Source organism: Mustelus asterias, chromosome 7 (assembly GCF_964213995.1).
Source record: "Mustelus asterias chromosome 7, sMusAst1.hap1.1, whole genome shotgun sequence".
Taxonomy (NCBI): Eukaryota; Metazoa; Chordata; class Chondrichthyes; order Carcharhiniformes; family Triakidae; genus Mustelus; species Mustelus asterias.
In genome coordinates, this window is record NC_135807.1 from 56058015 (window position 1) to 56317183 (window position 259169).

Consider the following 259169-nt stretch of genomic DNA (forward strand, 5'->3'; position numbering starts at 1 on the left):
CCATTAAACACACAAATGATTACTCCCTATAGGATACCAAAGTAATATTTTTATTCACATAAAATACATCAGAGCATCAAATAGATGGCAGCAGCATTTATTAAAAGAATGGACATTCAGACTGAAAGTGCCTAAAGTTGAAATAGACATTTATGTGCAACACTTTATAACAGTTAATGAGAAAGACTTTGGGTGGAATTTTCCTAACGGCGAGAAAACTAGAGCGATTGGCACCAGTCTGTCCAACGCAGACTCGACTGCAATCAACCCACACTCAGTAATTTTTTGGGAGAGTGGTGAACCGCACACTGGTTCTGGGAGGGGCAAGGATTAAACTCGTCGGTGAGTCCAGCTGCAAAGCGATCGAGCGCCATTTTGAAAGGGTGCCCCGATCTCTCAGTACACTGGGAGACTCCTTCCCTCCCCCTACGGTCATCGGGAGCATATCTGCCCACCCCTTCATCGCTGCTATCTGGGCATTGGGGCCCTCCCAATGGGTCATCCCTCATGACCCCGACAAGCTCCCCCCCCCTTGATGACCCACGACATGATCGCCCTCATGCCCCACGCCTTCGTGTCCCCTTCGTGCCCCACCCCTTCACAGCCCCCCCTTCATAATCTCGTCATAGTCCCCCTGCATAGCCCCATCATAACCCCCCCTTCATGACCCCCACTGAGCCCCACACCCATGGCACTGCCCTGCCACACCGGCAGTGCTCAACTGTCCTTGCCAGTGTGCCAGCTGGACATTGCCAGATGAGCATGGCCCAGCCATGTCCTCGACCACCGGGGATTCAGTGGACTCCGAGTCCCCGCGACATGACAATCTCACCTGGTCACCAAGTTCGTGCCACCTCTGAGGGTTGGATGATCTCGGGAACTGTGGGAATCCGGCATTGTCCGGGCGAAGCATATTTCAATGTTACTTCAAATATGCTAATTGTGCAATCCGGTTTGGGTCAGTAGAAAGGGACTGGGACAATTGCAAACAGTTTGGCGCCAGGTGCAAAAGGCGTTTTTAGGTTTCCACGCAATTTTCTGGGATTAATATGATCTGTACCAAGCGCGACGAGCCGGAAAATCCTTCCTTGTGTCTTTCATTGTAATGGTTAGCAAGAAATCACACAAATGTACAGCAACGATTGACATATCGCTGCTACTTTCAATTACAAGTAGTAAGATTTAATAAATTGAGTGATAGAGAGGATGGAAAATCTGAGTTAAATATAGTAAAACAAGACTTACCTTTGTATAGTGCGTTTCATGACATCATGACAACAGTCCTAAACTGCTTTACAACCAATTCAATATTTGTTAAGAGCAGCCATTTAGTATTGCTGTAACTATACTTATGATGGTGGGCTGAATCATAATATAGTCATAAAAAATATTTCAATCAAATTGGTAACTCTTAGCAGGAATCAGACCAACGTGTTCATATTAATAAAGGCATTACCTGATCAAAACCTTCCCTCACCTTAAATATTAAACAAACAAGAATATTTTACTGAAGGGACTGCTGGGATAAGACGACTTCGTAACTCCACTGGTTATAAATTACTGATAAAGAAAGCTAACCGACAGTTTCCACTCAGCAAAAAACCTAAGTGAAAAAGTAGCTTCAATCAATCGATTCAAAAAGTGTCCGAACTTCCCAGCAAAAATTCAGACATCAGTCTGACAGCACAATATTGATGAACTCCCAAGGCTAAAACCTCTGACTGTTGCTTGCTCCATCCACATTTGATGATGCCAGCTAATTTGCTGCTACAAAAAGAATCGTGTACATCCCACCACATTTTTTATTCTGTCAGCCACATGAACTCTCACAGTTTCCATTAGAAAGAAATATTTTAAAATCTCATCCAAGGCCTCACACCTCCGAAGCTCTCAAACCTTCACCAGACCTACAACTATCCACGATCTAACTCTTTCGATTCTGGCCTCCAGCACGCCCATTTTCATTGCTTCACCAGCAGTGGCAGGGCCTTCAGCTGCCTTGCCCTAAGCTATGAAATCCCCTCCTAAACCTTTCTGCCTGTCCACTTTCTGGTATATTCCAGAAAGCCAGAAGGTGAAGAAGAGCACTGGAGCTAATCTTTACACACGTTTACCAACATTCATTTACCAAGTTATATGTTACAAGTATGCATCTCTGCACCCACCAATCTGTTTCGGTATGTTCCTTTTTACAGGGGCACAAATGAATTCCAGTTAATGCCCATCACCCACATACATGTAAATACAATTCATACATAATTAGCAGAGGCGTAATAATTTCTTCACACATTCATTTTCTTTTTTAAAACTATCTAGCAGTTGATGAGTTGCAATTACCCATTTAATTTTACAGATGTTCTTTCTCTCCAGCATTTGTTTCAAGCCAATATGGTCAATCTGTAACTTTTTCTCATTAACATTTTTCATAATGTGCATATTTTCCCATGAGGAATGATTATCTAAATAACATTCAGTGGGTGCACTCGCTTTAGTATGCCTGCTGCACAGAATCTCACTTCAAATATTTGACAATAACATTCCATATGCACTGCTTCGACAAGACCCAGAGTTTTAGCAGCCAAAGTACTTTTAACTATTAACTTTGTCAGGTTCCCAACTAAAGGTCAAAGATTCCCATTCACACCAGAAGAACTACTGTGGAACCCAGCTGACCGAGAATATAACAATGACTAACAATGAACTAACAATGACTCACTTCATGTTCTTTGGGTCACCTAAGGACAGGAGCTTAAATAGGGGTCAATTTAATAAATTAAATTATTTAATTTAATGACTAGTGGTGAGCGCACATAAAATATGACAGATAGGTAGCTCACCACCCCCTTGCCCACCCCCGAGCTGCCCCCATAATATGATTGGTACAGACAGACAGGAAGGAATGGGTAGCCCTTTTTCTTAACCTAATTGATTAAAACTTAGAAACTTAGAAACCCTACAGCACAGAGAGAGGCCAATCGGCCCATCGAGTCTGCACCGACCACAATCCCACCCAGGCCCTATCCTCATATCCCTACATATTTACCCATTAATCCCTCTAACCTATGCATCCCAGGACACTAAGGTAGGAAGGAAATGGGGGAGATACATCCTTTGTGCACAGTGGGGCCACACTCCCACCCACACAAGATATTACCTCCTCCCCTTTGTTCCCCTTTCGCCTGGCCTCCAAAACCTGCTCCCTCACCCAAACCCCTGGATTGTTCAATCCTGTCCCACCCTAAATGCCCAGGACATAGTTCTCTCCCAACACCATCACCCTTCCTTATGGATCTGCTTGCAGTCCTAGTGGCAACCACCACTAAGCTCCGGCATTGCTGGAACTGTGAGAGCTGCCAGCTAATTAGACAGACTAGCAGCTTTGAAGGATAAGACTTTCTGCTACTGAGAGGCAAAGTCTGACCCCTGTCTGCTTATGGCCACTAACGGTGTGTTATTGCTCTGGGGCAGGCTTGTTTAGCATCAGTCAATGCGGCACCAACTTTCCTTCACCCCTGTAAAATTCTGTGTCAGATGCTGCCAAATCATTATGTTTTATTTTTCTGAAAACAAGGATAATTCTTAAATTAATGTTCCTCTGCCATATGCAGAGGCCACTAATTAATTTCACTCCCAATGGCCAATCTTCTTGTATGATGCTAAAAATGACAAAAGGCCATTCAGCCATGGGGAGGTCCAGTGTCCCACAAAATCCAGCTGGCACTCAACAGAAGACAGAAAGGTTTTCTTTAACTCACTGTGACAGTAATTAAAGCACAGTTGACAACTACAGTAAATTATTACTCTAGCTCCCAAATATGCTACTCCATTTACGCACAGATACAGAATGAAAATATGTTCTTTCAAATAAGCCTCCTATCTTTTGATTCTCTCCAAGCATAAAGTCACTGACTCTCCTTCTACAGTGGGGTCTCGCAAACACTCCTAGCCCTCCGGATCTCCAGTCTTCATGTGATCATAAAATCATAAGAAACAGGGAAAGATCATCCAGCCCATCAAGTCTGCTCTGCCATTCAATAAGATCATGGCTGGTCTGATTGTGGCCTTAACTTTCCTGTGTGACCCTTTAACTCTTAACAGCCTTGTCAATCAAAAATCTATCCAACTCAGTCTTGAATTTATTCAATGACCCAGTCTCCACTGGGCACAGGGGAGCCCCACAAATGAGGTACCCCATTCCTTACCACCATATAGCCAAAGCTGTTAAAAGTTGCAGGCTGGCCATCTTCTTTCCACCTCCCCCTGCCCAATGTATTTTGGCAGTTGATACGAAATTAGGTCCTCAAGTGTCCATTAATTGGCAACTTAAGGGCCTCAATTGACCTAAGGGCTGGTAAACTTGCCTAACATCTAACCTGGCCCCCCATGATATGGGGGACAACTCGGGAGTGGGCAGTAAGGTGGTGAGCTGGTCATCCACTTTATTTTACGTGCCCCCGCCTTCAAATCCGCTAGCTCGGAATTGGAGAGGGACATTAAAATTCCTTCCCATGCTTCTGTAATGACTGTCATGTGACACTCATTTATTTCTGATTAGGCTATCTTGTTACCAACGTTGCGTGCATTCAGATGAGGAGTACGTGTGTAAACCTGACCATAAATGTTGCTGGCAGGCTAGCAAACCATATCATCATCACAGGAAGGCCTTACTGTGGCCTAACCCAACATTCATAAACGTTCCAGCAAGAACCACAGAATGTTAATTAACAAGAAAAAACCAGGTTGGTTTGACTTTTCTACTTGGAGCTCACTCCATCTAACGAAGGAGCAGCGCTCCGAAAGCTAATGGTATTTGCTACCAAATAAACCTGTTGGACTTTAACCTGGTGTTGTTGAAACTCTTACTGTGTTGGCTTTTCTAGCCATGGGACACTGAAATCAATTGTCACATCCCTAACCAAATCAACAACATGATGTGAATAAAACTTGGAACATTCTGGACTGAATGGGTCAATTACACACTTTTTTTAATCAATTAAGCCATTGGACAGCCTTCGTGTAGGTTTAGAACAGATGTATTTATCAGATTATCATAAGACATTAACACATCCTGAAATGATCCCCTAGCTAGGTTTCATTTTGTTTGTTTTGCTCTTTCATAAAGATTCCAATCATTATCTATTCCTCTCCCCCTTTGCCATCGTAAAATTAGAGTATAGTTCATGTTTGCTGATTGACTTCAGTATCTCTTCCAAGCAATCCAAGCAGCTTCATCCACAAGCCAATGTATTATTGACAGGCTATATTGAATTGTGGGGCATCACAGGAGTGTCCTCAGCCAACACCTCTGAATGCAGAAGGCTGACAGAGTTTTTCTTTCTTAGCCCAGGAATTGTAATTTTAGAGGCAATACTACTCCCCACTTCTGTTCTTGTAATTTTGATTTTCCACATCTGTAAGTGGCAAAATCTGCATCCCAATCCTCTTAACGCTCTGTCCACCCTATGCTTAGTTCTTTCACATTGCAATCAAGACCATTTTACATTCATACCACTGTAGTTTAAAACTTGTGTTTATTCTTTACAAAAAATTCAAATTAACCTACAAATGTTATGATGTTTTTAGGACTTAGTCCTAAGGTTTTTACATCTGTTCAAATCCACAGGTCAAATCTATTGTTAATGATTTAGGAGACATGAAGTGAAGTGTTGATGCTGGTGAAAGCAGCTACTCCTGCTCATTTCTTACATTTTCATATACAAAGTGGTGGGCAGCTGTGGTGGCCCACATCACTCTCAGAATCGAGCTAAATCAGTGGCGGTCTTCTAAAGAGGTCCATCAAGTTTAATAATTGCCACTCTCCACAGTAACTCATTATAATGTAACACTGACCATGACCTTCTTATTCCTGAAACAGCCCCTATTGTAATTATGGGGCCCACTGTGTCCTCATTAATCATGCTGTGTATAAGGTAGGTGACAGCTATTGTGACACAGCTGCAGTACACTGCAATACAGCATTAAGGCAAATGTAGGAAGTTTTTAAAAGTTTCCTCCAAGAGCAAACTGCTTCTTTCCCAAATAATATCCCATGTTTCAATTTTTTTTTAAAGTACTCCATTCTTTCCATCAGCCCCGATAAAGTGCTTCTGAAATGTTGATGACTGCATAATTTTCCACATGCACTTTTGATTAAGTATACCTTCTGCTGCCTCCTTTAACTACTTTTTAGTCAGTAAAATTATTCTTCGTCTATCAACTGTGGTAAGAGTGATTGCATTGACATCAAGACAGCAGCTGATGGAGTGTACCATCAGTAAGCCCTAGCAAAACTGAAGACAATGAGAATTGGGGAAAGACTCTTTACTGGTTGGAGTTATACCTAGCAAAAAGGAAGATGGTTGTGGTTGTTGGAGGTCAATCATCTTAGTCCCACGACATGGCTGCAGGAGTTCCTCAGGGTGTTGTCTTCGGCCCAGCCATCTTCAGCTGCTTCATTAATGATCTTCCCTCCACCATAAGGTCAAAAGTAGAGATGTTTGCTGATGATTGCACAATGTTCAGCACCATTCGCGTCTCCTCAGGTACTGAAGCAGTCCATATCCACATGCAAGAACTGGACCACAATCAGGCTTGGCTGACAAGTGGCAAGTAACATTTGCACACAGAAGTGCCAGGTAATGACCATCTCCAACAAGAAAGAATCTAACCATCTGCCTGACATTCAATAGTACCCGTGACCACTACCATCTAGAAGGACAAGGGCAGCAGATGCCTGGGAACAGAAGCACTTACAAATTCCCCTCAAAGCCACACACCATCCTGACTTTGAATATATTAAGAAGTCTCACAACACCAGGTTAAAGTCCAACAGGTTTATTTGGTAGCAAATGATATTTGCTACCAAATAAACCTGTTGGACTTTAACCTGGTGTTGTGAGACTTCTTACTGTGCTTACCCCAGTCCAACGCCGGCATCTCCACATTTGGAATATATTGCCATTCCTTCACTGCCGCTGGCTCAAAATCCTGGAACGCTCTTCCTAATTGCACTGGGGTGTGCCTACACCACATGGACTGCAGCAGTTCAAGAAGGCAGCTCACCACCACCTTCTCAAAGGGCCATCAGAGAGGGACAATAAATGCCGGCCTAGCCAGTGACGCCCAGATCCCATGATGACTAAAAATGATGACCCTATAATACTTAAAAGATTATATTTTCTCTTTTTGGTGTTTTAACCGTAACTATATATTGCAATATAATTTCATAATGGTATGTCCTCTTGAAGTATGAAAATACAACAGAATATTATTCCAAATAGGTTAGCCTGATAACAAACTAACAGTCATGAGGGGATCCAGGGTGAAGGTTCAAACAGGAATTGGGAATCCAAGCCACTAAATAGACATCTACCACCACTTTCCCAGTTTTATGGCATGGCTGTTCCACCATTGAGAGGGATATTTAGATGATGCTCCAAAATTGTAACTGCAGCCTGATTTATGTTTAACAGTTGTTGCAGTGGTTTCTAAAGGTCCAGGAAATCTAACAGCAAAAGGGAGGGAAGAGTTGTTGGCTTAAAAAGCTAAGTGGTTTTATAGCACAATCTGGATCAGGAGGTCCAGGGATGCTTCTTCAGCCCCCCTCAAGGAAGTTTCTGGCAAGCCCTTTTCCCACTGTCATATTCTGTTACATTGAAGATAACTCCCCTCTCCCACCAAGTACTGATGTCCTTCAGTGTTTGCAGTGACTGCAAACAATCTTATCACTCCTCCCAATCAAGCACCGACCTTCCCCCTTCTCAAGTTGGCCTCTCTCTCCAACTCACTCCCCAACCTAAACATCAATTAATGATCTTCCCCCTTCCTCAATTGCCTTGCTTTTCCCCAGGTTCCCAAGCCCCAATGTTCAGAATTCTTCTTTTCAGTTTCCATGGAGCATCCCCAAGGCTCTCTATCTGTACCCTCCCGGTGCTGGCCCCCAGCAACTGGTCATCCTGTCAATTTTGCCAACCGCCGGGAAGGGAATTGAAGTAAACATGTATAATGGCCTCTGTGTCTGAGCTTCAACAAATTCCCCCTTCCCAGTATCCCTATCAATTTTAGGGCCATGTGTATAGAAATTGACCTATATAATATCAAAGCGTGATGATGGTGGTTACAGGTCTGCCTTGGATGAAAGAAATTGATGATTAATTCAGCAACACAGAAGCACATCACACAAAATGTCAGTTTAATCATAATTTTCCGAAACATATTCAATGAGATGGAGATGCCAGCGTTGGATTGGGATGGGCACAGTAAGAAGTCTCACAACAACAGGTTAAAGTCCAACAGCTTTATTTGTAAGCACGAGCTTTCGGAGCGTTGCTCCTTCATCAGGTGAGTGTCTTCATTACTCACCTGATGAAGGAGCAGCGCTCCCAAAGCTCATGATTCCAAATAAACCTGTTGGACTTTAACCTGGTGTTGTGAGACTTCTTACTATATTCAATGAGAACTTGCATTTATATAGCACCTTATCACATCTTTGAAACATTCCAAAGCTCTAACATTGTGGAGCTGCTGTTTTTATTTTGAATAAACACAGTAGTGTAAAAACCTCACTGAACAATGAGAATGTTGACAGAAAATCGAACCTCAAGTTTAATGCCTTAGCTAAAAAAAAGGCACCTTCAACATTGTAGCCCATCCTCAGTGCTGCACTGAAGTGTAAACCAAATTATGTATTCCGAGCCTGGAAAGGCAGTTGAAATGATAACCTTCTGACCCAGAGGTGAGAGTGCCACTCAACAGCTGAAATTGATGCCAATTATAGCAGTTTGCATTTGTATAGCATTTTTAGAAATACTCCAAGGCACATCAGCGGGGTATAATCAAAAATCAAGTCAATGAAGAGGCGTGACCAAAAAGTTGGCCAAAGAGATGGGATAAAAAGAGAGCCTTCAAGAAGGAGGATGGTGCAGAGTAAAGAAGGTTTACAGAAAGTACTCTAGGGAATGCTTTGGCAGCTGGAGATCTGAGTACCAATAGTAGTGAAACGAGAATGAGTGGTGCACAGGAGGTTACAACCAGAAAAAACTGAGAATAAGAAAGGGGTAGGAGCAGAATGTAGCATTGGAGAAAGTTAACGAGACGGAGAGATGTGAGGCCATACACAAGAAAACTTTAAGTGTGAGGTAGTGAAGGATTGGGAGCCAATATAGGTTAACAATGACAGGAGTGATGAGTAAACAGGAATTAGTGGAGGATATAGAACATAGAACAGTACAGCACAGAACAGGTCCTTCAGCCCACGATGTTGTGCCGAGCTTTATCTGAAACCAAGATCAAGCTATCCCACTCCCTATCATCCTGGTGTGCTCCATGTGCCTATCCAATAACCGTTTAAATGTTCCTAAAGTGTCTGACTCCACTATCACTGCAGGCAGTCCATTCCACACCCCAACCACTCTCTGCGTAAAGAACCTACCTCTGATATCCTTCCTATATCTCCCACCATGAACCCTATAGTTATGCCCCCTTGTAATAGCTCCATCCACCCGAGGAAATAGTCTTTGAACGTTCACTCTATCTATCCCCTTCATCATTTTATAAACCTCTATTAAGTCTCCCCTCAGCCTCCTCCGCTCCAGAGAGAACAGCCCTCGCTCCCTCAACCTTTCCTCATAAGACCTACCCTCCAAACCAGGCAGCATCCTGGTAAATCTCCTCTGCACTCTTTCCAGCGCTTCCACATCCTTCTTATAGTGAGGTGACCAGAACTGCACACAATATTCCAAATGTGGTCTCACCAAGGTCCTGTACAGTTGCAGCATAACCCCACGGCTCTTAACTCCAACCCCCTGTTAATAAAAGCTAACACACTATAGGCCTTCTTCACAGCTCTATCCACTTGAGTGGCAACCTTCAGAGATCTGTGGATATGGACCCCAAGATCTCTCTGTTCCTCCACAGTCTTCAGAACCCTACCTTTGACCCTGTAATCCACATTTAAATTACTCCTACCAAAATGAATCACCTCACATTTATCAGGGTTAAACTCCATTTGCCATTTTTCAGCCCAGCTTTGCACCCTATCTATGTCTCTTTGCAGCCTACAACAGCCCTCCACCTCATCCACTACTCCACCAATCTTGGTGTCATCAGTAAATTTACTGATCCACCCTTCAGCCCCCTCCTCTAAGTCATTAATAAAAATCACAAAGAGCAGAGGACCAAGCACTGATCCCTGTGGCACTCCGCGAGCAACCTGCCTCCAGTCCGAAAATTTTCCATCCACCACCACCCTCTGTCTTCGATCAGATAGCCAGTTACCTATCCAATCGGCCAACTTTCCCTCTATCCCACACCTCCTTACTTTCATCATAAGCCGATCATGGGGGACCTTATCAAACGCCTTACGAAAATCCATGTATATGACATCAACTGCCTTACCTTCATCAACACACTTAGCTACCTCCTCAAAGAATTCAATCAAATTTGTGAGGCACGACTTGCCCTTCACGAATCCGTGCTGACTATCCCGGATTAATCCGGGATAATATGTTACAGGCAACAGAGGTTTGGATGAGCTTATGTTTATGAAGGTTAGTGTGGGAGGCTGGTTAAGGCAGCACTGGAATAATCTGTTCAGGAGGTGACAAGCACAGATGATGCTGGCAAACAGGCTGAGGTTTCAGATGGGAGGCAGACAGTTATGCATGTGGAAAAAGAAGGTTCTGTGTTGGACAGGATATTCAGAATCAAATGAGACACCGACGCTGTTCTGGTTTAGCCAGACAGTGACCAAATAGGATAGGTGACAAGGGCTTTGAGGTTGTAGCAGGGCTGATGACAGTGAATCACAAAGAGTGAAGGAATTAAGAAATGAGGCAGAGGGGGGGATTTCCACTCTCGTTTTCGGGGCAGGATGAGCGGAAGGGCAGGAAATCCCACAGATGTCCCAAGCTGTATTTCATGCCAGTGGGATATCCTGTTGATTTGTTCCGGCCCATCCATGAATGATGTAACAGGTATACCGATGGTAAATGTTGTGATTTCCATTTGAATATATGAATATATTTAAATACCATAGTCTCCCCCCCCCCCCCCCCCCCCCCCCCCCCCGCCCGACATTAAACTGTCCATTCACATTGGCATAAAGGCCTGCTGACATGAATCACGTAAGAAGTTTAACAACACCAGGTTAAAGTCCAACAGGTTTATTTGGCAGCAAAAGCCACAAGCTTTCGGAGCGTTAAGCCCCCTTCTTCAGGTGAGTGGGAATTCTGTTCACAAACAGGGCATATAAAGACACAAACTCAATTTACAGAATAATGTATTATTCTGTAATCATTATTCTGTAAATTGAGTTTGTGTCTTTATATGCCCTGTTTGTGAACAGAATTTCCACTCACCCGAAGAAGGGGCTTAAGGCTCCGAAAGCTAGTGGCTTTTGCTACCAAATAAACCTGTTGGACTTTAACCTGGTGTTGTTAAACTTCTTACTGTGTTCACCCCTGTCCAACGCCGGCATCTCCACATCATGACATAAATCAAGACAGGTCTCCATGGCATGCACCAGGTGAGCAGAACCTGCCACCGGCACACAGGTAAATACAGCCCCCAGGGGAGTGAGGGTCATATCCAAGCAGCACTCTGGCACTTCCAGGAGGCAGAGCCAGGCAGCACTGCCTAGAGCCAGGGGTGTTATTCCTTGGGCACTGAGGCTCCATGAGGGGGTTTTGTTTCCATGGGGGTGAAGGTGGTGGGATAGGGCTCCATGGTGAGGGGGACTGCATAAGGAGATGGGTTCCGTGATGGGAAGGGAATTACTATTTTAAATTTTTCAAAATCAGAATGCCCTTTAAAAAGGGGCCCGATCTTTCAAAAACCTAAGTTGCTGGCATGACGTTTTGGGAGCTGCTCCTTCGCTTTTTTTACTCAGAGCCTAAAAATACAGCAGTGGAAGCCACCTTGGGGCTGGTGGCTTCCACCGTTTTTCACACCCACTGTGACATTGCAAAATAAATTTGAAAATTTCAACCAGAGTGTCAGAGGTGGATACCATCAGCTGCTTCTCCTTACGCACTCTGAGGATCAAGTGTGACTTACTTCCATAGGATCCCTTCGGTGCAGAAGGAGGCCATTCAGCCCATCAAGTCAGCGCCAATTCTCCAAATGAGTACCTTACCCACCCCGCAGCTCTATCCCCATAACCCCATGCATTTACCATGGCTAATCCACCTAACCTACACATTTTTAGACACTAAGGGGCACTTTACCATGACCAATCCACCTAACTTGCACATCTTTGGACATTGGGAGGAAATCGGAACACCCGGAGGAAACCCATGCAGACTTGGGGAGCAAGTGCAAACTCTACACAGTCACCGGGAATCAAACCTGGGTCCCTGGTGTTGTGAGGCAGCAGTGCTGACCACTGTGCCGCCATGCCGCCCCATTTTGGTTCAATGGATTCCAAGATGACTGATATGTCTAATGTGTACTATAGTACAGTATAAACTATGCTTCCATACTTTGTTTTACCTTCTAACAGTGCTGTCTACTCCATTTCTGTGAGATTACAGTTGAGAATCTGGGCCCAATAGCACCCATATTTAAGCTACAGCTACCCTTACGACAAAAATGGTGCTCACGGCACACCTACAAATGAATCACACACACTGCTGAGGGTGTTAATCCATGTGCAATGGAAGTCCACCTGAAGAATGCAGGACAGGCAAATGATGATGTCAATGAACGTGCAATACTGATGTCAGCAGTGACATTTTGGAGCTCAAAGCTCCAGCTAGCATCATCTCCTAATCTCGCACAGCCAAACACAAACTTGATTTATTTGATTTATTATTATCCCATGTATTAGCACACAGTGAAAAGTATTCTTTTTTGTGCACTACACAGATAAAGCATACCATACATAGAGAAGGAAAGGAGAGGATGGAGAATGTAGTTTTACAGTCATAGCTAGGTGTAAGGGATTGAATTAAAGCATTGTTAGAGAGTTTAAAAGAGTTAGTATAAAGTTTTAGAAGCATAGAACAAGAGTAAAAGATAGAATTGGAAGGTATGCTGGGCACAGCTTGCAAGATAACGCCACGCTCCAGCAAGTGTAGTAGTAAGCATTCATCTTGAATTGCAGCATGACGGAGAATAAACCCACATCACACAGAGCAAAAAAAGAACACGGGAAGAAAAGAGGAAACAGGAAGTCACATCCACTTAGAGTGCTCAGGCATCAATTATCCGAGCTGATCCATAGCAAGGAACAATGTGGAAAATGTCTGCGCTTCAGTGAGGAGATCCCTACTGGAATCTGCCATGTACTGCAGCCAGAGCTGCAGCCTCAGAGCAGGGCAGCAAAGCATGGGGAAGGTGACTTTGGCAATAAGTGCTAATGCTTCTGGCTCCTTCCAGGCTGGAGCAGACAGAATTTCCAACATTTCACAATTTGCCATCCAAAGGTTATATCCAAAGGTTATATACAAAGGCGGCACGGTAGCACAGTGGTTAGCACTGCTGCTTCACAGCTCCAGGGTCCCGGGTTCGATTCCCGGCTCGGGTCACTGTCTGTGCGGAGTTTGCACATTCTCCTCGTGTCATAAGAACATAGGAGCAGGAGTAGGCCATCTAGCCCCTCGAGCCTGCCCCGCCATTCAATAAGATCATGGCTGATCTGACGTGGATCAGTACCACTTACCCGCCTGATCCCCATAACCCTTAATTCCCTTACCGATCAGGAATCCATCCATCCGCGCTTTAAACATATTCAGCGAGGTAGCCTCCACCACCTCAGTGGGCAGAGAATTCCAGAGATTCACCACCCTCTGGGAGAAGAAGTTCCTCCTCAACTCTGTCTTAAACCGACCCCCCTTTATTTTGAGGCTGTGTCCTCTAGTTTTAACTTCCTTACTAAGTGGAAAGAATCTCTCCGCCTCCACCCTATCCAGCCCCCGCATTATCTTATAAGTCTCCATAAGATCCCCCCTCATCCTTCTAAACTCCAACGAGTACAAACCCAATCTCCTCAGCCTCTCCTCATAATCCAAACCCCTCATCTCCGGTATCAACCTGGTGAACCTTCTCTGCACTCCCTCCAATGCCAATATATCCTTCCTCATATAAGGGGACCAATACTGCACACAGTATTCCAGCTGCGGCCTCACCAATGCCCTGTACAGGTGCATCAAGACATCCCTGCTTTTATATTCTATCCCCCTCGCAATATAGGCCAACATCCCATTTGCCTTCTTGATCACCTGTTGTACCTGCAGACTGGGCTTTTGCGTCTCATGCACAAGGGCCCCCAGGTCCCTTTGCACGGTAGCATGTTTTAATTTGTTTCCATTGAGATAGTAATCCCATTTGTTATTATTTCCTCCAAAGTGTATAACCTCGCATTTATCAACGTTATACTCCATTTGCCATATCCTCGCCCACTCACTCAGCCTGTCCAAATCTCTCTGCAGTGTCTGTGTGGGTTTCCTCCGGGTGCTCTGGTTTCCTCCCACAGTCATGATGTGGAGATGCCGGCGTTGGACTGGGGTAAACACAGTAAGAAGTTTAACAACACCAGGTTAAAGTCCAACAGGTTTATTTGGTAGCAAAAGCCACACAAGCTTTCGAAGCTCTAAGCCCCTTCTTCAGGTGAGTGGGAATTCTGTTCACAAACAGAGTTTATAAAGACACAAACTCAATTTACATGAATACTGGTTGGAATGCGAATACTTACAACTAATCAAGTCTTTAAGAAACAAAACAATGGGAGTGGAGAGAGCATCAAGACAGGCTAAAAAGATGTGTATTGTCTCCAGACAAGACAGCCAGTGACACTCTGCAGGTCCACGCAACTGTGGGCGTTACAAATAGTGTGACATGAACCCAATATCCCAGTTGAGGCCGTCCGCGTGTGTGCGGAACTTGGCTATCAGTTTCTGCTCAGCGACTCTGCGCTGTCGTGTGTCGCGAAGGCCGCCTTGGAGAACGCTTACCCGAACACACAGTCCCACAGTCCAAAGATGTGCGGGTTAGGTTGATTGGCCAGGTTAAAAATTGCCCCTTAGAGTCCTGAGATGTGTAGGTTAGAGGGATTAGCGGGTAAATATGTGGGGGTAGGGCCTGGGTGGGATTGCAGTCGGTGCAGACTCGATGGGCCGAATGGCCTCCTTCTGCACTGTAGGGTTACTATGATTTACTATGAAAGCTCTATAGGGGAGGTGATGGAGCTGAAAATATTTCATTCCCTCCTGCCAGAGAGAAGCAGACAGAACAGACAAGTGGTTTGCTAGGATTGGAGGCCTCCCCATGGTGCTTGGCCTTATTTCTTAATCCCTTCACATTTACTGTTAACCAACACCTGCTTTTTGTTGAGTCACAGTTTACTCCCACCAAACATTAGGGTTACAGAAGCCATCATGAGTCCTGCCACAATCTCGAAACTCTTGTCAATCCCACAGTCCAAAGATGTGTGGGTTAGGTTGATTGGCCATGCTAAAATTGCCCCTTAGTGTCCTGGGATGCGTAGATTAGAGGGATTAGCGGGTAAAATATGTAGGGATATGGGGGTAGGGCCTGGGTGGGATTGTGGTCAATGCAGACTCGATGGGCCGAATGGCCTCTTTCTGTACTGTAGGGTTTCTATGAATTCTATGTGGTGCCACTGATCACTTGCACAATGTTTTGCAGGCATAACATATCAATGCTGCCCTATATCAGAACTGAAAGGGATTCTCTCCCCTCAACATTGAGCAAGGCAAAAAACCATAGAGCTCAATGCCTGATACCCTGACAGCAGTCATTCTGTGACAGCTCGCTGTGCCAGCTATATTTAAGTTACATTGGCATGACATTGAGCTCCAGACCATCTATTCCCACTGTCTTTTCAGCATGTATCTGGAGGGCCTCCAGGACCCCAGCTGATGCAGAACATCTCCCTTACTTTCCACCTCCTCCACCAAGATCTCCAATGCAGCATCCAAAAATATTGGAGATAACTCTTTCCCATTTTGCACCATTTTCCACTGATTTCCAGGTCAAATTCAATTTCTGCATGACTATCCTCACCTGCCCCAGTCAGAATGCACGTCCCCTTCAAGAGCACAATAAGATTTCAGTTGTGCACCTCTCCCACCGTGCACAGCTCCACCCAACCCCACCCCCCACCTCACACGCTCCCCAAACCACCACCAACCCCTGGCTGGTGCCTGCACCCGTTGAACAGCACAGTTACCATCGCTTACGCACAGCAATCATTCGAATGAGCAGACAGTATTACACTGAACGGGTGCAGGTTAAGCGTGTATCACAATCCCCGCACCCATTTTCAGGGGTTATCCAATTTCACTGCACCTCTAAATGCATCAAAATCTATTTTCAAAATTGAATGTTCCTATCACAGACAGTCTAATTCCAAATATAATCATAACCTTAACAATCATTATACTGCTAAGATATTCTGACCCACACAACTGTCTTCTGTTTGTTACTTAGCGTCAGGTCAAATAGTACCCCTGCAAATTTAAGACAATTGACTAAATGTTCCACGTTACAATCTCATATTGTGTCCACAATCATGTGTTTGCTCCTCTTGTGCCCTCCAATCCACCCCTGATAAATTAAATTCACCCACAACAAAGTGGTTAAAATTAAGTTCTCTTTTGGTAAGATCCCGATCTCATTTTGAGATCATTACCACCTGTGAAAACAAGTTAAAACTGTTCATATACATTTCCCACATTGAGCACTGTTCCCTTTATAAACATTTGGATCTGATAGCCAGCATCTACCAGTCCAAATTAACATTTACAACACTGAGAATGAAGAGAGTTGGTAGTAACCCGTGCACTTAAGCATTTCATGAGAATGATTTTCTGTTAACAGATGCAATATTCCCTATAAATGGAGATTTGAAGCCACAGCATAAAAGCAGAAATAATAAACATTTAAGAATGACACCATTAGGCAAATATATTACATACACAAAATACCAACTAAAATACTACTTATAACAAGCCAACCATGTTTCTGACGATGGGAAAATCTGGAAGAAGACATCTTAATTACCTACTTTGCTACTACTTATTACATTAAGTGCTGTTGAGGGGTCAAATCTAAAGTTTCAGTCTCATGGTTCAGTGTAACTTCTATTCCAGCCTTCTCTATGTACGGTATCTCTTTAAAAGATTAAAATCTTCGGACAAACAGAAATCATATCATTCTGAAACAAAATGACACAATCTCACAGAACCGTGCTCCTATTACAAAAGAGCTAATGTCCAATGAATCATGGTAAAGCTATAAGAAAAATACATTATAATCAAAATTCCACATTCCTTATTGAAGAGCTGGTCAATAATACATTGTTTTTAAAAATACATAAAGATAGAAGCTTCTCATCATTTCCAATAAATAACTCACTAACTGAAGTTTCACAGCTAAAAATACTGCATATTAAAGAGAAAAATAGCAATTTAATTTTTGTCTTTCTACAGTTGGTATATCAGGAGATACAAGCTTGGCTCCAAGCAAAATGATTCTATATTGCAAACTGCATTCCTGGAGGAGAAATTGGGATTGACAATCCCAATACTCTCATGAACAAAAATGCTGGCTCATCACTGTAATTAAGTGATTTGTACTAAACACTGACTGTTCCCTAAACTGCTCCCCCACTCATTCAACTAGAAGTGCTGCATAAATTCTGTTGCCAAATTCAGATATGGTTTTACACTAACTATCCATGGCCAGTAAAAATAAATCACCTGTGAATAAAATGGCTTCAGTTTTCAGATTAAACATTTGACCTTCAGAGAAACTAGCCAGTATCTCAATAAAACTCAAATGTCTGTAAAATGTATAGTTAATTGTCTACCCAATGTTGTTTTAAGGTTGGGTTTTATCACTAAACAACTAAATTTCACCCTTGCAAACATCTGCCCTTTGCCCTCTTGTTACAAAAGCGACCTAGTTCAAATCTAAGTCTTGTCAAAGATGGATAGCTGGTGAAGTGTTTTTCAGAATCAGATACAAAATTTGAAAAAAAATCTCTAAAGAAAACAAACCTTTCCTCACCTAGAGAAGACATTGAGCGTAGATTCATGACAAGAAAAAGCAGTGATTTACAACAATAATTATGAGCCTTAATGTTACATTATTCAAATTAAAATCCGAAGCACCAACATATTCAATAATAGCACTCCTTTCCTGACAATCGCAGACACAATTCTGTCAATGAGGGGTTTAATGCAACATTTTCCCATTGCTCAATGATCCATTCTGGTTTTAAACCGGTTGCAGAAACCAGGGACCAGATTTTCATGCCTCTGTCAATGTTGGAACAGAAATGGCTGGCTTAAGAATGGTGGGTAGGACCATATTCTAAAACTTCCATTTCCATTTCCGTCACTGGTAATTTTAATGGTGGAGGTTAAGGGTGTGATAGTGATCCCATACCTGTTTTTAACATTGAATAGATGGTTGAGCTTTCAGTGACTTCAAACATTTAAATACATTCAGCGCTGGATGTTTTGTTTATATAACTATAAAATGCACTCTCATTATGAATACTTGGCTGAGTCCCAAACCCCACTAATGGATTTAGCTCAGCTGGGTTGTTGATCTTGACCATTCCATAACCATTTAACAGGGTTTTGTTTTTGAAGTGATGTTTGAATGACTATTTTTTATCTTGACAGTTTTATGAGCATCTCATAGACTTCCCATTTTATAGGGCTCAGGAGTTTCATGCATAGTGAATATAGGTGAGCGGGTACAGGGGGGAGTATGGTGGTGGGTGAGTGGGCATGGAGGACTGAGAGCGACATGGGGGTGGGGGGTGTGAGGGGATAGCGGCTTAGGGGGCCAAACACAGCCACAGAACTGGGATGCTATCTCAGCAAACAGAAGCGGGTCTTCTAACTTATCCACTTCTGCATCTAGCCACCTCCATTTCAGCCTCCACTCTCCTTTGGGAGGGAATGGCCCCAGCTCCAGCCTGCTCCTGAGTCTGTGGGCTGAAGATGCTGTGGGCAGGCACAGCCACTTGGGAGGTGGGGTCGCATAAAGCTCCAATATGCTGCACCACCATGAACGCTGGTATTAATTTGCCAAAACTAGAATATTTGTTGTTGACCAGGGCACAAGACGAAGCAGCATACCGGAGTTTCACGGCAATGGACCTCATATAGGATGAGTTCACAGCACAATTGCCTGCCGGTATCGGCTTGGTATTTGAGTCAGAAGGTTTTGGATGGAAACCCCAATTAAGCACAAGATCTACTGAGGGCTAGCTATAGCGTCAGAGTCTAAAGTCTGTTTATTAGTGTCACAACCAGGCTTATATTAACACTGCAATGAAATTACTGTTAAAATCTCCTAGTTGCCACACTCCAGTACCTGTTCGGGTACACTGAGGGAGAATTTAGCATGGCCAATGCACCTAACCAGCATGTCTTTCGGACTCTAAGAGGAAACCGGAGTACCCGGAGGAAACCCATGCAGACATGGGGAGAACGTGCAGACTCCACACAGACAGTGACCCAAGCCCAGGAATCAAACCAGGGTTCCTGGAGCTGTGAGGCAGCAGTGCTAACCACTATGCCACCCAGAGTTGTCATTTTCCAGATGAAATGGTAAACCAAAGCCCCATCTGCCTATTTAAAAAAGAGCATGGGAACTCACTGCCAAAAACAGTTAATCTTCACTTTTGTTCATGGTAACTTACTGTATGGAACATATTGGGCATGATTTTACCACGCAGTGCGAGCCAGGAAAATAGCGGGTGATGTTAAAAATCTATTCACCTCTGGCGTGAAACGGTTTGCGATCCTTCTGGCCCCTTCCAAATGGCACAAACCGCTTCGTGCCCTTGGCCAATTAGCATATTTAAAGGAGCATTTCAATATGCACAGCCTATTCAAGTACCACGTATGGAATCTTCCGGCCTTTGGGCGCAATGCTATAACGGTGAGAATCACTACAGGTCTCCATTAGTGCAGACTTGGCGCGATGGTCATGTTATGGGGCTTGGAGGCCATAGAAGCCACCAGGTTGTCGGGGGGGGGCATGGCCAGACAGTGCCCATCGCTCTGTGCCTACCAGGAGGTGCCCACCAGACACTCTGGCAGTGGCCACCAAGCACCTCGGCGGTATCACCAGTGTGCCAGGAGGAGTGTCGGGCGGTGGAGCCTGAATGGGGGCCATGATGGTGAGGCTATGCGAGGGGGTGATACAGGGACACTCATCTGGAGAAGCCTTATGCTCCAATGCGGGTGACCCGTGTCGGTGGGGGGGGTGTTAAAGCATGCCGCCGATGAGAGGGGAGGTCCCAATGCCTATGGGGGCGGGAGAAGGGGTCTCCCACTGCATTGTGAGATCGAGGCGCCCTTGTGGCATGCAGGCTCTCTGCAGCCAGCTCACCAGTGTGTTTAGGCCCTGCTGTCCTCACTACCAGCACACAACTCACCACTTTCCAAAAAAAGTGACCGACTGTCGAAAGATTGTGATCTCGATCTCATGCCTGAGTTCACTCCATTTTTCTCGCCATAATGATACCAGAAAATTCCACCCATTATGTTGCCTATATAAGTAAACACACTTAACAGCCCTTATTAAATCAATGTTATCAATGGAGTGTTGAGTTCAGCCCATAAGCTTCACACAGGAGAGAAACAGTTAGGAATAAAATAGGTTTTTCAGCTATTTTTCAAGTTTTGCAGAATAGTACACTCCTAAGGGGAAATTTCTGCATATAAGTAAAGAAAGCCCTAGCTTAAAAGCTATTTAAAGGAGTTTTGATGAGTTTTTTGAGAACAATGTTTTCGTAAGTACCTTATATAGAATCTACAGCCCAGAAAGAGATCAGAAAAAGTCATCTATATTGGTGTTTATGCTCCAGATGAGCCACCTCTTCCCACCCTGCCCCCGTACCCTTTCCATTTTCCATTTGTGATGCAGGAGAACAAGGCATCCTTTTCACATTAGCTTCTTACTAACTTTCTCTCTTCTCTCCTGAAGTGCTCTCCTGTAACCGTGGGATACAGTTTCAGGGGCATCCAACACACTCTAGACTCTTTCCCAAGTGATCATTATTCATGTGCAAGTTTTAGCCCGTTGCCCCAAAGGAGGTCGACTAACTCAAGGCAATGAACAATTAAATTTAGGAGCTTCTGTGTCTCAGTGGCTTAGCAAGATATACTTGCTGTGGCATTGGGGGAGGGGGAGGAGGCAATCCTAACTTTGATTAAACTTGAGTCATTTTTGCAGTAATGTAACAAGCTTCCTACTTCATCATTATTGGATGAGTATAGACAGAAAATATGATGCTTCATTTAGCAGGGCAATTTATTACAGCTGTAATTTTGCCTAGTATTTGAGAGATGTAAAATTCTAACCAATGTGAACTACAAATAAAAGTGGCTACTCTCAATATAAACATGATTGGAATTTGCTCTATTACTACGAGTGTGAACCTCCATTATCACAATCAGCCTTCACTAAGTTCGCCAGTACAGCTGATCATAATTACAATTTATTTTTCCCTGCCATTGCAACTGTCCCCCCCCTACACTCCCACCCCAACCCTCAACACCATCTCTGACACAGCCCTGCCTGCATTTCCTGAAAATATATGTAGCACAACCCTCTGATATATCATCCAATTGTCAATTATTCACATGCAAATCTAGTCAGCAAGAGTCACAGGTTAATCAGACCTCAACCAGATTCGGCTCACACAAAAATTGTAACTGCAAATTTATTGCAAGGACAAATCAGCTCAAATCAGCAGTGTAAATGCCAGTGCCTGATTCACAGATATCAATCTCCCAGCATACAATTTAAGATGTCAATAAAGAAGCAATTATATGCAACCAGGAAAACCAGTTTCAGAAATGGAAAACTGGCTTGTTTTTCTTCCCTTGTAGTCCAAAGGCACCGAGGCCAATTTTAGTGTGTTTGCTTCACTGAACTGAAATTGTCCATTGCAGCACAGACTAGAAATAGAACCTTTACTTTTTTACGGCGCATTTCTGTATTCCCAAAGCATTAATGGTGTGAAAAATACTTGTAAAACTTACAAGTTAGCTCTTGCCAATTAGATGCCTGTAACAATGCACATTAAGGACAATAACGCAAATGGTACTTCACTAAAATATAAAGATCACTTTTTAGAGAAAATGGTTCTTCCAAAGCTCTAAATTTAAAACTTCTGATTAAGCAAAAACAATTGGTTTGCAAAAAAATACAATAAACTAATTAAAGGGCTTCTATAGCACCAGAACAGTGAAGATCTGACAGATAAAGAAATTCAATGTCATTTTGGATTTCCAGTCTCAAAATACAGATCTTAGGACAAGCAGCTACCCCCACACTCCCAACTGCCCCTCCCCACCTTTGTTGCTCTCAGCAGGCTCACAGCCTTTCAAACAAAATGTGAATGACAGCTATGGGCTATTCTAGCCTCATTCCTGATCATCCATGCCAAACAGGATGACTCTTTCCTATGTAAACCTCCCAGGCATCTTTGCACCTAAGGGCTACAACCACACATTTCACCAAGGTGGGGGAGGGGGAATCATGAAAAGGATAGCAGAAGCAAAACATGACGCTGAGCAATGCCAGTAAACCTATAATGAGCAAAAAATATTGTGAGAATGGGGATTGTTATGACATCTGTTCAAAACTGCATCTTTCAGAGAACATGTATTTAATATAGCATTGGTTGAGTACAATGTCATCAAGATCAGTGTTATCAGCAAACACCAACATCAATTGTCCTCCAGCAACAAAAGCCTGCTCACAGGAAATCAATCCCCTCAGGACAGATGGCCTGTGTTTCAAGTGGCATCTCCCTCCTTGTCTGAAAAAACTTAATCAGCATTTTCTGCTCCCTAGCAACATTCAAAGGAAATATTTGCATGTCTAAAGCTTTTTTTATATATAATATATATATATATATATATAGGTAGATAGCAACAGTACTAGAGATTGTTGCAATACATAGACTGCTGTGTTAGTTTTCAATTGTACTACTTGACAATGCAGAATATTTTAATTGATGAGATCTAGCTAACAATTACATGGGGATATGTCATGTCAAGTAGATTAATGACCACTTTCTTATCCGCTAATGGAGACTTTGATTTCCCTGTTCACCAAGGATCATGAGGCATGACTGTTTCAAGCTCTTGTTACTTGGGTTCCTGTTGTAAAATAAATATCCCTGAGAATGATGATGTGTTGTGCATCAGTTTTATCTGTTCATCATTCGCTCTCTGATGATTCCCTTTACTCTTTGTTAGATGTGATTTAGAGATATTCAAGTGAAATATGGAACAACATTTAAAAAGTGTCACCAAAGTCAAATATCCAAGGCCTTTTTTTTCTCTCAAACTTGGCTCAGTTGTGAAAGAAAAATGGCTCCAACATGTCTGGATCCTGCAGTGATCCAAAATAAAGAGGGGGAGGGGAGGAGGAATGCTGACAATCCCATTTCGTGATCCTACCTCAGGGAAAAAGAGGTGGAAATAGTATTAGCTCTGGAACTAAGATGAGGATGGGAAGACCATCTGGTTTGTTTAACCACTTTATTCATTCCCAGCACCCAACACCCCCTCCACCTCAAAAAAAATCAATAGTGCCAGAGGACTTTAAATGGATATATTGAGAGACAAAACTGTCATCTTCGTATGCGAACTCTCTTTTTCTTAAGACATTACCACCTGCTTCAGAATTGGCTGCCACATCACTCCAGCTGCTTCAAAATTTGAAAAACTATTTTTGATTCACTAAATGTCTTGCAATAATTATTTTCAAAGTTACAAAGCCAATGCACAGGGTGGGCCAGGCAGATCCAAATCCATCCCTTGCTTGCTCCAAAGTTCAAATTGAATCCAATTCATGGTCCCCACAAGAGAGAAAAACAGGATCCAAGCTGACAAGATAAGACACTGCACCCCGACTTGGGCTTGATCCAATATCTGATCTTAGCCACAGGATTGTATCCAAACGCCTCGAACAGCCACCTGGTCAGAAACAGGCTCACTTTTTCGGGAGGGCAGCTGTGGTCACATTCTCACAAAATAACCCACAATTCACTATTCTTAAGACCAGTCAATATGCACTACTTATTCTGTTCTAAATCTGTCTTTATTAAATTTAAAAAGAGAATCAAATTCAGCAATATTTTTACTAATATTAGTGAGCAAAATATATGTAGTACCAGGTCTACACTCAAAGTAGGGCAAAGTAACGATGCAGATGGAAATCTGATCTACCCTGAAATATTTTGAAACAAGTACCTTCTGCAAATTAGCAGTCCTGTGAACATATCAAATCAAACTTTCTGCAGTATGCGCAGGAAATAAACATTGACATAAGACCATAAGACCATAAGACATAGGAGCGGAAGTAAGGCCATTCGGCCCATCGAGTCCACTCCACCATTCAATCATGGTTGATTTCAACTCCATTTACCCGCTCTCTCCCCATAGCCCTTAATTCCTCGAGAAATCAAGAATTTATCAATTTCTGTCTTGAAGACGCTCAACGTCTCGGCCTCCACAGCCCTCTGTGGCAATGAATTCCACAGACCCACCACTCTCTGGCTGAAGAAATTTCTCCTCATCTCTGTTCTAAAGTGACTCCCTTTTATTCTAAGGCTGTGCCCCCGCGTCCTAGTCTCCCCTGTTAATGGAAACAACTTCCCTACGTCCATCCTATCTAAGCCGTTCATTATCTTGTAAGTTTCTATCAGATCTCCCCTCAACCTCCTAAACTCCAATGAATATAATCCCACGATCCTCAGACGTTCATCGTATGTCAGGCCTACCATTCCTGGGATCATCCGTGTGAATCTCCGCTGGACCCGCTCCAGTGCCAGTATGTCCTTCCTGAGGTGTGGGGCCCAAAATTGCTCACAGTACTCCAAATGGGGCCTAACCAGTGCTTTATAAAGCCTCAGAAGTACATCCCTGCTTTTGTATTCCAAGCCTCTTGAGATAAATGACAACATTACATTTGCTTTCTTAATTACGGACTCAACCTGCAAGTTTACCTTTAGAGAATCCTGGACTAGGACTCCCAAGTCCCTTTGCACTTTAGCATTATGAATTTTGTCACCGTTTAGAAAATAGTCCATGCCTCTATTCTTTTTTCCAAAGTGTACGACATAAATTTTTTTTACCAGCCCTCATTGTAATACTCATGCATCATGATTATGACCTCAGATATAATGTAGTTCATGCCTGCTCATGAACAGAATATGGAGGTAGAGTGAATGATGGAAATTATAGACTTAAAGAAAAAAATAAAAGCACTAATATAATGCTTGCCGTTACCTTAGGGGCCACGGTTCTGCCGAATTGGGACTAAGTGCCCATTGCTGGCGGGAAAGCAAGAGTGTTTCCCACTGGCATTGGCAGCGGCTTCCAAGTGGGATTCACCCACCTCAAAGATGCCAATAAGCTCATTTTGAGCAACCTGCCAGCCAACCCCATCTCCATGCTTGGAGATAGGCCCCTCCCCCCCAAAAAAATGACCCCCCCCAACCAGGGGAGGTTGCACACCATGCAAGCATGAGGATTTAACTTCCTTTTTGAAGTGTTTTTTTAAAATTCACTTGTGGGACATGGACATTGCTGGTTGGCCAGAATTTAGCCCCAGCTGCCAGAGGGCAGTTGAGAGTCAACCACATTGCTGTAGCTCTGGAGTCACATGTGGGCCAGACCAGGTAAGGGTGGCAGATTTCCTTCCCTGAAGGACATTAGTGAACCAGGTGGATTTTTCTCACAATCGACAATGGTTTCATGGTCATCAGTAGATTCTTAATTCCAGATCATTTTTTACTGAATTCAAATTCCACCACCTGCTATGGCGTGATTCAAATCTGGGTCCCCAGAACATTAGCTGAGTTTCTAGATTGATAGTCTAGCAATAATACCACTAGGCCATGGCTTCCTTTTGCAAATGTTAAACCGCAAAATGTCAATCAGGATTAGACTCTGTCAACATTGTGGTCAGGATCAATGGGGTATTGGAGGTGCATGCAACCACAAATGGAAATTAAAATAAACACAGGGGGCTAGGGAATGACAGAAATCCATTGATCTGGCAGTTGAATCTTTTACAAGGCACTGCAGGTTGCAAGGGGATCTCAACCATCTCAGCTTGCTGGGAAGCCTCAGCAACTTCAAATCAAAGCTGTGTATATACATTGGGGCTGAGTGCACAGCTGGGTAGACTAGAATTCATCCCCCCATCCCCTCCTCGCCAAGTGAAATTAATATCTGGGCTGGAATTCTCCTATCCTGCCCGCCACTGGATTTTAGCAGGCGGGTTGCGGAGAATGTGAAATGCCATTGATGGTCGGACGGGAATTTCCGGCTTTTAGACCAGCGTGGCCAGAGAGTTCTGTCCCTCTTCTCTGTCAGAGGACTTAAAAGGGTTCTGCTCTTACCTGCAGCTTCTGACAGGGAGAAAGAAAAATCTGTGCCGCGGTGCTGCAATGATTTAAAATCCTGCCAGGTGGCCAGATGGTATGGAGATTAAAGTTTTAAAGTTTATTTATTAGTGTCACAAATAGGCTTTCATTAACACTACAATGAAGTTACTGTGAAAACCACCTGGCCACTTCGGAATTTGCACTGCCCACAGGCAGGAATGCAGATATTGATCACAGGACTGATCTTCAGGTCTCCCAGGGCTAGAAGGGACAGTCCAGCCACAATACCCCTATCCCAACGGAAAGTGGTGAGATGCCCCCAGCCCGAGCCCACTCAACCCGCAGGACCCTTGTAGGATCTGTTCTCTGCAACCTGGCAGTAGCAGAGGGGCCAATGATCACTGGACCTCCCTCCGCAAGCCCCCTTGGGGCCCAAGGCACCAGACCAGGGTGCCGGGGGCAGTGCCAAGGCACATGGCCTGAAGGGAGCCTGAAGTCTGAGAGAGGGAAGGGGGGCTGAGTAGTGGGTGCCTCTCAGTGCTGAGGGGTTGGTGGTGCTTCCTTGACGCTTGGGTTCCAACATATCAGGACCTCGCTTGTGAGGATCTGTACAAAAGCCTGCTCACTGCAGATCCTGCTGGAGAGGCGGGTGAATAGCAGGAAATATTTGAATTGGGCTTCACACCCACTAATAATATTTAAAGTAGTTAATTTGAATATTTATCAGGTTCCCACCCGCCATGAGTGGGAATCCAATCGGGGCTGCCTGGGCAGGGCAGGAGCATCACAACAGGTTTGGCGCCCGGCGCAAAACCCATTTTTTGCCCGATACCTGATTCTCTGGGCCATCGCAAAACTTGCCAAGAACCAGTGAGCCTGGATATATCCCTCCCCCAGGATGTCCCAAAGCACTTTAAAACCAATGAAGTACTTTTGAAGTTTGGACATTATTGTCACCTTGCAAACATGGCAGCCAATTTGTGCATAGACTGGTACCACAAACAACAACTTAATAATGACCAGATAAGATGTTTTAATGGCAATGAATGAAGGTTAAATATTGGCCAGAATTCCTAGTGTCATTGCTCATCCCTCAGATGAAACATCAAACAATCCAGCGCTCCCTCACTGCTGCACTAGAGTGTGTGCCTAGATTTGGTGTTGAAGTCTTATAGATTTGAACATTGTACATCTGGATATGTTTGAACTCTCTTTCTTGATGCACGGAGCAGATTAGAGGTTTCTGTTTTGTGTAACATTTGCACACACTCATTTTCCCTCCACTACATGCATTAACAAATGGAAACACAAGAACAGATCTGAATACAGAATCCTTTTACACTATATTATTTTGAGTAACCACTGATGGAAAGCAACTCCTGTTTTGTACAGCAAACTTTTTATTTAAGTCAAGCAACTTGAATAACTTGCAGCTTATAATGTGTTTTTCTATCATCCAGATAACTTCTTAAAATAGTCCAGATGGCAATGTGAATATTCTCCCCACTCCAAACAGAGTACAATATAATCAATAAAATCCATATCTACACTGATGGTATCTAACTCCACCCCCTCACCACGACCATTGTCTGTAAACTGTGGTATTATCTGAACTCCTGACCGACGTCAAGCCCTGCACAAATAGAGATTGCCTACAGTTCATAATTGGCAAAACTGAAGCTATTCTGTTTGGTTGACAGCAGCACTCAGTCACAAAATAGTGTTGCAGGAGATGACCAAGATCGTTCAGAGCCTACCAAGAGACTTTGATGCCAAAATTCACAGCTTCCACAGTTCATCATCAGACAGTGGCAAAAGCACAAGTATCCATAATGTCACAACAGCAACATGAGGCACCCATGAATTTTGGTATGCCCAGCAGCCACCTAAGTAGTAGAAAGGTTCAACTACAGTTCTAATGAAAACAGCAGGACATGAGAAGACAATATTCACAATGGCATTAGCCTGCGTGGTTGACAGAACTAAATTAAAGCCTATGCTACTGTTAGGAAAGTTCATGCTGAACATCAAGTTCCCTGTGGGAATTTTTATGCATCTCCATGACAACGGTTGGATGTATGAGGATGGGGGTGACGTTATGGATTGAAAAATTGATAAATTGTAACTGGCCTCGGTAAAGAATGTAGCTTATTGGAGTGGGACATGTTCAAATCCTGTACGACTAATGAGGGCAAGAGGTAAATGCGAAGAAATAACATCCACATTGTGGTTATAGCAGGGGGTCTAACGTCCATGGTTCAACTCTTGGATTCATGTCTCAACAAGCCATTCAAGGATCACATTCATGCCAAATGGAATAGGTGGATAGTTAATGGTGAAAATGTCCTTCACAAAGAGTAGAAACATAGGGGAGATGAGGCCCAGGGTAATGTGTTGAGGATGTGGGTTCAAAAGCCTGGCAGAGCAGGCTTGATGAGCCAAATGGCCTAATCTTGCTCCTATTTCTTATGATTATCAAATCATGGGATGTTATTAGTACACAAAAGCCGGAATTTTACTGCCCCACCCGCCACGGGAATTGGAGCGGGCGAGCGGCAGACAATGGGAAGGCCCGTTGACCTTGGGTGAGGCTTACGGTTTTGGGACGAGCGAGGCCGTAAAATCCCACCCAAAGTGTCAGCATATCATTCAGAAAATATGGAATATCCAAATCAACGGATGGTAAGGAAGACGCTTCGTTGTGGTGGGATGATTCTGAAAGCCAAAGAGCTAAAACTGATCCAGAGTGGGATCCTTACAGTAAAGTCATAGCTAAAGTGACTCAGAATCAATTCAATGAACTCTACGTTGGATGCTGAAGACAATGCATTTGACAGTTTTCAAATGCTTTGATTGTGGTTAAAGGGTTTTTTGCACACTGAATTAATTCAATAAATAGTGTCACATTACTTCACTATGCATTACTGGTGTTATGTTTATTTTAACATTACAAGTGGTGAGCACCCACACCCACATCAGCAGTTCACATGGAATACTCTGCACATAAGTCAGCCCCCATTTTCAAAAAGATTTTTGAAGGCTTCAAAAGTTGACTTATACTCCACGATATATTGTATACATTTAAGTGTCAAGGTGAAATAAGGCCGTATATGCTCACCCATCAGCCCCATTCACTGAAAAATTCCATCTCTATGCACCAACCCACCCCTGAGTGAGATGAAAACTCAATTAATTTGAGTCTTCTAGCACAAGCTCCTCTTCAACTCATCAAAGGCGATCAAACAAATCCAGTAGATGCCAGAGTCGCTCATTTTTATCCAGAAACAATGTATTCTTACCTCACGTGCCATAATGCTGTGCTTTCCTGTAATCCATCTAATGCCTTCTTGGAGGGCTGAAAAGAATCAGCCTCCACCGCCTGCCCTTCGATCCTATTACACAGGTCAATCATCCTCAGAAAAGGAAACTTTTCTTAGATCCAACCTCAGGCCTGCTTCCTCAGCTTGCGCTTTGGCATCTAACCCTAAGTGATTCGATTACATCAAAATCTTTCTATTTTTGTATAATGATTATATCCATAATAATGATACCTAAATCAAGTCACCACAAAGTGTCTGACTCTCCAGCAAGAAATATCCCATGGCATTTATTCCAATACTTCCGTGAAAGCAGATTAAACTTACCTAAATAGCTTCAACAAGCCTACTCAACTGCAGTTTTGATCAAACATAACTGTTACCCAAGAATGTGTAACCCCCTAAAAAATTATCTCAAACTATTCACCAAGTGTTAACTCTCATTTTCTCTTTACGAAGTAACATGGTCAGTCAACCCCATCATCCAGTAAGTGGCTGTTCAGTGTCAGTTAAGAAATTTCATTAACAAAGGTTAACTCTACAAAATGACAGGTCTTCTACACACTGCCAAGAACTATTTTTTTTTACTCAGATATAAGACTAAGCAAAATGTTACCATTTCTTTGATGTAATAGAAAAATGGATACCTGGAAACAATTACAAAGCAGCAATATAATCAAGTAGGACAGAAAACGTAATAAACCACTCAAGTGTAGGTTGATTTAGATTGCAGCTTTGAATTGTCCTCTTGGAATTTTTGTTTTGGTTTTATGTGTGAATTTTACTTTATTTCTGTGCCAATAATTGCCAGTGAACTACATTTCCTTAATCCATGATGTTCACAAAGGAATACACACCAAATATAGTACATCAGCACAGCAGGTCATCAAGAAATTGTCCACATAAACCAGGAACTATATTTTTCAATAGAAAATTAAAGTTTGAACAATCTCAGTACTGAATAGTTACTGAAATATTCACACCACTTAAAAAGAACTGAAAGGAAAATAGTAATCATGAAACCATTCTGTTTGTGTCACATTCTAATAATTATTTCAGCTGCTGTTAAGCACATGACGTGCCTGATGGATCCGTGATAAACCAAGAAACAAATTCCAAAAACAGCTAGAACCACCTAGAGATGAAGGACAATTTTTACTTCGGAGTGAACGAATAACAGAAATGATTTTTAAATATTTTGCCTCAATTTTATTTTTTTACTGAAAAAACTTTGGCCATATACGTAAACTTGGGGATGATTTGGAATAACTACCAAAATATAAACTTCCAAAAGATGGTACGTTTAAGAAACTAATGGGCAGAGGCGTCAGCTATGATTTTCCAAAATTCAATGAAAATGAAAATTACACCTAAAGGACACAAGGGTGGTAAATGTTACACTCTTCTTCAAGATTGTAGCTGATAAGCTAGGAAAATATAGGCTAGTCATGGGCCAGTTACATTTAGTTAAGGGTAACCTTCTAAGCTTCATAATATAGGATAAAATTTGTGATAACTGGGGAAAGGATGGTCAGCGATGATTTGTGAATCCCCTAATTCCAGCCATGATTTGTGTAACCCCAAACCTTCAAACTTCTAGGCCCTAAGCTTCAGAATTTCCTCCCCAAATCTCTCTGCCTTTCCACCACTCCTTCCTCTTTTAAGACACTCCTTAAAACCCACCTCTTTGACTAAATATTTGGTACCTAGGTGGTGGCACAGTGGTTAGCCCTGCTGCCTCACAGCGCCAGAGACCTGGGTTCAATTCCCAGCTTGGGTCACTATCTGTGCGGAGTCTGCACATTTTCCCTGTGCCTGCATGGGTTTCGTCCGGATGCTCCGGTTTCCTCCCACAGTGCGAAAGATGTGCTAGTTAGGTACATTGGCCATGCTAAAATTCTCCCTCAGTGTGCCCTAACGGGCAGCGGAGTATGGCATCTAGAGGATTTTCACAGTAACTTTATTGCAGTGTTAACGTAAGCCTACTTGTGACTAATAAATAAACTTTACTTTATCGTAATGTTCTCCTTCTTTGGCAGTGTAAATTTTTGTCAGATTATGCTTCTCAGAAGCAACTTAAATAACCATACTATGTTAAAGCACTGTATAAATGTAACTTGTTGATTTGTCGAAGACAAGCTGTGTTTGACTAAATCACATGATTTACAGTGGTTTATCAGAAAGTGTTTTATTTTGGTGCCATTTAAGGTTGAGCAAAGTCATTATTAACGGGAAGCTACATATAGATGAGGAATACAAAGCAAAAAGGTGTTATTTGGGTTGGTGCAATGTGGGTCGTGGTGTGACCCAGCTGCATGTGCTGGGGCCTTCTTTGTTTCCATGCATTTAAAAGACGTGGGCATAGATACTAGAGGAGTGATACTCAAGTTTGTTTAATCTACCAAAAAAGGAGCAAAGCTGAAGATACGTGGATATGGAAATGGAGGGAGAAACAATTGCAAAGGATTAGATATAGGGATATTTATAGGGCAGATATTTATAGGATATTTATATATAGGGCAGCACGGTAGCACAGTGGTTAGCACTGCTGCTTCACAGCTCCAGGGACCTGGGTTCGATTCCCGGCTTGGGTCACTGTCTGTGTGGAGTTTGCACATTCTCCTCGTGTCTGCGTGGGTTTTCTCCGGGTGCTCCGGTTTCCTCCCACAGTCCAAAGATGTGCGGGTTAGGTTGATTGGCCATGCTAAAATTGCCCTTAGTATCCTGGGATGCGTAGGTTAGAGGGATTAGTGGGTAAATATGTAGGGATATGGGGGTAGGGCCTGGGTGGGATTGTGGTTGGTGCAAACTCGATGGGCTGAATGGCCTCTTTCTGTACTTTAGGGTTTCTAAGATTTTCACAAAACCAGCATGGAGGTTGAATTTATATGAAAAAGTTAAAATTGAACTCTGTACTATGTGCAGTCTGGACACCCCATTGTAGGAGAATGTTGGAGCTATGGAAAGCTATGCAAAGAATCACTAGAATTATAACAGGAACAAAGGTTATAAAGTTATTGAGAAAGGTTAAAGAATATTTGTTTTTTACTAAAAGAAAAGAGGATCTGCTAATGGCTTTCCAAGATTTTGAGAGATAAATAGTGAAAGATTACTTCCAAGAGTTGGAAAACTGGAAACAAGATTTTGAAATTATCAACGGAAGAGCAAAGGAAGAAATTAGAAATGTTTATCACACAGAGGGTTTTTAGAACATGGAGTGCTTTAGTAAAAGTGATGACTGAAGTACAGAATATATAATCTAAAAATACTTGTAAAGGAAGATTGTAAAAAGGTATGGAGAAAGAGCAGGGAAACGAAATGAGATGTGTTACTTCAGTTGAAGAACTATTAACAGCAATAATGGAATTGCCAAATTTATCTTCCAGTGTTGTAATTCTACTGTAATTTCTATAAGTCAATGATACTTCTATGATTCCCATTCAAAGTAATTAAATCTCTGAAAACTTGGCTTACATAAAATTCAAGGGTAGATTCTGGAAATGGACCATGAAAAGTAAAACTAGAGTACTGTCCAAGCTGTTGTAGGGGTATATGGGGCGGCACAATGGTTAGTTCACAGCGCCAGGGACCCGGGTTCGATTCCCGGCTTGGGTCACTGTCTGTGTGGAATTTGCAATTTCTCCCCATGTGGGTTTTCTCCGGGTACTCCGGTTTCCTCCCACAGTCCAAAAGACGTGCTGGTTAGGTGCCTTGGCCGTGCAAAATTCTCCCTCAGTATACCCGAACAGACGCCAGAATGTAGCAACTAGGGGATTTTCACAGTAACTTCATTGCAGTGTTAAGGTAAGCTACTTGTGACGAATAAATAAACTTTAAAAGCTATGACTTGAAACTGGCATGCACAAGGTACAAACAGAAATTCTCAATCATGACAGGACTCATCTTCATAAGGTTTTAGTTTGTAGTTTTTCATGGGATGTGAGCATCGCAGACAAAGTCAACATTTGTTGCTCATCCCTAAACGCCACAAATGAGTGGCTTGCTAAGCCATTTCAGAGGGCAGTTAAGAGTTGACCACATTCACTAGCAGAAACATTTGATATGCTGACGGACATCAGAATACACATTCACAACAGATAAATATCTGACAATGACATGGGCACATAATCTGGGTTGAAACTCAGGGAGTTCTGGGTTGTTAGTAATGCAATGTTTCAGATGAAATCTTAACGGAGACCTAATTGCCTGTTCAGGTGTACATAAAAATATCCTTTGGTACTGCTCAAGGAAGAACAGGACAGTTCCTCTGACCAATATTTATTCCTGAACTAACATCACCAAGGAAGATTAACTTTTTTTTTTTATTTGCTGTTTGTGGGACATTAGGCACTATATTGACCGAGAAGTTAACTTTGCAAAAATATTCTTTAACTGTGCTACATAGGCTGAAATTAAGACTAAAGCTCAATTTAATGGTACAACTGGAACACAGACTCAAAGTGTTTCTTCAATGTACATAAGATAAATCAATGTAAAACTATTTGGATTTTTTGGCTTACTTAAAATATTCTTTATGTAATTTCATGTGGCTTCTACATGAAACATTGAGGCGCCCTTATAAAGAAAGTGTAATCTTGCTGCATCACAGCTGTTTCTCACCAATATTATCTCACTGCTTCAAAGCCTAGCTATAAAGTGCCATAGGGAAAAGCAACAAATGGAATAGGATTATTGTCCAATGAGAGAATCCTTTACAGGGCACTCAACCGAAAGAAGAGTTACACAATCGCCTTCACAAATATCCAATGACAGATGTCTAAAAGATTCTCAAATTACCACTAATTCTTCAATCTTCCACAAGTTCCATAACACTCATGCCACCCAAAAAGCATGCTCAAGACCTTGACCTCATTGATGGACTCTGCAAGGATTAGTAGATTCAAACCAGCACATATTTCTGGCTCTCTGAAGCGAAAACTTTAATCAGACCCAGAATTTTGAGACTGCTGATGAAAAATAAATTTTATTTGAGGATTATTTGACTTGACAGTTAACATATGCAGATGATAGTGAACAAAGATTTATAAACTTCTGTTAATAAATAGGCATTCAAACATTTATAATGCCTAATCTCAATGGAAGTAAAATGTACCTCTGTTAAAAAATTCACAAAGGCATTTCTTAACCTCAAACTATTGTCAATAAATCCAATAACCAAAATCTGTATACCAATGAAGGTGCAAAACTTTAAGATGTTATGTTGTTACATGTGAACAAGAAATCATTGTTCATAACACTGAATAGAGAGATAACCAATTGTCCTTTAAAAGTATGCCTTTTTAACCAAAAAAAAGTATTATGATACATCATTAAAAAGCTTAGAGAACTAAAACATCTGCCAGAAATTGTAGTATATTGTTCAACTGTTCAAAAATTTGTAATCACATTTTAAAATTGATGGAGTAAGACTGCTATGGCCATGGCCCAGACAGCTATGTTGAGTGGTTCTGAGCGAAGATTAAAGGATACACTATAATGAAATCCCTAAAATCTCAGAGATTGCATAAGGGCCATCCTAACTCAAAACAAACACTCATTTACATTTACAGCTGGCCCCAATTAAGTTAATGTATTAAGTTACCAAGTTGATCCAAATGCTGAGTTCTATTTGTCAAGAAACAATCCATAGTAAAGGTGTTTAAATCTGTCTGAAGCAAATCTCGCACTTTGCTGAGACCTGTGGATCTATTTTACGATGTGGAGATGCCGGCGTTGGACTGGGGTAAACACAGTAAGAGTTTTAACAACACCAGGTTAAAGTCCAACAGGTTTATTTGGTAGCAAATGCCATTAGCTTTCGGAGCGCTGCTCCTTCGTCAGATGGAGTGGATATCTGCTCTCAAACAGGGCATACAGAGACACAAAATCAAGTTACAGAATACTGATAACAACAGTTGTTAACAAATAATTTACATTATTTTTAAGTTTAAATTATGATTTAAACAATACAAGATACTACAATTTCTGGCAGATGTTTTAGTTCTCTAAGCTTTTTAATGATGTATCATAATTTAAATTATTTTAAAAATAATTTACATTATTTTCTCTACAACCAACCAGGTCTTAAAGATACAGACAATGTGAGTGGTGGGAGCATTAAGCACAGGTTAAAGAGATGTGTATCGTCTCCAGACAGGACAGCCAATGAGATTCTGCAAGTCCAGGAGGCAAGCTGTGGGGGTTACTGATAGTGTGACATAAACCCAAGATCCCGGTTTAGGCCGTCCTCATGTGTGCGGAACTTGGCTATCAGTTTCTGCTCAGCGACTCTGCGCTGTCGTGTGTCATGAAGGCCACCTTGGAGAACGCTTACCCGAAGATCAGAGGCTGAATGCCCGTGACTGCTGAAGTGCTCCCCCACAGGAAGAGAACAGTCTGTTCTCTTCCTGTGGGGGAGCACTTCAGCGGTCACGGGAGTCACCTGGAGTCGCTGAGCTGAAACTGATAGCCAAGTTCCGCACACATGAGGACGGCCTAAACCGGGATCTTGGGTTTAAGTCACACTATCAGTAACCCCCACAGCTTGCCTCCTGGACTTGCAGAATCTCACTGGCTGTCCTGTCTGGAGACAATACGCATCTCTTTAACCTGTGCTTAATGCTCCCTCCACTCACATTGTCTGTATCTTTAAGACCTGGTTGGCTGTAGAGATTTGCATTCTAATCAGTATTCTGTAACTTGATTTTGTGTCTCTGTATGTCCTGTATGAGAGCAGATATCCACTCCATCTGACGAAGGAGCAGCGCTCCAAAAGCTAATGGCATTTGCTACCAAATAAACCTGTTGGACTTTAACCTGGTGTTGTTAAAACTCTTACTGGATCCATTTTACTACATTCGAGCAAGGAGCAGTGGGCCATTCAGCCCCTCGAGCCTGCTGCACCATTTAATAAGATCATGTCTGATTTGATAGTAACCTCAAATCTGCATCCTGATGACCCCTGATATCCTATCACTGCCTTGTTTACCAAGAATCTATACACTTCTGCCTTAAAAAATCAAAGACTCTGCTTTCACCACCTTTCAGGAAGAGAGTTCCAAAGACTCGTGACCCTCTAGGTGAATACACTTGTGCCTCATCTCTATTTTAAATGAGTGACTCCTCAATTTAAAACAGTGACCCTTAGTTCTAGATTCTCCCATAGGAGGAAACATCCTCTCTGCATCCAGCTATCAAGACTCCTCAGGATCTTATATGTTCAATCAGATCGCCTCTTACTCTTCTGAACTCCAATGAATACAAGTCTAGCTTATCCAACCTTTCGTCATAAGACAACACACCTATTCCAGGATTAACCTGATAAACTTTCTCTGAACAGCTTCCAACACATTTACATCCTTCCTTAAATAAGGTGACCAATACTGTAAACAGCACCCCAAATATGGTCTTACTAGTGCCCTGTTCAACCGAGACATAACCTCCTTACTTAGGTAATCAATTCCCCTCACAATAAATGATAACATTCTTTAGTTTCCCTAATTACTTGCTGTACCTGCATACTAGCCTTTTGTATTTATGCACTAAGACACCTAGATCCCTTTGCACCTCAGATCAACCTTCAATTCCCCACCATTTAATATGCTTCCTTTTTATTCCTCTTGCCAAAATGAACAATTTCACATTTCCCACATTATACTCCATTTGCCAGATCTTTCCTCACTCACTTAACTTATATCTTTTTGTAGCCTCCTATGTCTTCTTCATAACTTACTTTCCTACCTATTATTCTCATTTCCCATGATATGCAAACAGAAGAAAAAGAGTGCTCAGGATGTTAATACCATATAATGGAGAAATGATTTGCACAATATTTTTAGTTTGCATGGTACTTATAAAAATAAATTAATTTAGCTAGAGGTAGATTTATGAATGGTCATAAAGAAAGAAAGAGATGCAAAGAGGTTTAGGAAGAATATCCCAGAGCTTAAAGCCTAGGCAGTTGAAGGAATGTCCAAAGAGATGAAAGGGTTGTAGACCTGGATGAAGTTACAGGGATACGCCATGAAGGGATTTGAAATCAAGGATGGGAATTTTAAAATCAAGGTACTGCCACACTGGGGTTCATTGGATTTAGTGCCAGTTTCCATTCATAATAGCCCTTTGGTTGTACCGACACCACATGCACTGCTGTAACTCAATAAGGCAGATTACCACCACCATCTCAATAAGGGATAGGTAACAACTGCTTGCCTGTCCAGCAACACTTACGATCCCACGAACAAATAAAAAATAGTAAAGGTACAGGTAGCAGAGCTTTGCATGAACTCAAGTTTAAGGAGCCAACTCAGCTAAACTCTTTGACCAAGTTTTTAGTCCTAATATCACCTTCTTTGGCTTAATCTCCATTTTTTTTGTCTGATCAAGCTTGTCTGATCAAGCTTTCATTAAGTATATTGGGGTGTTTTTAAGATGAAAAGTGCCAAATTATTTGTTAAGAAATTAACCTATTATTATAACATATATGAACAGACGATTGATGAATGCGGTAAAAGCTGAAGCGTGCAACTTTAGGAGTGTGCTCCTTCAAATATTCAATATAAGCTTAAGTTTCCAAGATCATAGTGCAGAAATCCTTCATCTAATAGGCCAATTTGGGCCTAATTCATTCACAGGACAGTGTTTTAAAATAGATCAGAAACAAAACATGGTGGAAACCTGAAATAAAAACAGAAAAATGGTGGAAATACTTAGCAGTTCAGGCAGCAACTGTAGAGAAACAGGATTAACTTTTCAAGGTCAATAACCTATCATCAGAAATTATTGCCCAATGGTGAGGCTCATCTGATAGTATTGACAACTGGAAATAGCAGTGTTGGAACATAAAAACTTCACCTTTGCAAAATGCGTGCCAGTGATTAGAAAACGTTCTACTTGATAGAGTGTGAACCAAGCTATCCAGCAAAGTACCCAGAAAAGTAAGTGGATCACTTGCGCTGTTCTAGAGCAAAGTTTCAGGAACTAGGATGTTCACTGTCATTACAATGACTGATGTATATATTACTAAATATCCGTAGGAAACATCGGAAATGAGGAAACGTGAATGAGCCTCAAAAGGCATCTGATATAAGCATTACCAAAAATATTGCATAACCAATAAACTAAAAGGAGGAACGCTATTTAAAGCTGGTTTTCAATAGGTATTTCTCAATGGAACTCCACAATAGTGTTGGAAACACATTATTTGGTCAAATGCGTTAACTCGAAGGAAACGTTTCGTTAACAACGGTCGGATGGCTCACGTCTGTTAGACTAAATTGTCAAACAATTCACGTCTGCAATTAAATCACGAAAATGTTTTCCAAATACTTATAAAATGTAATGGGAAAATGCTTTTTTAAAAAGTACTCAAGATCTTAAGAACGCTTCATTTTCTTTCACTATTTATAAAGAGGCGCACATCATTCACGTTGAAATTTAGAGAGTAAATTCTGTAGGAATATCAACAATGAAAAGTGTATTGAGGTCTGAAAAAATAAAATCCAACAGACTTTTCCCAACATCAGTAAGTTAGCAGCTCTGTGAAGAGTTTTTCAGTTCCTCACACGGTCGTTTTACAATTTAGACATCTCCGCCCCCCCTCCCCCATTTGGGTAGAGGGAGGGTTATTTGTGTTTATTACTCTGATGCTCAAATACACCCGCTAATCCTAAACCGAGTCGGAGTACAGTAAATGTGTACCTGAACCACACAAAACAAACAGGAGATTTGCAAACGGGGTGGAGCTAAAAGTTGATGTCTGCATGTGTGTGACTGTGTACATAAAACGTCGGGCCGCCCGCTCAAAAAGAGTGCCCAGTGATCTAGTGCAAAGTTGTTTCTTTTATCCCAGAGTTCAAGACCGATGTGTCAGGCCAGCCCGCACCTTCTCCAACAGGAGGTCTTGACCACTTTTTGTTCGCTGGTCTTGAGTGGCCATTAGCTGCTCGGGTGTATGGGAACAAAGTGGAGACACAGCTCCCGCCGTGGAGTCACTGAACTCCGGGACAGTAGTACGAGGGCAGCTTAATTCGCGGTGTCATCCACCTCTTCGACCCCCCCCCCCCCCTCTCTCTCTCTCTCTCATTTTGCTCCTCCTTCCTTTGTCACCCGCTTCTCTTCTTTCGCTTTCTCCCCTACTCCCCAACTCTTCCATCTCCCCACCTTGACAAGGTGCTACTGTAATATAGCAGTTTTTCGGCCAATGGCATTAACTTACATCACACTATCGTTAAATATTCAACTCTGCTAAAGAGATAACAAATCGCAGCCCAGCACGAAGTCCAAAGAGCCTATTTTTTATTTACAATCACGACCATTTTAATGGTAATGTAACACTGTGGGATTTCCAGTGGGAGCAACAATGTAGCTCGGACAAGACAAAAATATTGTTGGATTTATTCAAATGCATTACCAAACCATCCTCAATCTTATTTTACTTGGCGCGTTACAAAATGAGACACATCCAATGACCTCTGTTTTCCAGCACCTCATCCTCGACATGCAACTGTAACTATATTCAAACGGTAGTTAGCACCGACATTAATCTATACTCAAAGGGCATGTTTTAAATGTTATTTTTTTCAACCCAGCGCTTGTGTAGTTACAATATTTCTGTTTAGTTATTAAATACCGCCGTGATGAAAAATATCCTACAAACAATAGCTGTCCCAATTACTGGAGTAAAACCTCAGGGAGCAATTTTTCAATCAAAACAAATTTAATTCGTCCTTTCAATTTCGGAACGCGTGATATTCGAATCTGGTTAAACTGTCTAAATGCGGCTGCAGTTCTGGAGAGCGGTGAAAGCATATTTTCTATTTAAATTTGCTCAAACTTGACACAAAGGAAAATTGAAAATATACTCAGTAAAAATTACTTCCAGCTTCTAAACATTTATGTTTACTGAAAAGGTGATCCAAAATATTTAACACATGTTAAATCGGAATCAAAACGAACGGCAGGGCAACAGAAAATATATGCATATTTACAATGTTCCAGCTTAACTTCTAAATAACCAAGGATGATAAATAAACCGGCCCACTCGCGAACAAAGTCGGCCAATGTCACGTCCTGATATAAATCAGCATTTTATTCCGGCTAACACATACCCCCTCCACATTTAAAGCTCCTTCACTGTAACCTGGATTCTACCCAAGGTCTAAGCACAAAGAAATTGGAGGAGAAAAAAAAAACATGACATCGACCGTGCTCTGTACAAATGTAAGCGAGAGCGCCAGCATCGAGTACGATCCCAAGCACAGTGTCGCATCGCCCGCCTGCCTCTCCTTCTGCCCCAGGCATGTGGCGTTCAACGGCAATAAAATGAAGAGTGGTGTAGCCAGATTCGCCAACTTACGTTTTCCTTTTTCAGACCAATGCATGCAAACTCTTTTCCTTGCGTCGGCTGCCCGATGACGGCTCAATTTGTCCGCTGGATCTGCCGACCTCACTGCATTGCTCTTGGACTATGTACTCCGTGTCTATGTTTTGCAATTGTGAGCCTACAAGGAGCCGTTCCGCGCCAGCTCAGGGTCTTGGACAAGACGGTCACAGCCACTCCAGCGAGCAGAGCGTTGTGACACAACCTGGACTCTGCGCTGCACCATCCCTCATCACAAGGAGGGGGAAATACAGGGGCGCACTCTGACTACTTAATTTTGGTTAGACTAGCGTACTTATCTAATATTATACATCGGATCAATTAAAATTCCATTTGGTTTCATTCACAGTAGAAGAAGCAGAGTATGGAAGTCAGTGGCTAAAGCTATTGCAGGAAGATACTGCAGTGTCCTCCTCTGTAAGAGTGGTTTGGCCTGATAGGGATACGGTTACTTGCGTCTAAACTGCACCGAGCGAAGCCGGTGTTTGGAAGTGTGTAGCTGGGGGTGCAGGTTAGCGGCAAGTTGAATCCAACATTCTGTGCAAGTAATACGTGCACACCGCTGTGTTCATACTGATAGACAACGTGCCATAAAAAAAACATTTAAGTAAATTAGGTTCTCCTGACATTTTCCAGCTTCAACACAAGACAATGAAACAACATGATTTTTTAAAATATTGAATCTCTTTCCCTTTACTCATCTGCCAAGGAGAAAGGGTTTTTTTTGCACGTCTATATAGAATGTACACTATAATGAAGCACTTTTTTAAAAAAAACTAACAGTTCGATCAGAGCGGACTCGTGGATGGCGTTGTGTGAGAACCCACCGTCCGGATGATTTGAGGCAAACTTCATGCTGGCTGCTGTGGTGTGTAGTACACTGCGAAATGCTTCGCTGGCTGCACAGTCAGTGAAGGGCCCAACACTGACTCTCGTGCGTGGCTACAATAATGTAAAGCAAGCCTGCACTTCTTAAAGACAACCTACCCTTCCTGAAGGAGAGTTGCAATCAGGCTTGTTTTAACTGCCAGAAAGTGTTTGAGATAGGGAAGACTTCTGCAAATGGAGCAGAGAGAGAGGGCTCCCAGATTCAGTGTTGCAGCATTGGAGGTCTTAGTGGAAGTCATCCACAAGGACCATGATTGGGTAGCACAGTGACACAGTGGTTAGCACTGCTGCCTCACAGCACCAGGGACCCGGGTTTGATTCCTGGCTTGGGTCACTGTTTTGTGTGGAGTTTGCCTGTTCTCCCCATGTCTGCATGGGTTTCCTCCGGGTGCTCCGGTTTCCTCCTGCAGTCCAAAGATGTGCAGGTTAGGTGGATTGGTCATGCTAAATTGCCCCTTAGTTTCAGGGGGACTAGCTAGGGTAAATGCGTGGGGTTATGGGGATAGGGCCTGGGTAGGATTGAAGAATGAAGGGGTCCCTGGATACCACCTCTTTTTCCTCTCCTCTCCCTCATCCTCTTCCTCCAACCTTGCTGCAGGCATGGTGGCAATGATTGTCCTTTTTTAAAGTAGAATCACAGAATCCCTACAGTGCAGAAGGAGGCCATTCGGCCCATTGAGTCTGCACTGACCACAATCCCACCCAGATCCTATCCCCGTAGCCCCACATATTTACCCTGCTAATCCCCCTGACACAAAGTGGCAATTTAGCATAGCCAATCAACATAACCCGTACATCTTTGGACTGTGGAAGGAAACCGGAGCACCCAGAGGAAACACACGCAGACACGGGGAGAACATGCAAACTCCACACAGACAGTGACCCAAGCCGTGAATCGAACCCGGGTCCCTGGCGCTGTGAGGCAGCAATGCCATCGTAAGGTTGTGCAAAGTGCAGGAGACCACCATAAATTTGAAATATGCTCTGGGAAGTACTGAAAGGCAGCTCACCTAACCAGCCCAGGCATCAGAACCATTGGGCGGAATTGAGTGAAACTGCTGGGAGCAGGAAACAAGGTGAGTGGAGGCATTTAATTGTGTATGAGACAAAATGTCAGGTTCTTGACAGCAGGTTGAAAGTTGAGAAGTAAGTTGGCGGCGGATTAAAGACAGATAGTGGCTCCCAATATCAATGGCAGGTTGTTTAAAATACATCCATGTATTTCTTCATCAACTCGTGACATGAGACACAGAGCATCAATAGACTACAAAATTCAGAATGTAAATTGGCAATTCAGATCACCAAACCGCCTCTATTCAGACTATTATCGTTCCATACAGACTTTATCCCACACCATCTGCTTTTCCCATACTATTGAGGCTTAAAATTTGCTTCAATTATCTTCTCTGGGGAATATAAATCAAACAATGCAATTAAATGCCTGTAATGTTCCAATGAAATTGTCACTTGTCTTTTAATCCTCCTCAATGCATCAAAATTATTTTTGAGGTAGGGTAACCAAAATTACCACAGCCCACTCTCACAGTGTCTAAGAGTACCATCATCACAAGAACTGCATTGGTTATGAAGGCTCATCAATACCCTCTGAAGGCAAGCAGAGATTTAACAATAAATGTGCCCTTTTCCAGCTCACCCATGTTCTGGGAATTATTTTCCCCAAACCTCTAAAACAATGCTGAGTGAAAGCTATTTTTATGGAATACTGTTCAGTATCTTTCCAAACTTTCCAATATTTTTCCAACCTTGGATGTTTGGCCACCTGAGCTGTAATTATTATGTTGGTCACTTCATTGTTGAATAAACTTAATTTCCTTTAGTCCTTGAGTATTCTCCAACAGTTATGAAGCTGGGTAAGATGCTCTTTCAGAGCAAATGCATTTAAATGGCCATTGCACCCGTTTTGGGCGCGATCCTGATCGCAGCCATTTTCGGGCCTTAGAACCATAGAACCATAGAAAATTACAGCTCAGAAACAGGCCTTTTGGCCCTTCTTGTCTGTGCCGAACCATTTTTTGCCTAGTCCCACTGACCTGCACTTGGACCATATCCCTCCACACCCCTCTCATCCATGAACCCGTCCAAGTTTTTCTTAAATGTTAAAAGTGACCCCGCATTTACCACTTTATCCGGCAGCTCATTCCACACTCCCACCACTCTCTGCGTGAAGAAGCCCCCCCTAATATTCCCTTTAAACTTTTCTCCTTTCACCCTTAACCCATGCCCTCTGGTCTTTTTCTCCCCTAGCCTCAGCGGAAAAAGCCTGCTTGCATTCACTCTATCTATACCCATCAAAATCTGATACACCTCTATCAAATCTCCCCTCAATCTTCTACGCTCCAGGGAATAAAGTCCCAACCTATTCAATCTCTCTCTGTAACTCAGCTTCTCAAGTCCCGGCAACATCCTTGTGAACCTTCTCTGCACTCTTTCAACCTTATTTACATCCTTCCTGTAACTAGGTGACCAAAACTGTACACAATACTCCAAATTTGGCCTCACCAATGCCTTATATAACCTTACCATAACACTCCAACTTTTATACTCGATACTCCGATTTATAAAGGCCAATGTACCAAAGGCACTCTTTACGACCCTATCCACCTGTGACGTCACTTTTAGGGAATTCTGTACCTGTATTCCCAGATCCCTCTGTTCAACTGCACTCTTCAGAGTCCTACCATTTACCCTGTATGTTCTACTTTGGTTTGTCCTTCCAAAGTGCAATATCTCACACTTGTTAAAGGGGGAACCGGAGCGGAGGCAGGTGCAGATTGCACTACTTGCCTCAAATGACTTTACCAAGTTTTTGTGCCCAAAAACAGGCGCAATGCAAAGTTAAAATCGGGCCCTATGATTCTATGAAACTACTCCAGCATCATCCTGAAAGGCAAAGAAAAACCAATGTTTATTTTTTCACTATCAACCATCTCCTTAAATCTCCCTTTCCTTCTATGCCATTACCTCCAAAAAATTGTGCAAGCTGCACTTGAATTTCTTTGTCGCTAAGGTTGAGACCATCCCTTCAACTATCCCTGTCACATACGTCCCTCCCCTTCCGCCCTAGCTCTATATCTGCAAATTTCTCCATCTTTTCTCCTGTCTCTCATTGCAACATTTCTGAGTACATCTTGGTCATAAGATGAACCCCCAGCTCTCACAACCCCATTCCCATTGATCTAGGGGCTCTCAGATGTTTTTGGTTAGAGGACAACTTTTCTAATGGGTTAGTAATTGCCCCTCTCCCCCAACCCCAGCTAAATTATAATAGTGTATCATACTCATAATCTGAAAATGTCACATTCCACTTCCAGATTTGACCATTCCAAAGTTTGCCTGGTTTCTTTCACAACCTTTACCCACCATTAATTTCACTTCATGAGATAATCTACAATCAGTCACGCATGTTCTCACTGAACTGCATCCCAGTACCCTAGGCTTCTAATTTGAAATTCTCATCCTCATGTGCTAATTCCATCATGGCCACACCTGATTAAATCTCTGTAATCTCCTCCAGCCCCACAAAATGTCTAACCTACATATGTCCAACTTTGTTTTCTTGTACATCCCACATTCCCTTCACCCTGCAAATTGTGGCCAACCTTTAAGCATGGTCCTATCTTCTTAAATACCCTTTCTAAACCTGCCACCCCTCCTTCTCTCCTCAATTAGGGTCTCATGTAAAGCCATTCTTTGACTGTTTTTAGTCACCTCTCATAATATCTCCTTTGCATTGGTGTTAGCTTCTGTTTGACTATGCTTCTGTGAAGCACCTTGGGATGTTTTCTACTTTAAAGACATTGAATTAATACAAGTAATGTTGTACCGTCAACTTCTCCCATGTGTAATATTGACATATGGCAATTATAGTCTCCAGCTCATGGAAGCGCAGTAGCACCTCACAGGAACATAGGAGGTAAGGAATAGGAGTAGACCATTCATCCCCTCCAGCCTGCACTATCAGTCAATTAAAGGATGGCTGATTTGTATCTTAACTGCTTCTCTCCACCTTCGTTCCATAACCCTTAAGACCATAAGACCCCCATAAGGCATAGGAGCAGAATTAGGCCACTCGGCCCATCGAGTCTGCTCCGCCATTCAATCATGGCTGATATTTTTCTCATCCCCATTCTCCTGCCTTTTCCCCATAACCCCTGATCCCCTGATTAATCAAGAACCTATCTATCTCTGTCTTAAAGACACTCAATGACCTGGCCTCCTCAGCCTTCTGCGGCAAAGAGTGCCACAGATTCACCACTCTCTGGCTGAAGAAATTCCTCCTCATCTCTGTTTTAGAGGATTGTCCCTTTAGCCTGAGGTTGTGCCCTCTGGTTCTAGTTTTTCCTACTAGTGGAAATATCCTCTCCATGTCCACTCTATCCAGGCCGCGCACTATCCTGTAAGTTTCAATAAGATCCACCCTCATCCTTCTAAACTTCAACAAGTACAGACCCAGAGTCCTCAACCGTTCCTCATACGACAAGCTCTTCTTTCCAGGGATCATTCAAAGAACAAAGAACAATACAGCACAAGAACAGGCCCTTCGGCCCTCCAAGCCTGTGCTGCTCATGTGCCCAACTAGACCATTCGTTTGTATCCCTCTATTCCCAGTCTGTTCATGTGGCTATCTAGATAAGTCTTAAACGATCCCAGCGTGTCCGCCTCAATCACCTTGCTTAGGAGTGCATTCTTGAGAACCTCCTCTGGACCCTTTCCAAGGCTAGCACATCCTTCCTTAGATATGGGCCCCAAAAACTGCTCACAATACTCCAAATGGGGTCTGACCAAAGCCTTATACAGCCTCAGAAGTACATCCCTGCTCTTGTATTCTAGCCCTCTCGACATGAATGCTAACATTGCATTTGCCTTCCTAACTGCCGACTGAACCTACACATTAATCTTAACAAGGACTCCCAAGTCCCTTTGTGTTTCTGATTCCTAAACATTTCCGCATTTAGAAAATAGTCTATGCCTCCATTCCTCCTTCCAAAGTGCATAACTTCACACTTTTCCACACTGTATTCCATCTGCCACTTCTTTGCCCACTCTCCTAGCCTGTCCAAGTCCTTCTGCAGCCCCCCCCCCCCACTGCTTCCTCAATACTACCTGGCTCTCTACATATCTTTGTATCATTTGCAAACTTAGCAACGGCGCCTTCAGTTCCTTCTTCTAAATCGTTAATGTATATTGTGAAAAATTGTGGTCCCAGCACTGACCCCTGAGGCACACCACTAGTCACCAACTGCCATCCTGAAAAAGACCCCTTTATCCCCACTCTCTGCCTTCTGCCAGTCAGCCATTCCTCTATCCATGCCAGGATCTTACTCTTAACACCATGGGCTCTTAACTTATTCAACAGTCTCCTATGCGGCACCTTGTCAAAGGGAAATCTAAATAAATCACGTCCATTGGAATAGTGTAGATTAGAGGGGCTTTAGATTGGTACCACTGGTCAGCGCAACATCGAGGGCCGAAGGGCCTGTACTGCGCTGTAATGTTCTATGTTCTATGTTCTATTGGTTCTCCTTTATCTAACTTCCTTGTTACCTTCTCAAAGAACTCTAACAGATTTGTCAAACATGACCTCGCCTTGATGAAACCGTGTTGACTCAGTCCTATTTTATCATGCACTTCCAAGTACTCCGCGATCTCATCTTTAATAATGGACTCTAAAATCTTGCCAATGACCGAAGTCAGGCTAACCGGCCTATAATTTCCCGTCTGCTGCCTCCCTCCCTTCTTAAACAGCGGTGTTACATTAGCTACTTTCCAGTCCTTTGGGACCCTCCCTGCCTCCAGTGATTCCGAAAGATCACCACCAATGCCTCCACAATTTCCTCAGCTATCTCTTTTAGAACCCTGGGGTGTAGTCCATCCGGTTCAGGTGATTTATCCACCTTCAGATCTTTCAGTTTCCCCAGAACCTTCTCCTTAGTGCCCCCTGATTCTCCTGGAGCTCTGGCATCCCACTGGTGTCTTCCACTGATGCAAAGTAACTATTCAGATCCTCTGCCATTTCTTTGTTTCCTATTATTACTTCTCCAGCCTCATTTTCCAGTGGTCCAATGTCTATTTTTGCCTCTCTCTTACTTTTTTATATATTGAAAAAAACTCTTCCTATCTTCTTTTACATTACTAGCTAGCTTACACTCATATTTTATCTTCTCCCTCCTTATTGCTTTTTTAGTTGTCCTCTGCTCCCTTTTAAAGGCTTCCCAATCCACTGGCTTCCCACTAATCCTTGCCACTTTGTATGCTTTTTCTTTTGCTTTTATGCTGTCCTTGACTCCCTTCTCAGCCATGGATGCCTCATCCTCCTCTTAGCATGTTTCCTCTTCCTTGTGGTGAATTTCTGTTGCGCCTGCAGAATAACCCCCAAAAACTCCTGCCATTGCTGTTCCACTGTCTTCTCTGCTGGGCTCCCTTTCCAACTCTGGCCAGCTCCTCCCTCATGTCTTTGTAGTTACCTTTATTTAATTATAATACCATTACATCTGATTCCAGCTTCTCCCTCGCAAATTGCAGGGTAAATTCTATCACATTATAGTCACTGCTCACTAAGGGTTCCTTCACCTTAAGTTCCCTAATCAAGTCTGCCCCATTACACATCGTAAGAAGTCTCACAACACCAAATTAAAGTCCAACGGGTTTACTTGGTAGCAAAAGCCACTAGCTTTCGGAGCGCTGCGTCTTCATCAGGTGAGTGGTATTTCAGTTCACAAACAGGGCATATAAAGACACAAACTCAATTTACAAAATACAGTGAAACCCGATTTAACGCACCCCGATTTAGTGCGAATTCGGATATAACGCGATGAATCATTGGACCCTTCTTTTCTGCTCAGGATTGGCAAATTTAGCGCGACCCCGATTTAGCGCGACCCCGCTTTTTTCGCGATAACATTTTATGGACCCCAACCATCGCGTTATAACGGGGCCGCACTGTAATTATTGGAATGCGATTCTTTACAGGTAATCAAGTCTTAAAGGTACAGACAATGTGAGTGGAGAGAGGGTTAAGCGACTCATCTGGAGCCTTCAACATGTCATTGATGAAGACGAACATCTCACCAAGGCCATCCCCACATCCCCACTTCATGCCTTCAAACAACCGCACAACCTCAAACAGACCATTGTCCGCAGCAAACTACCCAGCCTTCAGGAAAACAGTGAGCACGACACCACACAACCCTGCCACAGCAACCTCTGCAAGACGTGCCGGACCATCGACACAGATGCTATCATCTCACATGAGAACACCATCCACCAGGTACACGGTAATACTCTTGCAATTCGGCCAATATTGTCTACCTGATACGCTGCAGGAAAGGATGTCTCGAGGCATGGTACATTGGGGAGACCATGCAGACGCTACGACAACGGATGAATGAACACTGCTCAACAATCACCAGACAAGAGTGTTCTCTTCCTGTTGGGGGACACTTCAGCGGTCACGGGCATTCGGTCTCCGATCTTCGGGTAAGCGTTCTCCAAGGCGGCCTTCATGACACATGACAATGCAGAGTCGCTGAGCAGAGACTGATAGCCAAGTTCCGCACACATGAGGACGGCCTCAACCGGGATCTTGGGTTCATGTCACACTATCTGTAACCCCCACGACTTGCCTGGGCTTGCAAAATCTCACTAACTGTCCTGGCTGGAGACAATACACATCTCTTTAACCTGTGCTTAACCCTCTCTCCACTCACATTGTCTGTACCTTTAAGACTTGATTACCTGTAGACTCGCATTCCAACCATTATTTTGTAAATTGAGTTTGTGTCTTTATATGCCCTGTTTGTGAATTGAAATACCACTCACCTGGTAAAGGAGCAGCGCTCCAAAAGCTAGTGGCTTTTGCTACCAAATAAACCTGTTGGACTTTAACCTGGTGTTGTGAGACTTCTTACTGTGATTACCCCAGTCCAACGCCGGCATCTCCACATCATTACACATCACCAAATCCAGAATTGCCTGTTCCCTATTTGGCTCTGTCACAAGCTGCTCCAAAAAAACATCTCTTAGACATTCCACAAATTCCTTTTCTTGGGATCCACGACCGGCCTTAACATACTTGCATGACAAAAATCCACCAAACTTAGTCTTGAAATTTTAATTGACTAAGCCTCAATAACTTTTTGAGGATGATTGTTTTCTGACGTCACTTCCAAATGGCGGACCTCGAATTTTAAGGTTACGTCCCCTCGATCTGGACTCCCTGCACCAGAGAAAGTATTTTCTCTCTGTCTACTCTATCAAATCCTTTCATCATCCTAAATAGCTATATTAGATCAGTACTTGATCTTCTATACTTAGGGATGTACCAGCCTACTGTATGCAATCTATCTGCAGAATTTAACCCTTTTAGTCCCAGCATCATTCTGGTGAATCAACACTGTACCCATCCAAAACTAATTTATCATTCCTAAAGTGGGCCAGGTACAGATCTTACTCGTAATAACTAATATACAATGAGAATTTTGAAGGCCAATGTGGAAAAGGGTTCCATGAGAAAACAAGTGAACATGGGTCAGTTGGCCCGAGGAGATAAGCAAACATTTTTTTATTTGTTCATGGAATGTGCCTATCCTTGGCAAGGGCAGGATTTATTTGTTAACCCTTTTTGCTTTTGAGAAGGTGGTGGGTTGCTGCCTTCTTGAACCACCACAGTCCATGTGGTGTAGGTATACCCACAGTGCTGTTAGGGAGGGAGGTCCAGGATTTTGACCCAGTGACAGTGAAGGAATGGCAATATAGTTCCAAGTCAGACGGTAAGTGACTTGGAGGGAAACTTGCAGTTAGTGGTGTTCCCATGCATCTGTTCCCCTTGTCCTTCTAGTTGGTTGAGGCCACAGGTTTGGAAGGTGGTATCAAAGGAGCTTTGGCAAATTGCTGCAATGCATCTTGGACAGAATGCAGTGGTCCAGAAGGGATTTAACTAGAGCTTTGTAAGGCTGTAACATAACTTCCACCCTTTTGTATTCCAGCTCTCCTGAGAGAAAAGTCAACTTTCCATTGTAAATAAAAGCAAACAATTCTGGAAACACTCAGAAGGCAGCATGTGAGGACAGAAAAAAAGGAGTTGACAGGCATGCTTTTTGTTTTGGGATCAGTGCCACAACCATTTCTGGGTCCCAACCCCGTATTGGAAGGCCTTGACACACACAATGTGATTTTTGTTGGATTGGCCAATTAATAATTGGATGGCCAGCATGCCATCCGGCTAAGGATGGTGTGCAGGCGCGCCAACCTGGAGGGCCAATGAGAGGTCCGACAACGACAGCACAGTGGAAATTTGCCAGTACAGTTAAGGGAAAGACAGGGAAGCTCTAGATCATAGAATAGAATCATAGACTCCCTGCAGAAGGAGGCCCATTAAGCCTGCACCAACAACAATCCCACCCAGGCCTTATACCTGCAACCCCATGCATTTACCCCGCTAGACTCCATGACACTAAGGGGCAATTTAGCATGACCAATCCACCTAATGATGAAACTTTTGTATGCGAAAAATTATACTCATGGCCAATCCACCTAACCCCTGCACATCTTTGGAGCATGGGAGGAAACTGGAGCGCCTGGAGGAAACCCATGCAGACATGGGGAGACTGTGCAAACTCCACACAGACAGTGACCCAAGGCCGGAATTGAACCCAGTTAGCAGCAGTGCTAACCACTGTGCCGCATGGATGGAGGCACCCATTCCACACTTTTGAAATCTTTGAAAGTACGAATTCTTACAGCTGCCAGAATCCCTCCATGGGGCAGCCTGAGGCCATTTGTAATTTGGCTGTGAGGGAGTAATAGTGTAATGGAGTGCTTCCCCCCCCCATCTGCCACCAGGAGGCTGTTTCCTTTCGCTGCCTATGTTTCAACCACAGCAGGAGATCTGCCTGCCAGCTACAAAATTGTCATCTGTGAGATCGAGGAGGCATAATAGACGACTTAATGGCCCCAATTGCATCCAACTCAGCCTCCTAAAAATGGCTCAATGGCTGGAAATTCTTGGCCCATCCACTGTTCCAGCCTTTTGCAGCCTTCCATAACACTGCCCAACATTTCACAACTGTGATCTTTCTTCAGCAGATGCCGTTAGCATTTTTAATTCTTCTTTGCACCTTCCACCAGCTTAGTGATTTACATACTTGGATGTTTAAATCTTTCTGTTCATCCACAGTTCCCAGCTTCTCACCATTTAGAACATACTCTAGATTATCATTCTAACATTCAAAGTAGATGGCCTCATACTTTTGCTACCAAATAAACCTGTTGGACTTTAACCTGGTGTTGTTAAACTTCTTACTCATACTTCCACACATTAAAGCCTACTCACCTCATGATCTTTTGCTAATTTCTGCTCCCATCAATGCCATTTATTCTGCCACACAACTCAAGTGTGTCAGGATTTCTATTTCTTCATCCAATTGATTCATAAATATAGTGAAAAGCTGAGACTGAAGTATAGCTACCTGGGGGACACTACTTTTTACATCTTGCCAATTTGAATGCATATCCATTGTCCCGACTTTCCATTCCTTGCCTCCTAACCAACTTCTCATTTAAATAAATACGTTGCCTCTACTTCCATGTGTTCTCATTTTGTTAGCATCACGATTGCATCTCTCAGTTCCACAGCCTGAAGTGCAAAGAAACTTTTATGCACTAAACACATCTTCCCTGCTTACTAAGTTTTTTTCGGAGCGCTGCTCCTTCGTCAGGTGAGTGGGAGTTCCCACTCACCTCACCTTACTGTGTTTACCCCAGTCCAACGCCGGCATCTCCACATCATACTAAGTTTTTGGCAGTTTGCTCTTTAAAATAACAAAATTAAAACAGTATAAAAAAGTAACAGAATGTGTGAAATGGGGATTGAATTAATCTGTGTGCTCTGCCGTCTTATCCATTTCATCTGAAGACTAAATATGACCCTCTACATATAATGCCACAAAGGATAGCACACAATGTATGCAATGTTTTTTTTTTACATTTAGTTTTCCAGTTGAAATTGCTGAACATTTTTCCTCACAGCTCCAGAATCAATCCTTTCAAAGTCATGTACCACCATCCAGCTGTTCTTTGCCCATACCTTTGACAATATCAATTCTCACAATATGACCACTATGTCCCAAGTGTTCATCATTCTTCAGGTTATTCAACTTGTTTGCACAGCTCTTGTGCTATTGTGAGTGTGGTAACATCAGTTTAATGTTGTAACATAAGGTATCCATTAGATGGAGTACCAGCCAGCCTCAGAGTTTAGAGAAAGTTATTTTGTGTGTTTCTAATTTGCTTTAAATATTTTATTTTTTGATTTATTTTACAAAACACATCACTGAGCAGAATATCTTCTAACTCTGTTCAATCAACTGTTGTTTTCTTAGTGTAGCTAGTTGAACCAAAAACAATTTTAAGGCTTGCATGAACACAATTGTAGATTACTTTTAGCTATTGATGGAACCAATTTTCTGCTGAAAAGAAACATGCTCTTTAACCTGTGTTGTAGTACAGATTTACTACAATTGTCAAATGATCATTGCACAAGTGGTGTTGAGACAGAGACCAAATAACTAAAGGGTTGTTTCCTGTCTGTATTGAATTAAAAACATTAAAACTTATGAAATCATGTTGTAACAAAAGTCCATTCAGCACATAATTTGAACAGAGACTTTACAATCTACTTTATGGATGTTTCCCATCCATTTAACCTCCTGTGGTAAACCTCAGCATAAAATCTTTGTCTTCCAAGGATAATCTAGCAGAAATTATCCGTTCACCCTTAGGCAAATCTTTCCTTCTAACAGCATAGGATTTTCTATAGATATTTATTGCTTTGTTTATTGTAGGACATGATGTGAACAAACTGGCTGACCCATATGTGTATGCGTACAAAATAGCAGTGACTACACATAAAAATTAATTAATTGTGAATATTTTGAGGTCATGAACTGTGCAATTTAAATGCAGATTCTTTATTTTTATGTACTGTGTAATATTTGATCACTCTAGTCTGTACCTTAAACTTTCAATTGCATTGCAAGCAAAGATACAGCTCCCTGTTGAAAGAGTTAATAGATTCCACATCAACTGTTTTTGATATGTTTCACATTTGCATTACCATGGAGATAAACAGTACTGTCAGTGCCTTGGCTTCTTTCCAGAGCTGCTAGGTTGCAGGAGCTTGTTGATTATGCCAAAGTTTAATGATAATAGTGCATCAACCAATAAGGTCCAAGCAAAGAATAGTAGTTAAAAAATAAGGTAGTTGAACTCGGGGTATAAATAGAGATAAAGGATTTGGATATAATTATTGTTACAAAGAAATGGTTATTAAGTGGCCAAGATTGGGAAATAAATCCTGGAATTCCCTCCCTAACTCCACTGTGGGTGTACCTACACAGTAAGAAGTCTCATAACACCAGGTTAAAGTCCAACAGATTTATTTGGTAGCACAAGCTTTCGGAGTGTTGCTCCTTCTTCAGGTGAGTGAAGAGTTGTGTTCACAAACAGGGCATTAATAGACACAGACTCAATTTGCAAGATAATGGTTGGAATGTGAGTCTTTACAGGTAATCAAGTCTTTACAGGTACAGACAATGTGAGTGGAGTGTTAAGCACAGGTTAAAGAGGTGTGAATTGTCTCCAGCCAGGACAGTTAGTGAGATTTTGCAAGCCCAGGCAAGTCATGGGGGTTACAGATAGTGTGACATGAACCCAAGATCCCGGTTGAGACTGTCCTCATCTGTGCAGAACTTGGCTATCAGTTTTTGCTCAATGATTCTGCATTGTCGTGTGTCGTGAAGACCGCCTTACCTGAAGATCAGAGGCTGAATGCCCGTGACTGCTAAAGTGTTCCGCAACAGGAAGAGAACACTCCTGCCTGGTGATTGTCGAGCGGTGTTCATTCATCCATTGTCGTAGCGTCTGCATGGTCTTGCCAATGTACCATGCCTCGGGACATCCTTTCCTGCAGCGTATCAGTTAGACAACGTTGGCCGAGTCGCCAGAGTATGTACCATATACCTGGTGGATGGTGTTCTCATGTGAGATGATGGCATCCATGTCGATGATCCGGCACGTCTTGCAGAGGTTGCTGTGGCAAGGTTGTGTGGTGTCGTGATCACTGTTCTCCTGAAGGCTGGGTAGTTTGCTGCGGACAATGGTCTGTTTGAGGCTGTGCGGTTGTTTGAAGGCAAGAAGTGGGAGTGTGGGGATGGCCTTGGCGAGATGTTCGTCTTCATCGATGACATGTTGAAGGCTCCAGAGAAGATGTCGTAGCTTCTCCGCTCCGGGGAAGTACTGGACAACGAAGGGTACTCTGTCCGCTGTGTCCCATGTTTGTCTTCTGAGAAGGTCGGTGCGGTTTTTCGCTGTGGCGCGTCGGAACTGTCGATTGATGAGTGAAACGCCGTATCCTGTTCTTATGAGGGCGTCTTTCAGCATCTGTAGGCACCTGTTGCGATCTTCCTCATCTGAGCAGACCCTGTGTATATGGAGGGCTTGTCCATAGGGGATGGTTGCTTTAACATGTTTAGGGTGGAAGCTGGAGAAATGGAGCATTGTTAGGTTATCCGTGGGCTTGCAGTACAGTGAAGTACTGAGGTGACTGTCCTTGATGGAGATGCATTTGTCCAAGAATGCAACCGATTCCGGAGAGTAGTCCATGGTGAGTCTGATGGTGGGATGGAATTTGCTGATGTCATCATATAGTTGTTTCAGTGATTGTTCGCCATGAGTCCAAAGGAAGAAATGTCATCGATGTATCTAGTGTATAGCGTCGGTTGAAGGTCCTGTGCGGTGTACCTACACCTCAGGGACTGCAGCAGTTCAAGATGGCAGCTTGTCACCACCTTCTCAAGAGTAACTAGCGATAGGTAATAAAATGTTGGCCTGACCAGCAAATCCCACATCCTGTAAATGAATGCAAAAAATATATCTCAGGGTACACAAAATTTTTAATGGACAGATAGATTGGTAAAGGAGGAGGAGTAAAAATTCCCATGCAAAGTACAATGCTGAAGTGCAACTCGGGAAGCACAAAGGATGTGAAAATGCTAAACATTGTGGGCCGGAATGTTCTTGGACCTTAGATCCTGATGGAAGTGCAAAGGAGACACCTAGTGGGAATCTCTGTCCCTGACTCTTCTGGAATATGGTGGGATAATGGGATGTATTCCAATTTGAATAATCTTGGGAGGCACCACTATTGACAGACATACTGGTGGGAGAGCGGGAAGGATCAGCAGTGGCCAGTTATTCAGATATTCTGCTGCAGCCTCACCCTAAAAATGAAGTTTAAGGATTACACGAGGACTGATTACTCATTCTGAAGTCTTCAGGAATCCAGACCAAGGCCCTCAAGGTCAGCATCTGAGCCCATTACAACCAAGCACATTTGAATTTAATCCTGTCTTCCAGCAAGTTGCATACAGAATCACAGAATTGTTACTGCACAGTGGAGACCATCTGATCCAATGTGTCTGCACCAGCTCTCCAAATAAGCATATTAGCGACTGCCATTCTCCTGCCTTCTCCCGGTTGACCTTCTTTTCAAATAATCATCTGGTTCCCTTTTGAATGCCTCAATTGAACTTGCCTCCATAAGACTCTCAGGCAGTGCATTCCAGACCTTAACTTCTGAGTGTGTGAAAAAATGTTTCCTCATATGGCTTTTTCTTCTTTTGCCAATTACTTTAAATCTGCATCCTCTTGTTCTCGACCCTTTCACGACTGGGAACTGTTTCATACTATCTACTCTGTCCAGACACCTCATAATTTTGTAAACCTCTATCAAATCTCCTCTCAGCATTCTTTTCTCTCAGGAAAAGAGTCCCAACTTTTCCAATCTTGTAATGCCCTATGTTAGGGATAATTGGTTTGAAACAAAAAGGAAAAGGTGTGATTTGCACAAGTAGATTCAAAGTAATGCACAGCAAGTTTATTGAAAGAGATGCTCTCCGCACAGAACAAAAACTGAAACTAAATAGCAGCCCACGAAACACCCTAAGGACATCACATCAAATTGTATGATCAGTTCTTAAAGTAATAATACAACCACTTAAATATATAACATCCCCTCCCCCTTTACTTCTGTGGTCATAAAAACAAATGACTAGAATGTTATACTTAGGATCAATAATATTCTAGACACAGCACTATGCACCATTAATCATTTTACACAGTCAATAAGAAAATTGTTCAGCAGGTCGTCTATTCCTCTTTGAGTGTAAAAGACATTCTGGAATTTGGCTGCCCTTGACCCTAGAATATGATTTGGAACTTCAATAGACACTTCTTCTCTTGGAACTAATTCTGTATCATTCTCAGATGGTATAGTAACACAGACACAATTGTCAGGCAACTCAGATTCAACTGAGCCTTCCATGATAGTATTCAAAACACTAGGGAATAAAGAATTTGGTACTTTTAGAGAAGATTTTAAGAAATCATTTTGAAATGACAACAATTGGTCAGCATGGCATCGCCAAACTAGTTCATCTTCGATTTGAACCATGTAAGAAATTGGAATTGTTTTTGCTAAAAACAGTCTGGTGCCCATTTCTCACTCGTGGCATAATTGCATACGAACATTTGATCTCCTTGTTGAAATGAGTATTGTTTTGCCCTCACTTCTTGTCTAGCAACTTGAGATTGTTGTTGACTGAAGTTTCTGGAGGTAATAACAAATGTAGTTCTCAACTTTCTCTTTAAGAGCAGTAATGCACATGAACTTTGTGTAGTTACATGAGTAATGTTTCTATAAGATTCCAAAAAGCAGTTCACATGATGTGATGATTGATGGACATTGCTCATTTGAAGATTTTAAAGAATGTTTCAAGGATTGTACAAATCTTTCAGCTAATCCATTGGGTGATGGATGATAAGGTGTGGATTTTATTTGCTATGTTAAGACCCAGGCCAGAAACTCCAAGGTGTTTTAGAAAGTTAACCTAGACCCGAAATCTTACATCTGATTTTGGCATGATTGAGCATATGGTGTTTCACTCCAGGTATGGGATTCAAGTAACCCACTTGGAAGCTTTTATCAAACAAAGTTTACTAAAGAACACAGTTAAAATATAACAAAATAATTAACATAACTTTTACCAATTACAAAACTTAAACATGACACAGTATAACTCTTAACAGCTAGCTATCTCTGCTATTCCAAGCTAAACACCATCCCACAACATAAACCCTTCTCCAGACTTGACACAGAAACAAGTGTGCTCGTGTAATGCTGAATTTGCAGCTTTCAACATCTGTGTGAATTGGTCCCTTTGAATGTCGGATCAAATCTCTGAGGCTCCCCAGTCTTGGAACTTTCAAAAAGCCTCTGGATAGAGAGAAACAAAGAGCCAATACCTCTTCCATCAACTTCTGCAGCAACTGAGAAACAAAACTAAAACTTGGAATGCTCTGTAAAAAGAAAAGGTTCCCCTTGGCATATCACCTGACCTGCCAATTATGCTCAATCAAGCTCCACTCAACAATCTCAAGAAACACTAAAAACCATAGGACCCTGCATTAGTTCAGATTAAAATCAGCATGATGTCCACTATATTGCTTCATAACAATTAGAGGACACCAGCTGCAGGCAACATGGTGCTGACAAAATCCTGCAGAGAAACATGATTAAAGTGCATTTCTTAAAGGCACAGTCCCATCACAGCTAAATAACATTTACTTTGAGATAATAAACAAATTCTTGGAAAGGAACCATATGAACCATTATTGATAACAATTTGTTCTGGTTTACCAAATCTTGCAAAGATTTTGTCAAGTTTGTTCAGTTGTAGTAGATCTTATGATAACAGCTTCTGACCACTTTGAGTGTGCATCAATCATGACTAAGAACATGTCACCCTCAAATGGACCAACAAAATCTACATGCAATTGTTGCCATGTCATTTTAGGTCACTCCCAAGGTTGTAAGGGAGACAATGGTGGTGTATTTCTTATTCATGCACTGGATTGACATTGTCCCACCTTTTCTTCAAACTGGGCATCCAGACCCAGCCATCAAAAATAATTATGTGCTAATTCTTTCATCCGGACTATACCAGGAAGTTCTTCATGTAGTTGTTCAAGAACTCTTCCCTCTTCCACGCAGACTAAAAGGAACGACCACACAGATTTCCCTTTGGATGGTCAACTCAAGCTTTCTTGATAAATATGGTTGATGTGTATGATGTGTTCCAGCTATCATTCCTTTCAATATCATATCCATCACAGGATAATTTCTATGTCTCTGAACTTGAGAAGCTATCACAGGCAAATGAACTAGCAAAAAATAAAGAATATTTGCAAAAGAATTTGGTGGCATCTACTCATTCCTGGGTCTGATGCTCTGTCAGGGGGTCGTGCAGACCCGATGGCGTCCTTCTGCACAGTAGGAATTCTATGATTCTATGATGAGGTAAAGCATGCTGTGCATTATCATGACACTCCAATTGATGATACTTTATATCGTAGGAGTATGCAAGTAAGATCAGTGACCATCTTTGCAATTGACTAGATGTTAACAAAGGTGTGCCTTTATATGGCTCCAAAATAGTAGTTAAGTGTCAATGATCAGTCCATAATGTGAAACGCCAACCATATAAATAATGAAAAAACCTTTGTATGCCAAAAATTATACTCAGTGCTTCTACAGAATACACAAAGCAAAAGCTTTTGTCGTTCTTCTCCCAAAGGCATAATATGTAAAACGACTGCCCCAACTTCATAAGATGAAGTGTTGCAAGCAAGCAGTAATGGTAGCTTCGGATTAAAATAAATCAATACTTCAGACATCTGCTAAGCATTTTGACATCCTTATGTGCTTTCTTGCATTCCATTGTCCAGTCCCATGACTGTTTCACACATAGTAAACTTTGCAATGCCTTCAATAATGTAGCTAAGTTGGGGACAAATTTGCCATAATAATTTACTCATCCTAAAAAGGACCTCAATTGCATCACATTCGTCAGATGTGGTGTTTCTAAAATAGCTTCCATCTTTTTTAAGTGCTTTATGTAGGTCTTTACTAACAATGATGTGACCCAAATACAGGACTGACATCTGGAAAAAGTCACACTTTTCTTTCTTGATATGCAGACCATGTGCTTGAAGGTGCTCCAATGTTGTTTCAAGATCATTTAAGTGCTCTTGTTGACTGGACCCTGTAATTAGAATATCATCCAGATAATATTATGCACCAGAGAGACCACTTAAAATCTGATCTATTGATATTTCCGATAAGGGTGGTTTAAAGTTTTTAATGTTTATTTATTGGTCACAAGTTAGCTTTACATTAACACTGCAATGAAGTTACTGTGAAATTCCCCTAGTCGCCACAGTCCGGCGCCTGTTCGGGTCAATGCACCTAGCCAGCACATCTTTCGGAATGTGGGAGGAAACCGGAGCACCCGGAGGGAATCCACGCAGACACGGAGAGAATGTGCAAAACTCCACACAGACAGTGTCCCAAGCCGGGAATCGAACCCGGGTTCCTGGCACTGTGAAGCAGTAGTGCTAACCACTGTGCTACCATGCCGCCCCTGTGGATGTTATTCCAATCTAGAACATAGAACAGTACAGCACAGAACAGGCCCTTCGGCCCACGATGTTGTGCCGAGCTTTATCTGAAACCAAGATCAAGCTATCCCACTCCCTATCATCCTGGTGTGCTCCATGTGCCTATCCAATAACCGCTTAAATGTTCCTAAAGTGTCTGACTCCACTATCACTGCAGGCAGTCCATTCCACACCCCAACCACTCTCTGCGTAAAGAACCTACCTCTGATATCCTTCCTATATCTCCCACCATGAACCCTATAGTTATGCCCCCTTGTAATAGCTCCATCCACCCGAGGAAATAGTCTTTGAACGTTCACTCTATCTATCCCCTTCATCATTTTATAAACCTCTATTAAGTCTCCCCTCAGCCTCCTCCGCTCCAGAGAGAACAGCCCTAGCTCCCTCAACCTCTCCTCATAAGACCTACCCTCCAAACCAGGCAGCATCCTGGTAAATCTCCTCTGCACTCTTTCCAGCGCTTCCACATCCTTCTTATAGTGAGGTGACCAGAACTGCACACAATATTCCAAATGTGGTCTCACCAAGGTCCTGTACAGTTGCAGCATAACCCCACGGCTCTTTAACTCCAACCCCCTGTTAATAAAATCTATTATAATAAAAAAACTTTTATGAGTAACAATGATAAGCAATGGTTGTGATTTAGTTCCTACATTCACCTGTTAATATGCTTGCGAAAGATAAATCTTGTTGAATTTCTGCCCACCTGATAAACCAGCAAACACACCTTCAATTAAATGAAGCGGATATTGATCAGCACACAATACTAGATTAATGGTTGTTTTAAAATCACCACAAATACAAACTGAACCATCTGGTTCATGACAGGTATGATGTCAGGTATGACAGTCACTCATTATAACCGACTCTAACACACCAGTGTCAACAAATCATACAAATTCTTCTTCACCCTTGGGATGAATTGCATATGGCACAGCTCTTGCTGTGAGACTTTTTGGTTGACTATTAGGCTTTATCTTGAATTTCACTTGAACTCCCTTCATTGAGTCAAGTGTCTCTTCGAAAACATTCTTGTTTTTATATAGAAGATGCTGTATGTCTGTTTTGACATTGACTAATTTGTTGCCAGCACTCCAGTTAAGCTTTATCTTCCCCTACCATGATCTCCCAAATAGAGCTGGAAAATTACCACGGACCACACAGAGAGGCAACTCTGCTGTTTGTCCACTCAACACTATGTTGACCATGGTTTAACCATTTAACAGTACAATCTCTTCTGTGTATGTTCTTAAAATCACACCAGCTGGTTTTAAAGGAAGATGCTTCAACTTTTGGTATGTAGTCTCAGGAATGAAAGATACAGCAGCACCAGCATCAACCTCCTTCCTAATAGATTGTCCACTTAACTTTGGAATCACCTCGAATTTATGTGATTTACCCTGAATGGATAAGTTCAGTTGGAGCTCTTCTAGACATTCTCTTCTTCACAGTCTTAATACTTTTTTCCATGTTGTAAATTCTTTTTGTAGATTCCAACTTGTTCTTCTTGAAATTACCCAGATTCGTCTTCTCAATATTCTTCTCAAGGAAGCTGGCTTAACCCAGCAAGCTTTGTAATATGACAGATTTTGAAACACTTCATGAATTTACTATCCTTGCTCCAGCATTCACTTGTTAAATGGCCCATTTTGGCACATCTGTGACATGCTTGTTGCTGTTTTGACTTATGTGCAGTTCCCAACTTGTGAAGCTTCTTTGACAGCTATATCCACGATGATCGTGGAGTAGTGAACTGTTTTCCAGACAAGAACAGAGCTTGATAATGTTTTATGTGGTCCAGCCTGATATGGCAGTGCATGGATTAACCAGTTGTCCACCATTTCTGTCCAAGTCTGCAGCACTTGAACTTAAGGGAGTGGAGACAAGGGCTGTCCCATGCTGAACTACTAGGGTAAAAGAGTAATCATAATGATGATAATCTTTTTGGTATGTCTTCTCTATTAATATCCTGTCCGTAACTTTTTTTTCCTCTGAGTCATCCACATTCCAATCATCCACTTCCTTTGCAAAGACAGATGCAGAGTACGTATGCAATATTTTTTCCACATCCTCCTCCTCTATATGAAGATTTCCATTTGGGTCCTTGATAGGTCCAACCTTTTCTCTAGCAACCTGCCTACACTTACACTTGTAAAATATTTTATGTGTTCAATTTAACGTTTCTTGCCAATCTTTATTCTCGGTGTCTCATGCATTAACTTTTTCAATACATCTTATATTTTCCATAATCTTTCTGGTTATTAACTGAACCTTTCTTTTCACAATTACCATAAGCCTTTTTTCTGTTTAATTTTAATTTCAGCACCTGAGGTGAAGGAGTGGGAAGTGAGAACAAAGATAGATGGGTGAAAGCAGGTGGGATAGGGTGATTGTAGAAAATGAAGGGAATCAACGTAAGGGAGTATTGTGAAAAGTGAGGGTGAAGGCGTGAGGAAAGAGTGAGAGATCAGTAATCTTACCTTGACAATTCTGATGAGGTCACTGAATTTCTTTGTTCATTCAGCTATGTCCCGGGGGCTAAGCTTCTGGCATTGACTTGCTCTGTGACCTCTTCCCACTGACAGTGGGAAGTGTTGTCAGCATGGATTTAGACTTCCTGGGGGAACAGAATTTCTCTCCTCCTGTTCATTTTTTAAAAATACTTTTCCAATTCAATCAAATCAAATCCAATTCAGAGTCTCAACAAGTTGAGACATTTCCGATCCAGGCTGACAAGACAGGGCAAGCGACCAAACCACCCTGTCCTGGGCCCGATCTACATGAGCCAAGCTGATTGGAGAAGGGGGAGGTTCCTCCTCCAAGACTTGGGCTCATTTGCATCTTAGCCAAAAGGCCGAGATGCCGCTTTTAAAAATTGCTTCATATGAAACATATGAAGCTTCAATGTAACCCAATGACCTCAACCAAGTGCAGCATCCTCTCCATACTACACTTGATCTTAGCCAAAAGGCCGAGAAGCGCCTGGACTACAGCTGCCAACGTAGTGTTAGAAAATCTGGTAGCTAGATCTGCAAGAGTGGTGGAACTTTGGTCCTGCATCCAGAGTGCACCTCTCATCTAAGGGTGCTGGCTATCTTTATGTGAGATCAGTGACATTCAATCTCCTAAACAAGGGTGCAAACAAAAAATAGGACGTGTAATGCTGCATGTGTGGCCTTGAGCCATGTGAACATATATATGCCTGATTTTGGACATGATCAAATCTCTAGGGCCTTGAGTTAGGAGAGGAAGAAAAATAACGTGTGTTAGTCAACTTGAAAATGATGGGGGTGTTTAAAAGGTGTTAAGAATTGAGGAAAATTAAGATTAAAATATGAAATTGGGATAAAATAAAGAAAGGGGATGAAAGGGGACTGATAAGTGCAGCTGCCTGAAGGACTGTTTTGATACGCAAATTAGCATACCAGTGAGAAAAGCAAGTGTTCACCTATGTGACGAGGGAAAAAACAATTGGGTACACAAGAGGTGACTTCAAAGTGGAGAGATAAGGGAATTGGCACTTATACACTAAAAGGTGGATCCACAGGATGAATAACGTCAAAGAGAAAAATTATATATCCATAGCCAGATAACTGGGGAAAGGGACATAACAGAAGCAGCTATCATCATAGCCACACCCAGCTGCAGAAAGTAGTTTTCTTCTGAAAACAAGTTATTGCTAAAAAGTTAAAATCCAAAACTCGAACATATTATGCCTTTGCTGAAACTGAAGACAGATTCCCAAACATGGACAAATAATCTGTGGAATAGTAACTATCTGCTGGATTTAGCTCAGCGAGTTACATAATATTGGATGTCGTTTGGGGAAAAAGGACATTTCTCAGAGTCTAGGACATGTAGATAGCTAGGACAAAGAGGTAACTTCATGAGAAACTGTGTGTGTATAGCCATCAGTGTAGTTAAGCATACTGTCATAGTGTATTATAGTCCTTCGTGCTATGTGTTGTCTTTCAAATTAATAAATATTATTTATTAATTGATCACAAAAGGACTGGACTGTTCCTCTCTGGTTTACATATCTTTCTTCACATTACATCAAATTGAAAATATACACCACTAAGAATCAGTGTTTCAAGTTACCTTTCTGGTTTTGGGATACCCTTGCATTTAACATCAGCTGGGTTCTTAACAAAGGGAATATCATAAGGAAGGACACTCTTGTAGCCACGGTATTTATATGGCGAGTGCAGTTCAATTTCTGATCAATGTAGTCCCAAGATGTTGATGGTGGGGTATTCAGCAATGGTAATGCCACTGAATGTCAAGGAGGGTGGGTTGGGGGGCCGCGGGAAGCGGTTACTGGATTCTATCCTGTTGCTGATGGTCATTGCCTGGCACTTATTTGGTGCAAATGTTACTTACCGCTTATGAGCCCAAGCCTGAATGTGATCCAATTCTTGCTGCAGATGGGCAAGGACTGCTCTTAATTGGTTAACCCCAGCATGTTTGTACCTATATCCCTCCACAGGCACTTGAGGGTTTCTGACCTGCAATTGAAACCAATGTCAGGATTGCATCGCACCTGGAAAAATTCACCCCAATTCTTCTTTACCGCCCTGCACCAACACACCATCCTGTCCAATTATTCAGCAACTTTTTGATTAATCACAGCTCTAATGTCCAGGCCTGGTTCCATTCTTAAAAGTCCAATGGATAGGCAGATTTACAGCCTGCCTATCCATCTGACAATGTTCTCTTCATCTATACTGTTCCAGGATATGAATATGAAAGAAAAGAAAGATTGTGATCAAATCAAGAGTTCAGAAAGAAACTTATTCTGCTGACAAGCCAAATGACCATCTCTGTTGTCCTTCATCTGATTAACATTGAGTAACTCACTCCTGTCCTTGTTAACTTGCATAGGACTCATTGAATCACTTCTTTGGAGATATTGTAAAACAATCAATCATGTAAGAATTAGTGCTTAGAGGTATTCATGTGGGAAACTTTGTTTGATTACTGCTTCTCCTGTTGTTGAAAGGCATGGGAAATGCTTCCATTGGAACTTTGTAAAAGGTAGTATAATGCTTCATGAAGCTGCTGTCAGCAAGGATTTCTCAAGAAATATATAAATCCAACAATTTCATAGCAGTTGATGCAATCTCAAGCACATTTACAATATCACCACCAAGAAAACTTTACGTGTTCCATTCCAACCAATTTAATACTTGAAGATGAGCCTATCTTTAAAATGAACATGCCATAGTGAGAGATGTGGCACTGAATATATTTGGGAAACAAAACAGATTTGCAACAGAACCATTTACTTCTTGGACACATCTACTGCAGCTAAGTTTATTTATTAGTGTCACAAATAGGCTTATATAAACACTGAAGTTACTGTGAAAATCCCTTAGTCGCCACACTCCAGTGCCTGCCTGTATACACTGAGGATGAATTTAGCATGGCCAGTGCACCTAACCAGCAGGTCTTTCGGCCTGTGGGAGGAAACCGGAACACCTGGAGGAAACCATGCAGGTGAGAACATACAGACTCCACAATGACATGACCCAAGCTGGGAATCAAACCCAGGTCCCTGGTCTATGAGGAGGCAGTGCTAACCACTGTGCGACCATGCCGTCCTCAATAACAGAGGAATAAACATATGCCAATTATTGCTTGGTTCAATAATGCCATCACTTATCTGATGCTAAAATGCCACCCCTGGTATCTTCCGCAGGAGTTCACCTCTGTTATCCTGACAGCAGTTTACATCCCACCCTACGTGGACGTGAAGACCGTGCTGGATGAAATAGACACCATTACAAATAGCCTGGAGATGAAACGTCCCGAGGCCTTGTTCATCATGGCCGGGGACTTCAAACAGGCCAAGCTCAAGAGTGTCCTACCAAGATACCACCAACACGTCTCCTGTTCCACCAGAGGCCCAAACATCCTAGACCATTGCTACACAAATATCAAACATTCCTACTGCTTTATCGTCCACCCATACTTTGGCAAATCAGACCACAAGGCTGTGCTCATGCTTCTGACTTACAAGCAAAAACTGGAATGGGAGAATCCATCAAAGAAAGTCGTACAATATTGGTCTGAGGAATCGGATGACCTCCTATGGGACTGCTTAGAATCAGTAGACTGGTCAGTATATAAAATCTTGCAACCAGCCTGAACGAGTACACCACTACAGTAACTGACTTCATTAGTAAGTGTGTAGAACACTGTATGCCAAAGAAGCAAATCCACGTGTTTCCCAATCGGGAACCAAGGATGAACAGGAATATTGCTGAAGTCTAGGTCTGAGGCGTTTAAGTCAGGCGACCCTGACCTATACAAGAAAGCCAGATATGATCTAAGGAGATCCATTAATGATGCCAAAAGAAAGTACCTGACCAAGCTAGAGTCCCAAGCTAGCCACACGGACCCCCGCCAACTATGGCAAATTCCGCAAGACATAACAGACTACAAGCTGAAGGCATGTAAAATCGCCGGCTCCAACGCACCCCTCCCTGATGAGAATGCATTCTATGCCCGTTTTGAGCAAGAGGTCAGCAAGAGCGCGCCCTATACCCCGGAAGCACCTGTATCCGGGGTCACCATTGTAGGTATCAGAGCAGCCTTCTCAAAGGTCAATCCACGGAAAGCGACTGGCCCAGATGGGATACCCGGACAAGCACTCAGATCCTGTGTGGACCAGCTGGCGGGGGTATTCACAGACATCCTCTACTTCTCTTTACAACAAACCGAGGTCCCTATCTGCTTCAAGAAGATGACCATCACCCTGGTACCAAAGAAAAGCCAGGCAGCGTGCCTTAACAACTATCGCCTGGTGACTCTGACATCCATCATTATGAAGTGCCATGGCAGAAATCAATTCTGGCCTCCCAGATAACCTGGATCCACTACAGTTCGCCTACCACCGCAACAGGTCCACAGCAGACGCCATCCCCCGGCCCTGCATCCAACCCTGGAAAACCGAGATAACAAAGACACCTACGACAGACTCCTATTCATAGACTGCAGCTCAGTCTTCGACACCATTATTCCTATGAAACTCATCTCCAAACTCTGTGGTCGGAAGCTTGGCTCCTCCCTCTGCAACTGGATCCTGAACTTCCTAACCCACAGACCACAATCAGTAAGGATAGGCAACAACACCTCCTCCATATTCATCCTCAACACCAGTACGCCACAAGGCTGTGTCCTCAGCCCCTTACTATACTCCTTATACACTTCTGACTGTGTGGTCAAATTCCCCTCCAACTTGATTTTCAAGTTTGCTGACACCACCATAGTGGGTCGGATCTCAAACAATGATGAGACGGAGTACAGGAAAGAGATAGAGAATTTGATGCGATGACAATAATTTCTCCCTCAATGTCAACAAAACAAAGGAGATAGTCATCAACTTCAGGAAGCGTAGTAAAGGACATGCCCCTGTCTACATCAATGGGCTCGAAGTAAAAATGGTTGAGAACTTCATGTTTTTAGGCGTCCAGATCACCAACAATCTGTCCTGGTCCCTCCATGCTGACACTATAATCAAGAAAGCCCACCAACGTCTCTACTTTCTCAGCAGTCTAACGAAATTTGGCATGTCCGCTACGACTCTCACCAACTTTTACAGATGCACCATAGAAAGCATTCTTTCTGGTTGTGTCACAGCTTGGTATGGCTCCTGCTCTGCCCAAGACCGCAAGAAACTAGAAAGGGTCGTGAACAAAGCCCAATCCATCACTCAAACCAGCCTCCCATCCATTGACACTGTCTACACTTCCCGCTGTCTCAGAAAAGCAGCCAGCATAATTAAGGACCCCACACACCCTGGACATACTCTCTTCCACCTTCTTCAGTCGGGAAAAAGATACAAAAGTCTGAGGACCGACTCAAGAACAGCAGACTTTTGAATGGACCAACCTCGTATCAAGTTGATCTTTCTCTGCACCCTAGCTATGACTGTAACACTACATTCTGTAATCTCTCCTTTCCTTCTCTATGAACGGAATGCTTTGTCTGTATAGCACACAAGAAACAATACTTTGTAGTGTATACTTACATGTGACAGTAATAAATCAAATCAAATCAAAAGGATTTTGTATCGGCTTTATCCCTGCTGCTTTCTCCCTCACCTCATGGCATCTGGCACTGTACCTCAGCTTGTCAAAGACACTGCTCCCTGCAGGAAGGTGCCCACAGGGGCTGATCAGTTCTCCTGCTTGGTACTCCCCCACCAAACCGTCACCTACTGCTGGAGGCCCCACAACATATGGAATTCAATTGTACTTTGATCACTTTTTCCCAGTAGACCTTTTACTGATTACTAATTAATCCTGCCTCATTACACAATACTAAATCTAAAATATCTTTATCCTTAGTTGGCTCTACAATGTATCGTCTCAGGAAACTGTTAGAAACGTATTCTACAACTCATCTTCCAGATCACCTTGGACAATTTAATTGGACCAGTCTATTAAAGTCCCACACAATTATTATATTGCCTTTGTTACAAACTCATTTATTTCTTGCTTAATGTTCTATTTAATGGCACAACTACTGTTAGGGGCCTATAAACTGCTCCCACAAGCATTTTCTGGTCTTTGTTATTCCTAATCTCCACCCAAACTGATTATACCTCCTGATCCTCTGAGTAAAATCATTTATCACTATAGTCCTTATGTCATCCTATTGTCTGTGAAGAAATCTGTGAAGTGTTGTTGGGCGGTAGAGAATGAGGATTTTAAGAGGAGGTGAGAGATGTGGAACAAGATGGAATGCCAAAGGAGAAGTGGTCAGAGGAGTATGGAGATAGACTAAAATGAGATTTGCTGATAATTGCCACATGCAATCATGGTTTGACCAGGTCAAGTGATGGAAGTTTTAGCAAAATGGCAAGACTTTAGGAGGGGCAAAGTGTTGTTACCCATTGTCTAGTTTCTATCAAGGCAATGAAATTAGTGCCTTCATCCACACCAAGGTCATGGATGGCAAGAGCATTTCTTGCAAATCACAAGGTATGCTACAGGAGGATCTGGAGAGAGGAGCTGATTGTTGGTCTGCTGTAAGGGAACTCTCCTTCTTCTATCCAGCCAGTCATACCTTGCTCCCTTCTAGAGACCAGACAAAGATTTTCAGTTTTAAATCGGCCTTTATTCAAGCTCTGTTAGGGAGGCCTGCATCCATGAAATGGCATACAGACTTCCTGAGTGATTCATGGCATGAGCAATCATACTTTTGCTCATATTGCAAATAATTTGCATAGATCAATCACAAGTATACATTTGTTCTTAAATCGTTGATATCCAATTACAGCGATTTGATTTGATTTATTATTGTCACATGTATTAGCATACAGTGAGAAGTATTGTTTCTTGCGCGCTATACAGACAAAGCATACCTAGTAGCTATTAGTTATTTGTTATTAGCTATTAGTTCTAATTACTTAATTTATGTCAAGTGAGTATGGTTAACCAGTTACAGTCTCTAAACATTTGCTTAATTATGATATTCAATTACTAACGAAACACGCCTACATGGTTACACCATCCAAACATCGATACCTGTAGACCTTGGCTGTTATGGCTATTCCCCTTCTTGTTTATCAAAGCTCTCATTCCCTTGTCCCTTGGTCAGCTTGTTTGTGCTACCCATCTGTAACTTTAGGAACTGCACAGAAACAACTTCACAGCAGCTTTCCAGGGGGATTCTGCTAAAAACAGTTCACAGGGGAACTCGACTGTATTCAATGATTTAAACCCCATCGTCTGCTATCAGGGGCCATGGGATCAAGGGTGAGCTGACGCACTGGGTAGGAAGATTGCTGAGGGAATGAGACAGTGGGGTTTCTGCTCCTAAGGAGGCAGTGAAATGTATCTTAATGGGTCCTTTGAAGTAAGTACAGAGATAATCTAAGAGTTTATTCAAGAGGAACTAGTCAAATATGACAAATCCTTCCCAAATCCATTCTGATTACATTTGATGATGTGTAACTCAAAAATCATTACGGAAAGAGAGTGCATGCACAGATAAATATTGAAATTAGTGACTGGTTATAAATTTCCATAAGTACAGGGGAGATGTTAGGGGTAAGTTTTTCACGCAGAGGGTGGTGGGTGAGTGGAATCGGCTGCCGTCAGTGGTGGTGGAGGCGAACTCAATAGGGTCTTTTAAGAGACTCCTGGATGAGTACATGGAGCTTATTAGGTTGGAGGGTTATAGGTAGGTCTAGAAGGTAGGGATGTGTTCGGCACAACTTGTGGGGCCGAGGGGCCTGTTTGTGCTGTAGTTTTTTCTATGTTTCTATTGTGCCTAAACCTGGCACTGTGAAATCATGTTTTATGACTCATTAAATACTGTGAGGCAACATGACAACCCCTTGCATTTACATTCTCCAGAATGACAGCTGCAGAAGATATATTTCACAATCTTCTTTAAATAACAACTGAAGTCACCTTTTTTGTTGGTGCCCTTATTTTTGTGCAGAAGCTGAAGATTAACATATTCTTCTGTGTTGAGATATTGAGTGACGCAATTGGAGATAATTTTGAAACAAGCGCTTAATAACTGGGTCGTCAGAAAAGGCGTATTGAAGGTGAGTTTAGAAGATGGAGAGCCTAAGCAAACAGCAAAGAGATTCTGGATAAAAACTGGACTGTTGGCACTTTCAAATAGCTTCATTTAAAATCCAGCATCTGAAGAAGCTTTAAGATAAAATTAAGAAGTAATCCAAAGCAGTGTGCATTGCAATACAATGTTGCCTCACACACTGAAATTACCTTTGGCCTCACCCTTCCCATACAGACCATTAAAATGAGAAATATTGGGGGCAATTTTCCCTCCTCACAATACCTGGTGCAGATCACGTTGATTTGGGAAAATAGCATGCAGGCCTAAAGGTCAGGAAGTGTCCATCAGGCAGCCTGGCTGTGGTCACCAAGCACCTGTCGGTGGTTCACGAATGTCCTTTAGGGAAAAGAATCTGCTGTCCTTACCTGGTCTGGCCTACATGTGACTCCAGAGCCACAGCAATGTGGTTGACTCTCAACTGCCCTCCGGCAACTAGGGATGGGCAACAAATGCTGGCCAGCCAGCAATGCCCATGTCCCACAAATGAATAAGAAAAAACTAGCACGCCAGCAGTGCCAGTTGGGCACCACTGGTGCACGAGGAGCATTGCCAAAGGGCTGGGGACTGAGTAGGGGCTATGACGGGGGGGGGGGGGGGGGGATGTCATGCAGGGGGGAGGTGCTATGTGGGGGATGGCTATGGTGGGGGCCTATGCATGGGAGAGTATGTCAGTTGTCATGACAGGGGTTATGTCAGGGGTCATGATGGGGGCTTGTCGGAGGTCATGTTGGCGGCACATTTTGGAAAGGGCCCGATGCCCTGACGTGGCAACTCATGTGGGAAGCAGGTGGGAGAACATGCTGCTGATGAGGGGGGGGGGGGGGGGGGTCCCGATGTCTGTAGGGGGAGGTAAGTGGTCTCCCAGTGCACTATGAGATTGGGGCACACTTGCAAAACGGCACCCGAGTATCCTGAAGCTGGGTGTATCGGTGTTAGGCCCCAATTCCCCAGTATCACTTTGAAACTCCCAACTCTCCAAAAAAGGACTGAGTGTAGGGCGATTGTAGTGTGGATCGCGCCTGTGGGACCAGTGTGAATTCTCGCCGTTATGACACTTAGTTTTTTGGGGGAAAATTCTGTTCAATATTTAGCATTCCCTTTTGCCCTATTCAGCCATTAAGATGGCACACGACACTACGGGCCCAATTTTACCATTTTGATTCTAAGTGCTGGGTGGATTTGAATCTGGGAGTGTTTCAGATCCAACTTTTAGACCCGTTCTCCGGTGCCCCCATACTGACTCTGCCTGAAAAACAATCAGCGATTCAGAATCGCGCCGCACAAGCCCGTGGGCGGGACTTATCGCACCCGAAACACTGCTGCTCTGATCGACACCTCCAACTGCGCATGCGCAGAAAAGAAAAAGATAGAACAATGCTCCCCTACCACATCGTGCCCATTCCGGATAATGCCTCCCCCTGGCCCCCATAGACATTGCCCCCCCCCCACAACATTACTGACCCCTTATCCCCCCCCACCCTCCCACCACCCAGACCGATCACGGCCTCCTCCCCTCCTTCCCCCCAACGATCTCAGGCAGAGTGGCAGAGGATCCCCCCTTCCCCCTCACTCATCTCAGGCAGAGTGGCAGCGGACCCACCCTTCCCCCTCACTCATCTCAGGCAGAGAGATGCACCCTCCACCCTACAGATATCAAGCAGGATGATCCCCCTCACCCCCACCCCAGACCATTCTGTACAAGGCCCCCATCTCCTCTGGACTCCGATGGCAGTGTGACACCTCCCTCTCTCTCCCCTGTCCTCAATCATTGAGCCACTCATTCACCACCCGCCTCCCTCCCCATCAGCACACCTGCAAGTGCTCACATGCCTTCCCCTCAATGCTAACATGCAAATTGCATGTAATTTGCTGGAATGTTCTGCCAAACTGCCTGCAGCTGATCTGCCCTAACCATAAGACCATAAGACCATAAGACATAGGAGCGGAAGTAAGGCCATTCGGCCCATCGAGTCCACTCCACCATTCAATCATGGTTGATTTCAACTCCATTTACCCGCTCTCTCCCCATAGCCCTTAATTCCTCGAGAAATCAAGAATTTATCAATTTCTGTCTTGAAGACGCTCAACGTCTCGGCCTCCACAGCCCTCTGTGGCAATGAATTCCACAGACCTACCACTCTCTGGCTGAAGAAATTTCTCCTCATCTCTGTTCTAAAGTGACTCCCTTTTATTCTAAGGCTGTGCCCCCGCGTCCTAGTCTCCCCTGCTAATGGAAACAACTTCCCTACGTCCATCCTATCTAAGCCGTTCATTATCTTGTAAGTTTCTATTAGATCTCCCCTCAACCTCCTAAACTCCAATGAATATAATCCCACGATCCTCAGACGTTCATCGTATGTCAGGCCTACCATTCCTGGGATCATCCGTGTGAATCTCCGCTGGACCCGCTCCAGTGCCAGTATGTCCTTCCTGAGGGGCAGCTCCATTAAAAACACAAGAATGGACAGGCAGGCAGGCATTCCTGCACAAAATGTGCACACGACCAGCCCACCGATTTTCTGAGGGCGACCTGGGGAGGCTGCTGGATGCAGCAGAGGTGAGGCGGGACACCCTCTTCCCCCCAGGAGGATGCAGACCCGGGGGGCTGATGGAAATGCGGCCTTGGGAGGAAGTTGCCACCTCGGTTAGTGCCAGGGCACTGGCCCCCTGAACTGGGAAGCAGTGCCGGAAAAAAGTCAATGACCTCATCCGTGCAGCAAGGGTGAGTGCTGAACCCCATCTTGCATCTTCCCCCATATCTCCTCCAGATCCTCCCATCCCCAGCATCCTGCATACTTCCAGCTCTTGACTCCCAAGGACCTCCTTCCTTTCCCCGCAATGAGCCCCACTGTGCTTGCCCTCTAAGGGTCACCACCCTCTGCAGGAGTCACTCCACCATTTATTTCATGGCTCCTTGTGTCTCCACAGGGGAAGACTGACCACAACACCAGTGAGAGGACGAAGACAGGGTATGGTGAGGCAGACCTCCGGGTCCTCACTCCCTTTGAGGAGCAGGCACTGGAGCTCTCCAGAGAAGGGGAGATGCGGGTTGTCAGCGACAGCATGGTCGGTCTGCTGTCAAGATGTGAGCACCTATCATTCCTTCAACCACTTTGAGGCAACTTCTCGGGGCACAAGTTTCGGGTGCGAGTGGCAAGGTTTAAAGGAGATGTACGAGAGGCATATTTATTTGCACATAGAGGGTAGTGGGTGCCTGGAACTCACTGCCAGGGGAGGTTGTGGATGCAGATATGAGAGTGACCTTTAAGGGGCATCTCTACAGCTATGTGAATGGGATGGGAATAGAGGCCTCTGGAAGGGTAGGAGGTTACAAATCAGATGGGCAGCCTGGTCACTACAGGCTTGGAGGGCCAAAGGGCCTGTTCCTGTGATGTAATTTTCTTGGTTCTTTGTTCTATATTCAATGGAGACATGTGAATCATGTGTTTGGCATCCCGGATTCCTCTCCCTCCCTTGTACTTAAGCTTGTGTCCTACGTTGCAGGGACAGATCCCCGGGGCTTTCTGGACTACAGGCCCTGGCTACAGCTCCCACCCCACCTGGTTCAGACAGCTCAGATGAGTTCTTGGGGGATGCGGGTGAAGGGGCATCCAAGGGTGGCACCGTTTTGGCGTCAGCTCACCATTCCAAATACTGACACATCAGTGGGTCCAGTTAGTGTTGAGGCTTCTGGGTCACTCTCTGGTGAGCACGACACATCTAATAATGTACATCGGGTAGAGGAGGAAATGTCCGAGGCCTCTGGCATGCGGGGGCCTGCCAGAGGCGAGGACTCAGCTGGCCCCAGCCTCCATGCTGGTCCTCTGAGATCACTTCTCCCTCAGCTGCTGGAGATGCACTAATAGAGCCAGGGAATGCAGGAGGGGCTGACGGCCACACTGGCACGACTGCGAGACTGTTGGAAGGAGTCCTAAAGCTTTCAGGCGGACCAGCTATTGCCTGTCTTGCATGCTTCCCATGGCCAACACTGCAAGGGTGGTGTCCGCAGTGGAAAGCCTGGGGCAGGGGATCCTCACCATGAGTGGCAGGCTCTAAGCGATGGCCGAGCCACAGCAGAGTTCCAGAGGGCACGGCTGAGTCACAGCAGCCTACAGTTGAGGGACTGAACAGGCTTCTCGAGATTCTGCGGCCCATGGCTGAGAGGCTCGAGAGCTTGCAGGAGACCCAGCAGGACAGCGCTGAGACACAGCAGGCTATGGCAGCAGCTGTTGAGAACATGGCCCAGTCTCAGAGGGCACTTGCTGCGGCCATTGGGAGGTGGCTCCCGACTCAAGTGGCCATCGCAGAGGGCTCGACCACCATGGGTAGGACACAGATAATCCTCCAGGACTGGCAGTGCCACGTGACACCAGAGCTTCTGGAGCTCATTGCAGAAGCACCGCCATCTCATGGTGTGACCAACAGGAACCCCCAAGGGAGGAGAAAGAGCTTGAGCCCATGCCAGGGCCTTCCAGCCAGGAGACTGTGGTTGTGGCTCCTCCTTCTGACTACCCCCTTTCTGACACCTGGACTCCCAACTTTACCGGCACTTCCCCCTTTACCACTGCGTTTGCCAATCGGGAATCGGCGCGAATCAGACATGCTCAATAAAAGTCCGATTCAGGCACTCCATCAGTGAGGGTTAGCGTGCAGGTATTTGCATAGCGTCCGACGGCTCTCTGCTACTCACAGGTATCCTGTTGTTGCGGCCATTTTATGTCTCGGGTTGGTGGCGGCTCTGCGAGTGTGTGTGGGGGGGCTGTTGCTCTGCAGGGTCACCAATGTCTGACTTGCAGCGCAGATCCAGGTCTCAGCACTGACCTTGGGTCTTGCGGTGCTGCTGGGTCCTAGTGCACTCAGCTCACTTCCAGCTGAAGGATATGCGCAAAGCCCTTGCAAATTGCACTTCTTTGTGGATTCTGTAGGAGGGCCTTGAGGGCGATGTGTGTGCAGTCAATCGCCCCCTGCACATTAGGCATCCCCACAATGGCTGCGAAACCTGCAGCCCGGGCTTCCTGCTGTGCCTGGTCCAGGTTGAAGTTGATGGACTGGTCAGCCCGGGCATACAGGACTTCAGTGACCTGCCTCACACAGGTGTGCATGGCAGATTGGGTGATGCCACAGACATCTCTGCTCGGGGTCTGGAAAGAACCAGTCGTGTAGAAGTTTAGAGCGGCCATCAATTTGACAGCCACCTAGAGTGGGTGCCCTCCCTGCCTCTAGGTGCCAGGTCCTGCAACAGGTTGCACAGGTGTTGCTCTGTCTCCTTTCAGAGTCGGAGACATCGGTGGCACACGGTGTCCGACATCTGGTCGAAGGACACTCGTGTACAGAACTGCTGGGGTCTCTGCTCCCTCCTTCTCCTATGCACCCCCTCTGGGTGAATGGCGACCACCTCCTGCCTTAGGTGGCCGTCTCCCTCTGGTCCTGGAAGTCATAAGGCCTGGACGTCCTGTGCCCACAATTCTTCCTCCTGCTCCTCCTCCTCAGCTCCAGCAGCAACCAAAAGGACAGCTAGATCTATTGGTTGCACAGAAAAGGCCATGTTGTCACTCTGAAGGGGGGGCGGTAGGAGGGGGGATGGAGAGGAACACATGTAGAGATTATGGAACGCTGCTTGCCCCTAGCACACCAACAGTCACAGCCACCCCCAGTTCCCCCAGCCACATGCTCCCCACAATCACAACTCCTTGCAAAGTTGAGAGGCTACAGCAGGCAATTTGCAAGGACTATGTGCACACCCTTCAGCTGAAAGTGAGCTGAGTGCACTGTGACCCAGCAGCACCGCAAGACCCGAGGTCAGTGCTGAGACCCGGGTCCACGCTGCAAGTCGGACATCGGAGACCCTGCAGAGCACCAGCCCCCCATCTCTCCACACACTCGCAGAGCCGCCACTGACCCGAGACAGAAAATGGCCGCAACAACAGGACACACTTGAGTAGCAGAGAGCCATTGGATGCCATGTGCATACCTCCTCACTAACCCTCACTGATGGAGCGCCCGAATCGGAGTTTTATTGAGCATGTCTGATCACGCTGATTCCCGATTGGCGACGCAGTTGTAAAGTTGGGCCCATTAATTCAATTTAAATACATTCAAATGCATTCAAATTTCCATTGTGCCAGTTTCGGGCGCGGTCCTGATCGTGGCCATTTTAGACGCTTGTAAAAGGGGGAACAGGCGCGGAGGCAGTCGTGGATCACCACTACTCGCCTCACGTCCGATTTTACCAAGTTTTCACGCCTGAACCTGATGGGGCAGTCATCTCCTTTACTGATCATTCAAATCATCAGCACTACCCAGAACCATCTACCCAGTGGTTAGGTTGATTGGCCATGCTAAAATTTCCCCTTAGTGTCTTGAGATGCGTAGGTTAGAGGGATTAGCGGGTAAATATGTAGGGATAAGGGGGTAGGGCCTGGGTGGGGTTGTGGTCGATGCAGACTCGATGGGCCAAATGGCTCTCCTTCTGCACTGTAGGGTTTCTATGAATTCTATGAAAAAAACCATCTACTCCGTAACTGAGCATTAAAATCGCCTTTTCTCAACGAAATAGTGAATTCAGCCCTGAAACACTGTAACAATAACTTTTTCTTCAGCTTACTAGAAAATCCTAGCCTGTTTCCCTCCTCTTGCTGAGGTAATTTCCCTTCACAAATTGCCATCTTACTTTCTTATTTTCCTAACTCCAAACTCCGTGGCCTGGGCCTTGGCTCCTCCCTCTGCGACTGGATCCTGAACTTCCTAACCCACAGACCACAAACAGTGAGGATCGGCAACAACACCTCCTCCACAATCATCCTCAACATCGGTGCTCTACAAGGCTGTGTCCTCAGCCCCTTACTATGCTTCCCTTCCACCTATAACGGGGACAAAGTACACATGGTCAAGAGCTTCAAGGTTTTAGGTGTCCAGATCACCAACCTGTCCTGGTCGCCCCATGCCAACACTATAGTTAAGGAAGTCTACCAATGTCTCTACTTTCTCAGAAGACTAAGGAAATTTGGCATATCCACTACGACTCTCACCATTTTTACAGATGCACCATAGAAAGCATTCTTTCTGGTTGCATCACAGCTTGGTATGGTCCCTGCTCTGCCCAAGACCGCAAGAAACTACAAAAGATCATGAATGTAGCCCAATCCATCACGTAAGCTTCCCATCCATTGACTCTGTCTACACTTACCGCTGCCTCGGAAAAGCAGCTAGCATAATTAAGGGCACCACGCACCCCAGACATTCTCCCTTCCATCTTCTTCCGTCGGGAAAAAGATACAAAAGTCTGAGGTCACGTACCAACCGACTCAGGAGCAGCTTCTTCCCTGCTGCTGTTTTGAATGGACCTACCTCGCACCAAGTTGATCTTTCTCTACGCCCTAGCTATGACTGTAACACCACATTCTGCACTCTCTCGTTTCCTTCTCTATGAACAGTATGCTTTGTCTGTATAGCATGCAAGAAACAATACTTTTCACTGTATACTAATTCATGTGACAATAATAAATCAAATCAAAATCAAATCTAAGATCTTCCCTCTTTTTTTTCCTATTTCCATCTTTTCAAACTCTTCCCTCCATTTCTCTTCACAATATTTCCTTCCTTTTTCCTGTCTTGACTGGATCCAATGATCACTTACAAAGAAACATAGAAAATAGAAGCAAGAGTAGGCCATTTGGCCCTTGGAGCTTGCTCAGCCATTCATTTTGATCATGGCTGATAATCAAATTCAATATCCTCATCCTGCCTTTCCCCATATCCCTTGATCCCTTTATCCCCAAGAGCTATATCTAATTTCTTCTTGAAATCAGACAACCTTTTGGCCTCAACTACTTTCTATGGTAGTGAATTCCACACATTCACCACTCTCTGGTGAAGACATTTCTTCTCACCTCAGTTCTAAAAGGTTTACCCCTTATCATCAAACTATGACCCCTAGTTCTGGACTCCCCCACCATTGGGAACATTCTTTCTGAATCTACCCTGTCTAACTCTGTTAGAATTTTATAAGTTTCTATGAGATACCCTCTCACTCTTCTAAACTCAAATGAATATAATCCTAACCGACTTAGTCTCTCCTCATATGACAGACCTGCCATCCCAGGAATCAGCCTGGTAAACTTTCGCTGCATTCCCTCTATAGCAAGGATAAGGACACCAAAATTGCACACAGTACTCTAGATATGGCCTCACCAATGCCCTGTACAATTGCAGTAAAACATTGCTCTTCCTATATTCAAATCCTCTCGCTATGAAGGCCAACATATCATTTTCCTTCTTTACTGCCTGCTGTACCTGCACGCTTACTTTCAGTGACTGATGCATGAGGTCTTGCTGAGTTTCCACCTCTCTCACTTTACACCCATTTAAATAATAATCTGTCTTCCTATTGCTACTGAAGTGGATAACTTCAGTTATTCACATTATACTGCCACACATATGCCCACTCACTCAGCCTGTCCAAATCATGCTGAAGCATCTCTGCATCCTCTTAACAGCTCACTCTCCCACCGAACTTTGTATCACCTGAAATTTGGAGACAACATATTTATGAAATTTGGAGATAATATATTTTGTTCCCTCTTCCAAATCGTTAATATATAATGTGAACAATTGGGATACGAGTGCAGATCCCTGCGGTATCCCACTAGTCACCGCCTGCCAATTGGAAAAAAGATCCATTTATGCCAACTCTTTGCTTCCTATCTGCTAATCAGCTTTTTATTCATCTCAAGACATTACCTGCAACCGCATGCGCTTTAACGTTACATAGTAGTCTGCTATGTGAGACCTCGTCAAAAGCCTTTTGGAAGTCTAAATAGACCACATCCACTGGTTCTCCTTGGTCAGCTCTACTAGTTACATCCTGAAAGAATTCCAATAGATTGATCAAGCATTATTTCCCCTTTGTAAATCCATGCTGACTTTGTCTGATTATACCGCTGATTTCCAAATGCTGAGCTATGAAATCCTTGATAGTGGACTCTAACAACTTCCCCAGTAGTGACTTTAAGCTCGCTGGTCTATAGTTCCCTGTTTTTGTTCTAACTTCCTTTTTGAATAGTGGGCTTATGTTAGCTACCGTCTAATCTGTAGGAATCAGTCCAGAGTCCAAAGAATTTTGGAAAATGACCACCAATGGATCTACTATTTCCAGGGCCACTTCCTTAAGTACTCAAGCATGACGATTATCAGGCCTTGGAGATTTATCAACCCACAATTCCATTAATTTCCTCAAAACTATTTCTCTACTAATACTGATTTCCTTCAGCTCCTCACTAAAGCTTGTTTCTCCCAGAACTTCTGGTAATTTTTTGTAGTTCATCTAACTCTACTTGGCTTAAGTGCTGTACTTGGTCTCGACTCTGCATGTACATCACGGGAGATTGACTAATATGGTTTAATTTTAAAAAGGGTACAGGAACAATGAAAACTGGAGTTCAAATACTCAAATTTTTGAAGGTGGAAGGAAACGTTGATGAAATTTTTAGTAAAATGTTGAAGTATTGGAGTAATGGGCAAGAGTCCAGAAACTCAAGGAGAGTTAGTTCTAGAAACTAGAGAATGAAGAGAAGTTTCCAGGAAGATTTAAGTAAAAAGGAGAACAGGAACTGAAATTTTAGCAGGGTACTGTTCACTGAAGTTAAAGACAAAACTAGAAAGGGAAGACTGGGTGTAATCGTCTAGAGAGAAGATATATATTTGGAGCAATCATAACATCTGTGTCCTTATTTCAGACCTTGCAGCAAGAGTATTTGGTTGGAAACTATGTCACTGAGAGATTGTGTGGAAATTTGTGGCTATTCAAGACAATGGAATACTGAAAGGAGAGTTGGGAATCCTGGAAGTGGAACCTTGCCAGAAACAGCTGAGGGAAAGCATTGTTTGAAAGAAAATTCTAAGGTGTGTCTGTTTGAGAGTGTAGTTTGAAAACACTCATGTAGAAGTCAGAGATCAGTGAGATGAGTTGGCACACAGTGTAATAATCATCTGGAGGGATTTGAGGAGAAAACCCCAGAACATCGAATGGGTGGCATCTGCTAGTTGGTTTGAGGGTGGGGTGTTGTCTGACCACAGTTAGCCTGTTGGGTGAAAGGGACTGTGTGCTTACTGAAAATATTATAGCATAATGGCACGGTGACACAATGGTTAGTACTGCTGCCTCAACGCGTTAGGGACCTGGGTTCATTGTCTGTGCAGAGTCTACACGTTCTCTTCGTGCCTGCATGGGTTTCTTCCAGGTGCTCCGGTTTCCTCCAACAGTTTAAAAGACGTGCTGGTTAGGTGCACTGGCCGTGCTAAATTCTCCCTCAGTGTACCTGAACAGGCATCGGAGTGTGGCGACTGGGGGATTTTCACAGTACCTTCATTGCAGTGTAATGTACGTCTACTTGTGACTAATAATTAACCTTTAAACTGCTGCCTCACAGCGCCAGGGACCTGGTCTTGATTCCCGGCTTGGGTCACTGTCTGTGCGGAGTCTGCACGTTTTCCTTGTGCCTGCATGGGTTTCCTCCAGGTGTTCCGGTTTCCTCCCACAGTCCAAAAGACGTGCTGGTTAGGTGCATTGGCCATGTGAAATTCTCCTTCAGTGTACCTAAACAGGCGCTGGACTGTGGTGACTTGGGGATTTTAAGAGTAACTTCATTGCAGTGTTAATGTAAACCTACTTGTGACAATAATAAATAAAATATATTTTGTAACCTGTGTTATCCTTAAAATCTGTGTACATTGTGAAAGTAAGTGCATGTGAAGGAGTATTGTATTATAGTCAAACTTCTGATTTTTTTTCTGTTGTTAAAAACTAATTGGCAGTTCTGTGACTTTGTTCACCCATGTTTTCTAAAAATAGGTAAAAGTTATGGTCTTTTGAACCAGGACTCCTTTCTCGGACCTTCTTGTCCAGTACTAACATCAACTGGGATTGTAACAAGGCATAGAGTTCAAAAGCAAGAAAGTTCTCAAAACCTTTATAAGTCACTAGTTGGACCCCAGCAAGGATATTCTGAGAATCATATTATAGGAGGATGTTAAGGCCTTGGAGAGGATGTAGTGGAGATTTGCTGGAATGGTATTATTGACAAAAGAAACTGGAGAAGGTGGGATTGTTCTTAAGAGTCGAAAAGGTCTTGGGGAATTTAATAAGGTGTTCACAATTATAAGGGGTTTGATAGAGTGGATAGGGATAAACTGTTTTCACTGGCGAGAGGTTAGTAACCAGAAGATTTAAAATATGCGATGGTACATGTGTTTTTTGGGGAAAATAAGATCACTATTTTATGTCAGGGTGAAGCCCAATCCATCACACAACCCAGCCTCCCATCCATTGACTCTGTCTACACTTCCCATTACCTCAGAAAAGCAGCCAGCATAATCAAGGACCCTACACAACCCAGGCATACTCTCTTCCACCTTCTTCCGTCAGGAAAAAGATACAAAAGTCTGAGGTCACGTACCAACCGACTCAAGAACAGCTTCTTTCCTGCTGCTATCAGGCTTTTGAATGGACCTACCTCGCACTAAGTTGATCTTTCTCTACACCCTAGCTCTGACTGTAACACTACAATCTGCACCCTGTCCTTTCCTTCTCTATGAACGGTATGCTTTGTCTATATAGCGCGCAAGAAACAATACTTGTTCAAGCAAAATTCAGTTAACATTTTCTATGTTGGCTAAAAGGGTTTAAAAGCTGTTGCTAACTGAAGAATTTTAATTAAGAGTGAGGTTATCCCTGGGGTAGCCAAGCTGAGAAGAGAGATTGAGAGAGAATGAAAGAGTTCCCAAATGCAAGAACATTAGAATCAGTAGAATTCTGACCCTAAGTGGCTACATTTAAGATGCTAGTGACAACTACGTTGAACGGCGAATTTACAGACTGTGGGACAGTTGGAGTAGATTTGAATGGATAACCATTCTGGAAAAAAAAGTGGAAGCCCAAGAAATATCAACCCTTAAACGAATCTTTGAAACAATACTCAGAAAAAATGGTTAATCTACCAGGTTCTGGTAAGTGTCAGATTTGAGTTTTTTGGATGTGGAAATCAAATGGGTACAGAAGGAAATTTGAGATAAGAAGCTTGTTTATGTTATTCTTTCACAAGATGTGGGTATCATTGGTTGGGCCATCCCGAATTGCCCTTGAGAAGGTAAGCTGCCTTCTTAAACCACTGCAGTACCACTGTAGGTACACCCAATATGCTATTAGGTAGGAAGTTCCAGAATTTTGACCCAGTAACAATGAAGGAACAGTGTTATAGATCCAAGTCAGGATAGTGCCTGGCTTAGGGGAGATCTTGCAGGTGATCATTTCCCGTGAGTCTGCTAGGTAGTAGAGATTGCAGGTTGGAAAGTTGTTGTTGGTGAGTTGTTGCTTGCATCTTCTATATGCTAAGCATTACAGTCCCTGTAGACCAGTGGTGGGGGAGTGAATGTGGTGGTGGTTGAGGTGCCAATTAATCTTTGTCTTTGATGGTGTGGGTCATCTTGACTATTGCTCGAATTGCATTCAACCAGTCAAGTGGCTATACTTCAACTTACTCCTGACTTGTACCTTGTAATGGTGGGCAGGCTTTGGCGAGTCCAGAGGTGATTTACTCACCACAGAATTCCCAGCCTCTGACCTGCACATGAAGCCAAAGCATTCAAATGGCCGATCCTGTTAATTTTCTAACCAATTGTAGCCCCCAGGGCGTTGATAGTGGAGATTCAATGATAGTAATGCCATTGAATATTATCTCTTGTTGGAGATGGTCATTGCCTGGCATTTGTGTGGCACAAATGTTACTTGCCACTTTTCAGCCCAAGCCTGACTGTTGTCCAGTTCTTGCTGTGTATGGACATGGACTGCTTCAATATCTGAGGAGTAGCGAATGGTGCTGAACTTTCTGCAATCATCAGTGAACTTCCCCATTTCTGACCTAATCACAAAATGAGTGTATCAATGAAGCTGGTGAAGCTGCGTGGGCTGAGGATCCTGCCCTGGGGAACTCCTGCAGCAATGTCCCATGACTGACATGATTGACCTCTAATGAACACAACCATCTTCCATTGTGCTAGGTATGACTCTAACCAGTGGAGAGATTTCCACCATGATTCCCTTGGCGTCAGTGTTGCCAGGGCTCCATGATGTTACACATGATGTCAAGGGCGGTCACTCTCATTTTGCCGCTAGAATTTAACTCTTTTGTCCATGCTTGAACCAAGACTGTAATGAGGTCAGGAGCTGAGTGGTCCTTGACAGAACCCAAGTTGTGCGACAAGTAACAGATTAATGCTGTGTAAGTGCTGCATGATAGCACTATTGATGATACTTTCTGTCACTTTGTGATGATCGTGAATAGGCTGATGGGGCAGTAATTTTCATGGCTGGATTTGTCCTGCTTCTAGTGGACAGGACATATCTGAACATTTTTCCAAATTGCCAGGTAGATGCCAGCGTTGTTGCTGTACTGGAACAGCTTTGCTAGAGGTGCAGCTAGTTCTGGAGCATAAGTTTTCAGTACTGCTGCCGGAATGTTGTCAGAACCCACTGCATTTTTAGTATCCAGTGCCTTCAGCCATTTCTTGACATGACATGAATCGTATTGGCTGAAGACTGGAATCCATGATGCTGGAGCACCTCATGAGGAGGTTGAGTTGGATCATCCATTCAGTACTTCTGACTGAAGATTGTTGTAAATGCTTCAGCCTTGTCTTTTACACTATGTCTGGGCTCCTCCATCATTGATGATGGGGATATTTTGTGGAGCCTCCTCCTCCTCATGTTAGTTCTTCAGTTATCCACCATCATGGATGTGACAGGACTGTAGAGCTTAGATTTGATCTATTGGTTGTGCGATCACTTAACTCTGTTATATGCTGCTTCTGCATTTGGCATGCAAGTAATCCTCTGTTGTAGCCTCACAAGGTTGACATGTGATTTTTAGGTATGCCTGGTACTGCTTCTGGCATCCGTCCTGCACTTTTCATTGAATCAGTTGAGGATAAATAACTTCATTGCAGTGTTAATGTAAGCCTACTTGTGACAATAATAAATAAACTTAAACTTAAAACTGTTGATGGTACTTTTAGTATGTTTAACCGGGCTGATGAAAAAAAGTTTAGTGATGAGCATTCACGTTCTTTGATATTTGTGCAGTAAAATTATTTTGTTTTAAAGAGTGAATGTTGGGGCTTCATTTCTTTTTAGTAGATATCTAAGTTTTCGGAGTTCCAAAAAAATCCAAGAATGTCACTGCCCTCTATTGAGATCATAACAAGTAATTAATTGTCCAAGGAGTCTGGGGATAAACAAGGATTTATTTTTACTCAGTGTTGATATGACCTAGAGTGCACTTCCTGTAAAAGTGATAGAAGTAGATTCGATAATAACTTCCCAAAAGGAACTGAACTCTAGTACTGAAGTACTCTACTCAAAAAGGAAAACACATGCATGGCAATGGGGAAAAAGCAGGGGAGTGGGATGAAGTGATAGCTCTTTCAGAGACCATGATGGGCAAATCAACCTCTTTGTGCTCTAAAAATCTATTATAGAAATGTTAACAGTGTTTGTTAATCCAAACAAATGAGACTGAATTTTAGGAATAAAAAAACAAAACTGCTGGAGCAACACAGCAGATGTGGAGGCATCTGTGGAGAGAGAAACAGAGTTAACATTTCAAGTCAACTATACAAATCTTCTTTGGATCCCAAACGTTATTTCTGTTTCTCTCTCCACAGATGCCAAAATTAATGAGTTTTCCCAGCATTTTCTGTTTATGTTCCAGGTTTCCAGTATCTGCAGTATTTTGATTTTATTTTACTGTTTTTAAGGAAGTTGTTATACATCTTCTCAGAGAAAAAACATCTTTCTGCATTTGCAATTGCACAGCACTCTCAGATGGGCAATATAAATGCTGCCGAGCCAGTGACACCCATATCCCATAAATGAATATTACAAAAAATCTAAGTAAGGAATGGGTGCGATGGTGTTAAGAGGGAACAGAAAGAATCTAAATAAAAACAGAAAATAGAACAATACAAAGCTGACCTGTGATTATTTTAAATACAGTAAGAAGTTTCACAACACCAGGTTAAAGTCCAACAGGTTTATGTGGTAGCAAAAGCCACACAAGCTTTCGGAGCCTTAAGTCCTTTCTTCAGGTGAAGAAGGGGTTTAAGGCTCCAAAAGCCTGTGTGGCTTTTGCTACCAAATAAACCTGTTGGACTTTAACCTGGTGTTGTTAAACTTCTTACTGTGTTTATCCCAGTCCAACGCCGGCATCTCCACATCATTATATTAAATAGTAGATCTTCTGCAACAGCTTCTCTTCTTACTATTTCTCTGTCAGGTTTGATTACTCAAACACTCTACTGATCCTAAATTTCACCTTTCACAGAGTGCAAGTAACCCAAAATCTTACCTCCTGTGTCTGTATTCTGTAATATTTCCCAATCCTTATCATTCATGTCCCTGCTAATCTCCACTGATTTCCCATCCTCTACAGACACTGAATGTAAATTCTTGTTCCAAATATTTTCTTGGCCTCACCCCTTCCTCCCTCTGTAACTTCCTCCAGCCATATTTGCTAGCGTGCGCGTTCTGCACTTCCAATTCCTTTGCATTATGTCCTCTCTCCCCACCAACGTCACTCACTTCATGGTCTCACGACTTTTCTCTCCTCTTTCAACAGTCACCTTAGTCACGAATCACACTGATGTTACTTGTGAGGATGTCCCAACTTGAAACATCAGTTCGTGGTGGTGTATAGTTTTTTTTAATGTTGTGAATCACGTAAAACCCCAGTGAGAAACCAGTCCAGTCGTCATATGAACAGTCATTAAAGAATATTTATGAACTTAAAAGAAATGAAAATTACTAGTGAAAAGGACTACAATACTCTTAATGCACTTCAGTACATGAATAACTAAACACACACACAGTTTATGTAGAAATTACCTCTTGCTCCAAAATATATCTACAATCCCTGAACTCGCTAAGACTTCCCTTTTCCAAACAACATCCAAATTAAATATCTCTAAAAGTCGAACTCAGCTTATAGTTACCACACAATACAGGGCTGATGATCAAGTCTGGGAATTGTCTTCTCTTTGTCCAGCGAAGATATTTACGAAGGTTTCCTCCAATGCCTTGGCTCTAAGTGGTTAGCACTGCTGCTTCACAGCTCCAGGGTCCTGGGTTCGATTCCCGGCTCGGGTCACTGTCTGTGTGGAGTTTGCACATTCTCCTCGTGTCTGCGTGGGTTTCCTCCGGGTGCTCCGGTTTCCTCCCACAGTCCAAAGATGTGTGGGTTAGGTTGATTGGCCAGGTTAAAAATTGCCCCTTAGAGTCCTGAGATGCGTAGGTTGGAGGGATTAGCGGGTAAATATGTGGGGGTAGGGCCTGGGTGGGATTGTGGTCGGTGCAGACTCGATGGGCCGAATGGCCTCCTTCTGTACTGTAGGGTTTCTATGATTCTATGAAGGCTTTGATGCAATACTATAGCATCTCTGAGAAGTAAAAGATGTTATATGACCCCTCAGCTGTGAAACGGATCCTAACCTCCTTGCTGTGAGATGTGGACTGGCTTCTGAAGGGGATAACAGTTACACAGTTTCCATTTTTGTTATTTCAACCTCGAGACTCGGCTGATTACAGAAATCGGATTACTTCCTTTTGTGGAGTATAATGTTTCTATAGCTCTGAATCAGTCACTTAGGTAAACTGTTTCTGCTTTTGGAACTTATCATTTCTATAGTAGTCATCTAAGTAATCTGTTTCTACTACTAGAACAATTCACACCTGATCATCTTTAAATGCTCTCACACAGTTGGAATGCCCTGTTCACTTTTTGAGTCTTGCTTGCCCATGGAAATGCTGGCTGTTCCTGTTGCCAGGCAGATTTCTATCTTTCAGGACTTTTTGAATTCTTGTTCCTGTTGCTGCAACGGAAATCCCTGACACCTTGAAAGCTAGATTTCACCATCGCCAGTTAAGTGTCTTAACCTATCTTCCATCTGATTCCATTGCTTGGCATCAATTCATATCCATAGAATCCTACAGTGCAGAAGGAGGCCATTCGACCCATTGAGTTTACACCAACCACAATCTCACCCAGACCCTATCCCCATACATTTACCCTAGCTAGTCCCCTTACAGTAAGGGGCAATTTAGCATGGCCAATCCACCTAACCCGCACATCTTTGGAATGTGGGAGGAAACCGGAGCACCCGGAGGAAACCCATGCAGACAGGGGGAGAATGTGCAAACTCCACACAGACAGTGACCCAAGCAGGGAATCGAACCCAGGTCCCTGGCACTGTGAGGCAGCAGTGCTAACCACTACGCCACCGTGCCGCCTATCTAAAAAGTTCTTTGGGATATTTGATTACATTTAAGATAATAAAAATGTAAATTGTTTCACTTGAAAAGTTATCAATCTCAGGGTGGAATCAGATATTGTGGGCAACGTAAAGGCAATTCCATGGTTGGCACGGGCCTGATGAGAAAATCACCCAAGTCATAATCATAGAATCATAGAAACCCTACAGTGCAGAAAGAGGCCATTGGGCCCATCGAGTCTGCACCGACCACAATCCCACCCAGGCCCTACCCCCATATCCCTACACATTTACCCACTAATCCCTCTAACTTACGCATCTCAGGACACTAAGGGGCAATTTTAGCATGGCCAATCAACCTAACCCGCACATCTTTGGACTGTGAGAGGAAACCGGAGCACCCGGAGGAAACTCACGCAGACAGTGACCCAAGTCGGGAATCGAACCCAGGTCCCTGGAGCTGTGAAGCAGCAGTGCTAACCACTGTGCTACCGTGGGGAAACACACGCTTTTTAATTCCTACAGTTTTTCTATGGATTAATATTTCAGAAGAAAACATATCTGACCCATCTTACTCTAACTCAACATCAGCAACAGCTGATGTCTTCAGCCTGTCATAAAATCCATTATTTTGCAATTGGTCCAGCAGCAATACCCAGGCAGAATCTGACTGTCTGCTATCTTGACATGCTGTTCAATCCTGAGCTGACTTCTAACCCCCACATCCTATGCATTTTCATGCTGCTTTCTGCCAGTTTTGCAACACTGCCCACATCAACGTCAGTCTCCGAAAGCCATAAATATAGCTTTGTCCATTCATATTTGACTTCACTTGCTGCTTTGCAATCTCCAAAATCCCAATGTTTAAAACTCTGCAGCACACATTATGTCCTGCACTCCCACTTCGACATTTCCATCTTCATTTGTGCACCTCCTCAACATATTGACTTCAAAACCCTTGCCTTTAGTTCAAAATCCCTTGATAACTTTGCCCCCTCTCTTTGCAGTCTCCTCTGGCGTCATGTCCCTTTCTGAGTGGCCCATTCCCTGACTCTAGCACTCTATGTGCCCAGTCTTTCCTCTGGCATCCACATTGTAGACAGAAAGTTTTGGACTGCTTCAAACCTGAACTCTATCCCATTCCATCCCACCCCGACATCAAAGTCTCTCAGTCCACCTTTAAAGAAGAACCTCATGAAAAGAAAAAAAGGCAATCTTTGTGACCTAACAGATGGAGATAGCCCTCCTGAAACTCTTGCCAAAATGTCAAGTCCCCAAGTCAGCATTCCTTCGTGTTTTGCTGACAGGCAAACGTTTTCTGTGTTTTAACTTTTGTCAGGGCCCTGAGAGAGTCGAGCCCCTCTGTCTGTCAGGCTGGCGGAGTGTGAGGCGAGGCCTAGGTGGCGCCTGCGCAGTGGCGGCGGGCCGGCTGGCTTCCTCTGAGGGTTTGAACAGGAAGGCGGACATGTTGATCAGGAAAAGAAAGTTGCATTTGACGGGTACGTTTTCAGGAAGAGAAAAAATGATTGTTCTGCACCTTCGTCGCCGCCTTTGAGAAAGAAGCCGGGGATTAACAATCCGCTTTTGGTTTTTTTTTAAAAAAGAAAAGTCTCGTTGAGGTTTTCGAGCTGGCTGCTTATTTGCGAACCGAGTTTTATGTGAAGCGATGGGCACACAGGATGTTAAATGCGCGCCGTGTTAGCTGCTGTGAAGAAATATTTGCAGAAGTTCATTTTGCTGGGCTGAAGCTGTCAAGGGACCAGATGTGCTGCTCAGGCCTGTAACTTGAGGCTTGGCAAGGTGCTTTCTTCAGTATCAACTGTAATTTTAAACCAAATTACCCATTTCTACTGTTTTAAAATACCGACTTGACGAATCTATATATAAATAAATATATTTTCAGTACTTTTTTTTGTAAACGAGCCACTGCCCTGTTGAGACTTTGAAGAGGAACTTGAAACTTGAAAAGTTTTTTCTTCTATTTATTGTTTTTTCTCTACATATATAATTTAAAAAAGAAATATGCGACTGATAATTCGCAGAAGCTTCCTGAAAGTTTTTATGGTTCCGATTGGGGGAAAAAAAAACTGTTGGGTGAAATAATGCTGTGAAGCCGTTTGCATCGACTTTCAGAGATACATCAATCCCTGCTGGATATTCCGTGAAGAGGTTGACAAGTCACGTCGGAAGTGCTTATTTTGTAACGATATTGTTTACTTTTTGATTGGGACGAAACTTTATAAAACAACGTGGACACAATGTCATCTGGAGAAAGTTTAGAGGCTCGGTTTGAGAAGATCGAATTGATGTTAAAAGACCCCAAGTGCGAAGTGAACAGTGAATGTTTGCTGGTAAGTGAGTTTTCTCTTGATGCTCTAATTAAGTTGACCAGAGGCTTAAATATGATCTTCATGTTTCAAGGCAAGATTGTGTTCTTCATCTTACTTTCCACAGATATAATGTGTAAGATCAATGAGGATTTTACTTCTAATCTAATCAAATCTGGTGAATTCATGGTTATGTAAAAATATGTTGGACTTTAACCTGGTGTTGTGAGACTTCTTACTATGTAAAAATAAACCAGTGTCCAATATATTGAATGTGCTCCATTAGACTATATCCTGAGTAGGTGTTCTTATAATGCATGATATTGCTTTTTGCTTCATAACAGATCAAGAATTTCGTTACTTCAGTTGAAAAATCAGATCGGTTTAAACCAGTAAATTATAATATGATTTGAATAATCACCGTTGATATGCAGATCAGTAAGGATTATTGGTTGCAATATGTTCATTTTCCTTCTTCAAAAGGCCCATGTTGCTACAAGTGTTGCAGAAAAAAATTCAAGTTATACATCCAAATTGTTATTGTATTAAATAGTTTCTGATACTCCTGGCGAATCAGGAATGAGATTTACCAGATGCATCATTTAAAGTTGATAGCTAGCATTAACTAGAATAGTATAGAGCATAACTTGGAGCAAGAGAGATCAAAATATTCCTTAACATTTTCACAATTTTTCATCTTAAGTGAAAAACCTTTTTTAATTCTTCTGAAGTATGATGAGAGATGCTTGTATAGTACTTCAGGTTATGGTGTTACCAGTTTTGTCAGGAAGGGCTTTCTAGGACTTTGACTTGGTGACAATGTGGGAATGTAGACATATAAGGATGATGTGTGACTTTTGCATTAGTGTTAGTTCTGTAACATTTATTCCTCTTATCCTTTATATTGTGAATTATTGAAGAGCTGGGAGACATTGCTGAGATAAATTTGGTGAGTTTCTGTTATGTATGCATACTGCAGGTATGTATGCATACTGCAACTTGATGAAAAGGACAGATATTAAGTCTAGTGGCTGAAGTGCTGGTTAAGCAGACTGCTCTGTGAATATTTTTGAGTTTCTTGAATTTGCATTAATTCAGTGAATTCATGAGCATTTCATCATACATTTTAGGTGCTAGCCATGCCTCAGAGTCAGAAGGTTCTGAGCTCAGATGCCATTTCTGAGACTTGCCCACAAAATTTAGGTTGACAGTGCAGAACGGAGGGAGTACTCAGGCGGCATGGTGGGACAATGGTTGGACCTGGGTTCAATTCGAACATTGGGTGACTGTGAGTTTGCATGTTGTCCCTGTGACAGTGTGGATTTCCTCCGCGTGCTCCAGTTTCCTCCCACAATCCAAAGATGTGTAGGTTAGATGGATTAATCATGGCAAATGTGCAGGGTTATGGGGATAGGGTGGAGTGGAGGGGAGGGCCTTGGTGGGATGTTCTTTTGGAGAGTCGGTGCAGACTCAATGAGCCGAATGGCCTTCTTCTGCACTGTAGGGATTGTATGGTTCTATGGTACTGTTGGCGTGCCATCTTTTGGAAGAAATTGAATCATCCACTTAGCAAAATTCCACCTGCCACTTGGGTGAATGTAAAAGATCCTATGGCATGATCTGAAGAAGAGTTTTCTTCATTGGTCAATAGTTTTCACTAAAACGATTATCTGGTCATTATTACATTTTGTTTGTTGGAGCTTCCTATTGTGTTGCACTATAACAGTGACTACGCTTCAAGAAGTACTTAATAGTCTGTAAAACATGTTGGAATGCACAAAGATTGTGGAAGGATTTATATAAATATATGTTGTATCATAAACATGACTTATGCTTTTATAGATGGCGAGGTTTGAGAGTTTGGGAGGGGACTGTGATCACAGGGTATTCTGCTTCAGTAGTGCCTTTTAGTCATTTTTGTTGCTTATGCCTGATGTAGTTAGACATTTTGGTGACCTCCAAGATGTTGAGAAAGGACTTGGTGATGGTATTGCAGTTGAAGATTGGGGAGGTGGCTGGGCTTTCTAAATGGTTATTGAAATGGTTAAGAAGGGTAGCAAGGATGACCCAGGTAATTATAGGCCGGTGAGCTTGATGTCCGTGGTAGGGAAATTGTTGGAGAAGATTCTTGGAGATTGGATATATGCGCATTTAGAACTGAATAATCTCATTAGCGATAGACAGCATGGTTTTGTACGAGGGAGGTCATGCCTCAAAAATTTGGTTGAGTTTTTTGAGGAGGTGACGAAAACAATTGATGAGGGAAGGGCCGTGGATGTCGTCTATATGGATTTTAGTAAAGCGTTTGACAAGGTCCCTCATGGCAGGGTTAAATCTCACGGGATAAAAGGTGAGCTAGCTAGATGGGTGGAGAACTGGCTTAGCCATAGAAGACAGATGGTAGCAGTGGAGGGGTCTTTTTCCGGTTGGAGGTCTGTGACTAGTGGAGTTCCGCAGGGCTCTGTACTGGGACCTCTGCTGTTTGTGATATATATAAATGATTTGGAGGAAGATGTAGCTGGTGTGATCAGTAAGTTTGCGGACGACATGAAGATTGCTGGAGTTGCGGATAGTGATGAACATTGTCAGAGAATACAGCAAGATATAGATGGGCTGGAACATTGGGCGGAGAAATGGCAGATGGAATTTAATCCAGATAAATGCGAAGTGATGCATTTCGGTAGATCTAATGTAAGGGGGAGCTATACAATAAATGGCAGAACCATCAGGAGTATAGACACACAGAGGGACCTGGGTGTACAAGTCCACAGATCCTTAAAGGTGGCAGCACAGGTGGAGAGGGTGGTGAAGAAGGCATATGGCATGCTTGCCTTTATTGGACGGGGCATAGAATATAAAAGTTGGCATATGATGTTGCGGCTGTATAGAACGTTGGTTAGGCCACATTTGAAATACTGCGTCCAGTTCTGGTCGCCACACTACCAGAAGGACGTGGAGGCTTTGGAGAGAGTACAGAAAGGATTTACCAGGATGTTGCCTGGTATGGAGGGTCTTAGCTATGAGGAGAGATTGGGTAAACTGGGGATGTTCTCCCTGGAAAGACGGAGGATGAAGGGCGACCTAATAGAGGTGTATAAAATTATGAAGGGCATAGATAGGGTGAACAGTGGGAAGCTTTTTCCCAGGTCGGAGGTGACGAACACAAGGGGTCACAGGTTCAAGGTGAGGGGGGCAAGATTCAACACAGATGTCAGGGGGACGTATTTTACACAGAGGGTGGTGGGGCATGGAATGCACTCCCAAGCAAGGTGATTGAGGCGCTCACGCTGGGATCGTTTAAGACTTATCTAGATAGCCGCATGAGCAGACTGGGAATAGAGGGATACAAACGAATGGTCTAGTTGGGCACATGAGCGGCGCAGGCTTGGAGGGCCGAAGGGCCTGTTCCTGTGCTGTATTGTTCTTTGTTCTTTGCCTGGTATGTAATGTAGTGCTAATTTTACTTTGTCAGCCCAAGTCTGGATATCATCCAGATCCTGCTTTAGGCTGGCGTTTTCTTGGTACATTTCTAATAACCATGAATCTTAGTTGTTTGCTACAACAGCCGCAACTTGTATTAATGTGATGCTTTTAACCTAAAGTGTACCAAGGCACTTTTCAAAAGCATTACTTGATGGATTGAGGAGAGGCTGAATGGGCTGGGACTTTTTTCTCTAGAGCGTGGGAGGCTGAGGGGTGAGCTCTATAAAATAATGAGGGGCATAGACAAGGTAGATAGTCAATATCGTTTCCCAAAGGCAGGGGAGTCTAAAACTAGAGGGCATAGGTTTAAGGGGAGAGATACAAAAGTGTCCAGAGGGGCAACTTTTTCACACACAGGATGGTGAGTGTCTGGAGGTAGTAGTAGAGGCGGGTATAATTTTATCTTTTAAAAAGCATTTAGATAGTTACATGGATATGATGGGTATAGAGGGATATGGGCCAAATGCAGGCAATTGGGATTAGCTTAGGGGTTTAAAAAAAAAGGGCGGCATGGACAAGTTGGGCCGAAGGGCCTGTTTCCGTGCTGTAAACCTCTATGACTCTCAAATAAAATTTGACACTGAAGATATTAGACAAATGACCAAAAGCTTGGTCACAGAGGTCAATTTTAAGAAGTTTCTTAAAGGAGAAGAGTGAGGTAGAGGGGTTTAGGGAGGCATTTCTGGAGCTGAAGGCCCAGCCTCCAATGATGGAATGTTAGAAATGATAAATCTCAGGAGGCTAGAATTAAAGAAAGGCAGATATCTCATAGGAATGTCGGGCTGGAAGAAAGGAATGGGTGAAACTATAGATTTGAAAATGAGGAAGATAATTTCAAAATCAAGCAGTTTCAGAGGGTTGTTAGTCTGTGGAATTCTGTGAAGGCAAGGCCATTGAATATACTCAAGGCTGAATTAGATTCTTGATTGACAAGGGAGTTGAAGGTTTTCGGGGATATATAGGAAAGTAGAGGCCACAATTAGATCAACAGAGATCTTACTGAGTGGTGGAGCAGGCTTGGAGAGGTTGAATGGCCTACCCCTGTTACTAATTTGTATGTTCATACGTATGTGTTAATTAGAAGCCAGTATAAGTCAGTGAACACAGGGATGATGGGTAAACAAGGCTTGGTGCAAGTTGGGACATGGGCAGCAGAGTCTGAATGAGCTCAAGTTTACAGAGGATCGAATGTGTAAGATAAAACACAAGTGTGTTGGAATAGTCAACTTTGGAGATAACAAAGGCATGAATATGAGTTTCAGCAGTAGATGAACTGGTACAGGAGTGGAGTCTGATAAAGATGGAAATAAGCAGGTCTGGTGTGTTTGGAAGCTCTTGGGGTCAGGTTTGACACCAAGGTTGACATAGCACTGGCTTTGGTGTTTACAGTATTAAAATGGAAATTTTTTGTTCATCCAATACTGGATGTTGGATAAGCAGTCTGATGGTTTAAGGACAGTGGAAAGTTCAAGAGAGGTGGTAGTGAGGAAGAGCTGGACGTCATCAGTGTACATAAGGATACATGCATTTCAGATGGACATTATTGACTCTTTCATTACTTTACTATGATTGGGACAAGGGTGATAGGGTGGTAATTGACTAGAGTAGACTCATCTTCAGCAATTTTCTTAACGTGGGGAATTATCAACTTTGGAACAGCTTTAACGGGGAAATGGCTATAAATGGTGCACAAGCCTTCAACTGGAGACCAAAAACCGTGACCACTGCACTTGATCACTTCTTAATGTCATCGCAAGAACTGTTAGCTGAATATTGGCAACTATGCAATGGAACCTTTGAAGAAGGCCAAATAGAGTCATTCACTTGGTGCATTTAGCTGAAGATGTCATGATAGAGATATTCAAAGAGCCTTGTCCTTTCCCAACTAGTTACCTGAATATCCTCCACCATTTTTGACTGGATGTGCTAACACTATGAAGCTCTGCTTGGATTGTTAGTTGTTAACTCAATCCAGGATTTGCTTTTTGGTGCTTAGCATGCAGTGTTATAGCTTGGGTTTTCCCCCCTTTTATCCTGTTCTGACTTTTCATTTAACCATATGATGATGGACAAGTGAGTAATGAACCATAATTGTAGTTGTATATAACTCTGTTGCTGATGGCCCACTCCAAGTCATGGATGCCCAGGGAGGAGGTGGTGGGTGTAGTGGTAATGTCAGTGAATTAGCAGTCCAGAGGGTGTAAGCTAATGGAATTTAAATTCAATTGATAAATCTGGAATTAAAAGTTGGTCTCAGTAATGGTGACCCTGAAACTATCATTGATTGTTGTAAAACCCATCTGGTTTACTAATGTCCTTCAGGTTGGGAAAACTGCCACCCTTAGTCTGGCCTACATGTGACTCCAGTCCCACAGCAATGTGGATGACCCTTAATCACCCTCTGAAATGGCCTAGAATGCCACTCACTTCAAGGACAATTAGGGATGAACAATAAATGCTGGCAATGCCAGTGACACCCACATCCCATGTAAAGGTAAAAAAGTATTAAGCTGCTGGATCTATCAGCAGAGGATACAGAAATTATCTCAAGGATAGTAGAAGATCAAGGGGCATAAGGGAGGGAGAAGCAATCATGATCTCTTCAGAGAAAGTTCAAGGAAAAATGGGACTAAAGGCTGACGAGTCCCCTCGCTAAAGTTCTGAAAGAAGTGGCTATGCAGGTGTTGAACACGTTGATTGTAATATTCCAAAATTCCATAGATTCTGGAAAGGTCCCAGTGGGCTGGAAAACTGCAATTATAATTCCTCAAATCAAGAAATGTGGAAGACAGAAACCAGAGAACTAAAGATCAGTTAGGCTAACACCGGTCATAGAATCATAGAATTCTACAGTGCAGAAAGAGGCCATTCGGCCCATCGAGTCTGAACCGACTACAATCCTACCCAGGCCCTATCCCCTCAACCCCATGCATTTACCCTAGCTAACCCCCCTGACACTAAGGGGCAATTTAGTATGGTCAATCCACTTAATCCACACATCGTTGGACTGTGGGAGGAAACCGGAGAACCTGGAGGAAACCCACACAGAAATGGGGAGAACATGCAAACTCTACACTGGTGACCCAAGCTGGGAATTGAACCCGGGTCCCTGGCGCTGTGAGGCAGCAGTGCTAACCACTGTGCCACCGTGCCACCCCATTGAGAAAATGTTGGGGTCCATTATTAAGAAAGTAATAGCAGGATATTTAGAAAATAACAATACAACCAAGTAGAACCTGCATGCTTTAATTGAAAGGGAAATCAAGTTTGAGAAATTTATTTGAGGATATAACCAGTAGAATGGATAGAGAAGTAGTAGATGTCGTGTATTTGAATTTCCAAAAGACATTGGATAAGATGTCACATTAAAGGTTACGACAGAATATAAGAACACTAATCAGCTACATGTTATATATTTAAGTAATTGCGTGATTGCTTTAAGAGCCGATCACGTTATTTGAAAGTGATGTAATTAAGGTATTTCATAGGCTGCTGTTTGGTTTCAATTTCTACTCTGTACAGGCAAGAGCTCCTAGAATAAACCTGTTGTGTGTTATTTTAAATCTACATGTATAAACCCCTTATTTTCTTTTTGTTTAAAATCCACAATCCCTAACATAGTTAGGATATTACACTACATAAGTCCCTGTTCGGGCGATGCTTTTAGGGTGGCATGGTGGCACAGTGGTTAGCACTGCTGCCTCGGCGCCAGGGACCCGGGTTCAATTCCTGGCTTGGGTCACTGTCTTTGCGAAGTCTGCATGTTCTCCCCATGTCTGTGTGGGTTTCCTCCGGGTGCTTCGGTTTTCTCCCACAGTCCAGAGATGTGCAGGTTAGGGGGATTGGCCATGCTAAATTGCCCCATAGTGTCAGGGGGACTAGTTAGGGTAAATACGTGGGGTTATGGGGATAGAGCCTGGGTGGGATTATGGTCAGTGCAGACTTGATAGGCTGAATGGCCTCCTTCTGCACTGTAGGGATTCTATGATAAGATAACAATGCAAGGTGGTAAACTACAACACTGGCATCTGCCCAACAATGTGGAAAATTGCCCAGATATATCCTGTCCACAAAAAAACTGGACAAATCCAATCCAGCGAAATCCCACCCATCAACCTACTCCCGGTCATCAGCAAGTGTATCAAGCAGCACTCGAACAGCAATAACCTGCTCATTGATGCTGAATTTTGGTTTGGCCAGGACCACTCAGTTCCTGACCTCATCACAGTTATGATCCAAATATTGACAAGAGAACTGAATTCAAGAGATGAAGTGGGAGAGACTACCCTTGACATCAAGGCAACATTTGAACAAGTGTGGCATCAAGGAGCACTGGCAAAACTGAAGTCAGTGGGAATTGGGGCAAACTGTCCACTGGTTGGAGTCATACCAACACAAAGGAAGGTGGTTCTGGTTGTTGGAGGTCAATCATCTCAATTCCACAACATTGCTGCAGAAGGTCCTCAGCGTAATGTCCTACGCCCAATTATCTTCAGCTGTTTCATCAATGACCCTCCCATCATCATTAGGTAGAGGTGGGGATGTTTGCTGATAATTGCACACAGTTCAGTATTTGCAACTCAGATCTGAAAATGTCTAAGCCAATTTACAGAAAGACCTGGACAACATTCAGGCCTATGCTGATAAGTGGCAAGTAACATTTGCACCATACAAGTGCTAGGCAATAACTTTCTCCAACAAGAGAGATTCCGACCAACTCCTCTTGACATTCAATGGCATTACCATTGCTGAATCCCTCTTAATAAAATGCAGGGGGTTATATTGACCAGAACTGAACTGGACCAGCTGCATAAATACTGCAGCTGCGAGAGCAATCAGAGGCTGGAATTTCTGAGGGGAGTAACTCACGTCCTGATTCCCCAAAGCCTGTCCACCATCTACAAGGCATAAGTCAGGAGTATGATGGAATGCTGTCCACTTGTTTGGTTGAGTTCAGCTCCAACAGCACTCAAACAGCTTAACACCATCCAGGACAGCAGCTGCTTGATTGGCACCCCATCCACCAACTTAAATATTCACTTCTCCACCACTTATGCACAGTGGCATAGGTGTACCATATACAAGATGTACCACAGCAACTCACCAAGGCCAGGTAGGGGGTACTTCCCACGGAAATTTACTTCCTAGCAAGCCGTGTAAGCTAGGTCATTGAATAAATGCGAAGATGAGTTATATAGATTTTTAATCAACAAGGGAGTCAAGGGTTAAGGGGGGCAGGCAGGAAAGTGGAGTTAAGGTCACAATCAGATCAACCATGACCTTGTTGAATGATAGAACAATTTTGAATGGCTTACTCGATTTTGATTTGATTTATTATTGTCACATGTATTAACGTATAGTGAAAAGTATTGTTTCTTGCACGCTATACAGACAAAATATACCATTCATAGAGAAGAAAACGAGAGAGTGCAGAATGTAATGTTACAGTCATAGCTAGGGTATAGAGAAAGATCATCTCCTATTTTTTATAACCTTTGTCATTGCTGTACGAATGCGTATTTGTTTATCTATCAGATGGCATAACAGATTCGGTTGTAACAGGACAGAACTCAAATGATACCTCCAGCATCACAGAGAGCAAATAATACTGGTATGCTAACAAGTAAATCATAGATTAGTAATAACATCATGTAGGCTTTAGCAATACCAACTTTTGAGCAAGTAGTGGTTAATTTTGCATTTCCAAGGCCATAAATTATCAGCTTGCACGATTAATAATTCATATCTAACATCAAATCTAGATTAATTGTACAGAGTAGCAATGTCTAGTTATGCCCTGCGGACCACATGGCTCCAAACCTTTGGCAATCTGGCTCTTGAAGCCCAAGTAACTCAGTTGTATTTAGAATTCTACCTTCTTTGCTGGTTTGTTTTGTTTGAGCTTTAAGGACTTGGACTGGAAAGGAATACTCTTCTACCATTGGTGTAATATAACAGATTAAATTTAAATGAAAATACAGTTATCAGTTGGTTTCAGCAACTTGAAACGTATAGAAATTAATGGGAGCATGAATTTAAGCTTGGCAGTCTCTGAGGCCTGGTGATATAAACATGGACTTCTGGTATGGTGTCTATTCAGGACACCTGGTTACATTGCAAACTTTGAGATTGGAATGTAAAAATGTACTGACCTTTGATCCATATCTATTGATATTCTTACCTGGCAATTATCCACAGCCATTTTGGGGAGTGAGTTACAGATTTTCACTACCTTTTGTCTGTTTCAAATTATTTTACATTATGCCCTCTTGTTCTGGATACCTTTTCCAGAAGAAAGTTTCTCTATCTGTCTTTTAATCAAACCATTTTAGATGTATCATTTGGGAGGGGAAGGATCCAGTTGTCATGGTGCATGTAGGTACCAATAACATAAGCTCCACTTTCCTTCCTGCCCCATAACTCTTGACTCTCTCTTGTAGATTGAAACTCTGTCTAACTCAGCCTCCAAAATACTGGGGCGAATCATTCATGGAGTATCACTGTTGGATTGCCACTCTGCTTCTCTTTGCTTAGCCGACACTGGAGCTCCAAATTTCTTGCTTGGACTTCCAACTTGGGCCTCCTGAGAAATATGGAGCATACCTGTAACTGCAGTACTCTTTCGTACTGTAGGAGTATTGGGGAAAGCTCAGTCATGCCCCCCTTTTTTACAAGACTAGCTGCGGTATTTTGGTGCGTTTAAATGTCCCAGCCACCTTGACAAGTTAGGAGAGAAAGTAAGTTTGTAAGTTAAGTGGGTGAGGGGCTAGGTTGGGTTGAGTCGGGGGTTCGGGTGGTTGGGGAGTATTTTTGATGGGTAATTGGTGTATAGTCGTGAGTGTTGGCGGGGGGGTTAATTGGGGGAGGATAGTTGGGGGTGGGGGGGTGTTGCCAGGGTGGCAGGGAATCTGAGGAAATGTTTTTTAACCCAGAAGGTGATGGAAATATGGAACGTGCTGCCTGAGAGGGTGGTGGATACAGGGACTCTCGCAACATTTAAGAAGCATTTGGATAAGCACTTAAATCACCAAGGCATAATAGGCTATGGTATAAATGCTGGTAAATGGGATTCGTGTGAATTGGTATTTCATGGTCGGCATAGATATGATGGGCCGAAGGACCTTTTTCTGTGCTGTATGACTCTACAACTTGCTTTCATATTTATCTTTGATTTGTCAGCAAATTTGGCTGTAATACAGTCAGTCCCTTCATCCAAGTCATTAGTATATATTGTAAATAGTTGAGGCCCCAGAACTAATCCTGTGCTACTCTCCTAGATACAGCCTACCAAGCTGAAAAACAACCCATTCCTCCTGACTCTGTTTTTTATTAGTTATCCAGTCTTTTATCCATGCTAAAACATTACCACAAACACCATGAGCTCTTATCTTGTGTCGTAACCTTATTGAATGTATTTTGGAAAGTCAAATACACCTCATGTATATTAATATATGTATGTTATACTGTATATGCTGTGACTGCTAGAAATCTGAAATAAAAACAGAAAAAGCTGGCAAAGCTCAAAATTTGGCAGCATCTGTGGCGAGGAAAACCAAGTTAACATTTCGAATATGTATGACTTTTCTTCTGAAACGTTCACTCGGAAACAGAGTGAACGTTTCAGAAGAAAAGTCATGCATATTCGAAATGTTAACTTGGTTTCCCTCTCCACCGATGCTGCCAGACCTGCTGAGATATTCCGGCGTTTTCTATTTTTATTGTGCTACATCCATTAGTTCCCTTTTATCCACCCTGCTTGTTACATCCTCACCGACTTAGTCTCTCCTCATATAACAGTCCTGTCATCCCATGAATCAGCCTGGTAAACCTTCACTGCACTTCCTCTATAGCAAGAACATCCTTTCTCAGATAAAGACACCAAAATTGCGCACAATGCTCCAGCGTGGCCTTACCAACACCCTATACAATTGCAGCAGGGTTGTTTGTTGTATGCTGAGAAACTGTGTAAATTGGGTTTGTACTCTCTGGGATTTAGATGAATACAAGGTTATCATAGAATCACTACAGTGCAGAAGGAGGTCATTCAGCCCATCGAGCCTGAACCAACAAAAATCCTACCCAGCCCCTAAGCCTGTAACCCCATGTATTTAGCCTGCTAATCCACCTAACATGCACATCTTTGGACTGTCAGAGGAAACTGGAGGACGTGGAGGAAACTAATGCAGACATAAGGAGAATGTGCAAACTCCACAGAGACAGTCACCCAAGACTGGAATCAAACCTGGGTCCCTGGTGCTGTGAGGCACCAATGGTAACCACTGTGCCACCATGCTGCCGTTATCTCATTGAAACATTCAATATTCTGAAGGGGCTTCATAGGGTAGATGCTGACTGTTTTCTTTGGCTTCGGAACCTTGAACAAGGAGGCACTAGGATAAGCTGCTGATCATTTAGGATGAGGAGAAATTTCTTATTCAAAGGATTGTGAGTCTTAGGAATTCTCCACCCCGGAGGATTGTCGATACTCCATAGTTGAATATATTTAAGGCTGAGATAGACAGATTATTGGTCTCTCGGGGAATCAAGTGATATGGGGAGCAATTGCAAAAATGGAGTTAAGGCCACAATCAGATCAGCCATGATCATAATTGAATAGTACAGCTGGCTCAAGGGGCCATATTGTCTATTCCTCCTATTTCTTATATTTTCATGTTCTTCAAAAATTATTTCATGACAGAGCCATATTTGGGGCAGGATATTCCGGCCGCACTCGCCCCAAGGTCGGAAAATCCCACCTGAGTCCAATGGACCTTTGCGTGGTCCGTGTCCCGCCCGCTACAATTCCCATGGCGAATGGGACAGGAAAACTCTACCCTTGGTTTCCATAAGCAAAATTCAGCAAGGATCATGTCTAAAAATTAGAAGTCGTGTCCTGGCAGGCTTTCAACCCAGGGCTCTGGAGAGCTGATATTGGCTGTTGTACTTTTAGGTGCAAATGGGTGAATCAATCAGCATTCGGTGTGCATGAACCTGGGAGTTTCCACATCTGTGTGGCTCAGCACCTCACACTTTATGTAGTAATTTGACCTCTTAGCTATTAAGGAAAATGCCTACATATTTTAAAAGGCAACTTTTAAGGCAAAAATGAAGTCCAAGGAATTATATACTTGTCCCTTTGGTGTTCAATTTACTACCCCAGTTTCACTTGTAAAAGATGCTTTCAGTGAAGTGGATGAACTAGGATGTTGCAAGGTGGAGAGATTTTCTTCAAGTATGCGGCTTCGTGTTCTTAGTATCCTTGTACTGTACTTGTATTTCAAATCTAATTGGAGACTAACTTTGGATAAAAGCAAAATACTGCAGGAGCTGGAATCTGGAACAAAATCAGTAAATGCTGGAAAATCTCAGCAGGTCTGACAGTATCTGTGGGGAGAGAATAGAGCCAATGTTTCAAGTCAAGATGACTCTTCATCAAAGCTGGACGAAGAGTCATTTGACTCGATATGTTGGTTCTATTCTCTCCCCACAGAGGCTGTCAGACCTGCTGAGATTTTCCAGCATTTTCTGTTTTTGTTTCTAACTTTAGATATCTTTTTCTTTTTTTTTATTTACTGCTTTTAACAACAACTCTGGGAACTGGAGAGAAAAGAGTTTGGAGCACAGTCAATATGCATACCACAAACATAACAAAACAAATTCATTGACATCAGCGCTGTTTTCAAAATAGATATACTCGTCACTCCCTGGATGAGCTGTCCAAGCAAAATTTAAAAAAAATACATTTAAAAAAATGCATTTGTTCATGGGATGGGATAGGCCAGCATTTATTGTTCGTCCGAATTGCCATTGAGAAGGTGGAGTAACAAACATCAAATCTCTATATTCCATTGTATTACAATCGTACACTATTGGAATTTTATTTTGGTTTTTCCAGAGAAAGTATACTAAAATTAAAATGTTCCTTGGCGAGCTAAAATAACAAAGTCCTTTTCTTCCTGCAACCCCCAAAACCATTCTTTGAAAGTTTATAGGATCCAATATTTGGCTTGATTTCAGTGATACTATGCTTCTTAGAACTATTTCCACTTTAGTTCTGTCTCATGGGCTTTTGTGCATGCTTCTTGCTACATTTAGGGAAAAATAAACAATCTGGCTTAATTTGAGCATTAAATAGTGCAGGTTAGTCAGCCTTCTAAGTGACTCATAATGTTCAAATTCTTGTGCTTAAATTTAGCACAATCATGAGATGAACTTCACTTAAATATTTTTAAAAAGTAGGCCAAAAGATGGTGTCCAAAATCTATATGTTTACAGACTTCAAATAATGTTGACATTAATACTCTGAATATATTTTCCATTATATATACCATCCAAAATAACTCTGCACATTCCTGTGCATAGAACATTGTTATTATGTGCTAATATTTGTTGCAGTAACCCATTATTTTGATTTGAATTTGATATATTATTGTCACATGAATTGGGATACAGTGAAAAGTATTGTTTCTTGCGCGCGATGCAAACAAAACATACCGTTCATCAACTACATAGGGGAGAAGGAAAGGAGAGGGTGCAGAATATATTGTTACAGTCATAGCTCGGGTGTAGAGAAAGATCAACTTAATATATGATAGGTCCATTCAAAAGTCTGATGGCAGCAGGGAAGAAGCTATTCTGAGTCGGTTGGTATGTGATCTCAGACTTTTTCCCGCTGGAAGAAGGTGGAACAGAGTATGTCCGGGATGCGTGGGGTCTTTGATTATGCTGGCTGCTTTTCTCAGGCAGCAGGAAGTTTAGATGGAATCAATGGATGTGAGACTGGTTTGCATGATGGATTGGGCTACGTTCACAGTCCTTTGTAGTTTCTTGCGTCTTGTTCAGAGCAGGAGCCATACCAATCTGTGATACAGGGGAGAGATACAAAAGGATCCAGAGGTGCACTTTTTTCACACAGAGGGTGGTGAGTGTCTGGAACAAGCTGCCAGAGGTAGTAGTAGAGGCGGGTACAATTTTGTTTTTTAAAAAGCATTTAGACAATTACATGGGTAAGATGGGTATAGAGAGATATGGACCAAATGCAGGCAATGAGGACTAAGGGGTTTTAAAAAAAAGGGCAGCATGGACAAGTTGGGCCAAAGGGCCTGTTTCCATGCTATAAACCTCTATGACTCTGTGATTCTACATCAGGAAAGGATGCTTTCTATGGTGCATCTGTAAAAGTTGGTGAGAGGTGTAGTGGACATGCCGAATTTCCTCATCTCTTTCCTTGACAAGACTCTGTTCTTTAGATCTCAGTGCCTATACTACTCATATGCCTGCATATCGCATTGTGATCTCTTGCTTCACTCTTCTCTTGTTCACAAATGATAAAGGGAGTCTGGAATTTTATTGGCACCACAGGTCCCTGACAACATGCCCCCAAACTAGTGGCACACCCCGCACTCCCCCATCCCATTGTTTGTGCCACCAAGAAAGGTGACCACTTCTAGGTCATGGAAGCGGGCTGATCTTTTGACCAGGTAATCTGTGTCTGGAGCCACAGGGCCGGTCAAATAGCCCTCTTCAGGAACCCAGGGTGGGGGTTCATGAGGGTAGGGCTGGTGATTTTCATGACGGTGACGATTGATGCTAAGGAACCCCTCCATGGGCCGTAGAGTGCTCAAATAAGAGGGGCCCCACTCCTCCACCTTCCCCAGTGCTGGTAAAATGGCATGGTGGCAGGAAGACCACAGGCAATCCCTACCCCTGTCTCGTAGTCTGTTTCCAGAGGGCTGGTAAAATTCAGTTTGAAATAGGGGTTTTCTGCAGTGGTTCAGTCCACTTCAAGTATTGACAGAAAATTTACTAAGCACATGCTCTGAAGTTGTCATTAGGATTTTATCAAAGTATAATTGTTAGACAATATTGCATGTAATTTCCTAAATTAAAAAATAACATTTCTTCATTTCCTGATTGATTCATCAATCAAACAATCAAAATTCATGTTGATCGTGTTTTGTGTCTTAATTGAAAATGTACAAGATCATTCCAGGTGTAATGATATGATCGTCAATATGCTTAAATTTGGGGTGGAGAATGGCAGAAACACGTAAGCGAATTCCAATCTTTGCATATTTATATGCACCTGGTGACATTTTTATCCTGTTAATGTAAACAGTCTTACAATACTCAATCTTCACTTCAATTATACCTGATTTTGCTGTAGCTATAATTGTATCTCAAACCATGATTGCTAGGCTTTTGACCCTCTTGGCCACCCATACATATGTTTCATGGACTTCTCAAACTTCGTGATATGTATATTTTTAAAAGAAAGGAGAATGCCTAATTGATCTCCATCTAGATCCGTCATGCATTCCACTTGTTACACATTCCACTGTAAATTTGGATCTAGGCTGCATTGAGTGCTTGTTGAGCTATCTGCCAAAACTTTGAATGCTAGCAAGTCAATGCAATGTACTTACATGCACCAGAAGCTGGCCATTCAGCCCTCCTGGTTAATACCTGTGTTAATGCTTCCCGCAAACTAATATATTGACATCTGTCCGTCTCGGGGTCAGTGGAATGTGCATGGAGTGTATGTCGCATTTGTATTGACCTTTGTCTATTGTGACTGTAAAGGCTTATTCATGAGTAGAAATGTCTTCTGCAGCTAGCACAATTGGCTGAAGGTTGACTGATGTTTTTTCCTTCTGCCATCCAGTCCTTTCCTTTGTACTTTGCCTTTTCTGCACCCTTCCTGACTGTTTGTCTCCAGGCATTCCGATCAGCAGTGAGAATTTCCCATGCATTGACTCCGATCCACGTAGGAGTCGCAATTGTAGACATCTTTATACTACAGATACGGCATGGTGACACAGTGGTTAGTTCTGCTGTCTTATAGAACCATGAACCTGGGTTTGATTTCGGCCTTGGGCGATTGTTCGTGTGGAATTTATACGTTCTCTTCGTGTCAGTGTGGGTTTCCTCTGGGTTCCCTGGTTTTCTCCCACAGTCCAAAGATGTGCAGGTTTTGTGGATTGGCCATGCTAAATTGCCCCTTTAGTGTCCAAAGATGTATAGGTTAAGTGGATTGGCCATGGTAAATGTGCGGGATTATGGGGGATAGGGTGGAGGGGAGGTTCTGGGTGGGTGCTCTTTTGGAGACTAGGTGCAGATTCAAAGGTCCGAATAATCTCTTTTTTTGCAGGGATTCTAGAAATTCTATGTGGGTGACCTGTTGGTCTTGTGCCAACAGCAAATTTACCTTAGAGCATAGCATCTCTTTGAGGATGTGGCTGTCATTATTGGATTCAAATGACCTAGCCATTGGAGTCACCACTGACTCAAGGCTGCAAAGATGCTAGGGATCTGTGCATGTTGGTGTAGATATACTGTCTTGCCAGGAGATGCCCAATATTTACTTGAGGCAGCGGATGCTGTTCAGTTGCTTTTCTTGGCTTGCATAAGTTGTCCAAGCCTCACTACTGTAAAGGAGGGGGCTGAGAATAGGAGCTTTGTACTTTCAGTTAGTTTATTGTTGGTCCGCACTCGACTTCTTAACTTTCACATGACAGCCGTAGCCTTGATAATTCAGATGCTGATTTGAGCATCAAGGAACATGTTGCTGGTGGTTGTTGATCCCAGGTAAGTGAAGCTTTCGATGACCTCCTGAGTGAGGTTGTCAGTATTGATAGAAGGCAGAGTCTCTACATCCTGGCCCATAACTTTGGCCTTTCTGACACTGGCTGTTAATCTAATCACCGTGCAGGCCTGGGAGAACCGATCTACAAGCTGTTGCAAGTGAACTTCAGTACTGCATGCCAGTGCAAAGTCATCAACAAACAGCAAATCACCTAATAAGGCATTACACATTTTGGTCTTGCCATGCAATCTTGCCAAATTGAACAGCTTACCATTGGCTCTGGCATGCAGGTAGACACCTTCATTTGAATCACTGAAAGCATACAATAGCAGTTTGTCAAAAAATATGCCAAATAGAGTTGGTGCCAGAACGCAGCTCTGCTTTACCCTGCCACAGATCCTGAAAGCCTCCAAAGATACTGCATTGTAACTGAAGGTCGATAAGTCCCCTGGGCCTGATGAAATATATCCTAGGATTCTTTGGGAGACAAGGGATGAGATTGCAGAGCCTTTGGCTTTAATCTTTAGGTCCTCACTGTCCACGGGGATGGTGCCAGAGGACTGGAGAGTGGCGAATGTTGTTCCTCTGTTTAAGAAAGGGAATAGAAATGACCCTGGTAATTATAGACCGGTTAGTCTTACTTCGGTGGTTGGTAAATTGATGGAAAAGGTCCTTGGGGATGGGATTTACGACCATTTAGAAAGATGCGGATTAATCCGGGATAGTCAGCACGGATTCGTGAAGGGCAAGTCGTGCCTCACAAATTTGATTGAATTTTTTGAGGAGGTAACTTAAGTGTGTTGATGAAGGTAGGGCAGTTGATGTCATATACGTGGATTTTAGTAAGGCGTTTGATAAGGTCCCCCATGGTCGGCTTATGATGAAAGTAAGGAGGTGTGGGATAGAGGGAAAGTTGGCCGATTGGATAGGTAACTGGCTATCTGATCGAAGACACAGGTGGTGGTGGATGGAAAATTTTCGGACTGGAGGCAGGTTGCTAGCGGAGTGCCACAGGGATCAGTGCTTGGTCCTCTGCTCTTTGTGATTTTTATTAATGACTTAGAGGAGGGGGCTGAAGGGTGGATCAGTAAATTTGCTGATGACACCAAGATTGGTGGAGTAGTGGATGAGGTGGAGGGCTGTTGTAGGCTGCAAAGAGACATAGATAGGATGCAAAGCTGGGCTGAAAAATGGCAAATGGAGTTTAACCCTGATAAATGTGAGGTGATTCATTTTGGTAGGACTAATTTAAATGTGGATTACAGGGTCAAAGGTAGGGTTCTGAAGACTGTGGAGGAACAGAGAGATCTTGGGGTCCATATCCACAGATCTCTAAAGGTTGCCACTCAAGTGGATAGAGCTGTGAAGAAGGCCTATAGTGTGTTAGCTTTTATTAACAGGGGGTTGGAGTTTAAGAGCCGTGGGGTTATGCTGCAACTGTACAGGACCTTGGTGAGACCACATTTGGAATATTGTGTGCAGTTCTGGTCACCTCACTATAAGAAGGATGTGGAAGCGCTGGAAAGAGTGCAAAGGAGATTTACCAGGATGCTGCCTGGTTTGGAGGGTAGGTCTTATGAGGAAAGGTTGAGGGAGCTAGGGCTGTTCTCTCTGGAGCGGAGGAGGCTGAGGGGAGATTTAATAGAGGTTTATAAAATGATGAAGGGGATAAATAGAGTGAACGTTCAAAGACTATTTCCTCGGGTGGATGGAGCTATTACAAGGGGGCATAACTATAGGGTTCATGGTGGGAGATATAAGAAGGATATCAGAGGTAGGTTCTTTACGCAGAGAGTGGTTGGGGTGTGGAATAGACTGCCTGCAGTGATAGTGGAGTCAGAGACTTTAGGAACATTTAAGCGGTTATTGGATAGGCACATGGAGCACACCAGGATGATAGGGAGTGGGATAGCTTGATCTTGGTTTCAGATAAAGCTCGGCACAACATCGTGGGCCAAAGGGCCTGTTCTGTGCTGTACTGTTCTATGTTCTATGAAGAAACTGTGCAAGTTCTTATGGAAAGAAGAAATGACATTATATATTATCACCAATAAACCACGACCATCTCCCTTTGAAGTAGACCCGGCTCCAGTCATTGGAGAGTTTTCACCAAAAATGGCAAGCGCCGGAAACCTCCAAAACCGGATACCTTTGCGATATGCATTATATGATGTTTTCACGCGCAAGGTGAGAATGATTTCATCAGCTATGCAGTGATATTAGCATATTTGGGTATTCCATGCCATTGGAGAGACAACAGCGTGAGGAGGAAAATGCAGGAAATAGTATTAAAACAGACCTGACTTTTGTGCCCCAGTTGAATCGACGCTGCTGCAAAGTTTACTGCACAAAATAAGAACTCAAAGTGTACTGGGTAGCTAACAAGAAGCAAAGAACAGGGATTTTCGTATTGGCAAGCTGTTACTAGTGGAGTGCTGATGTGGGGATGCCGGCGTTGGACTGGGGTAAACACAGTAAGAAGTCTCACAACACCAGGTTAAAGTCCAACAGGTTTATTTGGTAGCAAATACCATAAGCTTTCGGAGCACTGCTCCTTCGTCAGATGGAGTTCCCACTCCATCTGACAAAGGAGCAGTGCTCCGAAAGCTTATGGTATTTGCTACCAAATAAACCTGTTGGACTTTAACCTGGTGTTGTGAGACTTCTTACTAATGGAGTGCCACAGGGATCAGTGCGTCAACTATTTGCAATCTATATCAATGACTTGGATGAAGGGACCAAATATATGAGAGCTAAATTTTCTGGTAACACAAAGATAGGTCAGAAATAAGTTGTGAAAAAGACACCTAGAAATCAACAATGGGATTTTGATAGGTTGAGTGAAGGGGCAGAAATTTAGCAAGCAGAATACAACATGGGAAAATTTGAACCGTCTACTTTGACAGGAAGAACGGAAAAATAGTAGACTATTATTTAAATGAGAGCGAGGCTACAGAACTCTATCATACCTTAAATCACTTTGCTGATGATTAAGAGATGGCTGATATGCTTGTGATTGGCCAGATTGCTTGTCTCTAATTTTCTTGTGGACAAGACATGACCTGGGCAATTTTTCACATTGTTTAGTAAATTCCAGTACAGTAACTGTCCTGTAACAGCTTGTTTAGTTCTTCAGCACTACAGCAGGATATTTTTGGAATATGTTGGTTCTATTGTGTCCAGTAAACTCAACTGTTTCTTGATATCATATGAAGTTAATCAAATTGGCTGAAGTCTGGCATTTGTGATGATGTGGACCTCAAGGGCAGTTTTCCTGCAGGCTTCCTTGCAGCTTTAGGAAGTAGTAGTGGAAGAAGGCATCAGGTTTAAATCTTGGGCCTGAGTTTTTGCAATGACTGAAGGGCTCCGAGCCTTAGTAAAAGGACAAAGGGTGGTGAGTGGAAGGATCATGTGTTGGCACTAAGTTGACATAAGGACTATAAGGGGCCATGTAGGGTGAGTAGAGAGACATGGATTGGCATGGGGGAGGGTATGAGGGCCATGAATGGTGAATGGGGGCATGAGTTGGCATGAGCCATCGGGAGTGTGAAGGGAATTGAGGGCTTAAGGGCTATTTTTGCTTTTATTGCTTTTCTTTGTAGCTGGGACAAAGTCCCAAAGCACCGAGGTGTGCCTCATTTTAAACAACCTGCCTTAGCACTGGGAGGCCTTTCTATTGCCTCTGATCTGTCTTTGGAAATGGTGGTCCCAATGCCAGTTGATCCCCGTCACCCCCTCCTGCCCAAAACCCACCAACCCCCGGGCAATAAAAATCCAAAGATCTGGTGGGGTGAGGGGGGTGGGTGCGGCACATTCTCCTGCCACTGCGCTCTTAACTCGGGAGTGAAAATTTGGCTCTTGTTCTGTGCTGGAATAACTGATCTATACCAGAATTTTAATATGGATTAAATATCTCTTTGTTCAGACAGAAAACACTATTCAAAGTTCTTGTTCCTATTCACTACTCAATGACTTGTTCTAAGGAATTCACATCTGCAGATTTCGGATAAGGGCACAGTTAAGGTTGGCTGTAATGCTTACCCTCCCTCATGGTTGAATACCTGTTGACATTCACTGTTTCAGATTGCATGTGAAAAATACCAAGTTGGGTGTGGCACTGCAAACAGTGCCTCTGCAGTCTTACCAAAGCACGATTCAGCACTTTCAGGAGAGAAGGGTTGTAATGTTGCTTATATGTTACAGTTGAATACATTCAAAGTTGAATTTCTTTAGTAATGTTGCATTTGGGTTATTTACCAAATATCCTGGATATTAGATTTGAAGGCTTACAAACATTTTTGATGCTGACAACAATATCAGCAGAGTGAAATGCAGAAATAAGTAATAGAATGCAATATACCATTTTGTATTTTTTAAGTGTTGAGAAAAATTATTGTTTTGATGGTGATACAGAACATCAGCATTTTAACATTCCAGCATTGTGGAGCAAGGTTTGAACTTTGGTCTGTTCAGTTCTTTACCTGAGATAAAAAGCACCCAAGTGAATGTTGGGGGTAATGAAGGTAGGAAGAGACGTCAGAGGGGCAATGTGGACCTTGGAACAGGAGTGGCAGTGCAGGAGCAAATAAGCCAGACTTTTTGGCTGCAAAGGTTTTAGAGCACGTTTTTAAGAATGTAGAAGTTGGGAAATCTTTGAAGAAATTGTTTTTCCATTGCAGGTTTTAAAATTTATTTCTCTTCATCTTTGTTCCTTCCCTCTTGCAAGTAGCTTTCTAATGAAATAGAGGCAGACCTTGTTTCAGGCTCACAAGAATGACCCAAGTTGACTTGCATTTTTAACAGAACAATTTTGAGGTTTTTTAAACTTTTTCCAACTATTTGGCAATGTTCTCTTGTAGACTTCTGACCGAACCACATTAACTAAACAAAAATGTTTGTTTGTTAGCTAACTGAATGTATAATCCAAACCAGTGAGAGGTCTTCAGTTGTGTTCTGCACTTTGGCAAGTTCGGGTGACAACCTGTAACATGCTCCCAACTCAGAATATTCACTTAATTTAGTACTTTATTATTGCTTCCAACAGAGGGGAGATAAGAAATTTTTTAATGCAGTGAGCAGTTATGTTCTGTAATGCACTGCCTCAAATTAGAGTGGAACTGGATTTATTAGTAATTTTCAAAAGGGAATTGGATGTATACTTAAAAAAGTATCTTCCGAACAAAGGGAAAGAGTAGAGAAGTGGGACTAATTGTTCTCTCACACACCCCAATGTGTTGAATGGCTTCCATCTGTGCTGTAAAATTCTGTGATTCTTAATAATTTTTTTTATATCAAACTATTACCTTAATGAACTTTACAGAGTTGTGCTCAAATATTTTAATCTGTGGAGCCTTCTGGATAATTTATTTTTATTTTTTCTCTAAATTGACTCATGCAACTAAAATAGTACATAATAATAACAGTTAAATGTTGCCTTCTGTTTCTATTTCAAAGACTCAAACTTGTAAGTTTTTTTATTAATCACTGATGTAATCCTTTGAAAAGTTAAATGATTTAAAGCTAATTGATTATATTCATGGCAAAAATTATATAACATGATTAGGAGGTAGGAGACAGAGGCATAATGGATATGTACTCAAATTGGCAGAATGTAACAAGTTGTGACCTCAGTGGGAACTGTGCAGGGGTTCCAGCTATTTTACTGTATTTATAAATGACTTAAGACAAAAGAATATAGAAAGTCATGTATAGGATTTTTCTGATGACACTCAGGTGATATATTAAATAGTTTGAATGCAAGCAGGCAGTTGTAAATGGACATTGATAAAGTGTTTAGGTAAAACTGACAGATGGTGTTCAATGTGGCTAAATATGAGGCCATACACTTTGGATCCAAGTAAAACAAATAAGATTAATTTTTGAATGCTGATGAGCTTGGGACTGTGGAGAAGCAGAGAAATTAAGTCATCCATGTACAGAAAGCACTAAAAATCTACTGAGCAAATCCAAAAAATAATGAAAGATTCTAACAGAACATTGATCTCTTTCTCAAGAAGACCAGAATACAAAAGGTTGGAAGATATGTTAGACACCATCTGGAATACTGAATATGCCACAGAGTTCATCAACTGTTTCTCCACTTTGGCAAATTTGGCTGACATCGTGTAGCATACTCCCAACTCAGAATATTCACATCTCTCCTGATCTCCCATCTATCCCTGACCTTCTGATTCGCTCCATCTCCTCTCTTCAGCAGTACAAAACCCATCACATTTCTACCTCTCTTCAACTTTGAAGAAGTCATATGGATTTGAAATATTAACTCTGTTTCTCTCTCCACAGATGCTGCCAGACCCACTGAGTTTTTCCAGCATTTTCTGTTTTTATATCTGGAATATGCATTTAGTTCTATGCACCACAGTTCATGAAGGATGTATTGGCCTTGAAGGGGGTGGCATGCCAATTGGCCAAAATAATATAAGGACTGAAAAGGTTAATTATGAAGACAGATTGCGTGACTATGCCAGTATTCTTTAAAGGCTGGCAATTAAGTGTTGATCTAATTGAGTTTAAGATGATTTAAGTATTAGATGAGATAGATAGATAAATTATTTCATCTGATAGGGAGTCTAGAGCAAGGAAGTTTAGGGTTAATGTCAACATTTCTTTACAAGGATACCCACTTCCCCTTCCAAAACTTGTTAACTGTGTAGGTTAATTAAAAATGTCAAAACGGAAATTGATAGATGTTTGTTAGTCCAGAATATTAAGGGATCTGGAGCCAAAGTAGGTAAAATACAGATCAGCCATAATCTAATTGAATGGCAGAACAGGCTTGAGGGACTGACTGACCTGCTCCTATTACTACGTCAATGTGTTACAATTTCTTTGAAAGTACGTAAATTATTTGTTTAAAATTCCTGAATGTAACCACTCCCAAAAGCTCAGTTGATAAACATATTACCAGATGTGGAATTGAGCCACTAAAGTGCAATGTCCAATCCCTGGTGTATGATTTGTTGGCTAATTTCTCCATCTGATACAGGGATGTAGGCCAAGGTTTTAATTTTCTAGAAGTGTCCAGTGACCCCTATAAAGTGTATGTGGATGTTGGTTGAGTACAGGATTGGGACTGACTGTGATGACACCCACTGCTATGGCTCATGTGCGAAGACTTGAATAAAGTACTAGAAAGCAGCTGACACCAACAAAGTTATAGGCCAACAGCAGCAGTCTGAGACTTTCAAAAAGAAGGGAAAATATTGTGAAATTCAAATTTTGTGCTCAGTAATCAGTTTTTGATTGATACGAAAATATTTATTATTAATTTTCTTTATTGACATTCCTTAAAGCTGGTGCTTTCCCACAACTGTTTGTCTCTGAAGAAAATAACACTGTGTTTGGAATTATGGAGAAGTATGGAATTCTTCGCTTTCCCCCCAACTTTATTCTCCTATTGCATGGAAGTGGCTAGCCTGGAGATGTTCACAAACATGTAGTACATTTCTGTGGTATTGTTGATGATGTATGATCCTGATTATGTTGAAAAGCTGTTAACATCATAGTTGATTCCATCCTGTCCTAGTTCAATTAGTATAGAATCACAGAATACTACAGCATAGAAGCTTGCATTTGGTCAATTGTGTTTAAGGCGACACTTTTGGAGAGGAATCCAGTTGGTTCCACTTCCCTGCATAAGCACCATTTATTATCAGTAGGGTAGGATTGACTGCATTGCCATTGGATGGGAACTTAGGCTGATTTATGCCTTTTCCTTCTCCTCTCCTGCCCAAACACCTAAAATGCAGAAACAGAGGAATACATTTTAGTGTCTATTTACAATTCTGTTCCATACCAAGTAGTGCATCTAACTACTTGAACAGTTAAGGTTTCTGGGTGAGAGAAAGATGGGGTTGGTGCCAAGCTTTATTGTTCTAATTACTTCAGAAGCTTTCATGGATTGGTTAGATCTTTCAGACATTAAAACTGGCAGAGTTAAATGCTGAATTCATTCACAACTAATATTTCTGGTGTACAGGTATGTTGAAACACATGCTGTGGAGGAATATGGATTTTCATTTGTGGTTCTCTTTCCTTCTGATCTCAATTATATTACATTATTGGACTGCTGATCAGTGAGCAGGGAATGGGAATTACTGTTCTGATACATCTAATGCATCTTGTTGCCAAATTCAAGGAAGAACTCTGAAAGTCTGGAAGGAGGTCGCTAATTGCTTTTGCTGCCCATGTAACATGAAGAAAAATGGAAGGAAACCATTCTCTCAAAAATAACGACATAATATGAATTTATCTATTTGGTTTCTGAAAATCAGGATCTTTGCTGAAAACAAAATTTAATGCTATTTTTACACCGCATGGTTTTTAGTCCATGTGTATAGAAATCTCTGGGTAAAACAAAGTTGAAGCAGAGCATCACTTGACATTGGGCAATGCAGTTACTAAATGTGGTATAACATGGGAAAGTAGTAGATTAAATAACATGATTTAAGTTTAGGTTCTTTGTCAGGCTGTATACCATGATTAGTGGTATCCTGAAGTGGCTATCACTAATGCAGATTAGAATTTATGGAATTAGCTAAAGGTACTCTTGCCAGCCTCTAAAACATAATATAGCAACTGCATTTGATGTGTGTCTCTTCTAGAAGTTTGAAAAGTTGCATAGTTTTATGATATGACATCAGAATAGTTGTTAGCATGTAGTTTCTAATGAGTAGTTAAAATGATATAATGAAAATATAAATTGGTTTATGTTAGTTTATCTGCCATGTCTTAACTCTCAGCAAGTCCTGTTCCCCTATCACCCTTGTCCTCACTGACTCATGTCGCTCTTGATCAAGCAACGTCTTTAAAATTCCCACCCTTGCATTCAAATCCATCCATGGCCTTGCCCCTTCCTAAATCTGTAATCTCCTCCAACTCCACAGCTCTGCTAGATATCTGTGCTCCTCTAATTCTTGTGCATTTCTAACTATAATTTCTGCACCATTGGTGCATAATTACCTCGGCCCCAACTCTGGATCCCCCCTCCCTGCACCTATGCACCTCACTTTCCTCCTTTAAGACACTTTTTCAAGCAATGCTCCCAAACTTGTTCTCACTATAATCCCATTTTAATGCTTTTAAATTAACGTAACCCCAAAATGAGAGCTATTGGTAGAGGGGGGTGGTGTGAGTGCGGAGAGCACTGGTGGGGGCGTACAAGTTCAGAGTAGAGGAGGTGGGGTTGCAATACCCCATTTTGCAGGTCCACTCACTGGCCCTCCCTCTTAACTTGCCACTTTCCTCTCCTGTACCTTCGCTGTCAGCAAGGGCTTGGGGCAATGAGATGAGTTAATACAACTGGATCAAACTCGGGGAGGCTTGCTCTTTCAGATCTCGTGATAACCACCCAGACTCTTGCGGAGAATGCCGGGAATTGTACTTGTATCAAAGTGGCTCATTATAAGAGTTCCATTAGCATCAGTTTCATTTCCACGGTGGTCATTACTACCTTGGGAAGGATAGTAACAGACTTCAGGATCTTGTAGAATGGCTGGTGAAATGGGCAAACTCATAACAGATGCAGTTTAATACAAATAAGTGTGAAGTGATGCATTTTGGGAGGAACGACATTGAGAAACTACTTTGTACAGAGAGCTTTGGGTGCATTTCCACCAATCTTTAAGGTGGCTTGGCAGGTTGATAAGGCAGTTAAGATAATGCATGAGATATTAACTTTATAAGTAGGAGCATTGAATTTTTAAAAATAGAACAAAGAAATCTGGCAAAACTATTAAACCATTGGTCGGACCTCAGCTGAAGCATCGTCTTCAGTTCTGAACACTACATTTCAGGCTGGTTTATAAGAGAGTGCTGGAGATGTTTATCAGGATAATGTCAGAGATGGGGGAGGCAGTGGAATATTGGTAATGTCACTGGGCGAGTAATCCAGAGGCCAGGGCTAATGCTTGGATACACAGATAAAATCCCAACAGGCCTCAAGTCTTCTGTGCATGTGCAGTTGGTGTCTTTTACTCTTTTTAGGACCTGACTCTGCGCATCAGCGCAGAAAAGAAGTAAAAATGACACAAAATGCAGGTCAAATGACCTGAGCCATTGCATCATTACCCAGAAGGTATCACAGGGAATTGGACATTGAGAGGTCTCAGAAGGAGGTCCCAGGCAGAGACAAAAACAGGGAACAGAAAGAGGGTGCAGGATTCAAGTTAAAACAAAGGAGCAAAGCAATAGGCTCCAAATTAAAGAGAGGCATGTGAGGAGTAGAATTGAAGCGAAACGCCCTTGAAAGAACCCCTGAAGATCAGAGGAAGCGACGGAAGGTTGATGACTCCTTATTCTTCAAAACTTTGAAAATCCACCTTTCAGTGCTGTTGACATCCATTTAAAAATAGGGTGCTCAAGACCAGATGCAGTATTCTAACCATGGGTTCAGCCAATGGTTTGTATAGTGTCAGGAAAATACAAGAAATTGTAATGTTTTTCTGTTGGTAACATTCTTGCCATTTTTAAACTGTTGGAGATGCATCAGAGATAATTGAAGCAAGAGATGGGGACTGTGAGAATCTAAATTGACAAGAAGTTGGTTTGATATCATAAGTTCATAAGACATAGGGGCAGAATTAGGTCATTCAGCCCATTGAGTCTGCTCCACCATTCGATCATGCGCCTCATCCCCATTTTCCTGCCTTCTCCCCATAACCCTTCAACCCATTACCAATTAAAAATTTGTTTAACTCCTCCTCAAATTTACTCACTGTCCCAGCATCCACCGCACTTGGGGTAGCGAATTCCACAGATTCACAACCCTTTGGGAGAAGTTGTTCCTCCTCAACTCTGTTTTAAACTTGCTACCCCTTATCCTAAGACTATGACCTCTCGTCCCACAACAGGAAGCATCCACTTCACGTCTACTTTATTCATACCTTTTATCATCTTGTACATCTCAATTTGATCTCCCTCATTCTTCTAAATTCCAGAGAGTATAGGCCTAAACTGTTCAATCTCTCTTCAAACGACAAACCACTCATCTCTGGAAACAATCTAGTGAACCTCCTCTGAACTGCCGCCAATGCCACTACATCTTTCCTCAAATAAGGGGACCAAAACTGTGCACAATACTCCAGGTGTGATCTTACCAATGCCTTGCATAGTTGCAACAATACTTCCTTACATTTATATTCTATTTCTTTAGCTATAAATGCTAATATTCCATTCGCTTTCTTTATTATCTGCTGTACCTGCATGCTAGTTTTCTGTGACTCATGAACGAGGACACCCAGATCCCTCTGCATCGGAGCACCCCTAAGTCTTTCCCCATTTAGATAATAAGTCGCCTTACCATTTTTCCGACCAAAATGCACGACCTCACACTTATCCACCTTAAACTCCATCTGCCACATTTTGGCCCACTCTCCTAACCTATCTATACCCATTTGTAAGGTTCTTATTTCCTCATTGCAGGGAATTTTGGAATATTATAACCAATGGATCCATTATCTCCGCTGCCACTTTCTTTAATGCTCTAGGGTGTAAGCCATCAGGCCTGGGGGACTTGTCTGCCCTCAATCTTAATAGTTTGCTGAGTACTTTTCCCTATCGATGTTGATTGTTCTGAGTTCTACCCTTTCTGTTACCTCTGACTTGCCCGTTCCTATAGGAATGGTACAAGTGTCCTCCACTGTGAAAACTGGGGCAAAGCATTGATTTAATGTCTTTGCCATTTCAGTGTTCCCCACTATTAACTCTCCGGTTTCATCCTCCCAAGGGACCAACATTCAACTTAGTGACTTTCTTCCCTTTTATGTACTTATAGAAGCTTCTGCTATCCTTTTTGATATTTTGCGCTGGTTTTCTTTCATAATTTACCTTAGCTCTTTTTATTACTTTTTTAGTATCCCTTTGTTTATGTTTGAAATTTTCCCAAACTTCCAACCTGCCACTGGTCTTTGCAATATGGTATACCTTAGTTTTTGCCTTTATATTGTCCTTGTTTAGCCATGGATGTTTTTTTACGCCCCTTACCATCTTTCTTCCTCACTGGGATATATTTTAGTTGTGAGGAATTGAGTATCTCCTTAAACAACTGCCACTGCTCATCCGCTGTCTTACCTTTTAGCCTTCCAGCCCACTCCACTTGGGCCAAATCTGTCCTCATGCCTGTATAATTTCCTTTGTTTAATTCCAGAACGCTCACCCCCAAACGGAATTTTGAATTCTATCATACTATGGTCACTACTCCCTCGAGGACCCCTAACTATGAGGTCATCAATTAATCCCTCCTCATTACACAATACCAAATCTAGAGTAGCCTGCTCCCTGGTTGGTTCCACAACATACTGTTCCAAGAAACAATTTCTAATATGTTCAATGAACTCTGCCTCCAGGCTGCCCTTGCCAATTTGATTCTTCCAATCTATGTGCATATCAAAATCACTCATGATTATTGCCGTACCTTTCTTGCAAGTCCCCAGTATTTCCTGGTTTATACTGTGCTCCACTGTGAAACTACTGCTTGGGGACCTATAGATTACTCCTAACAAGTACTGCTTCCCTTTGCTAGTTCTTATTTCTACCCAGACTGATTCCACATCTTGATCTCCTGTGCTTATGTCATTTCTCATTATAGCACTGATCCCTTTTTTCACCAGCAAAGCTACACAACCTCCTTTCCCTTTCAGTCTATCTTCCCAAAATGCTGAGTACCCTTGGATATTCAATTCCCAGATCTGGTCTCCTAGTAACCATGTCTCAGTAATCGTCACCAAATCATAGTCCTTTGTTTCTATTTGCGCCATTAACTCATTGATTTTGTTCCGAATGCTTTGTGCATTCAGATACAAAGCTTTTAAATTTGATCTACTGGTAAATTTCCCTACTCTTATAATTCCTTGGTGCATAAAGGCATTCACCCATTCTGTCCCTCACCTTTATTGCCTGGTAACCATCCGCCACATCACTAACCTGCACTCTTACCTCCTCCTTTAATTTGGGTTTTCTAATTTCCCCTGCAACTGATATAATAAACCTAGGAGGACTTCAAACAGATGTTTACATAAAGTAATTTAGTACGCTTGTGTTTTTTTATTGATTCATGGATGGGACTTGGGCGTTGCTGGCTGGCCAACATTTGTATTCCATCCCTAGTTGCCCAGTTGAGAGTTAAACACATTGCTGTAGCTCTGGAATCACATGTAGGCAGACCAGGCAGATTTCCTTCCCTAAAGTACATTAGTGAGTCAGATGGGTTTTTCCAACAATCGACAGTGATTTCATGGTCATCAGTAGATGCTTAACTCCGGATATTTTTTATTGGATTCAAATTCCATCATCATCTTGGGTAGGATGAGTTTCTGAATTAATAGTTTAGGGACAATACCGTTAGTCCATCGCTTCTCCATAACAGAAGTAGAATGGATAGTTGTCATTCAAAGGAGAATATATACAGGGTGTAAAAGAAAGGAGTCAAAGGTTAATTAAGGATAGGGTGAGTTTGCCTTTTAGTCGTGAAAGCTAAAGTGAGAGCATTTCTAAAGAGACTGGATGAGACAATGGAGAGATACTGAAACCTATGTTTTAGATCTCAGCAGACAGCAGGGAATAGATGGTCAACTCCCAACAAGCAATATGAGTGAAGCCAGACCTAAAGAACCATCTGAAGAGCATCTCAGTATCTGGTATTTTATGCTGCCTTCTGATCTTCAGAAGTTTCCACAGGCAGCTCAGGTGAAAGTGCTTGAGCTTCTTGGCATGATGCTCAGACGAAGTCCAAACCTTACATGTGTGGAGTAGCGTGAGCAGGACGATTGCTCAACAGGGTGAGATTTTCTGCGCGTTTTGCATGTTTCTTGGTGGCGGTTGTGGTCTGTCATTGGCCAGCAGTAGGATCTTCTGATCCATTGTATGGACCCCTCCACCACCGGGAAACTCGCAGAGGGGCTTCACCATCAGCACAACTGAAAGATCCAAAATATTTTTTCAAACTGGAGGCCTGTGACAAGCAGTGTGCCTCAGAGATCGGTGCTGGATCCACTGTTATTTGTCATTTATATTAATGATTTGGATGAGAATTTAGTAGGCATGGTTAGTAAGTTTGCAGATGATGCCAAGATTGGTGGAACAGTGAACAAAGTTATCCAGGATTGCAACAGGATCTTAATCAATTGGGCCAGTGGGCTGACGAATGGCAGGTGGAGTTTAATTTAGATAAATGCGAGGTTGATGCATTTTGGTCGACCGAACCAGGGCAGGACTTACTCAGTTAATGGTAGGGCGTTGGGGAGAGTTATAGAACAAAGAGATCTAGGAGTACAGTTTCATAGCTCCTTGAAAGTGGAGTCACAGGTGGACAGTGGTGAAGAAGGCATTTGGCATGCTTGGTTTCATTGGTCAGAACATCGAATACAGGAGTTGTGACGGCTTGTTGAAGTTGTACAAGACATTGGTAACGCTACACATTGGTAACGCTTACCCGAAGATCAGAGGCTGAATGTCCGTGACCGCTGAAGTGCTTCCCCACAGGAAGAGAACAGTCTTGCCTGGTGATTGTCGAGTGGTGTTCATTCATCTGTTGTCGTAGCGTCTGCATGGTTTCCCCAATGTACCATGCCTCGGGACATCCTTTCCTGCAGCGTATCAGATAGACAACGTGGTGTTCCTCAGGGATCAGTGCTGGGACCTTTGCTGTTTGTAATATATATATAAATGATTTGGAAGAAAATGTAACTGGATTGATTAGTAAGTTTGCGGATGACACAAAGGTTGATGGATTTGCAGATAGCAATGAGGACCATCAGAGGATACAGCAGGATATAGATTGGTTGGAGGCTTGGGCAGAGAGATGGCAGATGGAGTTTAATCCGGACAAATGTGAGGTAATGCATTTTGGAAGGTCTAATAAAGATGGAAAATATATAGTAACTGGCAGAACCCTTAAGAGTATTGATAGGCAGAGGGATCTGGGTGTACAGATACACAGGTCACTGAAAATGGCAACATAGGTGGAGAAGGCAGCCAAGAAGGCATACGGCATTCTTGCCTTCATCGGCCGGAGCATTGAGTTTAAAAATTGGCAAGTCATGTTGCAGCTTTATAGAATCTTAGTTCGGCCGCACTTGGAATATAGTGTTCAATTCTGATCGCCACACTACCGAAAGGATGTGGAGGCTTTGGAGAGGGTACAGAAAAGATTTACCAGGATGTTGCCCTGGCATGGAGGGCATTAGCTATGAGGAGAGGTTGGAGAAACTTGGTTTGTTCTCACTGGAACGACGGAGGTTGAGGGGCGACCTGTTAGAAGTCTAAGATTATGAGGGGCATGGACTGAGTGGATAGTCAGAAGCTTTTTCCGAGGAAGAAAGAGTCAATTACTAGGGGGCATAGGTTTAAGGTGTGAGGGGTAAGGTTTAAAGGAGATGTACGAGGCAAGTTTTTTACACAGAGGGTGGTGGGTGTCTGGAATGCGCTGCCAGGGGAGGTAGTGGAAGCAGATACGATAGTGACATTTAAGAGGCATCTGGACAAATACATGAATAGGATGGGAATAGAGGAATATGGTCCCCGGAAGGGTAGGGGGTTTTAGTTAAGTCGGGCAGCATGGTTGGTGCAGGCTTGGAGGGCCGAAGGGCCTGTTCCTGTGCTATAATTTTCTTTGTTCTTTGTCCTTTGTTCTTTGACTGTGTACTTACAAATCTATGCATATCTGTAAAGATATGGGGTGAAGGATTAGTGGATTTTGGTTAATCTTGTTAAGTGAATGTTTTATTATTTTGTTAATAGTAATTGGCTGTCCTGTGACTCTGTTCTTCCACGTATCTAAACAAAAAAGAAAAGTTAGAATCTATCAAGCCTGATTCCATCCTGGGATTTGGCATGTCCAGTCATAACATCACCTAGATTTAGAAAGAAAATGATCTCTCCTTCTCTGACAATATGGTACGGTGTAAAATACAGAATGGCCACAAGTAAGAAAGAAAGTACTTCACAGAACATTTCAAAAATTGAACAGTTTTCTATTCATTAGCGTATGGTCAGAATTTGCACAGTTGAAAGTAAAACAACTTTCACTACAAATTTGTGAATGCCGAACTTAATGGTTCCAGTAATGCAGTGGTGAAGTTCCATTCTGAGACTAAGTACAAATCTCCAATATCAGCTTAGTCTTAGGTGAGTTTGACTGGCTGAGGACCAGGGTACAAAAGTAATTATGTTCTGTGTTTTCTTCTTCATCTTTCATCATTCTGTGTCATGCACCTCACATCAGCTGTCAAAATGGATAAATGGCGGCTTCTAATTTGAAAATAGTCAAAAGACAAATTTGTATCTTATTTTCCTCGAGTGGAGTAATTGCTCTCTGCTATTTGTGGGATGTCTTGGAAATGTCATTATGTTAAAGATGCCACAGTTGAAGTGTGTGTGTTAGATATTCCACGGCACATGTGATTCTATATTGCATCTTTGACGTAGCCAAAATGTCCCAAAGCTGCTTCAGAGACAAAAACGAATGCTGAATAATAGAAAAGTAATTAAGAAATTCTCACAAAGTTGGAATTTATTTAGGGTAGAGCAGGACATTTCCAAAGTATAGTCTGGAAGTCACAAAGGCAAGAGAAATGTTTCAGGAGAATTGGGGGTAAAGTAGAAATAATCCGACATGATCTGATTTGGCATTTGAAGCTCATCTCAGAGTCAAACAAGATGTTGTGTACCATGAATTGATACTTGAGTGAGCTGGATAATGAAACCAGACCAAGATGTAGAATTTATGGCTGGTATCGAACAGTTTCTCTTTAGCCTTGCCACTGAGTTAGGGAAAGTTCTGGTTCATTCATGACTTGATGCTGAACATATAAGTTGTGGTGCAGAGGTAGAAAACTATGGGTCAGGATTTGCTGTTAATGTAAAGGCTCGGTGTTATTTTTAAGTAGATGTCACAGTAAGGTGTGCAGTTAAGTTGAATATTGAAAAGTTACTGCCCAGGTTTTGCTGTTGCTCTGTTAACTTCACCAAAAGGCATTGTGCACTTAGCCTCCCCGTTCTTTGTTTAGGAACTTGATATATTTGCCCATTAATTGCTAATTAAACTTACTACAGAAAGTTAAATCATGTTGTTGAAAACGGTATCCTTTTATCAATGTGGTAAGTGTTAATAACTGCCAATCAAACAGTCTGATGCTGAAAATGAAGGTTTTGACTTTGTTTAGGGCTTTTAAATATGTCATTTTAAATTAACATTTTTCTTTCCATCTTTTTTCTCTTAATCCAATATTTCTTTCCTCTGCATTTAACTTTCTGTACCTGACTTAACATTGAAGTCACCGCTTTTAATTCACCCTCCTTCTAAGTCCTTCTCTGCCCTGTTCTCTCAGATCCTAGATGTCCTGTTTCCCTCACTGTGCCATGATCAAGTCGCATTTTCGGCATTGAGCAGACATTGAAAATTTTGAGCTGCAGGACACAGGGATGTGACTAACAAATGGCAGGCACTGTTAGATGCCTCGCTACAGCAAATTCTGGTTTTATGTGTTATTTAATTCACTGTGAATAATCATTTATTGCTGTGTTGCATATTACATTGATTTTGGTCAATATTTCTCATGCACATAAATTGAACAATGCATATGGTATAAAATCAAAATATTTGTGTTTTATTTTATAATTTTACGCTTATAACTACTGAAGTAAAACAAGCTATAAATGGGCACTTTCTTATCAAACTTAATGCATTTCCAAAATAACCATTACATACTAGATCGTTCAGGCTACCTAAAAAGCTACTGGCACTCCAGTCCATCTGGGAGGCATTGGATAACTGATTTCCTGATGATTCTTGTCAGAAAATGGTGGCACAGTGGTTAGCACTGCTTCACAGTGCCAGGGACCTGGGTTCGATTCCTGGCTTGGGTCATTTTTTTGTGTGGAGTTTGCACGTTCTCCCCGTGTCTACGTGGGTTTCCTCCGGGTGATGCAGTTTCCTCCCACAGTCTGAAAGACGTGCGAGTTAGGTGCATTTACCCAAACAGGCACCGCAGTGTGGCGATTAGGAGAATTTCACAGTAACTTCATTGCAGTATTAATGTAAGCCTTACTTGTGACTAATAATAAATAAACTTTACATCAAATCATCCATGATCTCGTTGAATGGCGGAGCAAACTCAATCAGCCAAATGGCCTACTTCTGCTCCTACGTCTTATGGTCTTTACAGACTTCATGACTGTGGGTGTTTCAGGTCCTTGTTCAGGTTGTCGGCATATACCCAACTACCTTCCCACAGCTTTCCGAACTAATCCTGCTCAGCTGAAAACTAGTATAAATCTTCCAGCTGTTTTTCCCTCCCGAAAACTAGACTGAAATTAAGCCTGTATTACATGTAGTGAAAGATGAAGTTAGTATTTTCACTGCTTGTTGGCTCTCTCAATTTTTTGAGATGCAGTCTACAGCAGAGCTAAAGATGCAACTATCTCTGCCTGTTCCCAAATGGAGTTGTTTGCTTTGGACAGCAAACATACACAAATAAATTAAACAAAAGGTGCTTATAACCAAGTCTTCATGGCACTGTTTGGGATGGTTCCATCAATGCAAACCAATTATTTTACCTTTGATTCTGTAACCCTTATGAATAATTTGTATTTTCAAAGGAATTTTACAACCCTGAGTTCTGGAATTTCTAGCTCTTAGCTTATATGGAGATAAATATTAAGCATGCCACCTCTACCAAGAGGTGCAGAAATGGATCACCCATTGTTATAAGTTTTCTTTTCACTGTCAACTCTGACCGTGTAAGATAAAGACAGATTAATTAAACCTAGGCTTTAGCCTTTTCATGAGGATTGTTTTTCAGTTTTTATAACCACGTTTTTTCCATTTATCTAAAGTTAAAACTGTAATTCTTAAAATTAAAAGATATATTCTCAAACATAGAAACCATGAACCAGATTTTTGCAACACCCAACCACAAAGGTGAAATGGCCTGGTAAGATTGTTCAGCAGTATTTCTGAACTTAGTACACCACCCATTTTCAAGGATTTTTACAGTGTGACTAATAGTGTCAAAAGTGCAAATACTTGTCAATTTCAATTTTCTACTTGATTCCAGTCTGTGGGTGCTTCAACAGCTCTCAGTATGGATAAGCATAGAATCCCTGACAGCAATTTCAGGATTTTCACTTTATAACTGCAGACTCCAAAAGTTGCCATCAGTTTCAGAATAGTAATGATGGTGAATGCTGACAGTTTCACCGTTACTCCTAACACAAAATCTGGGAATATGTTTAGATTTCTACCATTAAGATTAGCTGGAGTTTATGTTGCACCCAGCAATACTTTGCTTATACAGTCAGTTTGGGTGCCCAGGATAGTACTTACATATATATAGAGCTCCTCTCTCCACTGTTAGGCTTTAAGTTAGACAGTGTACCACGATACAGCCCACTAAATTCTCAGTGCTTAAACATTTTAAATTAATTGCTATTGGATTAATTGTGCGCAGAAGCTCCTTCAAACACTTTTACATTAGGTTTGACACAGAATTGGAATTACGCTCTGTGCACGGAACCATGCATTGTTTGCACCTTGTATCTAAGGGACTTTCACTGATTAACAGTACAAGTTTAATACAGGTAGAACTAGCTTTGGAATAGGTCCAAAATTGTTTTATCACATTTGAAATATATTTAGTGGTTGCTTTTTCCACAATTATTAAGTCTAAGCAAGAGGTTCTTGAGTCTCTTTTTATTTCAAAACCCTGCTCCATTGTTCAAAGTTCAGTTTACTAGCTTCTATTTTACTTACTATTATAATCAGATTTGTATCCTAATCTTTCACTTTTTATTTTGTAATGGATGAAGAAAGTCTTCATAATGCCAAATATACCAAAATTATATTTGGTACTCCTATTTCACAATTCTTACATTTGGAAGTGGTCTTGGCATTCTGCACAAAATATTATTTGGCCTCAATCTTTTTGTGACAAGGATTAGGAAATTCTTATATTATTTTACAGACATAATAATGAGCCCTGACATTTATTTTAATCAATACATCAGTTTTTCAAGGAAAGTTGAATATTCAGTCTAATCATTTTTTAAACATTCAATACAGTACCTGTCATAACGCACTAGAAGTAAACTCTTTTTAACATTGTTTTCTTGCAAGTTGCACATGATCTGCAGTATAGTTGTCATTTTTCAAAACCTGTTCTTTTTCTTGTAGGATAGCTTGGATGCCTTAATTTATGACTTGGACTTTCCTGCCTTAAGAAAAAACAAAAACATTGACAGCTTCATAAATCGATGTGAGTATTGTTGAATGTAAAATATTCAGAAATATTTAAAATTAATTATTTTCAAACAAAGCTACCATGAATCATGGAGTCATAGAGGTCTATAGCATAGAAAAGGTCCTTTGACCCATAGCGTCTGCACTGATCAAAAATACCTAACTATTCTAGTCCCATTTTCCAGCACTTGGCCCATAGCCTTGTATGCCTTGGCATCACAAATGCACATCGAAACACTTCTTAAATGTAACGAGGGTCTCTGCCTCCACCACCCTTTCAGGCAGTGAATTCCAGGCTCCAACTGTCCTCTGGGTGAAAAAGTTATTTCCCACATCCCCTCTAAATTTCCCGCCCCTTAGCTTAAATCAATGCCCCATGGTCTTTGAACCCTCCACCAAGGGGAAACTTTTCTTCCTGTCTACTCTGACTCTGCCCCTCATAATTTTATACATCTCAATCATGTCCCACTCAGTCTCCTTTGCTCAAAGGAAAATAATCCCAATCTATGCAATCTCTTTTCATAATTAAAACTCTGCAGTCCAGGCAACATCTCGGTAAACCTCCTCTGCACCTGTTCCAGTGCTCTCATATAGCTCCTATAATGTGGATTTGACAACTGCACACAATACTCTAGCTGTGGCCTAACCAATGTTTTATACAGTTCTAGCATAACTACCCTGCTTTTAAACTCTATGCCTTGGCTAATAAAAGCAGGTATATCATATGCCTTCTTAACCACTTTATCCACCTGTCCTGCTATCTTAAGGGACTGGTGTACATGCATACCAAGATCCCTCTGACCCTTGGTGCTTCCCAGGGTCCTGTTGTTCATCATGTATTCTCTTACGTTGTTTCTCCTGGCCAACTGCATCACCTCACACTTATCTGTATTGAATTCCATATGCCACTGACCAGCCCATCTATATCCTCCTGTAATCCCAGGCTATCCTCCTCTCTATTTACCACCCCACAAATCTTTGTATCATCCACGAACTTACCGATCAACTCTCCTACTTTCAAGTCTAATTATTTTTATAAACCACAAACACCAAGGGCCCCAACACTGTCGCTGTGGGACCTCACTGGACACAGGCATCCAGTCAAAAAGAAAACACCCCTTGACTATCACCTTCTGCTTCCTGCCACTCAGCCAATTCTGGATCCAGTTTGCCAAATTTCCTTCGCTATCAGTCTCCCATGTGGGACCTTATCAAAAGTCATGCTGAAATCCAGATAGACTCCGTCAAATGTTTTACCTTCATGTACACACCTGGTCGTCTCTTCGAGAAAATCAGTCAAGTTGGTCGGACATGACTTCCCTGTCAAAACTGTGCTGACTATTCTTGATTAATCCCTGCCTCTCCAAATGCATGAATGTTGCTCGGAAGAAGATAAAATCGTGGATTAAATAAAACCAGTATTTCTAATATATGGTAGAAGTATATTTCATCTTTCTATACATTAATAGTCTCTCAAGTTCTAAAAGTAAGATAAAGTTGTCATAGTCCTAGATGACCACAGGCTGTGACTGGTGGTTATTTTAACCTGAGGGTCAGCACACCTCAAGTGAGGGACAAGGTTGAGAAGGTACGGTCTTCATGAATAACCTCAGCTGGTACAGGAATTGAACCCGTGCTGTTGGGGTCATTTTGCATCACTAACCAGCTGTCCAGACAGTTGAGGTAAAGTAAAAACTCCTACATGGCAAAAATTGTAAATTTGTGCGGACAGTTCAAGTTTATAGTTGTTGGGATTATCTGACAAAAGAAAATAATGAATAGTTTAATTTTATAACTTCTTTCTGGAAGAAATGTAAAAGTATAGACCTCATTTTTGCCAGAGCAAGGTTTTTTTCCACGTGTCCTGTGAATTAGACTTTCCCTTTACCCAGAGCTCGCATTATTTGCCCTGCATGTTGCTAAGGTGGCAAGCTGAAGCAAGGACAGTTGGGTGAATAATGGGTTCAACAGTCCACCTTCTTAACCAACAACATTTAAGGATTGAGGGAAAAAAACCCAAAATAAGGCAATAAAGTGAATAAGAGTCAATAACAATGTACTGTGGATACTGGAAATATGAAATAAAAACACACAATGCTAGAAATAGATCTGGTAACATATGTGGATAGAGAAACAGGAGTTAACCTTTCAGGTCACCAACTCCATCAGAACTAGGAGTGCGCTGCTTTCATCCTTTAACTTTACAGCTCCTTAAAGAATGAGCTAGCAATGAACTGCTGATGACTGTTTCTGGAAGATGGTTGCAACACGGAGGATATTTTACCATGTATCATGCAGCAATGTCCACTTAACCAAAAATCATGGTTTTGAACATATTAAAGTTACAACATCCTTTCATTTTATCTTTATGACTGATGGTTCAATCAACTGTGTAAGTATACCTGATGGGTTCTTATTTACATCTACAAATATCAACCAATAGGTATGCTACTTTTAGTATTAAAAGTACAAATATGATGGGAGCAAACAGACCATCACAGCCAAAAGTAATTTATTGTGTGAAAAAGTTGCTGTTGAATGCATTTCACTGTTGGCTATTGCAGATTAAACTCAGACCTTGCGAGGACTTTGAAAAGATCATCTTTATTTTTGGGAAAGGACAAAATGGTTATTTTCTAATTTACTTAGTGCTGAGGATCAGCCAGTTCTAGAATCGTACATGGATATGTATGCAAATCCCTGTGGGAATTTTTCTAATTTATTTTCCATTAAATTTGCCAAGGGATAAAAATCTGTGTTCCAGCGGTTAAGCTGGTTATTGATGCAAAATAAGATTGATTGGAACACTGTTGAGAGTAACTCCATTTGAGGGGGCAGGGTGAAAAATATAGTGTTGAACTCCATTTGAATTAATTTTGTTAGTACTGATCTAAACTATTTAAGAAAACTTCTATAATTAGACTTTGGCTGTTGAAGTATGTTGGCTGGTTTTCCTTGTCCCTTTTCCGTCATCTTTTTGTAATTCGCAAGCAGTTACTTTTTTCCTGTTTCTTTCCTTTAAGGTTTGCATTTTATATTATCATAGAATCCTACAATGCAGAAGGAGGCTATTCGGCCCACCAAGTCTAAACCGACCACAATCCCACCTAGGTCCTATCCCCGTAATCCCACATATTTACCCTAGCTAGTCCCCCTGACACTAAGGGGCAATTTAGCATGGCCAATCCACCTAACCCACATATGTTTGGAGTTTAAAAGAATGAGAGGTGACCTTATTGAAATATATAAGATTCTGAGGGGAGTTGCCAAGGTAGATGCTGAGAGAATCGAGAATTAGGGAGTGCAGTTTCAAAATAAGGGCCAGAATTTTCTGGCCATTCACACTGGTGGGATTCTGCTGTCCTGCTGCAGTGAGCAGACATGTGGTTGAGTGCCAAATTCTCTCCATGCTCGCCTGCAGCAGCGGTGGGGTGTGAATGGCCTGTAAAATTCCAGCCAAGGTGTCTCCTCCCATGGAGATGAGGAGGAATTTCTTGTTTCAGAGGCTCGTTAATATTTGAAATTTTCCCCTCCAACGAGCACTGGACATATATTTAAGGCTGAGTTAGACAGATTTTTGACTGGCAAGGGAGTTAAAGATTAGTGGGGACAGGTGGGAAAGTGGAGTTAATGCCACATCAGATCAGCCATGATCTAATTGACTAGCGGAGGAGACATGAGGAGCCGAATGGCCTCTGACCCCTATTCTTATGTTCCTATAATACGTTTATGGCCTTCTCATTTGGCAAATTTAACATGGAGATTTTTCAAGTTAAGATTCAACACGTTTTGAGAGTTAGCATGTTTAAGCTTGCAAAAACACAACTTGTGGTGTTTGAATCTGCATACTGCATTTTTGAAGCACATATTTGAAGCCTTATTCCTTCAGGATGCCAGGTTGGATAGTTAATGGGGGTTATGGTAGCTTGCAGTCAAGGTTCTTCCTCTCTACCCTATCTACGTCCTTCATAATTTTGTACACCTTGATCAGAACCCCCTTAGCCTTCTCTGCTGTAAGGAAAACGACCCCAGCCTAACCAACCACTCTACATAGCTGAAACAGTCCAGCCCAGGCAACATCCTGGTGAATCTCCTCTGCACCCTTTCTAGTGCAATCACATCCTTCCAATAGTGTGGCGACCAGAACTGCTCACAGTACTTTAGCTGTGGCCTATTGAGTGTTTTATACAGCTCCATCATAACCTCCCTACTTTTATATTCTATGCCTCGGCTAATAAAGGCAAGTATCCTATATGCCTTGTTAACCATCTTAACTACCTGTCCTGCTGCCTTGAGGGATCTTTGAACATACACCACAAGGTCCCTCTGGTCCTCTGTACTTCAGAGCATCCTACCATTCAATGTGTATTCCCTTGCCTTGTTAGTCCTCCCAAAATGCATCACCTCATGTTTCAGGGTTAAATTCCATTTGCCACTACTCTGCCCATTTAACCAGCCTGTCTATACTGTCCTGTAATCTAAGGCTTTTCTCCTCAATATTTACACATCATCAATTTTTGTGTCATTGCAAATTTACTGATTACATACCCCCACATTCGTGTCTAGATCATTAATGTACACTACAAACAGCAAGGGACCCAGCACCAATGCCAGCGGTACACCATGGAACACCGGCTTCCAGTCACCAAAAGCAACCTTCGACCATCACCACCTGCCTTCTGCCACTAAGCCAGTTTTGGACCCAATTTTCCAAATTGTCCTGGATCCCATGGGCTTACCTTCTGTTCCATGTGGGACCTTGTCAAAAGCCTTGCTTGTAGACTACATCAATTGCACTGCCCTCATCTACACACTAGTCACCTCCTTGAAAAATTCAATCAAATTTGTGAGAAGTGATGCTTGACAAAGTCATGCTGACTGTCCTTAATTAATCCTTGCCTTTCGAAGTGGAGGTTAATTCTATCCATCAGAATTTTTTTGAATAATTTCCCTGCCACTAATGTTAGAGTCACTGGTCTGTGATTGCCTAAATTTTCTCTACTTCCCGTCTTGACGAATGGAACCACGTTAGCTGTCCTCTGGTCTTCTGGCACCTCATCCGTGGCCAGAGAAAATTTGAAAATTAACATGAGAGCCCCTGGAATCTGCTCCCTTGCCTCACACAGCAGTCTAGGATGCACCTCATCTGGACCTGGGGATTTATCCAGCCCGTTAAAACCACGAACGCCACCTCCGTCTAAATGATCTGTTCAATTATATCACAGTCCCCTTCCTTGCTTTTTATGCCTACAACGTCCTTCTCCATGGTGATCACCAATGCACAATACTTATTTAATATCTCATTTACTGCATCATTTGGCTCCACACACAGGTTGCCAGTTAGGTTCCTAATGGACTCTACTCTTTCCCTAGTTGTCCGCTTGCCCTTAATATACTTAGAAAACACCTTGGGATTTTCCTTTACTTTGCCTGCCAGTGTTTTTTCACTCTTCACTCCTAATTTCCTTTTAAGTACCCCCCTGCACTTTCTCTACTCCTCTCACACTTCCACTGTTTTGAGCCACTGTATCTGCCATCAGCCTTCCTCTTTTTCCTTATCCAATCCTGTATATCTCTTGACATCCAGGTTTCTCTGGACCTTTTGGTCCCATACTTTATCTTTGCGGGAACATGATGACTTTGTACTCCATTTCATTTTTGAATGACTCCCACTGCTCTGCTGTGGATTTTCCTATAAGTAGCTGTTCCCAGTTCACTTTGCCTCCTATGTTATCCTATTAAAATTGGCCTTCCCCCAGTTCAGAACCTTTATTTCTGGTCCATCTTTGTCTTTTTCCATAACTATGTTAAATCGTACGAGTCCCTCCCTTGGAGAGTTAGGAATGCTCAGTTGTTGAGTATATTCAAGGGTGCTAATAGAATTAAGGGATTTTGGGGGTTGTCCAAAAAGATGGATGAGGCAGAAGGCCAACCATGATCTTGTTAAATGCCTCAAAATATCTCATCCACTACAGACTCAAAAGGCTGAATGGCCTACTCTAACTCCTTTTTTGTGTTTTTATGTCTGTATCTTCAGGTGTTACATCAGTGACCTTACCTCTCTGGAGTGGAGAGCTCATTAAGAGTGTAACACTGTAGTACCACCTCTGACTGAACTGGCTCAGTGTCCAGCTCAGGAACCTTCTCTGTCAGTCTATATAGCAACCTGGACACAGGGTTAAACTTGCATTGGCAGTTAACGTCATGCTGCAGAAGTGCCAGCTAAGAACATCTTGATCAAGAGCATCTAGCCATCTCCACTTGACCTTCAGTGGGCATCATTACTGAGGCACCTACCAATGGAAATGAACAGTCAAATGGAACACACTAAATGTGTCACACCATCTGCGCATAACTAATGACTTGGAATGTTAATTTTTTAATAATTCCAAATTGTCAGGAAGCAGCAAAGAGCAGTGAAAAAGACTGGTGGGCCATCGCTACCAGACATTTTAACTGAAAGCTGTGGTTTTAAGTTGGTAGTTATTGCCTTGGAACGTAGTTGTAATGAGATTTTGTAAGATGATACGAATGGTGATAAGCCTTTAGCTCATTGAGCCTGCTCTGCTATTTTGTTTGCACTGGTGACTATTTCTCTTTTAAATTCCAATTCTCCAACATTTCCCCGCATCCTCTGTACTTTTATTTCCCAAGGGCTTCTCTTTCTCCCTTCAATCATTACACATCCATGCTCATCTTAGACCCTGCATTCCTTCTCAACCCTCTGTGTCAAGAATTTTTTTTTGGCTTTGCTTTTAATCACGGTACTTCTGATTTTAAGATTATTAACACTTTTTACACAATTCTTCTATGAAAACAAAGCATTGTTTCCTATTAGCTAGGTCAATTCCCTTCATTATTTTAAAAGCATCAGTTAGATCACCACTTAGCCTTCTCATCTTTAGGGAATATTACCCAAGTTTTCCATGTCTTTCCACCCCAGTTATTATTAATGGTGAACCTCACTGGACCCATCTCCAATACCGAATGTATTGTTTTCTTGTGGACCAAAACAGGACATAATAGTCCAGATGAAAATTCACAAACATGTTGGTCATAACATCCACCCAGTGGTGTAAAGTGATGTCCCACAGGAATTACACTTGCCTACTCTGGAAAACTTTGTTGAAACCTCCATTGGCTGGAGCTGCTTGGGACCTGCAGTAAAGAGTCCCTGAAGACCACAGTTTGGTGCAAAGCTGGTGAACTCAGGGTGGCCACTCCCATTTTTCTACTACACTGGCTTCTGGAAATTAGGTAGATTTAAAAGGTCCGTGAAATTGGCAGGCCAGGAAGAAGTTAAGTGGATGGGATTTGGCTGATGTGGGGGTGGTGATGGTAGGGATGTTCTGTGTGAGGTTCAGTCTAGGTGTCTAGAATAGTTACGCTGAAGTTGGAAGTGGCTTTACTTCTTCCAACTCCTTCAGCGTAGCTATTGGTATAAAACTGACAGAAGCATCCAAAGTTGACCATTTAATTGCTTTGTTAGATGGTTCCGGCACCCACTCAGCTTTCTGCTGCTGAAGGGGCCAGGAAAATCTCTCTCATTCTGCCACTTTCCAAAGCCTAGGGAATCCAGCAAAGTATGTAGACTTTTTTCCACAGTGTGGTGTCACTGCAATATCCTCTTTGGGGAATGTCTGTAAATGCCAGCCTATGCTTGAGACCAGGTGGTGGCAGTGCAAGGTGTGTAGAGGATGACCAAGGAGGGGTTAGTGGGTATTGGTGGAATAGTGGCAGGACAAAGATGGAAGGGATAGTGCAGGCTGGCTAGATGCCCTTCATATCTGGCAGGAGAGTCCGGAATCTAACAATGACAAGGAGACAGTCACTGAAACTCATGCGGGGTGGTGGTTTGGGTGATAGTTGAATTCGGAGGTGTTTGCTTGTGATGTTTAACTCTCTAAATAAATGTTAAACAGTAAAGATTGGCTGCAGTGCTATTTTTTACCAGATGGCTTTATTGAAATATTGTAGCTACAAGAGTAATTCACCTCTTGTCTCCCCAAAATCTGTCCACCATTACAAGGCACAAGTCAGGAGTATGATGGAATACTTTCCACTTGCCTCGATGAGTGAGGTCTAACAACACTGAAACAGTTCAACACATCCAGGGAAAAGCAGACCACTTGATTTCTCTCTCACCACCCCACCCCCCAAAACCCGCCCACACAATCCAACACTATAGAAATTTACTTGCGTCATGCACAGTGATAGCACTCTGTACCAAGATGCACTGCAAAAAATAGTCAAACCGCCTTCAACAGTAATTTCTAAACCTAAATCTATCACCTAGAGGGACAAGGGCAGCAGATGCATGGGAACACAACCACTTGTAAATTCCCCTCCAAGCAATATAGCATCCTGACGTGGAACTACATCACAGTTGCTGGATCAAAATCCTGGGATTCCCTTCCGAACAGTACTGTGGATGCACCTGTGCCAGATGGACTGCAGTGATTCAAAAGTGCAACTCACCACCTTCTCAAGGGCAATTAGGGAAAGGGAATAAATGCTGGCCTTGTCAGTGACACCCGCATCCCATGAAAGAATGTTTAAAAAAATATAGTTTTGTGTCAGATATATCTGTGGCACCTTTAGAAGTTTGGTCAGGAAGAAAGAAAATATATGTCAAAATCTGGTAAATTTGCCATTCATAATATGCGTAAAGATGTAGAGTATACAAGTGGTTTTAGGGACAATCCCAAAGTCAACAATGTTTTCCCAATAAGCATCACACCCCAAGTTTATTTGCCACCTGATGATAATTTCTTTTATCTTCACGGATATTAAGCAAATTAACCAAATGGTTTTGAATTATGTAGAACTATTAAGCTTTGGCATATCTGTTTACACTGCCTGTCCTAATAATTTGTATACGTCTAATTTATACCATTTAAAGCTTTGGCATTTAAGCTGAACTCCTCTGATGGGTTCAGCTCGCCAGTTGTGTGCCATGGGTGTCCTTTCATAATTCACGACAATGTGAATGGATTATGTAATTGGGGGGAGATTATCAGGAATTCCATTATGGAGAATGAAGGTCTGGCCCAAAAGTTAAAATTCTAAATTGTGGTAAGGCCAATTTTGATGGTATTAGACAGGAACTTTCAAAAGTAGATTGGGGGAGCCTGTTGGCAGGCAAAGCGACATCTGGTAAGTGGGAGGTTTTCAAAAGTGTGTTAAGCAGGGTTCAGGGTAAGGATACTCCTTTTAAAGTGAACAGCATGGAACTACATCACAGTCGCTGGATCAAAATCCTGGAACTCCCTTCCTAACAGTACTGTGAATGCATCTGTGCCAGATGGACTGCAGTGATTCAAGAGTGCGACTCACCACCACCTTCTCAAGGGCAATTAGGGAAAGGGAACAAATGCTGGCCTTGTCAGTGACACCCACATCCCGTGAAAGGAAATTGCAGATCCCCTAGCAGAGATATTTGAATCATTGATAGCCACAGGTGAAGTGCCTGAAGATTGGAGGGTGGAAATGTTGTGCCTTTGTTTAGGAAGGGCTGCAGGGAAAAGCCTGGGAACTACAGGCTGATGAGCCAACATCTGTAGTGGATAAGTTGTTAGAAGGTGTCCTGAGAGACAGGATCTACAGGCATTTAGAAAGGCTAGGACTGATTAGGACAGTCAGCATGGCTCTGTGAGTGGCAAATCATGTCTCACGATTTTGATTGAGTTTTCTGAAGGGGTAACCAAGAAGGAGATGAGGGTAGCGCAGTTGATGTTGTCTACGTGGACTTTAGCAAAGCCTTTGACAAGGTACCGCATGGTAGATTGTTACTTTTTTTTTTTAACTGGTCGGTGCAACATCGTGGGCCGAAGGGCCTGTTCTGCGCTGTAATGTTCTATGTTCTATAAGGTTAAATCTCACAGGATCCAGGGTGAGGTAGCCGATTGGATACAAAATTGGCTTGACGACAAAATAAGAAGTTTAACAATACCAGGTTAAAGTCCAACAGGTTTATTTGGTAGCAAAAGCCACACAAGCTTTTGGAGCTCTAAGCCCCTTCTTCAGGTGAGTGGGAATTCTGTTCACAAACAGAGCATATAAAGACACAGACTCAATTTACATGAATAATGGTTGGAATGCGAATACTTAGAACTAATCAAGTCTTTAAGAAACAAAACAATGTGAGTGGGGAGAGCATCAAGACAGGCTAAAAAGATGTGTATTGTCTCCAGACAAGGCAGCCAGTGAAACTCTGCAGGTCCACGCAACTGTGGGGGTTACAAATAGTATGACATGAACCCAATATCCCGGTTGAGGCCGTCCTCGTGTGTGCGGAACTTGGCTATCAGTTTCTGCTCAGCGACTCTGCGCTGTCGTGTGTCGCGAAGGCCGCCTTGGAGAACGCTTACCCGAATATCAGAGGCCGAATGCCCGTGACCGCTGAAGTGCTCCCCAACAGGAAGAGAACAGTCTTGCCTGGTGATTGTCGAGCGGTGTTCATTCATCCGTTGTCGCAGCGTCTGCATAGTTTCCCCAATGTACCATGCCTCGGGACATCCTTTCTTGCAGCGTATCAGGTAGACAACGTTGGCCGAGTTGCAAGAGTATGTACCGTGTGCCTGGTGGATGGTGTTCTCACGTGAGATGATGGCATCTGTGTCGATGATCCGGCACGTCTTGCAGAGGTTGCTGTGGCAGGGTTGTGTGGTGTCATGGTCACTGTTCTCCTGAAGGCTGGGTAGTTTGCTGCGGACAATGGTCTGTTTGAGGTTGTGCGGTTGTTTGAAGGCAAGAAGTGGGGGTGTGGGGATGGCCTTGGCGAGATGTTCGTCTTCATCAATGACATGTTGAAGGCTCCGGAGGAGATGCCGTAGCTTCTCCGCTCCGGGGAAGTACTGGACAACGAAGGGTACTCTGTCCACTGTGTCCCGTGTTTGTCTTCTGAGGAGGTCGGTGCAGTTTTTCGCTGTGGCGCGTTGGAATTGTTGATCAATGAGTCGAGCGCCATATCCTGTTCTTATGAGGGCATCTTTCAGCGTCTGGAGGTGTCTGTTGCGATCCTCCTCATCTGAGCAGATCCTGTGTATACGGAGGGCTTGTCCGTAGGGGATGGCTTCTTTAACGTGTTTAGGGTGGAAGCTGGAGAAGTGGAGCATCGTGAGGTTATCCGTGGGCTTGCGGTACAGTGAGGTGCTGAGGTGACCGTCCTTAATGGAGATGCGTGTGTCCAAGAATGCAACCGATTCCGGCGAGTAGTCTATGGTGAGTCTGATGGTGGGATGGATCGCAACAGACACCTCCAGACGCTGAAAGATGCCCTCATAAGAACAGGATATGGCGCTCGACTCATTGATCAACAGTTCCAACGCGCCACAGCGTAAAACCGCACCGACCTCCTCAGAAGACAAACACGGGACACAGTGGACAGAGTACCCTTCGTTGTCCAGTACTTCCCCGGAGCGGAGAAGCTACGGCATCTCCTCCGGAGCCTTCAACATGTCATTGATGAAGACGAACATCTCGCCAAGGCCATCCCCACACCCCCACTTCTTGCCTTCAAACAACCGCACAACCTCAAACAGACCATTGTCCGCAGCAAACTACCCAGCCTTCAGGAGAACAGTGACCATGACACCACACAACCCTGCCACAGCAACCTCTGCAAGACGTGCCGGATCATCGACACAGATGCCATCATCTCACGTGAGAACACCATCCACCAGGTACACGATACATACTCTTGCAACTCGGCCAACGTTGTCTACCTGATACGCTGCAAGAAAGGATGTCCCGAGGCATGGTACATTGGGGAAACTATGCAGACACTGCGATAACGGATGAATGAACACCGCTCGACAATCACCAGGCAAGACTGTCCTCTTCCTGTTGGGGAGCACTTCAGCGGTCACGGGCATTCGGCCTCTGATATTCGGGTAAGCGTTCTCCAAGGCGGCCTTCACAACAGCGCAGAGTCGCTGAGCAGAAACTGATAGCCAAGTTCCGCACACACGAGGACGGCCTCAACCGGGATATTGGGTTCATGTCATACTATTTGTAACCCCCACAGTTGTGTGGACCTGCAGAGTTTCACTGGCTGTCTTGTCTGGAGACAATACACATCTTTTTAGCCTGTCTTGATGCTCTCTCCACTCACATTGTTTTGTTTCTTAAAGACTTGATTAGTTGTAAGTATTCGCATTCCAACCATTATTCATGTAAATTGAGTCTGTGTCTTTATATGCTCTGTTTGTGAACAGAATTCCCACTCACCTGAAGAAGGGGCTTAGAGCTCCGAAAGTATGTGTGGCTTTTGCTACCAAATAAACCTGTTGGACTTTAACCTGGTGTTGTTAAACTTCTTACTGTGTTTACCCCAGTCCAACGCCGGCATCTCCACATCTTGACGACAAAAGACAGAGGGTGATTGTAGAGGGTTGTTTTTCAAACTGGAGGCCTGTGGCTAGTGGTGTCTTTCAGGGATCGGTGCTGGATCCACTGTTATTTGTCATTTATATTAATGATTTAGATGAGAATTTAGGAGGCATGGCTAGTTAGTTTGCAGATGACACCAAGATTGGTGGCATAGTGGACAGTGAAGAAGGTTATCTAGAATTGCAACGAGATCTTGATCAATTGGGCCAGTGGGCTGATGAATGGCAAGTGGAGTTTAATTTAGATAAATGCGAGGTGATGCATTTTGGTAGATTGAACCAAGGCAGGGCTTACTCAGTTAATGGTAGGGCTTTGGGGAAAGTTGTAGAACAAAGAGATCTAGGGGTACAGGGTCATAGCTATTTGAAAGTGAAGTCACAGGTGGACAGGGTGGTGAAGAAGGCATTCGGCATGCTTGGTTTCATTGGTGAGAACATTGAATATAGGAGTTGGGATGTCGTGTTGAAGTCGTACAAGACATTGGTAAGGCCACACTTGGAATACTGTGTACAGTTCTGTTACCCTATTATAGAAAGGACATTATTAAACTAGAAAGAGTGCAGAAAAGATTTACTAGGATGCTACCGGGCCTTGATGGTTTGAGTTATAAGGGGAGGCTGGATAGACTGGGACTTTTTTCCCTGGAGTGTAGGAGCCTGGGAGGTGATCGTATAGAGGTCAATAAAATAATGAGGCATAGATAAGGTAGATAATTAAAATCTTCTCCCAAAGGTAGGGGAGTCTAAAACTAGAGGGCATAGGTTTAAGGTGAAAGGGGAGAGAAAGAAAAGGGAGAGGGGCAATTTTTTCACACAGAGGGTGGTGAGTGTCTGGAACGAGCTGCCAGAGGTAGTCATAGAGGCGGGTACAATTTTGTCTTTTAAAAAGCATTTAGATAGTTACATAGGTAAGATGGGTATAGACGGATATGAGCCAAACGTGGATAATTGGGAATAGCTTAGTGGTAAAAACTGGGTGGCATGAATAAGTTGGACCAAAGGGCCTGTTTCCATGCTGTAAACCTTTATGACTCTAGTTGTAGAAGGGATGCTAATCAAGCGGACTGCTTTGTCCTGGATGGTGTCAATTTTTTTGAGTGTTGTGGAGCTGCACTCATCCAGTCGGGGAGAATATTCTATTACGCTCATGACTTGTGCCTTGTTAATTGTGGACAGGCTTTGGGGAGTCAGGAAATGAGTTAGTCCCCACAGGATTCCCAGTTTCTGACCTGCCCTTGTAGCACAGTATTTATATGGCCAGTCCAATTCAGTTTCTAGTCAATGGTAACCCCCAAGATGTCGCTAGTGGGAGATTCAGTGATGGTAATGCCATTGACCGTCATTGGACGATAGTTAGATTATGTCTTATTGGAGATGGTCATTGCCTGGCACTTGTGTTCTAAAGTTTGTGACTGCTGCCAGAATACCAGGTATTGAGCTCACACCAGCTAGACATCGAGGGAGTGGAATCCCTTTCAGTTCTTTTACATGGCAGTGTTGTGCATGCAGTCAATGGCACTGAACCATGTGGAAACCTTCCATTCTAGTAAACTCCTGTGTTGTCTGCCTGCTTGTCTGTTACAAGAGGGAATGAAAATGACATTGGCTGTAATAGAAAGCCTCAATGATCTTGTTTATGCAACAGTGTGCAAGATGTTTGTTGCTAGTATCTCCAACTCCAGCCTGAAAGGAGCCAAAAAAATGCATCACCACAGTAAGCTTGCCAGCTACTGGCAATGCAGCCCTTACCCTGCTCTTAGGTTGGAGTTGTGGCTGCAGCAATTGGGCGATTTCAGTAAGGATTTCTTTAATGAAGTGCAGATTTATCTCACACTGGTCTATGCTGAGCTTTAGACAGGAAAATTGCTCCCTAAGCAGTTATTGTCTTCTGCCGAGAGCCCTTTTTGCTCACCATCTCCTCACTCATCCAGCAATATGTGCTGCTTTCTGTGACCTCTGGTTATTTTCCCAGTCATGCTCACTTCTAAGAGGAAGGACTAATAAACAGCCCACTCATCCATGTCTGGTTTGTGCAGATATTCAATGAAAGCTATTGGCACACCATTCCCATTGCACACTTTTGCAACTTGGAACAATTATGGAAAGCACCGAGGAACTTGTAGAAATGTCTAGCGACAACCAGAAGAAATCCAGTGTCATCTAATTTGAAAGTACTTGATGATGTCTTTAAACAGCGCTGGTGAAAGGTCCTTGCTGATGCTTAAAATATATTCAGCATTGCAAGCTTAAGAGAGGACTTCAACTGGACCGTTGAGTGCCAAAATAGCAGCTGTGGCATCCTGACGTTAAACAGCATGCAATGCTGACATTATCTGCCTGCTGTGAATGTTTCCAGTGGATATTAACTGTGCCAAAAGTTCACCAAGCTGGTATATAATGTGCTTTGTATCAGAAGTATGAACACGCAATATGGGTGCTGTTTTGATCCATAGCAGCTTTCAAAATCTAGTCGTCACAAAGTATTATTTCTCACCTGTAAATGTGGTCATAATTGCAAAAAAGATGAACTAATGCTTTTTACATTTGTTTTACAGATAAAGATGCAATGAGTAAAGTTCGGGACTTAAGAATGAAAGCAGAAGATTATGAAGTTGTTAAAGTGATTGGGAGAGGAGCATTTGGTGAAGTTCAGCTGGTGAGTTTTGACAATGTTTTATTCACTTTTTTTGTTGGAGGCTCGAATTCCAAGCAGAGAAACGATCGGAATGCTCCAACATTCCATACTATGTAGTGAAAGAGCAGTAATCTACAGTGTCAATCTAGCAGTTTTGCCTGTTTTTAGATGGTGGGACAGCTGTGCTTCCTATTTTCCCCCTAATGTTTGTTCCCTCTTGGCAAAAGGGAGAATCTTCAATTTGATCCATGAAATTCTTCTTAGCTTGGCATACCATGAATGGGAGAACAGGTTAATGGTGATGGGGCAGTTGATTACAGTGGTCCTAGATAATGCTATGAGTATCTATGCAAAATACCTAATAATAAAAATATATTTAACAAGATGGGGTTGAGGTAAATCAGCCAAGATTGTATTGAATGCAGAGCATTCATACCACTCTATAGAGCAGGGTTTATTTCTGCTTGTATTTCTTATGTCCTTGATTTCTTAAACTTCTCACATTTAGCTTTTTTAGTATATCCTAGAGAGGTAGCATACTTCAATGTTGTGCCCTGAACTCTTGATGTAAGACAAGTACTTTAAAAAAAAAATTGAATGAAGTACAGCACATGACATAATTGCTCTGTGAAACTTTATTCATTGTAACGTATTTTGTGATTTCCAGAGGAATGAGTGCACGGCTGTAATTAAACATAAAGGCTGCTGTGTAATTTTTAAAAGCTTTTTAAAAAGACTAATCTGATGTGTGCCTTCTATTGGCTGTTTTTAAAATTGTTTTGACCTTGTTACGAAAAGAAGTTACAAAAAGTGATGAAGTGGCCAGACAATGTTGTTTCTCCACTTGAGAATGAATATTCAGAAAACTGCCTCTACTTCCCTGAACTTTCAGCTTTTACTTGTTCAGTGTTTTTCTCAAGGCACGCAACTGAAATAGGGGACTCAACATGTGAAAATATGTGAATGCAAGTCTATGTGCTTGTACTAAACTAATTACTTCATCTTACATCTCTCAATTGAATGATTATGAAATTGATTTAATAGCAGCTAAAGTAAGTAACAAAATTTCAATGCCAGTATGAGTGTTTGAGACAGAACCAAATGTTTATTTTGGAAATTGATAATTATTAAAGAGAGTAGGCATCTTAAATAGATGTAACAATTTGATAAAAATCAGAGAGTCTTGGCTATTTTGCAGTTTTGTGGATGTTTAGTTCATTTTTGATATCATTGATGAATTTTCAGATTTACCTTGTCAAAGTATTTTTCTCATAAATTATATTCACCCAAAAGGAACAGAATTTCTCTGATGAGCTTCAAGATAGTAGCAGCAATATTTATGTCAATCGTTTCCACGTTTATGATATTGACTTTTCGGAAATTTGTACAAGAATTAATGTCTCAGTTCTTCATTTAAGTTAATTAGTCAAAAACATTACTCATTTCCCTATAGGAGGATTCATAAATGCACACGACGTCCCACTGAGTGCATCAGTGTGCTCGTGTGCTGGGTGCAATCTGCTCAAGTTACATCTGAAAATTATATCAATACCCAACAGAAGAGATAGCTCTGAAACTTTGGAGAAAGTGTTTGGTTTTCAAAGAGGGAATCATCTCCATAGATATCCATTTGGTTTTGGGATCTTAGGATTGAGTACAAATACCAAATCTTATTTATAAACCTTACAAGATGTAACTTCAGCAGGTGCATAAATTAAAATAGTGCAGTAATCATCTTTTAGAAATGAAAAATATTTATTTTACATTGTATTTGGTTTTAATTACTTTGGTATGGGGATGAACTGTAAATGATGGATACTTGTTCCACTGTCACTTCCTGTCTGTGTTCTGTAATGATGTTGACCGTGCCAAATACAATAATAACACCAAGACATGTGTAGATATGATACAGCAATCTTGTTATCACGAAAATAAAAATAGGCTGTGTAGAAACTTTAACACCTCCACTTACATAAGCATCAGTGAGAGAATAATCGTTTTAACTTTACCATATTATTTTTTATTTCATTGCATAAATTGTTCAACTTTGATTTGCAGCTGTGAAAAAATCGATTTGATTGTTTAAATTGTTGTGACATCAAGAGACCATTTTTTATCATAGACTTAAAACCAAAATGCAAATCTTCTGCAGGATTTGATATCAATTAAATCTTGGAGAACTCCGTTGTAACTTTTGTAATGTGGCATAACTTTGATAGTGTATTTGACCAAGTAATGGCCAAAAAGCTAATTCTTACAGTAAACTTTCCTGTGCCAAATTAGGAACCTAGAATTGTTTTTCTTTGCTTACTTTTCCTTCCTTACTCAATGCAGTTACAAATGTTTTTTTGGTTTTAGGAGATTGCTATACAATGTCATACTGCCCACTTGTCGATACCAATGAAATGATATTAACAGTAATTCTACTATTCTGTGATTCTACTCTTCAGATTAAACACTTAAAGCAGGTATAGCTACAGCACAATAAAGCACATTCAGCTTTTTATTGGATCAATCCATAAGTAATCCCACTTGCTCTCATTATAGGCCTATGTCTTTTTCTTCTTTAATAATTACCAGTTTTTAAAAGATACTGGCCCTGTCTCAAAGACTAATTTGAAGCTAAGCATTTCAAACCCAAACGGTGCTCTGTATAAATAAATGTCTCCCAACCTTTCCTCTTGATCACCATTTTAAATTGATGACACATTGTCACTGACTCCTGAGGTAGAGAAATTAATCTTCCCATATTCACTCTATCAGCACGCACAATTTTCAAGACTTCAATTAAATCCTGTCTTAGCTACCTTTGCTTCAGTAAAAATAGTCCCATAATCTGAAGTCTCCTCGTAACTATTGTTTCACATCCTTAATATCACCCTAGTGAACCTGCACTATTTGCTCTCATATGGCTTAAATGATTTTTCTATGATGGGTGTCCAAAACCTCATATAGTACTATAACCATGATCCAACCAATGTTTTGCACAGATTTATAATAACAAATTTATTATTACTTGTGTGCCCTATGCACTTAGTTACTATACCCAAAATTTTATTGGTCTTTTTTATGGCTTTACCTATTGCACTTGCTTTCAGGGAATTGTATGTTTAAGCAACAAGGCTCTCTGTTCATCGACAACTTTCTTTATCTTTCAATTGATATATATTTCTATTCTTTGTTTTTTGGTCCCAACATGTTTAATTTCAAATACATCTGTTAAATTCCATTTGCTACCTGTCTGCCTAATTGAATCCTTTTGCAATTCTTCTTCGCAGAAATAGCCTTGCCAGGTCCAAATTATTTATAATTACAGGTAACAGAAATGGAGCCAGCGCTCATCTATGGGGTACTCCATTTCTAACCATTTTCTAATCCAAGCAACAGCTATTTACTCAAAGTCACAGTCCTGTAACTATCCATGCTCCTATAAGGGTATGATAGCAGACTTTGAGATATGTTATCAATGTCTTTTGAAAAGCCAATATACTACATCCACTGCATTCCCTTCGCCCAAACCTTTATCTTCCAGTGGAAATCCCTGGACTAGTCACAGGCATGACAACGCTGACACTGTTCAGCTGTGTTAGTAGAAACTAAAGTATGCACAATTAAAGTAAATTTACTTCACATCTATATTTACTTCATGAAAATGTATCACTTTCCTGAATGTCAAAGGTTTAAATTATGATAAAACAGCAACAAATTGTATTTACACAGCACCTTTAATGTAATAAATACTCCAACATGCTTCACAGTAGTATTATAAAGAAAAAATTGAGACTGAGCCACTTAAGGCAGTTGGCCAAAAATGTACCAAAGGAGTAGATTTTAAGGACCATCTTAAAGGAGAAAAGAAGTAGAGAAGTGGAACGGTTCAGGGGGAGAATTTTAGAGCTTCGGAGGTAAGCAGCTGAAGTCAGCCTAATGGTCAAGAGATCATAAGTAGATGAGCACAGACCTTTGGAGAGCTTTGGGGCTGAAGTAAATTACAGGGCTAGAGAGTGCTGAGAGCACAAAGAAACTTGAAAACGAGGCAGAGAATTTTAAAATTGAGGGATGCCTTAAATAGGGACCATGTGAGCATAGGGGTGATGGGCAATGTCCCTGTTAGTGATGCTGCTGTGCAGCAACCCACAAGGCCCCATTACACATCATGCATGTCAGTCACTTTAAGTACTGTAGGTGTACCCACAGTGTTGTTTGAGAGGAAGTTCCAGAATTTTGACTCGGCAACAGTGAAGGAACAGCAATATATTTCCAAATCAGGATGGTGTGTGGCTTGCAGAGGGACTTAAACATTCCCATGCATCTGCTGCCCTTATACTTTTGGATGGTAGAAGTCAAAAGTTTGGAAGCTGCTGTCAAAGGAACCTTGATGTGTTCACGTAGTGCACCTTGTATGTATGCACACTGTTGCCACTGTGCAGCAGTGGTCGAGGGAATGAATGTCTAAGGTGGTGGATGGGGTGCCAATCTAGTAGGCTGCTTTGTTCTGAATGATGTTATGCTACTGCATGTTCTTGGAGCTGCAACATTCAGGCAAGTGTGGAGTATTCCATCACTCTCCTCACTTGTGCCTTGTAGATGGTGACTAGGCTTTGGGGAATCAGGGTATGAGTTGTTTATCACAGTATACTCTATCTCAGACTTCTGCTTGTCGTCACGATATTTATATGGTTAGTCCACTTCAGTTTCTAATCAATGGTAAACCCAGGTTGTTGATAGCGGGGAATTCAGTGACGGTAATGCTACTGCATGTCATGGAGATATAGTTCGATTCTCTCTAGGAGATGGTCATTGCCTTGTTACTCGTTACTTATCAGTCCAAGCTTGAATGTTGTCCAGATTTTGCTGCATATGGACACAGACTGCTTCAGTATCTGAGAAGTTGCAAACGGCACTTAACATTGTGCCGTCATCAGTGAACAAACCCTCTTCTGTTGGAGGAAAGGTCATTAATGAAGTAGCTGATGATTGTTGGGCGTGAGGAACTCCGGCCGTAATGTCCTGGGACTGAGACTTCCAACAATCACAACCATCTTCCTTTTTGCCAAGTACAACTCCAACCAGTTGGGAGTTTCCTCTCTGATTCCTGTTGACTTCACTTCCAGTAGGACTCCAGAGACCCAGGGCAAGATCTGGGGACCTGGGTGCGAATCCCACCATGGCTGATGGTGAAATTTGAATTCAAAATCTGGAATTAAATGTCTAGTAATGAACATGAAACCATTGTCGATTGTCATAAAAACCCATCTGGTTCACTAATGTCCTTTAGGGAAGGAAATCTGTCATTCTTACCTGGTGTGGCCTACATGTGACCCCAGAACCATAACAATGTGGTTGACTCTCAAAAGCTCTGAAATGGAGGGCAGTTAGGGATGGGCAATAAATGCTGGTCCAACCATTTACGTTCTGTAAATGATTTTTTAAAAATCTTACTGATATTGATCAATCCTAATGGTGGCACAGTAAAGTAAAAGTAAAGTTTATTTATTAGTCACAGGTAGGCTTACATTCACACTGCAATGAAATTACTGTGAAAATCCCCTAATCACCACAACCCGGCGCCTGTTCGAGTACACTAAGGGAGAATTTAGCATGGTCAATTCACCTAACTAGTATGTCTTTGGAGTGTGGGAGGAAACCGGCGCACCTGGAGGAAACCCACACAGGCACAGGGAGAATGTGCAAACTCCACACAGGCAGTGACCCAAAGCCGGGAATTGAACCCGGGTCCCTGGCACTGTGAGGCAGCAGTGCTAACCATTGTGCCACCGTGCTGCCCCCCACAGTGGTTGGCATGGCAGCCCCACTGCGCCAGGAACTGGCGTTCAATTCCCGGCTTGTGTCACTGTCTGTGTGGAGTCTGCACGTTCTCCCCGTGTCTGCGTGGGTTGCCTCCGGGTACTCCGGTTTCCTCCCACAGTGGGAAACACATGCTGGTTAGGTGCATTGGCCATGCTAAATTCTCCCTCAGTGTCCCCAAACTGGAGTGTGGCGACTAGGGGATTTTCACAGTAACTTCATTGCAGTGTTAATGTGAACCGACTTGTGACACTAATAAATGAACTTTAATATTTAACACATCTTACTGGTAGTAATAAAACTCACTTAAAAATAAAAGATAAGACTCACCAACGCTCACTCATTATCTTATTCTTAATCTGCCAGTTGTTTAGATGCAGTTCCTAAACAACAATGCTCACCAGCAAATCAGGCTATGACTTCCATGTGATGTTACACCTTGATTTGTGTTTCTGATCAGCTCTGAAGTCACAGACTGTGATGTTCTCTGAACTCTCACTCTCTTTAGGGCAGGCGATGGCCCAGTGATATTATCGCTAGACTCTTAAGTCAGAAACTCAGCTAATGTTCTGAGGACCTGGGTTTGAATCCTGACACGGCAGGAGGTGGGAATTGAATTGAATATTAAAAAAATCTGGAATTAAGAATCTTCTGATGACCATGAAACCATTGTCAATTGTCAGAAAAACCCATCTGGTTCACTAATGTCCTTTAGGGAAGGAAATCTTCCACCCTTACTTGGTCTGGCCTGTGACTCCAGAGCCACAGCTCTTAACTGCCCTCCGGCAACTAGGGATGGGCAATAAATGCTGGCCAGCCAGTGACGCCCATGTCCCACAAATGAATAAAAAAAATTATGGCCCAGCTCAGCTCCTCTGAACTCTTGCCACTTTTATCACCCACTATTCTCCAGACTCTTACCACTTTTATGGCTGCGCTGCTCTCCAAAATATTGTCATTTTTATGGCCCTACTGCTCTCTGAATTTTCACTGCTTTTAAAGCCCTTAAGAATGAGGAATTCTTAAGGATTAATAGTAAACCGATGGGGCAATAGTTGATTGGATTGAGGTTTCCCTGCCTTTTGAGAACAGAATGTACCTGGGCAATTTACCAATCTGTCAGATAGATGCTAGCATTGTAGCTATTCCGGAGCAACTTACCAGATGTGCAGTTAGTTCTGGAACACAGTTCTTCAGCTTTCCAATGGGATGTTGTCAGAACTCATGGCGGGGGGGGAGCTCATGTTTGGCAGTAAGCGCTGAAAAATTCTACTCATAGTCTTTGCTATATCCAGTGCGCTCAGCATTTCTTTTAACACAGAGTGGGTCAAATTGGCTGAAACCTGGCATCTGCAAATGTGGAATCTCCAAACTCAGCACATCTGGCTAAGATGATTGTGAACACTCCAGTATTGTCTTTTGCACTTACATGCTGGGCTCTGCCAATGTTGAGGATGGGGATGTTAATGGTGTCTCTTCCTCCCAGTAGTTGTTTAATTGTCCACCACTATTCATGTCTGGAGGTAGACTATAGAGCTTTTATAAAATCCATCAATTGTGGGATCACTTAGAACTGTTTATATCATTTTGCTTCCAATGTGTAACGTGCATGTAATCCTGTGTTGGAGCTTCATTGCATCATTATCAGGCATGCCAAGCACTGCTGCTGGCATGCTCTTCTATACTCACTAAACCATGTTTGGTGGACAGATTGAATGCTAATGGCTGAGTGAGGGATAAACAAGATCATGAGGTTACAGATTATGTTGGAATCCAATTCGGCTGCCTCGTGGCCACTCAGTTTTGAGTTTCTAGATCTGTTCTGAATCTATTCTATTTAGAATAGTAATAGTGCTATACAACACAGTTGAAGATATCCTCAATGGCAACACGAGATTTTGTATCCACAAGGACTATGTGGTTATCACTTCAGTCAAAGCTGTAATGACTAGATGGATCTGTGACAGTTGGGTTCGTGAGAGGTAGGTCGAGTAGGTTCTCTCGCAACTTCCCACAAGCCCAGTCTAGTAGTTGCGTCCTTATAGATCGGTCAGTAATATTACCACTGAGCCACTCTTGGTGATAAAGATTGAAATCCCCCATTCAGAGTACGTTTTGTATCATTGGTACCCTGTGCTTCTTCCAATATGGAAGACTTGATTCATTAGCTGAGTAAAGTCAGTAGATGGTAATTAGCAGGAGAATTCTTTGATCAAATTTATTGGTTTTCTATGAATATATAATCCCATATTTTTATAATGAAATTTTATGCTGTGGTGATTGAGAAAACAATTGAGAAAACCGTATAAAGATACTTGAGAAAAATCTTCAGCAAGCAGTTTAATTAGAATTTCACTGGTTGCTGATTCATTGCTTTTCTACCTCTGTTCAATAAATTTGGTAACAAATAGTGTTTTGCGTTTTGATTTTTTTAAATTCCTGTGGCATTTGTGTGAATTACTGATGTTTGTTCCACCAAAATCTTTGAAAGTGAAGAAGATTTGACGTCTGCAACAGAGACCCAACACATGATGGATACAAGTTAAATGTAAAATATATAATTAATGATTTTGAAACTAAAAACTGCTGCTGTTTATAAGGAATAAAATTTTCATGGCAAAGCTTGATGTTTTTAAATGTTTGCGTTTCAGTTATTTTAAGTCTTTCATTGTTGACAAATTCAGAAATTGAAAGGATAGATTCCACTGTGTTTCATGAAAATTAAAACATTTTAACTATTGACTGTTACATATAGTCATTAAAACTTAATGTGAGGGCAAAAAAAGCATGATGGGTAAGTTAACTGCTTTTGCAATATTTATTTTAAGGTGAGACACAGAGGTACAAGAAAAGTATTTGCAATGAAACTGCTCAGCAAGTTTGAGATGATTAAGCGATCTGATTCAGCATTCTTCTGGGAAGAGAGGGGCATCATGGCTTTTGCCAATAGTCCATGGGTTGTACAGGTAAATTTAAATTTGTTTTTACCGTTATATGCAGTTGTATTGAGTAGCTTTGAAAATCTGTGGATTTGTTGAATCTGAAAATCATTACATCCTGAGTTACAATCACTGATACTCAACCTGAAAAATGATTACTTCCTCCATAAATCTGTGAGGTTAATGAACAATTAAGGGACTAACTAAACCGTACTGATCAGGAAGGTCTCCGATTCAATGCTGGTCCAGTAGCAGTTATCTGATTTCATCTGGGACAGTAGTAGGACGTGGATGAAGCAAGAACCTACCAAGGTACTTGTTATCATGTTTTTCTAGTGCTGAAAGGCATTATATATAGCATCAGGTGAGGGCAACAGGTTTGGCTGTGATTCACCATAGATGACTGTCATCATTTACTGCTGACTATTAGCCATTTGGGCAAGGTATCAGAGGGAGACTAGTACCTGTGGTACCAAACTCTTCCAGGAGGGAGGAGAGAAAAATGGCTGGAGACATGCTTCCAAAGTTGAAAGTTCCAAATAAAACCATTTTCAACTAGATATCATGCAGACCGCCATTTTTGATTTAGATATATTTTAACACAATATATTGTATTCAACATAATTCATAATTTGAATTTATATTACCTAGTAAATGCATTTAGGAAATATGATTTGTATATGCTGTAGTTCATATACATATTTATGGAAAGCAACAATCAAGCTCATGTTTTTGATTCCTTCTCATCTTGAATGAGATATTTGTGCTTGAAATTGAATAACTTGAACCATTTCAGTGAGAAAGAAGTCCACTGTACTTAAATAGACATTTCAGTAGATGTTTGAGGCAGGTGTGAAGAACAGATACAGAATAGTAAAGAATTTCTTGAAACCTGACAACGGTACAGAAATTAACATGTTGACCATTACAAATTGGTTAATGGTTCACCACATCACATTTATTCTTGGATTAAATGATCTAATGTTTTTAAAGTGTTTTTGGTAAGAGTTAGTAAGAGTATTTAAAGTTTTAAACTTTAAAGTTTAAGTTTATTTATTAGTGTCACAAGTAGGCTTACATTAACACTGCAATGAAGTTACTGTGAAAATCCCCTAGTTGCCACACTCCAGTTTGGGCACACTGAGGGAGAATTTAGCATGGCCAATGCATCTAACCAGCTCATCTTTCGGACTGTGGGAGGAAACCGGAGTACCCAGAGGAAGCACACACAAACATCGGGAGAACGTGTAGACTCTGCACAGATAGTGACCCAAGCCGGAAATCGAACCCGGATCCCTGGTGCTGTGAGGCAACAGTGAACAAAGAATAAAGAAAATTACAGCGCAGGAACAGGCCCTTCAGCCCTCCAAGCCTGCACCGACCATGTTACCCGACTTAACTAAAACCCCCTACCCTTCTGAGGATCATACCCCTCTATTCCCATCCTATTCATGTATTTGTCAAGATGCCCTTTAAAAGTCACTATCATATCTGCTTCGACTACCTCCCCTGGCAACGAGTTCCAGGCACCCACCACCTGTGTAAAAAAATCTGCCTCGTACATCTCCTTTAAACCTTGCCCCTCGCACATTAAACCTGTGCCCCCTAGTAATTGACTCTTCCACACTGGGAAAAAGCTTCTGACTATCCACTCTGTCCATGCCTCTCATACTCTTGTAGACTTCTATCAGGTCACCCCTCAACCTCCACCGTTCCAGTGAGAACAAACCTGGTTTCTCCAACCTCTTCTCATAGCTGATGCCCTCCATACCAGGCAACATCCTGGTAAATCTTTTCTGTACCCTCTCCAAAGCCTCCACATCCTTCTGGTAGTGTGGCGAACAGAATTGAACACTATATTCCAAGTGCGGCCTAACTAAAGCTCTATAAAGCTGCAACATGATTTGCCAATTTTTAAACTCAATACCCCGGCCGATGAAGGGAAGCATGCTGTATGCCTTCTTGACTACCTTCTCCACCTGCATTGCCACTTTCAGTGGCCTGTGTACCTGTACACCCAGGTCCCTTTTGCCTATCAGTACTCAAGGGTTCTGCCATCTATTGTATATTTCCTACTTGTATTTCCAAAATGCATTACCTCACATTTGTCCGGATGAAACTCCATCTGCCACCTCTCCGCCCAAGTCTCCAACTGATCTATATCCTTCTGTATCCTCTGATGGTCCTCATCGCTATCCGCAAATCCACCAACCTTTGTGTCGTCCGCAAACTTACTAATCAATCCAGTTACATTTTCCTCCAAATCATTTATATATATTACAAACAGCAAAAGTCCCAGCACTGATCCCTGAGGGACGCCACTTGTCATAGCCCTCCATTCAGAAATGCACCCTTCCACTGCTACCCTCTGTCTTCTTTGACCGAGCCAGTTTTGTATCCACCTTGCCAGCTCACCTCTGATCCCATGCGACTTCACCTTCTGCACCAGCCTGCTATGAGGGAACTTGTCAAAGGCCTTACTGAAATCCATGCAGACAACATCCACTGCCCGACCCTCATCAATCATCTTCATCACTTCCTCGAAAAACTCGAAATTAGTGAGACATGACCTCCCCTTCACAAAACCATGTTGCCTCTCACTAATATGTCCACTTATTTCCAAGTGGGAATAAATCCTGTCTCGAAGAATCCTCTCCGATAATTTCCCTACCACTGATGTAAGGCTCGCCAGCCTGTAATTACCTGGAATATCCTTGCTACCCTTCTTAAACAAAGGAACAACATTGGCTATTCTCCAATCCTCTGGGACCTCCCCTGTAGCCAGTGAGGATACAAAGATTTCTCTCAAGGCCCCAGCAATTTCCTCCCTTGCCTCTCTCAGTATTCTGGGGTATGTCCCATCAGGCCCTGGGGACTTGTCTACCTTAATGTTTCACAAGAACCCCAATACCACCACCTTTTTGATCTCAACATGACTCAAACTATCTACACATCCTTTCTCAGACTCATCATCCACCAAGTCCTTCTCTTTGGTGATACTGACGTAAAGTGCTCATTTAACACCTCGCCCATTTCCTCTGGCTCCACACATAGATTCCCTCCCTTGTCCTTGAGTGGGCCAACCCTCTCCCTGGCTACCCTCTTGCTCTTTATAAATGTATAAAAAACCTTGGGATTTTCCTTAATCCTATTGGCCAATGCTTTTTCGTGACCCCTTTTAGTCCTCCTTACTCCTTGCATAAGTTTCTTTCTACTTTCCTTGTATTCCACACTTGCTTTGTGTGTTCCCAGCTTCCTAGCTTTGACAAATGCTTCCTTTTTCTGTTTGACTAGGCTCACAATATCTCTCCTTATCCAAGGTTCCCAAAACTTGCCATACTTATCCTTCATCCTTACAGGAATATGCCGGTCCTGAATCCCTTTCAACTTGCACTTGAAAGCCTCCCACATGCCAGATGTTGATTTGCCCTCAAACGCCTACCCCCAATCTACATTCTTCAGTTCCTGCCTAATATTTTTGTAATTAGCCTTCCCACAATTTAGCACCTTAACTTGAAGTCTATACTTATCTTTATCCATCAGCACCTTAAAGCTTACTGAATTGTGGTCACTGTTCCCGAACTGCTCCCCTACTGAAACATCAACCACCTGGCCGGGCTCATTCCCCAATACCAGGTCCAGTATGGCCCCTTCCCTAGTTGGACTATCTACATACTGTTTCAAGAAGCCCTCCTGGATGCTCCTTACAAACTCTGCCCCGTCCACGCCCCTAGCACTACATGAGTCCCAGTCAATATAGGGGAAGTTAAAATCTCCCACCACAATAACCCTGTTACTTTTACACCTTGCCACAATCTGCCTACATATCTGTTCCTTTATCTCCCGCTGGCAGTTGGGTGGCCTATAGTAAACCCCCAACATTGTGGCTACATCCTTCCTATTCCTGAGCTCTACCCATATTGCCTCGCTGTATGAGCCCTCTGCGGTGTCCTTCCGCAGTACAGCTGTGATGTTCTCCTTAAGAGTGCTAACCACTGTGCCGCCGTGCCGCCCGTGAACTTTTGTTTTGGATAAAGCATGTCAAACACGTTCTTCAAGGTGATACCTTTGAGGAGTTTTTGTCATTCTATCCAAATAAACCTTTTTCTGTTTCAAGGTCTTCAATCAAAAAATTATGCGTTGACTCTTTTTAAAGGAACAAGCATTATATTTGTAGATTGTTACTAAAATGGTATAGGTTTTATTTATTTTCCTGTCTCAGTGCTGCATAATTCCCTTGTCATTTAATCATTCCTGCTTTCTACCCTATCACAGACCTACCTTTTTGTTCTTTGCACCCCCTCCCTTTTCCCCCCCATTTACTTACTGTTACATCTGTAATGTTTTCCAGTTCTTATGACAGGGTATTAAGTACTGCTGAAAAGAGAGGCAAGTTGCTGAAGCTTTTCACCTTCCATTCATTGTGAAGAATGGCAATTTTCAAACAATCACAATAATTTATAATACTGGAGAAACGGGGTGTTGATTGGTTGGCAAGTCGACTGCTTTTCCAAGGCATTGCCAGGGAGAAAGCAAAGGGAAACTATCGGCTCCCCATGCCTCCAGGTAGTTCTAGAAAGATGCAAAGCTTGAACGTATTCCTTTTGTTTCTAAAGAACAGGTTGCTGCATGTGAATGTATGTTGCTTCCAACAAGTATAAATGAGTCCCATTATGAAATTGACTAATAATCTTAAATTAGTTGTTAGTGTAGCTATTAGCACATTGAAGAATTGTTGTTCAGCATGTGCTGTTCAATTGCAGAATCACTTCTAAAGTAGATGCTTTGGGTTTTTCATGCATGGGCTGGTTGAGCGTGGTCTGTTCTCCACCTATTACGAACAACAGAAGCAACATGTTGTTTGATTCAATCGGCCAATCACTGGAACATCCGACCTACGTACCCGGCATCACACTGGTATTGAGATTCATGAATGACTGTGCTCAATTGTGTGGTGAGCAAGTCATCGTTTTGGACTGATGGCCGCATCCTGTTAATGGAAAATACTAATACACTGCATAGTCGCAGCATGAAAAGCTTGCTTAACCTGTTACTCAAATTTTCGAGCTACTTTGCCTTTCTAGAATAATTTGAGGTAGACTTGGTACTTTTCAGGTCTGAAATGGTGGTCTTTGGTCAATTTGCGAATTTGCATGATATATAGTCTAATCAGGATAGCCATTGTCCCACAGGTAGTTTAAATGTACTCTATTTCTGTGTCAAGCTTACAAGGTAACCAACTGGCTAGTGCCCTATTTACAAAATTGCTGATCAGGTCAATCTTATGGCTTGTAGAGTTACATGATTCCAAACATAGATATTGACCAGTAAAGGTTGGCTTATGGTAGGCAGTATTGCCTAGCAGAATTTTCAATTAGCATGTTGAGGAAAGGGAGTGCATTAGACTGCTCCATCTCAGGGAATTTGAAAATGGGATGTAGTGTATTAAGGTCTGTAAGCTGCACATTCAGAGATCATGAACGTATCATCTGCATATTGGAAATCTCCATAGGGAAGGAGGTTACGACTCATTCCATCAAAAATTCTTGTGAAAACTAATGGAACTGTTAGTGAGCATTGGACCTAAAGGGGATCCTAGGGCTATATAATCTATTTGGGCATACAAGACTATACTCAACCAGTATGCACTTGCAAAACCCAATCAAAATATCAACTGTTAGATGTGATTCTGAGATTGGGAAGCACTGAACAACGCTGAGTGTGCTAATAGCTATGCTAACAACAAATTTAAGATGATCAGCTGACTATTTCCAGCATTTTCTGTTTTTATTTCCAATATTTGCAGTATTTTACTTTTGACATATCTTGAATGTTTATTCTCATTTGCATAATATGTAATAGCAATGTTACTTGTGACAGTTTTGCCTTTATGAAGTGATAAATCTGTCATTTAAGATGAGCGTAACATGGATCATTTACGTTTGCTAGAAGCAACAAACATTCATATGCTAAGACCCATTCTCCGCAAACAAAAGGAACATGGTCAAGCTTTAGCACCTTTTTGAATTACCCAGCAGATTGGAGAGCCTATAGTTCTACATTGTTTTCGTCCTGGCAACGCCTAGGACAATTGGAGTCGACTTGCCAGCCAATTAGCACCCTTTTCTTCAGTAGTATAAATTGTGATTATTTGAAATTTGGTAGTCTTTTGTTTGTCCTGGTGAATGCAAGATGAAAACATGTCTCTTCAACAATACTAAAAGTCATGGACATGAAAGTTAACTCTATATTTCTCTCTTCACAGATGCTGACTATTTCCAGCATTTTCAATTTTTATTTCCAACTGCAGTATTTTGCTTTTAACATATCTTGAGTGTTTATTCTCATTTGCATAATATGTAATAGCAATGTTGTTTTTGACAGATTTGCTGTTATGAAATGATAAATCTGTTATTTTTCTCTAAATAGCTATCCTACGCATTCCAAGATAATCGTTATCTCTACATGGTGATGGAATACATGCCTGGTGGGGACCTCGTAAATTTAATGAGTAATTACGATATGCCTGAAAAATGGGCCCGGTTTTACACAGCAGAAGTTGTACTTGCCCTGGATGCCATTCATTCTATGGGCTTCATTCACAGGTAATTAATCATTCTCAGATGGTTAATCCTGACTGTTATAAATTGAACTGATAATACCAGTTTCTTGAAGTTATGTTACAGCTTTAACATTATTTAAAATATGTACACAAATTCACATAAACAACATGTGTGTGTGAGCTGTGGCTCAGTGGTAGCACCCTCACCTGGGTCAGAAGGTTGCAGATTCAAGTACCACTCCAGAGACTTGAGCGCAAACTCCAGACTGTCACTGCGTTGCAATATTGAGGAGTGCTGCACTATCACAGGTGTCACTTTTCAAATGAGAGGTTAAACCACAGCCCCATCTCCCCTTTGAGGTAGGTGTAAAAAAAATCCATGGCACTAATTTGAAGACAGTAAGAAGTCTCACAACATCAGGTTAAAGTCCAACAGGTTTATTTGGTAGCAAATACCATAAGCTTTCGGAGCACTGCTCCTTCGTCAGATGGAGTGGAAATGTGCTCTCAAACAGTGCATAGACACAGAAATCAAGTTACAGAATACTAATTAGAATGCGAATCTCTACAGCCAGCCAGGTCTTAAAGGTACAGACAGTGTGGGTGGAGGGAGCATTCAACACAGGTTAAAGAGATGTGTCATCTCTTTTAGGGTAAGGGGCAGGAGATTCAGAGGGGATTTGAGAAAAATCATTTTCACTCAGAGTGGTGGAATGCACTGCCTGGGAAGGTAGTCACGGCCGGAAAACTTACAATCTTTAAAAACATTTGGATAAGCATTGAAATATCATAATATTCAAGGATATGGGACAAGTGCAGGAAAATGGGATTACCATGCCTTTAGTAATAGATATTGTCAGTGCAGACTCGATGGGCCAAAGGGTTTTTTCTGCACTGTATGACTCTATCCTGAGGTTGTGAAATATGCTATCAAAATGCAAGTTATTTTTCCTTTACGTGGATGCACATGTACATGTTGCATATGTGAAGTTATTTTATATTAAATGTTTAGAACATTGCTGACAAGTAACATCAAAACTACCTTCTATTTTGCAAAGATATTTTACAAAAATAGTGCTTTTTTTGTCTTTTTCTCAGAGATGTGAAGCCAGATAATATGTTACTTGACAAATCTGGTCACTTAAAATTAGCGGATTTTGGAACTTGCATGAAGATGAATAAAGTAAGTTGTTGTATTCCATGTTGGATATTTTCCCCTTGAAAATGCCTGTTCAGTTTTGATTTCTTCTGGTATTTCAAGTTTGATGAGTTGTCCCGATTTTGTTGTTGTATTGATTTATTTCCTAATATACTGTTGAGTTATATAACACTGAAACATTGTCTTGTTTTGTACATTACAAGATATATTTATTGCTAAATAGTAATGCTTTGAGAGATTCAGTTGACATCACACAACTTCAGTTTTGATCTGATATTCTGAACAGTGATAATTTCCAGCTGACAGTTGCTCTTGTGACTTCTGTAGTGATATGGGGGAATTGTATTGCCTAAGGTTGCATTGAATATGAGGCACAGAAAGACGCCATATAACCCAGCTGGCCCATGCTGATGTTATGCTCCATTTAATCCTCCTCCAATCCTTTTTTATCTAAATCTACCATTGTTACCATCTATTCCCTTCTCCCTTATATATGTACAAGGGTATCCAGATCTCTCTGCACAATGGCATTCTGCAATCTCTATTTAAATAATAATCTGCTTTTCTATTCTTCCCATCCAAATGGACAACCTCACATTTTTCCACATTATACTCTATCTGCTAAATGTTTGCCCACTCGCTTATCTATATCTCATTGCAGATGTTTTGTGCCCTCACATCTTTGTGTTGTCAGAAAAGCTGGCTACTTACTCTCTGTTCCTTCATCCAAGACGTTAATATAGATTGTAAATAATCAAGGCCCCAGCACTGATCCCTGTAGATCCCCTAAATACAGCTTTGCCAACCTGAAAATTATCCATTTATCCCGACTCTCTGTTGCCTCTCAGTTAGCCGTTCCTCTATCCGGAGGATTTCGATTATATAATATATTATCCCCAGCATGAGCTCTTATCCTGTGTAGTAACCTTTAATGTGGCATCGTACCAAATGCCTTTTAGAAATCCAAAGACACCACATCAACTGCTCCCCTTTATCCACCCTGCTTGTTACATACTCAAAGAATTCTAATGAACTTGTCAACTTTGTTTCCCCTATCCACCTCAACTACTCCTTTTGGTAGCAAACTCACATTCTTATCGCCTATTGAGTGATGAAGTTACTTCTGAATTCCCAATTGGATTTATTGGTGATTGTCTTGAAATGATGGCATCTAGTTATGCCCTTCCTCACAAGAGAAAACATTCTCTCGGTATCCATTCTTTCAAAGTCTTTCATTTTAAAGACTTGAATTAAAGTTTTAAAGTTCATCTATTTGTCACAAGTAAGCTTACATTAGCACTGCAATGAAGTTGCTGTGAAAATCCCGTAGTCGCCACACTCTGGCGACCAGTTCAGGTACACTGAGGGAGAATTTAGCATGGCCGATGCACCAAACCAGCACATCTTTCAGATTGTGGGAGGAAACCGGAGTACCCGGAGGAAAGCCACGCAGACACAGGGAGAATGTGCAGACTTCACACAGACAGTGACCCAAACCGAGAATCGAACCTGCGTCCCTGGCGCTATGAGACAGCAGTGCTAACCACTGTGCCACCATGCGACCCTTAGATCAACACACAATTATTTTTCAAGTGAGAAGCAACCCAGCCTGTCAATCCTCTCTTGATTTGTATACCCACGTATTTCTGGTATCATCCTTTTTAAATCTTCCCTGCATCCTCTCCAGTGCCTCTATAAGCTTTTTATGATATGATGACCAGAACTGCACACAGTCCTAGTTTGAAACTGGTGGAAGAATCTGCAGTGGTCCTTGACAGTCTTGTGGCAAAGAAAGCAATAAATAAACATAATTGGAAGAATTAAAAAGTAACCAGCACATGGGAATGAGGCATCCACAATCAAAAGGTCGTAAACAAAAGTTTTACTTCTGAGAATAGCTGGAGCCAAGGAGGATTCTCCGGAGGACTGTGACATATATATGGCTGGACCCTACAGAAGTGAATGAAAGATGAATGTGACTTCTGTGAGAATTCTTGGAGCAAGTAAGAAGTAAACCTAACTGCATAATATGCATAGTTATGCCAAGTATTTATTGCCCATTCCTAATTACCCTTTGAGAAGAAAATGGTGAGACTTCTTGAACTGCTGCAGTCCTCCATCTGGAATTGGTACATCCACAGTGCTGATAGGAAGGAGTTCCAGGTTCTTGACCCAGGGACCCAAGTCATGTTAGTTTGTGGCTTGTGGTGGAGGTAGAGTTAAAGGTGCTGTTGAAGGAGGCTTGGCAAATTGCTGCACTGTATCTTATAGATGGTACAAACAGCTGACGTGTGTGCTGGTGATGAGGGGAGTGAATGTTTAAGATGGTGGATGGGGTGCCGATCAAATGGGCTGCTTTGTTTTGGATTCTTGAATACTGTTAGTCATTGCAAAACTCCCAGCCTTTAACCTTCCCTTGTCGCCACAGTATTCATATGGCTGCTTCAGTTAAATTTCTGGTCAATGGTGACCCACAGGATGTTGATGGTTGGTGAAATGAGCAGTGTAAACGCCACTGAACTTCAAAGGGCAGTGGATATATTTCCTATCCTCCCCCTAGGTTCTCCCAACAAGATTTGTATGTACTATTAAAAGTTTGGACAAAATTTAAATAAGTCCACTGATTTTGTTAATATTTTATGCTTTTGGTAATAACTAGTTTTGAAAGTCAATATTGAAAGTCATGCATCCTTTCTGATTCATCTCATACCCATCGTGATATTTTGGATGTATTTTTGGCCATTTGTTCCATTGAACAAATTTGAAGAAAAGGTTAGAGGCAACGATTGTGCTCATAAGCTACGTGTTTTCATGCAGGTTTTTTTAAAAAAAGGCACCAGGATGACAGATTATTACCATCATAAAATCACAAATTGTTACGGCGCAGATGGAAGCCATTTGGCCCATTGTGTCTGCACCAGCTCTCCAAGCAGGTGTCTTGACTTAGTGCTATTTTACTACCTTTTTACTGCCCCCTGCATGGATTGAACCTTCCTCCACCACACTTTCAGGCAGTGCATTCCAGACCCAAACCACTCGTGTGAAAAATTATTTTCTCGCGTCACATTTGCTTTTTTTAGCAAATCACTTTAAACTATACACTGATGTTTGTGATCCTTTTATGAGTGGGAACAGTTTCTCTTCATGTACTCTGTCCAGCTCTCTCATGATTTTGAACATCTCTATCAAATCTCCTCCTCCTTTCCAAGGAGAACAGTCCCAATCTGTCCTATCTTTCCTCTTAACTGACGTCTCTCATCCCCGAAACCATTCTTGTCAACCTTTTCTGCACTCTCTCCAATGCGCTCACATCCTTCCTAGTGTGGCGCTCAGAACTAAAGTATAAAGTTTATTTATTCGTGTCACAAGAAGAGAATATTAACACTGCAATGAAATGAATGTGAAAATCCCCTAGTCGCCACACTCCAGCGCCAGTTCGGTTACACTGAGGGAGAATTTAGCACGGCCAATGCACCTAACCAGGGCATCTTTTGGACTGAGAGGGGAAACCAGAGCACCCAGAGGAAACCCACGCAGACACGGGGAGAACATGCAAACTCCACGCAGACAGTGATCCAAGCCAGGAATTGAACCCGGGTCCCTGGCTCTGTGAGGCAGCGGTGCTAACCACTCTGCCGCCCTGCTGCCCTCCAATTGTACACCTTGGGCGGGATTCTCCTGCCTCCCAACTGTGTGTTTCCCGGTGGTGGGAGGCACCATGCCATTCGCGCGTGGCAGGATTCTCTGGTGCCGCTGCTGTCAATGGGATTTCCATTGAAGCCACCCACTCTGCCACGAAACCCGCAGGCGGGGATGCGCTGCTGGCGGAATCAGAGAATCCTGCTGGTGTGAACAGTCAGAGAATCCAGCCCCAGTATTCCAGCTGAGGACTAACTAGTGTCTTGAATAAATTCAGCATAACCTCTTTGCTCTTGTACTCTATGCCCCTGTTAATAAAGCCTAGAATACTATATGCTTTATTAACTGCTCTCTCCACCTGTCCTGCTACTTTCAGTGATCTGTGCACATGTACATCCATGTCCATTTGCTCCTGCTCCCTCTTGTGAATTTTACCATTCATTTTATATTGTCTCTCAGTCTCTTCCTACCAAAATGCATCACCTCACACTCCTCCGCATTGAACTTTATCTGCCAACTATCTGCCCACTTCAACAACTTGTCTGTGTGTTTTTGAAGTTCTACACTGTCATCTTCACAGTTTACAATACTTCCAAGTTTTGTGTCATCCGTAAACTTTGAAATTGCCCCCTCCACACCAAGATCTAGATCATTGTTGTTGTCATCTGCATAAGATGATGGACATATAGCAAATCTAATTTGTCGGGGATGTGCCAGATTCATGAATAATAATAGAGTCAAAGGTTATAGTGGGAAGACAGGAAAGTAAAGTTGAGGTCCCAATCAGATCAGTATTCTAATTTGTATTATTACTGTCACTGAACCCAAAAAAGTGTCTTTAGCTGACCCAAGTTTTGAACATTAATTTTAATTCTATTGTTCCAAACCTTAAAGTATAAACTTTTCTTGATATTTAGCACAAGGACTTGATTCACTGAAGGCTTTCAAGGCAGTGGGTGTGAGAAAAATAATTAAACTTCAGTATCACTGTATCATGTGTCTAGTAGGATGGCAGAATGTAAGTTGGATAGACCTTGGTCTTTTTTTGTCTAGCAATTTCCATGTGACTGTGTGTATTACCGGTTCCAAGAGAACTTAAGTACCATTTTGGCATCAAAGTTCTCCTCTCCTCCAAAGTCAAGTGATGAATCAAGTTTTGGCAGAGGATATTTCTAGAAACAACTGAAGAAAGCTTCAGTAACTCACAAATCTGTATTTTGCCTGGTATGCCTATGCAGAAGACATTGAACTCTTCAAAATTTCTTGAGATTATGAATCTGATTTTGAATTCAGATTCTAATCTGATATTGAATTCAGATTCTGATCTGAATTCGTGACTGGTATCCTATAGTACTTTTGATCTGGTTTCACTGATATCAGAAATGAACAAGGGACCATGTCAGGTTTGACCTGATGATTAATCCTTTCCAACTGTTTTGCAACTCTTTGTAGAAGCCTCTTAAAAATACTTTGAGCCTGGACCTAAACACCAGTATCCACGTAATTCTTATGGTTATAATATTATTTGTTTTGCATCTTAAATCTTCCATTTGTTTCTTTTGTCTTTGTTATGTCAATTATATTTAATTTCAACAATTAACATTAGTTAATTAGATAAAATGCCACATGCATATGGTTTGTTGATATTTAAACTGCCACTTGGTCTGATATGATGTACTGTTGACTTCCCAATATTGGTCAATTCCATTTACTTTTGTGTGATACTTAGTCAAGATGCATTTGTTTGCTTTAATTTGAAGATAATACTGCTTGTATATTTCCTCCCAATCTATACTCTAATTAGGATGAAGAATAGCATGAAGTTTTAATGTCATGGCATAATTTGAACCATGTTCCCTCTTGCCCTCAACCTGAATCTTTCTCAAATTTCTCTCCAATCTCCACTTATGCCCTCTCTGGGATGATCTTATAGATTGGACCCACTTCTTGCTCTTCAGACCCTACTCCTACTAAACTGCTGACCACTCAACTTTCAGTCCTGGTTCCTATGTTAGCTGATGTTATTGATAGTTTTATGAGCATACTCAGTTTTAATCGCTCCACCATTGGCAATCCTGCTTTCAGGCTGCTTATGTTCTAAACTCTAGATTTCCCTCCTTCTGTTTGCCCACCTCTCCTCATTATCTTCCTTTAAAACATTCTTTAAAAACCTACCCCTTTGACCAAGCTTTTGGTCATCTGGCCCAATATTTCCTCATGTATCTTAGTGTTAGAATTTGTTCCATAATTCTCTCATAAACTCTTGTGACATTTTATTGTGTTAAACCTGCAAAATAAATGCAAGTTGTTAACTAACCATTTTCCTTGTTATTCTAGGAAGGGATGGTACGATGTGATACTGCAGTGGGGACTCCTGATTATATTTCCCCTGAGGTGCTGAAATCTCAGGGAGGAGATGGGTATTACGGAAGGGAATGTGATTGGTGGTCAGTTGGAGTGTTCCTATATGAAATGCTAGTTGGTGAGTGATGAAATGGTACATTAAATGCTAGCATATTTAAATATAAATTATGCTGTACCAATTCTAGTTTGAAACTAAAAATCAATCTATGCAACTTCATAGTATTTAGTGTGTGAAATTTCAGGGGAAATGTCATGGGGCGATTCTCCCAAAAAAATTCTAAGTGTCGAATTTGTGTAAAAACTGGAGTAAATCACGCTGTTTTTTTCAGCGGGAGTTTCAAAATGAATCTCCCACACTCTGTGCACTGCAAAGCGCCTCAGCGTGAATCACACTGAAAACCAGTGGGTGGAGCCTATTTCCGCTGGAGAGGCCCCCCCCCCTCAACCGATTGCTGGCCCCCCTCCCTCCCTCTGTCACTCAGCGCAAGTGCAGAGTGGCAGTGGACCCCCAACCCCTACCGGTCGGTCCCCATCGGGCCCCACCCCCTTGGCACTGCCCTATGCCCAGTAGGCAATGCCAAGGTGCCCCCTGGGCATTGGCACTTTGCCCCTTGAGCAGTGCCAGGAGCCCAGGCTGGCACTGCCAAGGTGGCAATGCCCAGGGGGCCCACCCCCCTCCCCCAGTACCCGATCCTCTGTTGGGGCCTCGAAGGGCTTCCCCTTCACTCCAGTGGGGCCGGACCACCAGCTCCCCACAAGTGAGGAGCTAAACTAAATCCCGCTGGAGTGGCGGGGGTGGGGGGTGCAGGCCCTGAGATTTCAGTCTCGGGCCCGCTAATAATATTTTAAAAGAGATATAAATTACCATTATCATAATTTATCAGCTCCGCCCTGATTTCTGGCACGGAACTGACATCAGGATGGGAGAATCGCCCCTAACTTTCTCCTTTCTGAATCAGATAAAGAACTGCACGTCTATAGATGCTTTATGGGTGCAATAAGTAAACTTAAAGTTATCAGGACAACCATTAAATTCTACATTTAGCTATGTGCTGGCACAAAACCAAAGCTGTCTGGGAGCTTATGCTAACTTTAAAATGATCTGACCACTCAAGAATTCCACTGAGTTTGGTGTGCTGTTGTGTAGCTTTCTTCACCCTGGCTGTAGACAATGATTCTTGATGCAGATTTTGCCAAAGGTGCAACTCAGTTCTCATAACTTTAGCAGCTAAAATAACTTAAAATGAAAATTCCAGGACATTGGCGATTATGGAATGCCTGTTTTGAATATTAGGAGTATTTTGCAGACAGGAAGCTTTAAAATAAAAGCTGCATCAAAATTAGATTAAATTCTTGTTAGATTATACATTGTATCACAAACATTATCCTTTGAGTACCATGATTAATTTATCTTTCTCCAATGCAATTGGACTATTGGTATTGCACTTTGTACTGATATGTCTTCCACCACTCTTGAGCCATCCATTAAGATAGAGGATAACAGAGTATTGAAATTAGTTATCGTGATGACTACGAACCAGTGGGTAAATTTAAGTTGTTTCTAATCTGCTGCTGTTGTTTGTCAACGTCCTCTTCATTTATACAAAGCCTATATCTGAACTGATCTTTAATGGTGATTTTTCTTCTTTGTAGGTGACACACCTTTTTATGCAGACTCACTAGTTGGAACATATAGCAAAATCATGAATCACAAAAACTCATTGACGTTTCCTGATGACAACGAAATTTCCAAGGATGCAAAAAGCCTCATTTGTGCTTTCCTCACTGACAGGTACCGTAAGAAGACAATGTACTGTGAGGAAATATTGTTCTCTCCAGTATATTACCTGAAATACAAATGAACTAATCAAATAGATCCCATTGGGATACAGAACAAACCAGTTCATCTTTTTCCTGGACTCTTCATGATGATGAGGAGAAACTAATTCAGGATCTTTGTTTACATTCTTCCTTGCTATAGAAGGAGTACAGCAAAGGTTTACCAGGCTGATTCCTGGGATGGCAGGTCTGTCATATGAGAAGAGACTTAAGTTATAGGATTATATTCATTGAAGTTTAGAAGTGAGAAAGGACCTCATAGAAACTTATAAAATTCTAACAGGATTGGACAGGGTAGATTCAGAAAGAATGTCCCAGACGGTGGGGGAGTCCAGACCTAGGGGGTCATAGTTTGAGGATAAAGGGTAAACCTTTTAGAACTGAGGCGAGGAGAAATTTCCTCACCCAGAGGGTGGTGAATGTGTGGAATTCACTACCACAGAATGTAGTTGAGGCCAAAACGTCGTGTGATTTCAAGAAGAAATTAGAAATGGCTCTTGGGGCTAAAGGGATCAAGGGAGATGGGGGGGAAGGGGGGGATCAGAATATTAAATTTGATGATCAGCCATGATAATGAATGGTAAAGTAGGCTCGAAGGGCCAAGTAACCTACTCCTGCTCCTCGTTTCTATGTTTCTGTTCTAGAAGATTATTTTAAAATGAGTCCAATAAATTGTATAAAACCTTTTATTTTCCTTTCGTGGATGTGAGTTTCGCTGGTAAGACCAGCATTTGTTGCCATCTCAAATTACCGTTGAGATGGTAGTAATGATCCACTTTCTTGAATCACTAAAGTGTATACCACAGTGCTGATCAGAAGGGAATTACCCAGGATTTTGATCCAGCAATAATGAAGAAATAGTGATATCATTAAACTGTTAGGAGTCTAGCATGATGGAAGTCTCTTTCCAGGTTTCCTGCAGAGCACAGCAATTGAAGGGAAGTAGACAAAGGTTGTGAAACTGTTCGACAACGTGTAAAAAATTTTTCAAAATGTGCACCCTCGAATGTATTCATTTTGGGGTCTTGTGATTTCACAGGGATTAAGAGAAGTTTCAAAAATTAGAGTAATTAGTGGTCAAATGTGGCTTATATAAAGGTTGCAAACAAAGTATTGCTAATGAATTTAGTTTAAACTGAATTGACTTGAGATGAGTATATGATCTGTCTTTATATGAACAGAACTCTGGTGCATGCATATACGATACTCTTTCCTAAGATTATCTGCAGCATTGTTGTAGTAACAGTTATTGATTTATTCCATTTATTCTAGGGAAGTAAGACTAGGTCGAAATGGTGTTGCAGAAATCAAAAGGCATTCTTTTTTCCGAAATGATCAGTGGACATGGGAAAACATCAGAGAGAGTAAGTTGCCATAAATGTTAAGTTATGCTATGTGAATTTTGAAGTTGTATTAAGGCCATTAAGGGGCGATCCTTTAAGGGCCACGTGATTGGGCCAGACCCTATGGTGAGGCTGCATGGGAAGCCAAGCCAATTGGGAGCAAGGGCGCACATCCTGGGATGGGAAGGAACCTCAGCTGGAGCCAGGGAGGAGAAGACAGTAGATTTGTGTAATAGTTCTATCAGACCCTTATCTTGTATATATGTTATATTGATGATAAATCATTCATTGTTGAAGCCACAACGAGTCACCTTCCACGTTACTACACCCAGGGATATGATGGTGGTGTTTGGGATATTGTCTGTAAGGTATGATTCCATGAGTGTGACTTTGTTAGGCAGCTGTCTGTCTAGTTTGTGGGACGGTTCTCTAAATTTTGGCACAAGCCCTCAGATGTTAGAAAGGAAAACTTTGCAGGATCAACAGGGCTGAACTCGCTGTTGTCATTTCAGGTGCCGAGGTCAGTGCCTGGTAGGCCACTCAGTTTCATTCCTTCTGGTCGACTTCATAATGGTTTGATACAACTGAGTGGCTTGCTTTCAGAACCTCATTGCTAAGAATCTATAGACTAGACTTCCTTCCCTAAAGGACATTTGTGAACTAGATGGGTTTTTATTACAATTGACAATGGTTTCATGGTCACTATTACCAGACAAGCTTTTATTTAAATTCCATGTTTATTAACTGAATTTAAATTCCCCCACCAGTTTCTGTGGTGGGATTTCACCATTGTCCCCAGAGCATTAGTTTGGGCCTCTGGATTATGAGTCCAGTGATATTACCACTATGCCACTACCTCCCCATAAATGTTCCATTTTACAGTGCTCACTAAATAGGAAAAACTTTAGAAACAGGAAAGGGACTGTTTTGTTAAGTCATCTTTTTTGGATCTGAGGAGCACAAATTATAGACTAGGAACTAGACTTCGGAAATTTGGCTGTTCATGTACACAAATCATAAAAACTGGTGTATCGGTATAAAATGTAATCAAAAAAACGAATGAATTATTGTGATTTATCTCGAGAGTTATAATACAAAAGTGAGCAAGTTGATGCTTCGTGTACAGAGTTTTGACCAGACCCTATCTGATGTATTACATTCAATTTTTGGCATTGAACCTCAGGACAGGTATATTGTGGTAGTGCAGATTAAATGTAGTTGCAGGTTTGAAAGGTTACATGATGAAGATGGGTTTATTCTCTTGAGTTTAGAAGGTTGGAGGGTAATTTAGTTAAGGACTTTGGATTGATAAACAAGATTTGATAGGTTAGTTACTGACAAACTATTTCCTGTGGTTGGAAAATCCAGAACAAATTAGAGCTAAGTCATTTAAGGACTGAAATCAAGAAGCACTTTTTTATTTCATATGAACAGTAATAAAAATCTGGAACCTTCTCCCTCAAAAGCCTGTGGATGCTTGATCATTTTAAATTTTCAACAGTGCGACAGATAAAATTTCTTTGGACAAGAGTGTTAAAGATGTTTAGGAGGGTAGGTATCAGTCATGTTGTAATTGACTGGCAGAACAGGCTCAAGGCACTGAATGCATGTTCTGGTGTTTAATGCAACTAATTCGCATCTGTCTTTCGTTATAGCTTCAGCACCAGTCGTGCCTGAGCTAAGTAGTGACATCGACACGAGCAATTTTGATGATCTGGAAGAAGATAAAGGCGAGGAAGAAACTTTTCCTACACCAAAGGCCTTTGTTGGCAACCAGTTACCTTTTGTAGGCTTTACATACTACAGAGATAATCAGTGAGTACAGTCAAGTTGAAATACATCTTGCTTTAAACAAGAAAGCAAAACTCTCTGAAACAGTAACTTCTTGTCTCATTAATAACGGAGCATGAACTTGCAAAAACAAACACAAAGCCCTGAATGAACAGCTACTCATTCTCACTGACTAACCTCCACCTAAATTCCCTATGCTCTCTCTCCTCTGACTTTTAGGCCCTCTTTCGGGCTCTCACTTACCCTCACCTATGACATAATTTTCCATACTCAGCTACACCCAACCTTTACATCTCGCAATCACTTCTGCAATCTCAGTCATTGACATAGCACTGCCTCCTCCATCTCAGTGCCTATCTCTGCCTCCAGAAAAACTTCTTCTCCCACCTCATATTCAGCAACATACTCCTTAACTGCATCATCACGACATTATTAATGTTAATATGCTGTTTTCTTACCTTTGCGCCCATGCCCCACCACCCCTCATCACTTCTCCAAAGATACAATTCCCCTTTTGATGTCCAAAAGTCCCATGGGCTGAAAACTTGAATGCACCTGATGCTTAGTCACTGCTGATCTAGGTCAAGCATTTCAAGTATTCTCAGGCCTTCCTGTTGGTCAAACTTTCCTTATCTCCTCAGATCATTCTAGCAGATATGACCAATTCAGAGGTCTTTATGAAAAATTGTTTCCTCAAAACCTCCACAACCTACATCCTTATTTTTGAAACCAAGTGCAGAAAGCTTGTGAACTTATTTAAATTGAAGGTTAGGATGACCTGTCCAGATTCTTTCCTGTCCCTGACCATCCTTCCAGTCCTAATTCACCCTAACTACAATGTGCTCCTAATCCATCCTCTGTGTATTGCCAGTCCATTTTAACATTGTCTAGTCCATGGAACCCAACTTTGAAGTCATTCAACCTGACTCCTGACCACTTCTTTGTTTCCCATCCCTATACTGATCAACACTGTTATTTATACTTGTGCTCAGACATTATTCCCCTGCCCTGCAAAACTGAAATCATCACCCTCATTTTAAAAATAAATTCCTCATTCATCATGTCTTTAACTGCCGGCTTATTTCTAGCCTCCCTTTGCTCACTAAGTTCTTGGAACACATTTTGACTTAGTGTTTCTCAAAGCATGAAATTATGAGGGATCTAGATAGAACAGATAGGGACAATGTATTTATCGTAAGAGGGGCAAAAAATTAGCAGACATAGATTTTAAAGTGAAAATAGTCACTTGGTAGTACAGAACTTGAGTAAAGGCTACTGCAGTCAGATCATTGTCCACTGTGTATTGCGCAGACTCATGAAGGGGCCTAATGCACCTCTTTCAGATCTGAAATGTGTCAAATCTACCTCAAATATCCTGTAAATTATCTCAAAATTCGAACAACAGGTAAAGCTAGCTGTTTCAGATCATTCTAGCAGGTATGACCAAAATGAGTGGTATTTTCCATTAACAAGATACTGCTGTCAAGCCAAAAAGATGTTCTGCCTATCACACAAAGGTGTAATGTGATATATGAATTTTAGTGCCAGTGCAATCCCAAGTACACTGGCTTAATGTGCCAACAACTACCAGATTGCATCAGACACCATGTCCCCTTGGTTATTCACATGGGCACAGTACTGACTGTACTCAACCAGCCCATGCTTAAAAGCTCAGAACACAGTGTCTGCTATCAGCTGTGATTCCACAATTAGATTCGTAGAATCATAGAATTCCTACAGTGCAGAAGGAGGCCATTTGGCCCATCAAGTCTACACCGACCACAATCCCACCCAGGCCCTATCCCCACAACCCCAAGCATTTATCCGAGTGAGTCCTCCTGACACTAAGGGGCAATTTAGCATGGCCAATTCACCTAACCCGCACGTCTTTGGACTGTGGGAGGAAACCGGAACACCCGGAGGAAACCCACGCAGATACGGGGAGAATGTGCAAACTCCACACAGACAGTAGCCCAAGTCGGGAATTGAACCTGGGCCCCTGGCGCTGAGAGGCAGCAGTGCTAACCACCATGCCGCCCCACGGTGGCACCCATTGAACAATCCCGGGCTAGCAATCAATTTAAGTTTATCAGTTGGGCTAGCAATATGGCTTACTTGCGCTTGCTAGAAACAACACATATTCATATGCAGGGACATGTCCTGTGCAGGCAAAAGGCCTTTTGTGAATTAAACAAAAATGGTAGTAGTTCTCTGGTGCATTCTTCATGGTAGTGCCTCGACCAGTTAGTTGACTTGCCAACCAATAAGCATCATTTTCTCATGCAGTATAAATTGTTGCTTCGCTTCAAATTTGGCATTCTTGCATCTATCCTGATAAGTGCAGGATGAGAAACTCTGACAGCATCTCTCTTTTCTCAACAATAATTAGTAGAAAGATTAGCGGAGTGATGAAACAATTTTTCACCTAGATTGGTATTAAGGACCTGGAACTCACTACCTCAAAGGGTGTTAGAGGCAGAAACTCTCAACACATTCAAAAAGTACCTGAATGTCTATTAGAAGAAACATGACCTGCAGGGCTCCAATCTAATGCTGGTAACCTTGTGTTGACTGGCAAAGACAGAATGAGCCAAATGGCTGTTTCAGTGTTGTAAATTTTTAATGATTTCTATGATTCGACTCTTTTGTTTCAATTTAGTTTCTGGTTGTCCATAGCATCATGATCACCTTGGTCAGAAAGTCTTGAATGATATTATCTGTGGTAACATGACAGCTTATTATACCACCAATGGTGACTACGCTGTTTTTCTTGTGATCCTCTCCATATCCAGCTCTTTGATTGTTTTACATGGTTATACCCCAACCAAGACGTTCCTACCAATTATTTCTTCTTTTGCCTTTGTATTCACAACTCATTTGCCATTAACTTCAGCTTGCTTTTCTCTCCACCCTCAAAGATCCAGCCACATTGAACCATACAGTGCACTACATCAGTGTTCTGTTTGACTCAAATCTGAGCTTAAAACCTCCAAACTGTATAAATCTCCAACTTTGCATATTTATGCCTTTATAGTTTGCCTTACTTCACCTTTATGACTGCTAACACTTTTATGTATGCTTTTATCACCAGTTGACTTTATTTCTCTAGCAGTATCCTGATGTCTCACACTTGCAAACTCATTCCACTCTTGTTCCATACTGTTTCCTTGAGCCAACATTCCATCCTCTTTCATGCATACTGCCACGTTGTTCCCCTAATCAGCACCTTTATAGCATCGCCATCCTACTTCACAACTTTCCCCAGGCTGTGATTGCCTGATTTGCCCTCTTCACCTCTGACTTTGGCGTTTTCTGCATTCCCCACTTACTTTTTTCAGTCAGGAATGGCAGAAACATCCACTGTTGTGTCGTTTTATGCTACAACTTCTCTATATAGGGTAGAAATTGGTCCACATTGTGACAGTTTTCCACCAAACTGAGGCAAAAAAGCCACAATTTTGCTGCGCTATGTTGTGTGCTCCAAAGACATCTGAAATATGCCTGGTTCCTTGTTAGGTCGACACGATGACACAGTGGTTAGCATTGCTGCCTCACAGCACCAGGGACCTGGGTTCAATTCTGACCTCGGGTCATTGTCTGCGTGGAGTTTGCACATTCTCCCTGTGTCTGCGTGGGTTTCTTCCAGGTGCTCCCGGTTTCCTCTCACAGTCTAAAGATGTGTGGATTAGGTTGATTGGTCGTGCAAAATTGTTCCTTTTTAGGGGGATTAGCAAGGTAAATACGTAGAGTTATGGGGATAGGGCCTGGGTGGGATTGTTGTTGGTATAGACTTGATGGGCCAAATGGCCACCTCCTGCACTATAGGGATTGAATGAATAGATCAGGCAGTTTATCAGGAGTTCCTGGCAGCTACCTGAAACAGGCCTTAAGATTATTGCATATGTTAGAGGGACCTAACTACTGTCTCAGGCCTTTCCCTTGAAATTGGACTGCATTGAGCCTGTTTTAGTTTTCTTATAGTGGATATAGTCTAATAAATGACCACCAACAGAGTTCAGTGAAGTGTTCTAATGAGGCAAGCAAGCAAAAATGTTTATGAAAAAGCATGCAATAACAAATGTTCCCCTTCATCTATGCAAATCCCTCATTATATCTTCCTGTTTCTCCCTTTCTCCTTTTAAAAACTTACTCAAAACCCAACTCTTAAACCACGAATTAGGTCACCATCTCGAAGTATTTCACTGTGCTGAGCGCTTTGGGATGTTTTCCGTGTTGAATTGTTCTAAATGCAAGTTATGTGTTAATCCTCCAATTAGATGGCAATTTAAACATCCTATGCTTTCTTGCATTTCTATATTCTGGCCTTTCCAGATTTATATCAAGCATGAATGCATTCTCTTATTTGGTATGATGGCAGAATAAGTAGAACTAACTGTCATTAGATGAACTTGTACCTTCTCAGGGTATCATTAAAATTGTTATAAACCACAGTTTGTATGAATGAAGCTGGTCAAGTTTGATTTGATTTGCAGTATTTACTATATTAACCTAACATTTTATTGAGATAGGTTTGAAATGCTTTCATAAATTCTCCTGTACTTTAATTCCCCTTCTAGGAACTCATCTGGTACCTCTAGACGAACCAGTGACTATAGAGTCAGTTCTACTGTAGACAATAGTCAAGTAAGGATTTTGTTATTGCTTTCAGATTGTAATGTTTGGACGGTGCATTTAAAAAACATTATTGTTCATGTAGCCATCCTAAATGGCATTGCTTTCTGCAATCCAGAAGACAAACTTATTTTTTTGTGAATGGATTGTTATTAAAATATGAGCTCTTGTCTCAAAACATTTCATATGAAATAAATAATTTGTATTTTTAGAGAGGAGTGGAGGAATAGAATGACAAACAGCATTTTCTTGAATGTTCATTTCAGGATTTTCTTTCTAGTGGCTTTACAAACTTTTCATAACCAAAGTAGAGAGTTGTGAGAAAGTTTTGCACAGTATTTGAATGTTGGTAACTATTGTAAGATTTATCTACAGCAATGAATTTAAACATGCCCGGTGATGCTTTGTATTTCTATCCTTGGTTGCTTGACATTCAATCATTGAAACTTTGAAGAAAATAGCTTAATCACCTTGGCTATCTTACTTTTAAGGTTGAAAATTTGAAAAAGAAAATTTATGAGCTGGAGGAGCAGTTACACAATGAAGTAAAATTAAAGGATGAATGGGAACAAAAATCTAGGTAAGGCACAATCTCAAAATGTCCATTTTTAATTTGTTGGAGCCCGTGCCATTTTCAGTAACTGCTTTGACATGTTATGAACATAGATGCATCTCATGTCTGAAACTGAGGTATGGATAAGGGTGTTCTTGCAAAAGATAGTGGGCAAGGTTCCTGGCAAACTCTGTTTGTTTTTCTTATGAAACTGTTCAATGATTTTGTTTCTAGGTCAGCAAACACCAAGTTGGAGAAAATAACAAAGGAACTGGATGATGAGGTAATTTGCTTTGTGTTCAGATTTGTTTATTATTTGCTCTATTTATTACACAAGTATCACCATTATGTTTATATGAGTATCTGACCTTTCCAATCCACAAAATTTTATTATAGTTCTCTTAGAAAATTGCGCATTTTAAAACGTGATGTATTTGAGTTTTTCAAAATGTTTCACCCATGTTACACAATAAACCTGGAGCATGCATTTTTCATTTAAAGTTGTAGCATCCAAAATGTAACAATACTGACTTTTAGAAATATTTGCTGTATTTGTTTATTTTTTTGACTTGAGCAATAAAGTGTGAGTTCTATTCATGTTACAAAGTATGCTATCCCAAAATATGATTACTTTCAGAAAATATTATGGTAACCCATTGAATATGGTATTTTCAATGCAATCAGATTTATCAGTCTGATTTTTTTAACCAAAGATGTTTCTCATCTGAAATTTTGGCTTTACCTATAGGGCAATTCACGAAAAAGTTTAGAGGTTAATGTGTCTCATCTTGAAAAGGAAAAAGTAATGCTCCAGCTCAAAATCAATGACTACCAAAGGAAAGTGGAACAAGAGGCTGAAAAGAGACGGAATTTAGAAAATGAGGGTAAGCTCAATGGCTATATTCTTAGTGTCATATTTAGGTATTTTTCTAAAATGTTACTGCCCTTTTAGGGCAAACTTACTTTTGGGTACTATTTTAGCATGTTCTTCTTTATCTGTGCCGATTTGATTAATTATAATGGCAATTTAAGGCAAAACTTACGAAGCACTAGAGTATTTCCCAAGAACGTTTGAATATAAGTAGAAAGAAGCTATTTTATGACAGATGAGGAATTTTGAGTATCCTACCTTAAAATGGATAGTAGTGAAGATCCATGTAAAGGACATGATTTAGTGCTGGAGATTAGAAGAAATGGTCCTTTGCCAGAAGTAGTAGTAGAACATTCCTAATGCTGTGATTCTGTTAGTAACTGGTTAATAAAAACCATTATATCTGTGTTTCGATTTTCTAACTAAAACTCTGAAGTCTGTGTCAATTAACTTGGGACCACTATTGCTCACCAACTGGGGAATTTGAAGTACAATTTCAAAAGATGTGGACAATAAATTGAGTGGTGTAATTAGTGAAAAGCAGGACTGCAGCAAAATCCATGAAAGCATCAATAAACTTGCAAAATGGTGCATAATTGGCAAATTAACTTCAATATACACAAGTGAGAGGTGGTACACTTTTATAGGACGTATAAGGGCCATATACGGATACCCCCTATTAAAACTGCATTCTAATGGCCCATTTTCATTTTAGCGTGGTTTGTAAATTAGGGAACGTGATTGAATAGCCCTGCTTCCATTTTTGTTTTAGCACTGTTAGTACATATGCACCAAGAACCATGTTGTAACTATGCATGTTTTTTTAAAAACACTTCCCACTGCTTTGTTCACCACTTCTCCTTCCTCTCACTCCTTCCTGCTCGTTGCTTCCCTCTCCCAACCCCTCACTTTCTCTCACTCATCACTCCACTTGTTCCCCACTGTTTACCACTTCCGGTTCACCACCCTTCTCCCAAGCCCTCTTTCAAGGGCTCAGGAGAGAGATAGTAAGGGGGATAAGAGAGGGGCGGTGAGAGGGAGGAAGCAAGGGGGTCAGCAGAGGAAAGTGGCTTGCGAGAGAGTGAGTGAGGTAATCCGGAGAGGGAAGCATCGAGCCAGAGGAAGAGGGAAAAAGTGAAGGGGTTGGAAGAGGAACAGTGAGTGGGAGGATGTGGGGGGGCAATGAACGAGTCAGCAAGCGGGAGGGCATAAGGGGGGCAGCCAAAGGAAGTGGAGATTGGGAGGAAGTAAGGGAGTCTGGAGAGGGAAGTAGTGAGAAGGAGGGAGAAGGAAGCGATTAGCGGGAGGGAGCGTTAGGGGCAGTGAGTGAGAGATGCGAAGTTACGAGTGGGAAGTGGGAAGCAGCGAGCAGGAGGTAAGTGAGAAAGAGTAGGAAGCAAATAGTATGTGCATTTTCACAATTACTGACTAAAATCATTGAATCATATAGCACTGATGGTCATTTGTCCTACATATTTTCTTGAAATTTGTGCCTAGAAATTATTTTAATTGAAAATCCCTTTTGCAGTGCATTACGTCGCATTGATAATGGACCTGTAACTTTTGACTGTTCACTGTTTTGCCTGTAGTATCTACACTAAAGGAGCAACTTGAGGACTTGAAGAAAATGAGCCAGAATTCTCACATTTCAAATGAGAAAATAGTTCAGTTACAAAAACAAGTAAGTCCTAAAACTCATATGCTGAAGTTTTTCAAAATCAAAAAATCAAGGAATGCCTGAAAAATATAATGCTGTTATTTATTAATAGTTAGAAGAAGCGAATGCTTTACTGCGATCTGAGTCGGACACAGCGGCAAGGTTACGGAGGAACCAAACTGAATTAACAAAGACCATGAGCCAGGTAGAGACTTTAAATAGTGAACTACAGGAGAGAAACCGAACTTTAGAAAGTACCAAACTACAGCTGGAGAAGGATATTATCCAGCACCAATCTGCTTTGGATACTGAAAGGCGAGTTCGCAGCCATGGCTCAGAAATGATCAGTGATTTGCAAGGTAAGCAATATTTGGAAATTGATATTTGTTAACAATATGTTGTCATTAATAACCTTTGGACTATTTCCTTCTTGCTGGCAAGTGGAAAAATGTGTCTCCTCTTCCACACGTTTCCCTTTCCTCCCCAGAAGAATTAGTACCTGATCAGCACCACCCTATGATAGCACTGAGGAACTGACTGAAATAAAAGGCCTCAATCAGTCTATGGTGATACTACTTAATGGTATATGGCCTACGTGGATGTTATTGGGCCAGATTTTGCAATCAGTGGCATTCTCGTGGCTGACATTTGTTCACACGCTTTCACAGGCTTGTCAGTGGAGCTGTCCCCTCATCCACCACCTGTTTTCAGTGCTACACCCTCTGCAGGAGATCTGTGAACAGTAATATGACAGAGTTCGCCAGCCAGTCGATTAAAAAACCCTCACGAGACACAAATAGCACTAAATTATGATCTTTGGCCCCGGATGTTTGGGTGTTGTAGGTACTCTTTAGGGACCACAATGGCACATGTGTCACGCATACACTTTTGGGGTTAGTCACATCATATTTCACATTGGTTGAGGACATTAGCGTATGTGTTATAAACAGCTGCTGGAAATAGTCAAAGAGGCAGATCATAATGTGCGCACTGATTTAATGGCAATGGTGCCATTTTAGACCTCAATGCTCCGACTGTAGGCTCCTTGTAATCTTGCAAAACTGAACACTCGTTTAGCAGCAGGCAGAGCCTTCCAGCAAATCAATCTAGAATCAACTGTTTACAGATTAATTGCTGGTTGATATTTTCCAGCTGTTGCTTTGATTCTACAAGTCTTCGATGCTTTGTATAGTTTAGAGGTTGTTGTATGGTAGCTCCTAAAGAATCTTTTGCTGACTGCAAGACATCTGCACAAATCAGTTGTTCCCAGACATGAGTGCATTTCCCTTACCATACAGCATGATCTGGCAAATGAACATAGGATACTTGGATCAGGACAATCTTCTGGGAAAGTTTGTGGAGGGCAGGAGGCCATTACCAGTCCAGGCTATTCCTGGAGTTATTCTTACATCTGAACCTCAGTGAGGAACAAATTGTGCAATACCTATGCTTCAGTAAGGATAACTTCACTAAAATCTATCAACAACTGCAACCTCAGAACTGGACAAGGATCCATTGCCTTCAGTGGCTATCAAGGTGACAGTGAACTTTTATTCATCTGACTCCTTTGAGGTCTGTGTTGAAGGTATTTGCAACAACTCACAGTTTGCACTGTATTGTGGCATGATGGTGGTTGTTGACATGCTCTATTCATTGCGCATTAACTACAGCGTGGAGAAAGCACAAGGCTCCATTAGGATTGCAGGCCTCCCCATGGTGAAGGATGCAGTTGACTGAAAATGCTTAGCTTTCTGGGTGTCATATGTCTACTCTGCTGTATACTGAAACCAAAAGAGATCTCACTTCCTCAGACTCCAACTGGTGTATAACTGTAGGCAGAGAGTCATGCAAGTCAATGTCTGGTAGCCTGCCATAAGTCAGGATGCCATCATTCTGTGTCGGCCTACTGTGCTATCTGCATTTGAACTGCCACAGCAAACGAAAGGGTGGCTATTGAACCAGAGGTGTTATGCTCTATTAGCCACTAATCAATTCCCGTACACTCCTCATCCATTTTTTGGATTTCCTCCATACTTTCTCCATTCAGCTTGGTTCTCTACTGTTTTACAAATCTTATGAACTGAGATGATGAGTATCAGCATGGTATCACAATAGAACTTGTTTCTGTCTTCACTGAATGCATAGGAGCAAGGCTTACTGAATAACCTTTACAAGCAGAAATTGACTGATTTTGCTTGAGGGCCCAAGGAGTGAAGTCAGTGGTGATATTCCACCTGCTGGCCAAATTGAGATCTGCTAACTCGGCACAGACCATGGATCAAACCTGTGACTCATGGTCTGTGTAACTTAAAATTGTACTATGTGTTGGGGTGGGAGGGTGTCTTTATTGGATTAGGTTGTTAGTACATCTCTTCTAGAAAATCCCTAAACACAGATGAATAATCAGATAATGACAACATTTTTTCAGCTCGAACTACTTCTTTACAAGAAGAACTGAAAATGACAAAAATGAATCTTTCGAAAGCAGAGATGGAGAGGAAACAGGCACAAGACAAACTTAGCAATCTGGAGAAGGTAAATACAGAACTGGGATAATATCTGATGAAAGGTCATTAACCTGAAATGTTAACTGTTTCTCTCTCTCGTCAGCTGCTGCCAGACCTGCTGAGCATTTCCAGCAATTATTTTTCTCATAAAAGCTGCACATCCCATCCCATATCCAGGAAATAAAGGGATAACAGTTAGAAACAATATTCTCAAAATAAGATTTAAAAACGTTTAATGAGGTAATAGTTGAGACATTTGCCCCAATGACATATAGACTGAATGTCCAACGGATTTCATTCAACAATTCACTTAATTACCTTCTTTTGCACGACTAATTAAAAACTTTAATCCCACAATTATGAAACACAAATACCTAGATTTACACACATTATCCTTAAACATTATGTGACAACAAGTACTTATTTTACAATGCATTTCTGTTCATTTGCCTTACTTCTTTGACTTAGCTCTAATTTAGTTAGATTTGCAAATTTTATTATATGATTTCTACTAATCATTCTCTGCATCCTCAGTGTGACCCTCAGGATGACAGTCTAACTCTAAAGTTTTTCCTCAATGTTTGTTAATACTCTGAATATTTCATCATCAGTGTCAAAGGCAAGACCAATAGTATCATTGTCTACGTTTTTAGTATCATTGGGCAGAACCTTGTGGAGAGGCAGTGAGGCTCCCAAGTTGCCAATTTATGAGAAGGTCTGCCACATCTTGTGCCATTGAGACTTAACAAGCCAGCAACGGGCCTTCTCCCGGAATCAAGGACATGGGGGTGGAAGTCACTGTCTGTGTGGAGTTTGCACATTCTCCTCGTGTCTGCGTGGGTTTCCTCCGGGTGCTCCGGTTTCCTCCCACAGTCCAAAGATGTGTGGGTTAGGTTGATTGGCCAGGTTAAAAATTGCCCCATAGAATCCTAAAATGCATAGGTTAGAGGGATTAGCAGGTGAATATGTGGGGGTAGGGCCTGGGTGGGATTGTGGTCGGTGCAGACTCGATGGGTCGAATGGCCTCCTCCTGCACTGTAGGGTTTCTATGATTCTACGAAGTCCCACCCACTGAGAGCTATCAGCCAATTGGAGGCTGGCAGCTATTCTTTATTCAGCAGTGCCACTGAGGAAGTGATGCCTGCAGCTGGTACTACACTATCCCATCCCTCAGTGGCCCAATCCTGGGTCCCTCGAACAGGCACTCAGTGTAAAAAAGCAAATTACTGCAGATGCTGGAATCTGAAACCAAAAGAGAAAATGCTTTAAAATCTCAGCAGGTCTGGCAGCATTGACAAAGCTTTGACAAAGAGTCATGTGGACTCGAAATGTCAGCTTTTTTCTCTTCTTACAGATGTTGCCAGACCTGCTGAGATTTTCCAGCATTTTCTCTTTTGGCACTCGGCGTAATTGAATGAGGGATACCCACCCGCAAGTCCTATGAGTCCAAAAGCAAAGGATTGTTTCCACATGATGAGAGCCCTGCCCGCCACTGGGTTAATAGCATCAGCGCAGGATGAGGCCTTAAGTGTGCAATAATTGCCCACCTATTTTACTGTTGGGATGAACTTGTGAAGATTACATGGATTAATGTCATTTGTTTTCCTTCATGCTTCAGCAATTCCATTTCTTCTACCCTTTTCAAAAGTGCAAGTGTTTGGTAATTGAATTCACAACATAATATATAAATGTAACACAACTCCATCTGTAACTGTTACTAAATGCTCTGGAGAACAAATATAAAATAAACTTTCCACGTGAGCCTATTTAAAGAAAATTACGTTTGTCAATTAATGTTCATCTCGTTCCCCACTTTCGAACTTTGCATCATTCATTGCTGTAAGGAGGACAGGTAGTCCTTTGTAACTCTTATGAAAAGGTACAGAATAAAACCCAAGAATTATTTATTTATGTGTCGAAAGGCACATGCCTTTACTCAGCACTTCTCTCTGCAGCACAGCTATGATTGGTAATTCCTTGCAAACAATTGTGGAAATCTTTTCTTGTTGTCTTCCGCTTACACCAAGAAAGACAAGATAACATTGCTTCCTCAGTCTCTTATGCTCACTCTGTATAATAATTGTGATTCAATTTCACTGTAGGAAAAGAATAATTTGGAAATAGATTTGAATTACAAACACAAAATATTACAACAGCAGCTGGACCAAGAAATAACGGAGCATAAAGTAACTAAAGCACGATTGGTAGATGAGTATGAATCCATAGAAGAAGCAAAGTCTGTGGCCATGAATGGTTAGTATTTTCAAAGATTATTTTTCATGCAAGTGAATTCAAGGATCTCCAGTGTAAATCTGGGGACCAACCTAGTGCATACAGCATGTTGGTGCATGGCATATCGGACAGTTACTAAGGAATAGGAATAGGTAATAGGCGGCACGGTAGCACAGTAGGGCGGCACGGTAGCACAGTGGTTAGCACTGCTGCTTCACAGCTCCAGGGTCCCGGGTTCGATTCCCGGCTCGGGTCACTGTCTGTGTGGAGTTTGCACATTCTCCTCGTGTTTGCATGGGTTTCCTCCGGGTGCTCCGGTTTCCTCCCACAGTCCAAAGATGTGCGGGTTAGGTTGATTGGCCAGGTTAAAATTGCCCCTGAGATGCGTAGGTTAGAGGGATTAGCGGGTAAATATGTGGGGGGTAGGGCCTGGGTGGGATTGTGGTCGGTGCAGACTCGATGGGCCGAATGGCCTCCTTCTGCACTGTAGGGTTTCTATGATTTCTATGATAAATGCTGGCTTTGTCTCAACCCTGAAATAAAACAAATGTACAGATGAAAACTACCATTACAGAAGTCATTGTTTAATAGATATATTGGTTACCTCAACCAATATGAGTTTTTCTTTATTAGTACCTTTGATTATTCAAAGTGTCAGTAAATCCATCCAGTATATCTACCAGCAGCCTTGCTATCTGGTGACTGTTCTGAAGGATTCCAGAAATATTTTGTTTTAGTGCATGAATCTTAAGGAAGTAGTTACTGATGTTAGTGCGCATTTTTTAAATATAAATGCACACTGGATGTCAAGTTACAGAAGATTCAGTACAAAGTAGGATGCGTGTGAAGAAGCTTTGACTTGGTTTGAATAGAATAATTATTTCGATATTCAGCTAACTTTTATGACTTCCTAATACAATTAGGAGTAGTATAAAAATGATTTTATTTGCAGTTGAAATTTTCTGAAATTTCATTTAGTTTTATTGATTCAATGCATGTTCTATCATTGGCATCTCAAAATCATATGCCTATGATAACTATTCACTTTAATATTTGTATTATCCTAAAATGTTGATGTATTTTAAAACTTATTTGATACTATTCAGAAATGGATAACAAGCTGAAAGAGGAGAGGAAGTCCAGACAGAAAGCAGAGAATCAGGTGATGGAAGTGGAAAAAAAGCTTTCTATGTTGGAAGTCGATTTAAAGCAGTTCCAACAAAAAGTGGAGCAGCTCAGTAAACAGAAGGAGAGATTGGAGGATGAGGTGAGAGCTTGTAAACCAAGGTTTATAACTTTTGTATTTTTTTAAGAATTGTGTTTCTCCCTTTGGAAGCAGGCAGATTTTCTCTACAGATCTTTGGGTACTTTGACAATGTGAAGAGAAACAGATTGGTGAAGACTAATGTAGGTCCCTTACAGTCAGAAAGAGAAGAATTTATAATGGGGAACAAAAAGTGGTTGACTAACTAAATACATCCTTTGGTTCTATCTTCACAAAGGAGGACACAAACTACATACCAGAAATGTTGGGGAACACAGGGTTTAGTGAGAGGGAGGAACTGAAGGAAATTATTTTAGTAGAGAAAAGGTGCTGGGGAAATTGATGGGATTGAATGCTGATAAATCCTAAGGGCCTGATAATCTATATTGCAGAGTACTTAAGGAATTGGTACTAGAAATAGTGAAACAAGAACAAAGAAAATTACAGCACAGGAACAGGCCCTTTGGCCCTCCAAGCCTGCACCGACCATGCTGCCCGACTTAACTAAAACCCCCTACCCTTCCGGTGACCATATTCCTCTATTCCCATCCTATTCATGTACTTGTCAAGACACCGCTTAAAAGTCACTACTGTATCCGCTTCCACTACCTCCCTCAGCAATGAGTTCCAGGCACCCACTACTCTCTGTGTAAAACATCTGCCTCATACATCTCCTTTAAACCTTGCTCCTTGCACTTTAAGTCTATGCCCCCTAGTAATTGACTCTTCCACCCTAGGAAAAAGCTTCTGAGTATCCACTCTGTCCATGCCTCTCATAATCTTGTAGACTTCTATCAGGTCTCCCCTCAACCTCCATCGCTCCAGTGAGAACAAACCAAGTTTCTCCAACCTCTCCTCATAGCTAATGCCCTCCATACCAGGCAACATCCTGGTAAATCCTTTCTGTACCCTCTCCAAAGTCTCCACATCCTTCTGGTGGTGTGGCAACCAGAATTGAACACTATATTCCAAGTGCGGCTTAACTAAGGTTCTATAAAGCTGCAACATGACTTGCCAATTTTTAAACTTAATACCCCGGCTGATAAAGGCAAGCATGCCATATGCCTTCTTGACTACCTTCTCCAGCTGCATTGCCACTTTCAGTGACCTGTGTACCTGTACACCCAGGTCCCTTTGCCTATCAATACTCTTAAGGGTTCTGCCATTTACTGTATATTTCCTATCTGTATTAGACCTTCCAAAATGCATTACCTCACATTTGTCCGGATTAAACTCCATCTGCCATCTCTCCGTCCAAGTCTCCAACTGATCTATATCCTGCTGTATCCTCTGATGGTCCTCATCGCTATCCGCAAATCCACCAACCTTTGTGTCGTCCACAAACTTACTAACCAATCCAGTTATATTTTCCTCCAAATCATTTATATATATTACAAACAGCAAAGGTCCCAGCACTGATCCCTGAGGAACACCACTTGTCACAGCTTGGATGCATTGGTGGTCATCTTTCAAGATTCTATAGACTCTGGAACAATTCTTACAGATTGGAGGGTAGCTAATATAACCCCACAATTTATAAAAGGGACGTAGAGAGAAAACCAGGCAGTTGTAGACCAGTCAGCCTGACGTCGGTAGTGAGAAAATTCTAGAGTGGGAAAAACAGGAAAGCAGATTATTATCTGAATGGCGATAAATTAAGAGAGGGGAATGTGCAATGAGACCTGGGTGATCCATACACCAGTTGATGAAGGTAAGCATGCAGGTGCAACAGGTGGTAAAGAAGGCAAATGGTACGTTGGCCTTAATAGTGAGAAGATTTGAGTACAGGAGCAGGGAAGAAATTTTTACTCATCTCAGCCCTATAAGGTTTCCCCTATATCACTAAGATTATAGCCCTGGTTCTGGACACCTCAAAGTAAGAGTTTTAACAACACCAGGCTAAAGTCCTGCATAGCAAATAAACCTGTTGGACTTTAACCTGGTGTTGTTAAAACTCTTACTGTGTTTACCCCAGTCCAACGCCGGCATCTCCACATCTGGACCCGGCCACCATCGGGATCCTTATATAGGGCCTTGGTGAGGCCACAACTGGAATATTATGTGCAGTTTTAGTTCCCTATCTGAGGAAAGATGTTCATGCTAGTAGAGGAATTGCAGTGAAGGTATACCAGACTGATTCTTGGAATGGCAAGACTGACATGAGGAGAGATTGAGTCATTTAGGATAATATTCACTGGAGTTCAGAAGAATGGGTGGGGGGGGGGGGGGGTGGGGGGGGGGGTGGGGGGGGGGGGGGGGGGGGGGGGGGTGGGGGGGGGTGGGGGGGGGGGGTGGGGGGGGGGGGGGGGTGGGGGGGGGGGGTGGGGGGGGGTGGGTGGGGGGGGGGGGTGGGTGGGGGGGGGGGGGGGGTGGGGGGGGTGGGGGGGGGGGTGGGTGGGGGGGGGGGGGGGTGGGGGGGGGGGGGGGGGGTGGGGGGGGGGGGGGGTGGGTGGGGGGGGGGGGGGGGGGCGGGCGGTCCTCAAAGCAAGCTATAAAATTATAATAGGACTAGACAGGTCAATGCAAGACGAATCCCAATGGTGGGGGTGTCCAGAACCAAGGGTCATAGTCTTAATAATATGGAGGAAACCTAATAGGACTGAGATGAGGAGAAATCTCTTCACCCAGAGAATGGTAAGCCTGTGAAATTCACTACCACAGGAAGCAGTTGAGGCCAAAACATTGTATGTTTTCAAGAGTTCGATACAGCTCTTGGGTGAATCGGGATCAAAGGATATGAGGGTAAGGCACGATCAGGCTATTGAGGTGGATGATCAGCCATGATCACAGTGAATGGTGGAGCAGACCCGTAGAGTTGAATGGCCTACTTTTGTGCCTATTTTGTATGTTTCTATGACAAAAAAAGCAAGGAGGCATATTGTGAGCCACCATACCTGAGGAACGGGGCCTGAAAACACCGGCAAGCCCAAGAGACCCGCCCCCCCGCCCCCAGCAAACAAAGGGAAGGTCCTTAACCGCTACCATGTAGGTCAACCTCCCACCCACCACTATAGGTTAAGTCCGCCCTCCCCCTTAATCACTGCCAGCATCCGGACATCTCTGGCGCCCTCCTGAGAGCTTTCAACCATAATTGAATTTGCACAAGTGGCGTACAGGCCCAGAAAAACCCTCCATTTGAAACATTTGGTGCTACAGTAGCCAGTTTCTTAGTAAATTAGTAAAATTATACTCAAAAGCTTTTAAAATGTGCCTGTTAGTCTCCCTGCACCCAAAAGAACTAGATTTACTTCTCAAAGTTTTTTCAAAGGCCTGCAAATGAGCACAATTAACGGAAGAAGCTTTCAATGTTGATAAATTTAATTTGTTTTTTGAATGGGACCTGTATCTATTGAAGTGTTTTTGTAATTAATGTAAAGGATCATAAAAACCCGATCTTAGGCAAATTATACTTTAAAAAGCGGTGCAGCCAAATGGAAACCCCAGACCCAAGTATCTGGATTTCAGGAACATATTTGACATTATCTCATGGAACACTTATTTGCAAGGTATGTGTCCATGGGATAGATGGCAAAATATTTGGCTAAATTGAAACATTGCTGATGATAAATTGACCATGGAGCCTGGTGGTGATATGGGGACTTGTTAGAGTAGAAAGTGATTACCAGTGGAACATCACAGGGATTGGTGTTTGGGCTGCAGTTATGCATGATTTTCAGAAATTACTTGAAGAATGGAATATTGTCTGAAGTGTTTAAATTTGTGAATGATACCAGGTTGAGAACAGTGGCCAATGGTACTTCATGGTGGCACAGTGATTAGCACTGCTGCCTCACAATGCCAGGGACCCGGGTTCGATTCCCAGCGTGGGTCACTGTCTATGGGGAGTTTGCATGTTCTCTCTGTGTCTGCGAGGGTTTCCCAAGGGTGCTCTGGTTTCCTCTCTCAGTCTGAAAGACGTGCTGGTTAGTTGCATTGGCCACGCTAAATTTTCCCTCAGTGTACCCGAATAGATGCCGGATGTGATGACTAGGTGATTTTCACAGTAACTCCATTACAGTGTTAATGTAAGCCTACTTGTGACACTAATTAAACTTTAAACAATGTGCAAAGATTGACAAATGAAGCTCAACACAAATAAGTAGAAACTCATGAAATTAGGCATCGAAAGGAAAATATGGAGTACATTTTAAAAGTAGATGTGTTTGAGGGAATGAAGCAGGAGAGATCTTTGGGTTTTTGCAGATAGAAACATAGAAAATAGAAGCAGAAGTAGGCCATTCGGCACTTCGAGCCTGCTCCACATTCATTTTTATTATGGCTGATCATCAAATTCAATATCCTGATCCCATCTTCCCCCATATCCCTTGATCCCTTTAGCCCCAAGAGCTATATCTAATTTCTTCTTGAAATCAGACAATGTTTTGGCCTCAACTACGTTCAATGGTAGTGAATTCCACAGATTCACCACTCTCTGGGTGAAGAATTTTCTCCTCACCTCAGTCCTAAAAGTTTTACCCCTTATGCTCAAACTATGCCTCTTAATTCTGGACTTCCTCCACCAACCGGAACATTCTTTCTGAATCTACCCTGTCTAACCCTGTTAGAATTTTATAAGTTTCTACGAGCTCCTCTCTCACTTTTCTAAACTCCCAATGAACCCAATCCTAACCGACGTGATCTCTCCTCCTGTGACAGACCTGCCATCCCAAGAATCAGCCTGGTAAACCTACACTGTACTCTATCTACAGCAAGGACATCCTTCCTCTGATAAGGACACCAAAAGTGCACACTGCACTCTAGATGTGGCCTCACCAGCGCCCTGTTCAATTGCAGTAAAACATCCCCATTTCCGTTTTTGATTCGGTGTTTGTGGGTGAAGAAAGCAAATTCAATTTTGAGATGTGTTAAGTTTTATCTCCATATCATAAAAAAAGTGGAAAGTTATTGGAGAGAGTTTGGAGGGAGATTACAGAGCTGATTCCTGAACTGAAAGGCCTTGATTATAAGGAAAGATTGTTCACCCTATGAAACTTCTCTCGAGAAAAGAACACTGAGGCAAGAGATCTTGATGAGTGTGGAGAGTCTGGGTGCCTGAAAGCTCTTTTATCAGGCACAGGGTTCAAGAATTGGGGACAAAATTGATAATTAAAGATGCCAAAAAAAAGGTCTAAACAACTTATTTGTTTTAATTAGAAGGTGATGGAATTGTGAAGCTGGTTACCAATGAAATTATGCCAGACTACAATCACGGACACAAAACTCCACACAGACAGATACCCAAGATCAGAATTGAACCTGGATCCCAGGTGCTATGAGGCAGCAGTGTTAACCACTGTGCTGCCCAGAAGAACTCTGTGAGCATGAAGTGATTTGAACACACAACTTTAGCCTAAAACATGGCTACATCATTCTTGTAAAAAATAAATCATAAAAATTGGACTTTCACTGTAGTTGAGTAAATATCTGAAAATAGAGCAGGTTGATTAACATTTCAAGCAAAAAGCCATCATCCAAGGTTCATGATGGAGGGTCTCTAATTAAAATTATTTAAAACTTGCGTTCTCTTTTCTGATGCTGCCGTGTATACCCATCATTTTTGTTTTATCTGTGTAAACAATTTCCCCGTGGTCTTTAACTAGAAGTAAATACAGCATCTCATTGAGGTCACTCACTACCTTTGGCCAAGAGGGCTGACAACAAATTCCCAGACTCCTATTAATGCAAACCCTCAAAGAAATAGGAAGAAAGTGCAAGTAACTTGGGATAATTTGCCTTCTTCCTATGGGACACATGAAACCTTCCAGTAGTGCATGTCCCAATTGCTATGCATATATTGGTTGCCATGTTTACCTTTATGACACTGATTACACTTTAAAAGTTAAATCTTTGAATGTGAAGAACATCCCGACAGACATAAAAACGCACTTTCTGCAGTTGATTCATTTCTATCTTAAATTCAGATCATTTGTATTAATGGTGATCGATATTCTTAATTACACAGGTGAAGACTCTGACATTGCAGCTGGATCAAGAGATGAATAAACGTGAGATAACAAAGAGTGAACTAAAGGCACAGTCATTGGAAGCAGACAATCTGAAAGGTTCAGAGAAGCAACTGAAACAAGAGATTAATTCATTGCTGGAATCCAAACGGTCGCTCGAATTCCAGCTGGCACAACTCTCAAAGTATTTACTTCTGCTTGGACTAGTAACATTGTATAAAATTTATTTTACATGTACTGCCTTGGGAGGACCTAGTGTAAAATTATTCAGAAAAGTTATTTTGTAGTGCATGCAATTTCAAAAAATACTCATAAAATTTAAAGATGAAATGTTCAATAATGTGGGGCAGCTTGTTGAAGTAATAGTTTTGGACTAAATATTTACATAACAATGAGCTAAATATCTCATTGCATTGGCTATTTCTGGTCTGGAGGTCAGGTGTTTTTCTGCAGGGAGTAAAAATCTAAAGTTGATCCATAGGAGAGATTCTTGCACATCTCAGATAGGAAATGAATGAAACTTGCAAAAATGCATTTTTAAAAACTCGTGTGCGACATATAGATTTATTTTGCAGTTCATTTTAAATACTAAGATATAGGAAGGAATGCTATCTCAGTAATACCTTAAATCATATAATTTTCAGATAAACCATATACCTTTCATGACCTAAGTTGCAAATTCTATCTAACGTGTTAATTTTAACTATTGGTGAAAATGGTTAGTAGTTCCCTTTTTTCATCTGCCTTAATGGCCACTCTTAATTTCTCAACTTGTTTTGAAAATAATACAGAATGGCGTATTGTGTAATGACTCACAACGTGAGACAGGAATAAGTGTAGAACATATAACCTGTTGAGCTTGCTCCTCTATTTGGTACAACCATGGCTGATCTCGTGCTTCAAATTCCCGCTTCCCAAATTCCTTGATTTCAAGAGAAACCAAAACTCTGTCTATCCCAGCCTTACATGTAGTCAACAGTGGAGCATCCACAACTTTCTGGATAGCGAATTTCAAAGATTTACAACCATTTGGGTGAAGACATTTCTCCTCATCTCATTTTGTTCTGTATTATTTTTATGATTAGTACATGCAGCAGTTTCCAGTTGAATCATCCTTCCAGTTTTCCCTGCTCCCTGTCATAAAATGTTTGCTCTGTTAGTGGTGCTGCCAACCACTCATATCCTAAATGATCTATCATGGATCATTCATTTGATTATTTTGTTAAATTCTGGATTCCGAATGGTGAACCGCATTAGGAAGCAAAGTTGTGTAGTTCCCAATCTCAGTTATACTGCTCTGAGGAATGGTAAGCATTGCCTTTGCAAGGAAAAAATCAGATGGTGTTTACCTCAGAGCCACTGTGGTTGATCTCTTCATTGCTGGCTAAGACTTGTATTGGTAATGACTTAGGGAAAAAGACCAAGTATCCCATGATCTTGGCTGTTATATGCCTAAGGACCAATGAGACTAGACAGAAGATAAGAAAGATCATTGCCTTTCATCAGAGATGTCTTTTAGAAAAGATCTAGTGGATTTAAACAGGTTAATTAAAGCTGCAGAGGCAACAATTTCATGATATTGTGCTATTTGCTAATGTCAAATTAAATCTATGATGCACACCATCTATTATTTCTGGTAGTGCTTTTGAGAATTTATAGATTGTGAACTAATATTGTTGAACCTTACGCTTAACTGTCATTATACCAGTTATTGGATAACAGCGAGTCAGTTTTTCTCTGAGTACAGATCAAAATGAAAGTAAATTCAAACAGCTACCTCTGTTTATACACTATACACAAATGATTTTTTGCACCTGGGTAATGTTATAGAATGCAATGATGAGGAAGTTGGGTAGGACAAATGCATGTGCTGTCCACAGAACAAAGGACATGTTATGCCAATATTATTTCGAATAATTAATCTCAGAACCTGTCAAACTTTAAAAAGTTTTGATTCTGTCAGGCATGCATAAAAGATTTCATGGTCGCATTTCAGTGAACAGCAGGAGAGTTTCTCTAGTATGGTATCCTGGTTAATATTTATCCCTTAAATAAACACTAAAGAAATGGGTTTTCTGGTCATTTTCACATTGCTACTTGTGGGACCTTTCTGGACCAAATTGGCTGCTGTATCTCCCAAATTTGAAAAGCAGGATCTCGAGGGTTGAAATCTCAGAATTATTCCATGTGCCACGTGCCAGTGAGGCTAGGAATAGGAAGATAGTACAGTTAAATGCGTAGCTAAAGAACTGGTGTTGGAGGGAGAGCTTCAGACATGTGGATCATTGGGATGTCTTCCAGAGCTGTACAAGAAGGACGGATTGCATCTAAACTGGAGGGCCACCTGGCAGGGAGGATTGCTAATGTCACTCGGGAGGGTTTAAACTAGTACGGCAGGAGAGTGGAAACCAGAGCAGTAGGTCAGCAAGTGAAATAACCGAGTAAGGTTAAGAGGAAGAACAGACAGAATGATTACTGAACACAGTGGGACTGGCGGTCTGAAGTCTATTTGTTTTAACGCGAGGAGTATGTCAGGCAAGGCAGATGAATTTAGAGTTTGAATTAGTACATATAACTATGATGTTGTCGTTATTACAAAGACGTGGTTGAGAGAGGGACAAGACTGGTAGCTTAACTGCATAATGTCAATTAAGCACAAGGTTCAACAATATTAGTACACAATCTATAAATTTTCAAAAGTAAGCACTACCAGGATTAATAGATGGTGTGCATCATAGATTTAATTGGACCTACCTACACATTAGCAAATAGCACAATATCATGAAATTGTTGCCACTGCAGCTTTAATTAATCTGTTTAAATCCACTAGATCTTATCTAAGGCCTGTAATATAACCCCATCAAAGTGACTGCACCCTTCCTGTTCCTGATTTCTACCCATATGGCCTCTCTGGATGAGCCCGCCAAGGTATCCTCCCTCAGTACAGCTGTGCTATTCTCCCTAATCAGTAACGTAACTCCCCAACCTCTTTTACACCCCTTTCTATCATGCCTGAAACACCTAAATCCCGGCTTCCCTCCTGCCCCCAACAATCCCAATGGCAGAGTGGCAGCAGGTTCCTCTACCAATTGCCCTTTGGCTATGCCCTTTGCGCAGTGCCGGGGGCACAGGCTGCAAGGGTGTCCATGCCCTGACCCCTTGGGGGTCCCCGATTCTTCTCTCCCCCCCCCCCCCCCCCCCCCCCCGGGTTGGGCTGCTAGTTCCCTGAAAATGGGGAGCTACTGTAATCCCCCGGAGTGAAACACTCTGACAGGATGAGAGATGCTAGCAGGCCTGGAGAATTCAGTTCCGGCTCTGCTAATAGCATTTAAGTAATATGCTAAATACTATTTAAATACCGACCCCACCTCCCAGGCGATTTCCGGTGCGGCGCAGACACCACTGGAAATCTGGCCCTGGGAAACGTACGTTGCGGCGTGAACGCTCGCAGGAACCCCGCGAATCAGCCAACACACGATTCTCCCAGCCCACTGCACTAAAAAAATCGTGCGGCGGGATGAGAGAATCGCGGCCCTAATCTGCGGGAATATTAGGCAGGAATTGGGGAATGTAGATTGGGGGCAGCTGTTTGAGGGTAAATCCACATCTGCCATGTGCAAATCTTTTAAAGACTAGTTGATTGGAATTCAGGACCAGCATGTTCCTGTGAAAATGATAGATAAGGATGGCACGATTGGGGCACCTTGGGTGACAAGAGAAATTGTGAGTTTAGTCAAAAAGAAAAAGGAGATATACATAAGGTTTAGGAAGCTAACAGACAGAGTCCTCAAAGAATATAACAAAAGCAAGAAAGAACTTAAACAAGGAATTAGGAGGGCTAAAAAAGGCCATGAAGTGTCCATGGCAAACAGGATTAAGGAAATCTCAAGGCATAATGTACGTATATAAGGAGCAAGAGGACAAAGGAGGGGATTTATGTGTGGGGCTGGAAGAAGTGGGTGAGGTCGTTAACGAATACTTTGCATCAGTAGTATGAAGGAGAAGGACGGGTGGATGGTAAGTCTGGAGAGGGGTGTGTTGATAATTTAGGGCCTGTCGATGTGAAAAAGGAGGTGGTGTTAGATGCTTTGACAAGCATTAAGGTAGACTGATGGGATCTATCCCAAAATACTGAGGGAGGCAAGGGAGGAAATTGCTGGAGCCTTGTACAAAATCTTTGTATCCACTTTAGTCACAGGAGAGGTACCAGAGGACTGGAGAATAACCAATATTGTTCCTTTGTTTAAGAAGGGCAACAGGGATAATCTAGGAAATTACAGGCCAGTGAGCTTTATGTCAGTGGTCGGAAAATTATTGGTGAAAATTCTGAGGGACAGGATTTACTCACATTTGGAAAAATATGGACTTATTAGCAATAAGCAGCATGGCTTTGTGTGGGGGAGATTGTGTCTTGCAAACATGATTGAGATGATTGATGAGAGCAGATAGTGGATGTTGTCTGTATGGACTTTATTAAGGCCTTTGACAAGATTCCTCATGATAGACTGATGCAGAAGTGAGAAGAATTCCAGCTCTCAGTGGCAATCTACCCCTCCAGATCCTGGAACCAAATTCAGCAGTTTATGGCAACCATGATCATTTGAAAGTTAAATCAGGCAAAACTGCAGTATTCCATAGTCCTGCTGATTGACTGACAATCCCAGCCAGTCTTTGCTGGGATCTGGAGGGGTAGATTGTCACTGGGAGCTGGAATTTTTCTCATTTAATTCAGTTATCAATGCAAGACAATATCACAATTGCTAAAGTGATCTGAGCTGAATAAGTAATGAGAGACAGTTCTGGCAAGCTGATTTTATCTGGCTAAACTCCATGTGTAACCTTGTGCCCTGCTAATCTGCTCTTGACTTGAGTTAGTGGAACCCGTGTCAATGACGAGAGTTTGAGCTAAATATTGGAAACCCAATAGATGGGTGCAGACTCATTAGTAGCATAATCTGGGAACTTTTAAAACACAGTCACGTGTTTCCATGCACATTAGACATCTAACTAGATAGAAAAAAAGACTATATTTAAGTCATTTTTTTCTGGTGCCATAATTTGTTGTACTGATAAAGAAAAAAAATTAAAATGTGAATGTTCACGGTTATGTGTCTAATATTTTTTGTAGATGTATTTGTCATATAATGTAGCTTTAATTTAAAGCTGGTTACTCCACTATCTGATGATGCTCTCTTTTGATTTCTTAAGGCAGTATCGAGGGAATGAGGGACAAATGCGGGAGCTTCAGGACCAGCTTGAGGCAGAGCAGTATTTTTCAGTAAGTATGATATTTTGATATTTGAGGAGTTAATTTTGAATACAATAAAAATACCCACAGCAGCACATGAGTTCTGGAGTCTACAATTAACTCCAACTACAATCTGCTCTTTAGATTCAAATTTGTTTTACGTTGTAGTCTCATTGGCCTTTTCTCAATCATACGTTATGTTCTTACTCAGCCAGCACTCCTGGAAAAGTTTCAAAGGTTTAGTTAGATTATCCTCTTAAACAGTAATACCAGTTACCATTGCATACTGCAGATCCCTACAAACTTGTCACGTTGCTCCTGTTCTTGACATTTCCAAATTTATCTGAAAAATCCAATTAAGAAAATAATTATTTTTCATTACCCTGTAGTCAGGTTGTAATACAACCAACAAACAGTTTTAGTGTTATTGGAAGCTTAATAGTGCCACTAGCAGGCATGCGGTATGTTTGTAAGTACACAAAGAAATGTGCCTTGATAATTAATGCTTTAATCATGTTCATTTTTTGCAAGCAATCCCACTGCGTACACTTTTTGTAGTGAGTTGCGATGTTATGGACATCATTGTTAGCCTTCCCGTTCTACAATACCGAATGGCATTTGATACCTAAGCACTGAAACGCAAGACGTTTGCAGTCTTCCCTCAGGAGTAAGATGGAAATGTCTGTCAAGTTTGATCGGCCACACATCATGAGTGCACCATTAACTGCAGATCATCCAAAACCTTGCACTAGATTTTCCTCTCAATCTTTGAGGCAGCCTCGAATCCATCATGTATACTTTGTTCTTGCGATGCCTCTTGTGTGTCCCACTATTAGCAATTGTGCCTTTAGCTGACGTGTCCCACCCTCTGGAATTTTCTCCCTTAACCTTTCTACTTTTATTTGTTGGAGACCCTCCTTAAAATTCCACCTTTAACCAAGTTTTTGTCAAGATTGATAGGGTAAGATATAGAATCAGGACTAGGCCTAATGGATCATCATTCAACAAGATCGTGGCTGACCTTTGACCTGAACTTCACCTTCCAGCCTGAGTACCATATGCCTTGTTTCCCTTAGAGTTCAACATTCTATCAATCTCAGCTTTAAATATACTCACTAGTAAGCATCCATAGCTCTTTCGAGAAGAGAATTCTATAAAATCATAACCATCAAAGTGAAGAAATTTCTCATCTCAGTCCTAAAAGACTGATCCCTTATTCTGAGACTATGCCCCTAGTTCTAGATTTTGTAGCCTGGGAAAATAGCCTCTCAACATCTGCCCTATTAAGCCACCTCAGAATCTTGTGTTTTTCAATGAGAAGCCTCTCATTTTTCTAAGCTTTGGCAAGAATAGGCCCACACTACTCAACCTCTCCTCCAAGAGCAATCATCCTATTCAAGGAAGCAATTTAATGAACCCCTAAGGGATGGAGACCAGTGTCTCGAGGTTTGGACTCATCAAATCCTGTACAATTGCAGGAAGAGCTCCTTACTCGTATACTCAAACCCCTTGCAACATACCGCTTGCCTTCCCCAATGCTTGCTATTCCTACATGTTAACTCTGTGCTTTATAGGCAAGGGCACTCAGATTCTTCTGAACAACAACGGTACATTGTTTCTCAAATTTAAAAATTATTCTCTATTTCCTATTCTTCCTACCAAATTTAATAACTCCATGTTATAGCTTTTAGCCATTCTCTAAAACAATCCCTTAACAGATTATTCAGGCTGCATATTCCTCGCCCCGTGATAGCAACTTGGAGGTGGAGTCCCAGGAAAATAGGTGGGAGGCATGCTGGGGCAGCTCATCAACATATTTCTCACCACCAGGGATATTTCACATGCCCAGACAGGGACCCGATTGACTGTTTGCACCATGGAGACAGGCAGCCAATTAAATTGATTACTGGCCTAATTAGGACTGACTTTGTGGACATGCCGGCTGGAACCTGGGGGCGAATAGAGCCGGAGGCTTCATACCTCAAAGATTGGGGGCATAAGCAGAAAAAGCCACATGCGGTACAAATGATCCACTTTGGTGGGTTTTGTGTCCCTCCTAACCCTAAGCCTTAACTCTTTGATTGGAATGACCACATCAAGAGCCTACTCGCCATCTTTAGTAGGATGGTGAATGCAATGGCAGCCATGAGGCCACTTCTGGGAAGATTTTGTCATCAGGCACACTGCCAGTAATTAGGGGCTCAAATACGCTGGAATTAGTTCTCAATCATGGTCATACTCTGGCCACATCTTTATAATGGCTATTGGATCAAACCCATTTCTCACTACTTGTGCCATTAATTTGTGTATCTTGTTTTGAGTGACTTTGTGCATTCAGATCAAACTTGTGACCATTCTTCCCCTGATTTGACCTTGATGCACTATTAGATCCAAGTACATTAAATTAAATTCTAACCTGTCTCCAGAATCAATGTTTTTCCACTTTCAGCAAATTCTCAATTTTTGCACTTTGATTACAATGCACTCCAATAATCGCCCTTCTGTGTCAGCCGGGTATTTTAAGCCGGGTACTTTTTCGGGGCACTGTGGTTACAAACTCATTCTGCTTCCTGCTCACAACAATTAAATACTCTTCAATCACTTTTAACTGATTTATAGTTAACTATTACTGACTGGCAATTTCTGTTGAGTAGTACTTAACTTGAAGTTTCTTGTGCACAGTTGTTAAAATTCTAAGCCAAGTTCAAAACTAAATTTCAGTCTGAGACTGCTCACCCACTATATGAATACCCTGGGTGACCTTGAAGTCTTTTTCTCCTCTATGAAGTACTTTTGAAACATTTTCTGTTAAATTACCGTTTTTGCAACTGCTACCCTGAGACTTGATGCACAAATGCATCATGTGACTATACAATGAAATTTCAAGTGCTTTACATGGTTTTAATTTTGTCACTTCACGAGTGGCTCAGTAAAATATGAAAATAGGGAATTTATTTTAGTTCATTTAGAAGTTCGCTAATCACTAAAGTAAACATGACTCAGTCTACAAAAACAAGGTGAGAGGACATACATTTAAATCTAAGCCTTAAACAAGAGTAGCAAGTAAAGCAAGAGTATTTTCCTACTGAGGAGCAGCTAAATGAAACAAAATTCCAGCAAAGGTAATTGACACTCACTTGTTCCAGATTCTATGCTAGAGTAATGCACCCACTATTTTCTTTAATTTAAATTTCTTACTCCTGTTACTTTCCTACCTCTAGTGATTATGATCCAAAATATACTCAGTATGTCTTCATAGCTTAGTTTCTTTGGTTCAGTTATTATTCTGTGGAATCTTTTCTAGTGTACCTTCATGGTCAGTGTATCCTTGTTAAGGTGAAAACAAAATTGAACACAGTACTGCACATGAGGTCTGCACAACATTTTGTATAGCTGCAGTGGTACTTTCTTATATATTTGATCATTTTAGTTCTGAAACCTAGCATCCTGTTAATCTTTTTCAACTTTTTTATTTGACGCTAGCTATTTATTTGGACAGTTAAGTCCCTTTGTTTTGTCTTTAGTGGTTCCTCTGTTTATGTTCCATAATATATGACTTTTTTGTATCTTAAATGCGTTGCTGCACACAGTATGTTAAACTACCATGACCTGTTGCTGCTATTCCACCCACTCGCTCAATTTATATCTTTTTGCAATTTTGTGCTTCTGTTCAGACTTACTTATACCACTTAGCCACTAGGTTTCAGCATTGACACTTTGATAGCATGGTTGGAAAGCACTTCAGGACATCCTGAGGTATTTTGCAATTTTCTGATCTTTCTCTTTTGATCTTTTTCTTTCACTGGTTTTCTTTTTACACTTCTCTATTCGCAAATCAAAATATGGGCTTGAATTTTTCAGATGGCAAGGCCTTGCTTCCCGTCATTCGAAGAGTTCTGCTGACTCAAGTGTCCCACAGCCATTCCACATTCAAATGAGCGTTAAGTGGTTGCAGGCGGGACTTCTGTTCCTCACTGCAGAGGAGGTCTCACCTTAGAAAGCTGCTGGCCAATCTGATTGTAGGTTTAACTGAAACAATGAAATATCATTTGAAAATCATTGTACAAGGTCTGGGAAGGAACAAGCTTAATAGGTGGAATGATCTTGTTCTAAAGTTTTATTGTTTGCCTAAGTGCAGTACTTAGATCTTTAGAAGCTGCAGAGTGAATTTTACATGCACACATTTACTTGTTAGATTATGTTAATTTATTCCTTTGCTTTCCAACATGAAGTACTGTATTTTGAACAATTGTTGGTTTTGTTCACAGACTCTGTATAAGACTCAAGTTAAGGAGCTGAAAGAAGAGAATGAAGAGAAGAACAGAATAAATAGTGATCAACAGAAGAGAATGCAAGAGCTGATCAGTGAAAGGTAAAAACTTCATGTTCTGAACTGTGTTTTCAAAGGATAATCGGTGCTGAAATACTGCAGTATCAGATGGAACACATACATATAGCTTAACTTAAACTTTATATCATCCTGTAAGTTTGTTTTGTACTTATCTAAATGCTATTGGTCTCCAGGATACAACACAAGGAAACGATCTGGGGTATTTTTGGGAAAGGAAAGCATTTTGTTCATTCCGTGTTATCACTGAATTTTGATATAATAGCTAGACCCTCATCTTTTACCTTGAAGTTTGACTTAATAGCATACTCTTTCCCATGAGGTGACTTTCTTTTCTATTGTTGCCATCACCGTCCTGATTTCAGAATCCCATCTCGGAATTGTTTTAAATCAATTGGAGTGCACTTTCACAGTTTGATTAGCCCACTCGGGGAAACTTATCGATTGATTCCAATCTATTCCCTTCTTGCCTTCTTTCTTGGCCTATTCATTGACCTTCTGATTTTGGTTGCATATAGATAACTTTTGGTATCTGCCCTGAATTTATGAACTGTCATTTCTCCGGGTACTTCCTGTGACTTATTGAAAATTAACTTTAGAATCAGGGTGGAGTGTTAAGCTTTCCCATTGGCTGATATCTAGCCTCTCAAGTCGGGAGATGCTCTGAGAGGGTCATGCACCCTGCTGAGGGTACAATTTGTTTTGCCTTACATTAAGATTCCAAACACTTATCTAACACTCGCGTACATTAGCCACCTGTCTCTGCTGGTAATAGGTCTTCTTGGTTAAGGCTTCTGTTACCATTTCTAGCTGGGTTATTCGGTACACCTTTTAACTGTTTAATAATTTCTGTTCCGACAGATGTCCATTCTTGCCCGGTATTCCTTTTCAACAAAACATTAAAGAGCACATTTAATATGGCAAAATTTTCTATAAAATTCCAGCAGTACCATAACACTTCCAAAAATGACTCAACTTCCTTAACGTTGGTAGGGATAACTTCTCTAGTTTTTATTTTCATTTCATCAATTACACTCTCCCAGGCTTGCAAATTCTCACACATTTGTTGCAGGAGATGCAATTGCTGAGTAAAATTAAGCCTCCCTTGCGATCTCATAAGAGCTCTGAAAGTCAGGGTTTTTAACAGACGCTCTTAAAACCCATCCTTTGTAGGCCGCTCCATCCTGGTCCAGCTTATAACCAGGCAACAGTTGTTGCTGATCTCATCAATCACTTGCTACACAGTACCCTAACTTGTTATTACATTATACCATTCAGTGCATTTTGTGCCAGCATGTGTGTGACATGAGCAGAGGATGCTATAAATACTCTGGCCGGAATCTTATCACTGTTCATGCCGGCAGAATTTTCCCATCCCACTGTAAGGAGCCAAAATTTGGCTGGCCGCCAAATTCTCCAATTTCTCTGCAACGGATGCGTGGTGTGAACGGCTAGTAAGATTGTGTCCTGTTGTTGAACTTTGAAGTTAGGTCCTTTTAAAGAAAATAATTTAAAATCTAAGTTGCAACCTCTCCCTCTGCACATAAATATTCAGGAATGTGTAGATGTAATAATCAGGAAGAGAAGTCACTTTGTAGAAATAATCCAATTTCCATTGATTACGGGAACTAGTTACAAGAACATTGCTGGAAAATTGTTCCTAAGTGTTTGCGCTGTGTTGTCAAGGAGACTGGTTGACTGCTTTCCTTCCCTGGAGTCCTAACATTCTCTGTGTTGCACAAGCACATAAAAGTTACACAGAGTATTAGAGGGTTGGTAGTGAGTGTGCATAGATAGGTGATGAGTTATTACAGAGATGGGAGTGAGTAATATTCATGCCAACCTCACTGAGAAATAAATCAAGAGAGAAACTCTTAAAAAATCAAGAGGCTTGATATAAAAATCATGATTTTATATGTTTTTAAAATAATATAGAACAACAGTTGGTTCATAAACCTCATTAATGTCTTATTTAATCTCTCGCAGATCAGTTTTTTTTTCAAAAAGCTATTACTATATCCTAAAATGCTTTGAAAAAAATCATTTTAAAAATAATACCTGTTTTCCCTGCATGTGTTCCTCATCATTTTGCACACTTGCCAATAGCATTAAATTGCTAGTAAATGTCAATCTTGTGACGTGAATTCAGTCCTAATAGGAACTGAGGCTTCAGGAACCCCTTGGCCATTGTATCTAGGCTGGATTAAAGCCCGGGTTCAAAGAACAAAGAAAATTACAGCACAGGAACAGGCCCTTCGGCCCTCCAAGCCTGCACCGACCATGCTGCCCGACTTAACTAACGCCCCCGACCCTTCTGGGGACCATATCCCGCTATTCCCATCCTATTCATGTATTTGTCAAGACGCCCCTTAAAAGTCACCACCGTATCCGCTTCCACTACCTCCCCCGGCAATGAGTTCCAGGCACCCACCACCCTTTGCGTAAAAAATCTGCTTCGTACATCTCCTTTAAACCTTGCCCCTCGCACCTTAAAGCTGTGCCCCCTAGTAATTGACTCTTCCACCTTGGGAAAAAGCTTCTGACTATCCACTCTATCCATGCCTCTCATAGTCTTGTGGGCTTCTATCAGGTCGCCCCTCAACCTCCGTCATTCCAGTGAGAACAAATCAAGTTTCTCCAACCTCTCCTCATAGCTAATGCCCTCCATACCAGGCAATATCCTGGTAAATCTTTTCTGTACCCTCTCCAAAGCCTCCACATCCTTCTGGTAGTGTGGCGAACAGAATTGAACGCGATAGAACATAGAAAAGCTACAGCACAAACAGGCCCTTCGGCCCACAAGTTGCGCCGAACATGTCCCTACCGACTAGGCTTACCTATAACCCTCTATCTTATTAACTTCCATGAACTTATCCAAAAGTCTCTTAAAAGACCCTATCGAATCCGCCTCCACCACCACTACCGGCAGCCGATTCCACGCACCCACCACCCTCTGAGTGAAAAACTTACCCCTAACATCTCTGTGCCTACTCCCCAGCACCCTAAACCTGTGACCTCTTGTGGCAACCATTTCAGCCCTGGGTAAAAGCCTCTGAGAATCCACTCTATCAATACCTCTCAACATCTTATACACCTCTGTGGTATTCGCTTTCGGAAGTCCGATCAAAAACTGATGAGACACAGGTTTCTCCGCAAACCTTCTTTATTGCATCGGAGGAGAGATCATTAAACCATGCGCATCAAGCATGGGTTCGTGAGTCTCTGTCTGGCTGACAAAACAGTTTCAGTTATACCCGACGGAGATACATCCACATACTTCTGTTAGCCAATGAGGGCATAGCTGTATTGTTACATTTTGATTAGATTACTTTCAAGAACAAAAGGCGATAGCCATGTAAGGACATGGCTATTAAAGTTTCTGATTAGATTACTTTCAAGAACAAAAGGCCAATTGATAAGGCCCTGCCCTCCGAAGCCAGAACCACAATTACCTATTAGCAGTTTCTTTAACGTGATCATTAGTTTCGGTGAGCCTTGTCGCCCTTGCCTCAGGCCCTTTCCATAACCAGTTTATCCCTCAACTGATTCCTAGTTACGCATCCCAATTTTAACCCTTTCCTCTTCTCAGTCTACCTTATACACATTCTCACCTCTATCAGGTCACCTCTCATCCTTTGCTTCTCCAAGGAGAAAAGACCTAGCTCTCTCAACCTATCCTCATAAGGCATGCCACCTAATCCAGGCAACATCCTTGTAAATCTCCTCTGCACCCTTTCTATGGCTTCCACATCCTTTCTGTAATGAGGCGACCAGAACTGGGCACAGTACTCCAGGTGAGGTCTGACCAGGGTCCTATACAGCTGCAGCATTATCTCCCGATTTCTAAATTCAATTCCTCTATTGATGAAGGCTAGTATTCCATACGCCTTCTTAACCACAGCCTCTACCTGCGACGCTGCTTTGAGTGTCCTATGAACCCGAACGCCAAGATCCTTCTGATCTTCCACACTGCCAAGCGTCTTACCCTTAATATTATATTCTTTCTTCCTATTCGACTTGCCAAAATGAACCACCACACACTTATCTGGGTTGAAGTCCATCTGCCACTTCTCCGCCCAGTCTTGCATCTTATCTATGTCTCATTGCAACTGCTGACATCCCTCTACACTATCCACAACACCACCAACCTTTGTGTCATCAGCAAATTTGCCAACCCACCCTTCCACTTCCTCAGCCAGGTCATTTATAAAAATCGCAAAGAGCAAGGGTCCCAGAACAGATCCCTGGGGCACTCCACTGGAGACCGCCCTCCATGCTGAAAAAGACCCATCTACAACCACTCTTTGCCTTCTGTGGGCAAGCCAGTTCTGAATCCACAAGGCAATGTCCCCTTGTATCCCATGCCCCTTCACTTTCTCAATAAGCCTTGCATGGGGCACCTTATCAAACGCCTTGCTGAAATCCATATAAACTACATCTACCGCTCTTCCCTCATCTATTTGTCTAGTTACATCTTCAAAAAATTCAATTAGGCTCGTAAGGCATGATCTGCCTTGGACAAAGCCGTGCTGGCTATTCCTCTCCAGATGTTCCAAGTGCGGCCTAACTAAGGTTCTATAAAGCTGCAACATGACTTGCCAATTTTTAAACTCAATGCCCCGGCCGATGAAGGCAAGCATGCCGTATGCCTTCTTGACTACTTTCTTTACTTGCATTGCTACTTTCAGTGACCTGTGTACCTGTACACCCAGATCCCTTTGCCTATCAATACTCTTAAGGGTTCTGCCATTCACTGTATATTTCCTATCTGTATTAGACCTTCCAAAATGCATTACCTCGCATTTGTCAGGATTAAACTCCATCTGCCATCTCTCCGCCCAAGTCTCCAACCGATCTACATCCTGCTCTATCCTCTGATGGTCCTCATCGCTGTCTGCAAATCCACCAACTTTTGTGTCATCCGCAAACTTACTAATCAAACCAGTTACATTTTCCTCCAAATCATTCATATATATTACAAACAGCAAGGGTCCCAGCACTGATCCCAGAGGAACGCCACTCGTCACAGCCCTCCATTCAGAAACGCACCCTTCCACTGCTGCCCTCTGTCATCTTTGACTGAGCCAATTTTGTATCCAAAGGCAGACATCCAATGCTTAACCCATTGCACAAACCAGTTCTCCACCTTTTGCACTTAAGAAATTTGCTGCCTGAGCAGATTTAAATCCCTAAAACTGCATCTAAAATAGGTAAGGTGGAATATTCCATGATCTGTGAATCTCATTTATTTCTCTGTCTTGATGCAATACAGGGCCCTATTTTACCATTTTGATTCTAAGTGCTGGGTGGACTTGAAACTGGGAGTGTTTCAGATCCGACTTTTAGACCCGTTCTGAGGCGTCCCCATATGCACTCTGCCTGCAAAAATATCAGCGAGTCTGAATTGCGTTGCACAAGCCTGTGGGCGGGGCTTAACGTGCCCGAAACCCTGCAGCTCTGATCGGCACCCTCCAACTGCGCATGCACAGAAAAAAAATGATAGAATGCTGCTTCCCTGCCACATCCCTCCCGGGCCAGATAATGCCTCCCCCTGGCCCCCACAGACATTGCCCCACCCCCACAACATTACTGACTCCCTTATCCCCCCCACCTCGCCGCCACCCAGACTGATCACGGCGCCTCCCTCCCCCAACCGATCTCAGGCAGCAGGCAGAGTGGCAGGGGACCCCCCCTTCCCCTCCACCGATCTCAAGCAGAATGGCAGCAGACCCCCCTTCCCTTCCACTAAACTCAGGCAGAGTGGCAGCAGACCCCTTTTCCCTCCACTAATCTCAGGCAGAGTGGCAGCAGACACCCCCCCCCCCCCCCCCCCCCCAACCTACCTCCTCACTAACTGGATCGACCAAATCGGATTTCTATGGAGCATGTCTGTTTCGTGCCGATTCTGGATGGGCGAACGCGGTGGTAAAGGGGAAAGTGCCAGTAAAGTTGGGCGTGCAGCCCATTAAGTCAATTTAAATGCATGCAACGCAATGGTAAAATCAGACTCAGACTCTTTATAGTAAGTGCAACTGGATTAACCAGGCCACACATTGGTTAGCATGTCTGGAGTGTTTGAGAGCTGGTGAGTTGTACAGAAAGTAATAAAAAGCTGGTGATGAGTCATTTGGAGTACTGGAGGGATGCAAGTGAGTTATTCTGACTTATTCTGGGGTGGCACGATAGCACAGTGGTTAGCACTGCTGCTTCACATTGCCAAGGACCTGGGTTCAATTCCTGCTCCTCCTTAACAGTTTCTTCAGTTCTTTTACCTCCTTAACAGTTACTACATTTCTAAGTTTTCTCGGTTTTGATGAAAGGTCACAACCTGAAATGTTGGGCTAGATTTTTCCTGTGTCAGGATGACTCTGGAGCCTGCTGGAGCGAGCCCTCTGGGGCAGCTGAGACCTGATTCCAGGATTTCCAACTCCATTCCCAGTGTTTCCGATATTCAGGAGTGCCTTTTCACGGTGCAGGCTGGTTGTGCATCTGCATCCTATACTGAAAATCTGGTTGGCTCCATTGCAGGGATAGACATGTCCTATTTCTCCGCAATTTTCATGGAGTCAGCCAGCCAGCTATTCAATAAACCATAGAACCCCTACAGTGCAGAAGGAGGCCCTTCAGTCCATCCAGTCTACACTGACTTTCTGCCCATAACCCCACACATTGAGCATGGTTAATCCATCTAACCTGCACATCTTTGGACTGGGAGGAAACAGGTGCACCTGGAGAAAAGTCACTCAGGCACAAGGGAGAACATACAAACTCCACACAGTCACCGGAGGCCAGGATCGAGCCCGGGTCTCTGGTACTGTGAGGCCGCAGTGCCATCGTGCTGCCAGTGAGTCATGGTTCATGGCTCCCAAGGTGTCGTCAGCCATAGTATGCATGAAAGGTAAGTACAGAAGGTCCTCTTCATATCTCCATGCCAAGCTAAGCCTTCCCCCAAATAACCCATATGAGCTTTCATGATACCATACCCTCCCCAAACATGTAAACCCCAATTAATCTTTGAAAGATAGTGAGCATTTTCTAAAAAATGCACTTCACCTAACTTTTCCCTCCTTTAATACCCATCATTATGATTTCAAGTTCTAGAAAGTCAGTGGTATGATCCAAGGGCAATACAGTTGCCTAAAGGTCCAATATGGCAGGTGATGTGCACACTTATTCTTTATTGCCAGTGTGCCACTTGGCTAGAGCTGCTTAGTAGGATTCTCGGACAAGTGCTGGAAATTGGTGTTGATCCCCTCTGATTTTGCAAATGCGTGAATCCTTTCCCAAACTGCTTTTTGAATTAATGCAGCATGTGCAAACCTTAAAAAAAATGCTAGAGGCTGCGCAAAAGGTAAATTGAATATTTTTCACTTTTTGAGGCACTGGCACTTGAACTGCAGCCAGCCATTGCTTGCATCCACCCTCCCTTCCTCGATCTCATTTAATTTCTAGGGCCTAATGCTTTACTGCATTTTTTTTACTGCACTGTATATTTATAAGACTGGCATTATGTATGTATGTTAATTTTTCTGTCTTCCACCAGGGAATCATTATGTTCACAAATGGATCTAGTTATAACTAAAGCAGATTCTGAGCAGCTCGCTCGAGCTATTGCAGAGGATCAATGTTATGAACTTGATCAGGAACTGAAGAAAGTAACAGCACGTCATAAGCAGGAACAAAATGAGAAAGACAACACAATTACCTTAGTAAGCTTGGATATTTTACACATACCAACTCTTATAATGTGTAAACTATTGCATATATTAGCAGGAGTAAAGTTCCAGTCTGTTATATCTTCATGCCTTTAGTGATATTTAGCATTATTATTTCTTTTATAAACTTGTGCAAATGTTTATTTATGTTTAGCTAGAGGAATCAAATAGAACCCTGACCAAAGATGTAGAAAATTTATCAAAGGAAAAAGCAGAGCTTGATGAAAAACTGAAGACTGTGGGAGAAGGTATGGAACATATCCGATCTTATAAATCTTTTAAAATTGACTTTTACTTCTGCCAATTATTGCCAATAATTCTGCCAATTATACAGCTCATTAAAATTAATCTGTAAAAATGTAGTTTAAGAATACTGTAGCAGCCTAGACTATGGTAGAGGCACCATGGACTGCAGATTGAAAAGTTTTCACTTTTGATGGTTTTCTGGTGCCCTTGGTGGAAGGTTTGTGAGTATATCTGTAGGGAAGGTGAAAACGTGGGGTCAGCTGTATTATTTATGATTGTCCATAGACTTGTCAACTCAAACATCAATTAAGTATATCTCTCTCCACAGATACTGCCAGATCTGCTGAATTTTTCCAGCATTTTCTTATTTTATGTTATAAATGATATTGACTCAGATGAGTTGCCATAATGTTTGTAAAATTGAATTCTATCCAGATAAATACTTTGGATAAAGCAAAAGCTTTTTAAAAAATTGGTCTTGGATATATGTAACACTGGCAAGGCTGGCATTTATTGTCCATCCCTAATTGAATCATTGCAGTCCATGTGGCATTGATGCACCCACAGTCCGTTAGGGAGAGTTCCAGGATTTTGTCCCAGAGACAGTGAGCGATGGCGTAGTGTGTGACTTGGGAGCGAACTTGCAGGTGGTGGTTGTCATGTGCCTGCTGCCCTTGTCCTTGTAGGTGATAGAGATTGTGGATTTGGAAGGTGCTGTTGAAGGAGCCTTGGTGAGTTGTTGCAGTTCATCTTATAGATAGTAGACACCGGTGCCATTGTGCGCAAGTGGTGGATGGAATTAATATTTACGGTGAAGAATGGGATGCCGGTCAAAATAATGTTGTTCAAGTAAATGTATCACACAGATCAACCATAAAGTACTCTCACTCGAAATTTCTTTCAGAGGCACAGAAGAAGAGGGAGGAAGACTTAAACAACATAAAAACTAATTATGAAAAGATAATTAACCAGGAACGTACACTGAAAACACAGGTAGATGTTTTAAAATGCTTTCCAAACTATAAATAGCCACATTCTACTGCAGTTTTCCAATAGTTTCTGCTAGTTTTGTCTTATGGATACATTTTCATGAATGTTTTATGTTTGCATCAATTAGGCAGTTAATAAACTTGCTGAGATTATGAACCGCAAAGATATAAAAGTGGATCGAAAGAAAGCAAATACAGCAGATGTCCGAAAAAAAGAAAAGGAGAACAAAAAATTGCAACTGGAATTGAGCCAAGAGAGGGAGAAATACAGTCATGTGGTTGTGAAATATCAGAAGGACCTAAATGAAATGCAAGCAGTAAGGAAATCTTACATGGATGTACTATTGTTATTTTTATATGAATGCATAATCTACAAAAAATTCAATGGTGCACTCTTCTGTCAAATTTTTTATTGTAAATTCATACAGCGACATTGTAATCAGACACTGCTCCAGCGTCGGCACAATAATGTCTCTATTTGGGAGGGAATTTAGTGACAACTTGACAAGTTTGTGTAGACAGCTTCTATTAGAAGTATAGATAGACATCCAAATTTTATAAAGAATAGATGCGAAATGCATGACTTCAAAATGGGGACTAAATTTTGTCTGTATACCCTGGTCAAGTATTCTTGAATATGAGATATAAATCATGTATCAGGAAATATTGATATCCTGCAGTTTCAACTGCACTGCAGCAAACTCAACATCAAACCAGAAAGAGTGGGAATATGGTCCAAGGCTGCCACAATGTGGCCAGAAAGTGTTGTGGGTTGCTCAGGTAATTGCCTGATTTGAAAAGATCAGAACTGTGCTAAACAGAACTTAAATGGCCTTTTCATTGCATTGAATATTAGTATGCTAAATGCTATCTGCATTTCCATACATTTCAGAAAATAAACAGTGTCATCATGTAAATTTTTATGATCACAGGCCTGAGATTGTAATTTATACATTCCTGTTGTCAATTTTTGTTAAGTCAAGCAACAGGCAAAAAACGTTGCAGGTATATCTTTGCAGTATGGCAATGAAATGTTCTATAAAAGTAGTTTTAACTGTAAGTGGCCTTGACAACTTTCTATTATTACCTTGAAATATTACATTTTTTCTCTTATTTTGACAATTTTATTTGAAAATTACAGCAATTGGCAGAGGAATCTAACCTTCGTACAGAGCTCCAAATGCAGCTTGATAGTAAGGACAGTGATCTTGAACAACTTCGTTCTAAGCTGCAAGACCTCCAGCTCCGTATGGATAACACAAGTGTGGCCAGTTTACAGAGTGAAGATTCTGATGGAAATGTACCTGGTAAGATTGACTTAATCTTAACAGTTTACTTTGGACAAAGCATTTTGGGTCTACATATTCAAGGAATTAATTTAATTTTAAATCATTTTCAGCAATTGAACAATAGTTTCTATCCATCCTGTTATTTGTTAGTATGAGTAAAAACAGATTAATTTTAAAAAATCAGCACCAGAATATAAATCAAAAGTTTTACTTGTTAGTTTTACTCTAAACTTGTAAACATTATTCATCCCACTCTGAAGGTTAGGTTATTTTATTCAAGCTGCCCTTGATCAAATAGGTAGACTGGCCGAGTTAGAGGGTCAGAGTGATACAGTGGATTAGAACGCTTTCATTTCTGGGATCATAATTTCAGTTCAGCCTAGAAAAAAATGCTTGTAGTTTTAAAGTCCAAAATAAAGTTAATTTGGAAAACTGACCGAATCAGACAGTGACAAAGAAAACAGGACAGCAAAAGTATAGAAATTCTGCACACATGACTGTGGCACCCGACTTGTTATTGCCTGCCAATTTGAAAAGCACCCATTAATTCCTACTCTTTGTTTCCTCTCTGCCAACCAGTTTTCTATCCATCTCAATATGCTTTGCCCAATCCCATCCGCTTTAATCTTGCGCGATAATCTCTTGTACCGGACTTTGTCAAATGCTTTCTGAAAGTCCAAATATACCACATCGACTGGTTCCTCCTTGTCAACTCTACTAGTTGCATCTTCAAAGAATTCCAACAGATTAGTCAAGCATGATTTCCCCATCATAAATCCATGTTGACTCTGTCTGATCCTGCCACTGCTTTCTAAATGCTCTGCGATAAAGACCTTCATAATGGATTCGAGAATTTTCTCCACGACCGATGTTAAGCTTACTGGTCTATAATTCCCTGTTTTCTCTCTCCCTCCCTTTTTGAATATTGGAGTGACATTAGCTACCTTCCAATCTGCAGGGAGTGTTCCAGAGTCTATAGAATCCTGGATGATGACCACCACTGCATCCACTATTTCTAGAGGCACTTCCTTAAATACTCTGGGATGTAGATTTTCAGGCCCTGGGATTTATCCGCCTTCAATTTTCCCAGAACCATTTCTCAACTAATATTGATCTCCCTCAGTTCTTCCCTCTCACTAAACCTTGCATTCTCCAACATAGCAGAGGTGCTTAATGAATACTTTACCTCGGTATTCATGGTGGAAAAAGACCTGGGTGGTTGTACTACAGGATTGCGGCGGAATGAAAAGATTGAGTTTGTGGACATTAAGAAAGAGGATGTGTTGGAAATTTTGAATAGCATCAGGATAGATAAGTCGCCGGGACCGGATGGGATGTACCCCAGGTTACTGTGGGAGGCGAGGGAAGAGATTGCAGAGCCTCTGGCGATGATCTTTGCGTCGTCGATGGAGACGGGAGAGGCTCCGGAGGATTGGAGGATTGCGGATGTGGTTCCTATATTCAAGAAAGGGAATAGGGATAGCCCAGGAAATTACCGACCGGTGAGTCTAACCTCAGTGGTTGGTAAGTTGATGGAGAAGATCCTGAGGGACAGGATTTATGAACATTTAGAGAGGTTTAATATGCTCAAAGGTAGTCAGCACGGCTTTGTCAAAGGCAAATTGTGCCTTACGAGCCTGGTGGAGTTCTTTGAAAATGTGACTAAACACATTGACGACGGAAAAGCGGTAGATATGGTTTACATGGACTTCAGCAAGGCGTTCGATAAGGTCCCCCATGCAAGACTTCTCGAGAAAGTGAGAGGGCATGGGATCCAAGGGGCTGTTGCCTTGTGGATCCAGAACTGGCTTGCCTGCAGAAGGCAGAGAGTGGTTGTAGATGGGTCTTCTTCTGAATTGAGGTTGGTCACCAGTGGAGTGCCCCAGGGATCTGTTCTGGGACCCTTGCTGTTTGTCATTTTGATAAATGAACTGGATGAGGAAGTGGAGGGATAGGTTGCCAAGTTTGCCGATGACATGAAGGTTGGTGGTGTTGTGGATGGTTTGGAGGAATGTCAGAAGCTGCAGAGTGACATAGATAGGATGCAAAACTGGGTGGAGAAGTGGCAGATGGACTTCAACCCGGATAAATGTATAGTGGTCCATTTTGGCAGGTCAAATGGAATGAAGGAGTATAATATCATGGGTAAGACTCTTAGCAGTGTAGAGGATCAGAAGGACCTTGGGGTCCGGGTCCATAGGACTCTTAAATCGGCCTCGCAGGTGGAGGAGGTGGTTAAGAAGGCGTATGGTGTGCTGGCCTTCATCAATCGAGGGATTGAGTTTAGGAGTCGGGGGATAATGATGCAGCTTTATAAGACCCTTGTCAGACCCCACCTGGAGTACTGTGCCCAGTTCTGGTCGCCTCATTACGGAAAGGATGTGGAAGCCATAGAAAGGGTGCAGAGGAGGTTTACAAGGATGTTGCCTGGATTGGGTGGCGTGCCTTATGAGGATAGGTTGAGGGAGCTCGGTCTTTTCTCCTTGGAGAGACGAAGGATGAGAGGTGACCTGATAGAGGTTTACAAGATGTTGAGAGGTATAGATCGGGTGGATTCTCAGAGGCTTTTTCCAGGGCTGAAATGGTTGCTACGAGAGGACACAGGTTTAAGGTGCTGGGGAGTAGGTACAGAGGAGATGTCAGGGGTAAGTTTTTCAGTCAGAGGGTGGTGTGCGAGTGGAATCGGCTGCCGTCAGTGGTGGTGGAGGCAAACTCGATAGGGTCTTTTAAGAGACTTCTGGATGAGTACATGGGACTTAATAGGATTGAGGGTTATAGGTAAGTCTATTTATAAGCCTAGGTAGGTAGGGACACGACCGACGCAACCTGTGGGCCAAAGGGCCTGTTTGTGCTGTAGTTTTTCTTTGTTCTATGATGAAGTACATTTCTGAGTTTCAGACAAATGCTTTGGCAAAATAGGAGCGTTAGTCTGTGGCAGACTGCTATATCTGACCTAATGAATATTCAACACTAACTATGCATTCAAAAGTGAAAAATGTTTGGTTCTACAACAATATCACTACTAACTATCATCCCTAATGATATGCATTTAAGAATGCTGAAGGAAATAAGGTGGAAATTGAGGAAGTGTGAGCGATAGGGTGAGATTCTCCCATCTAGTCCTTGCCCACCCTGCTCCAAGTCTGAATGGATAATTTGGCATTTCAGCCAAAACTCCATTCACTTTCAATGGCATAGAGAATCCCAGCCATGAATGAGGATGGAGATTTTCGGCTATAATGTTCCAATCCTCCTTAAATAGGGATTGCTATAAGATGGAGAATTGCAAATGCTACTAAGTTTAAGGGTAAATGACGAATACAGGCCAGCCAAGTTAGCCTCGGTAATGGGAAATGATAATCCAGGACAAAATTAATCGGCACTTGAACAAGTGTCAATTAATTAGCGAAAGCCAGCAGAGATTTGTGAAAGGCAATTGTGTTTAACAAATTTGATTGAGATTTTTGCTGAGAGTAATGTGGTAAATGTGATCTATATGCTCTTCCAAAAGGTTTGACAAAGTGTCACCTGATAGGCTTGTGAACAAAGTTGAAATCTGTGCAACAAAAGGGACAGTGACAACATTGATATGTAGTTGGCTGAGTGATAGGGAACAGAGTAGTGGTGAATGTTTTTCAGACTGGAGAAAGGTACAGAGTGTGGTTTTCCAGAGGTTGGTACTAGGATCACTGCTTTTCTTGGTTAATATTAAAGAGTGGCTAAAAAGGCTTATGGGATCCTGAACTATATAAATAGAGACAAAAGGTCAGATTTTCATGTGCCAATTCAGACTTGGGAAATCTGCATCTGCCTCCTCACCTGATTTCTGCCACATTTTTTTCTCGGAGAGACAAGGGTGGGGTTTGCGACTCCCAATTGTGTCGGACCAGAGAGCTTCCAGGGTGTGGAAGCCTGGTTGTTTGAAGCTTCGCCTCAGTTCTCAGGGACATTAGTGTAGCTTTCCGCATCATTCATATGCTCCCTCATCCAACCTATGCTCCCTCATGCCCCAAGCTCCCTCCATGCCTTTATATCCCCGTGCTCCTTTTATGTCCCTCGAGTATCCTGCATAGCCACTCACCTGTATCTACTATGAACAAATCTTAGAAGTCATGGAAAGTCTTCGTAATGGATGTGAAGAAAAATGAAACCTTTAATAATCTAATAGAGCTGTCTCCCAAACATATTAAGAAGTTTAACAACACCAGGTTAAAGTCCAACAGGTTTATTTGGTAGCAAAAGCCACACAAGCTTTCGGAGCTCCAAGCCCCTTCTTCAGGTGAGTGGGAATTCTGTTCACAAACAGGGCATATAAAGACAGAGACTCAATTTACATGAATAATGGTTGGAATGCGAATACTTACAACTAATCAAGTCTTTAAGAAACAAAACAATGTGAGTGGAGAGAGCATCAAGACAGGCTAAAATTCTTGATGCTCTCTCCACTCACATTGTTTTGTTTCTTAAAGACTTGATTAGTTGTAAGTATCCGCATTCCAACTATTATTCATGTAAATTGAGTCTCTGTCTTTATATGCCCTGTTTGTGAACAGAATTCCCACTCACCTGAAGAAGGGGCTTGGAGCTCCGAAAGCTTGTGTGGCTTTTGCTACCAAATAAACCTGTTGGACTTTAACCTGGTGTTGTTAAACTTCTTACTGTGTTTACCTCAGTCCAACGCCGGCATCTCCACATCATCCCAAACATATAGCCATTCATCCTGGAAAAACATATTCCAGATTCATTGGGAAAAAAAGTGTTAAATCCTCTCAAGTGGTTATTAGTTGTAAACCAAAAATACTCTGTTCAGAAACCACATGAAGGACAAACAATGTTTTAGTAACCTCTTGAAACTGTCAGTGAAACTGTGTGCACACACCCTGCTGAACTAAGTGGTTCATTAGCTTTTGAAACTCATCCGTGCATTCATAACAGGCTCAGCTATCAAAACAAGCCATTACAGCTCCAAACAGTGGAGCTTGTTGAAACTGAAAAATCTGTTAGCTCAGTTATGCTACAGGAGCAGCAAGCTAATTATTTTCTACTTTCAAGCACTTTGAACATTTAAATCACCTCAGATCATACACTAGAGTTCACAAACACTTTTTTGTAGCTTGAATGCATAATTTTACAATCCTGTTTAGGACCACGATGAAAACTATGTTATTAACTGACAGAACTATGTAACAAGATTACACATTTTTAAATGAAAATAAACTTCATTACATGTAAGGAGAATTAAATAAAACAAGGACCATTAACATAATACCATAGTTTATAACGACTCACGCTATGAACTCAATTCTGTTTTTTTACCTCCCTCGAAGAATTCTCTTATTCATTACAACAACCTTGAAGGTTCATTCACTTCTTTAGGGACCAACCCACAAAGTATGTAATTGTCCACAGGAATTCACTTTAATTCTCCCCAGTGTTCTCAGCTATTCTCTGAGGTAATATCTTTTGGAGATCCTTCCATTCGCTTTATGGCTAACTGACCCTCCAACTTTTATGTAATGTCTCAGCTCCTTGTTCTGAATGCTGGCAGATACCAAACAGCCTTCTCGCAACTTCCAAGTTAAATCTGCTAACTGATTTCTGTCACAAAGCTCTCTGAGAGCCACTGTAGGTTTTTTTCCTCTCGCTGTCAGCTAGGCAAATCTTGCAGCTGCTTTTACCTTCACAACATCCACACTGAGCTTGTGTCCTGCTCGCATTCTGCAGGATGGACAATATTTTCTCTGCTTAAATTGAAGGCCTTGACTACCAATCATCATCTGTTGACTCTCTCCATCCAGTGAGATGTAGTCAACACAAAACTGCAATTACCTGCTTTCTGAGCAAACACCCAGGTAACTTTAAAAAAAAGAAGCTCTCACCGCCATAACCTATCTCTGTGACAACAGGGCATGCTTTGGGTAGGTCTCAAACAGAAATCTAAAACAAATGATTTTACCATCAACACAACTCCTTGATTCTGCAACTCAAATGCAAAATCCATATTTCTCATAGATGTAATTGTCCCCTCTTCAGACTCTCTGGCTCCACTAGGAGATCCAGAGATGGGTCACTAATTTTTTTCATTATCAATTCTGACTTTGTAAGATAATCACAGGTTACTTTTTAACTGTAGTGAAAACAGGATTTTTTGAGTTCCATTTACGGGAGTGGGTCCTGGGTGGGATTGTGGTCGGTGTGGACTCGATGGACCGAATGGCCTCCTTTGGCACTGTAGGGATTCTATGATACTTCAGAGTTATGCTAAAAAAGACATTTTGTCAAAACTTTTCATCTTGCACTCATCAGGACAAATGCAAGAATGCCAATGTCAAGGAAAACGACAACTTTATGCTGTCTGAAAAGAAAGTGCTGATTGATTGGGGCTGGCCTCTGATTGCAAGAGACATTGCCATGGAGAGTAAATCAGTTAATAGTGACTTGACAGTTAGCTGTCAAGCATTGTTTGAAAATTAAAACCAGGCACCTTGACTCTGTTGGTCAAGGCATTGTTGCCCTGGGGAATAAACCTGTGAATGGCTATCACTTATTTTGTTCAGCTGAAACAGGTGCAATATGTGTGAATGTTCTTCCTGTTTACAAAGCACAGGGCCCTGTGTATCAGTATATGTGAATTTCAGTCCTTACAAATGCGCCAGACTGCAAGCCCAACTAACAATCTTAAAATGGTTGTCAGTGTAATTTTTAGCACACTGAGAACTATATATAGCAAATGTTGTCCAGTCGCGGAATCACATCTAACGTTGGACACTGGGTTTTGAGTTTTGTAAGCATGGGCTAGTTGGATATGGTCTACACCTTGCGCCTTGTGAACAGCAGAAGGGGCATGCTGTTTGGTATGCTCAATCAGTCAATGGGACCTACAACTTACATACCTAGCATTACACTAGCATAAATTCATCTGCCACATTACTTTGCAGGCAGAAAGAACATGTACATACATTGCATCTGTTTCGGTTAAACAAAATAAGTGGTAGCCATTTGCTGGTCCATTTTAGGGCAATGCCGAGACAAGCTATCTGGTTTAAAGTTTCAAACAATGCTTGGAAGTTAACTGTCAATCACCATGAACTGGTGCATTCTGCACAGCAACGCCTCTACCAATCAATTTCCATTTGCCAACCAATCAGTAATCTCTTCCCATACCATATAAATTTCTTGTTTCCCCAGATATTGATATTCTTGCAATTGTCCTGATGAGTGCAAGATGAAAAGCTTCAATAAAATATAATTTTTCATCTTTACTCAAGCCCTGTATTACCAATCAGATGCCCCCGCTTTTCTACAGCTAAATCTTTAATTTCTAAAACTATGTTATATTCTAAAACAAACAAATTATGAGCTAGGTATTTGCAACAATAGGAGCACTTTTTCTAATAGGACAAGTACTTTAATATATCACAACATTTGCACAATGTTGGTCAATATAATGGTCAACTTGCCGTTCCAGCACAGAGCACCATGATCGATCACTATAGTAAATCCACATCTCATTTATAAGACATCATCTAATAATAACATTTGAAGTTGTTAAAAGATTTAATTCTTGCCTGTCAGAATGTTCCTAATTCCTCAGCAGGCTTCCCCCAAGGTTCCCAAACTCTCTTACCTAGCAGTTTTCCAGCGGCTTCCAAATCCCATCCAGCCCGATGAAAATACTGTGGGGCATAAATATAAATGTCCCCTAGGCCTGTCAGTGGTTACCTCTTCCTGCTTATAGGAAGATTGTGTGGGGCTCTTTTAGAGAACAAAGTTCAGTGAGGCCCTGTGGCATTGGTGTTTCTGATTCCCACATCCATTCCTGACTTTTTTGGGGGTTGAAAATCCAGCCCAGAGAATATAAAAGAAGAGTTGTGAAAGAAACTTTATTAAACACTCGTTTGGTTTAACTTTGAGCACTGTGTCTAATTCTGGGCCCTGCACTTTAGAAATTCTTTAGAGAGAGTACAGAAAAAATATAAGGAGAGGTCCCAGGGACGAGAGACTATTGGAGAGGCTGGACTGTTTTCTTGTTGAGTGGAGGTTTGATCGAAGTGTTCAAAATCACGAGGGATCTGAACACCTAGATGCAGAGCACACGGATTTAAGTATTGCCAAATGAACCAAAGTTAACATGAGGAAAATATTTTTTACACAGCAACTGCTTAGAATCTCAAATGCACTGCCCCAGAATATAGTGGAGGCAATTTCAATGATGGCTTCCAAAAGGGACTTGGATAGGCAACTGAAGAGAAGCAACTTGCAGGGAAAGGGCAAGGGAGTGGAACTGGCTAAATTGCTCTGGTAGAGAGCCAATATAGACTCAAAAAGGCTGAATGGTCTCCTCCTGTGCTCTGTAACCATCCTATGAATCTGTACAGCACATCTCCAAAAAAGAAATTAAAATTGTTGCATTCCAATTTTGTTTATGTCTGCTGGAAAGTAATCTTGCAATGACTGGTGCTTGAATTCAAATCCAGATTTTGTCACTGACACCTATCCACTTGGGTACTGACCTGCGAACATTTTTAATGAACAAATAGTTCACTCATTAAAATTCCATTTACTTTAAAGACAGATTATGGCAGAGTAATTTTTAAAAATCATGTTCCAGATAAACCTTTTTATAGAAATGCCTTTTATTCTTTGTGCCTAGTTGGGTGTTCCTCTTGCAACACATGTCTTATCTATCTTTTCCAGTGAGTAATTGAAAGCCTTGTTCTATTGCACTTTCTGCATGCTGGCTGACATTTGATGTCTGACTCCATTTGTATCTGATTAAGTCGCTTTGTGATATTTAAGGGACAGCATTCCTTTTTATCCATCTACACAATTTTTATTGAAGAATTACAGAATTATCCTTGACAATGTTTGAACATTTAATTTAACAGGAATTCACAGATACAACAAGGAGCAGTCATTAAAAGCTTTAATTTGGCATAATTTTTAATTGACCATTCAAGTTTACAGAAGTGTTGGCGGAGTTTCAGAGAAAGTTAATGTCCACTAAACACATAGTCAATTTTAAAATAATGCATCAATCTTTTGAATACTTGTACTTGTTTGAAAAGACTGGAGCGTCATGTTTTAATATATATATATGATTAAAATCATTTCTCTACTTTTTATATGGAGCATAATAAAATAAAATTCGGAACATTTTATAAATTTTCCATAGAGTTGTAATTCCCATGTTTTTCACTGATGCAAAATTGCCACACTAGTTTTCAGAGTTTATTTTTACAAGGGATACTGTCTTTTAAACCATTAAAGTGTCAAATTTTAATAGCATTATTGTACAAAATATTGAATGCAGCTTAGCATGGTCTTTTTTTAAACAACAATGGTTGCTTTACCCTTGTGCTCCTGAATTGCCTGTAATTTTCCTATTTCAATATGTTTTTTATAATGTTGCAATGTTCTGAAAATCACAGAACTATGTTTTCTATGAATCGCTGAGTCTACGTTTCAGAAAAAGAATTACAAATTTGGGTATTATGGTTAAGTGTACTGAATAATGATGATCTTTTTCTCATATCCATGCTGCCCCTTAGTGACACCATCTAAAAATGGGGCCAGAACTTCCATGGAGTGGCAATCACAGTCAGATTGTCATTCTGCTCCTATTTACCTACACTAAAATGCAGCTGCACCTTTCTCACCCAACCGTTGAACTTGGTCCAGGTGAGAATAGTGTAGTGCAGCCAGGTTCCCGAGGTCTTCAATCAAGTGTAGAAGAGTCAGAGGAAAGGATGCCATGCCCCTTTTTTCATGGCACTAGCTGCCACAAAGCATGTCAGTTTCAAAGTTGCAGCTGCTTTTAAAAGCAAGGGAGAAGCTAATTGTGTAAGAGGGCAAGATGGAGGGTTGAGGGGGGATGTTGGTGGTCAGTCAGTTGAGGAGGGGTACAAGTTGCCATTGGGAAAGAGGGGGTTGGGTTGTTAACAAGGGTACCGGGTGGTCAGTCAGGAAGTTAGGAGTGTAGTTGGTGGGAGGGGGGTGGTGGTTGTCAGGGAATCAAGAAGGGTAGTTGGGTGTATGAGGGCTATTCAAGGGGGGTTGGGGAGTAAAGTGGGGATGGGAGGTAGTCAGAGAGTCCAGTGGGAATGGCTGGGGGGAGGGGGGGGGTTGGGGGTGGTCATTACAAAAGCCGCCAACAGTTAGAAAGTGGTTTTAATTCTTCTTTAACTATTCTGTTAAAACAATTAGAACTATCCAAAGTCTCCAAATTAAATCGGATTATTGGATGGTACCCAGTGGAGGGTAATTTCCTGTCGGAAGTTTGAACTTCCTGGGCACTTTCTGTGCAATCATTATGTGGGGAGTTTTGAGGGAGGTCCCTCACCACTAATTTCAGCCTACACCCTGCCACTATGTTTTTTAAACCACTGTCCCTTAGCATACTAGTGACCTTCAACTGAGCTTCTGATCTCTTACTATCTCCATGAAAATGATTGTTTGCTTCCACCCATGCCCCAGATTATCTACTGCTGACACCCTCATCTGTGCTTTAGTCTAAACTATTCCAATGCTGTCTTGGCTGGCCTCTCATTTTGCACTCTCAATAAGCTCATCCAAAACTCTGTTGCCTATATGTGTAAGTATCACTTTCCCACCCAACCCACACCTGCTCCCACCAGCCTAAAAATTGAGGCTGAGTGGGGTAAGGCCCCTAAATAGCCATTATATGGTCACAGTTTTTTTTTTTAACTGGTCGGTGCAACATCGTGGGCCGAAGGGCCTGTTCTGCGCTGTAATGTTCTATGTTCTATGTTCTATGTTCTATTTAAGGGCCTTAACAGGTGAATGGATGGATTATCTGTCTAAACTCGAAATTAGATCTGGGTTTGGGTGGACGGGTTCCTGGGGGAATCCCATCCATTCAATTTTACACTCCCGCCTGCCTCAGAACCCGCTTTCGGTGGAGTGTAAAATTATGCCTTAAGAAGTCTGCAGTTCTCCAACTCTGCCCTCTTGAAATCTTTTGACTGGGATTCCACTTATTTACCGTTGAAGGTACTGATTTGAATTTTTTTTAAAGAATCCTTTTTAAAAATTTATTTAAGGGATGTGGGCATCGCTGGCTAGGCTAACATTTATTGCCCATCTCTAGTTGCCCTTCAGAATGTGGTGGTGAGTCCTTTGGTAGTTGTGTGTATCTTGTTAGCTTTTTTTATCATGGCTATTGTGCTTACTATTGATTGTAATAGCATATATTTTCACTAACTTTCAACATATAGTAAGTTAAATAGAGGAGTTATTTGACTGATTTGCAGCGTTTTAACATGTAGATTAATTAGTTTTGATGGTCTCATTTACCATAGAGTCATTGAAAACTACATATCAAGGGAAAAGATTGAGATTTGTTTAATTTGGGCAAGAAAAGTAAATGCACGTAGATCATATGTCTGCAATTTTCCAATTTCAATTCATCATATATAATAAATGTCAAGTTAAAATAAATTGTTTACATTATAGCGATAGTGTCCACCCTTCTCCCTATTCCCACAAGTTACTTCAATTGTTTCTTTCTAATCATTTTATTTGTGAATGAATAAACATATTCAACTTGTGATGTAATAATGAATAACAGATGCTATGTTGCAAAGATAAGATTGTGGTTCTTGCACACCTGTTTAGTTAATATTTGTGTGGTGTTATTTGTTGGGAATGTATTTGAATGGGTGAGGCCGAGCTGCAGGCCCATATACCCAAGTGCTTCCAATTGAAGCCTGTACATTAATTGTGCCAAGTGACAAATATCCTATTGGTTCTTTTTCTAAGAATGTGTTGTCGCAAGTATCAATTTGTGCCAATCTTGAGATACAATGACTTGCTTCAAGAAGTGAAAGCTGGGTGATCCTGGAAGTGTTATAGATTCTTTGTCTCACTGGTAAGCACAGTGACGGCTTTGACAGCTTCTAATTCCTCAGTCAAGAAAACCTAGAGGTAGGGAAGGACCAAAATATTGAATGGAATTGAGGCAATTGCTGCTCTACCATTCCACGGCATATCCTTCCTCTCACAGATCCCAAAAAGAGACCAGTAACACCTTGAAATACCAATAGCTCTTGACCTTGTCTGTCAAAGAAAAACCTTGTACCATCCTGCAGTTGCAACATGGGTACATGTCTTCATGTGACAAAACTGTGAACCTTCTAGAGATTGTTGCTGCAACCTGCTTTAGGACATGATCTAAAAAAAGGCATTATTAAGATACGTAATCTGCCCTAGGAGTCAATTCCATGACTAGAAGCTGACATTTTATCAGGATCCAATATTACTGGTAGGGGCCAAATAATGCTCAGTAAACACCATTGAAAACTGAACTCATTAAACTGGCTATTGCAGTGTAAATTGCTCACATGCACATTTCCTGCATTCACAACATAATCCTCAATTTAATCAGATGACATGGAACATACATAAACCCTCTTTGGCCTTCCATGTTGGGTTCATTGGGAAATGTTGAAAGTGTCTCATTCTATTACAGGTGGAGATTAGGAACTCTACAACAGATTTTTAAAAAGAAAAAAATACAATTATAAAGCCCTTTACATAACCGCCACCATCTCAAAGTGCTTCACAGAAGTGAAATACTTTTGCAGTGTAGTCACAATTCTAATGCATAAAATGTGACAGCCAATTTGCACACAGCAAGCTCCCACAAACAGCACTGTGATAGTGACCAGATAATCAGACCAGATTTTTGGAGGATGAACCCAGAAATACACACCACCCTGCATTTACCCTTACAATGCCATTTAACCATGTTAAATGTATGCAGTGGAATTTTGATCCCAAAGTACCGGACTCCAGTTTTCATTATTTTTAGTAAAGTTTAAAAAGTTTGCTATGCATCTTTGTATTGTCTGTTAAGCTTAATGGTTTAAGAAGGAGAGAAAGAGATGCAAGTGGCAGCCTGATGGTGGAATTTATGTTATTTCTGTAATGTAACTCTATATGACTAGGCCTACAGTGATAGTGTTGCTTTCACAAGCAGAATTATTGTCAAAGATGTTTTCATTCACTACAATTTCAATGTATTTTTGAAATCAGAAACCAGGATGGAGGGCTGGTTATCGATACCAAACAGGGCAAACATCAAGAGATATGGATGGAAAAAACAGGTATGAAATGGTTGTTTTAAAAAAAATTAAGTTTTCAATCATGTATACCGCACTGTTAAACTGTATATCAAACCTGTACAAAATCTCCCTTTCTGATAGAATGTTATTTTTAATCCAGATCTCGTGAACGAATACACACAGATAAGTTATGGTATAATATCAACAGCTGATTTAAAATACAAATAGGTTAATAAATGTACAAGTTTTAATTCTGAAAAAGTAACATTTCTTAATAACAGTAGACAGCATCACACATTTAAAAGCAGAATTAAGAACATTAGGATAGGACTATGTTGCTGGTGCTAAGCAACAATTCTGACCAGATGTGGAATTACCTTCAACACGCACATGCTTGTGTCATGCTCAGTGTACGCCCTAGCTCAAGACTGTTGCCAGGTTAGGTAGTCTGTCACTCTGAGGCTGATAGAGTGCTGATGGAACCACATGTGTTGCTGGCCACACTAGCTCTGACCTCTCTTGTCTGTCAGTAACAATCAAAATAGAAACATGCCAGCTGAAACTGGATGCCATCTCCTTGACGACACAGTGCTGTACAGGTGACCACAAGTTTCTGGAGCCAGAGAGTAGCTTCCGATTTCTCATGTCGGGCTGAGTTGAGGGTGTTTCTCCCATCGGGAGATTTCAGTGGGGCCGGATTAACGGAATCCCCACTGGGCATCCAGTCCTAAGCTCCTCTCCCAGCGCCAGATTTCTGGTGCCAAGCTGGAAATAGGCTCGGAGCTGTATTACACATTCAGGGACTCATTGAAATGTTATTAGTGGGCCCGGGACTGAAATCTCCGGGCCCGCTAGCCTCTCCCACCCCATGAGGAGTATTTCATGTCAGCGGGGTTTACAGTGGCTCCCCACTTTCGGGGCCTGGGCATTGGTGCATTGGCAATGCCAGCCTGGGCCCCCTGGCACTGCCCAAAGGGCAAAGTGCCAATGCCCAGGGGCACCTTGTCACTATCCAATGGGCATGGGGCGAGGCATATGGGGATGGGGGCGGGGCCTAGGAGGCGACCAGTGGGGGTGGGGGTTCCCGCTGCCACTCTGCATTTGGGATCGGTGGGGGAAGGAGGGAGGCCAGCAATCAGGGCGGGCTGTTGGGGGGGGAGGGGGGGGCAGAGTCAGCCTGCTGGGGGGTTCGGGGGTGGGCCCAGGAATGGTCGGGGGGCCAGCAATCGGGCCATGGAGTGGCGGAGAGCCAGTGTTGCGGGGGTCACGGAGCTGGCCAGCAAATCGAGCTGCCCAGCAATCAGGAGGCCATCAGTGTGGGGACTCTGCACATGCGTCGATCTTGGCACTGACAGTTCAACGCATGCACAGTGGCTCGTTCAGCACGCTGATTTCAGCCTCTCCAGTGGGAATAGGCCCCACCCCCTGAAATTTAATGATATTCATGGTGGTGGCCTCAGCAGTGCAGTGGGAGATTCTTCTCTGAACTTCCACTGAAAAAAACAGACTGAATTACTCTAGTTTTCACGCGAATTCGACACTTAGAATTTTTGGGGAGAATTCCAGCCTATGCTTGTTGATTGGTAATTGAGTTTTGGGGTAACGGTCACTGTCCTGTGTACTGTAACCTTCAGAGATTGGCTTTAAATTGCCGTGCCAATCGAGACAAGGAGCCACTGGCAGAATCTTTGAAATCTTGATATGAACCCCAGTTGAGAACTCCTGGACTACAGTGAGTCTTTTCCTCTCCTGTGAAGAAACTCCTGACCTCTATTTGTTTTCAGGCTCTTACTCTTATCCCTTCACCCTCACCTCAAAAGGAACTCACTGTGTAAGGTATACACATATATCTAGTTCATGCAATTAGAATCTCAATGGCTTGTACAAGTTGCAAATTTTAAGATTGATCATATATACCGATGAAGTTGGATTTTTGAAACAATTCTTTTGAGGCCAGAAGTGACAGGGTCGACGTTTACACAGATAATGTTTTGGGCCCAACTGAAACTGAAAAAGAACCTCACAATGAAACAAAGTAAAAGCCAACAACAATAAAGAATTCATATTAATTATTATCAAGAATTTGAACAATTTGGAGAAGAGAAGTTTGAGAGGAGATTGATACAGGTATTCAAAATCATGAGGAGTGTGGATGGTAAAAAATGTATTTGCGTACATATTTCTTCCTTCAATTCCCTTTCACATTTTGGTGATATGTATAGTATCCCTGTTAACATGATCAGTCCCTTCTTATCCTTTGTCTCAATCATATTAATTCTATTTCTATCTTAATGTTAGATTGTAAAAGCTATCTCTCTTTAATACAACTACCCTATTCACCTTCCTACTTTGTTCTTTCTAGATATGTTATATCATGCAGTACTGAACTGCCAATTCTTTAACATCTGGATTCTTGATACAAATTACTGACATCAGTTCCTCTTATTTGAATGCTGTGGTTAGCACATAGCAATACTGGCTGATTTTATTCATTTTTCTAGCACAGGACATTGAGGTTAATTGTATTGTCTCAACTACATTTCAGGTTGAGGTCAGCTAACTCAGCTTGAGGTTTGTAAGGCTGATGATGCAGATCAGAAACTTTGAGGTTGTCAGACTGTTGCATAGGGTCTTTTGGGTCTTCAGCAAACTGATAGAAAATAGATTTTAAAAGTCTTTTGTGCATTTTTACAAAATTTTGATCTAAATTTTTTTGTAATGTCAAACTCTATCTACAGTATGTTGTGGTCAGCAGCAGAAAAATACTGTTTTACAACGATGAATTGAACAAAGAACAGTCGAATCCTTCTATGGTACTGGATATAGAGTAAGTACAACTGCCTTGAATTATTTTTAAAAAGGGCATGTTGAATAGGGGAATTAGATAAGAAAATGGAGGATACTAATGAGAAGTATGATGTCTGACTGGGAGGTAGGATAGACAGTGGTTAAAACACATTCCAGCAAGGGTACCTCTGATGTTTCAAAGCAAAGTGATAATTTTACTGGACGAGTAGTCCAGGGAGCTAGACTAATGCTGTGGATAAATGAGTTCAAATCCTACCAAGGCAGCAGATGTGATTTAATTTCAATAGGTTAATACATCAAGAATAAAAAGTTACTCTCAGTAATAGTGACTATAACATTAGAGGTTTGTCATAAAACTCCCATATAATTCACTAACATCCCTTAAGGAAGGAAATCTGCTGTCCTTACCTGGTCTGGCCCACATGTGACTCCAGACCCATAGCAATGTGGCTGGCTCTTAACTGCCCTCTGAAGTGGCCCAGCAAGTCACTCAGCTATATCAAAACTCCTGCAAAAATTTGAAGAATAAAACTGGACAGATCTGCTTGCATAAATCTAGGCACTAGAAACGATAACAGCACGCCTTACCCAGTTAACCCTGGAAGGAGCTCCTTACTAACATCTGGGGACTTGTGTTAAAATAAGGAGAACTATCGTAAGGGGAGTCAGGCCACAGCTTGACGGTCTTGGTAGGATTTGAACTCATCTCTCCACGGTAGTAGTCCAGACCTCTGGATTAATGGTTCACTAACATTACCACTTGGCTACTATTCCCTATTACGTGAAACAACAGAGGTACCCCCTCTAGTATTTATTTCAGCTATCATCCACCCACCACAATCATACCTTACAGCCAATGTTCCAGTTTTTTGAGGTTTTTTTCGGAGTCTCTGAAGATGAGTTCTAAGGACTCAAATGTTGACTCTGTTTCACTCATCACAGATGCTGCCAGACCTGCTGAGTTTTTCCAGCATTTTCTGTTCTCATTTCAGATTTCCAGGATCCACAGTATTTTGTTTTTGTTCCAGACTTCTCCATTACCATCCCTAGGTATGACCTGTTCCACTGACAGGCCAGATCCATCAGATGTGGACCCCATGCAGTCTCATTGCATCAGGTCAAACATGGAGAAGAATCTCCTGCTGGTTACTACCTAGCATCCTTCCTCAACTGATGAATCAGTTGAATACCATGTACTCTTCTGTGTTGAATACTACTTAGAAGGAACACTGAGGATAGCAAGGGCACAGAATGTACTCTGGGTGGTGCTGGCCAACTTTGAGGATATATCTACTGGATTGGGCCTACAACAACTGCTGAGAAAATCAACCAGAAAAATCTCACAGATGTATCTATCTATGACAACATTGGGAGAAGTGAACCCTGCACAGTCCTTCTGGTGAGAAGTCCTGTCTTCACACTGAGGACACTATCCATTGTCTTGTGCTGTACTATCACTGTACTAAATATGATAGATTCAAAACAGATCTAGCAACTCAAAACTGGGCATTCATGAGACACTATGGCTGTTAGCAGCAGTAGAATTGTATAAAATTACAATGTGTAGCCTCATTGTCCAACATATCCCTCAATGCATTTATCATCAAACCAAAGAATCAACACTGGGTTATTGATGAGTGCAGGAAAGCATGTCCATGAGCATTGCCAAGCTATAACTGAAAACAAGATGTAAACCTGCATGACAAATGGCAAAAACAACATGTACATGATCATACGACCAACGGACCAGATTGAAGCTCTGCAGTCTTCCGACATCTAGTTGTAAATGTTGGTAACTAAAGGAGGAGTCTCCGCAAATATTCCCATCCTCAATGATGGGGGAGCCATCAATATCAAAAACAACGTTGAAGCATTTGCAACTATTATCAGCCAGAAGTGCTATGTGAAAGTCCCCAATATTACAGCTGCCAGTTTTCAGCCAATTTGATTCACTCCACATGACATCAAGAAACAGTAAAAGTTATGGCCCTGACAACATTCCGACTAAGGTACTGAAGATTTGTGCTCCAAAACTAACTGTGTATCTAGCCAAGCTGTTCCTGTATGGCTACAGTACTGGCATCTACCTGACAATGTGGAGAATTGACCAGGTACGTTTTGTCCACAAAAGGTAGGACAAATCCAATCCAGCCAATTACCATCTCCTCAGTCTACTCTCCATCATCAGCAAAGTGATGGAAGGTGTCCTTGACTGTATTATCAAGCTGCACTTATTTAGCAATAACCTGCTCATCACTGCTAGGAGAGCAGAAATGCAGAATAACCACCAGTGTTCGCAAGACCTTTTCTCTGTTACAAATTGTGAGATTGCACAATTTTCCTAAATGTAATGTAATTTTCACAATACAGCAATCTTGTGACTTAATGATCCTTGAATTCTGCTAATTTAACCAATATCAACTACTGAAGAGTACAATTGCCACGCATTTCACTAGCAAGCAAAACCAAACTATGAAACCTATTTTTCAGATGGGCAGTAGCGAAATCTATTTTGATGCCTTCCATTTTGATTTGATTTCCCCTCCCCCTCATGTTTTCATTTGGAAAATATTGTCAAAACAACTAATGTCTATTATATAAATGAGACGGAACAAGATACGTACCACTCTCTTTACGCAATTTGAGAATGGCAAAGTCAGATATCCCTTTCTGTGTAGCATCTTGATCAGTTGATAAGGTGAAAAACATAGCAACAGACTTGTTGTCTTTTCTTATAGTAGTATAGATAGTATAGAATTTACCTATAGGATTTTGATAATTTAATCAAAAATTGGTGCAACAATTTTTTGTTCGATTGAAATGACTAATCAAAAGATTTAAAATGTGTTTCACAGCTCTGCATCATCTGAATATGGCAACAAACCTGTCATCTTCAGCAATTAATTCCTAGTATCTGTGAATAAGAATGTTATGGTTAGTTTTGCAGATAGAGAATTTTTAACTGCAAATTGTTTTATATATGAATGCAATTATATCTAATAGTAAATCTTTAAAAGCTTTATCTTTAAAGTTAATTTACATATGAATGAACACAGCATAATGAAATCTGTAAGTCATTTGCATCTCTTTGCCATTATGTTCCAGCAAATTATTCCATGTGCGTCCTGTAACACAAGGTGACGTGTACAGGGCAGAAACTGGTGAAATTCCTCGGATATTCCAGGTGGGCTATCAAACACAGTCAGTTTCCATCAAGGACTTTGAATTTGGAGTTTATTTTTATTATTGTTTGTATTTAGGTTGTAAGAGGGGTGTCATGGTCACAATGAAAAGGACCTGTGGGTTATAGGGTCTGGGTGGGATTGTTGTCAGTACAGGCCCAATGGGCCAAATGGCCTCCTTCTGAACTGAAGGTATTCTATGTGTTTATGTACAGTTAAAATAACATTGGACCAGAATTTGTTGCAGAAATAAAAAAGTCTATTAGCATTAAACCATTATAAGTGTAAATTGGACAGCAATCTCCAGCAACTACTGGAGAGCAATTAAAGGCTAAATCAGGAAGTTGCTGTCCAAGCTGCCCTGCTCCTTTCAAAGCTGTGCTGCATTGGTATCTTGCTAAGAGACTCAGCATTGAAGTACATGGAACAGTGTAAATTTGCTGTACTTGCATATATATACACACTAAATTCATCAAAAGAAGTTAACTGAATTTATTCCTCCCCTTTTTTAAACAATGGTGTAATATTTGCAATCTCCCCAGTCCACGGATAGCACTTTCATATCCAGTTAGCCCAATTGGCATTAACTATTTCAGACTCTGCTACTTATGAACTATTTCTCTCTCTCCTCCACTCTCTCTTCTATCCCCCCAACCCCCTCCACATTTTTTCTTTCCCTCTTTCATTGTTTTTTTTCCTCTATAATCTCCACTCAACCAGCAGAATGTGGCGAGGTCAAAAATAGTAGACACAAGTAAAATACACTCGTGTAAGACCCAGTTCCCTAATAAAGACATTAGTAGAAAAAGCAGGAAATGGCAGTATTCCCCAGCCACCAACAATTTATACTTATATAGTGCTTTTAATGTAATGAAACATCTGCTCCTTCCAAAGCTGAGATGTCTGGTATCTCATTAAGTACCCCACCTTAGAGAGGAAGAGAGATCCTGTTGAGTACCCAATTAAGGAAGGGCAGCAGAAGAGAACCTAGTTGCATGTCAAGGAGAGACAAATTCCAGCATTGCTAGAAGAAAAGTCCTGTTTTGCAGGAGACAAGAAAAGAAAGAATGTTTAACTCACTTATTGGGAGAAGGATGAGGATAAAGAGCCTGTTGAGGTGAAAGACCTTGTTAAAGAGGATAGGAAAGGAATAATGAGAAGCTGTGAATCAGGGCAGGATGGAGGGAGAAGGAGCGAAACTTTGTTTACACAGCTGATCTCTGGCCCACCTGAGAGTGAGTGAGTGAGTGACTGCTGTTTAACATAGCAGACCCAAACTGTCCTTTGCCTCACCATGTACAATGCTACAAGACTAATGTGAAAAAGAAAAAAATTGCATGTTCATTTGGACTTTCACTCATGTTTCCCACAGTTATAGGTATTTGTGCAGATTGATTCCCAAATGTCTGACTTTGAGGACTGATTTATCTTGTGTCTGTAGTGTTCCAAATTGTGCCAGTTCTTGATAGAATTATGTATGTAGTTTTGTAGCATATAACTTTGTAGTTTGAACCATTCGATTTCAATTATTTGATTATGTTGTTTTTGAATGAAATATGAATTGTGCTTCTTTCAGATACTATATGCCAATGAGGGTGAATGTCGGAAGGATGTGGAAGCAGACCCTGTGCAGTCAGCAGAAAAGCCTGACTTTATACCTCATAAGGGTCATGAATTCATTCTTACGCTGTACCATTTTCCTACAAATTGTGAAGCTTGTGCAAAACCTCTGTGGCATGTTTTCAAACCACCAGCTGCATTAGAATGTAGGAGATGCCATGTTAAGTGCCATAAGGATCATGTGGAAAGAAAGGAAGACATGATTGTGCCATGCAAAGGTATGAAATATTTTTTGTGATCAATAATATGCTAACTTTCATCTTGACCTCTCTTAACCTCATTTACAGTAAAAGACAGTTCATTTAAGCAGATTTGTTTTATTCGCTCATGGAATGTATATTCTGTGATAACCAACATTTATTGCCTATCCATAATTGCCCTTAAGGTGATGGTGCTTTGCCACTTGCTTGAACTGCTAACTTGGAGGAGAAATTGCAGGTGGTGATGGTTCTATGTGCCTGCTGTCCTTATCCTCCTGAATGGTGGAAGTTGCAGGTTTAGGAAGTGCTGTTAAAGAAACTTTGGCAAGTTGCTGCAGCGCATCTAATAGATGGCTTGTTTTGGAGCCACAGTACACTGCAGGTGGAGGGAGTGAATGTTTATGATGATGGATAGGGTATCAAGCTTCTCAAGTGTAGTTGGAGCAGCACTCATCCAAGCAAGTGAAAAGTTTGCCATCACACTCCTGCCTTTTGCCTTGAAGATGGTAGACAAACTTTGAGGAATCAGGAGATGAGTCATTCGCCACAACTAACCAACCTTTGAACTATTTTTGTAGCCACAACATTTATGCAGCTGGTTCAGTTAAGTTTCTGATCAATGGTGTTATCCTGCCCTCCAAGATGTTGATGTGGGGGAGTCAATCGTCAGGTGTTATTATTCATACAGTTTTGTGTAGGCATTCAAGGATTCATCACATAGCTGTGGGTCTGTAATCATGTCTAGGGCAGATAGGGCAAGAATGGCAGATTCCCTTAAATCTGCACTCGACCATAAATCTGCTAGTTTTATGGTCATCTTTGTTTTTCTTCCAGATTTACTTAACTGAATTGAAATTTCCCAGCTGTCACGGTGGTATTTGAACTCTTGTTTCTGGATCATTAGTCCAAGGTTCTGAGTTACTAGTCCAGTAACTACCATGCTACTAAACCCATGCCCATGTTTCATATGATCTGAAAGTATTGAACACATCATTGATAGGATACTCTGCTATAATAATCAGCGCTTCGTGAGCTGCCCACCATGATCTCCTGTCCATTTTCAAGTATCACACTGTCTGATCAATCATTGTTATTTATTTACAAGCAGGTGAATTACACAAGTAAAAAAACATCGCAAAAAGTAGTACCATACATGATAATTTTTTTTGAAAACAAATCACTGAGTTTTTTAGAAGTCTTTTCTAATAAATTTTGTACTGAGTTAATGAAGTCTTTGTGGTAAATGCAAGATTCTTGGAAGAACAAACTTTTTTTATGAATGGTTAGGTATTAAGAATTGGGATTAGTTACTTTTAAATAGTGAGGACTTGAAACCCCCTTCCCCCTCAGATGCCCCAAAGCTGTCCTTCACCCTCAGTCCAGTGACTATGTGCTCCTCTGCCACTGCCAGGCTGCAGAGGAAGGGTCCCTCAAAGGTCCTGTGGGTTGGGTAGCCCTCGGACAGGAGCAAGGGATTGACCTTGCCACTCTTCCCGGGATGGAGGTATCATGACAGATCTGCCCCTTCTAGCCCTGGCAGACCTGCAGATCACGTCCAGCATGATGATTTCGGGCAACCCTTTGATCAACCTCTGCATTCCTGCCAGTCAGCTGTGGAAATTCTGAAGTGGTCAGGTCACTTTAATCTCCGTGCTCCATGGTCATCTGTCAGCCTTTTAATTCACTGTAGCACTCCATTCTGCAGCAGAGATTTCCCTTTTTTAGAAGCAGCAGGGGCTGAGGGGGAAGCGGGGCCATGGGTTCTGAGAGGGATGGGAGGCTGAGTGGGGAGGCCTTAGTGGAGGGAGTCGGGTCAACCTCACACTTGCATGGTGTGGAGGGTGGGGCTTACTGGTATTTGTGGGTGGGGGGGGAAGATGGCCCTCTTTGGTGAGGGGTTGGTGGTGCTTCTTGATCAGTGGGGAGGTGGCACCATTTCATTTTTTGGGGGGAAACAGGGCCTGTCCCCAAGTGTGGAAATTGGAGCGCCCTTTAAAAAGGGCACCCTAATCTCCGAACAGCTGGGCTAGCCAGCGGGTTCCCTCAGTTAAGCTCATTAGCATCTTTCAGATTGGTGAATCCCACCTGACAGACACTGCCATCGCCAGTGGGAAACTCTCCTGTTTTCCCACTGACGTGGACTCTTAGTTCCAATTCATGAGAATCACGGCCTATATCTTGGTTTATAACAGCTTCATTAAATTTGATATTTGCAGCAGCAAAAAAAACTTGGAATGGTGAACCTAGTGAGTTTTTACAATCAGTTATCTTTCACAACGTATATTTCATCTCCATGTTTGAGGGAAAAATATTTGTCATGTTCATATTTCATAATGTTCCAAACTATTAGTTTGTTATTCAGTTTAAAACAGTTTAAAATATTCCTGGGAAGTAGAATGTTGCAATACCCACATGCTGTCATACAAGTTTGTAAGATGCAAGTTGGCACCTATAATGTTACCTCTCTCCTCCAGTAAGACACCAAACTGAGGTAAGGCATCTTGAGATGGTTCAAGTCACGCTGTGAATTTAATGTGGTGCTTCTTGGAGCTGATTAGGGAGTTCATGTCAAGTTTATAGAAACCTGTCATCTGTCTAATTTTATTCATCAAACTGCAAAGTAACTAGAACAATGCAGAGGGGAATGTAGAATCTTTTATTTTGATCTTCGCTAAAAGTATGTGTTTTCTCCTCAGTGAATTATGACGTTAACACAGCTAGAGATATGTTGCTACTGGCATGCTCTCAGGAAGAACAGAAAAGGTGGATTGGACATTTAGTGAAGAAGATTCCTAAGAATCCACCACCAGCCTCAGCCTTTGTGCGTGCTTCTCCCAGGACGTCTTCTACAAGATCAGCGCCAAACCAATCTTTTCGCAAACCTGCCAAACATATTGTTCCAATCAAGCCCAGGTAATATATTAGATAAAAGATTTTCTTCTGGGTAAAACTGTGGAAAGTGACAGGACAGAAATCATTAATTTGCTGTTTTCATGGAAAAATGGATGGTTCATAGAATACAATCCCGCAAACATTGAAGAATATTCAAAGCAAGAGAAATTAAATTGACTTGGTCAGTGTATCAGCGACCCTGAAAGTAACAGTTTAATCGAGTTAGGTTGTAGTTTGTTTATGCTGTCCTTACAACTGTGGAACATGGCTCAAAATTAATCCTCTCTATGATAGCTGCTTCGAGTTCTAAATGCTATTCATGGAGAACTGGAGTTTAAGGACTGTGCAATAAAAAGCTGAAATTCTGCAAAGATTTAAAGTAAGAAAAGCTAAAAAATAGCAAATAAACTTGCATTATAACACTGTTCATAGTCCATGTGACTTCTCCAAGCACTGTATAATGAATGAAATACTTTTGGTGCAGTTATTGTACTATTTACTATATAATCACATGTTTTATTTCATGTACCAGTCAGCTTACACACAGTGAGGTCCCACAAACAGTTTTCAGATGAATGACCAGTTAATCAATTTTGGTGATGTCATTTGAAGGATAAATGCTGGCCAGAACACTGGGCCATCTTCACTGCTCCTTTTCAAATAATTTAATGGGTTCTTTCATGTTGGGATCTCATTATAACATTTTATTAAGAGAACAGTCCCTCTGAAAATGCAGCATTTCCTCAGTTGTGCAGTGAAATGTCAAACTAGATTAACCCTTGAGTTGAAGATGTGAATGCTACCACTGAACTAAACAAGTATTCAGTAGTTTTATAAATTACAGCAAACAATTATAAATAAGAGCTAAAAACTCATGAAATAACTGCTAAGAAATGTGGCGTAATAGCTGAATTAGGGCATATGGTTTGCGAAGGAGGAAAGGTTACTTATTCCTCAACAACAATTTACATTATATAACATAGCTCCTATTGTAGATGAAAATCCTTAAATGCTAGATGATAAGAGTAGTGGACCTTAAGTTCTAGATTGCATGAACTTTATGAAAGGTGAAGGGTAAAGCAAGCAAAGCCAACAGGGAGAGCATTGAAGAGACAGGCTTAAACCTATCTCTTTCGACCAAGCATTTGGCCACCTGCCCTAATGTCTCATTCTTTCACTCAGTGCCACCTTTTGTTTGGTTACATTTCTGTGAAGTGCCATGGAACATTTTACTACATTAAAAAGCGACATATAATTGCAAGTTGTTTTTGTAGCTGTAAGAAGATATTTAGTGATGTGGTATGGAAACAAGTCATATAAGACAGACTTGGATTCAGTTGTTATTATGTTAGATTGCTGTAGTCGACATGTGTTTTTCGATTGGGAATTGGGGGGAAATCAAGCAATGTTCCCATTCCTGACCATCAAATGACATCCTGGTGGAAGCTGTGCATTAGACACTAGAATTCCTGGTACTCACCGGAAGAAAGACTACATGTGAAAAGAAATACAGAACTGCCAGGGACGGCAGAATGATACTTGTGCAAAAAAGGCCTAAAGTGGACAGATTAGGACACAAGACATTGAGTTCCTTTTGCGTAATGACTTGCAAATAGTAATTTAGTCTGTTAATCATATTTTATATAATGAGGTAAATAATAGTTTACTCTGTAATTTGAATAAAATGCATTTTTTTCTTAAACTCCTTCTTTCAATAGACATGTTTTCGTCTTTATTATAGCTGCTGTGTTCAATTAGATGTCAGAGTTCTGTTGATCATGATTTTTTTTATGTTTCAGCTAACCACCTATGGAATTGCGCTCTAAAATGATTTTCAAGAAACCAAGTTTTCTAAGGTCACAAAGTAATACAAAACGGATTTGATTCCTTCCAGTACAAACATTACAAATGTCAGGGTTGCAATTGTTGTTTAACCCCTGCTTCCCATTCCCCAATTCCCCATTCTTCATGTGATCAAAGTACACAGAAGACTATTCAGTGTGTTACCCACATTACCATAGTTTTTTTTTACAATTGCAACAGATAAAGCATAGCTAGAAATAAGATGCTGGTATTTTTTTCTGTAATCAACTGAACACTGGGGTAGATCATTATGGAATAGCTCACTGAGCTTTCTTTATCGTATCATTTAAATGAGTAAAGGTTAGAGCTGCTGCAGTTGAGGGAATAGCTTATGCTAAGTAGGAGGGAAGGTGTGGAATCAAAGTACTGAAAATACAAGCAAAGACAAGATGGGACTGCTCTGAAGATGGTGTCAAAATGCTTGAAAAGACCAACGAATCTGTTATGTCTTCAAACTTTTCATGCCTTCAGTGCAGATCTATTGAGATGTTAATGCCTAAAATCCTTTGGCTTTAAGATGGAAAAGCTTGGTGAACTCCTTATACAAGTGCTTAAAAATTATACTGTTCCAAATGCTTCAGTTAAAAATGTGTAGAACTGAGATAAATGAGCAAAGTATTTCACTCTTGATCTATGCATTTTTTTGCCAAGCCATAGTGGTTCATGGATTGATGAACAACTAGAAATAACAGAAGCATTAGGAACATAGCAAAAATTCAGAACAACCAGGTTTATGAGTATATTGGGGGGTACGTTATTTTGTAATTTTATAAATATATTGCCTTACATTTGCAAATGGATTCCTATCAGATGATAGACAACATTAACTTAACAGATAAATTGTGCACTGTTTTGAAACATAAATTATTCTACTCAAGACACTTTAACAGGACTAACGTTGTCCTGTTGGTGCCTTTTTTTGAAGAACTGTGTTACTGCCATATAATTAATGCAACATAATTTCAAATAACTGCATTTGCTTAAACATTTTCCTTTGCATTGTGAAATGTATTTTAAGTTAAGATTTTATTTTGGGTATAATTTTGAATGCAATGTTAAGGTGAATAAACTGCCTGTGATGAGTGGGATTTATTCATAGGAAAACATGCAGGAAACTTGAACTGTAGAAGGCATTAAGTAAGATTTATTTCTGTGAATTATTTCAGGAGTCACTCCAGTAATATAGGAATTGTTGTATTTACTGTTTTATCTCTTGCCAGTCAGCAGGAACGTGTTCATAATATGGTTTACTTCACCCAGTACCTCCCAAAATAATTTATAATAGCTTTGCAGTTACATGTATTAAAGCACTGGAAATTGGATATTTGTTTAGGATGAACGCATGTTTTAAATGATACTGAACGTCGCACTGATGGGTATGTACCAATAAACATATCTTATCTTCATCCATCTGCCTATTTAATATGGTCAGAAATGGTTCTCTTGTTGCCTGATTTTTCTACTGTTGTCTTTGTCCATCGAAACGTGCAGCATGACTCCTTGTCTTTGAAGCAGAAATTATTCATTCACTGAAGAAAGAATTATTGTTTATGGTAGCCACTTGGCACACTGCATTGTTGGTTGAGAGAGGAATGAGGATACAGAACTCCCAGTAACTCGTCTGAGTGGCAGGCGATCACCTGAATATGCTAATGGAGGCTCAGTTTCATGTCTCTTTTGGAAGGTAGAATCTCCAACAATGCAGCACCGCCTCAGTACTGCACAAGTGACAACGTTGATGACCTGCCAATGTCCTGGAAAGGACTTGAACATGAAATGTTTATAGCTCAAAGGCAACAAGCAGTGCTGTCTCTGAGCCAAACTGACAGACTTAAACTAGTTCCTTGAACTTTAAGTATTATGGGGAGTGAGCAATGGAATTGGCCTTGTGAAGAAAAAAACCATCACAGCAAACTCGGGATGAATGGTCTATAGCATTTTATTACTGATTTTGCTACAACATTTCTTCCTATCCTTATGAAGGCTGCATTAGCCATTCCATCAATGGATAGTTTGTCACTAAAATAGGTTAACTATGCCTACCTTCATGTAATACCCTTGATATTTATAGGGGGTTGCGAAAAAAGTATTTTGAGATGCACACTGATGCATCATTTATGTTGCCTTGAAGTTGATTAAAACCAACTTGCTTTCTAAATGTTGAAAAATCATCCATGATATGCTTCTCTAAGGAGGGTGTAATAGTCACAATGACAGTGATTCTTTGTTTGATTCATTCATTGTGGCAAGGCTAGCATTTATTGCCCATCCCTAATTGCCCTCAAGAAGGTGGTGGTAAGATGTTGCCAAAACTGCTGCAGTCCTTGTGTAAGTATTTCCAGGATTTTGATAGAACAATGATATATTTCCAAATGTGTGAAAGACTTGGAGGAGAACTTGCAAATTGAAGGTGTTTCCATATGCCTCTTGCCCCTTGTCACACTGGATGTAGAAGTTTCAGATTTTGAAGGTGCTGCCAAAGAAGCTTTGGCAGGTTGCTGCAGTGCATCTTGTAAATTTTATATATTGCAACTGCAGCCTACCACTGATGGAGAGAGAGTGGATATTTAAGGTGGTGGAAGAGGTGCCAATCAAACAGGTTGCTTGTCCTGTACCCTGAACAATTTTCTCCTTAATATTAAAAAGTTCTGGTCTTGATTGTTAATATTCACACCCTTGTGTGAAATCCACTATTCATTCTTTGCCGACTACGGAAAGCGTCCTAACCAAACTTAAAAATAATTGGTTGACTTGGAAACCATTCCACATTTAAGGGACACACTGGCTTGTTGGACTCAGAGTCAGCAATAGCAGGGACTCCGAAAGCAATTGTCCTTTTAAGGAATAAATGTCTGGTAAATTTCTTAAATGCAGCATTGAAAAAGACCATTTAGCCTATCATGCCTATGGTGACTCTTTGAAACAGCTTTCCAATTAGTCCTACCCCTGCTCTTTCCCCATTGACATGCAATTTTAAAAAAATATTTAACTGTTTCCCTTTGAAAGTTTTTATTGATTCTGCTCTCTACACTTCCAGACAGGGCACCTTTCTGTGTAATATTTTTCCTCATGTCACTTCCGATTCTTTTGCTAATTATTTTAAATTTGTGTACTTTGGTCCCTAGCCCTTTAGCCTATGGAAAAAAACTGCTCTTATTTGTTCTATCAAAGCTCTTCAAGAATTGAGCACCTCTACTAAATTTCCAAAGGTGTGTGGATTAGATTGATTGGCCATGATAAATTGCCCCTTGGTGTCAGGGGGATTAGCAGGGTAAATATGTGGGGTTACAGGGATGGGGCCTGGGTGGGATTGTTGTCGGTGCAGGCTTGATGGATCGAATGGCCTCCTTCTGCAGTGTAGCGATTCTATGATCCTCTTCAACAATCTCTGCTCTGAGGAGAACCACGCAGATTCTCTAATTTCTCCACAAAACTGACATCCTTAATCCCTGGTAGCATTCTGTTAAATTCGTGAACGTAGTCCAATCCATCACGCAAACCAGCCACCCATCCATTGACTCTGTCTACACTTCCCGCTGCCCGGCCAAACAGCCAGCATAATTAAGGATCCCACGCACCCCGGATATTCTCTCTTCCACCTTCTTCTGTTGGGAAGAAGATGCAAAAGTCTGAGATCACATACCAACTGAGTCGAGAACAGCTTCTTCCCTGCTGCTGTCAGACTTTTGAATTGACTTACCTTGCATTAAGTTGATGTTTCTTTACACCCTAACTATGACTGTAACACAACCCTGTAACAACAGGGTTGGTCTACTTAAGGACAGAAGAGGGAATCTATGCATGGAGCCAGAGGAAATGGTGAGGTATTAAATAGAAACATAGAAAAACTACAGCACAAAACAGGCCCTTCGGCCCCACAAGTTGTGCCGAATATATCCCTACCTTTTAGGCCTACCTATAACCCTCCATCCTATTAAGTCCCATGTACTCATCCAGGAGTCTCTTAAAAGACCCTATTGAGTTTGCCTCCACCACCACTGATGGCAGCTGATTCCACTCACCCACCACCCTCTGTGTGAAAAACTTCCCCCTAACATCTCCCCTGTACCTACCCCCCAGCACCTTAAACCTGTGTCCTCTCGTAGCAGACATTTCCACCCTGGGAAAAAGCCTCTGAGAGTCCACCCGATCTTAGAAACCCTACAGCACAGAAAGAGGCCATTTGGCCCATCGAGTCTGCACCGACCACAATCCCACCCAGGCCCTATCCCCATATCCCTACATATTTACCCACTAATCCCTCTAACCTACGCATCCCAGGACACTAAGGGCAATTTTAGCATAGCCAATCAACCTAACCCGCACATCTTTGGACTGTGGGAGGAAACTGGAGCACCCGGAGAAAACCCACGCAGACATGAGGAGAATGTGCAAACTCCACACAGACAGTGACCCAAGCCGGGAATCGAACCCAGGTCCCTGGAGCTGTGAAGCAGCAGTGCTAACCACTGTGCTACCGTGCCGCCCGTAATCTATGCCTCTCAACATCTTATATACCTCTATTAGGTCTCCTCTCATCCTACGTCTCTCCAAGGAGAAAAGACCGAGCTCCCTCAGCCTATCCTCATAAGGCATGCCACTCAATCCAGGCAACATCCTCTGCACCCTTTCAATCTTTTCCACATCCTTCCTGTAATGAGGCGACCAGAACTGAGCACAGTACTCCAAGTGGGGTCTGACGGGGGTCTTATATAGCTGCATCATTATCCCCGGACTCCTAAAGTCAATCCCTCGATTGATAAAGGCCAGCACACCATACGCTTTCTTAACCACCTCCTCCACCTGCGGGGCCGATTTTAGAGTCCTATGGACCCGGACCCCAAGGTCCTTCTGAACCTCTACAGTACTAAGAGTCTTTCCCTTTATTTTGTACTCCTTCATCCCATTTGACCTGCCAAAATGGACCACTACGCATTTATCTGGGTTGAAGTCCATCTGCCACTTCTCCGCCCAGTCTTGCATCCTATCTATGTCCCTCTGTAACTTCTGGCATCCCTCCAGACTATCCACAACCCCACCAACCTTCGTGTTGTCGGCAAACTTACCAACCCATCCCTCCACTTCCTCATCCAGGTCATTTATGAAAATGACAAACAGCAAGGGTCCCAGAACAGATCCCTGGGGCACACCACTGGTGACTGACCTCCATTTAGAAAAAGACCCATCTATACCCACTCTCTGCCTCCTTTGGGCAATTAAATTCCATCTACCATCTCTCCTTTGGGCAAGCCAGTTCTGGATCCACAGGGCAGCAGCCCCTTGGATCCCATGCCCTCTCACTTTTTCTAGAAGCCTTGCATGGGGGACCTTATCGAACGCCTTGCTAAAATCCATATAAACCACATCTACCGCTTTCCCTTCGTCAATGTGTTTAGTCACATTTTTGAAGAACTCCACCAGGCTCATAAGGCACGATCTGCCTTTGACAAAGCCATGCTGAGTATTCTTGAGCATACTAAACCTCTCTAAATGCTCATGAATCTTGTCCCTCAGGATCTTCTCCATCAGCTTAGACTCATCGGTCGGTAATTTCCTGGGCTATCCCTATTCCCCTTCTTGAAAATAGGAACCACATCCGCAATCCTCCAATCCTCCGGCACCTCTCCCGTCTCCTGATGCACTCACTTGATGAAGGGGCAGCGCTCCGAAAGCTAGTGGCTTGTGCTACCAAATAAACCTGTTGGACTTTAACCTGGTGTTGTGAGACTCCTTACAGGGAAGGTACCAGAGGATTGGAGAATAACCAGTGTTGTTCCTTTGTTTAAGAAGGGTAGCAAGAATAATCCAGGTAATTACAGGCTGATGAGCCTTACGTCAGTGGTAGGGAAATTATTGGAAAGAATTCTTTGAGACAAGATTTACTCCCACTTGGAAATAAGTGGACGTAGCAGCAAGAAGCAACATGGTTCTGTGAAGGGGAGATCATGTCTCACTAACTTGATCGAGTTTTTCGAGGAAGTGACGAAGATGATTGATGAGGGTAGGGCAGTAGATGTTGTCTACATGGACTTCAGTAAGGCCTTTGACAAGGTCCCTCATGGCAGACTGGTGCAGAAGGTGAAATCGCATGGGATCAGAGGTGAGCTGGCAAGGTGGATACAGGACTGGCTCGGTCATAGAAGACAGAGGGTAGCAGTGGAAGGATGCGTTTCTGAATGGAGGGCTGTGACAAGTGGCATTCCTCAGGGATCAGATACATACCTTTGCTCTATGTAATATATATAAATGATTTGGAGGAAAATGTAACTGGATTGAATAGTAAGTTTGCGGACGACACAAAGGTCCTCATCACTATTTTGCGGATAGTAATGAGGACCATCAGGATATAAATCAGTTGGAGGCTTGGGCGGAGAGATGGCAGATGGAATTTAATCCGGACAAATGTGAGATAATGATTTTGGAAGGTCGAATACAGATAGGAAATATGCAGTGAATGGCAGAAAAAGAGTATTGATAGGCAGAGGGATCTGGCTGTACAGGTCCACAGGTCATTGAAAGTGGCAATGCAGGTAGGGAATGTAGTCAAGAAGGTATACGGCACACTTGTCTTCATTGGCCGGGACATTGAGTTTAAAAATTGGCAAGTCATGTTGCAGTTTTATAGAACCTTAGTTAGTCCACACTTGGAATATAGTGTTCAATTCTGATTGCCACAATACCAGAAGGATGTGGAGGCTTTGGAGAGGGTACAGAAAAGATTTATCAGGATGTTGCCTGGCATGGAGGGCATTAGCTATGAGGAGAGGTTGGAGAAACTTGGTTTGTTCTCACTGGAACGACGGAAGTTGAGGGGCGACCTGATAGAAGTCTACAAGATTATGAGGGGCATGGACAGAGTAGATAGTCAGAAACTTTTTCCCAGGGTGGAAGAGTCAATTAGGGGGCATAGGTTTAAGCTGCGAGGGGCAAGGTTTAAAGGAGATGTACAAGGCAAGTTTTTTTTTACACAGAGGGTGGTGGATGCCTAGAACTCGCTGCCGGGGGAGGTAGTGGAAGCAGATATGATAGTGAGTTTTAAGGGGCGTCTGGACAAATACATGAATAGGATGGGAATAAAGGGATATGGTTCTGGAAGGGTAGGGGGTTTTAGTTCAGTCGGGCAGCATGGCTGATGCAGGCTTGGAGGGCCTAGTGCTGTAATTTTCTTTGTTCTTTGTACTACATTCTGCATTCTTTCGTTTCCTTCTCTATGAACAGCATGCTTTGTCTGTATAGCACGCAAGAAACAATACTTTTCACTGTATGTTAATACATATGACAATAATAAATCAAATCAAAAAATCAAATTTCTACTGCATCATTTTTAAAGACTTGACATTCTGCAGTGTTTTATAAAGATTTGCAAAATTTTGAGGCTTCTTCCTATCCTCCTCACTGTTGGCTACATTTCTGAGTTTTGTCATCCAAAAACTTTGAAATTATGCCCTGCATACCCAAGTCCAGGTCATGAATATATTTCAAAAAGAGCAATTGTCTTAACAACTACCCCATGGGGACACCACTGTACATTTCCTTTCAGTCTAAAAAGCAGCCGCTTACCACTATCTGCTTTCTGTTCCTAGACTAAATTCATACCAATCCACCACTGCTCCTTTCATCCTATTGCCTTCAATTTGTTAACAAGTGTATTATATGGTACTTTGTCAAAATTATTCTTTGAAAGTTCCTTCATGCATCAACCACACCACTATAAAAATGAAAAAGCAAAATACTACAGATGCTGGCAATTTGAAATAAAAACAAAAAATACTGGAATTCTCAGCAGATCAGGCAGCATCTATGGAAAGAGCAACAGTTAACATTTCAGGTCAATAACCTTTCATCAGAACTAGGAAAAGTGCACGGCTGAAAGAGTTATTCTGTCATTGGCACACAGATACCATCATTTGGTCAGGTCAGGTGCCGATGCACTCCTGGGATCATGGGGCAATAAGGGGGTGTGGGTCTAGTAAGCACTAAGTGAAGCTGACCGCAAACAAAGCAACAGCTGGGCATGGGATTAAGGTGTTCAGAGAACGGGTTTAGTTGAAATGAGAATCAACATTCTGACGAGCGGATGGAGATCCACAGCCACTCTTAGTACAGTAGAGGATCAGAAGGACCTTGGGGTCTGGGTCCATAGGACTCTGAAATCAGCCCCGCAGGTGGAGGAGGTGGTTAAGAAGGCGTATGGTGTGCTGGCCTTTATCAATCGAGGGATTGAGTTTAGGAGTCCGGGGATAATGATGCAGCTATATAAGACCCTCGTCAGACCCCACTTGGAGTACATGCTCAGTTCTGGTCGCCTCACTATAGGAAGGATGTGGAAAAGATTGAAAGGGTGCAGAGGAGATTTACAAGGATGTTGCCTGGATTGAGTGGCATGCCTTATGAGGATAGGCTGAGGGAGCTCGGTCTTTTCTCCTTGGAGAGACGAAGGATGAGAGGAGACTTAATAGAGGTGTATAAGATGTTGAGAGGCATAGATCGGGTGGACTCTCAGAGGCTTTTTCCCAGGGTGGAAATGTCTGCTACGAGAGGACACAGGTTTAAGGTGCTGGGGGGTAGGTACAGGGGAGATGTTAGGGGTAAGTTTTTCACACAGAGGGTGGTGGGCGAGTGGAATCGGCTGCCGTCAGGGGTGGTGGAGGCAAACTCAATAGGGTCTTTTAAGAGACTCCTGGATGAGTACATGGAGCTTAATAGGATGGAGGGTTATAGGTAGGTCTAGAAGGTAGGGACGTGTTCAGCACAACTTGTGGGCCGAAGGGCCTGTTTGTGCTGTCGTTTTTCGATGTTTCTATGATGAGGCTAGAGCCGAGGAACAAGAGACAAGAAGACAATCTTAGCATAGGATCTACCAGCGAAGAAGAAGCTACCTGGACATGTCAGAGAATCAGTGCTGCAGGAGACTGCACCTAGCTAGGCAGATGATATCTGAGATTTATGCCCTTGTTAAGGAAGATCTCATACCTCTCAGTACTTCTTACCATGCCCTGCCAGTAGCTCTTAATGTCTCTATAGCCCTGAACTACTTCGCTTCTGGCACTTTTCAAGGATCAGCAGCAGAACTTGGTGATGTCTCCCAAATGGAGCACATGTTTGAGCATTACAAGTCACTGACATCCTGTTTGCAAAAGCTGGGCAATACATATGATTTGAAACAAGTAGACCTGGCATGCACAATGGGCTGTGGGAATTGCCTCCATCATTGATAATGCCCTGCACATGTGGAAATTCAATGTACAAATCATATTATTTTTTAGTGTGAATATTTAAGCGGAAGACTACAGAGTGCTATGGTACAGAGGGACCTGGGTGTCCTTGTACATGAATCACAAAAACGTTAACATGTTATGTACAGCAAGTAATTAGGAAGTCAAATGGAATCATGGCCTTTATTGCAAAGCAGGTAGGGTATAAAAGTAGAGAAATCTTGTTGCAATGGTGCAGAGCATTGGTGAGAGCACACCTAAAGTACTGAGTACAGTTTTACCAACATACAAAATAGGAGCAGGAGAAGGCCATTCAGCCCCTCAAGCCTGCTTATTTAAGGAAGTATTTGCAATGGATGCAGTTCAGGGAAGGATCATCAGGTTGACTCCTGGGATGAGAGGCTAAACCAAAGAGTGATTGAGCAGGGACCAAAAGAGAAAATGCTGGAAAATCTCAGCAGGTCTGGAAGCATCTGTAAGGAGAGAAAAGAGCTAACATATCGAGTCCAGATGATCCTTTGTCAAAGCTAAAAGGCATAGAAAGTGGGAGATACTTATACTGCAGGGTGAGGGAATGAAAGATGAGTCATAGCCACAAAAAACAAGGGGAAAGGCTGCTAGTGGCAGACCATACAGAGAATAAAAGGTGTGAATGGCCAAATGGCACAGAAGCTGAAATCAGAGGGTAAACTGTGACAAAAGAAGATGGGGGAATGGGTGGGAAAGAGGTAAAATTGAGAAAAAGGAAGAGGAAAAGGGAGATAAAATAGGGGAAGAGTGGGTGGGGGGGGGAAGAAAAATAAAGACGAAGAAAAGGTAGAGAACAGTTAAAAATTAAATGAAATGAAATTAATTAAATTGAGCAGGTTTGCCAACGTTCATTGTAGTTTAAAAGAATGAGTGGTGATCTCATTGAAACATGCAAGATTATGAGGGTCTTAACAGGTGTTATGATCCCCATGGAGGAATCATAAACCAAATTTACCAAATGACCCACAAAGAAGAAATTATCAACAAGATTTCACTTCTTAATGTTACTTTAAACACCAAGCTGAGTCAACATAAACATAAATTAACAGACAAGTGATACTTCAAATAAAAAATATATGTTTCACTTTTCAAATAGTCAATACAACAAAGATATATCTTATGCAATCACAAGCATTTGCGTCATTCTCTACGCAAATGTGGCACTTGGCAGCTACACAGTTGCACAATATGCTCTTCTATATTCACACCGACTAAGCCGGGGTCATCTGACAATGGATTCACCTTTGGGTTTCATAGGTACAATTATCATTAAGGAACACAAACTTCCATAATCCTCTCTTCCTAGGACCATATCATATGCACATATGAATTAGGAGCAAGGGTAGGCAACTCTGTCCCTTGAGCCTGCTCTGCCATTCAATAAGTTTGTGGCTGATCGGATTGTAGCTTCAACTCCACGTATCAATCTTTCGTTTAAAGATATTCAAAGACTGCCTCAAATACCTTTTGAGGAAGAGATCCAAAGAAACAACCCTCTGAGAGAAAAAAAATTCTCACTTGTGCCCTAAATGGGCGACTCTTTATTTTTAAAAAGTGACCCTTCGTTCTAGATTCTCCCACAAGAGGAAATATTCTGCCCACATCCACCCTGTCAAGACCTCTCAGGATCTTGTGCTTCAATCAAGTTGCCTCTTACCCTTCTGAACTCCAGCAGATACAAGCCTAGCCTATCCAACCTTTCCTCATAAGACAACCCAGCCACTCCAGGTATTAGTATGATAAGCCTTCTGAGCTGCTTCCAATGCAGTGACACCCTTCCTTAAATAAGGAGACCAATACAGTATGTAGAACTCTAGAGATGGTCTCACCAATGCCCTGTACAACTGAAGCATTACTTCCCTACTTTTAGCTTTAAAACAGGACTGATACAGGCTCTGCTTCCAGCTGCAGCTAGTTAATTAGACAACTGGCTTAAACAGGCTTCCAGAGGCTAGATGCAGTTGAGTATAAAAGTAGGCATTCTTAAAATGCAGCTTTGTCTGCATTGGAGTGCTGTCTGGACTGCAGTAGTGTGTGGCAGTTGGAGTTTGGTGACTGAAGAAGTTTGATGAGGAAGAAGCCAGGTGATACTTTCCTTTATATAAAAACAAATTACTGCGGATAAAACAAAAATAAAAAATGCTGGAAAATCTCAGCAGGTCTGACAGCATCTGTGGAGAGAGAATGGAGCTCGTATTTCAAATCTGGATGATCCAGACTAAGGCTGTGATGAAGGGCCATCCTGATTCAAAACATTAGCTCTATTTTCTCTCCAGAGATTCTGTCAGACTTGCTGAGATTTTCTAGCATTTTCTAATACTTTCCTTTTCTACCTTTCCTCCAAAAAGAGGAGGCAGCCGTGGTAAGTAGGACCTGGTAAGTATTCCTGTTATTCTTAACATACTCTAAACCAGAGGAAGTAAAAATAAAAGGTGTAATTTATGGGCAAGTCATAGCATGGCAGCTCAGCTATGCTCCTCTTGTGTAATGTGGGAAGTCAGGGCTACTGCCAATGTCCAGGGTGACCATGTGCAGGAATTGTCGCCAGCTGCAGCTACTTGAAATCCACATTCAGAACTGAAGTTGCGACTGGATAGCACATACAGTGAGGTTGTCACACTGCAGGTAAAGAGTGAACAGACAGTTCACTGTTTTAAAGTTAAAAGTAGGTAAGTAATGCTTCAGTTGTACAGGGCATTGGTGAGACCATATCTAGAGTTCTACATACATATTGGTCTCCTTATTTAAGGAAGAGTGTCACTGCATTGAAAGCAGCTCAGAAGGCTTATACTAATACCTGGAGTGGCCAGGTTGTCCTGTGAGGAAAGGTTGGACAGGCTAGGCTTGTATCTGCTGGAGTTCAGAAGAGTAAGAGGCAACTTGATTGAAGCACAAGATCCTGAGAGGTCTTGACAGGGTGGATGTGGGCAGAATGTTTCCTCTTGTGGGAGAATCTAGAACTAAGGGTCACTTTTTAAAAAATAAAGAGTCACCCATTTAGGGCAGAGGTGAGAATTTTGTTTCTCTCAGAGGAGTGACTGCCAGACAGAGCAAAAGCACTAGGCAGGTAATGTGGGAGTCCCCTTAGTCCAATCTCCCTCTCTAACAGGTTTTTCATTTGGATACTGTTGGGGAAGGTGATTTCTTAGGACCATGCAGCAAGAGCCAGATCTGTGGGACTGTGAGTGGATCAGTTTCACAGCTGGAGAGATAGTGTAGGATGGATTCAGGTTCCTGAGGCATTGGGACCAATTCTGGGGAAAATGGGACCTATAAAGCTGGACAGGTTATACCCCAGCAGGAGTTGGATCAATATCCTTGCAGGGGTATTTGCTAATGCCCTTGGGGAGAGTTTAAGGAAGTAAGGGCTAGCAGCAAATAGGGGCACTATTAATAAAAAGTGTAAAAATGTTAAAAAGACAAGTCTCTAAGGGCACTGTATCTGAATGCATGGAGCATTTGTAATAAATAAATGAATTAGCAACACAAATTGGCATGCACGGGTACGATACAATTGCAGTTATGGAAACAAGACTGCACGGTGACCAAGGCTGGGAACTGAATATCCAAGGGTACGCAATATTTAGGAATGACAGACAAAAAAGGAAAGGAGATGGGTTGGTGTGTTAGTTAAGGATGAGGATAGTGGCTCAGAAAATCTAGATATTGAATCAGTCTGGGTGGAGCTAAGAAACCAAGAGGCGGAACCATTAGTGAGTTTGTTCATAGGCCTCCAAACAGTAGTGATATCATGGGGATGGCAATAACCAGGAAATTCAAGATGCATGTAACAATGCTACAGTAATAATGGGTGACTTTACATATAAATCAGATAAACTAAATTAGCAACAATACTAAATTCTACTAAATTTGTCAAAGATTGTTTCTCTTTTCTAAATACTATATGGATGCTCAGCACAAGAACACAAGTGCTAAGAGCAGGAGTAGATCATATGGTCCATCAAGTCAGCTCTGCTAATCAATACAATCATGGTTTCCTTCCTGCTTCCTATATCCCTTCATTTTCCAAGAGACCAAAATTCTGTCTATCTTAGCCGTATATATATCCAATGATGGAGCATCCACGACTCTTTGGACTGAGAATTGCAAAGGGTCATGACCCTTTCTGTTGTTATGATCAGGTGAGGAACAATCAAACAGCTCCCTTTTCCCTCTCCTCACTTGACCAGTATGGCACGATGGCACAGTGGTTAGCGCTGCTGCCTCACAGTGCCAGTATTGATTCCAGCTTTGGGTGACTGTGTGATGCTTGCATGTTCTCCCCATGTCTCCAGATGCTCCGGTTTCCTCCCACAGTCCAAAAATGTGCAGATTAGGTGCATTCGCTATGCTAAATTTCCCCTTAGTGTCCAAAAATGTATAGGTTAGGGGGGGGCCAGCGGGGTAAATATGTGTGGTTACTGGGATAGGGCTTGGGTAAGATGCTCTGTAGGAGAGTCGGTGCAGACTCAATGGGCTGCATGGCCTCCTTCTGCACTGTAGGCATTCCATGACTGCAACAACTTTTATTTTAAAGCAGATATACTTTCCAATTCCATGAATGTTTAACTGCTTATGTGCCATGAACTTAAAAGACACAGTCAGACAGGTTTTCTTAAGTTCTTTAAAAAAAGAATAGTTTTTATTGTACATAATCCAGTCAAAGATAACGAATAATAAAAATGGTCTGATTTTCATGCACACACTCAAAGGTCTACACACAAATAAATTACAGAATGGGGAGGATAGATTAAGTGGCTTAAACTCCAGTAAAATTAAAAGGGTATATGGCTCTTGAAGATTGATGACCTGACTGGTTTCACACTGCATTTGGTGCTCCTTATTTTTAATTCATTTATGGATGTGGGAGTTACTGATTAGGACAGCATTTATTGCCCATTCCTAATTTCCCTTGAAAAGGTGGTGGTGTGCTGTCTTCTTGAACTGCTGCAGTCCATATGTTGTAGAAATACCCACAGTGCTGTTAGGAACGGAATTCCAGGCTTTTGACCCAGTGATGGAACAACGATATACAGTAAAATCCTGCCATTCACTGGGTTTACGTTCCCATGAAGTCTAGCAAATGGGTAAATTGCAAATAGGAAACACGCTCGCTTTTGAATAGGAATCATTTAGAGAGGTTCCAGCCATGCAAGGGCAGCATTGGTTTGAGCAGTATTGTGGTGGAGTACATGTATATAACAGACAGAGGTGCATCTGAGCAGCATGTTGGTGAAGATTTCAAATTGAATACGGTAATCCTTTTGATGAGAGATCTTTTGGTAAATTATACTTTTGGTTGCAGGGAAAGCAGAAGGCCCAAAGGATTGGGTATTATTTCATCACAGTGGTGTCACCACAAATGACAATTTTCTAGTTTCCCTGGAAATGCTTCCAACCTGCTATCCTCTCACTTCCACCCACTGTCAGCATCCTACAGGTGGACCACTATCCTGGTTTCTACTGTCTACTGGTTCAACAAAGCAGCCAGATGAATTCACTTTCTTCCTGACTGATGGACTGCCTTTGGAGTCTTTTAGGCACTCACAGCCTCTTGTTAATGTGGCCCATGTTAATGTCGCCCCAAACACCAAGTTGGTTTGAGTTTCTCAATAATGCTATATGTACACAACTGTCCATTAACTGCAGAAAACTTAGAACACTTCCCATTTCTTTAAATATACTGAAAGTATGGCTGGGATTTTCAATTCTGGATTGGGAACCTGCCTGCCAGTTGAGTTCAAGGTCCCATCTCCACACGCTGTGTTCCAGATACATCCACCCAGATTTCTAAGGTGTCAGGCCAATTAATGAGAGGAAGGGGTTCACCATCCAATTAAGTTTGGCAGGAAGGCTCTGGAGAGATGGAGGGTTAAAGAGAGGACCTTTAGCTCTGACATATTGACAGCCCTTCTGGTCAAGGTGAAACCTGCAGCTTTGTGATGGAAAGGGGGAGGATGTCTCACCATTAAGAAACCGCAGATAAGTGAACATTGCTCATGCGATGGGCATTGTGGTGTACAAAGTGCAGTTAAGTGAAAATGTGAATCAATGGCAGGACTTCACTGCAGTTCCAAGTCAGGATGGTGTGTGACTTGGAGAGGAATTTGCAGGTGGTGATGTTCCCTGCTGCTTTCACTCAGCAGTCCTGCTGCTTTTGGTGTCGAAGTGGTTTAAATTTCTAGTCGGACGATTTATCTGTTCTTCTCGAGACATCAGTGCTGGGTTGAGTTCTATTTAAAATCTCTGTCTGCTGCACCTGGATAGTCAAGATAAGTTGACAGGGTTCAAATCTTGCAATTTGGATGGAGAGCGAGGGAAAGAATCCATTCAGGGTCTTGTTACTTCAATATCTCAGTTGCTTGTCCTGTTCTACAAAGAAAGGGTTATAGAACAGTACAGCACAGAACAGGCCCTTCGGCCCATGAGGTTGTGCCGAGCTTTATCTGAAACCAAGATCAAGCTATCCCACTCCCTATCATCCTGGTGTGCTCCATGTGCCTATCCAATAACCGCTTAAATGTTCCTAAAGTGTCTGACTCCACTATCACTGCAGGCAGTCCATTCCACACCCCAACCACTCTCTGCATAAAGAACCTACCTCTGATATCCTTCCTATATCTCCCACCACGAACCCTGTAGTTATGCCCCCTTGTAATAGCTCCATCCACCTGAGGAAATAGTCTTTGAACGTTCACTCTATCTATCCCCTTCATCATTTTATAAACCTCTATTAAGTCTCCCCTCAGCCTCCTCCGCTCCAGAGAGGACAGCCCTAGCTCCCTCAACCTTTCCTCATAAGACCTACCCTCCAAACCAGGCAGCATCCTGGTAAATTTCCTCTGCACTCTTTCCAGCGCTTCCACATCCTTCTTATAGTGAGGTGACCAGAACTGCACACAATATTCCAAATGTGGTCTCACCAAGGTCCTGTACAGTTGCAGCATAACCCCACGGCTCTTAAACTCCAACCCCCTGTTAATAAAAGCTAACACACTAAAGGCCTTCTTCACAGCTTTTTCCACTTGAGTGGCAACCATTAGAGATCTGTGGATATGGACCCCAAGATCTCTCTGTTCCTCCACAGTCTTCAGAAACCTACCTTTGACCCTGTAATCCACATTTAAATTAGTCCTACCAAAATGAATCACCTCACATTTATCAGGGTTAAACTCCATTTGCCATTTTTTCAGCCCAGCTTTGCATCCTATCTATGTCTCTTTGCAGCCTACAACAGCCCTCCACCTCATCCACTACTCCACCAATCTTGGTGTCATCAGCAAATTTACTGATCCACCCTTCAGCCCCCTCCTCCAAGTCATTAATAAAAATCACAAAGAGCAGAGGACCAAGCACTGATCCTTGTGGCACTCCGCTAGAAACCTGCCTCCAGTCCGAAAATTTTCCATCCACCACCACCCTCTGTCTTCGATCAGACAGCCAGTTACCTATCCAATCGGCCAACTTTCCCTCTATCCCACACCTCCTCACTTTCATCATAAGCTGACCATGGGGGACCTTATCAAACGCCTTACTAAAATCCATGTATATGACATCAACTGCCTTACCTTCATCAACACACTTAGTTACCTCCTCAAAAAATTCTATCAAATTTGTGAGGCACGACTTGCCCTTCACGAATCCGTGCTGACTATCCTGGATTAATCCGTATCTTTCTAAATGGTCGTAAATCCCATCCCCAAGGACCTTTTCCATCAATTTACCAACCACCGAAGTAAGACTAACCGGTCTATAATTACCAGGGTCATTTCTATTCCCTTTCTTAAACAGAGGAACAACATTCGCCATTCTCCAGTCCTCTGGCACCATCCCCGTGGACAGTGAGGATCCAAAGATCAAAGCCAAAGGCTCTGCAATCTCATCCCTTGCCTCCCAAAGAATCCTAGGATATATTTCATCAGGCCCAGGGGACTTATCGACCTTCAGTTTATTCAAAACTGCCAGGACATCCTCCCTCCGAACATCTATTTCCTCCAGCCTATTAGCCTGTAACACCTTCTCTTCCTCAAAAACATGGCCCCTCTCCTTGGTGAAAACTGAAGAAAAGTATTCATTCATCACCTCGCCTATCTCTACTGACTCCATACACAAGTTCCCACTACTGTCCTTGACCGGCCCTAACCTCACCCTGGTCATTCTTTTATTCCTCACATAAGAGTAAAAAGCCTTGGGGTTTTCCTTGATCCGACCCGCCAAGGACTTCTCATGTCCCCTCCTAGCTCTCCTAAGCTCCTTTTTCAGCTCGTTCCTTGCTAACTTGTAACCCTCAATCGAGCCATCTGAACCTTGTTTCACATATTGTGTCAGGGAACCCTCCTGCACACACTGCACAAAAACTGCCCCATCCGAACTATTTGACCTACAAAGGTTCCAATCAATATTTGGAAAGTTAAAGTCCCCCATGACAACTACCCTGTGACCCCCACACATATCCATAATCTGCTTAGCAATTTCTTCCTCCACATCTCTATGACTATTTGGGGGCCTATAGTAAACTCCTAACAACGTGACCGCTCCTTTCCTATTTCTAACCTCAGCCCATATTACCTCAGTGTGCAGATCCCCCTCGAAGTGCCTTTCTGCAGCCGTTAAACTATCCTTGATTAACAATGCCACTCCTCCACCTCTTTTACCAGCTTCCCTACACTTACTGAAACATCTATACCCCGGAACGTCCAACAACCATTCCTGTCCACCCATGTCTCCGTAATGGCCACAACATCGTAATCCCAAGTACCAATCCATGCCCCAAGTTCATCTACCTTGTTCCGGATGCTCCTTGCATTGAAGTAGACACACTTCAACCCACCTACCTGTCTACCGGTACCCACCCTTGACCCTGATACCTTCCCCAATACCTCACCACCCTCAACACTGACTTCTGGACTACAACTTCTTTTCCCACTCCCCTGACAAATTAGTTTAAACCCCCCTGAAGAGCCGTATCAAATTTCCCTCCCAGGATATTGGTGCCCCTCTGGTTCAGGTGCATCCCTACCTGTTTGTACAGGTCCCACCTTCCCCAGAATGTGTTCCAATTATCCACGTATCTGAAACCCTCCCTCCTACACCATCCCTGCAACCACATGTTTAACTGCACTCTCTCCCTGTTCCTCAACTCGCTATCACGTGGCACCGGCAACGTACCAGAGATGACCACATGTTTTGTCTTGGCTCTCAGCTTCCAGCCCAGCTCCCAAAATTCCTGTTTTAAATCCCCGTCCCTTCTCTTACCTATGTCGTTGGTACCAATGTGTACCACGACTTGTGACTGTTTCCCCTCCCCCTTAAGAATCCGGAAAACACGGTCCGAGACGTCACGGACCTTGGCATCCGGTAGGCAACATACCATCCGTGAGTCTCTCTTGCTGCCACAGAACCTCCTATCTATCCCTCTAACTAACGAGTCCCCAATAACTATTGCCCTCCCGCTCTCCCCCTTACCCTCCCGAGCCACAGAGACGGACACAGTGCTGGAGATCCTCTCACTGCGGCTCACCACTGGTATGCCGTCCCCCTCAACCGTATCCAAAGCGGAATACTTGTTGCTAAGGGGAACGACCACAGGGGATCCCTGCACTGACTGCTTCCTCCCAGCCCCTCTCACCGTCACCCATCTGTTTTCATTCCTTGGAGTAACTGTATCCCTAAAGCTTCTGTCTATGGCCACCTCTGCATCCTTAATGATCCTAAGTTCATCCAACTCCAGCTCCAGTTCCCTAACACGGTTTTGGAGGAGCTGCAGATGGGTGCACTTCCCACAGGTGTAATCAGCAGGGACACTTTCGTTGTTATGACCAGAATGAGAGGAGTGCAGGGGTTATCTAGCCCCAATACTCCACTGGTCGTGACATTAGTTTAAAAGTTTATTTTACTTACTGGTACCCAGAATAAAAGAGACTTTAACCAGGCTTCATTGAATAAACACTCACAACAATTGATTTATTATAAAACAAACCTTTTTAACAAGTTGCAAGAACTGGTTAACACATAATTGTGGTCTGGAAGTATAACAATCTAAAGGCAAAATACTGCGGATGCTGGAATGTGAAACAGCTTAGATGGGGTGGAATTTGTTAAGTGTGTTCAGGAAAGTTTCCTCAGGCAGTATGTGGAGGGTCCTACTCGGGAAAGGGCAAAACTTTACCTACTCTTGGGAAATAGGGCAGGGCAAGTGACTGAGATGATGTTGGGGGACCACTTTGGGACCAGTGACCACAGTTCTATTAATTTTAAAATAGTTATGGAAAGGCACAAAGCTGGTCCACAGGTGCAAGTTGTAAATTGGGGCAAGGTGAATTTTGAAGGAATTAGATAGAAGCTTGCAAGGGTTGAGTGGAGTAGTTTGTTTGAGGACAAAGGGACCTCCGGCAAGTGGGAGGCCTTTAAAAGTGAAATAGCTCGAGTTCAGGATCCATATGTTCCAGTTAGGGTGAAGGGCAAGGCTGGCAAGAGTAGGGAACCCTGGATGACAAAACATATTGAGGTTTTGGCCAGGAAAAAGGAGGCATAGCTCCAGGTACAAGCAGCTGGAATCAAGGGATTCCTTGGAGGTGTACAGGGGATACAGGAGTATACTCAAGAAGGAAATTAGGAGGACAAAAAGGGGGCATGAGGTAGCTTTGGCTGAGAGGATTAAGGTGAATCCAAAGGGATTCTTCAAGTATATTAAAAGAAAAATAATAACTAAAAAAAATAGGACCCCTCGAGGACCAAAGTAAACATATCTATATGGAACTGCAGGAGATGGTCGAGGTTCTCAATGAATATTTCTCCTCTGTGTTTACCGTGGAGAAAGACATGAAGATTTGGGAACCTGGGCTAGTTAGTGATGATATATTCGGGACAGTTTGCATTACAGTAGTGGAGGTGATGGGTGTATTAAAATGTATGAAGGTGGATAAATCTCCTGGCCCTGACCAGGTATATCCAAGAAAACTGCGTGAAGCTAGAGAAGAAATTGCAGGAGCCCTGGCTGAGATATCTACATCATTGTTAGCCATGGGTGAGGTACCAGAAGATTGGTGCGTAGCAAATGTTGTGCCCTTATTTAAGGAAGACTGCAAATAAAAACCCAGGGATTATATCTTGGTAAGCCTAACATCTGTGGTGGGTAAGTTACTAGAAAGGATTCTGAGGGTTAAGATGTACAGGCATTTGGAAAGACAGGGTTTGATTAGGAGTAGTCAGCACGGCTTTGTGCATGGGAGATCATGCTTGAGTTCTTTGATGAACTCACTGTCTGTATGGAGTTTGCACATTCTCCCCGTGTCTGCTTAGGTTTCCTCCGGGTGCTCCGGTTTCCTCCCACAGTCCAAAGATGTGCAGGTTAGGTTGATTGGCCATGCTAAATTGACCCTAGTGTCAGGGGTTTTAACAGGGTAAATATGTGGTGTATGTTGGGTTACTCTATGGGCCGAATAGCCTCTTTCTGCACTAAGGATTCTATGAAGTGACCAGAAAGGTTGATGAGGGCAGGGTAGATGTAGTCTATATGGACTTCAGTAAGGCCTTTGATAAAGTTCCACATGGTAGGCTGGAAGGTTAGATCACGTGGAATCCAGGGAGAGTTGGCCAATTGGTGGGGAGGGGGAGGGGGAGGGGGGAGGGAGGGGGAGGGGGGAGGGAGGGGGAGGGGGGAGGGAGGGGGAGGGAGGGAGGGAGAGGGAGGGAGGGAGGGAGAGGGAGGGAGGGAGGGAGAGGGAGGGGGGGAGGGGGGAGGAAGTGGTGGTATAACTATCTATTCTTAAAACTTCCCCAGCAAACATACACAGACACACACACAAAATAGTCTCTGCAGAGATCGGCTATTTTAAAAAAACTTTATTAGAAAATAATAAAGTTTATAGGGTTCAATGTCATCAATCTGGAACTCCTCTAATGAAGATGGGCTGCGGAGCCCAGTAGGTGTCTGATGTTTCTCACCAGTGGAGCTTCTGTGTGGATGAATATATAGAGCTGGATGAATTTTTTTTGTCTCAACTTTTCAGGTTCCTAAATGCTGGTTTTCGAAAATGAGAACCAATCACAATAACCATGCCAGGGCACGGAGGTGAATATAGCGCCCGGGTGGTGAGGGGCATTCGCTTCCCCTTGGCACTTTGGGGATGCCAATCAGGTTGGCACTGCCAAAGGTGGGCCCTCTGGTAGCCCCATTTGTGAGATTCCCCTTAATATGTGAAGGGGCCCCGATGGTTATTGGGGGGGGACGATTGTGCCTGCATTGTTGGGGTGGGGGGGGGGGAGCAGAGACTGTGAATTGGATGTGGAGACTGGGAGGGGGGACCCTAATGCCAGTGGAAGGTAGTTTGGTCCAGGTCACCCTGATGCCTGCATGGTGTCAGGGTGGGGATGGGGGGGGGGGATGCCCCAAGGTTGCCCCTCTGCGTCTGGGTTTGAGGAGTTCTTGCCTGCCAGTGTCCCAATATGATGTGGAGATGCCGGCGTTGGACTGGGGTAAACACAGTAAGAAGTTTAACAACACCAGGTTAAAGTCCAACAGGTTTATTTGGTAGCAAAAGCCACACAAGCTTTCGGAGCTCTAAGCCCCTTCTTCAGGTGAGTGGGAATTCTGTTCACAAACAGAGCTTATAAAGACACAGACTCAATTTACATGAATAATGGTTGGAATGCGAATACTTACAACTAATCAAGTCTTTAAGAAACAAAACAATGTGAGTGGAGAGAGCATCAAGACAGGCTAAAAAGATGTGTATTGTCTCCAGACAAGACAACCAGTGAAACTCTGCAGGTCCACGCAACTGTGGGAGTTACAAATAGTGTGACATGAACCCAATATCCCGGTTGAGGCCGTCCTCGTGTGTGCGGAACTTGGCTATCAGTTTCTGCTCAGCGACTCTGCGCTGTCGTGTGTCGCGAAGGCCGCCTTGGAGAACGCTTACCCGAATATCAGAGGCCGAATGCCCGTGACTGCTGAAGTGCTCCCCAACAGGAAGAGAACAGTCTTGCCTGGTGATTGTCGAGCGGTGTTCATTCATCCGTTGTAAGTATTAGTTGTAAGTATTCGCATTCCAACCATTATTCATGTAAATTGAGTCTGTGTCTTTATAAGCTCTGTTTGTGAACAGAATTCCCACTCACCTGAAGAAGGGGCTTAGAGCTCCGAAAGCTTGTGTGGCTTTTGCTACCAAATAAACCTGTTGGACTTTAACCTGGTGTTGTTAAACTTCTTACAGTGTCCCAATATCCATGGGGAGGGGGAGGAGGGCCTTTAACTTGTTATGCTACTGTGTTGTTAGCAGTTTATTGCAAGATTTTTGAAAAAATACAAAGGTCGGGGGTGAAAGGGGTGACCCCTGGGCATTGCCACCTTGGTAGTGCCAGCCTGGCACAAAGGCACTGCCCATGGGGCAAAGGGACTGCCCACCGGGCATCAGGCAGTGTCAAGGGGGCAGGGCCTATGGGGGGAGATCGGTGGGGTGGGGGATCCTGTTGCAGTCCACCTGGGTGACAGAAGGAGTAAGGCCAGAGATTGGGATTGGGCATTGGGGTGAGGGTCGGCCTGCCGGGAGAGGTTGGGGCTGTGGCGGCGGTGGGGGAAGAAGATCGAAGTGGGCCGGGGGCAGGGGGGTGGGGTTGAGGCTGGCCTGGACACAGCTGGGGGGCCGGGGGGGGGGGGGGGGGCGCTTTCAGACTTTTGAATGGACCTACTTTGCATTAAGTTGATCTTTTTCTACACCCTTGCTATGACTGTAACATGACATTCTGCACTCTCTCGTTTCCTTCTCTATGCTTTGTCTGTATAGCACGCAAGAAACAATACTTCTCACTGTATACTAATACATGTGACAATAAATAAAATTCAATTGCAATATGGTTTTAGGTTTCCAGCCTCTTGGATGGATATTTATCTATAAATATCTTGTTACAGTCATCAACTGTCCAATAGATAGGGCTTTTAAACTGTCCCAAGTTACTTCGCCTTGTTCCAGGATAGTATTGACCTGAATATTTAACATTTTATCTGGTAGGACCATAAAAGACATGATGAGACATGTTTTCTTGAGATTATTTTAAAGGATAATTTTTATTGTACTTAACCTGGTCTAAGAAAAATAGTAAAAATGCTCTGACCTTCTCAGACACATACACATCGATCACAGA

General features: G+C 42.1%; 1 protein-coding gene across 2 annotated transcripts; it reads left to right on the forward strand.

Moving 5' to 3' along the window:
* Positions 1 to 89926: 89926 nt before the first annotated feature.
* On the forward strand, positions 89927 to 237185 carry rock1 (Rho-associated, coiled-coil containing protein kinase 1). 2 transcript variants are annotated; one of them, XR_013498315.1, is made up of 34 exons: positions 89927 to 90846; positions 128079 to 128160; positions 143092 to 143192; positions 151808 to 151945; positions 158348 to 158523; positions 159579 to 159663; positions 165616 to 165760; positions 167296 to 167434; positions 168754 to 168845; positions 170480 to 170639; positions 175193 to 175259; positions 175739 to 175827; positions 176035 to 176083; positions 176549 to 176684; positions 178261 to 178352; positions 178441 to 178687; positions 180757 to 180863; positions 182938 to 183088; positions 184174 to 184334; positions 190294 to 190478; positions 195503 to 195572; positions 199811 to 199914; positions 207434 to 207599; positions 207760 to 207853; positions 208756 to 208844; positions 208969 to 209157; positions 209982 to 210147; positions 218783 to 218825; positions 223186 to 223256; positions 225953 to 226041; positions 229128 to 229206; positions 230781 to 231042; positions 233721 to 233937; positions 235716 to 237185. XR_013498315.1 is itself a non-coding variant. In XM_078216081.1 (33 exons), exons 1-33 carry the CDS (start codon positions 90754 to 90756, stop codon positions 235717 to 235719), a joined length of 4095 nt encoding a protein of 1364 aa, XP_078072207.1. In that variant the 5' UTR covers positions 89927 to 90753; the 3' UTR covers positions 235720 to 237185. The 2 variants fall into 2 exon arrangements, 1 of the variants encoding a protein (XP_078072207.1); XM_078216081.1 differs by lacking the exon at positions 218783 to 218825.
* The last annotated feature ends 21984 nt before the right edge of the window (positions 237186 to 259169 follow it).

Excerpts from the sequence above, each read along its gene's own strand:
- rock1 (XM_078216081.1), top strand. The coding sequence starts at position 90,754 with ATGTCATCTGGAGAAAGTTTAGAGGCTCGGTTTGAGAAGATCGAATTG. Across the intron at positions 178,688-180,756 it reads AATGATCAGTGATTTGCAAG|CTCGAACTACTTCTTTACAA; the intron begins GTAAGCAATATT and ends ACATTTTTTCAG. Across the intron at positions 208,845-208,968 it reads AACGTACACTGAAAACACAG|GCAGTTAATAAACTTGCTGA; the intron begins GTAGATGTTTTA and ends TGCATCAATTAG.